General features: G+C 39.2%; 10 protein-coding genes, 3 long non-coding RNA genes and 3 pseudogenes across 21 annotated transcripts; 11 read left to right on the top strand and 5 right to left on the bottom strand.

Annotated features, from left to right (window-relative positions):
* The first annotated feature begins 962 nt into the window (after nucleotides 1–962).
* LOC143854561 (protein P21 pseudogene) lies at nucleotides 963–1,990 on the top strand (annotated as a pseudogene).
* Nucleotides 1,991–10,050: 8,060 nt separating this feature from the next.
* LOC143855221 (protein P21 pseudogene) lies at nucleotides 10,051–10,975 on the top strand (annotated as a pseudogene).
* Nucleotides 10,976–11,586: 611 nt separating this feature from the next.
* On the top strand, nucleotides 11,587–78,043 carry LOC143855220 (PR5-like receptor kinase). Of its 4 annotated transcripts, none has more exons than XM_077365449.1 (9): nucleotides 11,587–11,741; nucleotides 11,976–12,104; nucleotides 12,558–12,734; nucleotides 15,742–15,808; nucleotides 17,574–17,672; nucleotides 32,372–32,446; nucleotides 33,893–33,979; nucleotides 36,031–36,075; nucleotides 76,586–78,043. In XM_077365449.1, the coding sequence occupies exons 5-9, from the start codon at nucleotides 17,621–17,623 to the stop codon at nucleotides 77,878–77,880; spliced, it is 1,554 nt and encodes a 517-aa protein (XP_077221564.1). In that variant the 5' UTR covers nucleotides 11,587–11,741; nucleotides 11,976–12,104; nucleotides 12,558–12,734; nucleotides 15,742–15,808; nucleotides 17,574–17,620; the 3' UTR covers nucleotides 77,881–78,043. The 4 variants fall into 4 exon arrangements, with proteins under 4 accessions (XP_077221564.1, XP_077221563.1, XP_077221566.1 ...); XM_077365448.1 differs by having other exon boundaries at nucleotides 17,552–17,672; XM_077365451.1 differs by having other exon boundaries at nucleotides 11,590–11,741; nucleotides 11,827–12,104; nucleotides 17,552–17,672.
* Nucleotides 11,654–121,189, top strand: LOC143855222 (small ribosomal subunit protein uS15-like). The gene is made up of 6 exons (XM_077365452.1): nucleotides 11,654–11,691; nucleotides 111,613–111,673; nucleotides 111,759–111,831; nucleotides 111,926–112,064; nucleotides 113,220–113,406; nucleotides 120,946–121,189. Exons 2-6 carry the CDS (start codon nucleotides 111,651–111,653, stop codon nucleotides 120,977–120,979), a joined length of 456 nt encoding a protein of 151 aa, XP_077221567.1. The 5' UTR covers nucleotides 11,654–11,691; nucleotides 111,613–111,650; the 3' UTR covers nucleotides 120,980–121,189.
* Nucleotides 22,556–23,447, top strand: LOC143854538 (thaumatin-like protein pseudogene; annotated as a pseudogene).
* LOC143854899 (uncharacterized) lies at nucleotides 104,040–110,219 on the top strand. The gene is made up of 5 exons (XM_077365028.1): nucleotides 104,040–104,477; nucleotides 105,051–105,351; nucleotides 105,517–105,591; nucleotides 105,715–105,921; nucleotides 108,741–110,219. The coding sequence occupies exons 1-5, from the start codon at nucleotides 104,040–104,042 to the stop codon at nucleotides 110,033–110,035; spliced, it is 2,316 nt and encodes a 771-aa protein (XP_077221143.1). The 3' UTR covers nucleotides 110,036–110,219.
* A 7,669-nt stretch (nucleotides 121,190–128,858) lies between the features above and the next one.
* LOC143854042 (phosphatidylinositol 4-phosphate 5-kinase 9-like) lies at nucleotides 128,859–169,502 on the top strand. Of its 3 annotated transcripts, none has more exons than XM_077363757.1 (10): nucleotides 128,860–129,126; nucleotides 130,100–131,045; nucleotides 131,172–131,409; nucleotides 135,810–135,977; nucleotides 136,302–136,467; nucleotides 148,025–148,135; nucleotides 151,586–151,773; nucleotides 162,636–162,790; nucleotides 168,351–168,531; nucleotides 168,994–169,502. In XM_077363757.1, the coding sequence occupies exons 2-10, from the start codon at nucleotides 130,160–130,162 to the stop codon at nucleotides 169,259–169,261; spliced, it is 2,361 nt and encodes a 786-aa protein (XP_077219872.1). In that variant the 5' UTR covers nucleotides 128,860–129,126; nucleotides 130,100–130,159; the 3' UTR covers nucleotides 169,262–169,502. The 3 variants fall into 3 exon arrangements, with proteins under 3 accessions (XP_077219871.1, XP_077219872.1, XP_077219873.1); XM_077363758.1 differs by having other exon boundaries at nucleotides 168,351–168,521; nucleotides 168,994–169,160; XM_077363756.1 differs by having other exon boundaries at nucleotides 128,859–129,126; nucleotides 130,100–131,409.
* A 1,070-nt stretch (nucleotides 169,503–170,572) lies between these two features.
* On the top strand, nucleotides 170,573–176,709 carry LOC143855105 (uncharacterized). The gene is made up of 2 exons (XR_013237691.1): nucleotides 170,573–171,940; nucleotides 176,220–176,709. It is a non-coding gene; the product is annotated as an uncharacterized LOC143855105 (long non-coding RNA).
* A 2,098-nt stretch (nucleotides 176,710–178,807) lies between these two features.
* Nucleotides 178,808–185,859, top strand: LOC143855091 (glycine cleavage system H protein 2, mitochondrial-like). Its single transcript, XM_077365277.1, has 4 exons — nucleotides 178,808–178,957; nucleotides 184,175–184,263; nucleotides 184,570–184,740; nucleotides 185,348–185,859. The coding sequence occupies exons 1-4, from the start codon at nucleotides 178,882–178,884 to the stop codon at nucleotides 185,474–185,476; spliced, it is 465 nt and encodes a 154-aa protein (XP_077221392.1). The 5' UTR covers nucleotides 178,808–178,881; the 3' UTR covers nucleotides 185,477–185,859.
* Nucleotides 185,860–187,076: 1,217 nt separating this feature from the next.
* LOC143854931 (uncharacterized) lies at nucleotides 187,077–192,197 on the bottom strand. The gene is made up of 7 exons (XM_077365069.1): nucleotides 191,743–192,197; nucleotides 190,569–190,628; nucleotides 190,134–190,382; nucleotides 189,710–189,786; nucleotides 189,159–189,235; nucleotides 188,881–189,013; nucleotides 187,077–188,515 (listed from the first exon to the last, which is right to left on the bottom strand). The coding sequence occupies exons 1-7, from the start codon at nucleotides 192,143–192,145 to the stop codon at nucleotides 188,363–188,365; spliced, it is 1,152 nt and encodes a 383-aa protein (XP_077221184.1). The 5' UTR covers nucleotides 192,146–192,197; the 3' UTR covers nucleotides 187,077–188,362.
* Nucleotides 192,198–193,862: 1,665 nt separating this feature from the next.
* On the top strand, nucleotides 193,863–203,730 carry LOC143854243 (ruBisCO large subunit-binding protein subunit alpha-like). Of its 2 annotated transcripts, XM_077364096.1 has the most exons (9): nucleotides 193,863–193,998; nucleotides 194,109–194,283; nucleotides 198,586–198,707; nucleotides 198,898–199,105; nucleotides 199,537–199,682; nucleotides 199,775–200,081; nucleotides 201,090–201,340; nucleotides 201,969–202,169; nucleotides 203,022–203,730. In XM_077364096.1, the coding sequence occupies exons 1-9, from the start codon at nucleotides 193,945–193,947 to the stop codon at nucleotides 203,307–203,309; spliced, it is 1,752 nt and encodes a 583-aa protein (XP_077220211.1). In that variant the 5' UTR covers nucleotides 193,863–193,944; the 3' UTR covers nucleotides 203,310–203,730. The 2 variants fall into 2 exon arrangements, with proteins under 2 accessions (XP_077220211.1, XP_077220213.1); XM_077364098.1 differs by lacking the exon at nucleotides 203,022–203,730 and having other exon boundaries at nucleotides 201,928–202,111.
* Nucleotides 203,731–204,359: 629 nt separating this feature from the next.
* LOC143855100 (protein EXORDIUM-like 7) lies at nucleotides 204,360–205,786 on the bottom strand. The gene has a single exon (XM_077365284.1). The coding sequence runs from the start codon at nucleotides 205,722–205,724 to the stop codon at nucleotides 204,621–204,623; it is 1,104 nt and encodes a 367-aa protein (XP_077221399.1). The 5' UTR covers nucleotides 205,725–205,786; the 3' UTR covers nucleotides 204,360–204,620.
* A 5,549-nt stretch (nucleotides 205,787–211,335) lies between these two features.
* On the bottom strand, nucleotides 211,336–217,972 carry LOC143854655 (uncharacterized). Its single transcript, XR_013237563.1, has 4 exons — nucleotides 217,817–217,972; nucleotides 217,685–217,746; nucleotides 213,205–213,262; nucleotides 211,336–211,733 (listed from the first exon to the last, which is right to left on the bottom strand). It is a non-coding gene; the product is annotated as an uncharacterized LOC143854655 (long non-coding RNA).
* Nucleotides 217,973–220,274: 2,302 nt separating this feature from the next.
* Nucleotides 220,275–234,553, top strand: LOC143854107 (protein NARROW LEAF 1-like). 3 transcript variants are annotated; one of them, XM_077363889.1, is made up of 6 exons: nucleotides 220,275–220,616; nucleotides 222,049–222,558; nucleotides 222,780–222,923; nucleotides 232,004–232,244; nucleotides 232,796–233,296; nucleotides 233,724–234,553. In XM_077363889.1, the coding sequence occupies exons 2-6, from the start codon at nucleotides 222,061–222,063 to the stop codon at nucleotides 234,155–234,157; spliced, it is 1,818 nt and encodes a 605-aa protein (XP_077220004.1). In that variant the 5' UTR covers nucleotides 220,275–220,616; nucleotides 222,049–222,060; the 3' UTR covers nucleotides 234,158–234,553. The 3 variants fall into 3 exon arrangements, with proteins under 3 accessions (XP_077220004.1, XP_077220005.1, XP_077220003.1); XM_077363890.1 differs by having other exon boundaries at nucleotides 220,277–220,616; nucleotides 222,075–222,558; XM_077363888.1 differs by having other exon boundaries at nucleotides 220,277–220,616; nucleotides 222,039–222,558.
* A 5,109-nt stretch (nucleotides 234,554–239,662) lies between these two features.
* Nucleotides 239,663–241,076, bottom strand: LOC143854500 (uncharacterized). Its single transcript, XR_013237538.1, has 2 exons — nucleotides 240,761–241,076; nucleotides 239,663–240,039 (listed from the first exon to the last, which is right to left on the bottom strand). It is a non-coding gene; the product is annotated as an uncharacterized LOC143854500 (long non-coding RNA).
* Nucleotides 241,077–248,907: 7,831 nt separating this feature from the next.
* On the bottom strand, nucleotides 248,908–251,104 carry LOC143855047 (GRAS family transcription factor). Its single transcript, XM_077365216.1, has 2 exons — nucleotides 250,275–251,104; nucleotides 248,908–249,778 (listed from the first exon to the last, which is right to left on the bottom strand). Exons 1-2 carry the CDS (start codon nucleotides 250,907–250,909, stop codon nucleotides 249,079–249,081), a joined length of 1,335 nt encoding a protein of 444 aa, XP_077221331.1. The 5' UTR covers nucleotides 250,910–251,104; the 3' UTR covers nucleotides 248,908–249,078.
* Nucleotides 251,105–251,665: the final 561 nt, after the last annotated feature.

The raw sequence follows: 251,665 nt of genomic DNA, 5'->3' as shown, positions 1-251,665 counted from the left end.
TTATCAGGCAATTAATTCCATCAAGAACAACTTATCGGATGACTCGTTTTGGGTACCAGCTAAACAAGTCAAAGCGATCAGACCATGTGGGTGGCCAACAATCTTGATTGCACATACATGTCCCTGCGTGTGGGACCCAAATTTCAATGGTCGGGATTGATCCACCTAGTGGTTAGGATAAGAGAAATGCAAAACCCAAGCTACAGATTTTATCCCCACCTGATTGCTCCAATTGTTAGGCAGCTGAATAGGAAAACAAGACCACAAGGGATAATATTAATGCAAAGTCTTTTTGGAACTTCTATCCGATTCACCAACTAGCTAGGGCATAGAATTGAAGTCTAGAAATGCAGGTAATCCTCGTTCAAGGTACTAAAAGAAGTTGGACTGGACTTGAAAATCCAATAAATATGTTGTCATCTTCTCCTTAGACGACTGCATTTTGGGTGGGCCCACATTGTATGATCAACGTGTATGATTTGTATTGACCTTTCAACCATGAGGACAAAGGATGCCGTATCACCGTCGTCATCTCAAGGCTAAAAGACCTCAGTCGGTGAATATTAGGCCTGTGGTGGCCCACCAAAGTTGTTCCGGTCAGGGTTTATTTGCCGGGTCTACAACCCTACTCTAGTTCTAGAAAGGGAGGTTTTCAGTCATCTTTGAAAAGCCCATTGGTCTCATTAGGCCCATCAAATATTTTACGTGTTTTAATGGGAAAATCAAAATAAAAAAGACATATTTTCCTTTTCCAAGAGTAGTTTGGCTGTCATTTACCTTTGGGAAATGAGAGATTTTATACGGTGTAAGCCCTTATAGTCCCGTATATTTCAAAAAGTATTGAGTGAACCACACTATAGGATGATCCAAACCGTCCATATCATGGGCCACAACGTAAATAGGTCATCTTTTGATATATGCCCTCACCCTATCCTGTCTTCTAGTATTTAAAGAGCTGTTAAAACGTTATTATGTTCCCAAAAAACTCTGAGAAGCCAATTAAAAAAGACAAGCTACAACCGCGTCCATAAGTGCTGAGATCATTTCCCTTTACCTTTTTGGCTGCAAATTTTCCTTCTCTTGGTTGATAAAAGCCCATCAGCCCATGCTTTCCTTAATTCCCAACATGTCTTTCGCAAAAACTCTCCTCCACCTCTCTATTTTCCTTCTCTTGTTCACCTTCACTCATGCAGCCACCTTTGAGATCCAAAACCAATGCCCCTACACAGTGTGGGCTGCCGCGGTCCCTGGCGGAGGCCAACAACTCAACTCTAGCCAATCATGGAACTTTACTTCAAACCCAGGAACGACCGGGCCCCGCATATGGGGCCGCACCGGGTGCACCTTTGATGGCAATGGCCGTGGCCAATGCCAAACAGGCGATTGCGGTGGGCTCCTTCAATGCCAATCTTATGGCCAACCACCTAACACCATTGCCGAATACGCTCTAAGTCAATTCAACAACATAGATTTCTTTGACATCTCCCTCGTGGACGGCTTCAATATCCCTATGGAATTTAGCCCGAGTTGTAGTAAGGTTATCATAAGGTGCACCGCCGACATTAACGGGCAGTGTCCAAACGACCTTCGGGTGCCAGGAGGGTGCAACAACCCGTGTACCGTTTTCAAGACCGACCAATACTGTTGCAACTCGGGGAGGTGTGCGCCCACAGAATTCTCTAGGTTCTTTAGGGATAGGTGCCCTGATGCTTTCAGTTACCCTAATGATGATCAGGCTAGTACCTACACTTGCCCTACTGGTGCCAACTATAGGGTTGTCTTCTGCCCTTGAAGTTTCTCCCGTTCTTTCTTCTCTTCTTCTTCTTTTATTATGAATGTTACTTAGCCATTAAAAATAAAATAAAATAGTGGTATGTTACTTAAGAAATGAATCCTATTGAGTTGAGTTTACTTAAGAAGCCATAGAAAAGTCTTCTACTATGTATCTACGTAAAATAATATATTTGAATACTCCTTGAGGTTTGCAAGATCTCTCTCTCTCTCTCTCTCTCTCTCTGTTTCCTATTCTTTTTGTTTTTCTTCACTCATAGCACGTTTGGCTACCATGATTTTTTTTCCATGATAAATCAGCGTCTCCAAGTGATAAGAGAGGGATAGGAAGGGTGAAGTGGCTAAAAATCAGGAAACTAGTGTCTCCAAGTGGTTAGAATGGGTAAAAATCAGGAAACAAAAAACTCTACTCAAGGTAGGATCAATTTTTTCCTGATTTTTATCCGCTTCTAAGGCTCTTCTCAATCGTGCCCTCTCATATCTCTCCCCTTCTCCCACTGACCTACTCCTCTCTCACCACTTGGAGACACCGGTTTATCATGAAAAAATATTCCCGGCTGCCAGATATGGCCTTAGTGTTTTTACTTCGGAATGTTGACAGCATTTGCAGCGATCTAAATTTGTTCAAAATCTAATTGCCCCAAATGGAAAAGGCCAACTCTTAGGCCCTCCTCGTTTTAGATTGTGACAATCGATTGTGGGCCCCAAACTGATTAGTGGACTTAAAATTGCGTTTAATTTTGAGTCGAAGGTTTGGAGCTCACAATCGGTTGTCATAATCTAAAACGAATACGAACAGGACCATATTCTTCTTAGATTGTGACAGCTCATTGTGTCCTCCAAACCAATTATTGGATTAAAAATTAAACCGTGACTTTGAGTCCAATAATAAGTTTCGGGGCCACAATCAGTTGTCACAATCTAAACCCAAGAGGGCTTTAGGTATCCTGAAAGAGAAAAGTGATTGTTTGTATCGTGTTTTTGGTGCCACTCTTTATTTATTTTATTTATGAACATATCCCTGACCCACCCATGACGAGTGCCTTTTTTCTCTACAAATTATATCTGCAGAGAAAAATTTTAAGAGCAAGAAATGGGTGGGAGAAAAAACAAAGAAAAAAGACAAAATCTAAGAACATGAAATCCGGGAGAGAAAAAACACAAAAAGAGAAAAATATGTTCTTGGTTTCACTTGATGGGTCTAAAAAGAAGAGAAGTTTGTCTATTGTGATTCTTTGTTTTAAACCAATTTAATGCGGAACTTACCCTCCGGCCATGGCGATTAGAGTTGAAGATCATGAATCCTTCGAACCTCGATACTAGCTACGAACATGATCTCCGCTGCGCACGGACTAGAGAAGAGAAATCTTTTAATCTTAAGAAGACTTTATGGCTCGATCGATGGAATCACAGGCACCATTTTCAGTCTCAAATTCATGACACTTTTTATGATGGAACTTTAGCTATAACGTATGAGTGTTATTCCTATCAAACACAACCGATATTTATAAATTTCGGTGCACACACACTAATTGTGTTCTTCCACACTTGAAACACTCACGTGCTTTAGAGTTTCAAAACACTTGGAATTTATCCCTAAGACTCTCTTTGTGATTAGAATACAAAGTAAAGAAAGGAAAAGCCAAGGCCGTTTTATCTTAAAGTGGGTCCCACCAATGTGGGCACACTAAAAATAACGGGCCAATCCCAATTATCATACCCAAAGCGATGGAAATAACAAGCGTACAAAGATAATAAAAGTGATTTCATTTAAGTAGTTCCACGGCCTAGGGTGAGGAGATGAGAAATATTAATACGAGTAAGGAAGAGAGATTATGTCGACTTTTCTTAATGGAAAAGCCATTTATTAATTCAAAATAACAGATGGTAGTGTGATTTGTCTTTTTTAATCCAATTTGCTCCGGCATTGCCTCCCCAATCATCCACCTTCAGGCCTGAGGTAATCTTTTTCTTTCTCCCTTCATTATAGTTCTATATCCTACTTAGTAGGGCTGCACAAAAACCGGCCAAACCGATAAACCGAACAGAACCGGTGCTTTTGGTTTGGTTTGGTTCGGTTCGATTTTTCTAGGCATTGGTTTGGTCACGGTTAGGACTGTTACCGAACCGAACCCATTGGTTCGGTTGACCGTTTTTGAGTTTTAATCTGAAAATGAACCGAACCGAACCAATGGGAAACTGTAGACACCCCATTTTGGCCACCCCCTATAGACGCCCATTTTTGGCCGCCCCCCTTAACTCAAAATTGCACCTCTTTTCTTTTGTCTTCTTGTTAGAGGGCATTTTTGCCATTTTGGGTATTCGAGGGGTAATTATGTCATTGTAGTCACCCTAAGGATATCAAAGTGGTGTAGGTCTTTGTGTGGGACCGAAAATTTGATGGTTATGAATGATCCACCTAATGGTTATTGTAAGAGAAATTTAATGCAAAGTGGTGTAAGTCTTTGTGGAATTTTCTATCCAATTCATCGACTTGGGGATAGAATGGAAGGCTAGAAATTGAAGAAATCCTAATCCAAAGTACCCAAAGGGGTAGAAAATACAATAAATATGTTTCTCCTCTTACATGACTTATTCTTCTCTGGGAAATGATATATTCACCCCCTTTTTTACTTGGGCAGCCACCTCTAGTACTAGAGGTTTGTTGGACATAGACGTTTAGGTCGGCTCAACTCGTATGATCAATGTGTACATTACGCAACTCTTATCATTTTGGCACGAGGTGGATTTGTATGTACACCCTCTATGACAAAAATCTCTAATCTTTTTGGCACGAGGTGGGTTAGTAACTACACCTTCTAAGACAAAATGTTGGGTTTACTAGTCTAGTCTAGCTCTAGAAAAAGTAGAAAGAGAAGAAGAAGAGAATGACCACTCCATTGGGCTAACAAAGCCCATATCATATTTTTGCATGAAGTTGATTTGTTAAAGGGGGCCTCTCTTTTTTCAACATAGAAGTGCCACCTAATATGAATTAAATGAATATCTTAAATTCAGTTCTGAGCTGGCTCTTCTCTCATGAAAAAGAGCGAATTGTGTTGGTGTTGTTAATATTATTATGTCATTTTCTAGAAGGCTGACTTTTGCATGAGAGAATAGCCACCTCAAATGAATTAAATGAATAAAACAAAATCTGACAAAAAGTGAGCCTCAGTGGCTGTTTTCTCGTGCAAAAATCAGCCACAAAAAGCCTTTCTGCAAAATTCCCTAAAAAATACTATTATAATTAGGGATTCGCGCCAGCCCTTACCATTTGATGACAACCACCTATGCTGCTCATTGATGTGGCCGCCATCAATTGCAAATGATTGGCGCGAAATGGCTTTATGCGAAGGTGGCTAGCAAATCCTTTATTATTATTATTATTATTATTATTATTATTAGGGATTTGCAAGGAAATTTCGAGGAAAAGCATTTCGGAACTCACTTTTGTAGGTGAGAACATCCACCTCTAATGAATAATACCCACCTCATATAAATTACACAAATAAGACAAAATTTTCTCAAAAGTGGGCCGGTGTGGTTTTCCCCTCCTACGAAAGTGAGCTACAAAATGGATTTCTACGAATTTGCCCAGCAAATCCCTTATTATTATTTTATTATTTGCAAAAGCATATTTACAGGGACAGAAGTGCCACCTCATATTGCTAGGCAATTTTGCAAAAAGCCATGTTGTGGCTGACTTTTGCATGAGACGACAGCCACCCAGACTCACTTATCAGCAGACTGTGTCTTAATTATTCATTTAGGGCACGTATGAGTGCCAGAAATTGTGTTTCATGATAAATTAAGGGCAGTGATAAATCGACTCCCAAATGTGACCCCATGTGTCTTTCTCTCTCTAACCCAGAGGAGAGAGAGACATATGGGGAGTCGATTTAAGATATATGGGGGTCGATTTATCACTCCCCTAAATTGGGCAGCAGAATATGTCTTAATTATTCATTTATTGGTTTCTGGATTTTTACCAACTTCTCATCACCAGAAAGAGTAGGTTATGGGATTCTCTTTCTTGATTTTTAGCAATTTCACCTTCATCTCCACTCGAAGACGCCCAATTTATCATGAGACACAATTCCTAGCAGCTACACGGGAATTAATCTTGGGGAGTTTTACTCTATTTTACAGTATCTTCCTTTGATCATAAACATAAGATATATAAGGTGAAGATCGATGAAGGGATGCATGAGTACCTCAAAAAATTCAGGTACGGATGGATGTGCAATGGAGAGGATCGAGAAAGAGTTTGCATATGGTAATCCTAAGGACACTAATATTCTCTGAGGAGGGTGTGGGCTTGTCAATCCTTCCTATACATATTTTTTCTAGATGACTTTTCTGATTCCCAAGGTATTCATATCCCAAAGGGTAATTGTTTCTTTGTTTTCTAACAACATACCTGGAAAGACTTTTCCATCTCTTCAGCTGCCAAAGACTTTTTCATTTCCAACCATGGCCTATGTATTAGGTCCATTTACAATTAATGAAGGGCTAAGATCAATCCCGTGGAGAGGCTTTTCATCCCCACTGTAACCCACCACCACCAATCATACACCCACCTAAGACAACTACCTTCTTATTAGGTGGAATTATTGTCAACCACCTGACAAGCCACCTACACTAAGCTGGCTCACCAACTGACGTGGTAAGCTCTTCATCTCTCAATGTCCCTAATGCACATGCCATGAGATTGAGAAAGGCAACTAATTGAAAATTAGTTTTCAATATAAAAATAATAAATATAACATAATTTACAAATCAACACGTGTGCTTGTGTGATACGTGTTTGGGGATTTTCAAGTGATGATCGTCACCATCACATATCTGCAATCGAAGGTTGATGGCCACACGATCCAACATAAGGGCCATTTCCATGCCCCATTACGCCCCCATCCTGCAACTTTCTATAACATGCACTCTCCAGGTGTTACATGAGGCCTATGGCCTACCATAACAGTCTTATTTTATTTTATTGTTTTTTTTTTTTTTTTTTGCGTAGGTAATCTCGGATTGAATCTTCAACCTCAAGGTTTAGATAGAAAGCCTCAACCATTGAGCTACAGGCTCAAAGATTACATCGAGTTTAAAATTCAAAAGAAATAAAAGTCATCACAAGGTGTTACAGATGATAAGTATTATCACTAATCTAGGAGTTGGAAATAGATTCAATTACATAACAATCTTCTCAAGCCATGTTCCACGTGGAGAAGATAAGTATGGATTAAAAAAATGAGCTGCAAAGAGATTCTGGAAATTGCTAACCTGACCTAACATTAGCCACCTCCTGAAGCCATTATCCACATGTAGAACAAGAAAAAGAATGGTTCTATAGGCTAAGGACTCAGACCATTTGATGGTTAGGAATGATCCACCTAATGTTTTTGGCAAGAGAAATTGACTGCAAAGTGGTGCAAGTCTTTGTGGAATTCCTATCCAAATCACCGACTTGGGGAAAGAATATAAGGCTAGAAATGCTAGATAATCAATGTACCTGAAGAAGTAGAAAAATACAATACATATGTTGTCCTCTTACATGACTTATTCTTCAATTTCTAGGACGTGGACGTTTAAGGGTGAGCCAACCTCGTATGACCAACGTGTATGTTACGCAACACTAATCCTTTGGCACTTGGTGGGTCAGTAATTACACCCTCTAAGTCCAAATTCGCCCTAGAATGTACAGTGGAATTATGGTGAAAAAAAATCTAGGGTTAATTTATCAATAGGGTTTACTAGTCTCTAGAAAGAAAGAAAAAAGAGAATGACTGCCCAGTCGTCTTTTAAAGTCCATTGGGCTTACAATTTCCCACATAGAAATTTGATTATTTATGACGAAATTAAAGTGAAATATTTGCATGAAGTTGAACAGTTAAAGAGGCCTCTCTTTTTCAAGATAGAAGTGCCACCTGATAGAATTAAATGAATAAGACAAATTCAGTTCTGCGGAGTCTCTTCTCTCTTGAAAAAGAGAGGAATTGTTATTAATATTAGGGATTTGCTAGGCAATTTCACGTAAAGTGATTTTCACTGCTGACTTTTTGCAAGAGAGAAACGCCCAGGGGCGGAGCTACATGTGTTATAAGCGGAGCAGCTGCCCCTGTGTTGAGTTGGGCCAGAGGAGGCCCAAGTCAATTGGGCCCAGCCTTATGTATAACCTGCTCCCCTTATGTATAAATCCTGGTGGATTGGAAGCGCTGCCTCAGCTTCTGCTGGGGAGAACCGCCACCTTAGGTGAATTAAATGAATAAGACAAAATCGTCTATAAAGTGAGCCTGGTTGGCTGTTCTCTCATGCAAAGTCGGCCGTAAAATGGCTTTCCGCAAAAATTGCCTAGCAAATCCCTTATTATTATTATTAACAACTTGATTTGTAATTTTCAGGGAACGCCATTTCGAGGTTCACTTTCGCATGAGAGAACACCCACCTCATGTGAATTACCTGAATAAGACAAAATCTGCTAAAACGTGAGCATGTGTAGTTGTTCCCTCCTGCGAAAGTGACCGGCAAAATGGCTGTAAGTGAATTTGCCTGTTAGTACTGCTACTACCAATACTACTACTAGGGATTTGCTAGGATCGATCGCAAAAGTCGTTTCGCAGATGCTCTGTGGCATGTCAAAGCAGCCACCTGATGAATGATAAAGAAAAGTGTATTATTATTACTACTATTAGGGATTTGCTAGCGTCCATCGCAAAAGGTATTTCGCAGATGCCCTGTCGCATGTTAGAGCAGCCACCTTGTGAATGACGACAAAATCTGCTGAAAGTAACCCTCTGTGGCTGCTCGGACATGTGACAAACCATAATAATAATAATAATAATAATAATAAGGGATTTGCGAGTGTCTATCGCAAAAGGCATTTCGCAGATGCTCTATCGCATGTCAGAGCAGCCACCTCGTGAATGATGCCAAAATCTGCTGAAAAGTAAGCCTCCGTGGCTGCTCTGACACGCAAGAAATCGACCATATATATGCAAAATGTCTTTTGCGATAGACACTAGCAAATCCCTTATTATTTTTATTATTATTGGATTTGCTAGGCAATTTTGCCGAAAGCCATTTCGCAGCTAATTTTTGCACAAGAGACCAGCCAAAAAGGCTCTCTTTGTAGCAGATTTTGTCTTGTGAGGAATTCTAGACTGAAGGGAGCCGTTGCAAAAGAGAGGTGAAAGGGCTCTCCCATTGGCTGCAGATCACCATCATGCATTAATAATTGCCGAAAAGTCAAACATGATGATGATTTGCAGCCAATAGGGGAGCCCTTTCACCCTTTTTTGCAAGGGCTCCCTTTAGTTTAGACTTCCTCTTGTCTTATTCATTTAATTCAGCTGAGATGGCTATTCGCTCTTGCAAAAGCCAGCCACGAAATGGCTTTCTGTGAAATTACCTAGCGAATCCCATCAGGTCAATTTCGCAACAGCAGTTTTACCGTCCCTCTTATTCATAAGAGAAGCGCCACCTCAAATTAATTAGAGATCTACTTAACCACCATAAAATAAAATAATATAATGATTCTCAATTATTATTATAATTAGTATTATGATTCTCTATTATTATTATTATTATTAGAGGAAAGTGTTCATGAGCTATAGCTCAGATGCTCAAAAACACACGTGGCTCCACATTTTTTGGGGGATCCACATCATTCATTTGGAAGGCCCTTCCATGGACAGGGTGTGTACCAAAAATCATCCCTCTAAGATCATCATAATCCTGCCATTTGTGGAGGGAAAAAAGGGGAAGAAACATGGACACACATTGTCTGTCCATTTTCCCCTCTACCTATGATTGGGTTAGGATGATCATACAAAGCTAATTTTTGGTACATAACCTATCCGTGGAAGGACATTCCAAATGAATGCTTTGGATCCCCCAAAAAATGTGGGGCCAGATGTGTTTTTGAGCTATAGCTCATATAAGCTTATTTACTCTTATTATTATTATTATTATTATTATTATTATTACTATAGTTTGAACCCCTCAAGCTCTTTAAAATTTCTCAACTCTAGCTTGTTTCTCAAAGCCCATCAAGGGCGTGACTAATGAAGGCCCAGTATAGGCCCAAAGTAATTTATGTAGACACTTCTAACTTTCATCCTCTGCTTCCCTTCTATCGTCGGGTATAAAACATCATGCGGGCCCTACCAAAGTCAAGTCTACAACCCATTTCCATTTTCCACATACAAAAACCACACGCCACAGCCACCCCCCACCTATAAAAACCCCCCCTCCCCATATCATAAAAAACACACACACACACCCCTCTCCATTAGAGCAAAGAGTAAAAACCCATCTTTTCCTTAATTCTCAACATGTCCTCAAGAACCCTCCTCCTCTCCCTTCTCCTCCCCCTTTTGTTCACCTTCATCCATGCAGCCACCTTTGAGATAATAAACCAATGCTCATACACGGTTTGGGCCGGTGCGGTCCCAGGCGGTGGCCAACAACTCAACTCCGGCCAATCATGGACGATCAGTGCGAACCCTGGCACGACCGGGGGTCGAATCTGGCCCCGAACCGGTTGCAACTTTGACGGAAATGGCCGTGGTAGTTGCCAAACCGGCGATTGTGGTGGGCTACTCCAATGCACGGCCTATGGCCAACCCCCCAATACTCTTGCCGAGTACGCTTTGAACCAATTTAGCAATCTCGATTTCTTTGACATCTCCCTCGTGGATGGTTTCAATGTCCCTATGGACTTTAGCCCGATATCCGGTGGTTGCACTAAGGGTATAAGATGCTCGGCCGACATTAACGGGCAATGCCCGGCTGAGCTCAAGGCCACCGGTGGGTGCAACAACCCATGTACCGTTTTCAAGACCGATAATTACTGTTGCAATTCGGGGAGCTGTGGTCCCACAGATTTCTCTAAGTTCTTCAAGGATAGGTGCCCAGATGCTTATAGTTACCCTAAGGATGATCAGACTAGCACCTTCACTTGCCCTACAGGTGCCAACTATAGGGTTGTCTTCTGCCCATGAAGCTTCTCTTGTCTTTAATTTTTCTTTTCTATTGTAGTACTTAATAAAACCATGTATGGAAACATCTCGTATTGTTTCTGTCTAAATTAATGTATTTGAATCCTCCCAAGGTTTCTAAGAGATATTAAATAAAAGTGAAATAAAGGTGTGCACATGTGTTGATGTACACATGTTTTACTCTCTCTCTCACTCTCCCACTTAGTGGGCCCCTATCTAACATTTGACAGCCTTTGCTTTGAATATCGAATGGCCAAAAAACTTGCACCTGGTGGGTCCCATTTGCTTGATCTAACATTTGACAGGCTTTGCTTTGGATATCCAATGACTCAAAATCCAAAACAAACATGGTATTAGACTTATAATCAAGGTTTAAAATTTCGGTTTCGGCACAGGTTTCGGATCCTCAAATTTCAAAATTTCGGTCGAAATTTGGTACAAAACCCAAATTTAATATTCGGCCGAAATTACCGAAATTTAGGTGAAATATTAAATTAATATTAAAAAACAGATTTTTTGGGTCAAATTTCAGCAAAACCGAAATTTCGGCCAAAATTTCAAATTTCGGCTGAAATAAATGAACGTTTTGGTTTTGGTTGATTTCGGTGTCGGTCTCCACGGAAATCCGAAATTTAAAACCATGCTTATAATCATAGGGAAGGGTAATATAATCATAGGAACAACTTACCAACATCTGGGCGATTCATAACGAGGATAGAAATCCTTGGCTCAGTTATTGGGATTGGATATCCTACTTGGATAAGCTTATCTTAAGATTATGCTGTTCACCTACATACTGCCCTTTCAAGTTTCAACCCTATAAAACTGTTTTTCAGAAGCAAGGTTAAGAAGGGTTTCTGTGTTTGAGAAAGAGTCAAAGAGAGCGAAGAGGAGAGAAAGTAGAGAGAAGAAGAACCCAAAAACCACAATGGGGCGAATGCTCAGTAGCGGGTAAAATTTTTCCCCTCCTCTCTCACCTTTCTCCTTTCTATACTGTCGTAAATCTTTTCCTACTCTTAATTTACCTTACATACAGAAAGGGAATTTCATCATCGGCTCTTTCACGACAAGAGGAAGTCCTCCTAGTTGGCTCAGGATCTCCTCTCAAGATCTCCTTACCTACACTCTCTGTTTGTATTCTCTTCAAACCCTAATTTTCACTCAATTTTATGCCATTTTTTTTAGGTCGAGGAGAACATCTGCAAGTTTGCAAAGAAGGGTCTCAGATAAGTGTCATTCTCCTTGATTCTCACGTTATTGCTCAGGTCAAGAGTGTCACTGGGAGCAAGATCTTGCGCATTTTGAAGCCATATGGTAATTATGATCAACATCTCTTCCTCTCATTTGATTTCTCTCTTCTCAAATGCTACCTTTGAATTTTGTGTATGAGGAAAATAATTTTATTTTCTGTTGAAGTTTAAATGATTAAATAGCGCTAATGTACAAAACCCAACAACTCCTGTGAACCCAGAAAAAAAAGAAAAAGAAAAGAGGGGCAAAGGAGGAGTGTTGAAGTATAAATGATTAAATAGCACCAAGGTTCAAAACCCAACAACTCCTTCATATTAAAAATCCACCTCTATGGCCAACCCCCAAAAAAAGAAAAGAGGGTCAGATGTGAGGGGGAGTGTTGAAGTGTAAATGATTAAATTACACGAATGTTCGAAACCCAACAACTCCTTGATATTAAATAGCACCAACTCTAACAGCTTAAGCTTTTGGACTTTGGAGTAATTGGTTGTTTTCACATTTTTTCTTTATTTTTAGCGCTTGCTCCTAAGATTCCTGAGGATTTATACCATCTGATCAAGAAGGCGGTGGCAATTCAGAAACATTTGGAGAGGAACAGGATTTGAAGTTCTGCTTGATTCTTGTTGAGAGCAGGATCCACCACTTGGCTCGCTACTACAAGAGAACTAAGAAGCTTCCACCAGTCTGGAAGTAGTGAGTTCTCTGAACGCTTTTTTAAAGTTCTTCATTGTTCTTAACTGAAATATAGAAAAACCTTTTACCTTTTTCGTTTTCTCCAGTGAAAGTTTCTTGGGTTTCTAATGCAGTGTGATTGTGTCATTAATAGTTGGCGCTCTTTATGATTGCTCTCGCTGTAATTTTTCTTGATTTCTTGCTTCTGAGGGTTAAAATTTAGTGTTTGTTATTTTTTTACGTATTTGTGGATAATGTTTTGACTTTTGACTGCTTGTGTAATCTTTTCATGTTGGATAATGTGTTTTGGACAATGTTACCTGGAATGCGGTTCGTTCCGGCACATCGTACGGGAACGGGAACGGGAACGTGGTACGATGAGGTTATGCTATGTTGGTTCACTATTCGGGGTCGCGGGTCAGTTTGGAGCTCTAATTCGGACTCACACACAGACACACACAAACTATCTCTCTCTCTCTCTCTCTCTCTCTCTCTCTCTACACACACACACACACACACACACACACATATATATATATATATATATATATATATATAATTTCATATATTTTTACAAGAATATCATTCCATAGTACACGCTACATACATTTAATACACAAAATATAAAAATCTCATGTATGTCATACATATTTTTTTCAAAAAGAAAGTTCTCGTTGGAATATATGAATATCCTTCCATAGTCTATACTACATCAATTTAATAAACAAAATAAAAAACCTCATGTATGCCCTACATAATTTTTTCAAAAAGAAAGCTCTAGTTCCAATTGTGTAGGAATAATTTTCTCGTGTGCACGTAACCTGCACACTTGTGCAGGAATAGTTTTCTCATATATATATATATGAGAAAAGGGTTTTTGAGCTCTAGCTCAGCCTGGGCTAGAGCTCTATAAATACACCATCTCCATGTTGTTTGACTCATCCAACCCATTCATTATATAGGACCTCACATAGATAGGGTGTTCCTAGCAAACCATCTCCATACCATAATCCTAACCATTCAATCTATAGAAGACAATTTTCTAGCCATTCATTCTAAACCTTCACAAATCATAACCCTAACCATAACCTATAACCCTAACCCTAATCATAACCTATAAAATGAATGGGTTGGATCAGTCAAACTGTACGGACCACACTATAGGATGATCCACACCGTCCATGTGATGGGCCATAACGTAAGTTGGTTGTGCCCCAAAAATCATTTCAATAGGATGATCCCTCTAATCTATAGAGGAATTGCATATTATGGAAACCTCTATAGATCGGAGGCCTAAGGATCATCCTATTGAAATGATTTTTGAGGAACAACCTACTTACGTTATGTTCCATCACAAGGACGGTTTGGATCATCCTATAGTGTGGTCCATACAATACCTTTTGAAAAATATGGGACTATATGGGATTACACCATATAAAATGGACAGACACTGTTTCTGCCCATTTTTTCCCTCCACAAATGGCAGGGTTAGGATGATCCTATAGGGCTGATTTTTGGTACACACCCTATCCATGGAAGCGCCTTCCAAATGAATGCTTTGGATCACCCAAAAAATGTGGGGCCACGTGTGTTTTATATACCCATGCACAGATAGCTTATCTGTGCAGCTGCACATACTTTACTCTCTCTCTCAACAAAGCCTTTGTCCCAAGCTAGTTGGGATCGGCTAAATGAATCCTTTAGAAAAAAAAATTCATGAAGAAGGTAAAAGGGATCTACCCGCCTCTAATCCTGGTTCTAGTTGGGTTCTTCTACGTGGATCATTTTCTTCCATTCTATCCTATCCAAGGTTATGTTCCTAGCTATCAAGTCTTTCCTCGCTGTTTCTACCCATGTTATTTTCAGTCTACCCCTTCCTCTTTTTACTCCCTCAATTTGGCACGAGTCACCTCTTCTCACCGGAGCATCCAAAGGCCTACGTTGGATATGTCCAAACCATCTTAAGCGGAGCTCTCCCATCTTCTCTTTCTCTCTCTCTCTATATATATATATATATATATATATATATATATATATATATATATATATAGCAGAAGAGAAAATGATAGAATTATTTGAATTTCTCCCAAAATTCTATGAGAATTACACATCACTTTTTTTGACTTTTTTTAACAAATGCACCCATTAAAGCCACATAATTTCAATCCTACCCCCCTCCGTTATGCCTTTGCAAAATTACAGATTGGATACATATGTTACATAATACTACGGATTTTTGTGAACATATTACATAATACTACGGATTCAGGACGCCTTTCAAAATATTGACCAATTCGGGGCACCTTAAGAGGCACAACATATTATGGAAACCTCTATAGATTGGAGGACTGGGATCAGCCTATGGAAATGATTTTACGGGCACAACCTATTTTTGTTGTGTTCCATCACATGGACAGTTTGGATCAACCTATGATGTGGTCCGTACAGTTCTTTGTCGGTCTGTGCATCGCACGGGGTTTTTTACTTGTGTGTGTGTGTGTGTGTGTATATATATATATATATATATATATATATATATATATATATATAATTTCTGTCTCTTTTTCACAAGGTATGGTCGTATAATTGGATGACATCTATTTTTTCTTTGTTTCAGGCTGGACTGCTTAGTGCTTACATTATCAAAAAACTGTATTTTGCGAGATTTGTCATTGACAAAACTTTGTGCCTTCAGCACAGTCTTTTGGATTATAAGGTTGTTTAATAGAAATTTTCTTTCGTTGATGCTTCAACCCATTACCAAGTTCTGCCTGGTACTTTTCATCATGACATTCTTATGCGTTGAAAATGTTGTAGTCATTTTGTTTTGCCATTCGGTTTATCATCATAGGTAAAATGAAGCATCCAAAATTTTCTATGAACTTTTTGGTTTCAGAATTCTTTGTTAAGTCAGGTGCATACTGCCCTTAAATATGCATGATTGGAGCAAAATATTGCGACATTGAATTCTATAACTTTTATTTTATTTTATTTTCCATTAATTTAACTCTTGAAGTTCTCATTTTAGGCATTCCACTGATCGTGAAGTTGGACTTATGATACCCGTGGCTTACCTTTCATATATGCTGGACGAGGTAAGATTCGTCTATGAAAAATAGTAATAGGAAAATGAAAAAGAAGAATTCGTAGGTTTTGGATGCTCAATAATACACATATAGATCCCTCAAAAAATGACGATTTATGTAATCCACGAAAAAAAAAAACCCACTAATCTTTGTGTACCATCCAAAAATATAGGAAAATAGTTTCCCGTAGTTTTTTCTCTTTCTACTTCTTCCCTGTGTTCCATCACCCAAATAATAACCTTTTGTGGTCCAAACAAGACCAACTTTGAGTCAACCACCTTAGTTGAGTCTCCAAAGCTGTCAACCAAGATCAAACAACTAAGGCCCTGTTTGTCTCAGATTGTGACAGATGTTGGAGGGATATTTTGCTGACAACGGCTCAGTTTCGATGTTTTTCCTTTGATATTTTGCTGAAATTCATTCGATTATAGAAGACCGGTTGATTCCTTTCTATACCTTGAATCAGTGTTACTCGCTGTTTCTATCCCATTGCGCTTTTCCCGATCCTCATTTTAACCCAACATTTCAAAATACTCTCAGGAGGATCCCTTAAAAGTTTTAGAAGAAACCTCTCAGGAGGGGCATATAGAGCTATAGAGTAAGTATAGGTTTTTGCTTCAAAATCAGAGTTCTGAATTTCTTGAGGACTTAGTTCCTCAGATTCAGAATTCTTCATAGGTATTTGGGATGTTCATATTTGATCCAAATCATTGCATGGGGGCATGGTCAATGAATATGGAATCATATCACTTTTTTTTTTCTTTTTTCTTTTTAACTGCTCTAATGAATTCTTTTATGTATCATTTGCTCTTTTTTTGGCCCACAGAGTGTCTTACAAGTATTAATCAAGGAATTTACTAAGAAATTTCATGGAGAGCCAAGAGAGACAGCCACACAGCCACACTTCTCAGCAGATTTTGTCTTAATTATTCATTTAATTCATCTGAGGTGGCTGTTATCTCATGCAAAAGTTAGGCGCAAAATTGCTTCCCGGTAAATAGCCAAGCATATCCCCATTAAGTAAAGCTGTACTTAACAATAAAATAAAATTGTACAATTATTGTCAATTATTATTATAGGATTTGCTAGGGACCATTGCATAGGTGGGCTAGCTGTTGGATGAGAGTCACCTCAGATGAATTAAGGCCACATTTGGATATCCACAAGATTTAGATTTGGATTTCTCACATTTGCAGTTGAGATTTGGAACTGGATCGGATCCTTCGATTTCCAAATCAGCTACAACAGTGGAAAAAATAATAATCTGATTTTCAAATCTTTTCTGCTAGACATTATTTGGAAATCCATATTTGTGGCAATTACCTTCACCCTCACTGCTCCTTAACCTTGCTTCAGCAACAGCAAGACGTCGGAGCATCCCCTTGGAAAAATCACATTGGCCTAGAAAACTCATTAGTAATGAATTCTCCATTTTATTTCATTACTTAGTGTTAGTTTAGCCATTTTAAGCCGTTCTTATCTATTTTGATCATTTTCTCAAGGTGAATGTAATTAGGTATTTTCATGTTGTAATGGGCTATATATAAAGTCTAATTTCTTATTTGTAATCAGCTTTTGATGACATTGTTGAAACTTAGGGTTTCTTCCTAAGAGATATTCTTGTTAATTTTCATTTTGAAGAAATGAGATCGAAAGCTTTTGCAGGAAGTTTTCTCTTATTCTCCATCTAGTTCCCTTGTTTAAAGCAAGTTTTTTATTGATTCTAATATTGTTTTGCATCCCCTTGCAAAGCCTTATCATATTTTCTCTCAAGGCTGACGAAGAAAGAGCAGATATTTACTCCTTGATGATCTGTGCCGAATGCCAGAATTAATTAGGGTGTGCGTTTTGGCCAAGATTTGCGCACCCGAAGGTAATTCTCTTATTCCCTACTCCCTTTATCCCATTTACCCCGTTTCATCCCTAAATCACAGTAGGCCCTAGGTACTTCTGCTCATACAGAGTGTTACTAAGATTGTTCTAAGTAGCTTTCCTCTATTGGATTAACTATAGTTCCTGAAAATCAGAAGTTATGGCATGCGTAGATGTGAAGGCTCCATGATTGTGATTGTGCTTAAGCTACTTCTTGAATGGCTGCTAATTTGATCCTCCAATATTATTCATTGTGGAAGCCTCATTTGTTGTTAATGTACACACATTCAAGAAGTTTACATTCAGACCGACTATTGAAGGAGTGTGCTGTTATCACATAGATTGTGAGCCAATTTAGTAGTAAAGTCATTCCCCATCTTCTTGTTATTTGCTGGTATCTTTATGCTTGTTTTAATGTTTGTGAGGCTGGTATTTCACATTCAATCGACTATGGAAACATTAATTCGAAATGATGGTCTAGCAAGTGGTGTAAATTGAAAGGGGTTTAAATTTGAAGTAAATTGAGAACCATCCAAAAGCCTATAAACTGTTAGCTGAGACGTGTGTTGGAATTAATTTTGTCTTCCTTGGAAAATTTCCTGAAGTTGCATCCATCATTGACTTGAAAGTACATTAGGTTGAACTTCCGCCTCTCAACTGTTTGTGGAATTGCGAGTTAAAAGTTGAGGAAAATGAAACAGCAATGGCTTTTGTTTGAGAGTTGAGATGTCAACTCAAGGCTAAGAAAAAACAACTGAATGAAAACAGATGTAGGAGAGAAAGAGAAGAAGAGAACGAGAGAGGAGTTTGCCGGTCATCTTCTCCGGCGAAACCACCGGAGTTCCGACCTCGCCCTTCCGTTACCACCTCCTTCCTCATCATCACCACCTCAACCTTGCCCTAATATCTTTTTAGATATAAATCCTCTATTCGAACCCTAAATCTGGTTATTTTCCCTTCTCATCTAGATCTAAAAACCCTAGATCTGAGTTTTCTTCTCCACCTAGATCTAGAAATCCTTTCCTAGAGCTGACTTACTCCATCCAGATCCGACTGTTTCTACGCTAATTTGAGCCAATCTCAACTGGATCCGATCGTCTTCGCCCAGATCTGGATGGCTCTAATCCAAGTCCGACGATCTTTCATTGATTCCAACAAAGCGCCACTGTCTCCGGTGATCACAAATTGATTCTCAGCCCAGCGCTATTGAAGAAGAAGACACACACGGAATTCAATGCCATGCAGCAACAATGTGGATGAATAAGGCAAACAAGAACTCATGGGGAGACCCAAAAATTCGAGATAGACAAAATAAAAACATGAACTCATGGGGTTCGAAGAAGTGGTTGATGGGGGAAAGGGGGAGGCTCTCAAAAGAGATCGTAAGATAGGGTATGGGGGTTGGGTCTGTTCCCCCAGCCGGTACCTCAACTTTGAATGGCGAGATAACCGTCGTTGGTGCGGCAGGATTAAGCCCTATTCCAAATGGGTTCCACGTCCTCTTGGCTCGCCTCTGGTCGAGAGTGATCCATGGCCTGACACTGGATCCATCTCTCTCCAGGTGGAAGGATCTCCGATGGTATGCATTTCGGGAAGGGAAGTGGACATTCGAATGAAATCCATGGCCTTAGAGGCCTATGCCTCAGATTCAAACATGAAGAGGATTTCGTCTTTAGACAATATACATGGGTAATGGAGGGATGGGATATTCCAGGTTTTCTGCGCCCAAAACCAAATGTCCTCTAGAGGTTGACTAGGGATCTTAACTTTACCCAGCGGCCCTGAAATTTTGGAAATACAATTAAATTCGCTTGTTTCGTGGAATAAGGAATATGTTCAAGATGAGGAAGCTCTTTGGGTTAAATTCCATGGTATTTCCTTACATGTTTGGGCCATATCAACCGTGGAGGCTATAGGGAGTCTTTTTGGAAGGGTTTTAGAAACCAAAATGGAGGGGAAACATCAGCATTGCATGAGTTTTGTATCGGCAAACATTTTAGCCCCTCGAAGGATTCTCTCAGGCTCTTTTGCCAGAATCCAAGTTTTGAATCATGTTTATAGAATTGAGATTGAAGTCGTTGATCCTTCAGATTTTGGGTTATCCGCCCCCTTTGTCCAGCGACCACCTGATATCCGTTCGGGTCCTGTCCCCGTCGATGATCTGTGCTGGGGCCCACTGTCCCCTTGATGCCCCGCTTGTTTTTAAATTTCAAATATGCCTTTCCTGGTGCCTTTCCCAATGCGGGTTTTGAGTCCTGTTTGGGTTTTGGCAGGCTTGGTGACGCTTTCAACGGATTGGTTGAGCCTGAAGCACAGCCCCCCTATGCGCAAATCCTAATTGGCAGCTAATGCGGGTCATCATCATTTATGTTCTCCTGGTAGGCCTTGCTCTTCAGCCACATGTTTAGGGCCTTCCTTGGAAGTGTGTCTCTTTAATCGAAGTTATCTTTGTATGGTTTGAGTTGGTCCCTGTATGGTCGGTCCATCTCAGGTTTTCTCTGGAGTTTTGTGGTGGACCTTATCTATTTTATCATGTCAAGGATCTATTGCCTCAGTTATTGAGGTGAGGGAAGCTGTAAGGTCATATATTTCTAGCCTTGTAACCGTAGCAAAGGGTGAAGCTGAAGTAATCCCTGCACCCTCTTGATCTTTTGGGTGAGATTGTGTTTTGCCCTGGTTAGTTATCATCTCCTTCTGGAATGGAAAATCAAGCTAGTTCAAGTGATCTCCCTGAGGTGCCGGATTTTTAATCCAACATATATTGGATGATTTGGAGAAGTGCGCGGAATAGATAAGTTGTGGTGTTGGGGGGATGCACAATTCAAAAGATATATGGAGGAAGATATGAGATTTGTGGCATTTGGGTAGAAGGATGCTGATAAGTCTGTGTTGATAAAGGGCTGTGGGGAGGAGTTTAAGGATCCTTGTAGATGGTTAGGACTTTTGGGGTTTGGAATGCAAATGTGATGGCCTGGACAAGTATTCAAGTTCATAACCTTTGTTCTTTAAGTTGTTAATGGCCTATGAGTGTATACCTAGCCAGCCTTTATTGATTCTATGTAATGCAAGTCGGGACCTCTGGTCCCTAATGTATCTTTCATAGCATCGACTATCAAAACAAAGATTGTTCTCTTTAACAATCTTCTGTTTAAGAGTACAAGGTAAATGATTGAAGTTTTTCTATTTGGAATCGTCTTGGGTCTAATTCCTATTACTTTGGCCGGATTATTTGTAATTGCATATTTACAATACTTTTGTCGAAATGGAATGGCCTTATTTTTTCTTTTTATTTATCGTGAATGATGGAATCATTCAATATAGTATGCCTGGTCCGAATCAGATCAAGGCTGGTAAGTCCATCGGTCCACACAGTTGTCCATGTACCAATGGACCGTTTGTCCAACAAAACAAGGGAGTAAAACGTAATCAAGATAGTATCAGAATCATAAAAATTGGAGTGCTGATGTGTTCGTCATCTTTCAAAAAAAAAGAAATGTTTGTGGAATTGCCAATGAGTAGCTAGCTGTCATTAGCAACCATTTATGGTGTCGGCTTAGTCAAAATTGGTATCAAAGCAATCCTTCACCTAGCCCTGAGTCACTCCCTCCAGTGGCGGAGCCAGGATTTATACATAAGGCTTGCCCAATTGAGTTGTGCCTATTAAGGAGTCTGACCCTAACTCAGCAGGGGCAGCTGCCCCCCTTATGCTACATGTAACTCTGCCCCTGCTCCCTCCCTCTCTCGTACAACATGAGAATGAGCATGATTGATGTATTTTGTATCCAAAACTCAAATCCAAATCCAAAAAACATGAGGTATCCAAATGTGGCCTAATTGAATAAGACAATCTGTTGCAAAGTGAGCGTATGTGGGCTGCTCTCTCATGCAACACCCCACCCGCTGCAATGGTCCCTAGCATAACCCTACATTATTAATTTTGATAGTTTGGTTTGAACTAGTGCTGTAACTCGGGTCGGGCGGGTCGGGTTTTGGAGAACCCAACCCTACCCGAGAAATATCTCGAGTCGGGTCGGGTCGGGTTTTTTTTCGGAAAACCCACGATTCCCAAACCCAGCCCTACCCATGATAAATCTCGGGTCGGGTCGGGTTTTTTCACGTTGACGCAATTTTTTAAGGAAAATTCTTGTTTGGCAAGGCAACTCAACTCATAGAAGTAGAAATTACACTCACATTACACTTGAATCAAACAATGATGTAATTACACTCACATTACACTTGAATCAAACAATGATGTAATTACACCCACATTACACTTGAATCAAACAATGCCGTAATCAAACAATGTTGTAATTACAATCAAACAATGCTGAATCAAACGCTTGAATCAACTCAACTCATAGAAGCAGAAATTACACTCACATACAATAACAGTGGGTGCGTGGGTTCACTTTTAACTTGTAACTAACAATAGAAAAAAATGTACATACTATAACTTATGTAACTCGGGTCGGGTCGGGCCCCTTCAAACCCGGCTCGACCCGAGATTCATGCGGGCTTTTGAATGCTCAACCCGGCTCGACCCGAAACCCATGAAACTTGAACCCGACCCAAGTTTTTTTCGGGTCGATGCGGGTCGGGTAAAATCCGGCTCGAGTTGCAGCCCTAGTTTGAACCCCTGAATCTCTATAAAATTTCTCAATTCTAGGTTGATTCTATAAGTCAAATCCCATCCTGGACTCAACCAATCAAAAGAGACCCATCATAATTTATTGACACCCCTACCTCTCCACTTTTTCTTCCCGTCTTAAGTCTAATACATCATGTGGCCCCTACCAAAGTCAAGTCTAAAGACCTTTTTTAATTTTCCACATACCGAAACCACACGTCACCACCACCCTCTTACTATTAAGCCCCCCTTCTACCCAAATCATCAAACACGCACCACACCCCACAATTACAGCCAAAAAAAAAAATCCCATCTTCTCCTTAATTCCCAACATGTCCTCAGGAACGCTCACCCTCCTCCTCTCCCTTCTACCCATTCTCTTCTTCACCTTCATCCATGCGGCCACCTTTGAGATAATAAATCAATGCCCCTACACAGTTTGGGCCGCTGCGATCCCAGGCGGCGGCCAACAGCTCACCTCAGGTTATTCATGGGTCATTAATGTGAGCTCCGGCACGGGGTCTCGAATCTGGGGCCGCACCAGGTGCAACTTTGACAAAGATGGCCGTGGTAGGTGCCAAACCGGCGATTGTGGTGGCGTCCTCCATTGCACGGGCTACGGCCAACCCCCCAATACTCTCGCCGAGTTCGCTTTGAATCAATTTTCCAATCTCGACATCTTTGACATTTCCCTGGTTGATGGTTTCAATGTCCCTTTGAACTTTAGTCCGATAACCAGCGGTTGCACTAGGGGTGTAGTATGCTCGGCCGACATCATCGGGCAATGTCCGCCTGAGCTCAGGGCCCCCGGCGGGTGCAACAACCCGTGTACCGTTTACAAGACCGACGGATACTGTTGCAATTCGGGGCGCTGTGAGCCCACAAATTTGTCTAGGTTCTTCAAGGATAGGTGCCCAGATGCTTACAGTTACCCTAAGGATGATCTGACTAGCACCTTCACTTGCCCCATTGGTGGTAACTATAGGGTTGTCTTCTGCCCATGAAGCTTCTCCTCTCCTCCTTTTATTTTCTATGGTACTGCTTAATAAAGCCATGGAATCATCGATCTTCTTGTATTGTTTGATTTCTATCTGAAATAATGTATTTGAATTCTTTGAATCCTCCAAGAGGAAATTAAAGTGAAATAAAGTGTTGGAAAGTTGCCTTATTTCCCACCCACCGTAGGTGGCTTGGGTGGGAAGGCAAGAGGCCAAAATAGAAAGTTGGTTCTTTAGGTTTTTTGCTAAAACCTATGTGTGAAAGAGAGGTCTCTCCTGCCAAGAGGTGTGTCGGCTGCCTCTTGGGGTAGAGAGAGTGAGGAGAGAGAAAAAGAGAAGAGGAGAGAGAGAGAAGAATAGAGGGTTTTCTATTTGAGTTTTCTCTCGGTGTACGGTCTTGGGTTTGAGAAGCAAGGAAAGGGTTGCAGCTTTTGAGTTTTGGGTTTTGGGTTTAATCCATTGTAATCCTTGTATATTGTTTTCCTCATAGTGGAAGATCGTTTTTCTCGCCCGTGGAGTAGGCTTGGCCGAACCACGTAAAATCTTAGTGTTCATCTTGTGGCTTTATTTATGTTATTTTTCTTTTCCGTTTAAATTTGTGCATGATCGGATCGGATTGCCTGGCGGATTTTCTCAACAAATGGTATCAGAGCTTAGGTGGAGCGATCGTTAAGGCCGGGCGGAGTGATCGTGGGTGTTGTGGTTGGATCGTGGTTAGAGTGATTTTTGAAATAGAAAGATTGTCTAAGAAAGATTTTTGTTCGAGGTGGAGCGCTACACCAAGAAGTGCAAAGTAATCTGAGATTGCGGTAAAATCGAGTTCTACCCAGTTCAACATCGACAGATTTGACCGAAATGGGAGTTTCACCCTATGGCAGATGAGGGTGAAGGACATCCTAGTGCAACAGAGCTTGGCTAAGGCGTTGAAGGGAAAGTATGGAAAGCCGGAGAAGATGACGGGTAAAGAGTAGGAAGACATTGAGTCGAAGACGGTCAGCACGATTCGGCTATGTCTGGCAAATAGCGTTATGTTTAACGTTATAGAAGAAGAAGATGCGCCTGAGTTATGGGAGAAGTTGGAAAAGCTTTATATGTCAAAAAGCTTGGCCAACCAGTTGTATCTGAAGCGGCAATTGTATGGGTTGAAGATGCAGGAAGGCGGGGATATTCTGGAACACATTACAGTGTTCAACGGGCTTGTGGATCAACTCCACAAGGTTGATGAAAAGTTGAAGGAAGAAGACAATGCCCTTTTGCTTCTTACTTCGCTTCCTGATTCGCATGACAACCTGGTGACAACATTGTTGTATGGTAAGGATACAATAAAGTTAGAGGAAGTCACATCTTCGCTCTTATCAAATGAGATGCAGAAGAAACCTGTTATTGGTGGAAGTGAAGAGCATGGGTTGGTTGTTCATGGTGGGAATCAAAGATGAAGGTCGTCTGACAGGGGATCAGGAAAAGGCAGGTCAAGATCCAGGGTCGGCGGAAAGGGTATGCAATGTTACCGTTGCAAGGAATATGGCCACATCAAGCGACATTGTCCGAAGGGAGCTGACCAAGCGGATAATAGTGCTATGAATACTGTGTGGCGGTAACCGGTGAGCAGAGCGAAGAGTTTGGAGACGTTCTCACAGTCTTCACAGGTAATCACACTTCTCCTCATGATGAGTGGATTTTAGATTCAGGGTGATATGTTCATGTATGCTCCAGGAGGGAATATTTTGATACGTTCCAGGAGACAAGGGCGTGTGTAGTGTCCTTGGGTGACGAGTCTACTTGTGACGTCACGGGAGTTGGGACGGTGAAGATCAAGATGTTCGATGGAGTGGTTCGTACTTTGGGTGGTGTGATGTATGTCCCAAAGGTACGGAAGAATTTAGTATCTCTTGGCTGGTTGGATTTCAGTGATTGCAGGTTTTCAGCTGCGGTAGAGCCATGAAAATCACACATGGTTGTATGGTTATGATGAAAGGCGAGAAGTGTGACGGATTGTATCGTCTGGTTTGAGACACGGTGTCTAGTGTTCCTAAGATCTCGATGGCTAGATGGAAACAGGGTAATGGTGTGCGCACACGTAGGGTCTCTTTCGCAGTTGGTGCAGAGACATGTTTTCAGGTTGCAGACGATGATGAGAAGGTGACAGTACTTGCGTTGGGGATGATAGATCGAGATCCCTCTCCAAGGTTGACTAGGTGAGTCAACGGGTTGGTAGCTACACATGTGCATTGGCCGTGTTGATCGAATCAGAACGAGTTAGAACCAGGATGATTCGAGGGTGTGTAGCTAGTACTTCGGAAGGCCAAAGATGGTTTGCGTCGAAAGCGGACCGGTGGCGACATCAACGGAAAATCTTCACGTGGCTGGGAAATAAGCCAAGGTGGAGATTGTTGGAAGTTGCCTTTTTTCCCACCCACCGTAGGTGGCTTGGGTGGGAAGGCAAGAGGCCAAAATAGAAAGTTGGTTCTTTAGGTTTTTTGCTAAAATCTATGTGTAAAAGAGATGTCTCTCTTGGCAAGAGGTGTGTCGGCTGCCTCTTGGGTTAGAGAGAGTGAGGAGAGAGAAAAAGAGAAGGGAGGAGAGAGAGAGAGAGACATAGAGAGAGAGAGAGAGAGAGAGAGAGAGAGAGAGAGAGAGAGAAGGAGAAAAAGAATAGAGGGTTTTCTTTTTGGGGTATTCTCTTGGGTTTCTCTTGGGGTTTTCTCTCTGTTTCTCTCGGTGTACAGTCTTGGGTTTGAGAAGCAAGGAAAAGGTGGGTTGCAGGTTTTGGGTTTAATCCATTGTAATCGTTGTATATTGTTTTTCTCATAGTGGAAGATCATGTTTCTCGCCCATGGAGTAGGCTTGGCCAAACCACATAAAATCTTGGTGTTCATCTTGTGGCTTTATTTGTGTTATTTTTCTTTTCTGTTTAAATTTTTGCGCGATCGGATCGGATCGCCAGGCGGATTTTCTCAACATAAAGGTATGCACAAGTGTTGTAATGCACAAGTGTTGTACACATGTTCTCTCTCTCTCTCTTGCACCTAGTGGGCCCCTTTGGTTGATTTAGCATTTGATAGGCCTTTCTTTGGATATCCCAGGGCCTAAAAATCATGCTGATCATCCAAATGTGTTGTCGTCCATTCAAAAACTATAAATTGCTTATTATTGGATGCTAGGATTGGATGATCGGGCGTGAATTTTTGGGTCACGAGAGATCAAAGCAAGGCCTGTTAAATGGGTGGTTAAGATCTATCAAAGTCAGATGGTTAGGATCATCTGATCAACATATATTTTGCTAAATCTAAGATGGGGCTCACCAGATGAATTGTCCTGATCAATTAGCTGGAAGATCCACTGTATAATAGGGGGCCTGACAGAAAGGTCCTAACACTAACACTGGTTGAATGTGTTGCATGGGTTTCACCTTTTTTATTTCATTTGAATAATAACATTTTTGGAATCGGGCAGGCATAAAAATACTCGGAAATGTGTTGAACAAAATAGGAGCTTGTTGCAAATAACACAAAAAATACCTAGAGGTCAGAGCTTCAATCCCAATTTACAGTGTTGCGGAAGAGCGTGGTGGTCTTGAAGGATCGGAGATGCTCGATTGGGTCAATGGTGTCATCATACAAGTCGAGCTGCAGCAATATAAAGTTTTTCAGGTACTGCTCCTCCAAGGTCTCCCAGGTGAAGGGGTGCTCTTCATCACCATCACCATCACCATCATCCGCTAGGCTTTTCCCTTCCATCATTTCACTGATCACTTCCCAAACTTCTCGGCGGAGTTTTGGATGTGCAGGGCTTCGATCTTAAGGGTGAACCTGTTGCGGTAGACTAGATGAGAATGCATAGGTATTCCTCTTGGCAGGGGTGACTGGTGTTTCAGCCACTAGTCGTGTGGATTGCCATGCACCTTGATGTATAGATGGCATCGCTACTGGTGGGATGAGGCGCTCCACTGGAGGGGCAGTTCCATCTTGCTGCCCTACGAGCCCTTGGATCAAGCTGGTGAGGTCCGCTACTTATCTAATGAGAACGTTGAACGCCCCTCTTGTGGGAACAGGAACAGACAGCTGTGGTAGAGGGGTGTACATCGATAGGTTGAGAGCTAGCCTATTAATCAGGCCGGGGTGTTGGGCTCGTCACTGAGAGCGGCGCCTAGGGAATGTTTGGAATGACGGCAATAGTTTGAACATTTCGAGTGCTTCTCCCTGCAGCCATGGTGCTTAACTCCTTGTTTATGTGAGGACTAGATCAGTTGGGCCCCACGGTGGGTGTCAATATGTGTTGTTGCTCAAATGCTAGTTCAGGTCGAAGGTTCCTCCCTGGGCCTACCGGGGGAATTGGAATGGTCGGCTGGGCTATTTGCAGGCAAAAGATGGCTAGGAATGCCTAGAGCCGTAGATTTGGGGAAACTGTTTAACACTCGAGTCAGTAGAGACAACAAATGGAGTTAAGTGCCAAGAAAATGCTAAGAGTTCTGGGTGTCGTACATGCGTTCAATCAATGAACCTGAGTCGAATCGAATGGACCTCTTCTGCTTTAATAGTGTCAGGGTTTTCCCTTTATGTGTGGGAGTTTTGTATCCCATGCGGTTGAGATCGTGCGGCCGCCCTTGCCATTGTTGGCAATGCTGCTTGTATCGGCGATGCAGGTGTTGTTCAACTGTCGCATGCGAAATTCATGATTAGCTGGCAGTGTGCTAGGAAATCCAGGGCGATGGCTGATTTGGGCTGTGAGGTGGCACTTGGCTTCTGGATGCTGTGTAGGTTGGAGGTTCTGGGCACCTACTAAAGATCTATTTCTTTTTATGCTGCGTGCAGAGGCAGAGCCAGGAATTTACACTTGGGGGGCCGGACTAATTTACAGTTGCCTGAATTGGTCATTGGGGGAGCCATGGTCACTAAGCATGCATGTAAAGCCACTAAACTAGCTATGCATGCATGTAAGGCCAATAACGTTATTGAATACGTCTCTTTTGGCTTAGAATACGTTATAAAATATTATCTTTTCTCACTTCTCTTTTGGCTTAGAATGGTAACGTTATTGAATACGTTTCTTTTGGCTTAGAATCTTTTCACTTCTATTTTGGTCCTTACTTTTCTTTTGGCTTAGAACAATAACGTTATTGAATACGTCTCTTTTGGATTCGAATCTTTTCTCACTTCATTTGGCTTAGAACGATAATGTTATTGAATACGTCTCTTTTAGCTTAGAATCTTTTCACTTCTGTTTTGGTCCTCACTTCTCTTTTGACTTATAACGGTAGCGTTATTGAATACATCTCTTATGGAACGGCGACATTAAATATTTTATTATTTCTCACGTTTCTTTTGGCTTAGAATAACGACGTTATTAATATTTTATATTTATCACGTCTCTTTTGGCTAATAACGCTGCTGGATTTTAGAGTACGCCGTCGGAATATTAAGTACGCCGCCGGATTCAAGGAACACCCACCGTTTAAACATATCAAGTACGCTCCCAGATTCTTGAGTACGTCGCCATAATATCAAGTACGCCGCCGGATTATAGAGTACGCTGCCGGAATATCGAGTACGCTACCGGATTTTCTGGGTTCAAACATGTGTTCCAAATGTATCGAGTATGTTGCCGGATTCTAGAGTACGCCATCAGAATATCAAATTCACTGCAGGATTTTCTGGGTTCAAATATGTGTTCCAAACATATCGAGTACACCGTCGGATTCTAAAGTACATTGGCGGAATTCAGGGGTACGCCGACGGAATCTCATACAGAGAGATAGCGGTATTGTTAGAAAACACCACCGTTCCATATTGATGTCCATGTGTCAATCCGACCGTCTATGCATATTAGCGACTACCAAGATTTAAACGAATCCAAGGGACTCTGGGTTCATAGGAAAATTTCAAATCCAAACCAAACCAGCTGTATATAGAGGTGCCAGCGTTCCAATTTTTTTTTTAACACGTGTAAAGCATCCATTCATCTCTGGTTATTTCTGATGGCCAAGATAGAAACAAACCCAAGGTTACGTCGGTTCAAATACACATTCAAACGAACCAAAAGAAGCTTTGTGAAACGTGTAAGTAGTAATGAAAAATGAAGGTGAAGGACGTCAAAAGGGTATTAGGGTATTTTTACCACCCATTTTTGAAGAATCACTTGTGCTTGATGCTAGTTTTAAAAGGTACCTGAAATACGTAATTCCTCGGAACTTGTGCCCATTTCTGTACTTTTCTATTTTCAAAAGTACTCGTATGATGTGGTGTGGACAGCACTTTTTGTAAAATACATGTATTTGACGGGTAAACCACGTCAAGCTCCAAGTCAATCAGTTTATTGACTAGACAATAGCAAATAAACACCCACCAAGTGTAAACATTTCTCCTCCTTCCCTGGAAATTATTTTCTATCTTCCATGGCTGAACATTCCCAACTCCTCCTCCTCCTTCTCCCCTTTTTCCTCCTCTTCCTCCTCACCTCTGCCACAAACGAATACCTTCAGTGTGGTACTCCCTTCATCTGCGGCGGAGGCGTAAGCATAAGCTATCCTTTCTGGCACAACAATGGAACCAACCAATACTACTGTGGCTACCCAAACCTAGGCCTCTCCTGCATTGATCAAGGGCCAGTTCTTCATCTTCCCAACCAAGATTACTCCGTAGAAAACATCAATTACAGTTATCAGACCATGACCCTAGTAGCCATCCAAGTGGCTACAAGCACTTGTCCAAGAGTTGTTCACAATGTCTCCTTCCAAATCACACAGACTTCGTTCTACACTAGTTTTTACAAAAACTTTACATTTTTCTACAATTGCACTTCCTTGGATTTCTCTGCGGCTAAACCTTTGGCTTGTCTAGGGAATAATGGAACTCGACTGATCTCGTATGTCTCTCTACAGACTGATATTCCTTCTGGGTTTGACTGGAGTGGTTATTGCGAGGAGAGTGTAGTGGTTTATGGGATGCAGAGGGTTCTCTCGAGTAGCCTTACAAGGAACTGGACCGAATCTGAGAATTTCATTACTGTGCTCAAGGAAGGATTTCTGGTTGATTGGGATGCAGCACATATGAGTTGTATCTTCTGTGAAGAGACTCGGGGGTATTGCGCTTATAATACCACCTACAAGCATTTTTTTTGCATTTGCAAGAATGGAACATACCCCATAGGTTGTCCCAGCGGTACGTTTCTAGTTTTCTGCCTGCCCGCTTTCAAGAGCTTGAAGATCCGAGCAAAATCAATGAAAAAGAGGATTGAGAAATCCTTAGTCGCTGAATGAATAGAGTGGTACAACTTGGGCGGGCTCACCCCGAACCTGACGGGTTCAAGCAGGGAAAAAGTCGGGTTGGGTTGAGTTCCGGTCGGGTTCGGGTTGGGTTTTCTCAATCCGGGTCGAGCTTGGGTTGAGGGCTTAGGCAACCTGACCCGAGAGAACCCGATTTTATTTTATTTTTTAAGTTAAAAATCTCGTGTTGGGTCAATTTCGGCCTTAAAAAACAAAGCCATTTTTACCGTTATTAAAAAACAGGGTGATGTTTTTACGTGTAAGCCCTTATAGTCCCGTATTTTTCAAAAGTACTCGTATGATGTGATTGCAAAATATATGTATTTGACGGGTAAACCACGTCAAGGTCCAAGTCAATCAGTCTATTGACTAGACAATAGCGAATCAAGTAAACATTTCTCCCCTTCCCTGGAAATTATTTTCTCTCTTCCATGGCTGAACATTCCCAACTCCTCCTCCTCCTTCTCCTCTTCCTCCTCCTCCTCCTCACCTCTGCCACAAATGAATACCTTCAATGCGGTACTCCTTTCATCTGCGGCGGAGGCGTAAACTTAAGCTATCCTTTCTGGCACAACAATGGAACCAACCAATACTACTGTGGCTACCCAAACCTAGGCCGCTCCTGCATTGATCAAAGGCATGTTCTTCATCTCCCCAGCCAAGATTACTCTGTAGAAGACATCAATTACAGTTATCAGACCATGACCCTAGTATCCATCCAAGTGACTACAAACACTTGTCCAAGAGTTCCTTCCAAATCACACAGACTTCGTTCTACACCAGTTTTTACAACAACTTTACATTTTTCTACAGTTGCACTTCCTTGGAATTCTCTGCGGCTAAACCTTTGCCTTGTCTAGGGAATAATGGAACTCGACTCTCGTATGTCTCTCTACAGACTGAAATTCCTTCTGAGTTTGATTGGAGTGGTTATTGCGAGGAGAGTGTAGTGGTTTCTGGGATGCAGAGGGCCTCCTTGAGTAACCTTACAAGGAACTGGACCCAATCTGAGAATTTCATTACTGTGCTCAAGGAAGGATTTCTAGTTGATTGGGATACAGCACATATGAATTGTACCTTCTGTGAAGAGACTCAGGTGTATTGCGCTTATAATACCACCTACAAGGATTTTTATTTTTTTTTGCATTTGCAAGAATGGAACGTACCCCATAGGTTGTCCCACCGTTACGTTTCTAGTTTTCTGCCTGCTTTTCTTTGTGTATATAGATCGGGAGAAATAAGGGCAGTGATAAATTCACCCCCTTCTCTTAATTTTCAACATGGACGGTACAGCCGGCACCATAGGATGATCCAAACCGCCCATTTGAAGGGTCACAACGTAAATAGGTTGTGCCCCAAAAAATCATTTCCATAGGATGATTCTAACCCTCCGATCTAAAGAGGGGACTCACATTATGGAAACTTCTATAGATCGGACGGTTGGGATCATCCTATTGAAATAATTTTTGGGGCACAACCTATTTAAATCGTGGCCCATCAAATGGACGGTTTGGATCATCCAATGGCGCTGGCTGTACAGTCCATTTTGAAAAATAAGGGGTGAATTCATCCTAGAAGGGGGTGAATTTATGAGACGCATCTGAAACATATATCAGCCCCTCAAATGTAGCTTTCCATTTCAGTGTCTTCCTAAGCAGCAGGTTTGATTAATGTAGCTTTCTATTTAAGGCCATGCTGGCAGGAATGGACCCTCATTTAAGTGCTTATATAGGATTATTATTGTCTTCTCTTTCTTTCTTTTTTGGCATAATGTCTGTGTACATTTTTTACTGAACTTTTAATTATCACCGTAGGTGGTACCGTGACAGAAGGAGTTGGACCCTCATCTGCTCCTATGCCTTCTCAACCTCCATCTTCCGGTGGCACAGGTGATGCAAAAATTTTGGTAGCATTCAATTAGGAATACTATTTGTAACAAATCTAACACAATTTGTTACTGACCAAGTATCGTTTGTCATGTTAGAATTTATCTGGGGATTTTAGTATTTGTTTTAAATATTTGAAAGAATGTGAAGATTTCGTGGATTATCAATGCTTACAATTAACAATCATACTCTGTTTTTCTTATTTTGGAAGAAAATATAATTGTAGGAAACATTGTGGTCGGTTTTTAATGATCATTCTCTTCTTTCTTTTATCATGTTGGAAACTGCCATTATAATTGAGTGTTGAATTGTAGGGTATATTGTTTTATGATTTTTTCAATTTTTTGTCTTGGGGTTTTCTACTAGTTGCTATTTGTTTTTTTCCCTTTCAAAATTATATGACCATTTCTTATTTTCCCTTGGCGTTTAGGACTTAGTGTTTAGTAGTAGTTCCCACTTTTAATGTATCTTTTTTTTATCAATAATGTCTTTTTTCTTTGGCATCCCATGCATCGCACGCGGTTTTCTTACTTGTTTGTAATTATTTTTAGGAGAAAGAAGCACATAGTGAGTGGCCTGAGAGTACGAGAACTTCTTAATATGTTAAGATTAGGAAAATATTTGACTTACAAGTTACACTTGAGATGTTGCTTAGCTTTTTTTATTTATCAGGTGTCTTGACTTTAAACTAGAGCTAATCATAAGAATAAATGCTTAATTGGGTTTGGTAGCTAATTTCCCTTAATTTAAGAAAGAACGTTTTAACTTAACTATAGACGTACTTTAATTTCACCTGGACTCTAATATAAGAGTTTAAACACTTCGGCATATCTCCCACAAATGTGTGCAATCACCCGTAAACAACACGCATCGGGTAAGCCCAGGGGGATTCAAACTCTCATCAATGGGGAGCATGCCTATAACTTTAAGCCAAAGAGTAGAAAGCTTCTAGGTTAATGTTTCAGTTATGAGATGCTCAGCTTTTCTTATAAAACATCATTCCAGAATGTCTAACTAGGTTCCTTGATAAATCAGCATGGGCCCAAACTCTTATAGATTAAAAAAGGAAATTCCCTTCTAACTATGGTTGCTGTTGAATCTCTTAGTTTCTCTGTTCTTTATATTTTCTCCCTTACGTGTATCTAATTGCTATTGTGCCAACTTTTAGATTTTCTATAACTTTTAGATTTTCTATCTTTTATAATATAATAACTCCTATTCAATGGTTGATAGCTGTGCAATCTCCCAATTTGTGCCTGAGAGAGAATATGTCTAAATTTATGATGGTGAATAATGTTTTTCCTTAAGTTCTACCGAGAAAGCAGCTTCTCTGTTGATGTAAAAGTGCTTCTACAGGATTATTGTCCTCACAATTGTTTTTTTTTTTAGCATAATGTGATAATCTTAACTGTTTACAATTTTTTACTGAACTTTTAATTGCCACTGTAGGTGATACCCTGCCACCAAAACCTTTGGAAGGAGATGGACCCTCATCTGGTCCTACGCCATTTAATCCTCCATCTTCCGGTGGCACAGGTGATGTTGCAAACAATTTCCGCAATACACCCACCTATGCAAACATTTTGGTAGCATTCAATTGGTATCATTATCAATCAAAATTTTAGAGCCTGAAATCAATTATTCTTGACTTTTGTTATTAGTGTTAGCCGTTCACACTAAGTGAAAGGCTGATTTTGATTAAAAACAATTAAAATTCTCCTATCATTGTATACATGACAAAATTAGGAGTACCGTTTGTGACAAATCTAACACAATGTGTTACTGACCAAGGATCGTTTGTCATGTTAGAATTTCTCTGGGTATTTCAGTTTTTGTTTTAAATGTCTGAAAGATTTTGAAGATTTCGTGGATTATTAATGCTTACAATATACTCAACTCAACTCAACGAAGCCTTTGTCCCAAACTAGTTGGAGTCGGCTAATGAATCCTTTAGAAAATTTTCATGAAGGTGAAAGAATCTACCCGGCTCAAATTGACTAAGTCTAATCCTAACACTAGTTGGGTTCGTCTACATGGATCATTTTCTTCCATTCTCTCCTATCCAAGGTCATGTTCTTTGTTATGTTCCTAGCCATCAAGTCTTTCCTCACTATTTCTACCCAAGTTGTTTTCGTCCCTTCCTCTTTTTACTCCATCAACTTGGCACGGATCACTTCTTTTCCCTGAAGCATCCAAAGGCCTACGTTGGATATGCCCAAACCATCTTAAGCGGTGTTCATGATCTTCTCCTTAATTGGTGCCACCCCCACCTTTTTACGGATGTCTTCATTTTTAATTCTATCTAACCTTGTGTGGACGCGCATCCATCTAAGCATTTGCATCTCCGCTACACTCATCTTATGCACATGTTGTTTCTTGGTGGCCCAACATTCTGAGCCGTATAGCATGGCTGGACTCACAGTTGTCTTAGAAAATATCATATGTATATATATATATATATATATATATATATATATATATATATATATATATGAGGAAAAGGATTGTACACTCGAGCGCACCAAGCTTAGGTACGCTCGAGTGCCCCAAACTCATGTGGGCCCACTTTTTTAGGATGATCCAAAGCATTCATTTGAAAGGCCCTTACATAGATGCGGTATGTACCAAAAATTAGCCCCATAGGATCATCCTACCCCATCCATTTGTGGAGGTCAAAATGGACAGACTCTGTTTGACCACAAATCTGCCCATTTTTGCCCCCCACTTTTGGAGGGGTTAGGATAATTCAATGGACCTGATTTTTTGTACACATCCTATCTATGACGGGGCCTTGCAAATGAATGGTTTGAATCACCACCAAAAATGTGGGACCCATGTGATTTGGTACTCGAGCGTACCTAAGCTTAGGTACGCTCGAGCGTACAATCCTTTTCTATATATATATATAAAATATTGTTTTAGGAGAAAGATGCATATAGCCATATAGGGAGTGGCCTGATAGTATGAGAACTTCTCAACATGTTAAGATTAGGAAAATATTTGACTTAGCACTTGAGATTTTGCTTAGCTTTTTTTTTTTTAATTTATTTATTGTGTGTCTTGACTTTACACTAGAGCTAATCATAAGAAGAAATGATTAATTGGGTTTGGTAACTAATTTCTCTCTTAATTTAAGAAAGAATGTTTTCTCTTCAATTGGTCTTCTCCTTGAATGTTTCATAAGCATGGCGGTTGTCGCAGTATAGATGAGAGGAATCAGAATTTCAGATGCCATATTATGAGCTATAAACCAATTTTCACACTCTTCTCTATTTTGCTGAAAATTATGCTTCTCATGTCTACACGATCACTAGACTTGTTACCAGTAGTAGTGAATCAAAAGGAGAGTGTTTTTTACATTTATAAAGGGTTTTTCTTAGAGTATATACTTATATGTGTGTGTGTGTGTGTGTATTCATTATAACATAGAAGGAGGGTTGGCATGGTGCAATTGCTTTTGTTGATTAGTTCTTGTTATCTTTTCTTTTGTCTTAGTTAAACAAGCTAATGTCATAACTTTACAGCAGGTGCAGATTTCTTTCATGATTTGGTTTTCTACTAATCTTCTTTGCATAATAATTGTGCAGATGCTGATAGGGCAGGGAGGGGCAAGAACACCATTACCATTATAGGTATTCTACTGCTCATATCCTAATTTTTCATTGGCTTCTGTTTTTCCTACCACAGCCCGCTAATCATTCTCTAAACCTTATGGCACCCCAATGAAAGGGTGAAGGACGGACTTCTTCCCATTAAATAATTATTACTTTTGATCAGTGGCTTTATTTTCTTACTTATTGAAAGTCGTGATTTTGATCTTTAAATTTTTACTCTGAAAACATACTTCACACCTGAATCTTCTATAAAAATAAGGGGTGACAAATACATCTGTTTCAAAGATTGATTCGGTGTTCCGCATAACCACCTAATTCTCCACTATATGCGAACCAGTCAATAGATGGGCCCTATTTGAATGGGCCCAATGCAAAAATGTGTGCCAAATGGATGTTTCTAACATTATGATCAAATGGTTTAAACTATGTTGCATCAATACGGGTACAAATGTTGGAATCCGACAGGGGTATCGAGTGTCGGAGTCCCATGTCGGATTCAGCAAACCTCAAAAAGAAAGATTTGTGGATTCGCCAAAATATTATAATTAATGCTGATATTTTATTTATAATCAATAATATATTAATTTTTTTTAGTAGGTTGAGTAAATATAATATCTTATTTTCTTTTTAACCCAACCGGGTGTTCGCTCTTCGGCATAAAGTCACTGGTTTGCTCCCCGGAGACGAGTGTTCGAATCCCACCCGGACATACCTTGATGCACGCGGTTTGTGGGTCATTGCGTGCATCCGTATGGGAATAGTCCTACTCCCGAAGGGGGGGACACCCTGCGTCATCCAAACAAATTTTATTTTCATATAAAAACATAAAAAAACATACTATTAGGATAGATAACTTAAAACATGCAGTAATTGTAAGGTTGTGGTAGCGGTATTTAGAGAAAAAAAATTAGAAGAGACCTAGAAGTGTCTTGGTGAATCCTAAAGTATTGGAATCCGAGACGTGTCCGACACGGATTCTTCGTCCATTCAGAAGAATCCATGTAACATAGGGTTTAAACAAGAATTCCCGATGGTTTAGTTCAAGAAGCAAAAGTTCATTGATTGAATTGAGTGGTTTGGCTGTGAATTTTGGCCCTGGTCAGTCCATGAAAGGAACCTCATCTCGATCAGTTCCAATCAAGTATACATGTGCCATGTATAGGTGGAGAACGGAGAAAGTCAAAAGTTGCAGAGGTCCTGCCTCTGCTTACTCACATTAAACACCACTGCATAAACACTCGTTCTAAGTAATATCCCTCTTTCAGGAGTAACCACAGGAATTTGGATCCACCCAGCGTGCATTTTCGTACCAAAATCTCCAGTGCTGATGGAAAGCATTTGGCTAAGCCCTTTAAACCTGTCCCATACTAGGCTAAGTCCCACCTAGCCCCATACCTAGGTAGGCCCCCACTTAGGACCGTAACATTCCTCTCTCGTAGAAAATCTTCAGACCCCTCTTTCAAATATGACCTTAAGAAGTGTGACAGAAACTTCTTCTATACCCATGTTTTCACTTATAAGGAACTTGAAGAGACCAATGACGATTTTGACAACCCTAAGGAACTCAGAGATGGTAGCTTTCACACCTTTTTTTAATGCCTCTAATGGTATTCGTTAAGGAGATCCCCTATACTGATCCCTCTTCATCCTTGTTGAGGAAGCTCTTAGTAGGAGCTTGAATCACCTTGTTGGGTCGAAGAAAATTGTGCGCCTCTTTTTTACCATGTCATGCTCTCACATCTTTCATTTTCTTTGTTTGGATGATATTCTCCGTTCCTTGTAGAAATGTCAAAGGTATTAAGGCTCTATATTCTCTTTTCCCTTACTATCGGCAAGCAGCCAATCAACATATGTAAAACCAAAATTATCTTTTAAAAAGAAGGATCAATAATATCCAAATCTATCAAGGCATATTCCTCCTCTCAAGCATCTTGGAGGTTCCCTTTATAGTGGTCAACCAAAGAAAGAAGACCTCCCTTGGATTCATCATGTATTGAGACTAACCACACTGACTACATGTGAAATGTCTGGCCGAGTGCAAATAATAGCATGCATGATGCTCCCTGCTACACTCACTCATAGAACATGACACATGTCATATCTCTTTCCATCTACCCTCAATAGAGTCGCTAGAAGTCAGAAGCGGGTCATGGGTAGTGTAGCTTAGAATATTGTATTATAAACCGATCTAGGTAGACGACACAAACGGGAACCTTTCAAGTTCATATTGTAATCGAAGGGGGTCATAGGATTATACATGGGATAGAATTCAAGGCATAAATAAATCTCTGGTACACCTCTATGATATTTGGAGTTTTTATCAAACGTCCCTCCATCATGGATTTGGTCATATTACATGCAACCACCCATGACGATGGAAAAATCAGCAACAACATTGGTTCGGAGCTGTAGACACCCCATTTTGACAAGGCCCTAAACCTGCGTATTCGAATGAAACCCCGAGGTTGAACAAGGTCTCGAAGTGCGAAGCCAACCCGAAAAACCTGGAAAATACTGTTGTTACCAGGCCCTCTGATCGATGTTCATAACCCGAGAAACCCCCCCCCCCCCCTATCGAGGAAAAGAGTAGTTAAAATGCATTAGATGGTGGTTGTCCATGGAGGATGGGGGGGGGGGGGGGGAGAAAATTTCCCATTTTCCCTTATATATCATCGAACTAGGGTTTAGAGAAGGGAGGCCTCATTTTTGCAAAAGAAAAAAAAATCAAGAAAGAAAACAGAGAGAGGGAGAAGAAGGAGCCGCCGGCCACCCATCCTTCTCCGGCCAGCCCAAGCATCTCCGGCCGACCACCTCCACCTTCCTCTTCATTTTCGCATCAGCCGCCCATCCCCCTCTCCTCCACCGAACCACCACTTCGAAAACCCAAAATCCACCACCACCAGCCACCGCACCCATTTTCTCCACCACCACCGCTACCATCCCATCCTATCTCTATCACAGCCTCCATTACATCCCTCTCAAAACCCACTTTCGTTTTCCCCCAAATCTCCCAAACCCCACCTTCTTCTCCGGCGGATTCTGCCGGCCATCCTCTCTGACCCCAACTTCTGCAACTTCCCACCATCCACGGCCACCATCACCATCCATTAGCACCACTTCGACTACTCCACCACCACCACCACCACCAAACCCCTCTCTAACATCCTTTCCACCATTTTCAACGTCGAAACCCATTTCTGCCAAACCAAAACCCACCTCACCGAACCCCCTCTGCCTCCATCTTCTCCGGCAAGCTTGCCGGATTCCGGCCAAGCCTCCCTCACCGCAACCACCTACCTCCACCTTCTTCCACCTCCGGGCACTCCTCCGGCCAAGCCTCCTTCACCGGCCATCCTCTGCCATTTCCGCAAACCCATTTTCAAAAATCCAACTCCGTTCCCACCGGCCTCTACGCCACCAACCCTACTCGATTCCAACCTCCACCTTCATACCCCAACCTCCATCTTCATTTTCCACCAACCCCCTTTTCCAATCCACCACCGCACCTTCTCAGATTTTGGGGTATTCAAAAAAATGAAAAGAAGAAAGAAACAGAGAGAGAGAGAGAGGAGGAGCCCCATTTCTGTGAGCAGATGAGGGGTTTCTCATTTGTTTTTATATAGAAAAAAATCAGAAGGGGAGCCCGAGCTCCACTTTCCGGGCGCTCTCCGATCAACCCCGTTTCATCCACCGAGGCCCCATCTCCCCCCATTTCGTTGGCATCCCATCTCCACCATCTGCTCTTCACCCGGGTAACATCTCTGACCCTTCTTATCTTGCTGAAATTCATATGGTTATTTGCCTAGCTTTCTGATTATAGAATTTATTCGTGGGTTTTGGATTTTAATTCGACCCTCGAGTGCAAGGTGGCGGTCGAATTTGCTGTGACGAATGGATGGTGGAGTTATATATGTTTAACTGATGTAGGAAATCAGATGATTACTCTGCTCCATGTCGTGGGCACGAGTATCATCTGATTTCACAGGAGACCCCATGACGAGGGTTTGATCGTGTGAATTGCTTGATCTCATTTCCTTTGAATATTTCCGAAGTACCTGTAGTTTTCTCAAAATTGGTGTTTCCATGTATCTATTGATTATCTTCTTTGGAGGTTACTCATCAGTCTTCATTGTTTCTCTTGAAAAATATGAGTTTTGTCTCGATGATGGAATGCTTTGGTTTCTTTATCGCAGTTTCTTTCTGTGGATTTCTTTAAATACGATGCGAACTTTGACTGCCCAAGTTGGATGTGTTATATCAAAAGGTTCTTCCCCTTTTGTGGATCGTCGTTTCATCCGGGGCTAGATGACCCTTTCTTTTCAAGGTTATCCTTTCCTATAGGGTTTAGAAGTCCCCCCTTTTTTTTTATCAGGTTTATTCTCTCCACCGTTCCTTAGAACTCTTGTGTTTTAAGATTCCATCGATTTTGGAAGCGCCTTTGCCAGGTTCAGGCTATGACGGAATGTTTCTTGAGCCAACCCCTTCCCTTCCTGCCTTAGAGTTTTCGCAGGTTAAGGGATTTCTTCCTCTTTAAAGTCTGTCCTAGAGAGTTTAGGAGTCAGTCCTTTCGTATGTGAGCCAGTCTTCAGCATAGGAGTCAGTCCTTCAGTCGTTCAGGAGTCTGTCCTATCATCATAGGGGTTAGGATTCTGTCCATCCCCTCATCAAATCATGTGATTTTTATCCGTTCCTGCAAGGTATAGGATGCTGTCCAACCCTTGCAGAGTTGTTATTCTGTTCATTCCCCCCGCAAAGCATAGGATGCTGTCCAACCTTGCGGGATATCAGGAGTCTATCCTACCCTTATGATGATAGGATTCTGTCTTCTTGTGTCAAAAATTCAAAAACATTAAAAACATCTGAAAAACCAAAAAATCTCAAAAATTTCGAGTCATTAGGAGTGTAGTTAGGAAAATCTGGTCCGAACTACGGATGGCTTGATCCCTAGCTGAGGGGTACGTAGGCAGCTCAGGCGTGCAGCTGGCATCCTGAGTCCAGTCATCATCTTTTTACACCCTTTTTTTACACCATTTTACAAATATTTCTCACCTTTTCGTCCGAACTACGTTGGCTTGATCCCTCTCCGCAGGGTACGTAGGTAGCTTGGGTCCACCCAAGTTCAGTCAAACCTTTTAATAAATATTTTCAAACATTTCAAAACAAAAGCAAAAATGGGCAAGGATGGTGATTGCCAGGTCACTCGGAGCCCTCTTTTCATTCCATTTCCGGTTTTCATCGTGATTTTCCGGTTTCCATCGGTTTTCTGACGTTTTATCGGGTTTTGGGACGGGCGATGACATAGCGTGGCCCCTTTACAGGGATTGTCCTCGCTGAGCCCAACGATAGGTCATGACGATCGCGAGACTTGTCCGATCTTCAGCAGATTAGGATCGCTGGGCTTGATTCCTTTTGAATCGCCCTTTGAGCCTATCGTGTGTTCCATCTTCTTTCCCCTGGCATTTTTGGTTCTCACATGCCGTTGATTTTTCGATATCTTTCTTTTGTTACACCTTTTAGCTTGCTGTCTGCTTATCTTAGATTTCTCATGCATTCTAGTTCGTTTGTTCTTCTAGCGTGCGATCGATTGCCATTTTCTTAGTCTTATCTCTTGCATAGGCTCGCATGCTAGTGTATTTACTTTATTGCTTTGATTGCTTAGCTATAGCGATTTTTCATTCCTCTTAGCTTGACTATCTGTCTAAAACTTAGATATTTGCTTTTCTTATCTCATTATATCTATCATTATCTGCTTAGCTGTAGCTATGCATGCGATTGTTTATTGCTTTCTTAGATGTGATGAGTTAGGATTAGATGCGATGAGTTAGGATTTGGATGTTCATTTTCTTTGCCCATCCCCGGGTCATGCATGCTTAGATAGACGTTTTCTCGAATGACGACTCTTTCTTTGTTTAAAGTGTGTCTCGAATCCGGGCTGGTCCCCGAATCGAGAGGTATCTCACTTCACATCGCCGCTCATGCTGTGAGGGGCACTCTTTCGAGAGTTCCTTGGTGGGGCTCTCCTTCACGTGGATGATCCAGAGACTCGTCTGATGGACCCGTCCCCTGCCTCTCTCGGATCGGGGTCCACAGGATGGCGACTCTGCTGGGGAACTCTTGAAACATTGCCTAACTCTGTAAAAATGCCATTTTAATTAATTTTGAAGAAATTTGGGTCAAAACCAAGTTAAATGGGAACTTTAGCGTTAGAAATCCAGGGGCACTGAGTAGGTGCGTAAATAAAACGAGGGATTCACACACTGCTTAGCATGCATCGTCATATTCTTTATTTCTTTCATTATTTTTCATTATTATTGGCTCCAAGGGATAGATTCAATGCGTGCCCGACTGGGATGTCATTACACCCTGATGGTACTGTTGAATCTATTTCCAAGCTATGCGCCGGTGCTGCAGCCGTAGACATTGGGCGTACTTTTGTCTACAACAGCCGATGAGCAATGAACCATACTATGTATAACATGGGGCGTACTTGTGTTATTGTAGACACCCCATTTTGCTCTACCTTAATCGATAAAGAAATTAGGGTTTGTTTTCCGTCGGTTTTCCAATGTCTTTCTTTCCCGCATCCGTTTGTTACATTTCTAAATATTTTTGGTCATTTCCGTCGTGTTTCGTATTTTCCCGCTAAATGTTGAGAAGGATTATTCAGAAAAATCTAAACCAGAGAGAATTGGGACCCGTCTGGTGGGCCCGCATTGGGTGCTTCGATTAAATTTGGATCGAGAAAGTTGGACCCATTTGGTGGGGCCGCATGATGCATTTTGATTAAATTTGGACTCGTTTGGTGGGCCCGCATTGAACATTTGTTTAAAATCGAATCAACCGAGGGCCCACATTGTGGGGCCCGCGTTGTGGGGCCTCAGTGGGGCCTCTTGTGAGGCCTCTTATGAAGAGCAATGATGGTAGCTCTCCACTAAGACAACATGATGGGCCCTCCACTAAGAGCAATAATGATGGACTCTCCACTAAGAAACATGATGGGCCCTCCACTAAGAGCAATAATGATGGACTCTCCACTAAGAAACATGATGGACTCTCCACTAAGAAACATGATGGGCCCTCCACTAAGAGCAATAATGATGGACTCTCCACTAAGAAACATGATGGGCCCTCCACTAAGAGCAATAATGATGGACTCTCCACTAAGAAACATGATGGGCCCTCCACTAAGAGCAATAATGATGGACTCTCCACTAAGAAACATGATGGGCCCTCCACTAAGAACAATAATGATGGATTCTCCACTAAGAGGGACAACATGATGAGCTCTCCACCAACATATCTCTCTCTCTCTCTTTCTCTCCCTATATATATCTCCCTTCCCATCCATAAGAGAAAGGAAAAAAAAAAGAAATTTATCTTCCATTATCTCTTTCTCTTCCATTATCTCTTCTAATCACTCCCTCCAATCCCTTTCCTCAATATATTCTTCCATCCCTCTCCCTAATATTCTTCTTCCATTATCTCTTCACTCCCTCAATCACTCCCTCTAAACACTCCAGAGAAAGCGAAAGACGGCGGAGCGGATCGGCGGCGGCAGGATTTTTTATATTTTTTTGGATTGGGCAGAGATCTTCACCACAGGTAGGTGCATTGTTCTCAAAATATTTCTGTATTTTTCCGAATTTTTCTGATTTTTTCCGCAAATTGTGTTTTAAAAATGGAAAACTCTTCAAAAAACATCTTTTGACGAAGAAAAATTAAATTATATACCAAACAGATTCTAAAATTAATGAAATTTTGTGGGAAAATAATATGTTACTGATTCATTTTACCATGAATTTGTAAAGATTTTTGGAGTTTATTTGGTATATTATTTAATATTTTCTTTGAAACTTATCAGATTTTAGGAGAATTTTTACTAACATCAGATCATCATTAAAATTCATAAAATTTTTACAGTAGTCTTATCTTCCATATTACTTGTTACTGTAAAATTTTCGTGTGATGTGGATCTGTTTTAATATGGGATGTAGTGTTAATTTATAATCTGGTCTGGAAATTGTAAAATCCGAAATTGGTAGTAAATAATTTCTAAAATTCATTAAAATCTCACTGCATGCTATTTTGATTCATATAGTATTTCTGTAGAAATTGCATAGAATTTAGAGTTATATTTCTACTAGTTTATGTGTTAATTGTGCAATCTGGACATTTAATGGTTTAATCAAGATTAAATGTGAATTTAATGTAAAAATATGCAAAACTCATCCTGTAAGCTACATACATTTTCATCTTGCTGCTGTAGAAATTTCAAATCATTTCAAATTTATTTGCAACAATTTCACTTGTAAAACCGCTCATATGCTTAAAATTGATAAAATCCATGGAAAATTCGAAATTAATTGAAAATTATATAAAAATTCCTAAAGAACTTTAAAATTCTGTCACATGTTCACTCCTTAATCCATTGAAACAGAAATTTTAGGATCTTTAGATTTTCCTGGAAAAATGGCCCGTGCATCCATAATCGTATCCCAATTGCAACTTGATCTTTGACAATTTGAATATTTAAGTTATAGCATGTTGTTGGCTCCGAGGTTAGTGTCCACGGAAATCCTGAGATTCTGCCAGGCAATAAGATGCTATAACCTAAGTATTAAATTGCACAAGGAAAGAGCGCACGATTCCCTCCTTTGGATGCCATTCAAGGCCGAAATTGGTGAACCCTAGAACCATTGGTAATCCTTAAATGTCTAGAAACTGAAAATCTTCGAAATCTGAAACTCATTAACCTCGAGAACTTAAATCGATTTATCTTGTGTCTTTCGGAACCATTGGATTATGGTTTCCAATCTAAGAACCATTAGAGCCCAATTTAGGAACACTGGTGTCGTGCCGTGTCCTAGGTTTTAGGGAGTCCTAGAGTTAGGAGTCCAGCCTCATCACGGACGCTTGCTATGAATAGCAACCGTACCATAGGTCTAGTTACACTAGTCACCCAATCCTTCCCTAGGACAAGCCTAGTAAACTAGGATGTAGGCAAACCTGCATTAGTCTAAGGGACAACTTGCATTCAGATAAGAATCATATAGCATCTTAGATGAAATCCTAAGATAATAAAATCCTCAACTTGAATTAAATAATTCCTCTTAAAACTGTTGAAACAGTCAAATCCGTCTAAGTCGGTGTCCTAGTTGAGTTAGGCATATGTAGCTTAGCTTAGGTGCACCGAACTACGTCGACTCTGATCCCAGTGAGGCTTGGGTACGTAGGCAGCTTGGATGTCTGACGGCATACCACCCGCGAGTCGGCACCACAACAAATTGTGGTGTTTTGTATATTAATTTTCTTGTAAATACTTAATCAAATCAGTTAGGGTTTTCCATGAAATTAGAATTCTAGGAGAACTTTCACTTAGAATGAATCCAGACAAATTAATAAATCAAGATACACATCTAGGATTCACATTGAAATTAGATTCTAGGATGCATGTCACTTAGTTCGCACATTAACATAGAGTTGAATGAGCCATTTAAAATAAATTTAAAAGAGTTAGCTTTTGGAATCGAAGACCGATTATCGGACAAGAATGGTGCATGTGGTGGATAACTCCCCATACCTTCCATTCTCGTAACCAGGTAGCGAGTCTAGATTTCTGGTTAATTATGGGTCCTAGATCCCACATCTAGGTGGCGACTCTGTCAGTCTCTTTCGTGTGGAATTCGGATTGCCTTAGTGATCCCAAGTCCACAGGAAAGACGAATTCAAATCAACAAATAAAATGCACACGCCAATCACGTGGGTACGAGAGACCAAGGGAGAGCGCGCGGCGGCTCGCGCCCCACGCCCCTCTCGCGGGATCAGGGTCCCACAGTCTGGCGACTCTGCTGGGGACCACCTAACTTCATTAAAATTTCAAAAGATAATTCATTTGAATTTAATTTAACTGGCTCATAAAAACTCTATACTTGTTAGATTAGTTTGTCTCGTTTTATTTTCTCATCATATTTTACTCGAACTTAATTTAACAAAACCTGAAGGCATCATAGATTGCGCGAACTTATTGCACACACTTACATCACTTGCATCTAAACCCTTGCATTTCACATGCACACACGTCCTATTTTAGGAACCCGGAGTGTTATCTAGCATGGTTGACTGGGATTTCATCACCTGGTGCCTCTGTGCTAGAGAAGCATTCCACCCTTAGCCTAGTACCTTTATGGTGCGTAAACGGATCTCTTGTTCACGTACTGATACGCCGGACACTGGTACAGTATATCGAACATGGATTCGCGCTAAGGGGACTCTTGGCCTTACCCCTAGATTAACCCACACATGCATGCAGTATACGAACACATGTGCACCACATGTGTGAGCCTAGTTTAGGATATCTTACCCATTTGTGTCTAGATTAGGCCGTAGTCCATCTTCCAATGGCTACGATCGGTCCTAGGTACACAAACAAAGTCATGAGTCGAGATCCTCTCTCCACTCCGCTAGATTAGGATTAGGTTTGATGCCTTCAGGTAACACTGTTAAAATGTGCGAAGACTAAAAACTTTTCCTTTGGGGTTAGGATATAAATCCCATCATTTCCAAAGATCTCATAGGATTAGTCATTCATGATCCATCCGTTGAAAGCAATCTTATGCTATCTCATCTAATCTCTTGATCGTGCGTCTTTCATTCTTCTGTCATACGATTTGATCGTATCTTCATGCCATCCCCTAACTGGCAGGAGTGGAATCTCACAATCTTTCAATTATGCAATCTCATGATCTGATCATGCCTAGTCCAGATGATCCAATCTTGCTTGTATCCTTGGTCTCTTCCTCCTCTAAGGGCAGCCTTTTTAAAGAATATTTTGCTAAGTCCTTCAGAGTTCACTATCATAATCCTTGAACTAGGGGCATTCCCCTATGCGAATCAGTCATCATGGTCAGTACAATTGTTGAGTCCGGTCTTACATTTCAAGGTCAATGCCTAGTCCAGGCAAGTCATCTCTCTTTTTTATTTAGAGTTGTGAATCCTGAACATGTTCAGGATAGGTTGTGAGATGTAGTATTTTTTTCTTTAAATAAAATTTCAGTTCCAATAGTTCACTTGTGTCTATTTCTTAAGTGTGCTTCTGATCTTAAAATAAGACTCCCTCCTCAAATGAGGACAAAATTGACGAAACTCCACTTGAGTCACAACGATTACTTGAACAAGAGGAGGAGCGCCAATCTCAGCCTTTCAAAGATGAAATTAAAGTGATAAACACTGGCACTGAAACCTTGATCCAGTAAATGCCGACTGAAAATACATTACCCTCTGAAGAGTGTGAAGAATTGGTAAACCCATTTTGAGGATAAAAAGATGGTCCGGTAAGCGTTACCATTAATGCCAAGAGAAAGACCCAGATAGAAGGTTCAAGAAAGAATGAAGTGAATATCATATGCTATGCAAAGGGCATGGAGTGGAAACAACTTTCATATTTCCAATCAATGACCTTGGTTCTCAAATTCATAACATGAAGCTAACAAATTCAAGATAAGAAGTTCAAGAGCAAGTATTGAAAAGTGGTCATCAGATATCAAGAGTTACAAATCCATAAATGGACGATGTCAAAGAACAAGTTTCGCTCTATGAAAGTCGAAAGCACGTATTAGAATCTTGAAAGAAGAAGATCCATTATCTCTTACCTGGAAATGCCGTCAAACTCCGAAAAAAAAAATGAAAAAAAAATAAAAATAATAATAATCAGTACCAGAGGGACTCTAGTAACCTAGATCGATTCCCAATCTGAACATCGGAAGGCCTCCTTTGGCTGAATAAATCCCAAAATCAGAACCCAACGTCAAAAGAATACTGGTTTGCAAACCCTTCGAGCCTAAATGAAATTTTCTTGAAAACCCATCAAACTAGGGGCATTCGCCCCGAACTACGCGAGACCTGATCCCTACACTGGGGTACGTAGGCAGCTCGGTTAAACTGAGTTCGGTCAATTCAAAAAAGAAAAGCAATTCAATCAATCCAAAAAAAAAAAGAAATTCAATCCTTTCAGAAAAAAAAAAGGGGACCAGTTCCTAAAGAAGAGAAGTCAATTATTCCAGAAAGAAGAAAAAAAAAAGAAAAATCAATAAACTTTCGAACAATTTATCTTCAAACTAGGGGCATTCGCCCTGAACTATACACGACCTGATTCCTACCTTGGGATATGTAGGCAACCTATTCACAGGTTCGGTCGAAATCTTTGTTGAACCTTAAGCCATTCTTTGAAAAGCCCTATCCTACCTATAAAGTCCTTCCGGTGTTCAGAACTAATGATCTAGGTCCCGAAACAAAAAAAAAATGATGATGAATAAAAAAAAATGGAGTTTGAAGATCTGCTAGACTGAAAACCTGAAAGGGCGGTTTAGGCAAAATTTAAGATCATTCCCCTGTTAAGTTGAAAACCCGAAAGGGCGGCTTAGGCAAAAGCTAAGGGGATAGCCTGCTAAATCGAAAACCTAGAAAGACGGTTCAGGCAAAAGTTAAGGCTACCACGGTCCGCCAAGTTAAAAACCCTGAAGAGGTGACTTGGTCACGGTAAGAGAATCATTATAAGAAGGCTACAGCCAGTATCAAGACTGAAGATCAACTGAAGTTCAAGCAAATTTATAAGAAGGTTACAGCCGGTATCAGGACTGAAGATCAATTGAAGTTCAAACAAATTCAAGTGACATCCTCAAAACTGGGGGCATTGGAGCTAAGCAATCCTAGGAGTTGTAATTAAATCATTGAGGCATTACTGTTTTAAGGAAAAAGTCCAGTGTTTACCAATTGAAAAAAATATTCCTTGAAAGGATAGACTTACCAAATAAAACGTTAACTAAGTCAGAAGCATTACTGTGTCTGTCAGTGTAGTTAATCAATCGTTGTTATTCTATGTTCACTCCTTTAGAGCTCCTCAATCCTTTGAGTAGTGCCTTTTATCTAAGTTTTCTATTTAAAAAGAGTCAATCGTCATCCATATGTCCAAATGATGCAACTGTCTCGGTGAAGGAGGCCCGGCCTCGTCAGCTCCCTGCGATTGTACCTGAAAAAGTTCGAGAATCTAGTCAAACAGCTATATTTCAAAGATGATCAACCCAGAAGAATTCAGAAGTAGAAACATCAGAAAGCCCAGCTTCCGTAAAAAGATCATACCCCAGGAAGGCATCTTAAGCTTGGAAGAGCCTCAGATGCAATGATGGTCGAGCCAATTTCTCAGAAAGATGAACCGTTAAAATTCAGAATTTCCTTCCAGTTAGTTAAATACTTTCCTGGTCAAGAAATGTTTATCTAAACACCTATCAAGAGGCAAGTCCCACTTTTCCATGATTATATCCAAGAGAGCCGTTGTTCTAGATTACCAATTTCAAGTGTCTTGTTCAAGGTTTCAGTCATCCAAATCCCCAAAGACAAGACCAGCAGTCTCTTTGAGAAAAATCTTGTTGAAGTTTCATAAAAGTGTTTCTAATCCATTCTTGTTAGTAATGGTTCTTCGGTTTGCCGTTTCATCATTCGTCAAAGTCCTAGTTTCCGATATCTTTGTCAGGCACGATCTATAACATCCTCGATTTCATTAAGTTCAAAAAAATCAAAAATTCATCAAATCCAATCCTATGTCAAATTCAAGTTCATGAAAAATCTCTAAATTCTTCGTTATTGAATTCATCAATCAAAGCTATCTTGTTTCTTTGAGCCTGTTTGTGAACGGTGCCTCTTTTCTCGAGTCCATTTGTAAATGGTCTCGTCTTCTCCTTGAACCCGTTTGTGAACGGTGTCTCATTTTTCTGAGTCCATTTACGGTCTCATGTCCTCCTTGAGCCCGTTTGTGGACGGTGCCTTATTTCTGAAAAATCAAAAATTCATCAAATCCAATCCTATGTCAAATTCAAGTTCATGAAAAAACTCTAAATTCTTCGTTGTTGAATTCATCAATCAAAGCTATCTTGTTTCTTTGAGCCTGTTTGTGAACGGTGCCTCGTTTCTCGAGTCCATTTGTGAATGGTCTCGTCTTCTCCTTAAGCCCGTTGGTGAACGGTACCTCATTTTCTGAGCCCATTTGTGAATGGTCTTTTTATTCTCCTTGAGCCCGTTTGTGAACGGTACCTCATTTTCTGAGTCTATTTGTGAATGGTCTCATGTTTTCCTTGAGCCCGTTTGTGAACGGTGCCTCGTTTCTCGAATCCATTTGTGAATGGTCTCGTCTTCTCCTTGAGCCCGTTGGTGAACGGTACCTCATTTTCTGAGCCCATTTGTGAATGGTCTTTTATTCTCCTTGAGCCCGTTTGTGAATGTACCTCATTTTCTGAGTCCATTTGTGAATGGTCTCATGTTCTCCTAGAGCCCGTTTGTGAACGGTGCCTCGTTTCTCGAGTCCATTTGTGAATGGTCTCGTCTTCTCCTTAAGCCCGTTTGTGAACGGTACCTCATTTTCTGAGTCTATTTGTGAATGGTCTCATGTTTTCCTTGGGCCCGTTTGTGAACGGTGCCTCGTTTCTCGAATCCATTTGTGAATGGTCTCGTCTTCTCCTTAAGCCCGTTGGTGAACGGTACCTCATTTTCTGAGCCCATTTGTGAATGGTCTTTTTATTCTCCTTGAGCCCGTTTGTGAACGGTACCTCATTTTCTGAGTCTATTTGTGAATGGTCTCATGTTTTCCTTGAGCCCGTTTGTGAACGGTGCCTCGTTTCTCGAATCCATTTGTGAATGGTCTCGTCTTCTTCTTGAGCCCGTTGGTGAACGGTACCTCATTTTCTGAGCCCATTTGTGAATGGTCTTTTTATTCTCCTTGAGCCCGTTTGTGAACGGTACCTCATTTTCTGAGTCTATTTGTGAATGGTCTCATGTTTTCCTTGAGCCCGTTTGTGAACGGTGCCTCGTTTCTCGAATCCATTTGTGAATGGTCTCGTCTTCTCCTTGAGCCCGTTGGTGAACGGTACCTCATTTTCTGAGCCCATTTGTGAATGGTCTTTTATTCTCCTTGAGCCCGTTTGTGAATGGTACCTCATTTTCTGAGTCCATTTGTGAATGGTCTCATGTTCTCCTTGAGCCCGTTTGTGAACGGTGCCTCGTTTCTCGAGTCCATTTGTGAATGGTCATGTGTTCTCTTTAAGCCCGTTTGTAAACGGTACCTCATTTTCGAGTCCATTTGTGAATGGTCTCGTCTTCTCCTTGAGCCCGTTTGTGAACGGTACCTCATTTTCTGAATCCATTTGTGAATGGTCTCTTATCCTCCTTGAGCCCGCTTGTGAAAGATGTCTCATTTTCTTTAAAAAAAAAAAAAAAAAAAAAAAAAAAAAAAAAAAAAAAACCGCTTGAGAACGATCTTTGTTCTTTCTGTTCGGAATCCATTCGAAAGAGGTATCTCATTCTCTCGTTGCCCGTTTGTGAACGGCACCGCATCAGGATTTCTTATTATGTTCTAATTCTAGGATTTCATTTAGGGCCTTGCATTAGGTAGTAAATGTTTGCGTCTAAGTTCCGTTTGTGTAGAGTCTTTTGTCGATTAAAGCTACGCAAAATGGCTCTGTCATTTTGACTTTGGTATTCGATGACTACGTCATCTCTACCAAAGAGGGGCATCTGTAGACACCCCATTTTGCTCTACCTTAATCGATAAAGAAATTAGGGTTTGTTTTCCGTCGGTTTTCCAATGTCTTTCTTTCCCGCATCCGTTTGTTACATTTCTAAATATTTTTGGTCATTTCCGTCGTGTTTCGTATTTTCCCGCTAAATGTTGAGAAGGATTATTCAGAAAAATCTAAACCAGAGAGAATTGGGACCCGTCTGGTGGGCCCGCATTGGGTGCTTCGATTAAATTTGGATCGAGAAAGTTGGACCCATTTGGTGGGGCCGCATGATGCATTTTGATTAAATTTGGACTCGTTTGGTGGGCCCGCATTGAACATTTGTTTAAAATCGAATCAACCGAGGGCCCACATTGTGGGGCCCGCGTTGTGGGGCCTCAGTGGGGCCTCTTGTGAGGCCTCTTATGAAGAGCAATGATGGTAGCTCTCCACTAAGACAACATGATGGGCCCTCCACTAAGAGCAATAATGATGGACTCTCCACTAAGAAACATGATGGGCCCTCCACTAAGAGCAATAATGATGGACTCTCCACTAAGAAACATGATGGACTCTCCACTAAGAAACATGATGGGCCCTCCACTAAGAGCAATAATGATGGACTCTCCACTAAGAAACATGATGGGCCCTCCACTAAGAGCAATAATGATGGACTCTCCACTAAGAAACATGATGGGCCCTCCACTAAGAACAATAATGATGGATTCTCCACTAAGAGGGACAACATGATGAGCTCTCCACCAACATATCTCTCTCTCTCTCTTTCTCTCCCTATATATATCTCCCTTCCCATCCATAAGAGAAAGGAAAAAAAAAAGAAATTTATCTTCCATTATCTCTTTCTCTTCCATTATCTCTTCTAATCACTCCCTCCAATCCCTTTCCTCAATATATTCTTCCATCCCTCTCCCTAATATTCTTCTTCCATTATCTCTTCACTCCCTCAATCACTCCCTCTAAACACTCCAGAGAAAGCGAAAGACGGCGGAGCGGATCGGCGGCGGCAGGATTTTTTATATTTTTTTGGATTGGGCAGAGATCTTCACCACAGGTAGGTGCATTGTTCTCAAAATATTTCTGTATTTTTCCGAATTTTTCTGATTTTTTCCGCAAATTGTGTTTTAAAAATGGAAAACTCTTCAAAAAACATCTTTTGACGAAGAAAAATTAAATTATATACCAAACAGATTCTAAAATTAATGAAATTTTGTGGGAAAATAATATGTTACTGATTCATTTTACCATGAATTTGTAAAGATTTTTGGAGTTTATTTGGTATATTATTTAATATTTTCTTTGAAACTTATCAGATTTTAGGAGAATTTTTACTAACATCAGATCATCATTAAAATTCATAAAATTTTTACAGTAGTCTTATCTTCCATATTACTTGTTACTGTAAAATTTTCGTGTGATGTGGATCTGTTTTAATATGGGATGTAGTGTTAATTTATAATCTGGTCTGGAAATTGTAAAATCCGAAATTGGTAGTAAATAATTTCTAAAATTCATTAAAATCTCACTGCATGCTATTTTGATTCATATAGTATTTCTGTAGAAATTGCATAGAATTTAGAGTTATATTTCTACTAGTTTATGTGTTAATTGTGCAATCTGGACATTTAATGGTTTAATCAAGATTAAATGTGAATTTAATGTAAAAATATGCAAAACTCATCCTGTAAGCTACATACATTTTCATCTTGCTGCTGTAGAAATTTCAAATCATTTCAAATTTATTTGCAACAATTTCACTTGTAAAACCGCTCATATGCTTAAAATTGATAAAATCCATGGAAAATTCGAAATTAATTGAAAATTATATAAAAATTCCTAAAGAACTTTAAAATTCTGTCACATGTTCACTCCTTAATCCATTGAAACAGAAATTTTAGGATCTTTAGATTTTCCTGGAAAAATGGCCCGTGCATCCATAATCGTATCCCAATTGCAACTTGATCTTTGACAATTTGAATATTTAAGTTATAGCATGTTGTTGGCTCCGAGGTTAGTGTCCACGGAAATCCTGAGATTCTGCCAGGCAATAAGATGCTATAACCTAAGTATTAAATTGCACAAGGAAAGAGCGCACGATTCCCTCCTTTGGATGCCATTCAAGGCCGAAATTGGTGAACCCTAGAACCATTGGTAATCCTTAAATGTCTAGAAACTGAAAATCTTCGAAATCTGAAACTCATTAACCTCGAGAACTTAAATCGATTTATCTTGTGTCTTTCGGAACCATTGGATTATGGTTTCCAATCTAAGAACCATTAGAGCCCAATTTAGGAACACTGGTGTCGTGCCGTGTCCTAGGTTTTAGGGAGTCCTAGAGTTAGGAGTCCAGCCTCATCACGGACGCTTGCTATGAATAGCAACCGTACCATAGGTCTAGTTACACTAGTCACCCAATCCTTCCCTAGGACAAGCCTAGTAAACTAGGATGTAGGCAAACCTGCATTAGTCTAAGGGACAACTTGCATTCAGATAAGAATCATATAGCATCTTAGATGAAATCCTAAGATAATAAAATCCTCAACTTGAATTAAATAATTCCTCTTAAAACTGTTGAAACAGTCAAATCCGTCTAAGTCGGTGTCCTAGTTGAGTTAGGCATATGTAGCTTAGCTTAGGTGCACCGAACTACGTCGACTCTGATCCCAGTGAGGCTTGGGTACGTAGGCAGCTTGGATGTCTGACGGCATACCACCCGCGAGTCGGCACCACAACAAATTGTGGTGTTTTGTATATTAATTTTCTTGTAAATACTTAATCAAATCAGTTAGGGTTTTCCATGAAATTAGAATTCTAGGAGAACTTTCACTTAGAATGAATCCAGACAAATTAATAAATCAAGATACACATCTAGGATTCACATTGAAATTAGATTCTAGGATGCATGTCACTTAGTTCGCACATTAACATAGAGTTGAATGAGCCATTTAAAATAAATTTAAAAGAGTTAGCTTTTGGAATCGAAGACCGATTATCGGACAAGAATGGTGCATGTGGTGGATAACTCCCCATACCTTCCATTCTCGTAACCAGGTAGCGAGTCTAGATTTCTGGTTAATTATGGGTCCTAGATCCCACATCTAGGTGGCGACTCTGTCAGTCTCTTTCGTGTGGAATTCGGATTGCCTTAGTGATCCCAAGTCCACAGGAAAGACGAATTCAAATCAACAAATAAAATGCACACGCCAATCACGTGGGTACGAGAGACCAAGGGAGAGCGCGCGGCGGCTCGCGCCCCACGCCCCTCTCGCGGGATCAGGGTCCCACAGTCTGGCGACTCTGCTGGGGACCACCTAACTTCATTAAAATTTCAAAAGATAATTCATTTGAATTTAATTTAACTGGCTCATAAAAACTCTATACTTGTTAGATTAGTTTGTCTCGTTTTATTTTCTCATCATATTTTACTCGAACTTAATTTAACAAAACCTGAAGGCATCATAGATTGCGCGAACTTATTGCACACACTTACATCACTTGCATCTAAACCCTTGCATTTCACATGCACACACGTCCTATTTTAGGAACCCGGAGTGTTATCTAGCATGGTTGACTGGGATTTCATCACCTGGTGCCTCTGTGCTAGAGAAGCATTCCACCCTTAGCCTAGTACCTTTATGGTGCGTAAACGGATCTCTTGTTCACGTACTGATACGCCGGACACTGGTACAGTATATCGAACATGGATTCGCGCTAAGGGGACTCTTGGCCTTACCCCTAGATTAACCCACACATGCATGCAGTATACGAACACATGTGCACCACATGTGTGAGCCTAGTTTAGGATATCTTACCCATTTGTGTCTAGATTAGGCCGTAGTCCATCTTCCAATGGCTACGATCGGTCCTAGGTACACAAACAAAGTCATGAGTCGAGATCCTCTCTCCACTCCGCTAGATTAGGATTAGGTTTGATGCCTTCAGGTAACACTGTTAAAATGTGCGAAGACTAAAAACTTTTCCTTTGGGGTTAGGATATAAATCCCATCATTTCCAAAGATCTCATAGGATTAGTCATTCATGATCCATCCGTTGAAAGCAATCTTATGCTATCTCATCTAATCTCTTGATCGTGCGTCTTTCATTCTTCTGTCATACGATTTGATCGTATCTTCATGCCATCCCCTAACTGGCAGGAGTGGAATCTCACAATCTTTCAATTATGCAATCTCATGATCTGATCATGCCTAGTCCAGATGATCCAATCTTGCTTGTATCCTTGGTCTCTTCCTCCTCTAAGGGCAGCCTTTTTAAAGAATATTTTGCTAAGTCCTTCAGAGTTCACTATCATAATCCTTGAACTAGGGGCATTCCCCTATGCGAATCAGTCATCATGGTCAGTACAATTGTTGAGTCCGGTCTTACATTTCAAGGTCAATGCCTAGTCCAGGCAAGTCATCTCTCTTTTTTATTTAGAGTTGTGAATCCTGAACATGTTCAGGATAGGTTGTGAGATGTAGTATTTTTTTCTTTAAATAAAATTTCAGTTCCAATAGTTCACTTGTGTCTATTTCTTAAGTGTGCTTCTGATCTTAAAATAAGACTCCCTCCTCAAATGAGGACAAAATTGACGAAACTCCACTTGAGTCACAACGATTACTTGAACAAGAGGAGGAGCGCCAATCTCAGCCTTTCAAAGATGAAATTAAAGTGATAAACACTGGCACTGAAACCTTGATCCAGTAAATGCCGACTGAAAATACATTACCCTCTGAAGAGTGTGAAGAATTGGTAAACCCATTTTGAGGATAAAAAGATGGTCCGGTAAGCGTTACCATTAATGCCAAGAGAAAGACCCAGATAGAAGGTTCAAGAAAGAATGAAGTGAATATCATATGCTATGCAAAGGGCATGGAGTGGAAACAACTTTCATATTTCCAATCAATGACCTTGGTTCTCAAATTCATAACATGAAGCTAACAAATTCAAGATAAGAAGTTCAAGAGCAAGTATTGAAAAGTGGTCATCAGATATCAAGAGTTACAAATCCATAAATGGACGATGTCAAAGAACAAGTTTCGCTCTATGAAAGTCGAAAGCACGTATTAGAATCTTGAAAGAAGAAGATCCATTATCTCTTACCTGGAAATGCCGTCAAACTCCGAAAAAAAAAATGAAAAAAAAATAAAAATAATAATAATCAGTACCAGAGGGACTCTAGTAACCTAGATCGATTCCCAATCTGAACATCGGAAGGCCTCCTTTGGCTGAATAAATCCCAAAATCAGAACCCAACGTCAAAAGAATACTGGTTTGCAAACCCTTCGAGCCTAAATGAAATTTTCTTGAAAACCCATCAAACTAGGGGCATTCGCCCCGAACTACGCGAGACCTGATCCCTACACTGGGGTACGTAGGCAGCTCGGTTAAACTGAGTTCGGTAAATTCAAAAAAGAAAAGCAATTCAATCAATCCAAAAAAAAAAAAGAAATTCAATCCTTTCAGAAAAAAAAAAGGGGACAAGTTCCTAAAGAAGAGAAGTCAATTATTCCAGAAAGAAGAAAAAAAAAAGAAAAATCAATAAACTTTCGAACAATTTATCTTCAAACTAGGGGCATTCGCCCTGAACTATACACGACCTGATTCCTACCTTGGGATATGTAGGCAACCTATTCACAGGTTCGGTCGAAATCTTTGTTGAACCTTAAGCCATTCTTTGAAAAGCCCTATCCTACCTATAAAGTCCTTCCGGTGTTCAGAACTAATGATCTAGGTCCCGAAACAAAAAAAAAATGATGATGAATAAAAAAAAATGGAGTTTGAAGATCTGCTAGACTGAAAACCTGAAAGGGCGGTTTAGGCAAAATTTAAGATCATTCCCCTGTTAAGTTGAAAACCCGAAAGGGCGGCTTAGGCAAAAGCTAAGGGGATAGCCTGCTGAATCGAAAACCTAGAAAGACGGTTCAGGCAAAAGTTAAGGCTACCACGGTCCGCCAAGTTAAAAACCCTGAAGAGGTGACTTGGTCACGGTAAGAGAATCATTATAAGAAGGCTACAGCCAGTATCAAGACTGAAGATCAACTGAAGTTCAAGCAAATTTATAAGAAGGTTACAGCCGGTATCAGGACTGAAGATCAATTGAAGTTCAAACAAATTCAAGTGACATCCTCAAAACTGGGGGCATTGGAGCTAAGCAATCCTAGGAGTTGTAATTAAATCATTGAGGCATTACTGTTTTAAGGAAAAAGTCCAGTGTTTACCAATTGAAAAAAATATTCCTTGAAAGGATAGACTTACCAAATAAAACGTTAACTAAGTCAGAAGCATTACTGTGTCTGTCAGTGTAGTTAATCAATCGTTGTTATTCTATGTTCACTCCTTTAGAGCTCCTCAATCCTTTGAGTAGTGCCTTTTATCTAAGTTTTCTATTTAAAAAGAGTCAATCGTCATCCATATGTCCAAATGATGCAACTGTCTCGGTGAAGGAGGCCCGGCCTCGTCAGCTCCCTGCGATTGTACCTGAAAAAGTTCGAGAATCTAGTCAAACAGCTATATTTCAAAGATGATCAACCCAGAAGAATTCAGAAGTAGAAACATCAGAAAGCCCAGCTTCCGTAAAAAGATCATACCCCAGGAAGGCATCTTAAGCTTGGAAGAGCCTCAGATGCAATGATGGTCGAGCCAATTTCTCAGAAAGATGAACCGTTAAAATTCAGAATTTCCTTCCAGTTAGTTAAATACTTTCCTGGTCAAGAAATGTTTATCTAAACACCTATCAAGAGGCAAGTCCCACTTTTCCATGATTATATCCAAGAGAGCCGTTGTTCTAGATTACCAATTTCAAGTGTCTTGTTCAAGGTTTCAGTCATCCAAATCCCCAAAGACAAGACCAGCAGTCTCTTTGAGAAAAATCTTGTTGAAGTTTCATAAAAGTGTTTCTAATCCATTCTTGTTAGTAATGGTTCTTCGGTTTGCCGTTTCATCATTCGTCAAAGTCCTAGTTTCCGATATCTTTGTCAGGCACGATCTATAACATCCTCGATTTCATTAAGTTCAAAAAAATCAAAAATTCATCAAATCCAATCCTATGTCAAATTCAAGTTCATGAAAAATCTCTAAATTCTTCGTTATTGAATTCATCAATCAAAGCTATCTTGTTTCTTTGAGCCTGTTTGTGAACGGTGCCTCTTTTCTCGAGTCCATTTGTAAATGGTCTCGTCTTCTCCTTGAACCCGTTTGTGAACGGTGTCTCATTTTTCTGAGTCCATTTACGGTCTCATGTCCTCCTTGAGCCCGTTTGTGGACGGTGCCTTATTTCTGAAAAATCAAAAATTCATCAAATCCAATCCTATGTCAAATTCAAGTTCATGAAAAAACTCTAAATTCTTCGTTGTTGAATTCATCAATCAAAGCTATCTTGTTTCTTTGAGCCTGTTTGTGAACGGTGCCTCGTTTCTCGAGTCCATTTGTGAATGGTCTCGTCTTCTCCTTAAGCCCGTTGGTGAACGGTACCTCATTTTCTGAGCCCATTTGTGAATGGTCTTTTTATTCTCCTTGAGCCCGTTTGTGAACGGTACCTCATTTTCTGAGTCTATTTGTGAATGGTCTCATGTTTTCCTTGAGCCCGTTTGTGAACGGTGCCTCGTTTCTCGAATCCATTTGTGAATGGTCTCGTCTTCTCCTTGAGCCCGTTGGTGAACGGTACCTCATTTTCTGAGCCCATTTGTGAATGGTCTTTTATTCTCCTTGAGCCCGTTTGTGAATGTACCTCATTTTCTGAGTCCATTTGTGAATGGTCTCATGTTCTCCTAGAGCCCGTTTGTGAACGGTGCCTCGTTTCTCGAGTCCATTTGTGAATGGTCTCGTCTTCTCCTTAAGCCCGTTTGTGAACGGTACCTCATTTTCTGAGTCTATTTGTGAATGGTCTCATGTTTTCCTTGAGCCCGTTTGTGAACGGTGCCTCGTTTCTCGAATCCATTTGTGAATGGTCTCGTCTTCTCCTTAAGCCCGTTGGTGAACGGTACCTCATTTTCTGAGCCCATTTGTGAATGGTCTTTTTATTCTCCTTGAGCCCGTTTGTGAACGGTACCTCATTTTCTGAGTCTATTTGTGAATGGTCTCATGTTTTCCTTGAGCCCGTTTGTGAACGGTGCCTCGTTTCTCGAATCCATTTGTGAATGGTCTCGTCTTCTTCTTGAGCCCGTTGGTGAACGGTACCTCATTTTCTGAGCCCATTTGTGAATGGTCTTTTTATTCTCCTTGAGCCCGTTTGTGAACGGTACCTCATTTTCTGAGTCTATTTGTGAATGGTCTCATGTTTTCCTTGAGCCCGTTTGTGAACGGTGCCTCGTTTCTCGAATCCATTTGTGAATGGTCTCGTCTTCTCCTTGAGCCCGTTGGTGAACGGTACCTCATTTTCTGAGCCCATTTGTGAATGGTCTTTTATTCTCCTTGAGCCCGTTTGTGAATGGTACCTCATTTTCTGAGTCCATTTGTGAATGGTCTCATGTTCTCCTTGAGCCCGTTTGTGAACGGTGCCTCGTTTCTCGAGTCCATTTGTGAATGGTCATGTGTTCTCTTTAAGCCCGTTTGTAAACGGTACCTCATTTTCGAGTCCATTTGTGAATGGTCTCGTCTTCTCCTTGAGCCCGTTTGTGAACGGTACCTCATTTTCTGAATCCATTTGTGAATGGTCTCTTATCCTCCTTGAGCCCGCTTGTGAAAGATGTCTCATTTTCTTTAAAAAAAAAAAAAAAAAAAAAAAAAAAAAAAAAAAAAAAACCGCTTGAGAACGATCTTTGTTCTTTCTGTTCGGAATCCATTCGAAAGAGGTATCTCATTCTCTCGTTGCCCGTTTGTGAACGGCACCGCATCAGGATTTCTTATTATGTTCTAATTCTAGGATTTCATTTAGGGCCTTGCATTAGGTAGTAAATGTTTGCGTCTAAGTTCCGTTTGTGTAGAGTCTTTTGTCGATTAAAGCTACGCAAAATGGCTCTGTCATTTTGACTTTGGTATTCGATGACTACGTCATCTCTACCAAAGAGGGGCATCTGTAGACACCCCATTTTGCTCTACCTTAATCGATAAAGAAATTAGGGTTTGTTTTCCGTCGGTTTTCCAATGTCTTTCTTTCCCGCATCCGTTTGTTACATTTCTAAATATTTTTGGTCATTTCCGTCGTGTTTCGTATTTTCCCGCTAAATGTTGAGAAGGATTATTCAGAAAAATCTAAACCAGAGAGAATTGGGACCCGTCTGGTGGGCCCGCATTGGGTGCTTCGATTAAATTTGGATCGAGAAAGTTGGACCCATTTGGTGGGGCCGCATGATGCATTTTGATTAAATTTGGACTCGTTTGGTGGGCCCGCATTGAACATTTGTTTAAAATCGAATCAACCGAGGGCCCACATTGTGGGGCCCGCGTTGTGGGGCCTCAGTGGGGCCTCTTGTGAGGCCTCTTATGAAGAGCAATGATGGTAGCTCTCCACTAAGACAACATGATGGGCCCTCCACTAAGAGCAATAATGATGGACTCTCCACTAAGAAACATGATGGGCCCTCCACTAAGAGCAATAATGATGGACTCTCCACTAAGAAACATGATGGACTCTCCACTAAGAAACATGATGGGCCCTCCACTAAGAGCAATAATGATGGACTCTCCACTAAGAAACATGATGGGCCCTCCACTAAGAGCAATAATGATGGACTCTCCACTAAGAAACATGATGGGCCCTCCACTAAGAGCAATAATGATGGACTCTCCACTAAGAAACATGATGGGCCCTCCACTAAGAACAATAATGATGGATTCTCCACTAAGAGGGACAACATGATGAGCTCTCCACCAACATATCTCTCTCTCTCTCTTTCTCTCCCTATATATATCTCCCTTCCCATCCATAAGAGAAAGGAAAAAAAAAAGAAATTTATCTTCCATTATCTCTTTCTCTTCCATTATCTCTTCTAATCACTCCCTCCAATCCCTTTCCTCAATATATTCTTCCATCCCTCTCCCTAATATTCTTCTTCCATTATCTCTTCACTCCCTCAATCACTCCCTCTAAACACTCCAGAGAAAGCGAAAGACGGCGGAGCGGATCGGCGGCGGCAGGATTTTTTATATTTTTTTGGATTGGGCAGAGATCTTCACCACAGGTAGGTGCATTGTTCTCAAAATATTTCTGTATTTTTCCGAATTTTTCTGATTTTTTCCGCAAATTGTGTTTTAAAAATGGAAAACTCTTCAAAAAACATCTTTTGACGAAGAAAAATTAAATTATATACCAAACAGATTCTAAAATTAATGAAATTTTGTGGGAAAATAATATGTTACTGATTCATTTTACCATGAATTTGTAAAGATTTTTGGAGTTTATTTGGTATATTATTTAATATTTTCTTTGAAACTTATCAGATTTTAGGAGAATTTTTACTAACATCAGATCATCATTAAAATTCATAAAATTTTTACAGTAGTCTTATCTTCCATATTACTTGTTACTGTAAAATTTTCGTGTGATGTGGATCTGTTTTAATATGGGATGTAGTGTTAATTTATAATCTGGTCTGGAAATTGTAAAATCCGAAATTGGTAGTAAATAATTTCTAAAATTCATTAAAATCTCACTGCATGCTATTTTGATTCATATAGTATTTCTGTAGAAATTGCATAGAATTTAGAGTTATATTTCTACTAGTTTATGTGTTAATTGTGCAATCTGGACATTTAATGGTTTAATCAAGATTAAATGTGAATTTAATGTAAAAATATGCAAAACTCATCCTGTAAGCTACATACATTTTCATCTTGCTGCTGTAGAAATTTCAAATCATTTCAAATTTATTTGCAACAATTTCACTTGTAAAACCGCTCATATGCTTAAAATTGATAAAATCCATGGAAAATTCGAAATTAATTGAAAATTATATAAAAATTCCTAAAGAACTTTAAAATTCTGTCACATGTTCACTCCTTAATCCATTGAAACAGAAATTTTAGGATCTTTAGATTTTCCTGGAAAAATGGCCCGTGCATCCATAATCGTATCCCAATTGCAACTTGATCTTTGACAATTTGAATATTTAAGTTATAGCATGTTGTTGGCTCCGAGGTTAGTGTCCACGGAAATCCTGAGATTCTGCCAGGCAATAAGATGCTATAACCTAAGTATTAAATTGCACAAGGAAAGAGCGCACGATTCCCTCCTTTGGATGCCATTCAAGGCCGAAATTGGTGAACCCTAGAACCATTGGTAATCCTTAAATGTCTAGAAACTGAAAATCTTCGAAATCTGAAACTCATTAACCTCGAGAACTTAAATCGATTTATCTTGTGTCTTTCGGAACCATTGGATTATGGTTTCCAATCTAAGAACCATTAGAGCCCAATTTAGGAACACTGGTGTCGTGCCGTGTCCTAGGTTTTAGGGAGTCCTAGAGTTAGGAGTCCAGCCTCATCACGGACGCTTGCTATGAATAGCAACCGTACCATAGGTCTAGTTACACTAGTCACCCAATCCTTCCCTAGGACAAGCCTAGTAAACTAGGATGTAGGCAAACCTGCATTAGTCTAAGGGACAACTTGCATTCAGATAAGAATCATATAGCATCTTAGATGAAATCCTAAGATAATAAAATCCTCAACTTGAATTAAATAATTCCTCTTAAAACTGTTGAAACAGTCAAATCCGTCTAAGTCGGTGTCCTAGTTGAGTTAGGCATATGTAGCTTAGCTTAGGTGCACCGAACTACGTCGACTCTGATCCCAGTGAGGCTTGGGTACGTAGGCAGCTTGGATGTCTGACGGCATACCACCCGCGAGTCGGCACCACAACAAATTGTGGTGTTTTGTATATTAATTTTCTTGTAAATACTTAATCAAATCAGTTAGGGTTTTCCATGAAATTAGAATTCTAGGAGAACTTTCACTTAGAATGAATCCAGACAAATTAATAAATCAAGATACACATCTAGGATTCACATTGAAATTAGATTCTAGGATGCATGTCACTTAGTTCGCACATTAACATAGAGTTGAATGAGCCATTTAAAATAAATTTAAAAGAGTTAGCTTTTGGAATCGAAGACCGATTATCGGACAAGAATGGTGCATGTGGTGGATAACTCCCCATACCTTCCATTCTCGTAACCAGGTAGCGAGTCTAGATTTCTGGTTAATTATGGGTCCTAGATCCCACATCTAGGTGGCGACTCTGTCAGTCTCTTTCGTGTGGAATTCGGATTGCCTTAGTGATCCCAAGTCCACAGGAAAGACGAATTCAAATCAACAAATAAAATGCACACGCCAATCACGTGGGTACGAGAGACCAAGAGAGAGCGCGCGCACGGCTCGCGCCCCACGCCCCTCTCGCGGGATCATGTCCCACAGTTATACATATTAAGTATGGTTCATACGCATAGTACCCAATAGATTGAGTCGGGGGCCTTACTTTGTTTTATATATTATGTATATACTTACTGACTTAGTGAAATTCAACTAGGAAGTACACGTGTTTATATAAGTGTATTACATTCATATAAGGGTCGGACATGTGTTTGCTTACACGTGTAAAGCATAGAGTTAGGAGCTTTGTCCCCTTTGTAGACTAGGGTAGTTCATTTTACATGGCTACAGCACGGTCCTAGTACACTCATCAGTCTGTCCTGAGTCGAGACTTCTTTGACTCCGCTAGTTAGACTAGGGTTGGTGCCCCTGGTTAGGATGTATATATATGTATATATTTATTATTAGATTAGGGCTTGCTTCTTAGTTAGGTTTCCTTCTAATCTAATCAATTTTTCCCCATCTATCCATTTTGTGGATTATCATCAGATTCTTGGCTCTTTTAGTCATGATCTGTCTTCCGTGAGCTTGATCATTTGATTGATCCTGATCAGATGTACTTCGCATGTCGATTATGAGTCTATCTTGCCATTATCATTACCGGAGTGTGTGTTCTTGCTGAGAGCCCTGCTTTATCTTGACCATGACGGCATACTCTTCATGTTTAGTTGCTGAGACCCTCCTAGTATAGCCGTCATGATGCCGATATTTTTTCAGAAACCTTGAGCGTAATCATTATCCTTTCGGATTCGTTGACAAACCATGTGCTTACCTCACCACATCTCCTAGTATAGCTGTTATGCTGCCGAATTTTCTCCAAATACCTTGAGTGTGGTCATCATCCTTTTAGGCTTGTTGACAAACCATGTACTTGCCGTACCACATCTTCATGTACAACCGTTAAGCTGTCGGATTTTATCCAAGAGAAGGATGTGTTGGTGCTACCTTTTGTCTCAACTTGCGCATTACATTGCCATGCGATTTCTTCTCATTGAATCTAGTGTTTGTGATGTCCATGATAGGAATCTTACCCGGTTGGCTAATCATACCTCTCGAAAGATTCACCTTTTCAAAACCATTAGGCCTCGCCCAGCTTCAAGGCTTAACCGCAATTCTGCTTCACCCATTTCACCTCTCACATTGCCCAGATGGCTGAGTATACTAAAAATCTCATCTTGACAAAAATGAGAGAGATGATGATGATATCCATGACCTGATAGACAGGGATCCCCTCATTATTCTTGAACTCAAAGAGAGAAGGAGAGTTTAAATCATCAAAATAAGATCGGAAGCCAGAGGAAAAACCCAAATAAGGATTTTTGGGTTATGAGAGGGAAGAGTGTCCGGGCTTTGGGTTAGAGGGTGGGACAACAATGGGTTTAAGGTTAAGGGGTAGGGCGGCAACGGTTTTTGGGTTGGGGGGGAGGGGGCAATGGGTTTGGGGAGGAGGGTGGGGCGGTAATGAGAAAAGGGCGATGGGGGGTGGCAGTAATGGGGAAAGGGTGGGGCGTCGATTGTTAGGTGGAGAGGGTGGGGGCGGCAATGTTTGGGAGGGAACAAGGGGTGGCGGCAATGGTGGTGGGGCTAGAATAGGGTTGTGGTTAGGGTTAGGGTTAGGAAAAAAAAAGAAAAGGAAAGGTGGGGAGAAGATGTTGTCGCGCTACTTCGGAATCAGAACCCTAGGCTCTGATACCATATTCAATGTGGTACAATCTCCATTGAAGAAGAGAAGAAGTTAGGGAGAAAGTGAGAAAGCTTGTTATCTCTCCCTTACATAATACGCATTATATACTAAAGCTTCTAGGGTTACAAGTGAGAAGATAAGAATACCCCTGATCGGGTGCTTTAATTACACTGCTCATTCAACACTAACATAATTCTTGCTTATTTTGGAGAAAAAAGGAATTCTTAGACATTGTGCATTTCCTTGTATGGTTTAATTGTCCTTCCTTTCTATAGTTACCACATATTGGATCAGATCATTTTTGTCTTAGTTTGGCTCAAGATAACATTGGAACAATACATGAGTGTAAGGCAAGCTTCTTCAAGCATGTGGCAAATTGATATATGGTGTGTAGGGCTGCGTTCTTCTTGCCCTTGTGATTTTCTTCATTGTCATAGTTGGTTGTTTTCTTTTCGTCATTCTTGGTTGTGATTTGATTGCGCGTCGTTAGTGCTCTCATGGTTGTGCCTCCTTCTCTTGCATCCTCTAGTTCCTCTTTGATTGAAGTCCTTGCCCTTGTGATTTTCTTCATTGTCGTAGTTGGGTGTTTTCTGATCGTCATTATTGGTTTATGATTAGAGCTCTCATGACTGTGCCTCCTTCTCTTGCATCCTTTAGTACCTCTTCGATTGAAGTCCCTATGGTCCAAATGACATCCATCATTCTTGATGGATCTAATTAACCCCTGCGGCGTAGAGCCGTCGAGACTTTTCTCCGGGACAAGGTCAAATCCAATTACATTACACAGGATCCTCCTCCTCTTGATGACAAGTCGTATAGTAAGTGGAGCCAGAAGGATGCACTCATTCAAACACTTCTCTGGAATAGTATGGACCCCAAGATTATTAGGCCAATGGTGTATCTCTATACTTCCAAGGCCATTTGGAAGCACACCTGTGGGACCCGATCCCGCGAGAGGGGTGGGGCGCGAGCCGCCACGCTCTCTCTCTTGGTCTCTCGTACCCACGCGATTGGCGTGTGCATTTTAATTATTGATTTTAATTCATCTTTTATGTGAACTTGGGATCACTAAGGCAATCCGAATTCCACACAAAAGAGACTGACAGAGTCGCCACCTAGATGTGAGATCTAGGACTCGTAATTAACCAGAAATCTATACTCGCTACCTGGTTGCAAGAATGGAAGGTATGGGGATTTATCCACCACATGCACCATTCCTGCCCGATAATCGGTCTTCAATTCCAAAAGCTAACTCTTTTAAATTTATTTTAAATGGCTCATTCAACTCTCTATTAATGTGCTAACTACGGGACATGCATCCTATGATCTAATTTCAATGTGAATCCTAGATGTGTATCTTGATTTCTTAATTGGTTTGAATTCAATCTAAGTGAAAGTTCTCCTAAAATTCTAATTTCATGGAAAATCCTAAGTGATTTAATTAAGCATTTACAAGAAAATTAATATACAAAACCCCACAATTTGTTGTGGAGCCGACTCGCGGTTGGTATGCCATCAGACATCCAAGCTGCCTACGTACCCAAGCCTCACTGGGATCAGAGTCGACGTAGTTCGATGCACCTAAGCTAAGCTACTTATGCCTAACTCATCTAAGACACCGATCTAGACTGGATGGACTGTTTCAACAGTTTAAGAGAGATTATTTAGTTCAAGTTGAAGATTTTATTATCCTAGGACTTCATCTAAGATGCTATATGATCCTATTTAAATGCAAGTTGTTCCTTAGACTAATGCAGGTTAGCCTACATCTTAGTTAACTAGGCTTGTCCTAGGGAAAGACTGGGTGACTAGTGTAACTAGACCTATGGTACGGTTGCTATCCATAGCAAACGTACGTGATGAGGTTGGACTCCTAACTCTAGGACTTCCTAAAACCTAAGACTCCCTAAAACCTAGGACACGACCTGACACCAGTGTTCCTAAATTGGGCTCTAATGGTTCTTACGACGGAAACCATAATCCAATGATTCCGAGAGACACGAGATGAATCGATTTCAGTTCTTGATGTTAATGAATTTTAGATTTTAAGGATTTTCAGTTTCTTGACATTTAAGGATTACCAATGGCTCTAGGGTTCACCAATTTCGGCCCAGAATAGCATCCAAGGAAGGGAATCGTGCGCTCTTTCCTTGCGCAATTTAATACTTAGGTTATAGCACCTTATTGCCTGGCATATCTCAGGGTTTCCGTGGACAGTAACCTCGGAGCCAACAACGTGCTATAGCTTAAATATTCAAATTGTCAAAGATCGAGTGCAATAGGGATACGATTATGGATGCGTTGGCCATTTTTTCAGGGAAATCTAAAGATCCTAAGATTTCTGTTTCAATGGATTAAGGAGTTAATATGTGACAGAGATTTAAGGTTCTTTAGAGATTTTCAGATGATTTTCAATTAATTTCGAATTTTCAATGGATTTTATCAATTTTAAACATATGAGTGATTTTACAAGTGAAACTGTTGCAAACGAATTCGAAATGAGTTGAAACTTTTACAGCAGCAAGATATGATAAAATGTAGCTTACTGAAAGATTTTTACAGATTTTTACATTAAGTTCATATTTAATTTTGATTTAACAATTAATTGATCAGATTGCAAAAATAACACAGAAACTACTAGAAATAGAAATCTAAATTCAATGAAATTTCTACAGAAATAAGATATGAGTAAATATAGCATGATGTGAGATTTTCATGAATTTTAGAAACTATTTACTATCAATTTCGGATTTTGCAATTTTCAGACCAGATTATGAATTAACACTGCGTCCCATATGAAACAAAGCTCTAAATCACTTGAAAATTTTACAGCAATAAGAAATATAGAATATAAGACTACTGTAAAAATTTTGAGAATTTTATCTGTGATCTGATGTCAGTAAAAATTCTCCCAAAATCTGATAATTTTCAAAGAAAGCATAAAAAGTATACCAAAAAAATTCCAAACATTCTCAAAAATTCATGGTAGAATGTATCACTATCATATTATTTTTCCACGAAATCTCATTAATTTTGGAATTCGTTTAGTATATATTTTATTTTTCTTCGTCGAAAAGATATTTTTGAAGAGTTTTCTATTTTTAAAACACGATTTTCGAGAAAATTATGATTCCGGAAAACGTCCTCCAACCTTGTTCTGATGTGATGAACACAAGAAAATTTTAAAATTCCAAAAAATAGATCATCCTGAGATGGCTATTTTTTCGAATTTCGTAATTACTCAGCCATTATTTTAAATAAAATACCACTCTTCATTCAAATTTTCGAAAACCTTTGATCCAACGTCCGATCCGATCCGACAGTTATTTTACTCTATTTAGATAGATCGTTGTATTAAATTTCGGGACGAAACGGATTTGAAACGCTCATGCAGATCATGATTTTAAGCACCCACATTTAATATTCAATTAAATTCAATTAAATGTTTAAAAATCATGCAAAAATCTAGAAAAATACCAAATCATCCGAGAAAAATCTGAGAATAGTGTACTAACCTGCGATGGAGATCCTCGCCGAATCCGAGAGCCAAAAAATCCGAAAAATCCCGCTGTCGCTCGATCCGCTCCGCTTCCTTCTTCTTTTTCTTTGTTTTTTTCTTTTTTTCTCTTTTTTTTTTACTGCCGAGAGAAAGAGATAGATGGAGAATGAGGGAGAGGCCGAGAGAGAGTGAGAGTAAGAGAGGGAGGGATAGAGAGAATGAGAGATAGAGAGGGAGGGATAGAGAGAATGAGAGATATAGAGAAATTGAGAGAGAGTATCAGAGAGTGATGGTGAATGAGATCGAGAGAAACACAGTGAGATAGAGAATGATAGAAAATAAGATAGACAAGGAGTGTGAGACATATACAAAGGGAATGAGAGTGAGAGAGACAAAGAGGGAGTGGGAGTGAAAGGAATCTGTGGTGGGCTGTAAGGATATACGGGTAAAATAATAAAAAAACGAAAAAAAACGATGCTGTGTTTTTTAAAATAATGGGAATGAGAGCGAAGAGGTACTCTGTTTTCAAAGTTAAGGTGAGTATGGAACCGAGAGATGGAGAATGCTCTGTTTGGAGAGATGGGAGAGATTTTTAAGAGAAAATGGAGAACCTTTCACCAAAAGAGACAATACTCTGCTTTTCTCTCTTCTTTGAAATAAAAAAAACAAAAAAACAAGCTGCTACTCCCTCCCTTCCTTCCGAAGAGAATGCCGTCTGCTGTGTGTAGAGAGAGCCTTTGGAGAGGGTTGTAGAGTTGAGAGAGATCTGTGGAGAGTGGTACTCGAGAGAGAACCGAGCGAGGGCCTCTTCCCACGGTCTAATCTCCCAACCGAGCTTTCTCTCTTTTCTTTTTTTTTTCTTTTTTTTGAGCTGCTGTTTTTTTCGAAAAAAAACCCCCTCACGCCATTGTATTTCTGGTTTCCTTCTTATAACAGAGATCTTAGAGAGAGAGAGAGCCGGGGTGGGCTGCCCGCTGAGGAGAGAAAAAAACCGATCGTCCTCGGACCTCACCCAGAACCGTCGAGAATCCTCTCTTTTTTCCTCCCCTCTTTTCTGTGGAGAATTGGATTATCTTCACTACTGGGCTGGCCATTCCCGTAATTAGAGAGGGCTGCCACAATTAGAGTGTCATTGCTATTGTCCTTTCTAGAAATTGCCATTAAAAGACCCTTCAACGTGGGCAAGAAAAGATTACACTCCATATATTTCTTTTTTAGAGAGAGAGAAAAAACCGAATCTGAGGGGAAGAACAGGAGCGGGTCCGCACATGCTGGGTGCATGAGCCGGGGAAAATTATGGACCATCCATAGTAGGCCCCACAATGATAATGACCCTACCAGTGTTAAAACTTTTTATCATGGCGGCCCCATTCCAATTTGTCTGAATGTTTTACAGATCTGGTGATAGGTCCACACCACGTTGGGCACATGATGGACCCCATCCCATGGCTTAAAACACATGGGCACCTCCTCATAGAAATTAATGTTTCAGTGTTGATTCCAAATAAAGCCGAAGTGCATTTTCCATGGAAAAATGTATGGTTTCGTTGTTTGACCCAAGTCTAAGCAAAATGCTCAATGCGGGCCCACCGAATGGGTCCAAATTCTCTCTGCTTTAATTCTTGCGAACAACCCCTCTCAACAATTATCAAGACGACGCAAAACATGACAGAAATAACTGAAAAGATCGAGAAAACATAGGGGACGGACACCGAAATGGAGAATACTGACAAACTGACAGCGAAACACTAACTTCTTTGTTGATTAAAGCGAATCAAAATGGGGTGTCTACAACACCGAGACTCTTTACTCGGGTGTCAACAATCTTACGTGCATCTGTGATGTATACTTGGAACTTCTTCATTTACGGCGTGGTGAGATGTCGGTTTCCAAGCATTATCCTTAGTTCGTGATGCTACGTGAGCAGTTGGATATGTATGTGCCGTTTACTATGAACGCTATAGTGTTGGCCAAGCGCCAGGAGGATTTGCTAGTGGTCCAGTACTGGGATTCATTAGGAGCCGAGTTTCTTCCGATTCGACAGTAGATGAGGTGTTCTCCTGAGTACAGCGCTCTATGCGGTTTGTCGGGCCCAGTGACCCTGTTGTTGATCGTTCAGCCCTTGCTGCTCCAATGGGGACTGAACGTGTTGGCCGATTTGGGCATGGCAGAGGCCGTCGTGGCCATGGAGGTGTTCATGATTCAATGGGAGGCCGCGTCACTGGGAGTCGTGGATCCCGCTATTGCACACAATGTGGTTTGGATTGTCATTCTGTTGATTTCTACTATGATCTACACCTCGAGTTGAGGCCGTCCAGATATGCTAATAACATCTCGGTTACTACGTCTAAGAGCTCTTCTCCAGTTGAACAATCTGACCCACTAAGTGTCCCTTTGTGGAGTATGATGAGTTCATGCGATTCAAAGAAAAAGGCAAGCAACCCACTGCAGCATTCGCTCAGCAAGGTAGCCATCCCTCTTGTTTTCTTTCTAGCTCCGGACCTTGGCTCATAGATTCCGGGGCGTCTAATCATATGACTGATAATTCTGATTCACCATGTTCTTTTCAATCATTTTCCTCTCTTCTTCGTAGTGTTACCTTGGCTGTGGGACTAATACACTTGTCTATGGCATGGGTGTAGCCTCCCCTCATTCAAGTCTTTCCTTATCCTCTGTTCTTTGTGTGCCTAAGTTTCCATTTAATTTACTTTTCATTCCTTTCAGTGGTGTTGTCGCCTACGCAATTCTTCCATGAAAATGCTTTAGAAATCTACTTTAGTTTGTAGTTCTGTTAGTTCGTTTCAGTGTGAGTCTTGTGAACTTGGGAAACACCATAAGGTGTCCTTCCCTTCTAGGATTATGAATCGTATTTCTCGTCTGTTTGAATTGGTACATTCTGATGTGTGGGGTCCTTCACGGACTACATTGTTGTTTGGTTTCAAATATTTTATTGTCTTTGTTGATGACCTTTTTAGAAGCATGTGGTTGTTTTTCTTTGGTTTCAGATATTTTATTGTCTTTGTTGATGACTTTTCTAAAATGACATGGTTGTTTTTATTAAAAGTCCATTCTAAAGTAATTTTTGCATTTCATACATTTTATGCTGAAATTTGCAATCAATATTATTACACTCTCAAATGTTTGCGTACTGATAGTGCACGTGAGTATTTCTCTATTTGTAATGGATTTCAGGAATTCTTGAATACTCATGGTATTTTTACATCAGTCCTCTTGCACCTACACCTCTCAACAAAATGATGTAGCCGAGAGGAAACTTAGGTATCTTTTAGACATGACTCGAGCCCTTATGTTTCAAATTAGGGTTCCTAAAGTTTATAGGGGAGATGTTGCTCTCACTTCCTATTTCTTGGCTAATAGTCTTTCATCGTCTGTCTTGGCCAATAAGTCACCCTTCTCTGTCTTCCATCCTTCTGGCGTTTCATTTTCCTTTCTTCCATGTGTGTTTAGCTGTGTCTTTTTTGTTCAAAACTTGTCTCCTGGTTTAGACAAATTGGATCCCCGTGCAGAAAAGTGTCTTTCTAGGTTATTCTCATACTCAGAAAGACTATAAATGGTACGGCCCTCGTTTACGCAAGTTGTTTGTTTCTGCAGATGTCACCTTCTTTGAGTCCGCATCGTTCTTTTCTTCTTCTGCAGATGGTGTTGTTGCTGACACTCGCTTGCCTCTTCCCATTTCACCTATTTCTATGGATACTACTCCATTGCAGGTTTATCATCGTGGAACTAGACAGATCGTCCAACCTTCTTCATCCGAACCATGAACCTCCTAGCCGGATAGATCATTACCTTCTTCTCAGGTACTTGATATTCTATCCACTTCCATCTCTGTTGATTCTCCCATTGCTTCTTGCACACGTTCACATAGCATTACTCATCCGCCGATTTCTCATTTTGTTTCGTATGATCGACTTACCCATGCTTATAGTTTGTGTCTTAGTTATCTTCTGTTAGGTTACCGAGGTCTATTGCAGAGGCTCTTGCTCATCTAGGTTGGCATACTTCCATGGATATGGAGATGGATGCTCTCCATACTAATCGTACTTAGGACTTCCTGGTGCTCAAATAGTTGGTTGTCATTGGGTGTACACTGTGAAATACTTACCATATGGTACTATTGAGAGGTTAAAGGTACGGTTGGTATCCAAGGGTTACACTCAAACATTTGGAGTTGACTATACTGAAATATGCCAAGATTCCTTCTGTGAAGGTTCTGATCTCATTAGCTGTGAATAAGGACTAGCCACTTTATTAGCTTGATGTCAAAAATGCCTTCCTGCATGGTGATCGCGAAGAAGAAGTTTATATGGAGCAACCTCCGGGGTATGTTGCTCAAGGGGAGAATTGGCTATCTACATGTCGACTGCGTAAAGCCATCTATGGGCTAAAACAGTCTCCTAGAGCGTGGTTTGGGAGATTCAATGATGTTGTTATAAGATTTGGCATGAGGCAGTGTGTAGTTGATCATTCAGTATTTAGCTCTTGGTCAGCTAATGGGTGTATCTTCTTGATTGTCTATGTGGATGATATTGCCATCACTGGAAGTGATAGAAAAAGTATTCAAAAGCTACAGACATTCGTTCATAAAGAATTTTGCACTAAAGACCTTGGCCGTCTTAGATAGTTTCTTGGAGTTGAGGTGGCCTTTTCACGAGGAGGATTGTCCTTCTCTCAGAGGAAATACGTGCTGGACATACTATAAGAGATAGATACTTTGGCAGTAAAGCTAGCTGAAGTGCCCATGGATCCTACTGTGAAGCTCTATCCTGAGCAAGAGGATTTGTTAGAGAGTCCAAGTAGATAGAGGAGACTAGTTGGCAAACTTATCAACTTGACAGTGACTCGTCCGGATATTTCCTTTGTTTTTGAAGTTGTGAGTCAGTTTATGAGCTTGCCATCTACACTTCATTGGGCTGCAGTTACCCAAATTGTCAGATACTTGAAGAAGGCTTCTGGTAAAGGCTTATTCTTCAAGCAACATGACCACTTGAACCTTGAAGGGTTCACTGATGATCTGCAGATAAACGGTCGACTACAGGATATTGCACCTTTGTTGAGGGAAACTTGGTGTCATGGAGAAGCAAGAAGCAGGATGTAGCGGCCAGATCGAGTGTAGAAGCTTAGTATCGGGCTATGGCCCATACATGTGGGGACTTTACCTGGTGATGGTCGTTTATGTATGAAATTGGTATTCCCACTTCGTCTCCATCCTTGCTTTATTGTGATAATAAAGTTGTTGTTTATATTGCCTCGAATCCGCTTTTCATGAGATGAATAAGCATGTTGAGGTGGATTGCCATTTCATTCGACAGAAGATACAGTGGAGAAATATGCAGTCTTTACTAGATCAGGAGATCAATTAGCTGATGTGTTCACTAAATCTCTTGGAAAGGTGAAGCTGATTGACATTTGTAACAAGCTGGGGTTTTATGATATATACACTCCAGCTTGAGGGGGAGTGTTGAATGAGCGGTGTAATTAGAGTGCCCGATTAAGGGGTATTTTTATCTTCTCACATGTAACCCTTGAAGCTTTAGTATATAATACATATTATGTGAGGGGGTGATAGCAGGCTCTATTACTTTCTCCCTCTCTTCTTCTCGTCTCTACTCTTCTCTTCTTCCATGGAGATTGTAATACATTGAACAGTTAGAAAAAGGAAAATAATATGGCAACAAGGGAAATCACAAACCAAAGCTGCCAAAAGAGAAAAGACTCATCCAAAAGAAAGGAAATTGTGGAGATCGAGGCCGCGGGGTCTCATCCCGCCGTTCTCCACAGAATACAAAAAGTCAATAAGTTTAATCGATAGGAATCATCTTCAAGAAGTTTTTCGATATGAGTAGATGGGAAAAGATGAAACTCTTTTGTTTTTCAGTCAGTCTTTGGGTCAATCACCTTCCTTGAAGATGTGATATATTTTCAAATTTGTGACTGGAGAAGGGATTAGTTTCAGTTCACAATAGTTGCATAGTTCAGAGGTTTTGTATTTCTTGGAAAGGACCTTGAACGGTAAGAGGGAGCCACTTTCAACCCAATACGAACGAAGTAGAAATTTATCTATGGCGAGTTGGATACTTTCAAGGATAGCTTGAAAGTTTGGATTCGTATTGGACACAAAGTCGAGTTCAAAACAGAACATGGATAGAAAAGCTGCGGAAGAGTAGGGAGTTAAACCTCTGCACTCACCACCGACATTCAATGAGATCCAATGATCGGGGACTAACCGTTGGACTAAGGATGATCCTAGAGTTTTTCAAAAGAGTGTCAAATTCATTTTCTTTGCTACCAATGACCAGAATTTGAAGTCCTTGGACCATAATTCATGACGGTAGTTATCATTCCAAAAAATAATAATCATGATGGTAGTTGGGTAGAGTCATCAACCATTATTTGGTTTTGTTAATAACTTTGTATCGAGATATTTTGATGTCACTGGAACTTAGCTTCAACTCTAGCATTTCAAATTTGCCCAGCAATAAAACAGAGAAATGAAAACACAGAACGTGGGAGAGTTAAAAGAAAGTGGCAATAGCAATCCTCCCAGGAATAATACAGTAGTAGGCCTCACATACCATGCCCATCGAAATAATAAATGCAACACTCGAGAACGATGATCCAAATAGTTCATCCTCCAAATCCGACCAAGAATGAGGCAGAGAGTGAAATTTACACTAGTCTGGTGAGATTCCCTACCCTACCCATTTAGTGACCAAAACTTGTCCAGTTAGAAAAGAGAAATGGGTAATTATCCAAGGTTACTGATATTAGCACTATGATGTTTTGATGATTGCACAAACTCTGCTTGTTTTTTATCATTTAAACAGTTGTCAAAGGTTATTACAGTTTCCAAATAGCCCTCAGAAACCCATTAAAAACGAAAAGACAAGTTGAGTTTGTGCAATTATAAAACATGCAGTGCCAATATCAATAGCCCTATCCAATCAAATGGGAAAAAACATTAGATATTGGATGTTCAAGATCCTGATGGATTCAAATTTTGTGTGGTGGGTCCTTGATAAACAGCGCAGATCATTTTTTGTGCCATGTGGTTGGTTTAAATTGGTTGCAAGATCTTATTCAATGCATTCTGTCAGCAGCCCATGAAATTCTAAATTTAGTCCTTCACTTCAGGACTAAAATTAAGGTGTGTTTTGATCTACACCCACATTACAACCTGTTTGTCATTCACATGTTGATTTGGGAATGGAACCCAATTGCTTTGTTCTGAGCAATTTGTGTGTTAGATAGCAATCTGAAAAAAACCATGGGTTTGTTTGGGTGTGTAACCTAATTGTATTCTAGCTCCAATTTGAGTATAAACCTTGCAAATTTAGAATTCCTCCGCACAAATTGATCCCAGAAGCAATTGTGGGTAACGTAGGAGAGCATCTAACACCATGAACATTGCAGTATATTCAGGTTGAACACAATTTCTGACACCCTTTCCTCCTGTTTCAGGTGTAACCACGGGAGTTGGGAGCATCCTTCTGGTATGCATCCTTTTCAGCCTATTTTGCAGAAGGAAATTGTCAGTATACAACCTAATCTTCTTTTGTAAGAAGAAAACAAATAACACTAAAAAAGTGGATGTATTTCTACGGGACTATGGATCATCGCTCGGTCCACGGAGATATACTTATTCAGATATCAAGAAGATCACCAGTTCCTTCAAAGATAAAGTAGGCCAAGGCGGATATGGTAGTGTTTTCAAAGGCAAGCTTCGTGATGGCCGTCTGGTGGCTGTGAAGGTCTTGAGTGAGTCCAAGGGTAATGGAGAAGAATTCATCAACGAGGTTGCAAGTATCAGTAGGACTTCTCATGTTAACGTTGTGAGTCTTTTAGGGTTCTGCTCCCAGGGTTTGAAGAGAGCACTTATCTATGAGTTCATGCCGAATGGATCTCTCGATAAGTTCATCTATGCCGAGAAACCAAGAAATGCAGACCCCTTGGGATGGGAAAAATTATACCAGATTACAGTTGGAATTGCTCAAGGACTAGAGTACTTGCACCGTGGTTGTAACACACGCATTTTGCATTTGGACATAAAACCTCATAACATTCTTCTAGACCAAGACTTCTGTCCTAAAATCTCAGATTTTGGACTAGCTAAGCTATGCCCAACGAAAGACAGCACCGTATCATTGGTGGGTGCGCGAGGAACTTTTGGATATACTGCCCCTGAGATAGGCTGCAGAAACATTGGAGGAGTATCAACCAAGTCTGATGTTTATAGCTATGGAATGATGGTTCTAGAAATCGTAGGAGGGAGAAAGAACATTGACGCCGGAGTGGATAATACTAGCGAAATATACTTTCCGCATTTGATATACAAGCGCATGGATTTAAATGGAGATCTAGGACTGGATGGAGTTACAGCAGAAGAAGAAAAAATTGCAAGGAAGATGATCTTAGTTAGTTTGTGGTGTATACAGACTAACCCGACAAATCGACCTTCAATGAACATGGTGGTGGAGATGCTAGAAGGAAGCCTTGAAGACCTACAAATGCCACCTAACCCAATTTTATCGTCTCCTAACCCGACAAATCAACATTCAATAAACATGGTGGTGGAGATGCTAGAAGGAAGCCTTGAAGACTTACAGATGCCACCTAACCCAATTTTATCGTCTCCTACAAGATTGTCTCAAGAAGCTGCTACAATGTCAATGATCGTAAGAGATGGTTCTCCTCAGATGAGCCATGGAAGTTCTCAACTCGGAGAAATAGCATTGATTCATTCCAGTTTGCATTGAAACGGTTGTATTTTGAAGTTAATATTTTTTGGGGGATAGTGGGAGTAAACTCTCACTGTTCTTGTTTGTTGACTGTGTTATTTAAAACATAACTTTCATGATCCCTTCGGATTTTGGCATTTGAAACAATGAAAAACTCGAATTTAATGAGATTGGTTAGATATACGTTTCGCCGTGGCCGCCCATGAAGCTTCTCCTCTCTTTTTTCTTTTCTTTGATAGTACTTAATAAGCAAAAAGTATGGTATGGCCCACACCATAGGATGATCCAAACTGTCCATTTGTTGGGCAACAACGTAAATATGCTGTGCCCCTAAAATCATTTCCATAGGATGATCCTAACCCTTCAATATATAGAGGGACTGCATAGATAAGAGGCTTAGGATCATCCTAAGGAAATGATTTTTGGGATGCAACCTATTTATGTCGTGGTCCATCAACTGGATGGTTTGGATCATCATATCCTGTGGGCCATACCACTTTTTGAAAAATCCAAGTTTGTGGGAACTTCTATAGATCGGATAGTTAGGATCATCCTATCAAAATGATTTTGGGAACACAACCTATTTATGTTGTGTCCTTTCAAATGGACGGTCTGGATCCTCCTACTGTGCGGGCAATACCGTATTTTTTTTTTAAAATTCAAGTTTGTAGAAACTTCTATAGATCGGAAGGTTAGGATCATGCTATAGAAATGATTTTTGTGGCACAACCTATTTGCGTTGTGGCCCATCAATTGGACATTTTGGATCATCCTATGGTGTGGACCACATAGTCTATTTTGAAATCCGGGTGCAGGTCCCCACATCATATAATTTCTGGAAAGACCATAGGTCCATGTGAACTGAGGATATCAAGTCTTTCCAAGTATAAAGAAAACCCCAGCTTGTTATCCCCATGGTGAACGGTCTCTTTTTGGATGCCACCTGCAAAGCCGCGTCTGGCAATTTCCAAGAAAAAAAAATCACTTTTCTTCATCTTTATGGTGCTTTGTTGCCGGCATCGAAATCCCTAAAAACTACCGGACAAGAAACAAGTGTAGTAATTGCTTGCCTGACGTGGCATCACTTATCTTTCCATATGAAATAACTCAAAATAGAAGAAATTTCATAGGTAGTACTCCCCTCCTCTCTCTCTCTCCTGGTCAACTTTACATCCAAACAAGGAGTTTACTCGGACTGTACTTGACTTTACTCGGGTTTGTAATTCCTGCACCCATCCAACGGACTTTACTTGCCCAAAGCATGCGCATCCAAATTAGGGCCGTTTGGATTGCAAGAAAAACATTTCTGATGGAAATTTTTTTTTTCTTTCCACGATATAGAGGGAAATGATATGATTATGGTTAATTTTGATGGATTTTATCAAAATTGTAAGTCCCTCCAAGTAAAATTTGAATAGGGTTGGTTCCAAACTTCTAATTATCTTTTTTGTGTAAAAAAAAAAAAGTGGGAGACCTTTCCAAACTTTTCCATGAAATTTTTGCCATCCAAACAAGGATTTTATCCCTAGTCATACATACGGCCCTTTCAGCCCTATAAAACTGTTTTTCAGAAGCAAGTTTAAGAAGGGTTTTTGTGTTTGAGAAAGAGAGCGAAGAGGGGAGAAAGTGGAGAGAAGAAGAACTCAAAAACCAACATGGGGCGAATGCACAGTAGCTGGTAAAAATTTTCCCCTCCTCTCTCACCTTTCTCCTTTCTCCTTCAAGGCGTGATATCACTTTCCTTAAGACAAGATTCGCCCCCACTATTAGTGTGCAAAGGGGATCCGCGAATTGCCTCCAAGAGACAATGAAGCCTAGTAGGGAAGCCCTACTAATGTTTGATGACGTGTAGCACTAGCGGAATCAAACCCGAAATGCCCTTCCGAAATTTCAAGCCTTAGAGAAATTTCTAGATTCTGTTTCTGCAGAAAAACAGTATCTAGAACAGTAAACAAAAGAAAAACAGTATGTAGAAATACTTGGGGATTTTTGTAGGAGTGTAGAAGAGAGTGTAAAGTCTGTCAGAATTGCCAATTCGTTTTCCTATATGAAATGACTGAATTCTGCACATTTTGTAGACCACCTGGTGTCTTTTCAGTGTGAAAAACACCTTTACAGGGCACCTTTCCAGAATGTTTGGAAATCTGACCGTTAGATCGCACCCATTGATATTGAACGGTCCTGATCGATCGTAGAGGTGACTGTTGGTTTGAGTAAAACCTCTCTCCAACCCAGTCATCGTTAGATCAACTATCTATGGTGTGGATCGCACCCCCTTGGCACTTGACCGTTGGGGAAAGGGACACAACCCATTTGATCACACTCTTTGACCGTTGGAGTTATGGGCCCGTTGGGCCGACCATTAGGCCCGAATCGAACCGAAGCCCAACCCAACCGAACCATTCGGCTTGATGGGCCTACGAACTATTTGACCCACCCATCCGACCGGTCCACCTTCATCTTAATCCAACGGTGTAGATCAAATTTGAAAAAATTAAAGGCTCCAATCCTAAAAAAGCGCCACTATGCGCCCTATAGCCCATTGCCCACGCCGCGCGCGCGTGTGCGAACGGTGTGTTGCACCGTCCCGCGGGTCCAACCATGGGTTCAACCCAATGTGCAATCAACAAGTATAAGAAAAGTGTAGTGCTTTATAAGCCCTTATTTTTCTTTTCTCTCATCCGGTACAGGACTATCTTTTCAACTACACTTCTACATCATTTTGTAAAAGCAAATCTTTCCAAGAAAATATTTTCTTTTTCCCAAACGCTTTTGATAAAACATTTTCCAAAACACTAAAACATGCAAAATACATGATTTTAAAAATCCAAAATCACTAACAAAATCTTTTCCTACTCTTAATTTTCCTTATATACAGAAAGGGAATTTCATCATCGGCTCTTCCCTACAAGAGGACGACTCCTAGTTGGATCAAAGCAACGCCTGTTAAATGAACTGTAACAACCGCACCTGTCGAATTGGAATCCAGCACATGCCCAAGATGGGTACTTTGCCCTGCTTAGAAGAACATATGCAACTAACTAACTCTCTCTCTCTCTCTCTCTCTCTCTCTCTCTCTCTATATATATATATATATATATATATATATATATGAGAAAACGGTTCCTACACATATGTGTAGAGAGTTCTCTACACACTAGCTTAAAATATAGTGGGGGCCCACATTGTTTGAATGATCCAAGCCATCCATTTTAAAGGCCCTCACATAGATAGGGTGTCTACAAAAAATCAAATCCATAGGATCATCCCTACCCTACGATTTGTGGAGGTAAAATGGATGTCTTTAAACCTTCACAAATTAGTCCAATTTTTGCCTCCACAGTTCGAATGGTTAGGATGATCCTATGGATCTGATTTTTTGTGGACACCCTATCTATGTGAGGGCCTTAAAAATGAATGGTTTGGATCACCCAAATAATGTGGCCCCCATTGTATTTTAAGCTAGTGTGTAGATAACTTTTCTACACATGTGTGTAGGAACCGTTCTCTCTCTCTCTCTCTCTATATATATATATATATATATATATATATGAGGAAAAGGATTGTACGCTCGAGTGTACCAAACCTTAGGTACGCTCGAGTGCCAAATCACATGGGTCCCACATGTTTTGTGGTCATCTAAACCATTCATTTGCAAGGCCCCATCATAGATAGGGTGCGTACCAAAAATCAACTTCATAGGATCATCCTAACCCATCCATTTGTGGAGGTCAAAATGGACAGACAGTGTTTGTCCACAAATCTGCTCATTTTGCCCTCCAGTTTTGGAGGGGTTAGGATGATTCAATGGAGCTGATTTTTGGTACACACCCTATCTATGATGGGGCCTTGCAAATGAATGGTTTAGATGACCACAAAAAATGTGGGACCCATGTGATTTGGCACTCGAGTGTACCTAAGGTTAGGTACACTCGAGCGTACAATCCTTTTCCTCTCTCTCTCTCTCTCTCTCTCTCTCTCTCTCTCTCTCTATATATATATATATATATATATATATATATATATATATATATATATATATATATATATATATATATATATTATTTTGTCTCATTTTCACAAGGTATGGTTGTATAATTGGATGACATCTATTTTTTCTTTGTTTCAGACTGGACTGCTTAGTGCTTACAGTAACAAAAAACTGTATTTTGGGAGGTTTGTCATTGACAAATCTTTGTACCTTCAGTACAGTCTTTTGGATTATAAGGTTGTTTATAAGAAAATTTCTTTCTTTGATGCTTCAACCGATTACCAAGTTCTTCTGCCCGGTACTTTTCATCATGACATTCTTATGCGTTGAAAATGTTGTAGTCATTTTGTTTTGCCATTCGGTTTATCATCATAGGTAAAATGAAGCACCCAAAATTTTCTGTGAACTTTTTGGTTTCAGAGTTCTTTGTTAAGTCAGGTGCATACTGCCCTTAAATATGCATGATTGGAGCAAAATATTGCGACATTGAATTCTATAACTTTTATTTTAGGGCAAATGATGAAAAAAATGCAAAGCTTTTGTGAAATTGTGAATGAAGGGTGGGGTTTTAAAATTCAGCAGAAAAGGGCTGTTACGTACGGTTGGGAGAGGAAGTTTACTAAAATACCCTTCCATCCATTTAACCTCTCGTTTTACACTTTCACCATCTTTTACCATTTTCCAGTCGTTTTATACATTTTTCACTCGTTTTTTTCAGTCGTTCTCTCCCTTTTACCTCGCCGGAAAATACTATTGTTGCCGGAAAGGTTGCATACGCGTCGGAAAGTTAAGCTTGCCGCCGGAAAGTGTAGCTCCTCTTGCCAAAAACAGTAGTTCAACTCTCCCAAGGTATTTTTTAAACCATTTAATGTAGGGTTTCATTTTTTGGGTTTTCTTCTTGGGGTGTTGGATATGATATAGTTGGAACCATTATTGAAATTTTATAAGGCTATAATTAGTTCCTGTGTTAGGGTTTGAAAATGTTTCACTTGATTTCTAGTTTATCCATGGTTTGCAAAGGGTTTGATTTTGTTGATTTTCGTTTTTTTAGGGTTTCAATGGATTGAAAGAAATACATTTTAGAAACCAAATATTTTCTTAGTTTCCATGTATTTGACTATGGTTTCGAAGGATTTAATGTAGGGTTTCTATGTTTTGAAGGGTTTCATATATGCACTGTATGGTTGCCAGGTTTTTTTTGTTCCCGGGAGTTATGTGGGAGAAAAAAATACCCTGGGAGACAGGTGGGAAAAAAAAGTCCTGGAAGTATCATGGTAAAATAAAAATCCCATGTTTGGTTATGTGGGAGAAAAAAATACCCTGGGAGATATGGTGGGAAAAAAAAACCTTTGTTTGGTTGCTTGAACTGTTGGGTAGAAAAAAATTCTTCTGAAGCTTATTTCTGGTTCCTGAGTTTATTTTTGTTCCTGGGGTTATCTTGGGATGGGATGAAAAGGCAATCATTACAAAAGTGGTATTAAAAAGTTCACCCCACAAGTAATCATTACAAGAGTGGGATTAAAATAAACCTAGTGCTAAAAGGCAACCAAACATGGGATGGGACCAAAATTTAACTTACTCTCCCACAAAACTCCCAGGAACAAAAAAAACCCGGCAATCAAACAGAGCATTAGGGTTCGAAAGGGTTCCATTTGTTTTGAAAGGTGTAACTGTGGTTTGTTAGGATTTCATTCAAGATTTGTAGGTTTTGAAGGGTTTAATTTTGGTGGGCAGGGGTTTTATTTTTGTTTTCCAAGGGTTTCAATTGATTTTGTTGGGAGAAGGACCGTTATCGATTTTCGTTTTGCACTCTTTTGAAAGAAGGGAAATAGGCATAACCATTTATTTTGGGATTTTTGAGACTTTCGAACCCTTGAAAGCAGTAAGTATGGTTCCAAGGATCCTTGTAAGCAGTGATTTTCATTCCAACTGTCTAATAGTGTGTTTCCGTAGTGGTTACGAGGTATAAAATGTGGTTCCGTAGTGGTTGTGGGGTATAAAATGTGGTTCCGTAGTGATTCCCGGGTATAAAATGTGGTTCCGTAGTGGTTGAGGGGTATAAGATGTGGTTCCGTAGTGGTTCCGGTGTATAAAATGTGGTTCCGTAGTGGTTCCAGGGTAGAAAATATGGTTCCCTAGTGGTTCCGAGGTATAAAATGTGTTTCCGTAGTGGTTCCGGGGTAAAAAATGTGGTTCCCTAGTAGTGATGGGGTAAAAAATGTGGTTCCCTACTAGTTCTGGGGTAGAAAATGTGGTTCCCTATTGGTTATGAGGTATAAAATGTGGTTCCGTAGTGGTTCTGGGGTATAAATTTTGGTTCCCTAGTGGTTCCGGTGTATGAAATGTGGTGCCGTAGTAGTTCTGGCGTATAAAATGTGGTTTTCAAGTGGTTCCGGGGTGTAAGATGTGGTTCCCTAGTGGTTCCGGTGTATAAAAAATGTGGTTCCGTAGTGGTTCCGAGGTATAAAATGTGTTTCCCTAGTGGTTACGAGGTATAAAATGTGGTTCCGTAGTAGTTGTGGGGTATAAAATGTGGTTCCGTAGTGGTTGTGGGGTATAAAATGTGGTTCCGTAGTGGTTCCCGGGTATAAAATGTGGTTCCGTAGTGGTTCAGGGGTATAAAATATGGCTCCCTAGTGGTTCCGGGGTATGAAATGTTATTCCGTAGTGCTTCTGGCGCTCAAAATGTGGTTTGGAAGTGGTTTCGGGGTATAAGATGTGGTTCCTTAGTGGTTCCGGTTTATAAAATGTGGTTCTGTAGTGGGTAGAAAATATGGTTCCGTAGTGGTGCCGAGGTATAAAATGTGTTTCCCTAGTGGTTCCGGGGTATAAAATGTGGTTCCCGAGTGGTCATGGGGTAAAAATGTGGTTCCCTACTGCTTGCGGGGTAGAAAATGTGGTTCCCTAGTGGTTCTGAGGTATAAAATGTGGTTCCGTAGTGGTTGCGGGGTATAAAATGTGGTTCCCTAGTGGTTCCGGTGTATAAAATGTGGTTCCGTTGTGGTTCCAGGGTAGAAAATATGGTTCCGTAGTGGTTCCGAGGTATAAAATGTGTTTCCCTAGTAGTTCCCGGGTATAAAATGTGGTTCCCGAGTGGTCATGGGGTAAAATATGTGGTTCCCTACTGCTTGCGGGGTAGAAAATCTGGATCGGTAGTGGTTCTGAAGTATAAAATGTGGTTCCGTAGTCGTTCCGGGGTAAAAAATATGGTTCCCTAGTGGTTCCGGGGTAGAAAATGTGGTTCCGTAGTGGTTCCGTAGTGGTTGCGGGTTATAAAATGTGGTTCCGGTGTATGAAATGTGGTTCCCTAGTGGTTCCGGGGTAGAAAATGTGGTTCCCTAGTGGTTCCGAGGTATAAAATGTGGTTCCGTAGTGGTTCCGGTGTATAAAATGTGGTTCCATTGTGGTTCCAGGGTAGAAAATATGGTTCCGTAGTGGTTCCGAGGTATAAAATGTGTTTCCCTAGTGGTTCCCGGGTATAAAATGTGGTTCCCGAGTGGTCATGGGGTAAAATATGTGGTTCCCTACTGCTTGCGGGGTAGAAAATCTGGTTCGGTAGTGGTTCTGAAGTATAAAATGTGGTTCCGTAGTCGTTCCGGGGTAAAAAATATGGTTCCCTAGTGGTTCCGGGGTAGAAAATGTGGTTACCTAGTGGTTCCGAGGTATAAAATGTGGTTCCGTAGTGGTTGCGGGTTATAAAATGTGGTTCCGTAGTAGTTCCGGTGTATGAAATGTGGTTCCCTAGTAGTTCCGGGGTAGAAAATGTGGTTCCCTAGTGGTCCCGAGATATAAAATGTGGTTCCGTCGTGGTTGCGGGTTATAAAATGTAGTTCCGTAGTGGTTCCGGTGTATAAAATGTGGTTTCGTTGTGGTTCCAGTGTAGAAAATATGGTTCTGTAGTGGTTCCGAGGTATAAAATGTGTTTCCCTAGTGGTTCCCGGGTATAAAATGTGGTTCCCGAGTGGTCATTGGGTAAAATATGTGGTTCCCTACTGCTTGCGGGGTAGAAAATCTGGTTCGGTAGTGGTTCTGAAGTATAAAATGTGGTTCCGCAGTCGTTCCGAGGTAAAAAATATGGTTCCCTAGTGGTTCCGGGGTAGAAAATGTGATTCCCTAGTGATTCCGAGGTATAAAATGTGGTTCCGTAGTGGTTGCGGGTTATAAAATGTGGTTCCGTAGTAGTTCCGGTGAATGAAATGTGGTTCCCTAGTGGTTCCGGGGTAGAAAATGTGGTTCCCTAGTTGTTCCGAGGTATAAAATGTGGTTCCGTAGTGGTTGCGGGTTATAAAATGTGGTTCCGTAGTGGTTCCGGTGTATGAAATGTGGTTCCGTAGTGGTTCCGGGGTACAAAATGTGGTTCCGTAGTCGTTCCGAGGTATGAAATGTGGTGCCCTAGTGGTTCCGGCGTATAAAATGTTGTTTTTAAGTGGTTCCGAGGTATAAAATGTGGTTCCGTAATGGTTGCGGGTTATAAAATGTGGTTCCGTAGTAGTTCCGGTGTATGAAATGTGGTTCCCTAGTGGTTCCGGGGTAGAAAATGTGGTTCCCTAGTTGTTTCGAGGTATAAAATGTGGTTCCGTAGTGGTTGCGGGTTATAAAATGTGGTTCCGTAGTGGTTCCGGTGTATGAAATGTGGTTCCGTAGTGGTTCCGGGGTACAAAATGTGGTTCCGTAGTGGTTCTGAGGTATAAAATGTGGTTCCGTAGTCGTTTCGGGGTATGAAATGTGGTGCCCTAGTGGTTCCGGCGTATAAAATGTTGTTTTCAAGTGGTTCCGAGGTATAAAATGTGGTTCCGTAGTGGTTGCGGGTTATAAAATGTGGTTCCCTAGTGGTTCCGGTGTATGAAATGTGGTTCCCTAGTGGTTCCGGGGTAGAAAATGTGGTTCCGTAGTGGTTCTGAGGTATAAAATGTGGTTCCGTAGTCGTTCCGGGGTATAAAATATGGTTCCCTAGTGGTTCCGGGGTAGAAAATGTGGTTCCCTAGTGGTCCTGGAGTAGAAAATATGGTTCCCTAGTGGTTCCGGAGTACAAAATGTGGTTCATTAGTGGTTCGGAGGTATAAAATGTGGTTCTGTAATGGTTCCGGGGTATAAAATGTGGTTCCGTAGTGGTTCCGAGGTATAAAATGTGGTTCCCTAGTGGTTCCGAGGTATAAAATGTGGATCCGCAGTGGTTCGAAGGAATAAAATGTGGTTCCAAGAGTCTAACTTATTGTTCCAATTGTGGTTCTAACATTCTAAAGTGGTTGTATCATTGTAAATGGTTGTTCATATATTAGTTTGTATTCATATTTTATGAGGGTTTAATAATGGTTCTTATCCTAATAGGGTTTGCGAAAATGGTGGAAAGAAAGGCTTCTTTTATGTTACACGTTGATGGGTACTTGAAGGATAAAGTATCATTTGAGTATATTGGCAGGACGAAGATGTCTTTAATTGTGAATCGGCATATAAAATTTTCTGAATTTGAGTCTCTAGTTCACCAAAAAATTCATACCACAGCAACCGGTATCTCACAATCTATAAAATGTCGATATGTCGTGGATCCATATCAAATCGTGTTGTACGACATTCAAAATGATGATGACCTAGCTATGGTGATGATGCCTTTTGAGAATAGCCTCTTCAATTGTATGAGCCTGTACATAACCAAAGAGTACAGAGTAAGAGGAATTAGTTCTGCACCGATCCCCATCCGGAGGTAAAATATTCAGTCAGGTGGAAATTTTCATTTTTTGAACTCTCATTCCATTACACTATTAGGTGATGTGAAATTTGTCATTGCTCAGGAATATGAGGGATCGAATTCAACATTATGAAGATCCTATTTTATATGGAAATATTTGTGAACCTTCTTCTCGTCCTCTTGAACCGCCATTGAACCTCATAAATAAATCCATCCGTGCAGCGTCAGCAACACCTAATCGAAATGACGTTGGTGCTCCGAAGAACATACAAATATTGGGCAGAAACCGAGAAGATACCAATATTCCTCGGAATCCGAAAAGATATTCAGTGGACTTGAACGAAGACTATGAGGACCCTATTTTTAATGTGACAGAGGAAAATACATGGTAACATATGAGCACTGCCATGTAATCTTGTAATTACTAATTACATTTACTTCGCCAGTTCTATGTTTCTCTCATACAATATTCATTCTAACGTACTCCCTACTGTGCAGGCACGATGCAGAGTTCAGCAGGGATTTCCATAGTGATATGCATGTTAGTGATGGCATTGAATGCGAGGATGGTAACAGTATAAAGGGTGATGATTCATTTGGTGATGATGACTTCGTTGAGGACAGTGTGCGCGAAGGTGACTTTGGTAAGGAAGATGAGTGCGAAGCTATACGCCCCCTCGTTGGTCTACAGAACGTTGTGGGCGACCCGTTGTGTAATACATATAGAAGGGAGCGGTTGGAAGTAGATGAGATGGTTGTAGATGAATTAAATGAGGGACGTATAGGACTTGAGGAGATGAAGGTGGGGGGAATCTTCAGTCGAACAATTAGACCACTGATACTAATTGATGGGACACATTTGCGAGGCAAGTATAAAGGAATTTTATTAGCTGACACTGCAGTAGATGGTGACGGTGGATTATTTCCGTTAGCATATGCAGTGGTTGAGAATGAGATGTATGAGAGCTGGCTATGGTTTCTTCGTTTACTCCGCCAAAGGGTGATACCAGCAGGAAAAAACAACAACGAATTCACTATTTCCTCTGATAGGATGAAGGGTTTGCCTAGAGCTATAGACGAAGCATTGCCGGGATCATACCATAGCTATTGTATTCGTCACCTCAATGCCAATTTCCTGAAGACCTTTAAGAGCCAAATACTTTGCAAATTTTTTTTGAGAGCCGCATATGCTTTAAGGGAGAGAGACTATAAGGAGACGATAGAATGTATTAAAGCGAAGAACGCAAAAGCAGAGAAATGGATATCTGAGATTCCTAAAGAAAAGTGGGCTAATGTATACTTTAAAGGGTCTAGGTGGAATATGTTGACAACTAATGCAGCGGAGTCCTTCAACAACGTATTAAAGGGCGCACGGGAGTTAACGATCGCGGCTCTAGTCGATCACACTAGATGGAAAGTACAAGAGTACTTCCACCTTCGCCGCAAGGCTGCTTTAGAATGGAAAACGCATTTGACCCATAATGCAGAAAAATGGTTAGCCAGATCATGTCTGTATGGCAGTAAGTTTACACCCCGGCCGTGTAGTTGGAATGAATATGAAGTGATATCGTCAACTAATACGGATCGTGTGGACTTAGAGCAGAGAACGTGTACGTGTGGTCTTTTCCAAATTATGGGATTGCCGTGTGGGCATGCCATAGCAGCCATGGGAGTCAACAAGCTGGACAAATATAGGTACTGCCAGGATTGGTTTTTGGCTTCAACTTATCGGACTACATATGACGACGTGATTCACCCTACTTTAGATCGCACACAATGGCCGGAGCCATCCCATGTTTTAGAAGTAGTGTTGCCACCACGAGTAAGAAGACAGCCTGGACGACCCAAAAAAGTACGAATGGAAAGAGGGCTACAATTTGGACAACATCACAACTGCAAATCATGTGGGGAACCTGGACACAACAAAAGAACGTGCAAAAATCCCCCCCTTGTAAATCTTAGGTTAAATATGACGCCCATAGGTCCATCCGCACCTACAGAAAATACGTATGTTCCATTATTACTCACTCGATATGATTTCTCTATCAAACCCATAATTTTATTGATTGTTGCATGTTTTTCTTGTAGGTCCGGTGTCTCATTCGCACCTCCTTTCTTTGCTTAGGGATGGAGTTGTTGGTTTGTTTGTACAAAGTGACATTGATTTTGGGACTCTTCATACTGCACATAAATATTTACTCACACAGAATTTGTATAAATTAAACGTTATTATAGACTTATAGTATTACATTGGTTGTACAGCTGACCGTGATTGTTGTAAAAGTGATCATTAATGTATCATTGGTGTTGGCAATATCATTGGTTTTTACTCACTACTGAAACGTCAGTCGGCCCACATTGTTTGGATCCTCTAAATCGTTCATTTGATGCGCCGTCACATATATAGGGTGTGCTCAAATAATCAGGTCCATCGAATCATCGTAATCCTTCCATCTGTGGACGAACAAAGTGTACGTACGATTAGTTGAAAGTCCGAACCCACAATCGGACTTCCGAATGATGAGAGCGGAAGTGCAATATCACTTGTCTCCCGTCGGAAGTCCGATAACGTGTTCGGACGTCCGACGGGAGACAAATGAAAGCACACATTGTTCTGGACTTTCTTCGGAAGTCTGAACCTTTGTTCGGATGTCCGACTCGGAAATCTGACCAACCGTCCGGAAATCCGAAGGAACTCCAGTATAGTTGCCATGGTACTGGGCTTCCTTCGGAATTCCGAACTAAAATTCGGAATTCCGACTCGGAAATCCGAACCAACGTCCGGACTTCCGACGGAAGTCCAGTAGAGTTGACATTGTTCTGGACTTCTTTCGGAAGACCGAAACTATGTTCGGAATTCCGAGACGGAATTCCGAATTTTAGTTCGGCATTCCGAAGGAAGTCCAGTACCATGGCAACTACACTAGAGTTCCTTCGGATTTCCGGACGGTTGGTCGGATTTCCGAGTCGGACATCCGAACAAAGGTTCGGACTTCCGAAGAAAGTCCACTACAACAGCGAATATGGTGGAATTCGCCCTAATATTTTTGTGGGAGTTGATCATATACAAGGCCGAGTGTGCATGTGGTGTACGACCGGGTTCATGTAGGTTATTTCACGAGGATCTACCAATTCAATGGTTTTCATCACATGTGTACATCATTTGTGGCCCAAGATCATAAGTGTAATACATATTAATGATGATAATTTGGGTGGTAAACTCGTGATGTGAAGAACTTAATCTTAAAAGCACATATCTTTTGTGTCGGACTACCTTATAGAAAATGAAACTTTTAAGAGGAGTTCGCCCTAATATCAAAACATTGTACTGCCAATATCAGCGAAAATAATAAATTGCAGATTACATTTATGGACCCATGAGAGACCAATGGCGGGGGAAAAAATTAGCACCTATCTCTTGCTTTCATTGAACATAGGGACTGAAACAAAAAGTCCCAGCTGTGTCAGTTATGGGTTCAAAATAAAGATACAATCAACATGTAGAAGTTAAAAGAAAAAAAAAATTCAGTGTCAACAATGAGTACTACTACTAAAAAATCATATGAGACAATCTCTTCTGTAACATCCACGACTTCTTCAACTTCCACTTCTTTGGCTTCATATTCTTCCTCTTCATCACTACCTTCGCCATCTCATGCAACTGTCTCCAGTGCTTCTCCCATCTCCCCCATTCTTCCTGCAACTTCTTCCGCTTCTCCCGATCCTGGTCACTTAGAAGCTTGCTATTGAAGGAGCAGATGTTGAAGCCATTCCTCATCCACAACTTCTTCAAGTTGGCACTAACGCTGAAGAGAGCCAGGATTTGGAACAACCCTTACCTGCAAACAAGCACAATTATCATAATGAATAACTAGAACATTTTAATGTTTCCCAATTGTTTGCAAAATATCCACTCACCTTAGCAGGTTGATTTCCCCCACCTACTTCAGGAACGAGGAGACCAAGTATCGGATCAGCCGCCAAGCAATTGAAGTCTAATGCATGTACAACCAATAACAATGACTCCGAGGTAAGAATGTGAACAACTTATAGGGATACTTTCCCATAGACCCCATTCAACATTTCCGAAAGTAGGGAAGCTCGCATAGCCGTAATATCTTTCTGGGTGAAATCGAGCCTAGCGTCACGGGTAATGTATTCCATCTCTTTCAAAACGAACAGCCCACAGTCATGGCTGCAAAACATGAAGCAAAACCGAGAAGATGAATTAATCGTTTACGGAGGTATCGTAAACTGAAGTAATTGCACGTAACATACCTGTTACCTTGTAGGGGCCGATCGACCACTACATCAATGGGGAATGCACTTATATCAATGTCTTTGACCATTCTGAACCATTTAACAAGGTAATCGACCTACAAATCAAGAATTCCGTACGTTAGGGCAGTAGTAACAAAAAATTAATTAATAATTATCATACGAATGAAGTAAAGAGTAGTACTCACAAGGGGTTGCACCTTCCTACAATCCGTGCGACTGTAAAGAGAATCGTAAAGAAGGAAGGTACGATGCCCCATATCCAACACGAGAAGTACCCAATGAACCATATCAATGTTAATTGGAATGAGTACTTTTCGTATCTCTTGAAGAGGGGTGTTCTCTACACGAGTTACGAATCTGGAACATGCATCGGGACGTTCACATCTTTTGTCAAGAATAAGTTGTTGCAACCAGAAAAAGAAATGTTAGAATTGCCCGCAGCTTCAAAAACAAAAACCATTACTTATAAGTGAATTTAATCTCACATGTAGATGGGTAGCAAGGCAAATGCATGATCCCTTTTCTGTTGTTCTCAAACATTCGTCCCGCAAGTTCAAGTAATCCGTATATACATTAACAATCTACAGAACAGAGCATAGGTCAACGAAAAGGAATTTAAGAAGATATGTGTACCAACGTATTATTCACGCTTTACGTTACTAATTGAACCATATAACATCTTACCGGAGATGATATCCACCCTCTACGATCGGTTAGTATAAGCAAGTCTTCTTTACACATGTGGTACCCATCACTGTGAATGACTCTCTCACTGCAAATCGAGTAAAAAGTCACATACCTCTATGAACCTTTGGTCATATAATTGTACTGAATCAACCTATGTATGAAATTAATCGAAGAAATTAGAATTCCAAAACAATGTAGGTAGTACGAAAACAAGACAGTGCTGCATAATAACAATATCAAATGCTTCACAGTCGACTTCACGAAGTCTTCTTCGTCTGAATCCATATCGGCATGAATAACCTTGACCACCTCATCAAAGGTGGCGGTTGGACCCCCAAACCTCCAACCATCCACAGTATCCCTGCTAGACCAATCAAATTGCGGCTTTTTCCCAATCATACTTAAACCTAATATTTTCGCTACACCACTAACTAGAAATGGGAGTACGATGCCGCCCAAACAAAAACCTTTCCGTTTGGGATCCCATTTATTTACCATTGTCGTCAAAATCTTCTTCCGCAACTCGACATCTTCGAGGCCCTCATGCAGAATCAAATCTGTAAATGGGGTATCCTTTATGAAATCCCTATGCACATCCCGTAACCGAATATTTTGTAAGGACTCGTGAAAGCGTGACGGACAGCATCTAGATAAGACATATTTCGCCTGCAAAAAATGGCACTATTAAACAGTTGAGCTAGAAACAGGTTTCATATACAGATGGAAAATGATCTGGGGTTACTCACCATGACGAAGATGGAAAGAATTGATGGGAAAGATCAACAATTTTGTTAACTTCGTCTGTATCTGTCGAAAGCAGCAACAATCACTTGAAACACAATATTAGTCTATTCAAACACAATATTACTCCATTGAAACAACAATCACTTTAAACAACACAGGGCTCCCCAAGTAACTTGAAACAACTAGACGTAAAGATCATCAACACCATATATGACAACCGTAGCTAATCCCTTCAAATTTAAACAATCAAACATCGGTTCAAACAACATATGGCTCCCCAACTAATAGCAACCATAACAAACTGTACGAGACTGAAGCTAAACCATTCAAACTTAAACCACCAAAAATCACTTAAAACAACCATAGCTATATAGATACTTGAATCAAATTCATAAGAACCATCAGAAACATACGATGCAAGAAAGACACAGAAATATAACGATAATAACATTTCATCCATCCATCCATAATAACATATGAAACCCGTATATAACATAACATCCATCAACCATTTATAATTTAAAAAAAAAAACATAACATCCATCTATCCATAAATCAACCACAGCAACGGTCTAATGATCTGGGGGCAACAGACGGCGGACCAAGTTGGTGAGTGAAGAAACCTGCTCCGTGAGTGAGGTGACCGCTGTGCCGAAGTCCTAGCGGAGGGTGGAGACCTCGGTGCGTACCCCAGTCAAAGCTTGCTGAGTCGCCAATTGCTCCTGATGATGGGATTGTAGAAACTGATGAACCGCGGTAAACTGCCCGTCAAGGTACTGACGATGCGCACGAAGCTCCTGCGCAACAAACTCCTGTGATGCAAAACGCTGAGCCGGCTGACGAGGAGGGGGAGCAGGGCCCTGTATATCAAGCCGCATGGCCTTTATAGTTTTAGCATTGAACACAGTAGAGGGACTAAGGCGTTCTTCACCACCTTGTATCAACTTCTCATGGTTGAAGAGATGCGTGAGAAGCATCCCGAATGGTAGACTAGCCAAGGCCTTCGTCCTCGTGTCCTCCATGAACCTAAGGAGGATATAGCCAAGGTGAAGGGGCGTGCCGCGAAGAAGTCGGTGCATTATAAAAGCCTCAAAAGGCCGGACCATGTCAGCATTGCCTCCGCGAGGCGTGATATTGCTCGTCAGAATCTTGTGTAGGACTTTGCACATAGGGCTGAGGGAATTGTAGGATACGTTGGTTGACCCGTCAGTAGGTGGGCCTTCGCAACCAAGGTCCCCATAGGCGGCGACCGGATCATGTATACAGGCACTAATGTCATCCATGGTTCCGGGCCAAAAGTAGATTTCGTCGCCTGTGGTGGGAAGAGAGACAACTTCACAAAACTTTTGAACTGTCATATGGATGGTTTTATTGTTTACTCTGGATTGGAACACCTTCAAATCTCTGTCGAATCTGTAATTGGCATAGAATTGCTTGACGAGAGTCGGGTACGAGTCACAGTGAATTTCGAGAAAATTGACCCATCCAAATGCCAGAAATAAGGGTTTCACATTAAAAACTTCGACATCTTTAAAAATGACTTTCCTACCTCGGAGTATGCCCTTCCTTTCTATACGACCGAGGGACCCAACCTCTACATCTGCATCCTCATTGCCCATATCCTCGTCAGAGGCAGGAGGACTAGGGGAGGGCTCACGGATAGCCTTCCCACGCCGTTTGCGGGTGGAAGACCCTTCATCTACATTCACATTCTTCTTTCTTTGCTTTGCGCGCTGGATGACTATAGGGGTTTTGGGTTAGGTCCCTAGTGGGGTTCAGAAAGTAAAAGGGGAGCCGCTTCCGGTCCTTATCTGCAGAAACTAGGAGAATAAACTTGGAGGGGAAGATACTTCAAGTATAAAGTTGAAATTTGGAGGAGGATAAACCAGGAGAATAAGACAGTTGAAAAGTTGAAATTAAAGATACTTCGAAGAAAACCATGTTTCAGAAAGTTCGTACAAAACACACTATTTAGAGACTTCGAACCACTTGAAACCAATGTTAGGATAGAGGAACTACGGAACCACATATTAGAAAGTTCACAAATACGATTAGTGAAACCACATATTAGAAAGTTCAAACCACAATAACTGGATAGAGGAAGTACGGAACCACAAATTACACAGTTTGAACCAGTAATACTGGATACAGGGTCCATGGAATACTGGTTCCAACTTGGGCAGAATATGTGGTTTCATGGATCCAACTTCAATGGAATAACAGTTCTAACTTTCAAACCCCTAATTGAAACCCTTCAAACAAATTCAAAACAATGCAACCATTGAAAAGCATTGAAAACCATGGAAACCCCAAATGAAACCGTTGCAAGCTTAACAACTTCAAGGGAAACTTAAGAGAGAAGCTTCAAGGGTGAAGGCTTAAGGGAGAACAAGTGTAGAAATCTTTTGTAAGTTGTTTTGATATATATAAAGAGTTCTTCTTTTGGTGTTACATTTCTTGTTTTTCGTGGAGCTCTACGCGTCCCCTTTGCCCGTGTATCTCCAAGCCCCCTTACCTTTCTCTCTTGACCTCAACACAATATAATCGATCCATGTTTATTGGGGCCAACAAGTGGTATCAGAGCATAGGGCGTGTTATCATCAATCGGAATTTCCTACAAAGAGTTATTGTCAAAAGAGCACACATATGTGAAAGTTAACTGTTGTTCAAGATCTGAATGTTCCTTCAAGTGTTTGGGTTGAAAGGATTATGGTCCATTTAAAGGTTTAACGAGGAGGTTTTGTTTAAGGTTTTTTTTTTTTTGTTACAATAGAGAACGACTCTCTTCTCTATATCTATTTGTGGTATTTTCATTTCATTGGGTGGTGCAAAATTTATGGTGTGAGAAAGAGAACGATACTCTTCTCTTACTCTCAAGATTGGAAGGAGAAGTGTCCTCTTTTCTGTTCCGGGAAAGAGAACGATTTTCTCTTATTGGCCCGATGAGTGTTGGGAAAAGAACAATTTTCTTCTTTATACCGTTGGTCTTGCAAAAAGGCAACGGTTATGATGTTTGATGCACCATGATGGAAACAATTATTGTGCAAGTTTTGTTCAAAGCATTTCTAATGGAAGCTTCAGAAAAGTTTAAGTTAAAACCTCCCATTTACAGTGTTTGGAAAGAAGGACCGGACCTCAAACTTTTTTTTTCCAAGCCTCGGTTGAAGTTGAAGAAAGAGATCGTGTGGTGAATTTGAAGAATCGAATCAAGTTGCTTGATGGCGAAATTGTTATGTTGAAAATGAAGATTTCATCAAGCTCAGATGAAGATCATGTTGATGAAGACTAGAATTATTTTGGGATTTTCATTTAAGGAGGGGTGTTGGATATAGTAAATCAAAATTAATATTAGTATGGTTTTGTGGAAAGTCTATGTAGTCTTCTAGGTTATTTATTATGCATGGAAAATGTAAGGAGAATTTGTGTAGCTAATTTATCATAGAGACAAATGTGGAATTCCTATGTAGTTGCTTACACTTCCTAGATGACTCATGGGAACTACAACTATGGTTTAATGTATTTACTATTTTTAGGAGTCTTTTCAGTCTACAAATATGGAGTAGTGTTGTAGAGATTGCAAACTTAAGAACTTCAAGGGAAAGTTAAGAGAGAAGCTTCAAGGGTGAAGGCTTAAGGGAGAACAATTGTAGAAATCTTTTGTAAGTTGTTTTGATATATATAAAGAGTTCTTATTTTGGTGTTACATTTCTTGTTTTTGGTGGAGTTAAGAGAGAAGCCTGTGGTTTGGCCATTTCCCACTTTTAACCTCGTGGTTTGGAAGTTATCAACGACACCCCCTCAACTTTCCATGGGTTTTTTTAACGTGACTGAGTGGATGGAGAGGGGGAAATGGCTATACTGCCCCCATCTTCCCCAACTAAAAATTAGGGTTTTCAACTCATTTATTTATCAACACAAACCCTCGATTTAGGGGTTTTATTTCTCTTCATTCACATCATTATCATGATTTGCACAAAAACCCTAATATTTTAGGGCTTTTTTTTTGTTTTTATCAATGTTTTTTTTCTTAAAATGTGGGTTTAATGTACCCATGGGGTGGGGTTTCATTGTCTGTGGTGGAGGTGACGGCGGTGGCCGGAGATGGCGAAGGTGGCGGTGGAAGGAGGTGGCGGTGGGAAATGGCGTAAGCCTAATCCCTCTGCAAATGGCTTAAAACCAATGATAAGGGTATTTCTGTCCTCAAAATACTAACCATGTTTAGTTTTAGTCATTCCGTCAGGTTAAACTAACGGACCGTCAACAGCGGGGGTCTACTAAAAAATCTCATAAAGTTGAGGGGGTGTCATTGGTAACTTCCAAACCACGGGGATAAAAGTGGAAAATGGCCAAACCACAAGGGGTGTATCTGTATTTTTCCCTTTCTAAAAAAAAATACATTAACTACATCAAAGTTTCATTATAGATGTTGAAGAACAAAAGGGACAAAAAATATTCATCACAATGGCAATTAGAACTTCAAATCATCAAGTTTGTTCGAGGCTAGCATTACCTTAACCAACAAAAAGAGATTCAAGAACAGGAGGGAATCTTAAAAGGGAAAAAATACAGGCAAAGTTGCTCCATGATTAGCAGGTTGTTCTGTAACTCAGTATGGATCAGTTTTTCAAAATGCCGATGGGGTGAAAATGCAGCGAAAGTGAATCCTAGTCGACTTGGTTGATGCGGCTGAGTACTTGGTTGATGCGACTGAGTACTCGGTTGACGGGGTCATAAATCAGGAGAATCAGAGGAGCTTTGATGGACTTTGTAGGACAAAACGCGGACTTGGACAAGAACACAGCCAAGTTAAAAAGAGTTCACTTGGGTGAGTCCATGATGATGTGGGGGAGTTTTGAAACTATGGCATGGATTAAACATTTTATGGAATTGAAGGGGGTAATACAGAACAAGTTTGAGAGGGGGTGATATAGAACAAGCTTGAGATGGTTCTTGTCTACTTCTGTTTCCATTTGCTAGAGTGCTAAATTGTTGCATAGGTTGTCATAAGTTTGAGATGAAAAATATTCCTTTTTTTCTTATATTTACTTGAAGGGTAAGCTAATCTTTTAACTGATATTAAGTGAAGACATCTCTCTCAAGAAAGTTTTGGTAAATGCTTCTAAAAGTAAGTAGGTCTGGGAAAGTTGTATTGACTTATAAATCCCTACAATAAAATATTGGGCTTTCATGATTTAACATTTAAAAAAAAAACATTTCCAATATGAAACTCTAAAAGCAAATTTTTTTTTGCATGTATGTGCTTGTGTAGAGAACCTTAAACCATCCCAAGTTACAGAAGATCAGATAGCAACTGGGTATAAATAATAGAAAAACCAGAACCCATTCATATCAAGAAACAACATTCTCTGTAATATTACTCCTAAATTCCTAATACACATACATATCTGTGTATTTGCATGTAGATGCTTTGTAGATAACTAGTATTGAGTTCATTCAGCAAAAGAGAAGGAACATACAAGGAGACAGATTCAAAATGCAATTGCTTCTCAAAAATACTCCCAAATCGTTAGCGAAGGAAAAATGGCGGAAGATTGGCAATGCCCCTTCGGATTTAGATCTCCTCTGATTTTCCTACTCATTATTCTCATTTAAAGCCCTCAACGAAACCCTTTCAAACACAAAATCAAATCCCAACCATTGAAAACCTATAAACCGTATATCAAAAAAAAAAATTTCTAACAATTAATGGTTCCAGCCCATTAAAACCCAAAATTCTCTAAATCCATACAAATGAAACCCCTTGCAAAGCATTTCAAAACTACATACTCATGCAAATCCCTCTCACAAACTACCAAAGAGATACTTAAAAGAGCTTCACATACCAACAAACTTAGTTCCTGGTATGTGAGATCCAACCCATGACGAAAAAAACCCCAAATTAACAAAACCCTAGATGAAAATATTTAAAAATTACCTTGGAATAGTGCACGAAACAGATTTCCGGCAAGAGGGGAAGCTTTCTATGTGAGATCCAACCCATGACGAAAAAAACCCCAAATTAACAAAACCCTAGATGACAATGTTTAAAAATTACCTTGGAATAGTGCACGAAACAGATTTCCGGCAAGAGGGGAAGCTTTCCGGCGAGTAGCTCGTGGTCACTGAGATTCACGCCGACGTACGATGGTGACAAAGGTCGTCTCTCCACCGGCGGTGACAACTCTCGTCGGAGAAGACAAAGGTAAAAAAAAACAAACAGTGTAAAATGTTAAAAACGAAAGTAAGAAAAAACAAACAGTGTAAATGGTTAAAACCAAATATAAGGGTATATTTGTCTTCATACAAATCTTCTCTCACCTCACACCCTTTTTTTATAATTTACAAATTACTACCCTTTTTTCAGAATTTCGAATAAACATTGCATTTTTTTCATCATTTGCCCTTTATTTTATTTTATTTTCCATTAATTTAACTCTTGAAGTTCTCCTTTTAGGCATTCCACTGATCGTGAAGTTGGACTTATGATACCCATGGCTTACCTTTCATATATGCTGGTCAATGAATATGGAATCATATCACTTTTTTTTTCTTTTCAACTGCTCTAATGAATTCTTTTATGTATCATTTGCTCTTTTTTTTCGCCCACAGGATGTCTTACAAGTATTAATCAAGGAATTTACTAAGAAATTTCATGGAGAGCCAAGAGAGAAAGCCCATCTTGGACTTGATTTTGATAGTTGGGTTTGAACCCCTGAATCTCCATAAAATTTCTCAATTCTAGGTTGGTTCTACAAGTCAAAGCCCATCTTGGACTTAAACCAATCAAAGAGGCCCATCATAATTTATTGACACCCCTACCTCTTCTGCTTTTCTTCCCTTCTTAAGTCTAATACATCATGTGGGCCGTACCAAAGTCAAGTCTAAACAACCTTTCTAATTTTCCACATGCCGAAACCACACGTCACCACCACTCTCCCACTATTAAACCCCCCCCTCCTCTCCCCAAATCATCAAACACGCACCATTCTAACATTTCTCCCTAACTTCTTCTCTTCTTCCATGGAGATTGTACCACATTGAACATGGTATCATAGCCTAGGGTTCTGATTCCGAAGTAGCGCGACAACAACTTCTCCCCACCTTTCCTTTTCTTTTTTTCCTAACCCTAACCCTAACCACAACCCTATTCTAGCCCCACCACCATTGCCGCCACCCCTTCTTCCCTCCCAAACATTGCCGCCCCCACCCTCTCCACCTAACAATCGACACCCCACCCTTTCCCCATTACTGCCACCCCCCATCGCCCTTTTCTCATTGCCGCCCCACCCTCCTCCCCAAACCCATTGCCCCCTCCCCCAAAACCGTTGCCGCCCTACCCTTTAACCCTAAACCCATTGTTGTCCCACCCTCTAACCCAAAGCCCGGACACTCTTCCCTCTCATAACCCAAAAATCCTTATTTGGGTTTTTCCTCTGGCTTCCGATCTTATTTTGATGATTTAAACTCTCATTCTCTCTTTCTACCTTGTGGTTGTCAGCTCCGAACCAATGTTGTTGCTGATTTTTCCATCGTCATGGGTGGTTGCATGTATCATCGGCTTGTTTTTATGTTACGGAGCCGCGTGATGGTGTGTAGGGCCGCGTTCTTCTTGCCCTTGTGATTTTCTTCATTGTCGTAGTTGGGTGTTTTCTTTTCGTCGTTGTTGGTTGTGATTTGATTGCGCGTCGTTAGTGCTCTCATGGTTGTGCCTCCTTGTCTTGCATCCTCTAGTTCCTCTTCGATTGAAGTCCTTGCCCTTGTGATTTTCTTCATTGTTGTAGTTGGGTGTTTTCTTTTCGTCATTGTTGGTTTATGATTTGATTGCGCGTCATTAGAGCTCTCATGACTGTGCCTCCTTCTCTTCCATTCTCTAGTACCTCTTCGATTGAAGTCCCATGGTCCAAATGACATCCATCATGCTTGATGGATCTAATTAACCCCTGTGGCGTAGAGCCGTCGAGACTTTTCTCCGGGACAAGGTCAAATCCGATTACATTACACAGGATCCTCCTCCTCTTGATGACAAGTCGTATAGTAAGTGGAGCCAGGAGGATGCACTCATTCAAACACTTCTCTAGAATAGTATGGAGCCCAAGATTGTTAGGCCAATGGTGTATCTCTATACTTCCAAGGCCATTTGGAAGCACACCGAGACTCTTTACTCGGGTGTCAACAATCTTACGTGCATTTGTGATGTATACTTGGAACTTCTTCATTTACGGCGTGGTGAGATGTCGATTTCCAAGCATTATCCTTAGTTCGTGATGCTACGTGAGCAATTGGATATGTATGTGCCGTTTACTATGAACGCTATAGTGTTGGCCAAGCGCAGGAGGATTTGCTAGTGGTCCAGTACTGGGATTCATTAGGAGCCGAGTTTCTTCCGATTCGACAGTAGATGAGGTGTTCTCCTGAGTACAGCGCTCTATGCGGATTGTCGGGCCCAGTGACCCTGTTGTTGATCGTTCAGCCCTTGCTGCTCAAATGGGGGCTGAACGTGTTGGCCGATTTGGCCATGGCAGAGGCCGTCGTGGCCATGGAGGCGTTCTTGATTCAATGGGAGGCCGCGTCACTGGGAGTCATGGATCCAGCTATTGCACACAATGTGGTTTGGATTGTCATTCTGTTGATTTCTACTATGATCTACACCTCGAGTTGAGGCCGTCCAGATATGCTAATAACACCTCGGTTACTAAGTCTAAGAGCTCTTCACCAGTTGAACAATCTGACCCACTAAGTGTCCCTTTGTGGAGTATGATGAGTTCATGCGATTCAAAGAAAAAGGCAAGCAACCCACTGCAACATTCGCTCAGCAAGGTAGCCATCCCTCTTGTTTTCTTTCTAGCTCCGGACCTTGGCTCATAGATTCCGGGGCGTCTAATCATATGACTGATAATTCCGATTCACCATGTTCTTTTCAATCATTTTCCTCTCTTGTTCGTAGTGTTACCTTGGCTGATGGGACTAATACACCCGTCTATGGCATGGGTGTAGCCTCCCCTCATTCAAGTCTTTCCTTATCCTCTGTTCTTTGTGTGCCTAAGTTTCCATTTAATTTACTTTTCATTCCTTTCAGTGGTGTTGTCGCCTACACAATTCTTCCATGAAAATGCTTCAGAAATCTACTTTAGTTTGTAGTTCTGTTAGTTCCTTTCAGTGTGAGTCTTGTGAACTTGGGAAACACCATAAGGTGTCCTTCCTTTCTAGGGTTATGAATCGTATTTCTCGTCCGTTTGGGTTGGTACATTCCGATGTGTGGGATCCTTCACGGACTACATTGTTGTTTGGTTTCAATATTTTATTGTCTTTGTTGATGACCTTTTTAGAAGCATGTGGTTGTTTTTCTTTGGTTTCAGATATTTTATTGTCTTTGTTGATGACTTTTCTAAAATGACATGGTTGTTTTTATTAAAAGTCTATTTTGAAGTAATTTTTGCATTTCATACATTTTATGCTGAAATTTGCAATCAATATTATTACACTCTCAAATGTTTGCGTACTGATAATGCACGTGAGTATTTCTCTATTTGTAATGGATTTCAGGAATTCTTGAATACTCATGGTATTTTTACATCAGTCCTCTTGTACCTACACCTCCCAACAAAATGATGTAGCCGAGAGGAAACTTAGGTATCTTTTAGACATGACTGGAGCCCTTATTTTTGCATTTCATACATTTTATGCTGAAATTTGCAATCAATATTATTACACTCTCAAATGTTTGCGTACTGATAATGCACGTGAGTATTTCTCTATTTGTAATGGATTTCAGAAATTCTTGAATACTCATGGTATTTTTACATCAGTCCTCTTGTACCTACACCTCCCAACAAAATGATGTAGCCGAGAGGAAACTTAGGTATCTTTTAGACATGACTGGAGCCCTTATTTTTGCATTTCATACATTTTATGCTGAAATTTGCAATCAATATTATTACACTCTCAAATGTTTGCGTACTGATAATGCACGTGAGTATTTCTCTATTTGTAATGGATTTCAGGAATTCTTGAATACTCATGGTATTTTTACATCAGTCCTCTTGTACCTACACCTCCCAACAAAATGATGTAGCCGAGAGGAAACTTAGGTATCTTTTAGACATGACTGGAGCCCTTATTTTTGCATTTCATACATTTTATGCTGAAATTTGCAATCAATATTATTACACTCTCAAATGTTTGCGTACTGATAATGCACGTGAGTATTTCTCTATTTGTAATGGATTTCAGAAATTCTTGAATACTCATGGTATTTTTACATCAGTCCTCTTGTACCTACACCTCCCAACAAAATGATGTAGCCGAGAGGAAACTTAGGTATCTTTTAGACATGACTGGAGCCCTTATTTTTGCATTTCATACATTTTATGCTGAAATTTGCAATCAATATTATTACACTCTCAAATGTTTGCGTACTGATAATGCACGTGAGTATTTCTCTATTTGTAATGGATTTCAGGAATTCTTGAATACTCATGGTATTTTTACATCAGTCCTCTTGTACCTACACCTCCCAACAAAATGATGTAGCCGAGAGGAAACTTAGGTATCTTTTAGACATGACTGGAGCCCTTATTTTTGCATTTCATACATTTTATGCTGAAATTTGCAATCAATATTATTACACTCTCAAATGTTTGCGTACTGATAATGCACGTGAGTATTTCTCTATTTGTAATGGATTTCAGGAATTCTGGAATACTCATGGTATTTTTACATCAGTCCTCTTGTACCTACACCTCCCAACAAAATGATGTAGCCGAGAAGAAACTTAGGTATCTTTTAGACATGACTCGAGCCCTTATGTTTCAAATTAGGGTTCCTAAAGTTTATTGGGGAGATGTTGCTCTCACTTCCTATTTCTTGGCCAATAGTCTTTCGTCGTCTGTCTTGGCCAATAAGTCACCCTTCTCTGTCTTCCATCCTTTTGGCGTTCCGTTTTCCTTTCTTCCATGTGTGTTTAGCTGTGTCTTTTTTGTTCAAAACTTGTCTCCTGGTTTAGACAAATTGGATCCCCGTGCAGAAAAGTGTTTCTTATTAGGCTATTCTCATACTCAGAAAGACTATAAATGGTACGGCCCTCGTTTACGCAAGTTGTTTGTTTCTGCAGATGTCACCTTCTTTGAGTCCACATCGTTCTTTTCTTCTTCTGCAGATGGTGTTGTTGCTGACACTCGCTTGCCTCTTCCCATTCCACCTGTTTCTATGGATACTACTCCATTGCAGGTTTTTCATCGTGGAACTAGACAGATCGTCCAACCTTCTTCATCCGAACCATGAACCCCCTAGCCGGATAGATCATTACCTTCGTCTCAGGTACTTGATATTCTACTTAACATTCTATCCATTTCCATCTCTGTTGATTCTCCCATTGCTTCTTGCACACTTTCACGTAGCATTACTCATCCGCCGATCTCTCATTTTGTTTCGTATGATCCACTTACCCATGCTTATCGTAGTTTGTGTCTTAGTTATCTTCTGTTAGTTTACCGAGGTCTATTGTAGAGGCTCTTGCTCATCTAGGTTAGCATACTTCCATGGATATGGAGATGGATGCTCTAAATACTAATCGTACTTAGGACTTGGTTTCATTACCACCTGGTGCTCAAATAGTTGGTTGTCGTTGGGTGTACACTGTGAAATACTTACCAGATGGTACTATTGAGAGGTTAAATGCATGGTTGGTATCCAAGGGTTACACTCAAACATTTGGAGTTGACTATACTGAAATGTGCCAAGATTCCTTCTGTGCGGGTTCTGATCTCATTAGCTATGAATAAGGACTAGCCACTTTATTAGCTTGATGTAAAAAATGCCTTCTTGCATGGTGATCGCGAAGACGAAGTTTATATAGAGCAACCTCCGGGGTATGTTGCTCAAGGGGAGAATTGGCTATCTACATGTCGACTGCGTAAAGCCATCTATGGGCTAAAGCAGTCTCCTAGAGCGTGGTTTGAGAGATTCAATGAAGTTGTTATAAGATTTGGCATGAGGCAGTGTGTAGTTGATCATTCAGTATTTAGCTCTTGGTCAGCTAATGGGTGTATCTTCTTGATTGTCTATGTGGATGATATTGCCATCACTGGAAGTGATAGAAAAGGTATTCATAAGCTAAAGACATTCGTTCATAAAGAATTTTGCACTAAAGACCTTGGCCGTCTTAGATAGTTTCTTGGAGTTGAGGTGGCCTATTCACGAGGAGGATTGTCCTTCTCTCAGAGGAAATACGTGCTGCACATACTATAAGAGATAGATACTTTGGCAGTAAAGCTAGCTGAAGTGCCCATGGATCCTAATGTGAAGCTCTATCCTGAGCAAGAGGATTTGTTAGAGGGTCCAAGTAGATAGAGGAGACTAGTTGGCAAACTTATCTACTTGACAGTGACTTGTCCGGATATTTCCTTTGTTTTTGAAGTTGTGAGTCAGTTTATGAGCTTGCCATGTACACTTCATTGGGCTGCAGTTACCCAAATTGTCAGATACTTGAAGAAGGCTTCTGGTAAAGGCTTATTCTTCAAGCAACATGGCCACCTGAACCTTGAAGGGTTCACTAATGCAGATTGGGCAGGGTCTCCTGCAGATAAACGGTCGACTACAGGATATTGCACCTTTGTTGAGGGAAACTTGGTGTCATGGAGAAGCAAGAAGCAGGATGTAGTGGCCAGATCCAGTGTAGAAGCTTAGTATCGGGCTATGGCCCATACATGTGGGGACTTTACCTGGTGATGGTTGTTTATGTATGAAATTGGTATTCCCACTTCGTCTCCATCCTTGCTTTATTGTGATAATAAAGTTGTTGTTTATATTGCCTCGAATCCGCTTTTCATGAGATGAATAAGCATGTTGAGGTGGATTGCCATTTCATTCGACAGAAGATATAGTGGAGAAATATGGAGTCTCTACTAGATCAGGAAATCAATTAGCTGATGTGTTCACTAAATCTCTTGGAAAGGTGAACCTGATTGACATTTGTAACAAGCTGGGGTTTTATGATATATACACTCCAGCTTGAGGGGGAGTGTTGAATGAGCGGTGTAATTAGAGTGCCCGATTAGGGGGTATTCTTATCTTCTCACATGTAACCCTTGAAGCTTTAGTATATAATACATATTATGTGAGGGAGAGATAGCAGGCTCTCTTACTTTCTCCCTATCTTCTTCTCGTCTCTACTCTTCTCTTCTCTTCTCTTCTCTTCTTCCATGGAGATTGTATTACATTGAACAGTTAGAAAAAGGAAAATGATTTGGCAACAAGGGAAATCACAAATCAAAGCTACCAAAAGAGAAAAGACTCATCCAAAAGAAAGGAAATTGTGGAGATCGAGGCCGCGGGGTCTCATCCCGCCGTTCTCCACAGAATACAAAAAGTCAATAAGTTTAATCGATAGGAATCATCTTCAAGAAGTTTTTCGATATGAGTAGATGGGAAAAGATGAAACTCTTTTTGTTTTTCAGTCAGTCTTTGGTTCAATCACCTTCCTTGAAGATGTGATATATTTTCAAATTTGTGACTGGTAAGGGTGTCAATTTTGGCTCGGGCTCGGAAGCTCGCTCGAGCTCGGCTCGAATCCTTAACGAGCCGAGTCGAGCCCGATTTAGGCCAGGCTCGGCTCGGCTCGGCTTGTTAAGGCTCGTTAAGAATTTAATATATTTAAGTATATATTATATATTAATATATACACTAAAAGGGTTGTCCAGAGAGTGAACGGGGGAGGCAAAATATGTCACTTCATTTTTGAAACCCCATTTGTTACTTGGACCACCCCCCATAGTGTAAAAAAAGTAGTCAGATTACACTAGATAGGGCTGTCCAGGGAAGATGAGGGGTGTGAACTTAATATAACCCGAGCTCGGTAAGGCTCGCGAGCCTGGCCGAGCCGAGCCGAGCTTTTGAGCATAACGAGCCGAGCCGAGCCGAGCCGAGCCTGGCCAAGCTCGGCTCGGCTCGTTTACACCCCTAGTGACTGGAGAAGGGATTAGTTTCAGTTCACAATAGTTGCATAGTTCAGAGGTTTTGTATTTCTTGGAAAGGACCTTGAACGGTAAGAGGGAGCCACTTTCAATCCAATACGAACGAAGTAGAAATTTATCTATGGCGAGTTGGATACTTTCAAGGATAGCTTGAAAGTTTGGATTCGTATTGGACACAAAGTCGAGTTCAAAACAGAACATGGATAGAAAAGCTGCGGAAGAGTAGGGAGTTAAACCTCTGCACTCACCACCGACATTCAATGAGATCCAATGATCGGGGACTAACCATTGGACTAAGGATGATCCTAGAGTTTTTCAAGAGTGTCAAATTCATTTTCTTTGCTACCAATGACCAGAATTTGAAGTCCTTAGACCATAATTCATGACGGTAGTTATCATTCCAAAAAATAATAATCATGATGGTAGTTGGGTAGAGTCGTCAACCATTATTTGGTTTTGTTAATAACTTTGTATCGAGATATTTTGATGTCACTGGAACTTGGCTTCAACTCTAGCATTTCAAATTTGCCCAGCAATAAAACAGAGAAATGAAAACACAGAATGTGGGAGAGTTAAAAGAAAGTGGCAATAGCAATCCTCCAAGGAATAATACAGTAGTAGGCCTCACATACCATGCCCATCGAAATAATAAATGCAACACTCGAGAGCGATGATCCAAATAGTTCATCCTCCAAATCCGACCAAGAATGAGGCAGAGAGTGAAATTTACAGTAGTCTGGTGAGATTCCCTACCCTACCCATTTAGTGACCAAAACTTGTCCAGTTAGAAAAGAGAAATGGGTAATTATCCAAGGTTACTGATATTAGCACTATGATGTTTTGATAAATGCACAAACTCTGCTTGTCTTTTATCATTTAAACAGTTGTCAAAGGTTATTACAGTTTCCAAATAGCCCTCAGAAACCCATTAAAAACGAAAAGACAAGTTGAGTTTGTGCAATTATAAAACATGCAGTGCCAATATCAATAGCTCTATCCAATCAAATGGGAAAAAACATTAGATATTGGATGTTCAAGATCCTGATGGATTCAAATCTTGTGTGGTGGGTCCTTGATAAACAGCGCAGATCATTTTTTGTGCCATGTGGTCGGTTTAAATTGGTTGCAAGATCTTATTCAATGCATTCTGTCAGCAACCCATGAAATTCTAAATTTAGTCCTTCACTTCAGGACTAAAATTAAGGTGTGTTTTGATCTACACCCACATTACAACCTGTTTGTCATTCACATGTTGATTTGGGAATGGAACCCAATTGCTTTGTTCTGAACAATTTGTGTGTTAGATAGCAATCTGAAAAAAAACCATGGGTTTGTTTGGGTGTGTAACCTAATTGTATTCTAGCTCCAATTTGAGTATAAACCTTGCAAATTTAGAATTCCTCCACACAAATTGATCCCAGAAGCAATTGTGGGTAACGTAGGAGAGCATCTAACACCATGAACATTGCAGTATATTCAGGTTGAACACAATTTCTGACACCCTTTCCTCCTGTTTCAGGTGTAACCACGGGAGTTGGGAGCATCCTTCTGGTATGCATCCTTTTCAGCCTATTTTGCAGAAGGAAATTGTCAGTATACAACCTAATCTTCTTTTGTAAGAAGAAAACAAATAACACTAAAAAAGTGGATGTATTTCTACGGGACTATGGATCATCGCTCGGTCCACGGAGATATATTTATTCAGATATCAAGAAGATCACCAGTTCCTTTAAAGATAAAGTAGGCCAAGGCGGATATGGTAGTGTTTTCAAAGGCAAGCTTCGTGATGGCTGTCTGGTGGCTGTGAAGGTCTTGAGTGAGTCCAAGGGTAATGGAGAAGAATTCATCAACGAGGTTGCAAGTATCAGTAGGACTTCTCATGTTAACGTTGTGAGTCTTTTAGGGTTCTGCTCCCAGGGTTTGAAGAGAGCACTTATCTATGAGTTCATGCCGAATGGATCTCTCGATAAGTTCATCTATGCCGAGAAACCAAGAAAAGCAGACCCCTTGGGATGGGAAAAATTATACCAGATTACAGTTGGAATTGCTCAAGGACTAGAGTACTTACACCGTGGTTGTAACACACGCATTTTGCATTTGGACATAAAACCTCATAACATTCTTCTAGACCAAGACTTCTGTCCTAAAATCTCAGATTTTGGACTAGCTAAGCTATGCCCAACGAAAGACAGCACCATATCATTGGTGGGTGCGCGAGGAACTTTTGGATATACTGCCCCTGAGATAGGCTGCAGAAACATTGGAGGAGTATCAACCAAGTCTGATGTTTATAGCTATGGAATGATGGTTCTAGAAATCGTAGGAGGGAGAAAGAACATTGACGCCGGAGTGGATAATACTAGCGAAATATACTTTCCGCATTTGATATACAAGCGCATGGATTTAAATGGAGATCTAGGACTGGATGGAGTTACAGCAGAAGAAGAAAAAATTGCAAGGAAGATGATCTTAGTTAGTTTGTGGTGTATACAGACTAACCCGACAAATCGACCTTCAATGAACATGGTGGTGGAGATGCTAGAAGGAAGCCTTGAAGACTTACAAATGCCACCTAACCCAATTTTATTGTCTCCTAACCCGACAAATCAACCTTCAATGAACATGGTGGTGGAAATGCTAGAAGGAAGCCTTGAAGACTTACAGATGCCACCTAACCCAATTTTATCGTCTCCTACAAGATTGTCTCAAGAAGCTGCTACAATGTCAATGATCGTAAGAGATGGTTCTCCTTATATGAGCCATGGAAGTTCTCAACTCGGAGAAATAGCATTGATTCATTCCAGTTTGCATTGAAACGGTTGTATTTTGAAGTTAATATTTTTTGGAGGATAGTGGGAGTAAACTCTCACCGTTCTTGTTTGTTGACTGTGTTATTTAAAACATAACTTTAATGATCCCTTCGGATCTTTGGCATTTGAAACAATGAAAAACTCGAATTTAATGAGATGGGTTAGATATACCTTTCGCCGTGGCCGCCCATGAAGCTTCTCCTCTCTTTTTTCTTTTCTTTGATAGTACTTAATAAGCAAAAAGTATGGTATGGCCCACACCATAGGATGATCCAAACTGTCCATTTGTTGGGCAACAACGTAAATATGTTGTGCCCCTAAAATCATTTCCATAAGATGATCCTAACCCTTCAATATATAGAGGGACTGCATAGATAAGAGGCTTAGGATCATCCTATGGAAATGATTTTTGGGATGCAACCTATTTATGTTGTGGTCCATCAACTGGATGGTTTGGATCATCATATCCTGTAGGCCATACCACTTTTTGAAAAATCCAAGTTTGTGGGAACTTCTATAAATCGGATAGTTAGGATCACCCTATCAAAATGATTTTTGGGAACACAACCTATTTATGTTGTGTCCTTTCAAATGGACGGTTTAGATCCTCCTACTGTGCGGGCAATACCGTATTTTTTTTGAAAAATTCAAGTTTGTAGAAACTTCTATAGATCGGAAGGTTAGGATCATGCTATAGAAATGATTTTTGTGGCACAACCTATTTGCGTTGTGGCCCATCAATTGGACATTTTGGATCATCCTATGGTGTGGACCACATAGTCTATTTTGAAATCCGGGTGCAGGTCCCCACATCATATAATTTCTGGAAAGACAATAGGTCCATGTGAACTGAGGATAGCAAGTCTTTCCAAGGATAAAGAAAACCCCAGCTTGTTATCCCCATGGTGAACAGTCTCTTTTTGGATGCCACAGCTGCCTGGCAATTTCCAAGAAAAAAAAAATCACTTTTCTTCATCTTTATGGTGCTTTGTTGCCGGCATCGAAATCCCTAAAAACTACCAGACAAGAAACAAGTGTGGTAATTGCTTGCCTGACATGGCATCACTTATCTTTCCATATGAAATAACTCAAAATAGAAGAAATTTCAAAGGTAGTACTCCCTTCATCTCTCTACCGGTTAACTTTGCATCCAAACAAGGAGTTTACTTGAACTGTACTTGACTTTACTCGGGTTTGTAATTCCTGCACCCATCCAATGGACTTTACTTGCCCAAAGCATGCGCATCCAAATTAGGGCCGTTTGGATCGCAAGAAAAACATTTCTGATGGAAAAAATATAGAGAGAAATGATATGATTATGGTTAATTTTGATGGATTTTATCAAAATTGTAAGTCCCTCCAAGTAAAATTTGAATAGGGTTGGTTCCAAACTTCCAATTATATTTTTTGTGTGTAAAAAAACAAAAAAGTGGGAGACCTTTCCAAACTTTTCCATGAAATTTTTGCCATCCAAACAAGGATTTTATCCCTAGTCATACATACGGCCCTTTCAGCCCTATAAAACTGTTTTTCAGAAGCAAGGTTAAGAAGGGTTTTTGTGTTTGAGAAAGAGAGCGAAGAGGAGAGAAAGTGGAGAGAAGAAGAACCCAAAAACCAACATGGGGCGAATGCACAGTAGCGGGTAAAAATTTTCCCCTCCTCTCTCTCCTTTATCCTTTCTATACTACCGAAAATCTTTTCCTACTCTTAATTTTCCTTTTATACAGAAAGGGAATTTCATCATCGGCTCTTCCCTACAAGAGGACTCCTCCTAGTTGGCTCAAGATCTCTTCTCAGGACGTCAGACAACCTCTCTGATTGTATTCTATTCAAACCCTAATTTTCAAACCCTAATTTTCTCCCAGTTTTATGCGATTTTTTTTTTATATGTTAGGTTGAGGAGAACATCTGCAAGTTTGCAAAGAAGGGTTTGACGCCGTCTCAGATCGGCGTCATTCTCCGCGATTCTCACGGTATTGCTCAGGTGAAGAGTGTCACCGGGAGCAAGATCTTGCGCATTTTGAAGGCCCATGGTATGATCAAGATCACATCCTTTTATTTTGTTTCTATCTTATTCAATGTTACCTTGGAATTTTGTTTCTAGGGAAAATAATTATGTTTTTGTGTTGAGGTATAAATGATTAAATGGCAATAATGTTCAAAACCCAACAACTCCTTGATATTAAAAATCCGCGACTAAGGCCAACCCAAGAAAAGAGGGGCCACACGCGAGGGGGAGTGTTGAAGTATAAATGATTAAATAGCGTTGAAGTTCAAAACCCAACAACTACTTGATATTAAAAATCCATGGCTGAGGCCAGACTAAAAAAAGAGGGGCCACACGTGAGGGGGAGTGTTGAAGTATAAATGATTAAATAGTGTTAAAGTTCAAAACCCAACAACTCCTTGATATTAAAAATCCACGTCTACCGCCAAACCAAGAAAAGAGGGGACACATGAGAGAGGGAGTGTTGAAGTATAAATGATTAAATAGCACTAATGTTCAAGACCCAACAACTTCTTGATATTAAAAATCCGCGCCTACTGCCAAACCAAGAAAAGAGGGGACACACGAGAGGGGGAGTGTTGAAGTATAAATGATTAAATAGCATTAATGTTCAAAACCCAACAACTCCTTGATATTAAAAATCCATGGCTACCGCCAAACCAAGAAAAGAGGGGACACACGAGAGGGGTGAGTGTTGAAGTATAAATGATTAAACATCATTAATGTTCAAAACCCAACAACTCCTTCTCAACTCAACTCAACAAAGCCTTTGTCCCAAACTAGTTGGTGTCGGCTAAATGAATCCTTTAGAAAAAAAAATCATTTTCTATAGGATTCATTTCATAGAAAAGTGGCAAAAATTTTCGGCTGGCTGCCAACCTGACGCCAACCCTCCTCCCAACAACTCCTTGATATTAAAAATCCATGTCTATGGCCAGCCCCAGAAAAGAGGGGACACATGAGAGTGTGAGTGTTGAAGTATAAATGATTAAATAGCACTAATGTTCAAAACCCAACAACTCCTTGATATTAAAAATTCACGTCTACGGTCACCCCAAGAAAAAGTGTGGCCACACTTGAGGGGGGTGTTTTGTAGTATAAATGATTAAATAGCACCAACTCAACAGCGTAAGCTTTTGGAGTAATTGGTTGTTTTTCACATTTTTTTATTTATTTTTAGCCCTTGCTCCTGAGATTCCTGAGGATTTATACCATATGATCAAGACGGCGGTGGCAATTCGAAAACATTTGGAGAGGAACAGGAAGGATAAGGATTCGAAGTTCCGCTTGATCCTTGTAGAGAGCAGGATACACCGCTTGGCTCGCTACTACAAGAGGACAAAGAAGCTTCCACCAGTCTGGAAATAGTGAGTTGACTCGGTGATCTATTTAAATTTGTCATTGCTCTTAACTGCAATGTGGAAAATCTTTTTACCTTTCCGTTTTCTCCACTGAAAGTTTCATGGGTATCTAATGCAGTGTGATCGTTTCATTAATAGCTGGCACTCTTTATGATTGTTTTCGCTGTAATTTTTGTTGATTTCTTGCTTCTGATGCTTAAAATATAGTGGGTTTTATTTTGTTACAAATATTTGTGGGGAATGTTTTCACTGCTTGTGTAATCTCGTTATGTTGGATAATGTGCTTTGAATGTGTCTGTATGACCAGTATCCAGATCAAATCTTGGAATCCATTCCAATGATTCATCAGGATAAGAACTGGTAGCAGATTAATGGTAGAAGAATGGCTTATCTGCTTCTTTTTTTATTGGGTGTGGTGTTAGTGTGCTAGTGAAAGTTTTAATAATTAATATACTTATAAAACATTCAACATAAATATATTTGGATTATGTTGGAGCTTGAACTTCATAACTTCAGAATTCATTATATAATCCTTTCAGACAGCTGTAATGAACTAGTTGTATTCATCATTGACTCTGCTACCCTGATTTGTAGATTATCTTGATGGAGAAGATTCTATTGAGGCCCTGTTTGTTTTGTATTTTGAGAACTGATCGCGGGTCCAAAACTGATTATTGGACTCAAAATATAATCCTTACAGACATATGAAATAAACTAGTTGCAGTCATCATTGACTCTGCTACCCAGATTTGTCTCTTGGTGGACAAGGGTCTATTTAGGCCCTGTTTGTTTTGGATTTTGAGAATCAATTGTGAGTCAAAAACTGATTATTTGACTCAAAACCATTTATTCCATTTAATTTTCAGAAGGCCATTGTGCAAGTTGGGATTTAGAGTGTTTCTTCATGAATATGGGTTGGGATGGTTTAACCATTAAAAAAAAAGGGTTGGGATGGTTTTTTATTATTATTTTTTAAATTAGAGTTCACATATCCCTTTTTTAGACTTTTTCGGAATTTCTTTGAAATGGATTGAGGCAAATTTTGGAAGAGTGAATGACATATATATGTATTCATGTAAAGAACTGCACAAGCATTTGTTCTTGTGGTCTTCATGTGTATTCATGTAATTCCTTATGCTTGAAAGTCAGTGTTTTTAAAACTCAGACTCCGGTTAGAACTTGGCGAAGGTAAAAGGGAGTAGACCTAGGTGAGATAATGATTTAGACTATCAATTTTTCATTAACTCAGGCGAGTCAAAGGAGTTTTTTTATCGACTTGGTAGGCAAAACTAGGACTTAGAAGAGAACTCGTCCAAGGTAAAAGGGAATTGTCTTGATGTGATTTGAGTTGTTGCATTCATAGGAGTAGAAGTGAAAGATACAATATGGTCTTTTATTGGAATTTTATGGCTGATTCACCCTAAGAAAAAATTATTAGTGGCAGACAATTGTGTAACTATCATTGCGATTATGGAGTCTGCTAAGTGATAAGTACTTAAGCAGGTGATGTGTTAAAAATGATATCTAAAATTCGATCAAGTTGCGTGTAACAAGTGATAACAGCCCGGATATTTTCTCTCTAATTTTGAGGGTAACCTTTTGCCTTGTTATGTTATTTTTTGACGCTAAATGGCGTCGACTAATTTATTATATTTAATCTTAGAATGTGATCCTGGGATGCAGAAATGTAGAGTAGACAAAAGAATGTGCCAAAGGCAATTTCAGATCATTGTCTGGTAATGCTGGAGCCAATAATAGGTGTTCGTTTCTGATTTCAGCTACCCTGGCTAAAGGAACCAAAGTTAGCTTTGTTGGTCGGTGACAGGTGCCAAGTGGAGGGAGGGGTGATCCTTAGTGGATTCTAAGTTTGTGCATAAGTTGCGGTTGCTCAAGAATAAGCTTGGGCTCAATTTGGTTGCATGTATTTACCTCAGAGTAGGGGTGTAAGTTGTCAACACGAAGGTGACAAGTATTGGATTTACTTGAAACTTACCTTGTAGAATAGTGGCAAGTAGTGTTTGGTTGTCAACATCATAGAGTAGTAGTAGGGAGTGTCATTACCCATATATATATATATATATATATATATATATATATATATATATAGAGAGAGAGAGAGAGAGAGAGAGAGAGCATCATTCCCAAGAAATCCAAGCAAAAAACCACCTTTTTATGGTTTTTTGGTTGGATTTCTTTCAGGAGGAGACAAGGGTGACACATCAGCAAACAAGCAATGGTTAGCCAGGAGACATCCCTGGTAGTCTCGAGGAATTTCAATGCTATATTGGCAACCAAACATGGGGTTTTGTTGGCGTGGCACCCAACTGCCATGCAAAACCCCTAAGACATCCCCGCTTTTGTGCAACCAAACAGACCTCCTTTAAGATTTGGGTGAAATCCCACTTGGGATTGGTTGGTCAGAGTAAGGCTAATATTTGGCGTCTAATTGCCGACTTGGACCGAAGAGAGGAGGATAATCCTCTCTGTGATGTGGAACTATAGGCTAGGGGCTTTGAAAAAGGAGTTTAACATGCTTATTTAACAAGAAGAAATCAAATGGAGGCAACATTTGACAACTTGGTGCGTCGCCAACAATCGTTGGCGACCAAACATGGGGTTTTGTTGGCGTGGCACCCAAATGCCATGCAAAACTCCTACGACATCCCCGCTTTTGTGCAACCAAACAAACCTCCTTTAAGATTTGGGTGAAATCCCACTTGGGATTGGTTGGTCAGAGAAAGGCTAATATTTGGGGTCTAATTGCCGACTTGGACCGAAGAGAGGAGGATAATCCTCATTGTGATGTGGAACTATATTCCAGGGGCTTTGAAAAAGGAGTTTAACATGCTTATTTAACTAGAAGAAATCAAATGGAGGCAACGATCGAGGACGCGCGATTGAAGGACGAGGTCAAGAATGGTATACTTTCAAAGCATTGCCAATGCAAGACGGAGGTCAAACCACATTTGGTGATTGCAAGTTTTTCGTGTGACGACCCTACTCTCATTCTTGCAAAGATCATTGAATTTATGAGCTTTTATATTCTTTTGAAGGGATACCTCTCGTCAAGCTGGACAGGTTAGCTTCGCTTTGATTGGGATAGGGAGGCAAAGGATTGGAGAGGCCTTTAGCTCTTGAGGAAGTTAAGAGACTTTTCTTTTTCGATGAAAGGAGATCGTGCACTCGGATAAAAAGGCTTCTACATGGCATTTTTCCAAGAGTTTTTGGTGTTGAAGGGTGATTTGATGCACATGTTCACGGAGTTCTTTGATGGCTGCACCATAAGAGTGTCGGGGCTTTGTGCATTACTCTCATACCTCAGAGGCATGGCATCGACCAATTATCTGACTTTCAACCCATTAGCTTGGTGGGATGTTTACAAGATCCTTGTCAACGTTTTGGTCAATCATCTGATGCATGCACTTTTGGCATATTTTCTCCAAGCCTGAAATTGCCTTCATTCATAGTGTCAAATTCGTGATTGGCATTGATTGCTAATGACTGCCTGGACTTTTAGCATAACAGCGTGAGGAGTGGGGTGCTATGCAATATAGGTATGAAGAAATCTTATGACAGGGTGGAGTGGGAGTTCCTCAATTATCTTCTAGGCCATCTGAGATTGGTAGTTAGATGGAGGAGTTGGATTCATTCAACATTGTATGGCCTCAACTTAGTTCTCAGTTTTGGTGAATGGCTCGCCTTGAGGTTTTTTCATGCATCAAAGGGCCTTTTCCGAGGGGGGAATTGCCCCCTTTATGATTGTGACGAAATCATTAAGTCATATGCTGGAGAGCGGAAGAGATGGTGGCCCCATTAAATGGTTTTTCATTAAGCTGCCTGAGCTAGAGATTATTCACTTGCAGTATGCAGATGATACTCTATTGTTCAGTGAAGCGTGTAAGTTAGGTACCTTAAGGCGGTGCGTAGGTGTTACAATCGGTTATTGGGCAAAGTTAACTTTTCCAAGTCTTTTGCGGTGGGAGTCAAGCTGAATTGTGGGAAGGTTGATCGGTTTGCAGGACTGGTCACCTACGATTCCCAGTTCGTATTTGGGGTGGTTGTGCATTGGAAGGCCTCCTAAGCATAGTCACAAATATTTGCCTCTAGAATTTCTCGGGAAGGATCTATATAAAGATGTTTTAATTATTTTTGTTATTTTTGGGTTTATATTCAGAAAAAAATGACAGAAAATAGTTAAAAGTATGTAAAAATATAAATTTAAGAAAAGTGGGACAGCAAATATAATCATGAATTTATTGCAATATTTTTTTGTGATGTTTTGTGGATAAAACTAATGAAGATCTCTCATTATTTGTCAAAATCTTGGGATAATTTTTTTTTGTTTTATCAAAAAATTGCAAAAATATCATGACATTTTTAAAAATGTCAGAGATATTTGCAACTGCTTCTAAGAGCTTCCGGCACCCAATGAGAGAGAGAGAGAGAGAGAGAGAGAGAGAAGCAATCGCCGTGGAAGAAGAATCTACTGTCGATGGGAGGTATAATCATGCTTATCAAGTCAGTTCCTGCTTGTATGGCCCTAAAGTTTCTCATTTCCACTGCTTTATAGGCTTGAACGCCTCCAAAAAGAACTTCCTATGGAATGATAGGAGGAAATATCATCTTGTTATTATTATTATTATTATTTTATTTTTATTTTTTTTGTTGAGATGGAAAAACAGTGGGATGCAACACGAGGACTTCCCAAGAGGTCACCCATCTTAGTACTACTCTCCCAAGCACGCTTAATTGGGTGGAAAAGAGTTCAGTTGTTTTAGGGTGTTCAAAGGAGTGATGAGATTCGGCGGGGCATTTTCTCTACCATGATGTGATATGGGCCTTGGGTGAGAAAGAGCTCAGCTGCTTTACCGTGATCGCTTTTCATGCTGCTTGGAATGTTATTCGCAGTAGCGGCACGTACTGAGAGTTTGTGCATCTCCTCAGTTCTCCCCTCTACCACTTGGGGTGTTGAAGCTTAACTTTAATGGTTTCAAACCTATGTCAACTAGGACTGATGGTATTATTAGAGGATATGATGGCTCGGTCAGGTGGGTGTTTTCAGTGACTCCAATCCAGTGAAGGTTATTGCACTAAAAATGGGTATCCTGCTGTTGGAGCTCGGTGCTCTTGGGTCCTTGATCATGGAGGGTGATTCACTTAATGTTATTCATTGGGCAAATGAGGGGAAAGGATACTGTTGGAGTTCTGCGGACACGATGGAGGCAGTTCTTCTGGATCATATAGTGGGCCGGACTGTTTCTAACATGTACTATATTCGGTTAATGATGAGGTGGACTCTAATCATGGGGATGTAATTAGAGTCCTTGACCATTCATGACTACTTTTCGATAGACGATTTAGATTGAGTCAATGCTTATTATATTTTGTTTTATTTTGGGATCTTTATTCACAAGTTAAGTGGGACCTTTATTCACAAGTCCTTTCTTCACAAGTGCCCTCTTGAAGCTCGTTTCTATGTGCATTTCAACTCCTTTTCATGTCTCAGAAAATTTGGACCAATATTTCCTGTTGGACTTCACTTGGTGTAGTGGTTCTATCGGTCGAGTTATTCTCCACTTGGAGGATGTTGATTAGGAGGAAGTTGCTAAAATATTAATTTTTCTCCTGTACAAGATGTAGTTGTGAACTAGGAACACTTGTACACTCCTTTCTTTTTCTTTTTTTGAATGTTGCGAAATGCTTTATTAAAATAATAAGAAGAGATAACACGACCGAGGAGGTTGGTACAAAAGATAATCAAAAGACAGAAAAAGCAAGAGAAGAAACAAAAACAATGAAGGCCCTCGAGGGGAGAGAGTCAAAGATCTCTAAAGCCTCTCTACCCACACCCGCCCGGGCTAATCTATCCACGTCATCGTTGGCCGATCTCATCACGTGATGAAAATGAATGACGAAAATGAATATGATAGTCTGCTACTCGACCCTAAATCTCATCTACCATAGCATCAAACCTCCATGTTGAGGATGGCTACCTTCCAGCCTTCTGAGTCTTCCTCTACTATCAGTCTGTGTTCATCCCTCACCTCAACTAATTTGATGCCTTGCATGACAGCTCTCACCTCCGATTCATTGGAATATGTGATCCCAATAGGGCTGTAGAAAGCCCATCTAGTCATTCCTCGATCGTCGCTAAGAACTCCTATTACTCTCGCAAGCCATGGATAGCCTAAACTCGAACCATCGAAGTTTAGCTTCATTAACCCTTGATCGGGAGGGGACTATTGCTGCACAGGAGCTTCTTTTGTTCCTCCTGTATTGCACATCTCGTTCCAGCATCTCAAGTCAGAGCTGGAGATAAACCTGAAGCCGATTCGAATCTTAACTCTAAGAGATGTTTAGCGATATGATTTTTGTAAATAAGTAGTGCGGGGTTTTAACCAAACCTCTGAAATCCTGTCAATTGTCGTTTCTTTCCTTCCAAAATAGCCAATATCAAGTCCAATAGCACCTCTCTTGCAAACCTGCAATGTAAAAATATATGATCAACCAGCTCTCCTGCCTCAGTACATAACGCACAATGATCGATGATAAGCATCTGGTGATTACGAAGATGATCCACTGTCTGAGTCTTATTATGCACTGCAGTCCACACAAACACACGTACAATTCTGTAATTAGATGTTAAAGGTGGCTACCGTTTCCCAGAAGCTATCAACAGCCAATTGAAAAAGGGTTTAATAAAGTTGGGAATGACATTATCAAACAAGGGGTTGCGGATAAAAATGAAAGAAAAAGGATCTAAAAAGTGGCTTACCAGATTGCACTTATTTAATCCGACATGTACACGGTTTTATTGCCCATTTGGAATTTGTCGCATTGCAATCTGTGGGTAGAAATGGCTTCTATTAGTCTAAGGACTCCGGAGAGAGTCCCAAAGCCTTAGATTCAGATGTGCTTGACCATCTGGTATGTGGGGCATGTGACATTCTGATGGCATGGAGTAACAGAATTAGTGTCTATGAATGTATGTTGCCATTAAAAAAAAGGTCCCAGAATTAGTGTGCATTTCCAGTTTTCTCTTCAGCAATTCATCAGAATGAATATAATTGTTTGGCAATATCTAGTTATCATGCTGGTTCTTTACCAAGCTTATTGGAATTGATGCATTACACTGTTTGCAAGAAGAAAGATCTTCCTCCAAAATTCCAATACTAGATCTAATATCTAGAACCAAAGTTCAAGAAATGAGAGAGGGTTCCTTATATAGGCAGCCCATACAAAGTAAAAGACAAGAATGCTGCCCCTACTCAAACTAAAATGTCTGGAGGACAAGTAAACCACTATATAGGTAGACTGTCCTCTCAGTTAGTTCATAAGCAGCCAGTAGTTTTTTTTTCCATTACTATGTTGTTCTCTAGCTGCTCTCTGCTATCGAATGTTTAACGATACCCTTTATTATGAATTTTTCCTTGATATGTGTTTGAAATCTAGTTGGTTGTACTATTTTTGTGTTTGAAAGTTAGTTTGATTGAGCTTAAATTTAACTGTGAGACTTACAGCTGTTTTTCTTTTTCACTTGTGCAGTGAGTCCACAACCGCAAGCACACTCGTGGCTTAGGTTAGTATTCCTTAATTTTGGGTCATGTTGGAAGGGCATGGGTATGTGCTTTTGTATGCAGGGTCTTTCCACAGTATAACTTCTGACTGTTTAATTCAAGTTACAACACCAAACCTTTTGATTTTTCTTAATTCAGTGGGAGTAATTAATCACTGAATTTGAAATTTGGTAAAGCTTGAATGAAAAACATAAAATGATATGGTGTTGCCAGTTATTGTGTTCTCCTTTGATGATTAATTGCTCTAAGAAGAAGCTGAATTGAAGGCAATTTTTGTAATATATAATCGGTTCTGGCTTAAAACATAATTTTGAGCGCAATAATCAGTTTTGGCCTCACAATTGGTTCTCAAAATCCAAAAAATAACGAGATTTATGTGGACCAGTGAAGGTGCCTAGGTAAAAGAAAACAAATATGAGGGTTTATAAGCCATCCCACACAATTTCAGTCAACCATACCCCTCACATTCTGTATCCCCCTTAATTTGTTGGGAGATCTAAAGCAGATTAGTCAACGGGAAGATTAAGGGTGGAAGAAAGAAACATTGTTTGGTTTGTCTTGCAAATATTGGGGGGGGTTTGGGATAAGAGCAAAAAGATCTCCCCAAGATCTTCTGCACAAATTTCTTTGATTTGAAGAAATTTGGAAAGAAGATCTTGAGCGTGCCACATCACCCGACCGTCGCCCGACAGTGCTAGCCGTCAAAGACCTTAAAAGGCAACCAAACAATCTCAAGAAGATGTTCTCCCCTCAATCTCCTTAAAAATAGCCAACCAAACAGAGGGCCTATTTATTTGAGATTGTGTCAAAACTCAAAACCCATGCGATATTTACCATCTTGACGAAAAAAGTAACCTTGACTCAGTGCACATGTGGAGCATTCTCTTGGTGATCAAGACCGTTGATCTTTTAGTTCATCATAAGATCATGTGGGCCTGGATCTAATGGCAAAAGGAGATCTCAATTAGACGAAAGTGGGGCTGAGGCAATAGGGTGGATTGTGATGGCCAACAAAAATTCATGGACATAAATGTGAGAAATCCAAATCCAAATCTTCTCTCCATCCAAGCGGGCCCATATTTCTTTCAGATATAAAATGGGCATAAAACAATCATTTTTTAAGTGGAAAAATGGATGTAAAATTAGTTTTAAGTTTACGTAGAAAGGACCATGAATGTTTTTTCATGATAAACTGGTGTGAGAGAGGGGTTGGGCGGGTGAAGTGGCTAAAAATAAGGAAACAAAATACATGAAACTAGTGTACCCAAGTGGTAGAAGCGGCTAAAAATTAGGAGTGGAGTTTTTTGTTTCCTGTTTTTTATTTTTTTTTTCCTGAAGGATTCATTTAGCCGACCCCAACTAGCTTGGGACATAGGCTTTGTTGAGTTGAGTTGAGTTGAGTCTTATCACTGAAGACCACTAGTTTCCTGTTTTTTGTTTCTTGATTTTTAGCGACTTCACCCTCATCTACAGAGAGACAGCGATTTATCATGAAAAAAAAAAAAAAAAAAGGTTAATGGTAGCCAAAAGTGCCCTAAAGTAAATATCAGTGGTTGGGTAACTATATCAACCCAGCCTCTTGATTGCCACAACAACAGACAAGGTCCTACCCTCATTGTATTTTGTGAGTAGGAACATGTCAACAACACGACTTCATTTATGATAAAATAACAAGAGGGAAAAACATATTTCACAACCTATCTTTTTTAGGAGAGAAATACATGTAGAGAGAATTAGATGAGTTAAACAAATATAAGTTAAAGCCAGCTAAAAGATGGCTCCTCTCCTGAAAAACGAGGGTTGCCAAATGGGAAGTGATGATATATTCGTCCCCTGTTCTTTCCTCGACCACCCCCCAATCCAGTGTATTTATAACTACTCTTTTTACCCTACAAGGGGATGACCCGAGGACCCCAACCACCCCTCAGCCTAGTTATGACTACTGTTTTATACTACAAGAGGTGGTCCTAGGAAGAGAATCGGGGGGCAAGATATCACTTTCCCTGCAAAATTTGTTTTGCAAAATAGCCATGATGCTCTCAAATAATAAATATCTCAACTTTTGTAAACTTGGAAACATTGGGATGGCTGTTTAGAACAATCATAAAACAAGTGTTTCTTTATAAATTTTACTTTTTCTTTATAATTAGTGTGTATTGTTCCCTTGAAAACATCATTTATCCCATAAAAAGGATAAAGTTGATAATAAAAGACTTGTCGTCTACACTGCATACAAGTTATTTGTAAAGATCAATTATTTTGGAAAGATGCTCGATCGTGACATTTTAATCAATCAATGAAGTTGCGAATGACAACAACAATGCATGAGAATTTGTACTGTACAAGCAAGCACACAACATCAGACATTTAGTGTTTTTCAGACCTAGCCTGTACTGCATGTGGAAACAACAGTGGTTCAAGAAATGTGAAGTTTATGTACTACACATTCGATGAGAACACTTTGATAGGGTGATCCTGAGACCACGATTTTTAGGGGCCGTTTGGATACGCGGATTTTAAAATCTTGGATTTCCTCAAAATCGTAGTTGGGAGACGAGAGAAGAATGAGATCAAGTGCTTGACTTCTCTTTAGAATCTTGGATTTTAAATAAGAAATCCATGGTTTAGAAATCTTTCCCACATCCTGAGATTTCTAAAACTATGAAAGATGGGATGATCTCCTGATCTCTTGCTGATGGAAAGAAGGGCGGAAAATAGAATAGGACGGCTAGTCTCCTTCTTCTCTCGTCTCCCAACTACGATTTTGAGGAAATCCAAGATTCTAAAATCCGTGTATCCAAACGGCCCCTTAGGGCGTGTTTGGCTACTATGAGTTTTTTTTTTTTAAAAATATGATAAACGAGTGTCTCCATGGGCACGTTGGCTGCCAGGATTTTATTTATTTTTGGTTATTTACTGTTACATGCTGGACATTTGAAAAAATGACCAGAAAATGTTGACTTTTGAAAAAACTCTAAGAAATGCTATTTTATTAAAAAAATGACTTTTTAGGACGAAAATACCTCTAACCTTACTTTATCTTTCTCTTCTTTGTTTTTACACTTTTTTACTTTTACTTTCAAGTTTTACAGTTTCATTGATCTTTTTTGTGTGAAACGGCCCATTTTCCGGCGATAGAAGCCTTCTTCTCCGGCTAAACATCTTCATTTCTCCGACATATGCTCATTTGTCTTGAGATGGTAGAAGGAGTTCTCTAGAGACGCCCCTTTCTCATTTTCTTTTTCCTCCTCCAAATATCCAAAATCTCATTATCTTTGTAAGTATTTTCCCTTTTCTAGTGGCTGTTGGCAAAATAGGTGGTTGTAGCCAAAATCAGTTGCCCAAAGAGCTCTCACTAGGCAAAAGGGTAGTGGAAGCCAAAATGGTACTCGCACGGGTTATTCATAGCAAAAAAATAGGTTACTTGAAGCTAAAAAATGTAACTTGAATCCAAAATCGATAGCTCAAACCCACAAAGTGATAGTCGAAGCCCAAAAAATGCTAGTTGAAGCAAAAAAAAAGTTACTCGAAGCCAAAAATGATAGTCGAATCCAAAAAATGATAGTCGAAGCAAAAAAAAAAAAATGATAGTCGAAGCCAAAAAAAAATTTACTTAAGCCAAAAAAACTAGTCGATGCCAAAAACCAAATTACTCAAAGCCAGAAAAAGTTACTTGAAGCAAAAAAGAAGTTAGTTGAAGCCAAAAAAAGAAGTCGAAGATAAAAAAAATTTAGTCGAAGTCAAAACGTGTTAGTCAAAGCGAAAAAAGAAGTTTGTCGAAGCCCAAAACGTGATAGTCGAAGCCAACAAATATTTCTCAAAGCTAAAATATTAGTTAAAGACGAAAAAAGTTCCAAATGTTACTGGAATTCAAAAGTTTTAGTCGCAGTAAAAAACATGTTAGTCGAAGCAAAAAAACTAGTTATTTGAAGCCTAAAAAATTTTAGTCGAAGCGAAAAACACAACAGCGAATGTTACAGGAAACACATTTTTCACTTCGACCAAGTAAATTTTGGCTTCGAATATTCTGTTTTGGCTTCGAGTACCTGTTTTTGCTTTGAGAAGAAGAGGGGGAGATCTTGAAACCCTTTTTGAGAAAGATTTGACGAGGCAGAAGGCTGATGGGTCCAATTTTGTACATTTCAAGCAAAAAAAACATTTAAATACCTTAAAAATGAGAGAGAGAGAGAGAAGGAGATGATGTTAGATGGAGTTTTGAAAAAAAAAAATAGAAATATAGAGAGAGAGGGAGAATGAGCTTTCAGGCTTACCTTCTTACGTATTGCCAGAGAAAGGAGTAGGTTTCGCCGGAGAAGAAGCACTTCAACTAGGTTAAAAACAGGGGTAAAAGTAAAACTGTAAAAAGAAGAAGGGAAGCAGAATAAATGAACTGAGGGGCATTTTGGTCCTAAAATTTTGATTTTTTATAAATCAACATTTATTCGTTTTTTCTCGACAAGTGACATTTTTATGTCAACAATGCAACTCTTTGACACGTAACAGTGAATAACCCTTTTTTTTTTTTCATATGATAAATCAGCAATTCGAAGTGGAGATGAAGGTGAAGTCACTAAAAGCCAGGAATTATCATGAAAAAATAATTCCTGGCATCAAACGTGCCCTGAGCGATGAAAGAGGTAATCATGAAACAAAAAAGCTCCACTATAAATAGGATCGACTATTTCGTGATTGTCAGCCACTACTCATTACTCCGAGACGCTCATTTAGTATGAAAAAAAATAAAAAATTCCTCTCTGCCAGACATGGCCTTAAAATAGTGCTACATGTGTAAGACGAGAAGTTAGGTTGAAATGTGGCATCTAACAAAATGCCGTTATGCCTAGAATACTTAACAAATGCAATTTGCTAGGAAATTTAGCCTAAAGCCTTTTTTCGCAGCTCATTTTTGCATGAGAGAACAACTACCTTTATTTAAGAATTTAACCTAGACTTGGGTTATTTTGGAAGTTTTTGAAGCTCTTTGATGAAAGTCAAAAAAGTAAGGGACAGAAAACTGACAAGATGGTAGTCTAAGCTCTACCATGTTAAAGCTACCTTAGCATTTATAAAAGTGAATTGTTTCTTGTGTGACTAGTTATTTGTGATAGAGACTGCATAACACTATAACACCATACTTGGCAAACCCCATTCTAAACTGCATTCCTAAGGTTCATGGTTTATAACTTTTTACAACAAAAACCTCCATGGAAAATGCTTAAAACCCTTTTTTTCTTGCCAAATTTTCAAATTTACCCGGCTATATTTCGTAAATGAAAAAAATAAAATAAAATTAAATGTATTAAACATATTTTTTCATGTTTCCATTTATCTGATAGTTTTTTCGTTATGTTGTTTGAACCAGTTGTGTACTAAACCTGAATTTTTCTCATCCCGTTTTTTCGCCGAATCATGTTTTTGCCTTGATTAAATGGTTAAATCGTCGTCATATCACATCACCATTACATAAGCCAGAAAATTTACCCCTGGTTAGTTCTCAAAATCTAAAACCAACAGGGCCTTGATGTTTTACTTATGCACATGTTGTCATGTCACGGCAATGTGAACTCATTTTTCAGGGTTCCCATTTTGCTGGCAGGCATCAAGCTAGTTTATTAGATTGAGGAATGCTAGACTGAAGGGAGCCCGTGCAAAAATAGATGCAAGGGCTCCCCATTGGCTCCACGTCACTAGAGCTTCATTTTTTAAATTATCAATTTACTCACGGGAAATTTCTTTGAAAATAGAGCTTCATTTTTTAAATTAACAATGAATGGTGGTTGAATTTCAATTCATAAACATACCAAGCCGCACAGTCCACTATGCTGATTTGCCCTCAAGTGCAAATAAAGCATAGAAATAAAGTTTATACGTTTTCTCTGGTAAACAAATATCAAACCAACGGAAGCAAAAACCCAAGAACACAAACCAAGAAGGAGAGATAAAAACCTTTTTCTTATTGACTATTGCATTTTCCAAAGCTAAACCGTACACCAACCCTCTCTTTATATTATTCACCTTTGTTTGGCACTTGTTTCCTTTTACAAAGAACAAACAACAACAAAAAAAAGTTCAAAAACATCTATAAAAACTTATGTGTATTTTCTCCACTTCTACTTTCCAAAAACAATAAAATAAAATCCTGTTGAAAGTAAAACTCTAACTTTCCAAAATAACTAAACTCGTAATTTTAATTCTACCTCTTTAAAGTTTGTTTACTAAAACAACCCAACCTCCTAAAGCTACCAAATAACATTCTAACAAAACTCCAACAAAATTACAAACTTCCAAAACTAAGGTTCTAGTTTAACTAGGAATGATCCATGTAGGTCTAAGTCCGCCTAGCCCCTCCGACGCCACATGTAGAGTCGGCGGTGACTCCCAACACTCCTCCTCAGCGCGCTGACTCTCTACAAGTCACTTCAAGCACCTTTGCAATCTTCTCAAAAATTGGTTTGGAGCCTCACCATCCTCACCATCGGTTGCCACAATTTGAAACGAACAATACCTCAGAGTTGACCACTAGTAAAAAATTATCTTTTATAAAAATTTTTAGTAGGAGAGTTAAAGGGTGCCACCTTAACAAATAAGGGATTGACAAGTAGAGCAGTGGAGAAGTAGTCTTATCGTGTTTTGGCTCCTATTGGCAGCCCAGAGCTACATTGTATCACATTTTACTGGCAAACTGCTAGTAAAGTCCTCCAAAATGTACAATCAAACATGCCATGACATACAAGTAGGAATGGTAATCCGGACCATAGATCTTGTGGGGTACATATGGGCCATAGCACTAGCATTATGACAATTAAAAGGAACTTAGACAATCGAGAACATGTCAACCAAAAAAGAGAGGTAATGGTCACATCTGACACAGTTAAAATCCGAATAAACTATCAGAATCCTGACGTTAAATTATGATGGTATTTGAATTCAGTGAAGTATTATTCTTTGTCACATGGCGTGAATTCTCCCTTTATTCTTTGTCAAATTGGAGATATTTGAAGGTGCTATAACACGAACACATATACAGGGACAGGGAATCCTCCACTCCCTGTATATATCATGCAGTCAAAACTAGGGGTGTAAACGAGCTGAGCTGAGCCGAGCTTGGCCAGGCTCGGCTCAGGCTCGAACCAGGCTTGAACCAGGCTCGGTCAGGCTCGCGAGCCTTATCAAGCTCGGGTTATATTAAGTTCACACCCCTCAGCTTTCTGAACAGCCCTATCTAGTGTAATTTGACAAATCTTTTTACACGGGGGTGGTCCAAGTAGCAAATGGGGTTCCAAAAAAGAAGTGACATATTTTGCCTCCCCCTTTCACTCCCTGAACAACCCTTTCAGTATATATAATATATATATTTAAATATATTAAATTCTTAACGAGCCGAGCCTGGCCTAGCTCGGGCTCGGCTCGTTAAGGATTCGGGGGCCGAACTCGAGCATAGCTTTTTCCGAGCCGAGCTCGAGCGAGCTTCCAATCCCGAGCCAAAATTGACACCCTTAGTCAAAACTACTTCCCTATTAGAATGGAAAGGAAAACACTTTTGAAGTTCTAACGGGATCCCGTTTAGAAAATAAAGGACGGTGTGATTTGGTCAATTACAAATTAATTTTGGCGTTTGTGGGGATTCATGCCCCTTTCTTTGTCTTCTGACGCATGTGTGACACGAGAGAGTCTCTAGACTCAACTCTCTCTCTCTCTTTAAAGTTTAAACAAAGTTATAATAACATTAAAAGAGATTTTATATGCTACGCTGCGACTATGAGATCCAATTATTTTTCAAAAAAGTACAGTAGGGTCCACTTCATAGGATGATCAAAACCGTTCATTTTTTGAGCCCCGCTCCCACAGCATAAAAAAAAAATCCCCGCTTGTTTTTAACTTCCCCTCCGCTTAAACAACAAGAAGTAATCTCTCTCTTTCTCTCTCTCTCTCTGGCAACTGACAAAAATTCATCAAATCCGTGTTGCTAAGCATTTGTCGTACCTTCATCATTTTTTGGATTTGATAAGCCACCTTTTTTTTGATCTGATATTTTGATTAGAAAAACAAAAATATGACATTATATAGGGTTCATCGAGAAAGAGAAAGAGAGTTTCTCTCTCGTTTCGTGGGGAGACTGAAACAGGAGAAGATAGGGCGACTCAAACAGGTACCTAGGGTTTTTTTTTTTTTTTTTTCTTCTTCTTCTTCTTCTTTTTTCACAAGTTTGTTTTTTTAGTTGTTTAGTTAAATTGAATTTGATTGTAGATGTGAAGAGAATTTAAATCTCTGTGTTTGTGTGTGTTTTTTTTGTTTAATTTGAAACCCACTATAAACAGACTGAATTTTGCAAGATTCTTTAGAAAGTAAAGTAGTATGAGAGATTTGAAGAAATTTTTTTCTAGAATTTCTTGATTTTTCATTGTTTAATTACACATGAAAAAAGTAATTTAAAGTTTTAAACCACTGCAGTTCAATTTTTATATAGAGAGAGACTTTCAATTTATAGTAATATCACTCTATATAGGATATAATAACTATATCATTTTCCTTTAAATTGTGGGAACAAAAAGAGATTTCCTTGGAAATGTTTTCTTGTAATCCAAACAGGGCCTAAATGTGCAGGCATTTCCTGCTTTAACTAATCTGATTGCGTTTATTTGTCATTTTTTTATTGATCCAACTGATTCAAGTCAAATAGGTATTTGGTTGTCAATTGCTTGGAATTACGAACATCTGTAAAATTATAACTGATGATACAACTTTCTAAATTACAAAGGAAAAGCCTTAATGGCCAATTTATTAACTACTTTAACACCCAGTTTAGATTGCAAGAATTTTGTGGAAAAGGAAAAATATTTCTAAAATTTCCTAATTTTTTTACATGAGAAAAACCGATAACTTGAACAGACCATATTCAATTTTTATTTAGAGGGACAACCAATTTATGATGATATCCTGTAAATTAACCACAGCCATATTATTTCCCTCTAATTTGCAGGAAGAAAATTTTTCTCGAGAAAAAAATTTCCGTTAAAAAATGTTTATGTTGCATTCCAAACAGGGCCTAATGAATGCGCAAGTTCCTTGGAACTATTTCCATTCTGTATGAGATATTTTATGGTATCCCTTTTGTCTTGCAGCTTATGTGAGTGCCTGAAGTTTATTATCCAGTAAGGGCTGATCCCTTTGTGACATTATGCATGTCTGGCCCTGTGGCCCTTGTCGATGATGCCAATGGAGCACTTTCTTCTGTTGGAAGTACTTCACTGTCTCATGACACTAGTTGCGCCAGTGCCAATGGACAAGTTAACCGTTCATCTTCTGAAAGTGTTGGGTTTAGAAGCGGCGAGCTTGTACTTCCCAACGGGGAATCATATTCTGGGACATTGTGTGGTAACATACCAGAGGGGTCAGGGAGGTATGTATGGTCAGATGGTTGCATTTATGAGGGTGAGTGGAGTAGAGGGATGAAAAATGGGAATGGGAAGCTTTCATGGCCTTTTGGAGCTGTTTATATGGGTGAATTTTCAGGCGGTTATATGCATGGTACCGGGACACTCGTTGGTCCTGATAAAATGACCTACAAGGGACGTTGGCGGTTGAATCTGAAACATGGTTTGGGTTTTCAAACTTTTCCTAATGGAGATGAATTTGAAGGATCTTGGATTCAAGGCGTGATTGAAGGGCCTGGTAAGTATGTTTGGGCTGACGGAAATGTTTATATTGGGAACATGAAAGGGGGGGAAATGTCTGGGAAGGGATGTCTTACATGGACAAATGGGGACTCTTTTGAAGGAAGCTGGTTGGATGGTATGATGCATGGATTTGGAGTGTATACCTGGGATGATGGTGGCTATTATGTTGGAATTTGGACCAGGGGTTTGAAGGATGGGAAAGGAGCTTTTTATCCAAAAGGTGGCAGGCTTCCAGCTGTACAGGAGCTTTATCTCAATGCTTTGAGAAAGAGAGGGCTGCTACCAGATTTGAAAAAGCAAAACTATGGCGGCCCACGCACCCTCCGTTCTTCAGTGGACATGGGTAATATCAAGGTTCGTGAAAAAAATCGATCAAATCGCGATTCATCAGGTAAGCTCTCGAAATTCAACCTGCTAAATTTAGAACACTCATACAACATAAGTGTGTCTTTGGAAAGACGCTGGAGTATGGAGGTAGCCATTGAAAAAGTAATTGGACATGATTTAAATTCAACAGAATCTGTTATAGAAGGTGATGAAAGGGAGGCTGACACAAATGCTCCAATCCTAGAACGAGAATATATGCAAGGTGTTCTGATCAGTGAGCTGGTAATAAACGATAGTTTTTCATCATTGTCTAGAAAAGCAAGGAAGCGAAACAAAAGACTCACAAAGGGCGTCAAAAGGCCAGGTGAAATAATCATTAAAGGTCACAGGAGTTATGATCTAATGCTTAGTTTGCAGCTTGGAATTAGGTAACTGCAATTTCTCTATCTTTCTTGGTTTTTAATTGTGTAGCCACTACAAATTTCTCTAATTATGTTCATACTGCTTCTACTTTGACCTTTTCAATGTGTCTTTTCATACAAATCTGATTTGGCATCTGAGAGGAAAATTTGTTGAGTGGTCCCTTGAGTTTTCTTGTCTTATCATGCACTGATAAGTGATTCTTTTTGCCTGTTTCATGAACATTTTATATAGGCTGAATATCCAACTGACTTTCCCTTCCATAAATAGTTTATTTCTGTGGCATATGTAACCGTCATGTGCTTCGAGCAACATCAAACACCAGTGAGATGCATTGTCATGTATGTCTGATAATTCAGTATATACTATATACCACATTTCACATGTAATTCAAATAGATATTTATACATTACACCATTTCAAAAAAATATTTATACACTACACATACATGACATTTCACATGCAATCCATATAAATGTAATTATGTAACACATACTGGTATAATATATTACTAATACACTTGCGGTTTCAGTTTTGGTATGTGTTTTGATGGGGATGGAAACAGAAATATTTTGGATGTTTCATGTCGATAGCGATGAAAATTAAAATCATGCTTGTAGTGCCCATCATTAAGAAGAATCTAATTCCAGTTAGTCAATTTACTTGGAATTTTATAGCTCATTTGATTCACTCTGTGGGACTCAATGGTAACCAGTGAAGGTTTTAAGACAAGGAGAGAGAGAGAGAGAGAGAGAGAGAGAGAGAGAGAGAGACGGGGGGGGAAGAATTGCCCCCCACCTTTGTAATAGTAAATTTCCTTGATTGGGTTGTTAGGCTGTAAAGAAGAGAATCTTAAGAAGAAGCTAGGAGGTGCAAAAATATGGTAAGCGCTAAAATAGCGCACCAATTTGATAGCTGTAAGGAAATAAATACCTTTGACCTTTTACGGGTACTCTCTCTCAACACAAATTTTGGGGCCCAACAATCCAATAGTTAGATCTTTGAACAAGGTAATTTAAAAAAAAAAAAAACTACATGCACCTACATATGAACACGGTTAATCCGAAATTTCGGGTTTCGGTCAACCCCGAAACCGAAATTGGGTAAACTCAAAATGTTACAAAATTTCGACAGAAATTTCAAGCTGAAATTTAAGGAAAATCTTCAAAAAATCTGGATTGTATTCTTTATTTAATATTTTCAAATTTCAGCCGAAATTAACAAAATTTCAGTAATTTCGTTCGAAATTTTGTACGAGATAAAATATTCCTTTATTTGATTTCGTCTGATTTCGTCTGAAATTTCGGTTTCGGTGAGGAACGAAATGCATTCTAAAACCGAAATTTGAAACCTTGCATATGAACACCATATAAAGTATATTTTAAAAAAAAATTCACTTGAACCCACCCTGTTTAAGGATCCAAACCGTTCATTTGTTTGGCCCTACAATAAATAGGCCTTGCCAATAAAATCATCTACACAGGATGATCCTAGCCCTCTGAATGCTAGATGGATGACACCTTATATAAACCTCTATAGATCAAAGGGTTACTATAGATCGGAGGTTGGAATCATTCTATGCAGTTGATTTTGGGGTGCCCAAACAATGAACGGTTTAGATCTTCAAAAAAGGTGGGTTATAGTGTATTTGGATGGACGTATGATTACCATTAGGATCAACGGATTGATCACTTGAATGCAACAAAAGAGGGGCCCAAAGTTTCGTTTACGAAGGAGCTAAAAAGTGACATTTTTAATCAACTTAAATGGAAAAACACATGCAGTTTTTACAATATTTTTGGATGTCTTCATAAACATTTCTCAAGTTGCCTCAGCAAATTATTCGTAAATTCTAATCTTCAATGATGCAGGGGTTCCGAAATATGAAAACTTACCGAGGGTAATTGAGTATGTGAAACAACTGGTTACTCCAAAAGCTTAAGCTGTTGGAGAAGGCATTATTAAATCTTTTATACTTTAACACTCCCCCTGTAACGACCCGGATTTTCGGATAAACCCGAATCGCCACCAAAGACAGAAACTAAATGTAACTCATGAAAAAATGCGGAATAATTTTTTTCTAAATAACAAAGAACTCAAATATTATTAATCTAAATCAAACTAAGAGTGTTTAACAAGAGTAAACTGACATCAGTAATATAAATGAAAAAGGCTAAACAATCCAATGACTCGGCACGTTCTTCCTACGCTTCCCATTTATTCTTGATGTTGTCCATTGTAGCAAAACCTGTGGGGGATTTTTGGTGTTAGTTCAAAGAACTATGTAGATTCATTCGGTACCTAAACAAATATAATTAAACAACTCTTGAATTTAAAGGCATACAACTTAATTCTATAGGTGAACATGTAACATAATTTATTTCTAAAGAAATCATGAACGGTAATAAGGGACATGCTATGGCATAAATCAATATAAAACTACTATTCTAGCAACACAACAACGTTTTACAAGTGAGAAATTTATATTTTTGTTATTATCATTATTAATGCATGAGACGACTCACCCAAGACAATTGAGCTCCCTTAGCTTGTTGTCCCGCCCCCAATACGTTCCACTACCATCGTCTACAGGTAGTGGGCGTGAGGGACTTTTTACAACGTGCTTAATAGCCACTCCGCCTCCTGACATCATGGTCTAAGAGGATGCATTTACCACCAAGGGGGTTCGCTAAAACCCAAGGCCGGCTCGGAATTTCATTATTCCTGGACGACTCATACCTCCGCTCAATCCACCAAATTATTTTCCCAATGTCTTTGTCTCTTATCAGTTTTACTGGCATATCATCCATATCCCTTTTTTTTTCTTCTTTCCAATATCTTAAAGATATTTTTAGCAATTTTATTGCTTCCCACATTTTCCTTTTTCTTTTAACAAGGAATCATAACATTTCATCTTTTCCAAGCTACTGGCATAGCATCAATTTTCAACATTTGCATGCTACTGGTATAATAAAACATGAGAGCACGATGCATATTAATAAGGAACTATCATCTTAACTACACCATTATCACGAACAATTCTATGTCTACTAAGAATTTCACTGCATGCATATAAATCAATCATTGCTCAAGAGTACAAGTTTAGGTTACTGTCACCTACCTTAGTTATTTGTGATGTAAAAGAGTAAGAAATCCTCTATGTCTGAGTAGGGATTGCTACCAAATCTGAAACACAATGATATACCAAATTCTAAGTTTCCTCAATCCATATTTCCAAGTGACACACACACACACATCCTTTTATTATTCTTAATTATCTTTGTTTATAATTACCTTTGGGTGATATCAATAGTTTAGGGGCTGTTTTCTATAAAAAAATCTATCAATAAATACCTATCTACCAGGACCAAAATCATGTCGAACGGACGAGATCTGATGCCCCAAAAATTGGTTATACTAAAAAAAACGAAAATACACTGTGATTTTTTGTCTAGGGATCTACAGTCCAGATTTAATTAAGGTTATTAACTTTCTAGGCCCGTGTGGGGCCGGGTCACTCCCTCACGTGTGGCCCCTCATTTTAGTGCTAGCCTACACGTGGCACATTTGGCCCCTCTTTTTGGGTTTGGCCTTTACATGTTGATTCTAACATTGAATATGTTTGAACTCAGGAGCTTTTGCTTTGATACCATGTGAAACAACCAATAACTCCAAAGAAGGTGTTATTTAATCTTTTGTACTTTAACAGAGTAAACTTTATGAAGGCATAAAAAATAAATGTGGATGATATTTTCAAATAGAAAGCAATTTGAATTGAAATTTTTGTGATCTTTTTATTAATTATTATATAAAAACTATTGTCTACGCCCTCTGGAGAAAATTCTTGGCTCCATGCCTGATTTAATAATTGCGATAGTGATTTTCTGCGGGACTTGTAAAGGTGAAGTGTTTGTTCTTAATCATCACAGATCTATAGGGAGGGCCTTGACTCCATTGCCTCATCTTTCACGGTGTCTGTCTCTATTTGGCATTAGGTACTCCATACTTGAGCATTTGGTTGTAAAAATGACTCATCATTTAAATCTAAGAAAACATTTCTATTTAGTAGCATTAGTGATTTCTCTTCATCTTCTACTTCTAGCAACTATCATGTGGGAAAAAAACTGAATTGCTTTTTATTCCATTCAATATTTGTTCTAAATTTTTTTCACCTGCCTCTAAATTGGGTTTTGGATTTTTGTTAATTGATGATTTTGGCTATATTCCAGTTGATTATCATTAGTTTCTTTTTATTGTATTTTTTGTTGTTATTCTAGATGAGGCCAACAGAAGTTGAACTTATTTTCGTTTTTTATTCAAAACACATATCTTATGAGGATTGTGATGTTTGTTTTAATTTATAAATTTCTTATAAAATTTATTAAACATGCATTAGTATATGATGTAGGTATACGGTGGGGAAAATTACACCAATACAAAGGCGTGAAGTTCGAGCATCAGATTTTGGCCGCCAAGCAAGCTTTTGGAAGAATTTTCCTAAAGATGGTTCCCTATTGACACCTCCCCATCAATCTGAAGATTTTAAATGGAAAGACTATTGTCCAGTGGTTTTCAGGTGAGTGATTTGCTTTATAGTAATTGATGAGGAAATTGCATGTTAAACCTATGATACCCAGGTATTAGTGTAGGCCCAACGTATCGAATCTGACATAATGATACAATATCGGTACTTGAACTGCATACTTCATGGATGCTTCTTAACACAGCTTTCCTTTTCGTTTTCTGATGGTCAATAGTTTTTCTTTCTATCTGGGTGCTGTCTATTGTATAAATTTGTGTCTGACGTCCATGTTAGGGGCCTAAGGTTTACTTGACATTAGTTATTATATTTGAGCTACAATTCCTTTTCAAGCAAGTTGCTTCGACCTCTGTGTTGCAGAAACTTGCGAGAGATGTTCAAGATTGATGCTGGAGATTACATGATGTCCATTTGTGGAAATGATGCACTTAGAGAGCTTTCTTCTCCTGGGAAGAGCGGTAGTGTTTTTTTCTTGTCTCAAGATGATCGGTTCATGATTAAGACCCTTCGAAAATCTGAAGTACAGGTGCTTGTCCTCTCTGTGTTTATTTCTCTTTGTACCGAAAGTAGATAAAATTTTAGATGCTTCTGAGTTGCATCTGCCCCAGGATGGCTCCGATCCCCTAACTCGAACCTTCTTATAGTTTACCCTACATGAATTTTGTGTGGATTTTAAAGGTTTCAACCATCTGTTACAATAAATCCACTTGCTTTTTAGTTCCTCATCTATCCTTTTGGCCATTCATGCCAACGTTTGATTGTGGCAAATGACCCTGCTTTGTCAAAGGTCACACCCTTAACTGGTAGCATTTTTTTATTTTTTTTTGAATGGTTAACTGGTAGCAGTTTCTGATTCATTACATTGGTTTATTGAAGTATGTTCTAGAGTCTCCTGTGATGAGTATTTTGAAATATGAAATTGAAAAACTTGAGGGTGGGGGTGCTTAAGAAGATTTAACATGTTTCCTGTATTTTGGCAATCTCTGGTTAAACAGTATCAATCCTTAAGTAAGACAATTAAAGGACTGATTCAAAATATATGCTTATATCCATTGGCATTGTTTACCTCCTTTTGTTCTTATTTGATTCTTGTGAAGTATTATGCATCCACCTTGGAAGGAGCATCGTGAAACCAAGTTATTTATGGTGGATCACTGGATCCCTGATGCGAATAAACTGCTAGGGATCCACCAAACGTAGATAATTTGCTAGAGAATCGAACAATCACACAAACATTCCAATAGACCTTCCCAAACAATGCTAGAGAGAGATTAAGAACAATAAATCTGATCAAACCATGATCAAAGTAGAGTAAATCTCTAAATCCAGTAGGGAAAACTTGTAACTAGTCATTTTGTTCTTATTTGATTCTTGTGCAGTGTCCCGCATCCACCTTGGAAGGAGCGTCGTGAAACTAAGTTATTTATGGTGGATGCCTGTTGCAAGTAAACTGCTAGGAATCCACCAAAAGTAGAAAATTTGCTAGAGAATCGAACAATCACACAAACAATCCAATAGATCTTACCAAACAATGCTAGAGAGAGATTAAGAACAATAAATTTGATCAAAACATGATCAAAGTAGAGTAAATCTCAAAATCCAATAGGGAAAACTTGTAACTAATCATTTTAGTAGTCCCACAAATACATCAAAATTTCTCACATAAGTATACACAGGCAGTCTATCTGCGCTCTAGCGAGTCTATCTGTGTTACTATTCATCGATCTCTTCACATGCTGAAAACGAATATGGAAATCAGTCCTTTACTCCTGAATCTCATCAATCATATCGGCAGATCTCCGTTGGTGGGGATGGCTACCATTCATCTACCTAATCACGTTAAGCAAGTCTCTTTCAACAATCAGCCTGCTAAGATCCCTTTCCTATGCGATTCTAATACCTTGCAAAACTAATACAAATTGTTTGCTAACAAATTTGTCGCACACTAATCATCTTTTCTCCCATCTAAACTCATGCATATTGGATAATAATATTAAAAAGAATAAAAGACGCAATATCATATCTAAAATACCCCAAAACGATTCAACGTTTCTGGATGGTTATTTTAGTCATTTTAATTAATGAAATTAATTAAATTAAATGCTAATTTTCGTCCAAAAATTTGAGGAAAAATAGGATGACCTAGTTTGAATCAATTAGGGCTTCTAAAGGCTACTAAATAAGGGACTCTTAGAGGGGAAACTATATAGACACTCTTTTAAGCCACAAAGTTGCAAAAATCTAACCCTAGGAAGAGAGGAAACGTAAAGAGAGAGATTGGAGTCTTGGAGGAAGAAGAGCGTAAGGAATTCTTGAGGAATCACCAACAAAAGGTATGTAGAATTTAATTTTATAATTAATTCTATTCTCCATCGAGATCCGAGATCTCTTGAGGAAAAGATTAAAAGTTTAATCTAGGGGTTTGTTGGATTAAAAACAACAACCATAGATTCGAGGTGGAAATCTTGTATTCCTCGAATAAAGAATCATAGATTACGGTTGAGGAAAATTGGTTTTCCCAGAAGATCTTCGTGACTTTCTGCGTTTGATGCCCTAATCGATTTAGGAAATCAAGAGGGGATTTATTAAGATATTTTAATATGTTAAAGAAAGGAGAAAATAGGGTTTTCGGGTAGAAAATCAAAGGACACTAGTGTTCTTGCGCGAATGGGGAAAACCCAAATTGCGAGTCTCGGACGCCCGAACACACTATTAATGCTGAATTTTTAGAATATTTTTCCGGGCAGTTTGAGGGCACAGATTTGTTCCGTAAGACCTAGATATTAATCCAAAGTGTTAATTAAGGGTTCATTTGGATTGTAGGTGATACTACACAGTGATTTGAGGATCTTGTTCGTGGGAAACAAACACAGAAAAATACCATAGGTGAGTAGACTTGTTCTACCACAGTTATTTACCTATTGCATATGATTTATTATGCAAAGTTATGCATGTCTTGATTAATATTGATTTTGTTAGTGAACACAAGGGTCAATATTCACAGTATTGTATGACTCCTGGTTCGGATCTACTATTGCATGTATATGCCAGTTAGACTTTTATAGTCACAGTTTTGCATCAGGACATAGTGTTTTCAGAGTAAGGATGCAACAATTAATGTCTTTTGAGACGAAGTGTTATGCTTGATTGCTAGTGTATGAGACTTTTTCTAGGCCGTCGAAGGAAGGTCACGGATCAAGCCGCAGTTATAACCCTATGCAGTATTTTCGAGGGTGTAATCCCGTACGAGATCGTTCGGATTCGGCTTCCTACGAGTTAGTAGGCAGGTTTCGTTGGCTACATAGTTTAGCAGTACTGGTCTCACTACACTGGCCATCAAGCACAATTACAGTCACAGTTACAGATACAGTTATGCATGTTTATGCCAGTTATACAGTTTTGCTAGCCAGATTGCTATGCCAGTTACAATTATTGCATAGATTGCCAATGATGTTTTTATTGATTGATATCATATTATTAAGTAGACATATCTATTTCGCTGGGCGTTAGCTCATTCCACGCATTCTATGTTATAGGTGGAGAACAGTAAGATGCTTGTTGCGCGTGGGCTTTGGGTGTGAGCAAGGGCGCTAGTTTAGGAGTTATTATTTCCAGTTATTCAGTTTAATTGAGATAGTAGCTTTAGTAGGAATAAACCTTCAAGTATTTCATTTGGTTTAATTGATGTAGTTCGTTGGACAAAGAGATTTAGTTTCCACATTGATTACTCTGATAGTTAATTAATTAATTGGTTATTGTTACGAGAGAGTTTAGAGAGAAAAAATGAAATGAGTTAGGGTTCTCTCCCCCTTACTCATGTCTTTATATTAAAGCAAAGGATGTTCAAAGTCCTAAATGCCCTTAACCAAGTTACATATTCCAACACTCCCCCTCAAGCTGGAATGTAGATATCATACATTCCCAGCTTGTTACATATATCACTCAATTTCGATTTATTCAAGGACTTTGTAAACATATCAGCTAATTGGTCCCCTGACCGAGTAAACACAGTACAAATTTCTCTTTTATGGATTCTTTGGCTGATAAAATGGCAATCCACTTCAATGTGTTTGGTGCGCTCATGGAAAACTGGATTGTTAGCAATGTATATGGCAGCTTTGTTATCACGGTAAAGCTGCGAAGGTGAAGATGAAATGAACCCATTCTCAGAAAGAAGTGAGCGTAGCCAAATAAGTTTGGTGCTCGTCTGTGCCATTGCCCTGTATTCAGCCTCTGCACTGGACTTAACTATAACATCCTGCTTCTTACTTTTCCACGAAACGAGATTACCCCCTACATATGTGCAATACCCAGTGGTAGATCGTCTATCTGCTGGGGATCCAGCCCAATCTGCATTAGAGAATCCTTCAACTTTCAAATGACCATGCCTCTTGAACATCAATCCCTTAGCTGGAGCCCCTTTCAAAGACTTGAGAATCTGGACTATTGTAGCCCAATGAGAAGTACGAGGAGAGCTCGTATACTGACTGACGACTCCAACGGCATATGAAATATCTGGTCGGGTAACTGTGAGATAGATAAGCTTACCAACCAGCCTTCGATTTCTACGAGGATCCTCTAACAATTCTCCTTCTTCTGGGACAAGTTTCACATTAGGATCCATAGGAGCAGAAGCTGGTTTAACTCCAAGATTACCTTTCTCTTTAAGCAAGTCCAAGACATACTTCCTCTGTGATAGGAAAAGACCTCTAGAAGAACGAGCAACCTCTATCCCCAAGAAATACCTGTGCCGCCCCAAATCCTTAGTAGAAAACTCCTTTTGTAAGAATGTTTTTAAACGTTGTATACCTTGTGAATTGCTCCCTGTGATGATTATATCATCAACATACACTATCAACATAATACACCCAGTTGAAGAGTGATGACTGAAAACTGAGTGATCCACTACACATTGTTTCATGCCAAAGCGCATAACTGCCTCACTAAATCTCCCAAACCACGCACGTGGAGATTGTTTGAGGCCATAAAGTGACTTGCGTAGGCGACGGACGTAGGAGGATGTCTCCCCCTGAGCAACAAACCTAGGTGGTTGCTCCATATATATCTCCTCAGTCAGATCGCCATGGAGGAAGGCATTCTTAACATCCAACTGATGAAGAGGCCAGCTATGATTAACAGCGAGAGAGAGGATGACACGGACAGATGAAATCTTGGCCACGTGGCTAAAGGTCTCAGTATAGTCAATACCAAAAGTCTGTGTATACCCTTTCGCGACTAAACGTGCCTTTAAGCGCTCGACAGTACCATCAGGGAGATACTTGATAGAGAAAACCCAGCGACAACCAACAGGACGAGCACCAGGAGGTAGAGGAACTAGATCCCATGTGTCATTACTATGTAGAGCTCCCATTTCAAGGTTCATCGCATCACGGCAGCCAGGATGTTCAAGTGCCTCAGCCACAGACTACGGTAAAGACATAGAAGACAAAGAGGAAACAAAGCTGTGGAAGGAAGGGGTTAGCTTATCATACGTAATAAAATTCGAAATAGGGTGTGCAGTAGAGCGGGAGCGTATACGATACGCAATAGGAGAATTAGAAACAATTGGAGAACCAGAAACAACAGTTAATGGAGGAAGAGACGATACCTGAGTTTCTGGGAGAGGGATCACCGGCTCAGAGGATGATTGTGTGAGTGGAGGTAAGACAGACTTATCGTTTGCCTGACGTCTCTGATACTGCTTTGTAGTTTTTGGTGGGACTGGCTTCTCCAACGGTGCAGAAGAAGGTGAAGCAGTAGGGACTGGCTGCACAAAAACAAGTGTCACGGTAGGGAGTGGCTGTACAGAAACAGATGTCGACGGAACAGAAGGAGGTAGATCTGGTAAGGAAAGAGATACCTCGGAATCAAGAGAGGATGAGGAAGGTTCCGCACCCTTATGAAAGAAAACCTTAGACTCGAAGAACGTAACATTGACTGAGATAGACCAGCGACGTAAACGAGGGCTATAGCAACGATAGCCTTTCTGCATACGGGAGTATCCCAGAAAGACACAACTCTTAGACTGGGGGTTAAGTTTGTCGTGCTCAAGTCCAAGGTGATGGACAAAGCAAACACAGCCAAAGACACGAGGCGTGAGAGGAAATGGTTCACCATTAGGCGTTAAAACCTCAAAGGACGACGCACCCTTCAATATAGATGAAGGGAGGCGATTAGCTAAGAAACACGCCGTAAGGAGGGCATCACTCCAATAGACCTTAGGAACACTCATCTGAAAGAGAAGAGTACGACCTACTTCAAGTAAATAGCGAAGCTTCCTCTCATGACGCCATTTTGTTGAGAGGTGTACGCACAGGAAGACTGATGAAGAATCCCATGATGGGAGAGATATGATTGAAAGCCATTTGTTTCAGAAAAATATTCTCTAGCATTATTTGTACGAAGACATTTAATATTTGAATTATATTTGATTTCTAATCTCAGAATGAAATGTGCGAAAAACATCAAACACCTCAGAACGATTTTTCAATAAATATAACCAGGTCATGCGAGAGAAGTCATCAATAAACACAATAAAATAACGAAATCCAGAAGTAGACACGACCCTAGAGGGTCCCCATTCATCAGAATGGACTAACTCAAACGGACTAGACACCCTACTGACGACCCGGGAAGGAAATGACACTCGATGGTGTTTCCCGAACTCATATGACTCGCACTAAAAAGTAAAAAAAGGGCCTGGAACAAGATGAGTCTGCTGCAGCCGCTGAATGGAAGGATGCCGCAGACGACAATGCCACTGAAATGTATAAACAGAACTGTGTAAGATAGGAGGCGGCCGGCAGTCAAGACGATAGAGTCCATCTACCTCACAACCCGTTCCAATCGTCCTCCTAGTCGAGAGATCCTGAAACAAGCAATAAGATGGGAAAAATGAGATAGAGCAATTAAGAGATTGAGTAATCTGACTAACGGAAAGTAAACTAAAAGGTGATTTCTGAACACATAAAACAGAAGATAAGGTGAGTGTAGGATGAGGTGAGGTATGACCAACACCAGTGATGGGAGTAGTGGACCCATAAGCAAGGGTGATAGATTGTGAGGAAGCCGAAAAAGAACGAAATGACTGAAGCTGAGAGGAGTTACCGGTCATATGATTTGATGCGCCATAGTCAATGATCCATGACCCTGAGCTAGAAAGAAGGGTAGTGGGTGAACTACCTGGCTGGGCGAAACCTGCAGAGGGAGGACGAGAACTGAGGTGAAGTCGCTGGAACTCCTCATAATCAACACGGGATAAGGTATATGTAGGATCCGCTGGGGCTGGAATAGACGTTGAGGGAGCGGAATCCAAAACAGAACCAATAGTAGCTCCCATGTGTGCCGACCATGGCAGACGAAGCTCGGGATGCAGTGTATAGCAATGGTCGATATAATGTCCCTCTCACTGACAGTGAGTGCAAAAGGAACGGCCACGACCACCACCAGAACCATCACCACCACGGCCAGCACGGCCACGCCCAGAGGAGGCCCCACCACGAGGCGGACGAGTACTACCATCATAGGTCACGAGAGCTGAGCCATCAACATGAACATATATCACTGGATCACCGGGAGAGCACTGCTGAACTCGGGAGTATACCTCAGTAAGGGAAGGAATATCACCAGATTCGATAATCTGCTGACGAAGGTGCGTGTACTCTGGACCCAAACTCTCAAGGTACTGCACAACACATATCTGATCCCTCTGACGAGCAGCCTCCTTGAGATGTAAACATCAAGCTGCTGGCATAGACCAACAAACTGGCTATAATGGGTGGCAAGAGGTAGATCACCACGGCGGAAGCGCACCCACTCAGAATAGGTAGAGCAGATACGACTAATGTTTGTCATGCCAGAGTAAAGAAGAGTAACCTGATCTCAGATCCGTTTCGCAGTAGGAAGAAGCATCATTGGCCCAGAGACGTGAGGGGCCATACTCTGCCACAGAAGAGTACAAACAAGAACATCCTCCCGTTCCCATCGATCAAAGGTGGGATCAGTCGTAGGGGAAGGATCACGACGAATAACATGGGCTTTGCCACGGGCAATAAGATACTTCTCGACGGCCGCTTTCCAAGTAATGTAGTTTGCCCCGTCCAACTTAACAGTAGTAATCTGGGGGAATGATCCATCCACAGACAGAGGTGACGACGAAGAAGATGCCAAAGGGGGTGTCTGACGAACAACAGGAGTCACTCCTGAGGAGGGATTCTCAATCACTTCCTCCATAACAACAAACCAGAAAGAAACAGACAACCCAAACACAGGCGAAGAAGAGTAGATAACTGAATAGGAGGGCAAACTAGGGCAAGCCAAGAAAGCTAGACGCGGCTCCAAGGATGATGGTCATCGACGAAACGACTGAAGCCATGAGGCACAAAGAGGAGCCGCGAAGACAACAAGAAATCAAGAAAATAGAAGATAAAGATCTAGCACATAGAAAGAGGGTGAAAGTGGTTTAGGGTTCATAGATAAATGAAATAAAGAGGGGGAATATATATATATATATATATATATATATATATATGAGGGGGGGGGGGTCGCGGAGGACTGGAAATGGAAGGGGGGGGGGGTCGTGGTGGCGAGAGGAGGGTGGGTGGGGAGGTGCGGTGGGCGCGAGTGTGTAGAGGGAGGGGGGGTTGGCCATGGGCAGGGGGCGCACAGGGGAGGCATCCAGGGGGCGCGCAGGGGGGCAACCAAAGAAGAAGAAGATGAGGAAAAAGAAAAAGAAAAAAAAGGCAAAGGTTTTGGGTTTTGGGTGTTGGGTTAAAGTTAGGGTTTTGGGTTTCAAAAGAGGAGAAAAGGAGAAGGAGATGGAGAATAATGGAAGAAGGGTTTAGAGTTAGGGTTAGGTGAGGGAGATGGAGAAGATGAAGGTTAGTGGAGAACCCTAGGGATAAAAAAATCCTAAGGCTCTGATACCATGTTACGAGAGAGTTTAGAGAGAAAAAATGAAATGAATTAGGGTTCTCTCCCCCTTACTCATATCTTTATATTAAAGCAAAGGATGTACAAAGTCCTAAATGCCCTTAGGCAAGTTACATATTCCAAAAGTTATTATTTTTAGTGTCTCTGTTTATTGCATAGTTCCAGTATGAATGCCTTACATATTCGTGGTTGATGAATATGTGGCGCTGTTATGTGCCTAGACCAGAATTCGGTTTGGGGGCGTGACAATAGCAATTCTCAAACTCTCAGACATCAAATGACTAATGTTAATTATAAAAAATTGACGAGTCATCGTATGTTTTCTTCATTATAGTTGTCTTTCTACTCAATGAAAGTAATGCCCTCAATCACATGCACTGTGCATGACTGGTTCAAATTGGTTCGATTCGTTTTAACTCCTCCTCCTCCTCTTCTGTCTTCTTCCTTCTCACATGTGGATTTAAGAAGGCTTCTTCTAATGCAGAAGGGAAAGGAAAGTCTTTCAAAAGAAAGTCCTATTCTTTATGCAAACTTAATTAGGATAAATCACATGAATTATACGATTTATGATAGAATCATAAGATTCAATAAAAAAGTAGCAACTACGGTACACATCATATAAGTCGGGAACAATAATTGTCAATAAGATTGCAACGAATTCAGTTTTTAATGAATGCATGAAGCGTATTGAGATGGATTGTCCTTATATGTGTCAATGCTATAACAGAGGGTTGATTACATTGCCATATCTTCGTCAGTAAATCAATTCGCAAACATCTTCATGAAATCAATGGCTCGCTCCAGGAACAACTTTCTTATTCTCAAATTGATGCTTCATGACCCAATGCATCCATTTTAGTGGGCTTGTGGAACACAGGGCAACTTTATACATCATTAGGTATATCTAAGTTGCATGGAAGGATCTATGCACTTAAACATATATACCACAACTTATATATATATATATATATATATATATATATATGAGGAAAGTGTTCCTAAGCTATAGCTTAGATAAGCTTATCTAAGCTATAGCTCAAAAACACATGTGGCTCCACATTTTTTGGGGATCCAAAGCATTCATTTGGAAGGCCCTTCCATGGATAGGGTGTGTACCAAAAATCAGCCCTATAGGATCATCCTAACCCTGCCATCTGTTGAGGGAAAAAATGGGCAGAAACATGGACTCACAGTGTCTGTCCATTTTCCACTCCACCTTTGATTGGGTTAGGATGATCTTGTAGGGCTGATTTTTGGTACACACCCTATCCATGGAAGGGCCTTCCAAATGAATGCTTTGGATCCCCCAAAAAATGTGGGGCCACATGTGTTTTTGAGCTATAGCTTAGGAACACTTTCCTCTCTCTCTCTCTCTCTCTCTCTATATATATATATATATATATATATATATATATATATATATACACACACACACACACACACACACACACACACACACACACACACACCCTATCCATGGAAGGGCCTTCCAAATAAATGCTTTGGATCCCCCAAAAAATGTGGGGCCACGTGTTTTTGAGGTATAGCTTAGGAACACTTTCCTCTCTCTCTCTGTGTGTGTGTGTGTATATTGATTGGTAGCTGATATCATTAAAAGAAGACCGAGGTGGTCAAATATAGATACAAAGGGATACAAGACTCGAGTTACAACTAAGAAAATGAGAAGCAATAATCAAGGATGCATAAAGTCAAAAGGCTCAAGATCATCCTTCTCAACTACTTTTTTAGCAAGCCTATCGGCCAATTCATTTGCGGATCGACACACACGGTGGAAGACAATCAATGAGATCCCAATCCAATCTTGAGTCTCATAAAAAAATCTAATAAATCTCCAAGGATAATGGCCTATATTAAGTCGCATGGAAGGATCCATACACTTAAAACTTATGTATCACCACTCAAATGTGTACAATGTGAAAGAGTATGTCTTCAAGAATGGTTGATTAAGCAACTGTTGTTGTTGCAAAGAGTCAATAAAGTGGGATTCTTTTCAACAAGTACGAGAGTCCATTTTATTGCATGCGATACATTCTTTGATTTTTCACTTGTAATTCGTTTTTTTTTCCTTATATCTGTTAATGAAAGTCTGCTTACATTAATAAAACTTGAACAATGCAGAGATTCTACAATCTTTGACCAAATTCAAAATAAGTGATAACAAGTGTTCTCTTCTGAACTTTAGTTTTCCTTTTAATATGTATCTTCAATCTAAAAATTTGGTGATTCATTTCTGGATGAATTTCTTTGATCAAATTCAAAATAAGTAAATAACAAGAGTTCTCTGTGGAAGTTTAGTTTTCCTTTTGATGTGTATCTTCAATCTAAAAGTTTGGTGATTCATTTCTGGATGAAGTTTTTAGAAGAAAAATGATATCATATTTTGTTATAATGGTTTCTAGGGATCACATCTAAATCAAGATTATTCTCACATCCACAATCAGTTAGTGAAGCCCAAATTAAGAATTTTCCTAGCTTGTGTGTGTGTTGTGCGGGCATCAGAGATTCTGTTCTTACATTATATTTTCATTTCAAGAAATAATGATGATAGTTTTAACTCCTATATATGTACTGGTATTTTGGAAAAGAAGAGGCAAATAACTTATGCTAAACACTGATTTCTATTCAGTTTTCAATCACTTGTCAGATGATTTATCTGAGCTCAAGTTCGTTTAATGATAACGCTGAGTAACTGATCTTTCACTTGTGCGTGAACAAATTGATGATAGCTAGTATAATTTTCATACATTTTCATGACCCCATCTGTTGTTTTTTTACTGACTATAAGCCCATTGTTAGCTATTGTATATAATTGCGTCAGAACATGAAAAGAAGAAATAATTAACTGTTATGCTAAACACCGATTTCTATTCAGTTTTCAATTACTTGTTAGATGATTTATCTGAGCCTAAGTTCGTTTAATGATGATGCTGAGTAACTGATCTTGCACTTGCTTACCTCTTCTTGCGCAAATCGATGATAATAATGTGATTTTCATACATTATCATGATCCCATTTGTTGTTTTTTTACCGGCTATTAGCCCATTGTTAGCTATTTTATATAATTGCATCAAAACATGAATGATTTTGGGATACAATTGAAATTGTACTGACCAAGAGTCTTAAATGTGTAGGTCCTTTTGCGGATGCTTCCAAAGTATCACCATCATGTCAGAACATATGAAAATACACTAATAACAAAATTTTTTGGTCTTCACAGGGTCAAACCATCAAGTGGTCAGAAGGTAATAAAGAGAGGCCCAATTTGCGTGTTATACCCATGTACTGTTTCTTTTTTATTGAACACAAGCACAGTATTTAGATTGCAATCTACGTATCAATAAGAGCTCATATTTCCACCCCTTGTTTTGATACATTACACTCCCTGTCCTTTATTTCTCTCTACAGCCAACTGGTGTGGTATTGGTTTCCCCAGCCAGTTGCCCATTTTCTTTCTTTAGATGCAGGGACACCACCATAAATGGTGGTTCCTGGTCACATGCATAGTCATAGTGCCCACCATAGTTTATCTAAACCATTGATTAGCAGGATTCACCTTGGGTGGTTCATTTCCTAAAAGTTGATATGAAAAAATCTTTTCTGATCATAACATAGGAGAAAAATGGCAAGACTTGTTACATGCAATAGTCAGGATTTAATGGCTGAGAAACCATTGAACATTTTAGGATTTTCAATTTTTTAGCTTATGTTACATGCAATGGTCAGGATTTAATGGCCGAGAAATCCATTGAACATTTTCGGATTGTAAATTTTTGAGCCATGGGCAATCCAATGTGGAGCCCACTATATGGGTGGTTCATATCAGTCAAGGTGATCTTAATTTGTGCCATAGATCTAGGCTCCACCATATACGGAAAATGATCTTGCAGTCCCTTGTTTTGACAATGGCACTCCTTGCTTTGATTTTTTCTGATTGCTTTTGGAAATTGTAACCAATTAGAAAAATGTTAAAAAATAAGAGCAGTGCCATTATTAAAATAAGGGACTGCAGATATCATCTCTCTCTCTCTCTCTCTCTCTCAAAAACCCTTGGCTTTGCGATCTTCATATTCATGGGTCTCTTACATATACTTATATATGGGATTTTCTCGGCAATTTTGTAGAAAGCAATTTTGCAGCTCACTTTTGCAGGAGAGAACAGCCACACAGGCTCACTTTTTAGCAGATTTTATCTTGTTCATTTAATTCATCTACGGTGGATGTTCTCTCCTGCAAAAGCGATCCACGAAATGTCTTTCCGCAAAATTGCCTAGCAAATCCCATATATATATATATATATATATATATATATATATATATATATATATATATGTATATATATGTATGTATGTATAGGACTGCTAGTTTCAGATGCATCCTAAACATGCTGATACATTTTCAAAATTTATATTTTTTTGTTGGGATTTTCTCTAAATAGATTAAATGATTTGCACTTGAAACGTGTATGCATGTTTGGGGTGCATCTGTCGCTAGTGAGATGCAAGCCTCAGGAATTTTCTAAATTTTTAAATAAAAATTTTAAAAACATATGCTTCACTTACAACCAAAGAATAAAAGGAAGAATCTTGTGGAATGTCTCTTTCCTCGCGGTTATATGGGTGTTATGGAAGGAGAGAAATGCTCGCATTTTTAAGGGTGTGGTAAAAAGTTCTTCTCATCTTCTATTGAAGGCAATCGCTCTCACAATTTCTTAGGTAAAGGTGATTCCTTGCTTTAAGTTTGTCTCGTCCTATGACCCGTGGAATGGTTGGAGGGAAGTGTGCGTTAGTTCAGAAGCTCTGCCTTTGACATTTCAGCCTTGGGAACTGCCGGCTTTAGGCTTCTTAAAGCTTAACTTTGACGGATCTAGTTTGGGTAACCTTGGGCCATCATGAATTGGAGGAGTCCTTATAGATGATTAAGGGTCCAGTTCGATGGGCGTTTGCGAGTCCTATTGGGTTTGCTGATTCTAATGAGGCGGAGGTCCGTGCGGCTTTGCAAGGATTAAAACTAGTGGCGGGAAAAAAATTGGATAGCTCGATAGAGTGATAGTGGAAGGGGATTCCCTCAATGTGATCCGATGGTTGAGGGGGTTCGGAGTCTGCCCTTGGCGCTTTGCCTCTTTCTTTGACAAAATTCAAGACATTACTCGTCTATGGCTTTTAATCATGTTCGAAGTTCTGCCAATGAATCTGTGGATAATTTAGCTAGACGTGGTGTCAAATTGCAAGCATTGGAGCTTTATGATTTCCTTCCGCCGTGATTTTCGCTCAACTCTTTATTTCATCGTTGTATTATTGATCTTGGCTCTTATTTATGTTTCTCTTGTTTTGTTGTATTGGACCATCTCGGTCTTTATATTAATGAAACTCCCGACTATTCAAAAAAGAAAAAAAAACTTGCAACCAAATATTATCAACCAACCATCAATACACTATGAAAATAAAGTATCTATCCCATCCTCCAAATATCGTTATATTCCCAATTTCTGACATAAAAAACACAAATACACAAAGTCACAACTCAAAACTTATAAACCATAAATAGAAGGTACTTGAAAAGGACCCATCTAGTTCTTTGCGTATCTCCACGCAACATCTTCTTTGTCACCCATCTTACATCTCAAGCGATTATCACTCCAATAAAATGAAACGTTTGTGCAAAAACCTTTTGAATGGGATGAAGGAAAGCCCCCACAAAATTAGGGATTTCTACTCACCGTTCGAGGTAGTTCTCAATCACAAACAAATTCATCAGCAAGTGCTTCGTTTTGACGATAGAAATCTAGCGGAAGAGATGACTTGATTTTGTTGAATGCTTGGGGAGAAATCAGGAAAATAATAACTTGGAGAAAAAAGTCCTTGAACCCCTAAACTTTCTAAAATCACCCAATAGATGATTTTAGAATCGAAAATAGGTCTTATGAGATCCCCTCCACTTAAACCTTAAGATGGGTTTAATGTTTTAACAAAACTTGAAAAAGACACTAGTTTTATTTTTACCACCCGGATGCGCCTGCTTGAGAGGCGTATGCCTTTTTCCACCTTTTATGCCTTGCCCAGAAACACCTACGTCTTTGAAGTAAAACACTTTTTTTCTTATGTGTTGAGGGTGACTCGAGGCGCGCCTCAAGTCCTACACCTCTCACGGATTTGAAAACATTGATACATGCGAGCGCATGTGTGTGTGTGTGTGTGTGTGTGTGTGTGAGAGAGAGAGAGAGAGAGAGAGAGAGAGAGAGAGAGAGAGAGAGGAATGACCCAATGTACCTCGATGCATCACATTACCATGCTTCCTAGCTCTATCATGCCTGTGGAGCCTCCTTTCTTCGTATAAACCATCCACATGGTGGTTGCACATTGGATTGGCCACAACCCAAAAGTCAACCATTTCATCCAGGTTATCTTTGGATTTATTGGAAATTAAATCCAGATGATTGCATGTTTATATTTTGTTGTGTTTTTATAGATCTTGATTGGATAGTTAGGATCACTTGGTCATAACAGTATTTTGAAATTTAACTTTCTGAGGTGAACTCTACTGCTCTACCACATAACTTGTTTACATCAATCATGTCCGTCCCCATATGTACAATAGAAGCCAGGAAGCATGCTTATATATAGTGCTTTCTTGAATTTGAGTTAGAATTCCTTTGTGCAAATCAAGTAACATTTCTTCTTTTTCTGGTTTTGCAGTTTCGATTTGTGGTAATGGGCAACATGTTTTGCACTGAATTGCGGATTCATCGTAGGTTTGATTTGAAAGGTTCTTCCCTGGGGCGCTCCACAAACAAGGTTGAAATTGATGAGAATACAACACTTAAAGATTTGGATTTAAACTACTGCTTTTATTTGGAACCTTCGTGGAGAGATTCTCTATTGAAGTAAGGCGTTGATCACCCTGACTTATTTTTGCTACATTGTACCTTGTTCATGTTATTATTAGTCTATTGGTGAGCTATATTACTAAAATTTGTGAAGATTAGGTTACATGAACTTGGAGGCTTCTATCAAAGGATGTTCTGTCTACCAAGAGCATGTGGATCATATTTTATGGATTCATGTATTTGCTTGAATCATGTTTGCTGTAGTGGTTAGAGAGTTAGAGGAAGATATGAAAATAGAAAAACTAAATGATGTGCCAAAAAAACTTATTTTCAATTTTTCCTCGATGTTTCTTTCTTCGTGAAAATGCCGCCAAACCCACAAACTTCTTTATTTATATTAACTTCAAAGAAGTGCCATAGAGTTGGACTTACAAGAAACGACATTAGTGAATGGGCCCTATCCATATGCATAATAAGTCACTTAAAGAGACTTAAAACATGACTTAAACTTTTCATAATGTCCTGTCAATATGACTTAATATTCTTCTACCCCCCGCCCCCCTCTCTCTCTCCGACATTAGCTACCTGAGAATTGGAACAAACAAATGGTGTGGCAATATTCTTGGAAGCCACCTAGTCCCTCACAAAATGACAATTGACCTATATGTTCTTAGTCTTATCTTTTATTCAAGCATTTTGAATGGTTCAAGCAAATATATATTATATATAAAAAAGAAAAGAAAAGGCAAAACCCAATACAAAAATGGGAGCAGAGACACAATTCCACAACCAAAAATCACCTACAAAGAAGTCATGTCATGCCAAACCTTTGATTCAGATAAAACCCCCACCACCCAAAAAAAAAATTGCTAACTTATCAGCTACATTATGCCCTTTCCGGTATATGCGAGAACATAAGCACTCAACAATTCTGAAAATAATATCTTTCATTTCAAAAAATAGTAGCGACTCTTCACGGTTTTTGGAAGGAGAGGAATTCATGGATTTTCGATGATAGAGGCTGCTCTCTCTTGTGAATGGTTTGGAATATCAAATTCACTGTGGTTTCTTTGGCTTCACAACACCACTCCTTTTCAGAATACTCGGCGGACATCACTATAAGAATTGGGACACAATTTTGTTGAATAAATACACGTGTAAGGGCATATTAGTCATATATAACATAATATATATTAGTCGTGCGTGAGGGAGAGAACTAATTTTTCTCTCCCACACACACGCCATCTCTCTCGACTGGTTCTCTCTCCCACCCTCTATCTCTTTTATATGTCTCTCCCTTCCCCCCAAAGTTAATATACCATGTAACTTTAAATGGTATCAGAGCCGGGTGAAGAAAGGTAGGTTTTCCTTCTTCTTTCCCTAAACTCTAACCCTTCTTCTGAGTCGTGTTCGTTTCTTTTCTCCACCCACACCCTTCTGAGTTGTGTTCGTTCCTTTTCTCCACTCCCCACCCAACCTTCTTCTAAGTCGTGTTCATTTCTTTTCTCCACCCACACCCTTCTGAGTTGTGTTCGTTCCTTTTCTCCTCCCCAAAACCCTAGCCGCAACCCCTATTCAAAACCCAAACCTTAGCAGCACCTCCTCTTCACACCCAAAACCCTAAGCACACCCTCTATTCCAACCTATACACTTTCCGGAGCCCTTCACCCAAACCCTAACCCTATCCTCTCGTAATGTGAGTTGTTTCCTTCTCGTAGTTTATGTTATTGTTGATTCTGTCGCATATGGATTTTGTTGGTTGGTGTGTTGTTGGTTTCTTCTATGGGGTTATCGTCGTTCGTTACTGGTGGTTGTTGTTGAAGGGGGTCGTTTGGTGATTCCTAGATGTTTTCTTTAGTGACTTTATACAGTTGATTGTTCGTTGTGGTAATTGTAGTGGCTGTGGAATTTGATTTATTCCCTAAGGTGTTGGTTGTTGTCCTTTTTGGTGATTGGTAGTGCTTTTGTTATGGCTTCTGAGGATCAAACCTCCCACCAAGTTGCTGCCCCCCTGACTTGATGAGGCCCGTTCTTCGGTCTCTACGGGCCAATCAAGTTATTCGCATGTGGAACCCCCCCTTCAGATGACATCCATCAGGTTAGATGGGACGCATTATCCACCGTGGAAGATGGTCGTATATACTTATCTCATTGGAAGTAGAAAAATCCCTTTTTTAGAACGTGTACCGCCAACTACTACTGATCTGCAGTATGATCAGTGGCGCGAAGATGATGTCGTTGTTAGATCATTTCTCTGGGGTTGTATGGAACCCCCTATAGCCGCCTCCTTGATGTATCTTCAGTCGTCGAAGGAGGTTTGGGAGCAAACAGCCACAATGTATTCTGGGGCAGATAATCTTATGTGTATTTGTGATCGTTTATCAGAATGGTGTAGCCTTCAGAGGGGAGACAAGTCGGTGAGTGGCCATTACATGGACTATCTCGCACTCTATCAGGAACTTGATCTATTGCAGCCGTTTACAACTGATCTAGTCATTCTCAAGAAACGACAGGAGGAGTTGTGTGTTGTCTGTTTGCTTGACTCGTTGGGGCCTGACTATCTTTAACTCCGACAGCAGATTGTGAGTTCTCCACCCATTCTGTAACGACCACTTTTTGACACTTTCTCTCAATTCCTTAAATTTTGAATTTTAGACCGTTAGGTCGTATATCGAGGATCGAGATCATCGATCCACTTTAGACCAACCCTTGATCCCGAAATAGGATCTCTTAATCATCCTTGATCTACTTAGATCAATCGGTCTAGAGAACAATGGCTCTTGTTAATCTATTCTATATTTGTTTCGGTAGCTTGGGAGTTAAGTTTTCCGCGGAATAAGAAATCATTTGAAACATATTAAATAAGAAAGTAAGTCAAATTAGGGGAAACCTACCTTCATTAAATGAAAATCCAGTAAAATATAAAGAAAGGAGGAGATAAATAAGATAGGTTGGGGAATTGATCTCCACTTTTGAGGGAGATCTTGCACACCTCTTTTGGTTTTGGTGGGATAGATTGATTCACTTAAAATTCAAATCCCCTAATTAGTAGCAAATTGCTTTATGGAAAAGATCTTGTAGTTATAAGATTAAGCAACTTACCTTTATTGCTAAACTCTTTTGGTGGGATAGATTGATTCACTTAATTCAAATCCCCTAATTAGTAGCAAATTACTTTATGGAAAAGATCTTGTAGTTATAAGATTAGGCAACTTACCTTTATTGCTAAACTCTCTTGGTGGGATAGATTGATTCACTTAATTCAAATCCCCTAATTAGTAGCAAATTACTTTATGGAAAAGATCTTGTAGTTATAAGATCAGGCAACTTACCTTTATTGCTAAACTCTTTTGGTGGGATAGATTGATTCACTTAAAATTTAAAATTCCCTAATTAGTAGCAAATTACTTTATGGAAAAGATCTTGTAGTTATAAGATTTGGCAACTTACCTTTATTGCTAAACAAAAAGGAAGGAATATAGGTGATTCCCCATATCATGCAAAAAAAAGAAGAAGAAACCCACACCCCACTCTTGCTTCCTTTATATATTGCCTATATTTGTCCTTGCCTTAGTCTCCTTGCACACAATAACAGTAGGAAGAAAAGAAGAGAAGAAAGAAAAAGGGAGAAGAAAGAGAAGTCCTGTAGATCTTTAAGAGAAGAATTCACTTCCTTCTACTTTTCGTGACTAAACAAGTAAGTACCCTTATTACCTTCCTTGTCTTATTGTGTTTTCTCTTGGTCCCAAAATGGACCAGATTTAACGATGTAATGAGTAGTTTTCCTTGGTCCCGAAACGGACCAGATTTAACACTGCTTTTGTGTGTTATTGTTGGTCCCAAAATGGACCAAATTAAGCGTTGTTTTGTATGTTGTTCTCGGTCCCAAAACGGGACAGCAACTTAATGTCTTCGCGTATTTATTTTCCATCCCAAAACGGGACAACAACTTAATATTTTTCGCGTATGTATTTTCCGTCCCAAAACGGGACAACAACTTAATGTTTTCGCGTATGTATTCTCCGTCCCAAAACAGGACAGCAACTTAATGTTTTCGCATATGTATTTTCCGTCCCAAAACGGGACAGCAACTTAATGTTTTTTCGTATGTATTTTCCGTCCCAAGACGGGACAGCAACTTAATGTTTTCTCGTATGTGTTTTTCGTCCCAAAACGGGACAGCAACTTAATGTTTTCGCGTATGTATTCTCCGTCCCAAAACGGGACAGCAACTTAATGTTTTCGCATATGTATTTTCCGTCCCAAAACGGGACAGCAACTTAATGTTTTCGCGTATGTATTTTCCGTCCCAAAACGGGACAGCAACTTAATGTTTTCTCGTGTGTGTTTTCAGTCCCAAAACGGGACAGCAACTTAATGTCTTCGCGTATGTATTTTCCGTCCCAAAACGGGACAGCAATTTAATATTTTCGCGTATGTATTTTCCGTCCCAAAACGGGCCAGCAACTTAATGTTTTCACATATGTACTTTCCGTCCCAAAACGGGACAACAGTATAGTGTTTCAGTATGGGTGTTTTTACGCCCAAAACTGGGCAGCAATATGATGTTTTGATGTACGAGTTTTATGCCCTTAAACAAGGCAGCTATTAGTGTTTTTGAGTGTGACGGTTTGCTCGAACAAGGCAGCAATATGGTGTAATTAAGAGTATGCGTGAGTCCCACTACGGGACAGGATCAAGATTAATTAGTGTACAAATTTTTAGCAACTTGAACCTAGTCTAAACTGTCATTCTCTACACTCAACTATGTGACTTCAGGATCGTTGCACTCTACTCTCTAACAGGAGCCATCTCATCCTACTGTGCTTGTAAGATTAAGGCAGGTGATAGCTAACTTTGCTCGTATGGCTTTCAATTCATGCAATAAGAATGGTGAAGTATCTAAATTTTTATGGCTTTCTAAACTATTCTATGAGGAATGAAATTTTGTCTCTTGTATTACATGTTGGAAATGAATCTGATTTCTAATAAAGAACTATCAGTTTAAATTGCTTTTATCACATGAAATAACTTGGAAGTCGTATGGAAACATAAGAAATACCCAAAGAGGAAATGGGAAAGGGTGATGGAAAACCATTGAGTTATCCCTGTAAACAAAGGTATACAACTTGGGGGAAACGCGCACCTCCCAGTTGATGTCGGAATCCTACGGAGACCAAGAGTCCCTAGGCGGTATGATCTACCGTAATAAGTCCACGCGGAGTCGACCGTGTCGGCAAGGGCAACAAGCTAGTGGGAGCTGGAGTGTCCTGGGTTTAAATGAAATTAATATGATAAGAATGTGGTAGATTTATAATTGCTCCTATTTTTATTAAATGATTCTCTTTCAGTTATTATTACATTTGTTCACCCTAAATGATTTGTCTATTCAATTGCAGAAGATTTTGGTAAACCATTATTTGAAAATTTTCAATTGTCTTATTTATAATATGGATCTTGATATGTTGTTTTAAATTGAATTCTTATACTGGTTCAGTTTCTATCATTTTGCTGACCTTATTTTTCTCCTCAGAATTAGAGAATTCTAATGAGGGTGTGTTTGCGCACGAGGACGTCTAGGAGCGTAGGATGATGGGAGCAAATAATTAAGGAAGACGATACCCTTCGTCGACCCCTTTGAATTTATTTTAAATTGGCTAGCTCAAGACTATACTTAATTGAGTAAATTGGTTTTAAGTTAAAGTTATTGTAAGAAGACATTTTGGAAATGGAATAAGAGCGATGGCTATTTAATTTTCATGGTTGGTTAAACAAAAAAAAAATAAAAAAAATTTATGAGTATTTTGGCAGGTTTTGCTTGTAGCGATCCGGTCATGGAAAGCGGGTCATTACACATTCCCACCCTCGCGGATGTTTTTTCGAGGGTTCAACGTATGTGGGTGACTCGGCATCCTGACCCGATAGTTGATGGTTCTCCTCATGTCACATATGTTGGAGGTGACCGTAGCAGTGGGGGTGGCCGTGTTGGGCGAGGTCGTGAGGGTGGTGGTCGTGGCTGTGGACGTGAGTCAGGGGGAGGCCGAGATGGTGGAGGAAGGGGACGTGGTTCCCGCTATTGCACTCACTGCCGTATGAACGGCCACAACATTGACTACTGTTATGATTTGCATCCCGAGCTTCATCCGTACAGCCCCGCAAATGCCTCCGCTGCTGTTTATGAGAGTTCTTTATCCACTCATCCTCCATCTGTGACCTCTGACACTCTAGTGGTCTCTCGTGCAGAATATGATGATCTTGTCCGTCTACGTGACAAAGGAAAATAACCGTCTACCACGTTTGCCCAACAAGGTAGTCCATCCAGTTTTTTGTCTAGTTCTTCTTCTGGATCATGGCTCATTGATTCTGGAGCATCTCATCATATGATTGGTAATCCTACCCTACTTTCTTCTTTCCAGTCCTTTTCATCGAGGGCTCTAGTTCTGTTACTTTAGCTGATGGGACTACATCCCCTGTCTCTAGGGTTGGTGTAGTTACCACATCGACGGGCCTTCATTTATCCTCTGTTCTTTTGTCCCATCTTTTCCTGTTAGTTTGTTATCTGTCAGTCGATTAATTAAGTCTCTTAATTGTTCTGTCTCATTTTTCCCAACTTATTGTCTTTCAAGATTTGAAGACTAGGACGAGGATTGGCTTGGGCCGTGAGATTGATGGCCTCGTACCTCTGTGGATGCCTATCAATGGCACTGTCGTTTGGGTCACCCACCTATTGATAAGCTTAGGAAATCTTCTTTTCTGTCTAGTCCTATTCCCTCTTTTCATTGTGAGTCTTGTGAGTTGGGGAAACACCATCGTGTGTCTTTCCCACCTCGTGTTAGTAATAATGTCTCAAGGCCTTTTGAACTTGTTCACTCTGATGTATGGGGCCCCTCTAAAACTCCATCATTACATGGTTTTAGATATTTTGTCATTTTTGTGGATGATTATTCACGTACTACTTGGTTGTATTTGCTTAAAGATAGATCTGAAGTGTTTAATGCCTTTCGGAAATTTTATTTTGAGGTGGTTAATCAGTTTCAGTGTTATATTGGTTGTTTGCGTACTGATAATGCTAAGGAGTATTTTTCTGTGGCTAATGGTTTTAATTCTTCCCTTGAATCTCATGGTATAATTCATCAATCGTCTTGTTCATATACATCGCATCAAAATGGAGTTACTGAGAGGAAGCTTCGATACTTGCTTGATATGACTCGCACGCTAATGTTTGAAATGAAAGTACCTAAAATATATTGGGGAGATGCCGCACTCACTGCGTGTTTCCTTGGAAATCGTCTCCCATCGTTGGTTCTGTCAGGGGAAACACCTTTTTCTATTCTCTACCCTGTTGGTAATCCATTTCCATTGTTACCTCGTGTTTTTTGGTGTATCTATTTCGTTCAGAAATTAACTAGTTCCTAGATCAGAGAAGTGTATCTTTTTGGGATACTCACGTACCGAAAAAGGTTACAAGTGTTAGAGTCCGCGTCTGCGGAAACTGTTTATCTCTGCAGATGTCATATTTGTTTGAGGACAGACCGTTTCATTCCGATCCTCCACCCTTGTCGGTAGATATACCCACTCTGTCGTTGCCTGTTCTGGTTAGCCCTCCTCTACTAGCACCTGTCCCAACTCTAGATGTTCCCATAAGACCTACATGAGTTAATAGTGAATCTGCGCCATTGACATATCTTCGGGGACCTAGGCAGGTTGTTTACCCTACCACCGAGGCATCATCTCAACCAGCTGATGTTTCTCCACAGTTGGACGACCCTCATTCAGGTAATTCTGATTCTCTTATTTCTGATTCTCTTGTTTCTGATTCTCCCATTGCGACACGTACTAGATCTCGTACTTCTGCTCACCCCATTTCATCGTTTGTTTCTTATGAGCATCTTTCACCAAAGTTTCGCCCGTTTGTTTCAAGCTTATCGTCGGTTACTCTACCTAAGTCGGTTGCAGATGCTCTTAGTCATCCTGGATGGCGCGCAACCATGGACACTGAAATGGCTGTGCTTCACTCCAATCAAACGTGACAGTTGGTTCCTCTTCCATCTAGAGCTAGGACGGTTGGATGTCATTGGATATTAGCTATAAAGTATTTTCCAGATGGAACAATTGAACGCCTAAAAGCCCACCTTGTTGCAAAGGGATATACACAGACTTTTGGTGTCGATTATCAGGAGACATTTTCCCCGTGGCAAAGATCCCTTCTGTTCGTATCCTGATCTCTCTCGCAGTTTATCGCGGTTGGCCTCTATATCAGCTCAATGTTAAAAATGCCTTCTTACGCGGTGATTTATCTAAGGAGGTTTATGTGGAGCAACCTCCTGGATATGTTGCTCAGGGGAGATGTGCTCCCAGTATGCTGTCTTCGTAAAGCTCTTTATGGTATGAAGCAATCACCTCGGTCGTGGTTTGGAAGGTTTAGCGCTGCTGTCTTACGTTTTGGGATGAAACAATGCGTTGTTGATCATTCCGTCTTCAGTCACAAGTCCACTGTTGGGCATATCCTTCTGCTGTTGTTCAGATTATCAGGTATTTGAAGGGTACACCAGGGAAAGGTTTGTGTTTCAAAAAACATGGTCATGAGAAAGTAGAAGGATTCAGTGATGCAGACTGGGCAAGATCACCTGCAGACAGGAGGTCAACCACTGGATATTGCACATTTGTAAGAGGAAATTTAGTGTCATGGAGAAGCAAAAAGCAAGACGTTGTCTCCAAGTCAAGTGCAGAGGCGGAATATCGCGCTGTCTTACACGAGTGGTGAACTGATCTGGATTCGCTCTTTCTTATCAGAGATTGGGTTCTCATCAATGTCTCCAGCACAGTTATACTGTGATAATAAGTCCGCAATCCATATTACGACAAATCATGTGTTCCATGAACGCACCAAACATATTGAAGTAGATTGTCACTTCATTCGTAATCGGATTCAGAAAGGTGAAATTCGCACTGTTTTTACTCGATCTGCAGACCAGCTCGCAGATATGTTTACCAAACCGTTGGGATCAGCAAAACTGAAAGATTCTTATAACAAGCTTGGAATGTATGATATATACATTCCAGCTTGAGAGGGAGTGTTGAATAAATACACATGTGTGTAAGGGCATACTAGTCATATATAACATAATATATATATATATATATATATATATATATATATATATATTAATATATATATTGGTTGTGCGTGAGGAAGAGAGACTAATTTTTTCTCTCCCACACGCACGCCTATTCTCTCTCTCGACTGGTTCTCTCTCTCTCTCACCTTCTATCTCTTTTGTATCTCTCTCCCTTCCCACCAAAGTTAATATACCATGTAACTTTACTGAAATTTAGCATTTTAAAAGCTAAAATAGTAGTGAAATGGAAACCTCCTCTTAGGAACTCTATGGCTAACTTCCTCTACTCTTTTGATGGGCCTATTGGAATCGCTAATTCTATTAAAGCCGAGGTTTGTGCTCTCCACAAAGGACTGTCTATCTTTATTAATATGATAGGTCGGGGGGGGGGGGGGGGGTGTGGGGGGTGGAGGGTGGAGGGTGGAGTTTGGAAGTGGAAAGCGACTCTTCAAATACAGTATTGTGGGCTAAAGGGATTTACAACAGTCTGTGGAGACTTGCCAATCTATTGGATTAGATAAGAGATCTTTGTGTATATGGATCTATTTCATTTTCCCTTGTACCTAGAAGTGCCAATGATTCCGCTGACCGTCTTGCCAAATCAGGGGATTGTAGCAGATCTTTTTATATGGGGCAATCTTTACCCCGAAGTGTACTTGTAAGACATTCTTATTTTTTTTAATGAATTGTTACCTTAATAAAAAATATATATATCTTTCATTTCCAAAAAAGTCTTCAGAATTTCTATGGCCAAGGGATCAGCTTATTAAGCCACTGAATAACAATAAAAGTGTCTCCTTTAATTTGTAGTTTTTGAACATTGCCTTGCTTCATTAGCTTCAATCCAATACAAACAACCATGACCTCTGGTGCTATAGCATAAACCCTACTGTAGGGACCTACAAAGGCCAAAATGATATTACCATTAACATTTGTGAGCGCACCCCTATAAACGGTCTTCCTAACTACAACATTGATAATAGTCACTTTATTATTCCCATCAAAGCTAAGTTTGAGCCATCTCAAGGGAGGGGTGGTCTAACAATCAGGAGGTCAAGAAAGGAAGGAGAAACCGTCATAATCAGCCTTCGATCTGGGTCTAACGCCTAAGCCAACAGAGTTGCATATTTGAAGGTCCCTTAAGCTGAAGATCATAGAGGGAGAGTTGCCTATTTGGAGAAGCCCTCTTGAGCTATAGTTCATAGAGAGAGCTTCCTATTTGATGGCTTCTTAGCTAAAGATCTTGAAAAGAGTTGCCTATTTGGGTAAAGATCTTAGGAATCTTCCATTCTAAGAAGGATTCTTTGGAATTAGGAACCAACCACCCATGCATGGTCTTACATAGTGTTTAGGCAGTAGGATCCTGAAAAGCAAATTATCCCCAGTCCTCTCACTTAGTCGTACAACTGTTATGGTCTCTCCTTAAGCTCCCCAGTTAGCGATACAATCCAAGAATGCTTGTGTCCTCATTATTAAGATTTATAGAGGCACTGCATGCTGGGTCAGGCACATGACATTTTTCTAAAACTGTCTTAAAATATCTGAGGCAGTTTTTCCTGTTGGCATTGACGTGATACATACCAATTTCTTTATGGGTTGTATATGCATGATTACATCATAGTTTATCTTTTTTCTCTCTTGTATGGAGCATAACTAAATATTGATGCTAAAATCTGTATATTGTGGTCTTTTCTTTTGTTTGATCAGTCATTATTTTTAATCTTCAGAGCTTATTTTTCATGTATTGTTCTCTTGCATTTATTATTTTGTTCCAATTTCTTCATGCGTCTGTATTTGCAGGCAGATTGAGATCGATAGTAAATTCTTAGAATCACAGTGCATAATGGATTACAGCCTTCTGATGGGTGTGCATTATCGAGCCCCCCAACATTTATTATCTTTCATTTCATTCCGTCAAAATGTAACGTCAGATGGATTGCCAATCGTTGCTGAAGGTAAGCATTAATTCTGTTTGATAAGTGACTATTAATTTTGTTTTGTCTGATAGTTAATTCAGTCACAAAGCATTCAAGATATATGCAATGTTGAAAAGAGTGAAGATAGGAGTTGGAGTTTAGGCATTCAAATTTCTTTGATGACTAGAATAATTGTGTAGGATGGGAAATAATTTAGAGAAAAGAGAACAATATGAAAAATGAACATAGTGAAGACTGTTGTTAGGAAAAGTAAGTAGAAAATCAGGGATTTGTTTTACATTTGTTTCTAAGCAGAAAATGAAGGAATTTGTTTCTAATAAAGTATATTACAAGCTGATAATGAGGGGTGCATAATTTATAATCTGTTAGAAGTAGTAGATATGCATTACCATGCTATGCAGGTGCCAATGGTCCTTGGCCCTCATTAAAGGTAGTTTTAGGAATACTTCTATTATTCTGTCTTTACACTCACTATAAATATCTAAACAAATATTCAGGAACTATATGGTTATTCTATCAGATTGTAGAAACTTTTCACAGTATCACAACCTGAAACCTAGGTTTTTTGTCATTTGAGGACTAAAGATGTGTTTCAAGTCAAGATTAGGGTCAATTATCTGCAAATGATTTAATCAAAGACTTCAGAATTCATATTCGACTTGGTCTGCACATATATCTCTGGTCATCTTTCTACATGTGGTGTCAGTAATTTTATGATTGACATCAGCAAACTGATTAACTCCAGAAATTTCAGCTTCATGCTGTTTGATTTTACGGGAATTTGGGTTATCTTTCCCAGAATATTTAGATCCATCTTTGGAGATTTTCAAAGACCTCAAGGTAGGAAATTCAAAATTCTTGATTTTCAGTTATGTTCTTTTTTCATCTAATAGATCTAAGTTAAGATTGAGGGTTGGGCAAATCAGAATCTTTTTTCATATAGTATTTCGTCCAACACTAACCTTGTTTCATATGGTTTTGATTGGTGAAGATTTATTGATGTTTTACATATCATCTATGGTATCCACCTCTATTTGTTTATGAATCTGTAAAAGCATGAGGTTGATGCTTGGGACTCTATTTCTTTGTTGATTTTACCCTATTCTTCAAGGGTTTTGTGGCAACACATTCTCCTTTTCAAGATCAAGTTGCAATTGAGTGTATTCGATCATTGCTGCTTGGTTCTTCAAGATAATTCTAAATATTGGTTGATACGTAATGGCATTCAACTTCTTTTGTGCTTTGGTGGCAGCATGGTGGATTCTTAATCAAAATGCAATTTTGCAGAGATCACATCAAAATTTCTTTGATTTGGAAGTCATGGCATTTTGGATTAATTCGGGGTTCCATTTTGCATTGAACATGTTGGGGTCTTTCTAAGCTTGTTAGTGAGTTTCTAGACTAATTAGAAATTAGGAGTTTTAGGGAATTGCTATCTTCGTTAAGGAGTTAATGTAAATCTAAAAATCTGGACAAAGGCTTATGGAAGTGTTCCAAAGAGGTTTCCTCGGTCACTTCATATATTTCAAGCTGGTTAAGCATTCTGAGAATGCCCAACCGAGCTTATGGTCTTACGCAAGGGCCCCAAGGGACATCGCATTCTGTTAGACATCAGGTTTAGAAAAGATTCTGACAATAGATCACCAAATTCATCGTTGGTGAAGTATAACCATTGTGTTATGTGTGGAGCAGTAGAGGAATCAGTTGATCACCGCTTTATCCATTGATATATCACTTTTAAGCTTTGGAACTATGTTTTTTTTAAACAATTTATATGTCGTTGTGATTTGCAGAAGTCAGTGGGTGATCTATTGAGCTCTTGGTCTTTCTCTCAATGGCTTATTTGAAGTGATCCCTAGTCTTCGATTAAATTGTGCCAATAGATATTTAGTTGGAGTCAATGTGGAGTCTAGAAAGATTACGCGGCTAGCTAACCTCTTTGTTTGTGGACCTGAGGTCCTTCCAATATCTTATCTTTACCTATCCTTGAGGGTGGGTATAGATTCGAAAGTTTTTGGGGATTTTTTGATCAAGAGAATTGAGAAAAACCAGCAATATCTAAGAACAATACATTTATTTCGGTTGGTGTATAACCCTTTGCGAAAACCTAAAAAAAAAGAGCTTCTCTTGTGAATCCTAGGTCTATTTCATGTCCTTATTTAAAATTCCTAGAATTATTGCTAGGTGATTGGGGAAACTCAAAAGAGATTTCCTTTGGGAAGGTTAAGTGGAAATTTAAAAATATAAACATTTAATAAATTGGAATGAGGTATGCAAAGAGCAAAAAAAAGTGGTGGTTAGGGATAGTCAACATTAAATGGAGGAATTGGGTGTTGGTAGGTAAGTAATTATGGATGTGTATGGAGAGGCCAAGAGCCTACTGGAAAAAAAATGATAGGAGAAATTATGGGTCAGATGAGAATGAATGGAAGGATAAATGCTTGTGCAGTGGTGTTTGTTTGAATGCTTGGAGATATGCATGGTTGATCAGTTTTACTTGGGGATCAAGTTCAATGTTGGGGCCATGGTTTTAAATTTTTCTGAAATTTCTTCCCAGAATGACCAAAATGTTTCCTTTTCCATCCCCGCCGAAACAAAATCTCAATGAATTACGTCCTGGTCATTATTTCCGACCGAAAATTTTGAAATTCCCGAAATTCGAGTGAAATTCCCATAATTTGACTGAAATGATCGGTACGGCAAAAAAAATGGAAAGATGTTATGATTTGCATTTCATTTCACTAATGTAGAGAATGATTTTTGGTAGACAATATCATTGAACTACACAGAAAATTTAACTATATCTTATGCATGGGATGTCATATCGACATGGGACCAATAATACCTCGTAACTCTATGTGGTATTGACATAGAGTTGGGGTCTTTGGAGGGGAGACTGGTCATTGTGCTTTCTTTATTGACTTATTATTCCAGACATGTGCCACAACGCATGTCACTTGGTGTTCAATGTGATTAAGCCATCAAGGATGACTTTCTTGTTTATGTCATAGTTTCTAAGTATGGATTTGTGCTTATTCTAGCATTTCCCAAAGTTTCATCTTAAAATTTCATCATTTGCATACGTTTCTGTGATTTTACAAGATTTCCATCGAAATTTCCATCGAAATCGAAATGTTTCCATTTCCTTGCTGGCCGAAACCGAAACCGAAATTTAAAACCTTGCTTGGGACTGGGGAGGAGGTTAAATTATCGAAAGATAACAGGTTGGTTGATACTCTGTTGTAGGAGCTTCACCATAGTCTCTATAGGCTCGTCGCAAAAATAGGGGGACTATTGTCTCAAGGTGTTATCATTGGGTAGGGAATAAGGTGGATTAAGGCCGGACTTTTAGAAGTCGATTTTTTTTTTTGCCTTTTTGAGAAGGGTTGAGATTGTGTATGTCACTCCCCATTAGAAGGATAGGATGCGTTGGATTTGGAACTCTGATGGGGAATTCTTGATTCTTTCTTTCTTTTCGTTTATTTAGATGGAGGATTCCTCTTCCCTCAATAGGAACATGTATTCTGCATCTTAAAATTGAAGCCCAAGTATCCAAATAATTTACCCTCATAGCATTGCACTCTGTTTAAGTCTCGTGAACGATTTTGACCCTTGTCATCTCAAGCAGGAAACACCGTGTCTTGTGCAGGAGGGGAGAACCATCTATAGTGGCCTGCCTATGGATTCGAGTTTCTACTTAAAGAAGTTCTGACGAAATATATTATAAAAATCCCTGATAGAAATTTGGTGGAAATTTAAAACCATGTTTGAAGATGAGTAAAAGTCCATTTTTTTTTTTACCTTTTTTCTTTCTACCTCCATGTCATGGATTCTTTTTCCTTTAATTTGTGTTTAGTGGAGTTTTTTGGAAATGTAGAGCTGTGAGGTTGTTGAGAAGAGATTTTGCATGGAAGCATGCATGTGAGGATATTGGGATCAACCTAAGAGATCTAGTTTTTGTAAGACTTGTGATCAAAGGTGCACGGCAGGAATTGACCGCCTCAATCATCACTTGGCGGGAGTACATTATGGAATAAAACGATGCACCTAATGTCCCTTTGTTAATGTCAAGAAAGTACAAACGTCCATATGCATGCCCCATCTCAATAACCTTTCCCGTGCTCAAGTCTTGTATTACAACCAACAGACAAAAATAAGACCGAGAAATTGTTTCAAGTAAACTACTAGCGAGTTTGTGGAAATGTTAGGAGCAACAAAAACATCATTTAGGGGAAGGGAATTGGTACAAGGCGTAGGAAAAAAACAGTTTCATGTCTAGAAATGTGCAGGAGATCTCCTTTGGCCATGACAATTGGTTAGTTACTAGTGTATCCTTTCTACCTTGGAAAGACTATCTCACACTCCAATCATGTGATTTGTGGCACTTGAATCTAAACACCATCTGGAAGTAGTCGATCCCAATGTTACAGTACAAACTACAATGCATGGTGTACAACTTTACACAAATAATAATAAACAGATTCCTGTAGTCAAATTGACCTGCATTACATGATTGTCCTTAAATTCAAGCATGACCATGCCACATGAGTGCCAAAAGCATTAAGTTGTAAGTTACTTATTGAGATGATTGTGTTGAATGTGAATTTTTAAATATGAAGACCTCAATGATATGCAATTACCTAAATATGACCATTCGGTAGATGATAATCATACGTAGGTCTCTAAAACCTTGGAATGGAAGATGATATTTTGGGTGAACAACTGATGGATTGAATAATTTCTAGCACTCACAGGATGGAGGCAATGTTTTTTGGTTTTCGATTAATGGTTTATTGACCCTTTTAATGTAATACATTTATTATGTTTCTCATTAGAATGCAGACAGACTACCCAAGCATTTTAAAGATTACGGCAGTCTATCTTTGGGAGCAAGGTTTAAAATCTCGGTTTCGGTCATCAGCGAAACCGAAACATTTCGATTTGGGTACGAAATTTCGGACGAAATCTTGTAAAAATTTCACCAAAATTTCACCGAAATTTCTGAAACGTTTCACCTAAATTTCCGAAATTTTGGGTGAAATTTTGTACTTCACCGAAACGTTTCACCGAAATTTCACCGAAACGGCCGAAATTTTGTACTTTTCCAAAACTATGTGCATTTCGTTTCGTTTTCTGCCGAAACAAAAATATTTCTGCCGAAACGGAATATTTCGTTTCGGCCGAAATTTAAAACCATATTTTGGGAGTCATACAAATTGGATAGCAAAGGATAAATTCTCCGTGATACTGAATTCAATTATAGTCTATTCTGAAGGACATAATGAAAAAAAATTATTTCTTTTCCCTGTCAAAATGTCCCCCTGAAATCAAATGGGCAGAAAACATAAGAAAGACATTTAAACTGAATTTAGTGTAGCCATGTCTTGCAGGTCTCATGCTCTCTCATCATGGATGGTTCTTGAATTGGATTATGTTGAGAGCCTTATAATGGCATAATTGCAGTATATGCTTGAAGTATGTGTCACTAGAAAGAGTTACTGATTGACTAAATTAAGTCTTTGTTACTTAGATGTAATTTCGAAGCTATAAACTTATTTGTAATTCTGTTGATGATCAGATGAGGAAATGCCAGATGCTCAAGAGGACGAAATTTCGAACTATCCTCAGGGCGTTCTTTTGGTTCCACGTCGAACTAGTGAAAACAGTGTTGTTGTGGGACCTCATATTAGAGGTAGCCGGTTGCGGGCATCTGCTGCCGGTGACGAGGAAGTGGACCTCCTACTTCCAGGTACTGCAAGGTAAGATTTTGTTCCTTCTTCTATTATAGCTTGATGCTTTGAAATGAGCATCATATCTAGGATCTGATGAGTATGTAAGGCATGCTCATGCTAGATACAGCCATACCAAAAATCTTTCTTGATATCGTAGCTTTTCTTTCTTACAAAGTTTTAAATGTCGGTTTCGGCCACCACCAAAACCGAAAAATCCAAAATCATGTAAAATTTGGTTAAAAAATCGGTATTTTACAAAATTTGGGCTGAAATTTCGCTAATTTAAGCAATTTCTGTCGAAAATTTTAAAATTTTGGTGGAAATCTTGTAAATTTCGGCGAAAGTTTGGATTTCAGCGAAATCCTGTACAAAACCGATTTAAATGTACTTTCAGTTTCTGTCCCGAAACCAAAAAATTTCGGCCGAAATTTAAAACTATTCTTTCTTAGCCTTTGGAATGTTGCCATTGCTGAAATGTTGTTTGACCAGGCTCCAGATCCAGCTAGGAGTGAACATGCCTGCTCGGGCAGAGCATATTCCAAACAAAGAGAAAGCTCAGTTATTGTATGAGGTATACGACGTTGTTCTCTACCTGGGTATCATTGATATATTGCAGGACTACGACATGGGCAAGAAGATCGAACATGCGTACAAATCCTTTCAATTTGATTCCTTCTCCATCTCTGCTGTCAATCCCACGCACTACTCCGAGCGCTTCTTGCAATTTATTCAGAAGGTATTCCCAGAAAATTCTTAGAAAGCTGCAACCTCAAGTTGTCTTTCATGTAAAAAGACTGCTTATGGTGAGGAAACATATTGGAAGTTTGTATGGCATCTTTAGGTTTTGCAAGGTATGTAAGTCAGATCAGCTTTTATTATTGTTGTTGTTGTTGTTATTATTATTATTTTATTATTTTTTTGAATGATAATAAGTCTGATCAGCTTTTTATCTGTATCAAACATTCGCGAGTTAAGAAAATATGTTATCATTAGGGTCATCCTAACCATTCGAACTGTGGAAGCAAAAAATGGACTAATTTGTGAAGGTTTAAAGACATCCATTTTACCTCCACAAATCGTAGGGTTGGGATGATCCTACGGATCTGATTTTTTGTAGACACCCTATCTATGTGAGGGCCTTTAAAATGGATGGCTTGGATCACCCAAACAATGTGGGCCCCCACTGTATTTTAAGCTAGTGTGTAGAGAACTCTCTACACATGTGTAGGAACCGTTTTCTCTATACATATGAGAAAACGGTTTCTACACATATGTGTAGATAAGTTATCTACACACTAGCTTAAAATACAGTGGGGGCCACATTATTTGGGTGATCCAAACCATTCATTTTTAAGGCCCTCACATAGATAGGGTGTCCATAAAAAATCAAATCCATAGGATCATCCTAACCATTCGAACTGTGGAAGCAAAAAATGGGCTAATTTGTGAAGGTTTAAAGCAGTGTTTAAAAACTCCTTGACTAGGCAAGGAACTCGCCCGAGTCGACTCCTTTTTACCTCGGCCGCATTCCGCGTTTCACCACATCCGCGTTCTACGTTTTGCCTTACAGAGTCAATAAACTCCTTTGACTCTCCCGAGTTATGACCTTGTCAACCGTGTTAACCGCGTTCTTGGCCGCGTCCGCGCCGAGTCAACAAGGATTTTTCTTGGCCGCGTTCCGCGTCAAATCCGCGTTTTTAAACACTGGTTTAAAGACATCCATTTTACCTCCACAAATCGTAGGGTTGGGATGATCCTATGGATCTGATTTTTTGTAGACACCCTATCTATGTGAGGGCCTTTAAAATGGATGGCTTGGATCACCCAAACAATGTGGGCCCCCACTGTATTTTAAGCTAGTGTGTAGAGAACTCTCTACACATATGTGTAGGAACCATTCTCTCTCTCTCTCTCTCTCTCTCTCTCTCTCTATATATATATATATATATATATATATATATATATATATATATATATATATATATATATATATTTATTTATTTATTTATTTATTTTTATTTTATTTTATTTTATTTTTTGAATGCCATTCTGCATGCAGTTGTAATAAATGAACCTTGGTAATAAACAAGGCGTCGAATCAAATGCTTTACAGATGGGTCATGGCTGGCTGATTGTTAACAATACTAATCTTTACCAATTTAGACTCTAGTGCTTCTTATCAAGTATGTTCTTTCCTGTTGCCATTGAAGACAAGTTCCTCACTAAATATATCAAGAAACAAATGCTGTATGTTTATGAGATGCAATTTGGCCCCTGTTAGGAAATGGGTGTCTCACTGCTGTCCTCAGACTTTCTCCAACTCCTTCAGTAGTTCCTGTGGGCTATGTTACTTGTGGATTAACCCATTACAATTAGGGAAGGGATCAGACCAGAACACTTCAATCCAATGGGACCCATTGCCTCAATGAATTTTACTGCCCTTTTTTTCATAGATTTTTTCTGATTTTATTTACAGAATCTTCCTAGGAGTTGCAGAAAGGAGGCATTTTCTTTTTAAGTTTTTCTTGGGTGTTTTAAGTCCTTTGCCATTTTTTCTGATGAAGTCCTCTTCTTATATTGTGGGTGGGCCCACTTATCTATACTAGACATGAATGAATGCTTAAGTTATCTTAAACTGATCTGAACCGTCCATTTGAAAACCTTTGTTTGGATCCTCTACCGTAGGTCAGAATCCAGTATACAAAACACACATTATTGGAAGCTACTTTTGCACGATTGGAATGATTTTTTGGGGGTTAGAGGATCCAATCCAAGTCCTTTTAAATGGACGGTCCAGATCAACCTAAGGACCCCATTTCTCAAGAGTCTTCCAAGGGCAAGAAACCATCTCCTGCCTAAATCTATTCCCTACCAAAACTCTTCTCTATATGAACTCCTACCAGATTAGAGCACAAGGGTGGTTTGCCTCTAGTAGTTTAATATGCGAGATTTGTATGGAACCCATATCACAAAATCAGAGATTCAAGAGTAAGAGATGCTCTCATCCTCTCCGCATGGATTGCATCTCTAAGTACATAGACGCAAAGGTCCAAAAGACCATATAGCAAAGGTAAAGTGCCCTCACTTGGAGTGTAAGAAATTTTTGGATCCTCTAAACTGTCAATCCGTCCTCTCGAGGAAGACATTCGATAAATGGTGTGAATTGCTTTGTGAGTCTTCAATTCTTGGGTTTCAAAGAGCCTACTGTCCTAATAAGAATTGCTCGGCATTGGTAGTGAACGAGTGTGGTGGAATGGCAAAGAAAGCTAAATGCCCATCCTTGGCATCCTGGTTATCACTGCAGAGAAACTGGAATACAAAGAGATGAAAATGAGGTTCTCTTTGTCCAACTTTTGGAGAATGAAGGATGGCAGAGGTGCCCATCTTGTTATCACATTGTGGATAGGGTTTCTGGCTGCCAAACTATGCTTTGCAGGTTAGTTTCTTCTTCATATTTAAATTTAGGCCCGTTTCACCTCCCTAGCAAATTTTGTGGGTTTTTTTTGCTCTTAAGGATTTTTCAATACCCAAGAAGTACTTCTCCAAGCTCCTTCATATCAAAATACAAAAATAATTTAATCAGCATATACTCGGAGGGGTCTTGACTCCTGCCAGAGCATCTTGTGTGAAAAATGATGGGTTGCAATGCCGTGACTTCCCTATCATAGCCTGCAGATCTTCTGGCAGAGTGGACAAGCGCCTGTTCTGGAACTTCCAGTTCCAATCGGAGCATATAGATCCATAAATGGATTTGTATGTATAGCCACTTCAGTCGTGCTCGTCGTTTCTCATAAGACTGAATTACCTGAGATGCCTGTGCCCATAAAAAATTCAGAGCCACCCATTAATAGTAATGGAACTCTGTGCAAAGTTTCCTCCCGTGATATGAGTTACCACCCCCGCAGGGTGTGCCTTGCTAAATTTTGTAGATAAGCAAGCGCTATAGAAATAATAGCTTTGAAGCCATGTTTAGAATGGTCGAACAGCCATGTTTAGAATGGTCGAACAGCGCCCTCTAGAGATAACATGCACCATAGGCCATCCTCGGCCTTCTTTGTTTTCAATGAAAAACAAATACAATCTTGATCTCCGAAAGCATTTTCCTTCCCCTGGTTTTGCATCTTTTGTGATTTCGATAGGCATCACACCCTCACCTCACTATCGGAGGGCTTGTTTGAGCGCTAAGCTTTGTTCGCTCCGCAAGTGGCGGTTGTGTTCAGTCGGAAGACCTCTTTCTTAATTAAGGGATTCCGACTGAACTTGCCTGTGAAATAATGCTGAATCACTCATCCCTCTTTCACCCTAAGGCACTAGGTGCTTAATAATGGACTGGGTGTGGCGCCCAACGGCACGGTTCATAAGTGGTCTACATGTTCGTCCAATATGTTGCTATAGACCACTATGTCATCAAGATTGACCACCACAAAGCGGTCAAAGTATGGGTGGAACAATTTAGTCATGAGAGTGAAAATTTTGGCTGGAGCATTCGTCAACCCAAATGGCATGACAAGGAACTTGAATGACCCATACTTGGTGACACATGTAGTCTTTGGCTCTTCACCCTCCGGCCTCCGCTATAAGCACCTGGTAGTACCCCGACCTAAGGTCCAACTTGGTGAAGTAGCATGCTTCATGGAATGCACGGGGGATGGGTGCTCCCAATAAAGCCTCCCTCTTGAAGAAACTTATTAATAAGTATAAGCCCTTACTTACAGCTATTCTTGAGCCTAAACAGCCTGACTCCAAGCTTTCTAGCATTGCCCATAGATTAAACATGTACCTTTGCATATCTTATTAGCCCTTACTAATAGGGCTCAAGTCCGTTAGCCGTTTAAATCTGTCTTTTTCTGTTGTTAGAGGCCTTAATTGTATGTGAACAGATCTAAAGTGATTTGAGTCAAGACCGAAGGAGGGAATGAATGTCGTCAAGATGATCTGACTAAAGCTCTTAGCTCAACCAACAAGTGCGCCAAAAGTGGGACGTGGTATCGTATAATAAGAGCATGCCTGCTTTTTGCTCGTAATTTCACTCTTGTTGATCCACAATAGGTTACAAATCTTGCTTCTGGCGGGATTCGAAGTGTATCTCAATTGCGTATCTCCATTTAGTATATAAGCAAACATATTGCTTACTTCCAGAGTTAATATGAGTGAATGAAGCTAGCTCATATTCATATTAGGGATTTGACGAAGCCTGGCATGAGCTCGAGATAGGACGAAGAGTGAGATTGAGTCAGTCTTTCGTGAGTGGGTGAATTAGCAAGCCAGCCCACCAAAGAATTCCAACTCAACTCCCCTCTACGAAAGAATCCTGAAATTCTGGGCACTTATTGTAGCAGCAGAGATGGGAAAGACAAATAACCAGCCATTGAACTGCTCTCCTCCCCAATCAGTCTCCTAAGAATTAATGAGATCTAGAGTCTTCAATGAATCCCATGGGGTAGATCAACCCTAGAAGACTCGATGACAGCCAAAAATGCCTCCAAGAGAATCGCTTACCTCTCGGTAGGGGCGCTCGGGTTGCTAAGCATTACATCCATTGGAAAACCTCCAAGAGAGTCTGTTTAGCAGCTCAGAAGGTGATAGGCTTGTTATGAACCAAACTTTGAAGATTGAGGAACCTCAGGTTGGGCTACTTGTTTACTTACTTGCTCGTTAGAGGGGGGGGAGGGGGGGGGGGGGATGCTAAAGCAGTCTCTGCACTGGCATTAGCTCTATTGTGGGAGTTTACTTGCTTGAAAAGGTGCGAAAACGAAGAGAGCTAATCAGGAGTAGAACAAAAGAACAATTTCCATCTTTCAAACCATATTTGTCTGATTGCCTCGAATTTCTTCCAAATAAACCTATCAATCAGTGTAAATAGTTGCTTAGGACAGTCACACTCATTCAATTGAGGAGTTGGTGATGTCCTCGATACTGTCAAAGGGATTCCAGTAGCAGGGGGAGCCATCTTATCTATCAATGGAAAGAAATCAGTGTATGGCGTGATAAGGAATCCTAGAAAAGATCGATTGAGACTGCCTCCCCATTCCCACGAATATCTCTACGTACTTGTCCAGTTCAATACAACTGAGTTCTTTCGGTCTATGTACGTGGAGCAGCTCAAGCAAAGAAGAGTCTGGTCCGGTTTGAATTCGGACGCGACATGGCCCACCTGTCTGCTCTGAGGTCCGGGAATGGCGCCGCTATGCCCCGCTGCGGCTAGCCACGAGACTATGCAAAAAGAATTGAGGCATGGAGGTCTGGTGGATCTACAGTCCTTTAGCAACAACCTTTGGATCCCAAGATTTCCGGTCCCTGACTTTCGTATTTCTGAATCTCACAATTGAATCTGACTACTCAAGTTGATCCAATTGGCAACGGAGCAACATTGGCGGACACAAACTATTATCCCCTTCTCACTCCCGGGCATTCAAAACGACTCTGGAATTCTCAAGTGAGACTAGCCGCATGGCTCTCTGGTTGAGCCGCTTTCGTCCTTCCGAACAACCACAACAACACAATTCATCTGGAAACATTAGTCATGGCCTGGTTCTTGGTGCAGGGAGAGAGAGTAGCCATTAGCTCTGGCCATCCTTGCTAGCCTTTATTACAGTTTGGGTGATGTTGCCCAAGGTAAACTGGGTCCAGGCCAGTGCATGTGTGTCTCTGCTTCGTCTCCTTCATCCCCTAATGGACCTGATAGCCTTCGTCTCCTTGTGGCAGAAGTGCTTCTTTCCTGTCCAAAGCTGATTGATTTCTCTCCTCTGCGTTCGGCCGCTAAAGTTGCTTCCGTCGCTTCTCTGTTCGAGCCCGCCTTTCTACACTCGAACCCGCCTTTCTACACTAAACTTGATATGTGTCTAAAGCTTATTTTCAAACATTTTCTGACTTTCTTTGTTTGACATAATCCCGGTCGTGTATTGCACGGATGATTCACTCGATCTCAATTTGAGTGAGGCTGCCCCCCACCGAGTTGTCCAGCCAGGCCAGGGCAGGGCTTCTTTTTTTTATAGGCCTTAGCCTTGACTTCCCTATGGGTAGTCAGGCTAATAGATAGGAAGAACTGATTTATGGAGGAAATGGTTGAACGAAGTGTGGTGTGTCCTTCGGTCCGTTCAAGTGGAGTGAGAAAAGTGCTTCCTCGCGAAAGAAGCCTTTTAGAGATAGGGGTTGGGAAAAGGCAAGCCGATTTGGGTTAGGGTTGAGGCCTTGGGCAATCCTACCTGACTGGCCCAAACCTGGTCACATTCCCTAATTTTATTGTGATTTTATTTTTATCAGTAAACTGCATATTATATTATTATCTTTTTTTTTGGTAGGTAAGCTGGGATCGATCCTCCGACCTCTAGGTTGGAAATCAAAGCCTTTACCATCGAACTAGAGGTTCAATCCCTTAATTGTGATTTTATTGCGACCCAAACCTGGCCCTGAATTCAAGCTGCTTCTTTTTTCTGTCTTTTGGACCAGGCAAAATTGAACCCAACCCGACCTGATTTGAAAAATTGTAGTAGATGGGTTGGGTTAGGGTTGAGTAATTTAAAGATGGATTGAATTAGGGTTAACCCTTCTCAACCTGACGTTGGGGCTTAGGGTTATGCCAATGGCAAAGGAACAAAGTTTCATTTCAAGGCTGAAATATAGCCCTCCCTGCATTTTGCCCTCTTCTTGTCCTTCGTTTTTCTCTTCTTTGTGGTTCTCATATCTGATGTTTGATTATTTTTAATTTGTTCTAGGTGCGGGCGATTCTTTTGCTATCATTGTACAGTAGAGATGAACACTTTAAAACTCACTCTGACTCATTATCCTTGCAATAGAAGGAAGGATTGGTTATAATTTTATGTTTTTTAACTCTTCTTCCTCCAAGTTGGGCCTTTCAAAGACTCCTATAGAAGATTATTATGTTAGGACTAGAAGTTAAGACATCTTGAACAAAACAATTCGAATTAGGGCTGGAATGTGTATTCTCCATATAGGAGATCTTCAGTAAGTTGGGCCTTTCAAAGACTCCTATCGAAGATGATTATGTTAGGACTAGAAATTGAGACATCTTGAACAAAACAATTCGAATTAGGGCTCGGTCAACTGGAATGTGTATTCTCCATATAGGAGATCTTCAGTATCAATTTTCTTTTGTTACATTTTTATTTTTTTTGTTCTTTAGTGGATTCCTCTGAAATTTATATTTCTAAAGGGTAAATGATGTATTCACCCTTTTTTTACTTGTGACAGACCCCCTCTAGTGTAAAGATTAGAGGGCTGTTCATATCACTACTCTTTAGGATATTCTTTTGGTTACTTAGGTTGTGTTCAACAATCATTCTCTTGATTTTTATTTTTGAATCATTTAGTATTTATTTATTATATTTTGTTCCTGTAAGTTGGGGCCTTGAGAAGACTCCTTACCAAGTTATTGATGGCTTACAACTTATTGTGGATTTGCTAACGAGCCAAGGGTCTTCACAATTAAAAGTGTAACATGTTTTTCAATTCAACTAGGCACTACAAATGGCAAGAAGATCCATTCAAATTATCTTGATGAAGTCTTTAACTATTAATCCTCTTGTAAGTTTTAAGTAAATTTTCTTGGGATTTGCTAGGCAATTTTGCATAGAGCCATTTCACGGCTGATGTTAGCATGAGAGAACAGCCACATGGCCCACAGATGAATTAAATGAATAAGACGAGATTAAAAAAACTTTGGAAAAAAAAAAAAAAAAAAAAAGAGCCTCTAGGCAAGAAGACAGAGAAGGGGACATGAATCCCCACAACAGCCCAAAATCAATTTGAAATTGACCAAGACAATCGTTCTATTTTACCTTTATTTTATCCCGTTTTAGAAGAATTTCCCTTTAACAAATACATTCAACAAGGGATTTGCTAGCCACTTTTGCGGAAAGCCATTTCGCGCTCGGCTTTTGTATGTGTTGAGAGCCATGTCGGATGAATTAAATTAGTGAGACAAAATATGCCAAAAAGTCAACATGCGTGGCTGTCATCACATGCAAAAGTCAGGCACGAAATGGCTTTCCGCGAAACTGGCTAGCAACTACCATTAAACAATGACTCGTTGAGGTTATTAACTGTTAAGGATTAAGAGCACTGCTAGGAAAACGGGATCCCGTTTTTGTGAAAAAAAAAATGGGAATCAACCATTAGAGCCACGTCTACTAAGAGACAAAGTAAGGAGCTCAAATCCCCGTAAAAGCAATAAATACATATTGAAAAGGGCCAAATCAATGGTCATGTCACTCCCATTTTTATTTTCATCACGGAATCCTGTTTTCAAAGTGTTTTCCAAGGGTTAAATAACACCAATTCTAATAGATGGCTCTGTTTGGATACCAATTGCAAGGGATCCTGAAGCAATCCTTAAGCAAAAAAATGCATTTTTTTATTACTTGATGTGTTTATTTGCCAAAGTAATACCCAAATCTTTAGATATTACCAGCAACAAAACAGTGTAATAATTGCATATCTGGTGACGTAACGTCATTTCTTTTTCCATATGAAATACCCAAAAAATACACGATTTCATAGGTAATCCTCTCCTCTCTCTCTAACTTTTTCTCTCTCTATCTCACCCTCTCCCGGTTAAGTTGCATCAAAACAGAATAAACTCATGGCTTTCCCAAGGTTTTCATGACATCCAAAATCCTGCCCCCTTCCATATAGAGTAAGCTTTTGGAGTCATTGGTTGTGAACAGAAGTCATGTCTACGCCAAACAGTTCACATCCAACAACCAAAAAAACATTCAACTGGACGATTGGATTGTCTATTTGGCATAATTTTTGAGTCATTGAAAATACAGCATGGTGGGTCCTATGAGATGGACGGCCAGGATTATCCAATAGGTATTCCCGTGGGGTCCGGTATTGCTGCATTCCTTCTGAGTAGGATACACTGCTTTTATGCATAAAATACAGAAAACCCCGCCAAAAACTTTTGGTTGGTAGAGGGGGTTCGTTTGCTTGTTTTGTAGTCAAATATTTTGATTTTGATGTTGATGGCAACCCCACTCTCGAATAAATGAGTATAAGTCAAAACTTCCTTGTTTTTCTATAAAGATATAGGCTACTGATATTTGCACTACCATGTTTTAATAATTGCAATCTTTTTAATTTTACTTGGCTTCTTAGAGCTTTTTGGGAACGGCAATAACCTTTAGATAGCAGTTCAAATAATAAAAGACAATCTATTTTCGTGCAGTTATAAAAAATAATAACAAACAAGATGAATTCGTGTATTTATCAAAATAATAAAAGACAAGCTGAGTCCGTGCATTTATCAAAACATGGCAGGGCCAACATTAGTAGAGCATTAATAAATCACTTCCTCTCAAAGCTCCCAAAAATACACCTTTCTTAGCAGTAATAGAGGGAGATCTTTTCATTTTCATGGCGTCGAGGTTGTGGGCTTCAAGAGCTGCTTCTTTTCTCAAGATCTCTACTTTTCACAGGAGATTTTCTTCTGGTAAATCTTACCCGTTTTAACCTACTTCATCTTTTGTATATTTTCTTTTGTCGTTTTTGGTTGGAACCCTGTATTTTTTTAACTACTAGTAAACCTATATTCCTTTGGATCTTACCTTTTTTTTTCTTTGTGGGGTGGGGGGGGGTGTTCTTGAAACGTTAGATATTTGCTCTTTGGCGAAGTATTTGTTTTATCTTAATGGGTTTTCTTTTCTAAAATGTATGAAAAGATTTATAATGATTCACGCACAGATTAGTGGTGTTTTCTTTTACTTTTGAGAATTTCTGGTTATTGGGTTTGTCGATTTTTGTTCAGTGGTTTATGATATGGGTTTTGTCATATCCATCGATTGTTTTTGCCCTTTCTTTGAAGAGAAAATCTTTTCTTTTTTGTTTTAATGTTTTATTCTCTTATTTAATCTAAATGTTGTCTTCGATTAACTCTAGATTAGTTTTTTTTTGGGGAGATTTTTTGGGTTTTCTTTGAGATTGGCTTTATCTCTACTTTAATGATCATAGTCAAACAGCAACTTCGATATCCAATCCTTTAATAAACTTAGCCAAACAAATGATCAACTCACCCAAACATTTCTAGACGCGGCGAGTGTTTCATTCAGCTACCCAACCATAAATCAGAAACAACTCAACTCAACTCAACAAAGCCTCTGTCCCAAATTAGTTGGGGTTGGCTAAATGAATCCTCTAGAAAAAATTCATGAAGAAGGTAAAAGGAATCTACTCGGCTCTAATCCTGGTTCTAGTTGGTTTCTTCTACGTGGATCATTTTCTTCCATTCTATCCTATCCAAGGTCAAGTTCTCTGTTATGTTCCTAGCTATCAAGTCTTTCCTCAATGTTTCTACCCAAGTTGTTTTCGGTCTGCCCCTACCATAATTCAGAAACAATGGACTAATTTCTAAGCCTTTTTCGAACATTGATTCAAATAACTAAGATTACTCCATCAGCTTTTCGATACAAAGTGAAGTGCATCTTACAAAGGTTATCATACAGTCTACATGCACTTCACTTGCACTAACAAAAGGAAAGAAATATAGATTTCAAATATCTTGATAATTAAATAGTTAGACAAAAAGATTCAACCTCACATTTCTAAACAAATAGAGTCTTAATTCAACCACATAATTTCATTTTAAGCACATCTATGGATCTATAAAAAAACATGTAATTCAGTAAGCTTTCCTAAAATATTTGTGCAAAACATCGAGAATTGAAGAGCTTTTATTTCATATCCAACAAACCCTAATTCTAACACAACACAAATTGCCAATTCAAGACCCTAGCACCTAAACCCCTTTATAAAATTTCCATATGAGATATTTAAATCCAAAAAGTGAAAAGGGACACCAAATATTGAAGTTTTCACAACTCAAAACTTTTCTTTTTTGGAAATGGTAGCCAATTTTATTAAAAAGAATAGAGGCAACTCAAAATTTATAAACCTTTTTTAAAATAACTCTACTTAAAATGCTCTTATGGAATTCCCAACTTAAAACCTCATTGTCAGTAGCATCAAACAAACATTTAACTCTTGCCCCCCAACCCCCCACCCAAAAAAAAAAAAACTACCTATTATATATCTCGAGAAAATCCTATCATTATTTTGACGAAGCCCCCAAAAGCAAACTCAAAACTCATAGAGTTCAACTCCCCTTCTCAAACCATGTCTAAAATGAGTACATAACTTCCTTCGTAACTTAACAATAATTGTATGCCTCTCATCGAACTTAAGAAGAGTCTTCGGCAAATCTATAAAAAATAAACAAAAATCGAAAAATGAATGACTTGAGAACACAAAACTAGGTGCATAGATAGAGATATAGTGAAAATATCCAAAAATATTACAGTAGATAAAGATAGATCAAATGTATAAAATGCAAATGATTGTGGCAAAAAAGATTACAGCGAACATGAGATAGATAGGAATATGAGAAAATGGAATATCATATATGAAATATCGTACCATTATTAAGGGAAATAAAGAAGAGCTCCTATAGGGAGCTAATTGGAGAAAAACTATTCAAGTCCATATGGGGGTGAAAGACTAGAGCGAATGAAGATGAATTAACAAACAAAGAGACGAATACGGAAGAAAATGATCCACGTAGACGAACCCAACTAGAGCTAGGATTAGAGTCGGGTAGATTCCTTTCACGTTCTTCATGAAATTTTTCTTCATTTAGCCGACCCCAACTAGTTTGGGAAAAAGGCTTTGTTGAGTTGAGTTGAGTTGAGTTGAGAGACGAATACGGGTTTAAGTACTAAAATAGAATCATCTTATGTACAAGAAGAGAATATTCTTGGGTTTGCTACATGCATAGAAGTAGATTCCGTTGGATACAAGAGGAGAATAATCTTGTATGAAAACAAAGAAGCAGATTGTGTATGTACAATCGGAGAATCTTCTTGTTTGTTGTTTCCTCAGAGGTACATTGTTTACTAAGTTTAGCACTGTACGGTACCTCTGCTCGGGCTTCTATATTGGTAAACCCTTCACTCCTGAGCCTCTAAACTCGGTCAAGTGGCTTCCTGTTTGCCTATCCAGTAGAAGCTGGACTGGATTCAAGGCATGCTTTGATATACAACACGGTACACTGCACTATAAAGAAGGAAGCTAAGCACAGGGAACTGCACTATCAATAAGCCAAGCATGATACGGACTAAAAGTTGCCTGTGTGGAATGGAGTCAGGGTCTGTTAGAATTAGGAGTCTATCAGAATTAGGATGTCCTAAGTTATGATGCCAAATTTTCCATATGGAATTTGACTCATTGATATCATCTACTGAGGGAGCAAGAAGGAAAGTACCAGTTACTGAATCTTCACCGAATTTCAAATAAAAGAGTCTTTCCACCTTAAGGCTAGTCCCAATCAACTTCCCGGTTAGAAGATCCTACACAAAAACAACAATTATTTTCGACAAGCTGACTTATAGAAAGAAAGTTCATAGCAAGACGAGAAACATAGAATACATTGGAAAGAGTCGATGTCCTTCCCCCTTTTGGGCTAATGGACATTGTATTCCAGTCTTCTGCAAATTGCGCCCCCATAGGAGCTTTTCTTCGCTTCCTTTAAAAAAGGTATGATATTTCCTATTTGATATTCTATTTGCTCACGTTCCCATCGATCTCATGTTCGCTCTAATATTTTGCTATAATCATTTGCATTTTATACATTTAATCTTTCTTTCTTTACTGATATTTAATTTTTTTGGATATTTTCAGTTTATTTTTATCTATGCAACTAGTTTTGTGTTCTTAAGTTAATCCTCTTTCGATTTTTGTTTATTTCTATAAATTTGTCGAAGACTCTTCTTCGGTTTAGTGAGAGGTATGTAGTTATGGTTAGGTTGCGAAGAAAGCTTTGGACTCATTTTGGTCATGGGTTGAGAATGGGAGTTGAACTCTATGAGTTTTGAGTTTGCTTCTAGGGACTTCATCAAAATAATGCTCTTCAGACTAGGGTTTTCTCGAGAAATATAATATGTAGTTTTGGGGGGCAAGAGTTGAATGCTCAGTTGATGCTACTAACATGGAGGTTTTAATTTGGGAATTCAAGATGAGTAATTTAAGTAGAGGTATCTTAAAAAGGTTTATAAGTTTCGAGTTTTATCAACTTCAATATTTGGTATCCTCTTTCACTTTTTGGATTTAAATATCTCATATGGAAATTTTGTAATAAGATGTACAAAAAAAGGTTTTGGTGCTAGGGTCTTGAATTGGCAATTTGTGTTGGGTTAGAATTAGGGTTCGCTGGATATGAAACAAAAGCACTTCAATTCTCAATGATTTGTACGGACATTTTATCCACTACTTTGGACAAGTGTATTGAATTACAGGTTATTTATAGATCCATGGATGTGCTTAAAATGAAAATATGTTGTTGAGTTAGGACTCTATTTGTTTAGAGAGATGTGGTTCAATCTTTTTGTTTATCTATTTTAATTATCAAGATATTCGAAATCTATGTTTGTCTCCTTTTGTTAGTGTGAGCGAAATGCATGGCTATATGACAACCTTTGGAAGTTAAACTTCACTTTGTACCCAAACGCTGGTGTAGTAATCTTAGTCATTTGAATCAATGTTAAAAAAAGGATTAGAAATTACTCCACAGTTTCTAATTTATGGTTGGATAGCTGAATGAAAAACTTGTTGCGTCTAGAAATGTTTGGCAAGTTGATCAAGCATAATTGCCCATGATAGGAAACTTTTTCTTTAATAAACTTATTTATCAAGAACAAAAACATGGAGCATGCTAGGACAAACTTTGCTGAGGTGCACCCTCTCTAACCGAAACATCTGCAATTCTCATTTGTTTCGTGCAAAATGTGGTGTAAAGAATATCCACGAGCTTGCAACGAATGAAGCAATTCCCTGATAAATGAAAACAATAGACTTAGAATAAACCTTCCAGGTATGCAACTCAGGTTGACTTTTCGGAATTCGGGTTGGGTGCGGGTTGATTCCTATTCATTTTTAGCAAAATCTCAACCCGACCCGACCCAAGTTGCACCCCTACCTCCAGGTTGGAATTAATAAAAAGAAGAGACTCAAATCCAACTGAAAGACCACTAGACCTTTCCCAAGCTTCTACTTTTCCTTTTTTAAACACGAATCCTAAAGAGTAAAAGACAACTTTTGAAGAGAATTTAAACAGTGTTATTCACCTTTTCCTAAGCTTCTACTTTTCCTTTTTTGAAGACAAATTTAGAAATCAAAAGCAAACCACATCACAATGTTATTCACCTTTTTCCTGATAACCCCACCAAAACCTACTTAATAGTGAACCCTAAAATCAAATGAAACTCACTAAGAATCATAATGGATCAAAACAACATCACCCTCTATTTTTAATTCAAAACCGTTCTAGGGCCTATTTTGCATATTTTTCTTCCTTTTAACTTATAGGGGCCCTTTGCTACTCTTTCTTTCTCTTCTCTTCTTGTTTGATCATGAAGTGGTGGTTTGTGGACCTTAGATACATCAACATTTGGCTAATACCATTAAAAAAACATTTGGCTAAAAGAAACTACAATAACATAATACTTGTAAGTTAAATATACAATTTGAACCAATTTTCAATCCAATTGTTCCAACAGACCAAACTTTTGAGTACTCAAGTTACTAAAAATTGGTCCAAAAATTCTATTTCTGTAGATAAATCTTTTTATCTTGATTGTGACTTGTTTTTCTGTGTTTGCAGTTTTGAAGGATTTGAAATATGCTGACACTCACGAATGGGTTAAAGCTGATGGCACTTCTGCTACCGTAGGAATAACGGATCATGCTCAGGTCACTATTGTTTGCTCGTTACCTGCTTACAGTTCTAGAACAATGAAGATCTTATTTCTTGTAGTGTCCCAAAGTTAAAACAGTCCATGGTGGGAGTACTTGTCTTAAGTAAATACTAGATCGTGGGCAGTTATGTTTGGTATGGTTAACATTCTTGTTTTCAAACTGCATTGTGTTATATCTTTAAATTAGTCCATGTTGTATACTTGTATCTTATTTCCTGCTATCTATTCTGTCAAATTTCTATCATTCTAGTTCACTGTGGTTTATTTAGATCATTAATCCAACCATATTCTTCGTATTCAGGACCATTTAGGTGATGTTGTATATGTTGAATTGCCTGATGTCGGTGCCTCTGTGACCCAAGGAAGCAGTTTTGGTGCAGTGGAGAGTGTCAAGGCAACCAGTGACATCAACTCTCCCATTTCAGGAAAAGTAATTGAAGTCAATGAGGAGCTAAGCAGCTCTCCAGGTTTGGTGAGTAACCTAACTACAGGTTTACATTTAAAATCAAGCTGACCAACTCTTCATAATATCTTGAAATAGAATGCATCATCTCTCGAGTACCAAATTGAAGCATAAATAGGATAACATATATATCCTGTTGTGCCATTTTAAAAAAAAAAACATATATATCCTGTTGTTTCTGTATTCAGGACCATCTGTTATTTCTGTTACCATTAAAAAAGACTTAATTCTATTATTTCTGTTGTTATTCATCGGAACTGTCAATTGCAGTCAATTTATTTCTCTACATCAAAAATCTGAAACATCAACTTGCTGTCCAAGTATACTCCAGGAACCTGTAAATTCCAATTTCTGTGAACTTTTTCTGTTATCCTTTTTTATCGGAAACTCTTATATGTCCTTTTGTTCATATGTGATCTGAAATTTGCATTTTCCATTTATCAGAAATTTGAGCTTTATGCTTTTTTGTAAAGATGTTTTCTTGTACAGCTGAATTGTGTTATGAACTTGATGAACCGAGAGCATCCATTCCTGATGCTGACTATGTTTTAATAACTTCACTGTCGACTTGTTTAGAATATTGACTTTGATATATCATTTTATATTCTGTACGCAGGTGAATGCTAGACCATACGATAGTGGATGGATCATAAAGGTGGAAATGAGCAACTCAGGCGAAGTAAGTTCCTTGATGGACTCAGAGCAGTACTCAAAATTCTGTGAAGAGGAAGATGCTAAACACTGAGTACAGTCAGTTGATGCATCATTGCTGATCGATAGCTAGGTTTAATAATGGGTCTTGATTGCCTGCAGCTGATTCTTTGCGGCACATTCTAAATTTTGAAATAATTATCCGAGTTTTTTTAGTTCCATAAAATGGCATTGAACTCTAGCCAAGAGGGTCTTGGTACAAGAATTATAGATTGTGAATTGCAAATGTTTTGTTATTCATGACAATTTTTTCAAGCGATCTGTGTAGAAACTACATGCTAGAGTAAGAGTTTAGCATGAGCAATCAAATTTCCATTGTGTGTGTGTGTGACCGAAAAACAAGAAGGGCAGTGATTTGTATGAACATGATTCATGTTAGAATATGTGCTTTTATGACTAAGTTTCTATCAGGTAAAACGGAGAGCTTTGCAAACTACCTGTATGATCAATGCGGAAAATGATTATTGGTTTAGCTTATGGTTGCCCACCAGTTCAATGGTTTCGATTATGTCCATGTTACATGCGTGTTCGCAACCATTCTCATTCTCCGCAGAAGAAATGGGGCGGGACGGGAGAATGAGAATCTCCCAATTGGATCACGTGAAACTATGGAAATTCTCGTTCTTCACTGTTTTTATGCCAGCTTTTGAGAACTGTGCATTGCGGGTCAGGTTTGGGGAAAGCAACTCCTCTGACACTCCAGGCGTGTTCGGCAAGGTGTGTTTTAAGAGGGCATTTTCCACTTTTTAGGTGCGAAGTTCGGCAACCCCGGCCGGTAACTCAGTTTCCTTATTTTCTCTTGTTTTCTTGCGAGTAAGGCCCTGTTCGTTTAAGATCATGAAAACCAATTGTGAGGGCTAAACCGATTATTGGACTCAAATTAACCGTAATTTTGAGTCCAATAATCGGTTTGGCACTCACAACAGGTTGACATAATCTTAAACAAACAGGACCGAAATAATGAGATTATTCGAGGGTCCAGCTTTCCAATCCGAGCACTCCCTTTTCTTTCTTTTCATTCTCCATCCTGGATGATCTGCGAAATCCAGGTTTGGCCCCATGCTAAACAGACTCCCCAAGTAAAATAAAGGACTAAAAAAATATAAAAATATATAGCTTTTATTGATGGATCATCCAGTTATGTTGGGCTCAGCTGATATATTTTTTAGGCCTGTGGTTGCCCACTAATTCAAGGGATTCGATTATGTAAATATGACTTGCACAGGCCTAGAGTGACATTTTTTTATGTTAGAGAAAACAAATGCGAGTTACAAACTATTAGTAGACTACTTGGTTTGTTTTCTCCTCGTCCACTCACGTGGCATACTAGCATACTATTAACAAAAATATACGAAAAAGATAGATTATTTGCTAGTAGAGTTTTGGGATTTAGGCTCTCTCTCTCTCTCTCTCTTGGTAATGGCACCCCTACCACCCTCTTATTTTGGTAATGATACTTCCACCAGAAAAGTACTTCAGTTGACAACAAAACACTACTAACCACTACTTTATGAAGTAAATACGATGAGACTACTTGGCTTGTCTCATCCCTAAAGTTTTGATTCACCACTACTTTTCAAGTAAACTACATGCAACCAAATTGACTCATGTATAGCAAGTTCAAACCCACTGCAGCTACCAACTTGCTCGTCCGTAAATAATGGAGATAAAGTATCAAAGACAAGGAAGCCTCATAGAATTTTAAGAAAAAAATCCATCAGAAATTTTGTATTAACTTTTCAGTTCTATTTGGATGTTTCTCACAAAATGATGGGCAAATTCAGAAGATCCCCTTGGAATAAGCCTTGCCTTTGTTCCCGGCAGCTATGGAATAAGCCTTCAAATCTCTGATACCGAGCTCGTTCTTTTGAAGGCGCGTCAGAAGCGTCCACCAAGAAGTGCTCTGATACCAGGCATCTACACTGCTGCAAATATATCTCATTTCTTTCTAAATATTGAAATCCCGACTGTCGAAATCCCTATGTCCTTCTCCTTCCCAAAAGCCTTCCTCTTCCCTAAAAGCTGTCCTCCATCTGAACACGCCCAATAAGAAAGCATTCAAGGTCAGGAAATTTGCCGAAGACTAAAGCGGATCACTGAGATATTGGTTTTATTGGTATGTATCCTATCATATCCCCCAGCATTAACCAATAAAAAGTTTCAGTTGTTTTTTCATGTAACAAACCAACAAACTCAATCTTGTGCTTTTGAATTCTCAGTGCCTGGAACGAAATCTGGAGTTGGGCCTATGTTATATGTTTCTACAGTTCACCAATAATTTTGCCATCATAATATCAGAGATCAGGCACCCACCAATATGATATCTTTATAGTTTCAAGGAAAATACTGAAAGCTCATCACCTCAGAAAGTCTTTGAATGAGTTGAAAGCCTGAATTCCAGTTGCTAATAAAAATCGTGATGCAAGTTTGCAAGCTCTGGTTGACAATCATTTCTGATGACGAAAACCAAACTTCCCTCTAAATCGTGATGCAAGTTAGCAAGCTCAGACATGGTTATGACTTACGGCACTGATCAATCTGACTAGATTTTTTTCCTCTAAAATATTTGAATTCTTTGGACCCAAATATATAATCCAGCGTTTTAGTGCCCAGATCTTTGTACTCATCTCTCTCTCAATACTATTCCATTCCATGTACATCATTTTCTTGCCTTCCAAGTTATGCAAAACTGCAATCCCGTGTTCTCCAGAGACTTGTAGTGCAAATGACAGTTTGTTTCAAGCCCAGCAAAAGAGTTAATCAAACAAAAGTCTGCATCGATGTAATCTTATCCTACCAAAACTGAGTCACCAGACAGCCATAATCTTAAGAAGACGCACCAAAGCCTCTTGTAAATCCGTAGTTTACTCATGTTGAAGATGATAAAACCTCACTGTACCAAGCTCTATCTCTCAATTCATCAATTAGAAGACATTGCTTCCTCAATCCTCCTGATGACAACACTAAGACTGTTGCCGCCTTCTAGAGCTTTGACAGCAGCTCTGTGGGCATGTTTGTGCCACTTTAGAAGATTGTACGACTGTAGAACAGACCAGCGTGCCCGATTGGACATCTGATACACAAGAAAATGATATGGAAGTTCAGTTACTCCTGGTTAATGTTAATCAAAACCATGTCACAAATATCGTTCTCAGGAATTTCTTGGCAAGGGAAAATCTCGGGATAGATTAAATTTTTTCTTGGAAAAAAAAAACAATAAAAATAAAATTATTTTAATAAAATTATTAAAATTATTATCCTGTGATATATCACAATATTTGATGATAAGAATGAAAATATTGCTATATTTTTAAAATCTCAAGATTATGTCGGGATTTTGTCATTTTATCAAAATGTTGCGATAAAAACACAATATTTTGAAAATATTGGAGATATTTGTGACATCGATCAAAACATGACGAAAAATTGAATACAGACCTCTGCTATAGACAATGGAGGTTGTAGAAGGAGAGAGATGCCTCTAAATAAATTCTCGTCATTTTCTCCACCCTCTGCCTCTCCATACACAAGGGCTTCAGCAGCGATTCCCGCAAAAAGTACCATGCAGTACCTGGGTATTTGGTTGAGCTCAGGCATCAATCAGCAATGGTTTGGTGACAAAGTTATTTGTTCACATTGATGTAACAACAAACTCATGCCAAATGAATTATGAGAGCTATTATTTGTTTCCTCTAACAAGTAGTTGCTAAGCTAACCTGTCAAAGGTAGAACCAGAAAGGCGTCCCTCAGCAAGCTCATTTTCCAACTTTTCATCCCAAAACTGAGTTCCTGCCTGCTAAGCCAAACAGTTGGATCACAGTAAATACAAAATTGCAGTGGCATTTCCATTAGATGTAAATGGACATAATAAAACAAAAGGGGAAATCAAGGTGGAAAGATGGAATTCAAGTCCGGAAACAAGAAGCAGTAGAGTGGACTTGTACGGTTGGATTTCAAGGTCTACCTAGACTGACCTACTTCTATCCCCAAAAAGTATAACATGCTCCCCAAATTCTTTATATAAAAACCCATCTCTTAGTTGCTTACAAAGATCAATTTGACTAACTACTGGATCATCATCTCCCATTATCAAGATATCATCAATCTAAAATAAATAAAGGAGCAAATAAAATTAAACCTTATAAATAAAGTAGTGAAATGATATGATCAAATATATTTGAAATGCTGAGTGTGCTATACAATTACTACAAGGAAAAGTTCCGTGGAGGCATGCATAAGAAGCCCGTGCTAGAAATAATTCAAGTACCTGCCCTTGGATGCTCATTTGCATTGCTACAATTGGGTCTAAAATCACCCCACGTATTGGACAACCCATAAGGTATGCTGCAAATTCATGCAAGACAGAGAGAAAAAATTATTTTGTGTGTGAAAGCAGGATAAATTATTTCACCATAACTATATCACACCACCTAATGATCAAAATCGCATATTTCTGCATAGCATGTGAGAACAGAAAGTATATATCAACTAGAATTCAAATAAATAGATTTAGTTACTGAGTCAACTCCAGATGTAATGCTCCTAAGTAATGTAGCAGAGAAGTTTGTAGAAATATTTGAAACAAGAAACTTGTATTGCATTTCAAGCATCACATTTTCTTCTATAAAAAGAGAAAAGATTGAAAAGACATCTGTGAAAAATAAACCATTTTAATCCCAAACAGAAATTACCAGTAAGAAGATGGCCAGCTTCATGAACCAGAACACGCCGCCTGTAAGGAGGCCAAAAACATAAGATTTGGGCAAGACAGCAACCACCAAGGAAAATTGAGTCTAACCATGCAAGCCCCAATATGGCTGCTAGGTTAGGTCTGATGTCAATTCCTTGAGAGAGTAGAAAGGATACTCCACCAAGAAAACCAACTAGAACGGCACTAGAGCTTCCAGAAAGACCCCACTTCTTCGGTGAAAGCTTAGAAGCTGCAAAAAAAAAATCAAATTATAAATAGGAAATTCTGCTCCAGCTGTGCATAATGGACAAGTAGTTTCGACTTCAAGTATTAGTGTTCGTAAGGAAAAAACAAAGGAGTGATAGAGGCATTTCATGTGTTGACATTCAAGTCCTTGGACTTTTTATAATTTGGGAGAAAGCTTGAGAAACTTCACCTTCCAAACCAGTTGAGGACTTCAAAACAGTTGGTGTCACATCTCTTGGCCCCTCTAAAACTGAGAAAAAAAGGGGAAAAAAGAGCATTAGAGACATAATCCTCAAAAGAGTGAGTGTTGATGGGTTTACCAAGCTATTCCTTCTTGATGGGTTTCCCTATGGCTTTAGAGACCAATAATTTAATATTTCATTGTTTCGCAGCAAGGTTGTTCTCATAAAGTTAGGGCCAAACCAATTGATTCTAGCATTGTTCTAGGTTTGAAAATGGACAGATGGTGTCTAAATCATGGTTTTAAATTTCCCTGAAACAGCCGAAATGTTTTATTTCCATCCCCACCAAAACGAAATCTACATGATTTCCTTCTACGTCATTATTTCCCTGAAATTTCGACCGAAATTCCCAAAATTCGACCGAAATGGTTGGAATGACAAAAAAAATGGAAAAATGATATGATTTGCATTTCATTTCATTCATTAATGTAGAGAACGATATTTGGTAGGCAACATCATTGAAACGCACAACAAAGTAATTGTATCTCATGCAACGGACGTCTGATCGGCATTGGACCAATAATGCCTCATAACTCTATGTGGTATGGACATAGAATTGGTATCCTTAGAGGGGAAATTGGTCATATCACTTTCCCATACTTCATTACATTGTACTTATTTATTGACTATACTGTTCCGGACATGTGTGACAACCGATGTCACTAGGTATTCGAAGTGATTAAGACATTACGGGTGGTTTTCTCCCTTATGTGATGGTTTCTAAGTATGTATTTGTGCTTATTCTAGCCTTTCCCAAAGTTTCATCTTAAAATTTCATCATTTGCACATGTTTCCATACGTTTTCATGATTTTACAACATTTCCACCAAAACCAAAATGTTTCTGTTTCCGTGCTGACTGAAACCAAAATTTAAAACCTTTTTCTAATTTCTTTTTTACCCAACTTACAAAGCAACCAATAAACCCCTCGAACACTCATTGAAATTATCAGTCAAGGATTATTAGAAATCAAGGATTGTGCAACTGCTAATAAATTCAACAAGGATAAATAATCCCAGAAAAGAACAGGGCCTGGGAAGATCAATCACGTTGCAAACTAATTAGGGTTTGCAACAATAAATAAGAAAAAAAACAGAATTGGGAAGAAAACTAATTCATTCACCTATATTCTTGAATTTTCCAAAATTGGGAAGAAAACCCTTATCCTGAAGAAACCAATAAGTGCTTCCAACGAGCTTCATGTCATCCGCATTCAAGCAAGCGTCCAGCACTTCCCAATCCCTCTCTGGTCTCAAGAAGAGAAAATCATCAATAGAAGAGAGTGAGGAAGAAGAAGAAGAAGAAGAGGGTTGAAGGGGAAGGGTTTCTATTGATTTTAAGAAGCGTAGAGCTCGAGCTAGGTCTTTCTCTTTTACTGCTTCTTCGTATTCTTGCCATCCTCTCAAAGCTCTGATTTTGGGTTTTTTTGGGTTTGAAGAGTTTGAGGGAGAAAATGGAAACGGTAAGGGTTTAAGGAGAGATAATTTGTGAGGGAGAAAGAATTGGGGAGATATGGAGAGAGCCATGGAGATTTTTTTTTCTTCTTGGTGGGAAGAAATTGCTATCTAACAAATGGAGGACACAAGGGAGAGCTTTGTTTATTTTGGAAAGTAATAATATTTGCCCCCTTTTGTTCCCAATGACACACCTCCCTCTAGTTTATTTATGATTGTTTTATTTACAACTAGCCAACTAGGGGTGGCTCAGAGAAGAAAAGGGGATAATATATCATCCCCCCTCCTAATTGATGTTTTAGAATCCAGGGATTTTTTCTCATTAGTCCTTACATGGCAAAATTCATGAATTTTTTATAAAGGATTCATTTAGCGGACCCCAACTAGTTTTGGACAAAGGCTCCGTTGAGTTGAGTAGAGTCCCTGCATGGCAAAATAATTGCTTAATAGTCCTTAAGAAAAGCATATTATCCAAGTAGTCCTACTTTTAGAAAATATTTGCTAAAAGGTCCCTAAAACTCACCTACCTCAATTTTCTCGTTACAAAATTTAAAATGGCAGATTTACCCCCAAACCCTATTATTTTTCCATCAGAAATATTTTCTTGCAATCCAACCAAGATAGGAATTACCTGGAAAAGTTTGAAATGAAAAATATTCCTAAATTTTTTACTTTATTTATTCATGAACAAAAGATAACTCAAACCAGCCCTATTTAATTTTTTAAGAGGTATTTTAAATTTATTTAATTCCTAAAATGATTTTTTTGTTGAAGTATTTTTTAGGAGGATATTGGAAGAGATACTATTTTTGCTTATTTCCTAATTTGGTTCGGAAAATATTGGAAGGGAAATCAAAATACCCTAAAAAGGATTAAAGGGGTTTGGGGGAAATTTGCCATTTTAAAATTTTTAACGAGAAAATTGAGGTAGGTGAGTTTTAGGGACATTTTAGCAAATATTTTTTAAAAGTATGACTGCTTAGATAATATGCGTTTCTTTTTTTGATGGGTATAATATGCTTTTTTAAGGACTTTTAAGTAATTATTTTGCTATGTAGGGACTAATCAGCAAAAATCCCTAGAATCTAATGGACAATGTGGAACTCTCACAGTGTCTTATCTCATTAAATCGTTTCCATTGCAATAAAAGGATAAGAATTAGTAAAGGCTATTGATATTAGCACTACCATGTTTAATAATTGCACTAACTAACCTTGTCTTTTACCAATTGCTTTACTGATAATTGGGGCGCAACTTGGTTCGGGTTGGATCGAGTTGAGGCCAAACCTAGCTCAACCCAAGACAACACTCCCTCAACCCGACCCAACCCAACATGAGTCTTGGGTTGAGGATGATCAACCCTAACCCAAACTGTCTTAACTTGTTTTTGTCCAAATTGGGCCGGGTTGGGTTCAGTTAACCTAGGGCGGAAAAAAAGGTAACCATAAGAAATCACAATAAAATCAGAGGACGGCGAAGGTCGGGATCGGGTCAAATTGGGTTCCCCATGGCATCAACCCTAACCCCGCTCGAAATTAATTCTAATACGAAGAGATGCCACACCCAACCTGAGCCAAAATCAGGTTTAACTCGTCGGTTTCGGGTTGAGCCTGACCCAAGTTGCACCCCTGGCTGTCAAATCTTATCACAATTCTAAAAAAAGCTCTTCGAAAACTGAAGATAGTTAAAAATGACAAGACAAGGTGAGCTAGTGCAATTATCAAAACATGGTAGTGCCAATATCCTCACCCATTAGTAAAATGCTAACCAAAGATGCTGTAAACTAGAGAAACCCTTCTTTCTTCCAAAACCCAAAACCCAAAACCCTCACCCTTTGAAAATCGACTAAGACTGCCTTTCAACCCAAAAAAATGCTCATCACCTTCTCATCTCCCTTCTCCTGCCCCCAAAACATTTCCTTTACTGTAAGTAATCCTCATCCTCTCTCTGTCTCTCTATGAAGGAGCTTTTCTGCACTCAGTTTTGGAAATTATTCCCACTGTTCTTATACTTAAATAAACGGTTTTGATTGCAGAACTTCAAAGGAACAAAAAGGGTCCTCAAATCCTCAAGACATGTACAACTTGGTAGCATTTTTACTATTAGAGCAGGTCCCAAGAAAATAAGTTTTGATAAAGATTGCAGAAAGGGTTTGCAAGCTGGGATAGATAAGCTAGCCGATGCTGTTTCTGTTACTTTAGGACCCAAAGGTATTTATTTCTTCCTTTGATTTTACGTCTTTTTTATTGCTCTTTTCTTTTTTATAGGGTTTACATTTTCCCCTGTCTGGCATGGTATTTTATTTATTTTTTGGATTCGTGGGTAATTTTATTTATTTTTTGATTGAAGATTGTTAGTATCTCTACCTTTGTTCTTGTATTTAAATAGTTGTATTATAGTGGAATTGAGAGAAGTTAGTAACCAAAGAAACTTATGTTTCTGGAGAGTCATGGTTCCTCTCGAATTGAACCTCTAGGAGGTCTGGTTGCCTCGAATTAACCTCTCTCTCTCTCTCTCTCTCTCTCCTTTTTTTTCTATCTTTTATTTTGTTTATTTGTGTTACGGCCAATTAGGCATGTAACATTTTCTTCGAGAGGTTTTTTTTTTTTTTTTTTTTTTGAATGGAAATTTTCTTTTCTTTGAGAGTTTGTTAGTTTGAAAGTTTTGGGTATGCATGATTTTCATTGAAAACTTGTTAGATTGAAAATTTCTGGGTATGGATGAATTTCTCTGATAATTTCTTAGAATCAAAATTGTGGCTATGCATGAAATTTTCTGATAACTTGTTTGAATGAAAATTGTGGCCATGCATGAAATTTCCTGATATCTTGTTCGAATTGTGGGTATCCATGAACTCCTCTGATAATCTGATCCGAACTCATCATGATACTATTCTTCTTCTTCTTCAAACACATACCCCTTATCATCATAACCCTCTTGATTTTCCTATGTTTGTAGTGGCCAAATTTTTTATTTTCTTCATTTTGAATGTTGGCCTCGTCATTACTAATGTCAATTTTACTCTCAAAAGGCATTCTATTATTAATTTCAAAACATCCATGAAGAACATTTGAAAACATAATCACAAATAAGAAGACAAAAGTATAAATGACATTGTTGAATGCTCAACTCAATTCTCAAGACTCGGCTGAATAAGAATTAAGTACTTAGAGTTACCCACTTATATTATAGGTATCTACAATCCACAATGATATCTTTATGCATATAGTATACACTATTGACTTTACACTGAACTGAGAGTCCTGCATGTTGATATATATTATAGGTATCTCTGTTTATATAATGATTACTTGAGATATGTTGCCTAGTAACAGCAGGTCTGTAAGTATGTAACTTTGTAATTCTGTCTACATCACATTGATGAATGCTCAACTCAACTCAATGAGAATTAAGACCTCCAAGCTTAATTCTATGTACATCACATAATGATATCTTTATGCATATATAGACCTCTAAGCACACAGATACATTAAGAAAATCCGTCAGGAAAATCCAATCTGATCGTGCACAAATAAACAGTAGAAATAAACACAAGCTACATGATGATCACTGAGATTTTACGTTGTTTGGCCAAGATGCCTATGTCGACAGGCGAGAACATGATCTTCCCCTATGAGAAAACAATATACAAGGATTACAACAGGATTTAACCTGAAAACCCGCAAACTGTAACCCTTTCCTTTCTCTCTCAACCAAGACCGTACACAAGAAAAACCTGAGAAAACCCGAGAAAAGCCCAAGAGAAAAACCCCAAGAAGAAGCACTCTCTCCCTTTATCTCACTCTCTCTCTCTCTCTTGTCTCCTCTTTGCAGCCTCTACAGGAAGAGCCTCCTGCCATTAGTAAAACGACTTTCTCTTGCCTCTTTATATCTTTGGTTTTACAAAACCTAAAAAAACACACTTTCACGTTTTTCCTTCCCACCACAATTAGAAAACATAATTATATTAGTTAACTAGTGGTGGTGGGAAACATAACTTTCCCAACAGTATCTGCATTCTGCAATTCTACTGCAGATGCATTATGAGAACCTGAGATATGTTGCATGTTAACAGTAGGCCTGTAACTTTGTATGCATCACATTGATGAATGCTAAAGCTAAACTAAACTCAATTAGAGTTAAGAAGTTCTTATTGAGTTAGCCACGAATATTATAGGCATCTAAATATACATAAATCTTAATGGTATCTTTATGCATATAGCCATATACAAAGCTGAAATTCTGCATATGCTTGTAAACAGCAGGTCTGGTAACAACTAGTCAATTGATTTTCATTGACTATGAGGACAGGACTATCATTCCTTGCACACAAATGTTGCCAACTATTATTCAAAAAGGATTTGAGGATGCAGAAATAGCTATTTGTTTTAGCAAAAACATGAAGTTGTCAAACAGTCAGAAACATGCAGCTATCATCAATTCTAGCTTCCATAGTAGTCTAAAAAGAGATTAAGAGAATAAAACAGACATGGCAATGAATTGTTTAGCAGATAAACAAGAAATTACATACATGAATGAGATTAACAATTCACCCCTTTTTTATACTTGGGTTGGGACAGCCCCCTCTAGTACATAAGAGTAGTCATAAATACACTAGAGGCTGTCCCAAGTAAAAAAAGGGGCGAATATATCACTTTCCTTATGTTAGTTACAATAAAAGGGGACCCACCTACTCCACTCCCACAACATTATTCGTGCCCTCTACTAGTCACATTATCGTTCATGCAACTATTCACGTCATTATTATTAGTGTTAGAAGGATCTGTTTGAAGTCAGTAGTTAGAAGGTTTAAGTGTTATGATTGTGAGTGTTTTAAAAGAGCCCTTAGTTTAGTAAGTCTATTATGTCCTTTGTATCTTTTTAATATATCAGAAGTGCAGTCTAATCAAAACTCTAGTTGGACAACCATGAAGGGGGAAGTATATTATGTAATTGGGAATGCAGTTTTAAGCAGCTTTTTGAAATATTGGAATAAGAGAAAGAAGTTAGTGATTTTTCTGCGCAGAATTTTCTACCAATTCTGTTTGTGGTGTCTTCTTGGAGGAAGAAACTCCAACTTTCGAAGATTTTGCTGCAAAGTTCTGCATGGTTTTTGAAGGGATGGACCTATGGTTTTAATGTACATAGATTTAATCAGTTTTGACTACAAATTTCATCATTTTGGTTTATTATCAAATAAAGGTGAGTTGCTGTAATTTTTCAGTAGTATTTTACTTATTAGTTGATTCCAGATGTTAATTATGCAGTGGATATTTGAATTCAAAAGCTACCCATCGACTCTTTGATCTTATTTCTGTTATAAGCTACATTATTTGGTAAAAGAGCATCAATCATAGATTTGTTCAAATCTATTTGAATCTTAGACCTCATTAGTATGCCTTATTAAACGAAGCTTACACCTCTGGAATCAAAGCTTATTCACCAACATAAGCCTCAATATATGCTGAGGCACTAGATTCTAAGCTTTCCTTGATTATAGGAGTCAAGCCTTCTCTTATACATGGGGACTTAGGAAAGTTCCAAAGCATATTGTTGGGAAATGTACTCAGTATTGGGAAGCCTATCTTCGTGTCAGTCCTTGTTGGGGAGGGTGGTAGCTAGATAAACCAGTGTTTAAAAACTCGTTGACTAGGCTCGGAACTCGCCCGAGTCGACTCCCTTTTACCTTGGCCGCGTTCCGCATTGCACTGCATCCACATTCCACCTTTTGCCCTACAGAGTCAATAAAAACTCCTTTGACTCTCCCGAGGTATGACCGCATCAACCGCGTTCTTGGCCGTTCCACATCGAGTTGATAAGGATTTTTCTTTGCCGCGTTCTGCGTCACATCCGCGTTTTTAAACACTGAGATAAACCAACCCCGTTTTGACCCTCAAGGGCCAATCCAGAGCCAACAGGCATTGGGGAGCATTTAGGAATGTTATGGGGAAATATTTGTGAAATAATTGAAGTGTATGCTAGTGTCATCAAGGATTCGAATGAAATGGAAGTCACCACAAGCCTTAAAACTTTTAAGTAGGAACTTGCAAGGGTTATGTGTGGAGGTTGATTCAGCTAATATGATCAGGTGGGATTGTGAGATTGAGCTTGAGTCCGTGGAGAATGGTGCAAACCAACTTGGAAGTGGTGATAATTGTCAAAAAATACCAATTCCCCTTAAACATGTACCTAGGAGCTTTAATCAATGAAATGACGAATCAATTTGCAGTTGAAGGAGTTGATAGGGAGACCTTAATTTTAGGCCAAGTATGACCACTAATAGAAAATCAAATGTCTCTCTTGATATTGATACACTTATATATTAATATGTTATAAAAAGAGACAGATTCCCCGTTAGGACTCCAACAAATACTTTAATCCATCGAGGGTCACCTTTTAGTTTTGTGTTTGAGAATTTATTGCATATTTTATGTATGTGCTACTGTGAAAGGCTATCTTTCATGGATGCTTGTTCCATAAGGTAAAGAAATTGGTTTATGTTGGCCATGCAGGACGTAATGTTGTTCTTGATGAACCTGCAATACCAAAAGTAATTAATGATGGAGTGACAATTGCTCAGGCCATTGAGCTTCCAGATGCCACCGAGAATGCAGGAGCAATGCTCATTCAAGAGGTCATACTTGATGCATCAATACTCTCTCTCTCTCTCTCTCTCTCTCTCTCTCTCTCTCTCTCTCTCTCTCTCTCTCTCTCTCTCTCTCTCTCCCTTTATTTTCTTTAAACGATAATGCATCAGTACTCTTTCAGTTAGTACACAAACAGCGTTTAGACTTGTTCTTATCTGCTGAAAATTCCAAATTCAGGTTGCGCGCAAGACAAATGATTCAGCAGGTGATGGGACTACCACTGCAATTATTTTGGGTCGGGAAATGATCAAGTTAGGGTTGTTGGCTGTTGCTTCTGGTGCCAGCCCCGTTTCTTTGAAGAAAGGAATTGACAAGACTGTGCAAGAATTGGTCAAAGTCTTGAGGAGTAAATGTAGATCTGTAAAAGGAAGAGAGGATATTAAAGGTACCATTTGTTCTTCTTTTTTTTTTTTGAACGGTAAGGTACCATTTGTTCTTGTGAAACAACCAATTACTCTAAAAGCTTAAGCTGATGGAGAAGGCGTTATTCGCCATTAAAAAAAATGGAGAAGGCATTATTAAATCTTTTATATTTTTAACACTCCCCCTCACGTGTGGCCCCTCTTTTTAGGGCTGGCCTACACGTGGCACATGTGGCCCCTCTTTTGGGTTGGCCATTAGATGTGGATTTTTAATAACAAGGAGTTTTGAACCCTGGAACTTTGTTCTAATACCATGTGAAAACAACCAATTACTCCAAAAGCTTAAGCTGATGGAGATGGCGTTATTTAATCTTTTATAACAGTTCTTGATTTGAATTTTATTCCCCATGGCATGTTGTAACTGGAAGAAAATTATGAAAACTCTCCTTTTCAGCTGTGGCCTCAATCTCTGCTGGAAATGACGAGTTTATTGGTAATTTGATTGCTGAGGCTGTAGAGAAGATTGGCCCTGATGGAATTATTTCCATCGAATCATCTTCAACCTTTGAAACTACTGTTGAAGTGCAAGAAGGAATGAAGGTAGTGTATATCTCTGTTAAATGAAAATTTGACATCCATGAATGACCTTAAAATCATTTTGTTTAGGGCTTGCATTGTTTTGTTTTCTGCAGATCGACAAGGGCTATATCTCTCCCCAGTTCATCACCAATCAGGATAAATTAACTGTTGAGTTTCAAAATGCTAAAGTTCTAGTAACTGATCAAAAAATTTCGAACATTAAAGACATCATTCCTCTATTAGAAAAGACAAATCAGTTGAATGTTCCCCTGTTGATAATTGCGGAGGATATCTCACCAGAGGTGCTAGCGACATTGGTCATGAACAAACTGAGAGGTGTAACTAGTGTTGCAGCCATCAAATGTCCAGGATTTGGTGATGGAAAGAAGGCTCTTCTGCAAGATATCGCCCTTATGACAGGTGACTGTGCATGCTATGATTGTTATCGCATTCATTGGTACCCTAGCTATACTTTTTAGGGAACTTTAAGTTTGTGGGTTTATCATATTCTTTAGGGTCTGTTTTGTTGCACAGTATCCTAGGTGTTGTAGGTGTTTTATGTTGTTTTTGGTGCCACGTCATTAAAATACTCTGTTTGGTTGCATGTAGAGTTTCAAACTACTAATGCCCTGTTCGTTTGGGATTATGACAACCGATTGCCACCCCCAATCCGGTTATTGGACTCAAAACTACGTTAATTTTGAGTCCAATAATCGGATTGGGGGTGGCAATCAGTTGCCACAATCTCAAACGAGCAGGGCCTAAGAGATTACTTGGCTTATCTCCTTGTCTCCTTGTCTTCCAATGTTGTATACCAGCAAACTACTAGCTAAATCCAAGCAAAAAACAACAAAAAAGGCGGATTTTTGCTAGTAGAGTCTTGGGATTGACTCTCTCTCTCTCTCTCTCTCTCTCTCTCTCTCTCTCTATATATATATATATATATATATATATATATATATATATATATATATATAATGACACCTCCTACCACTATGAGGTGACTACTTGGCTTGTCTCCTCACTGTTGAGTACTTAAGTTTTAATTCACTACTTCTCTAGGAGGTAACTACCTGCAACCAAACTGACCCTTAGGTACAAGCTTCATTTCTATGATGATATTTCCGCTATTTACATGCATTTCCGGTTTAAAGTCACGGGAACATCCTCTCTGCAAAGCAGGGGTAAGGCTGCGTACATCTAGCTCTCCCCAGACCCTGCAATGGCGAGAGCCTCGTGCACTGGGCCGCCCTTCCAGCTTAAAGTCATTGATGAAATGTCTCTCTTGATTTGTCACTAGGTTTAGCCTGGTTTCATGTGTAATTAGTGTGATCATGCTAATATACTGCTATTCAAATGCTGTTATTTGGCAACTTATCAACATTCCCATTCCTTTTTGTTGCTGACATCATCTGTAACAACAAGCAGGTGCAGATTTTCTTGCCGGCGATTTGGGTTTGACCCTTGAAAATGCAACCTCAGACCAGCTCGGTATTGCCCAAAAGATAACTATAACGAATAATTCAACAACCATTGTTGCCGACCCAACCACCGGAGCCGAGATTCGGGCAAGAATCTCACAGATAAAGAAAGATCTGGCTGAAACAGACAGTGCATACCTATCAAGGAAGCTCTCTGAAAGGATTGCAAAGCTCTCTGGTGGCGTTGCTATAATCAAGGTTTTCAAATTTTCACGTTCCTTGTACTTCTATTCTATTTTCCTTTTGTTTACTATATTAAAATTATACCATGGCTGCATGTAGTGAGAAGTTGGTTCATTTATTTTCTCAAAATTCCATACAAGATAGACTACAGGATGGTGATAATGAGCTTTATTAAAGCCTCAGGAATGTAAACCAAAGAAACATTTCCAGCAAGACTGGTTTAAATGATAGCTTATGTTCATGGTTTGAAATTTCAGCGAAAATCCGAAATTTTGGGCCGAAATTTCGGATTTCGGCCAGGGCCGACATTGAATGTACGTGAACCTGAAATTTCAGCCAAATTTCCACTGAAATCCAAGATTTCCACCATAATTTTAAGATTTCCACGGAAATAGCTGAAATTGCCGAAATTTCTGACGGAATTTCCACCAAAATCTTGTAAACCACCGAAATTGTTTTCTGAAATTTACATGATTTCTGCTGAAATTTCTGCCGGTTTCCGAAACTGACGTTTAAAACCTTACTTATGTTTGTCTTCATTGAATCATGGAATATTGGCCTGCTGATAGCTTCTATATTCCAATCCTTTTGGTACTTTTTAGGGTGTTGCTGTGGGTTCTGAAGAAATGCACATGAAATTTAGGTAGGAGCACTCACTGAGGCTGAACTTGAAGATAGGAAGCTCAGAGTTGAGGATGCGAAGAATGCCACTTTTGCTGCCATAGACGAAGGTATTGCACCCGGCGGTGGGGCAGCCTTTGTCCATCTGTCGAAGGAGATTCCTATCATAAAGGGTTGGATTGAAGATCCAGAAGAACAACTTGGTGCTGACATAGTGAGAAAGGTGACAATATCTTTCTCTTTATCCCTGTAGATCCTTTTAGTTTACGTATTTGTGAAAATTTGGTTCTGTATTTAAGTTTGGCAGGTTTAATTCCGCCATCATGGTTTCACATCTCCATAGGAATTATATGACCCATGAGTTGGTAATTGGAATGGATTTGAAGATTTTCAATAATCTAGCAAACAGGTGGCAACCACTCTTTCAGTGCCTGTCCATCTAGTAGGCCCTGCTGTGGATTGGTGATGCCACAAAAATTTGTCCCATGAAATCCTATTTGTTGCCTACGAATGGATGGTTGAATTTTGTTTTAAAGGAAACACTCTACATTCATTGGGAAAATCTCCATTAGTTAGGGGTATTGGTGTGGGAGATTAGGGGGCATGGCCCATCCATGGTGGGCCCAGAAGATTACCAGTTTGGATGATTGAAAGGATATTCCCCACATATTGCTGGCCTATATAATAATGTGTTTTGTATCACTGGAAGCCATATTATATATGATATTCTATTGGGTAGATTTGATTGTTTAAGCATTACACAATTGAAATCATCACAAACTAGATGAAGAATCCCATAGTTTTTTTTTTTTTTTTTTTTTGAGAATTGACAATTTATTAATTTTGAATCCCATAGTCAGTCTGTTCTGTGAAAGATCAATGATTTCCTTATTGTTGGGACTGAAAATTTTCGTGGTGGATTTTAAGCTGTCAATTATTTCCATATTGTTGGGACTGAAAATGTAGTGATTTGGGTTCTCAATGATTTCCATATTGTTGGGACTGAAAATGTAGTGATTTGGGTTCTCAATGATTTCCATATTGTTGGGACTGAAAATGTTTGTGGTGAATTCAGGCACTTCTTGTACCAGCTTCGTTGATTGCCACCAATGCAGGCGTTGAAGGATCAGTTGTTGTGGAGAAGATTCTGGTGTCGGACTGGCAGATTGGATACAATGCAATGACGGGTGAGTATGAAGATCTCCTGAATTCTGGAATCATAGATCCTTGTAGAGTTTCAAGGTGTGCACTCCAAAATGCAGCCTCTATTGCTGGTGTGGTTCTGATGACCCAAGCTGTCCTGGTTGAGAAAGTAAAGAAGCCCAAGCCAGCAGTTCCTCATGTCCCCGGAATAACTCCATAGTAGTTAGTAAAAAAAATTAGATGGAAGCTGAGGAAAAGAGATGAAATTAGCTACCTTGATGAGATTAGATACTAAATCAGCGATAAGCTCATGGATCGTCAATTAAACTCCGTAAAAGAAATAGAAAACATAACTGTTTTGATTAGTCGGCGGACTGGAACTTGGGTCGGTCGCTCAATGATGTGGTGAAGGCTCCCTATTCCTACTTGGGGTCTGTGAGAGGAGTTTGTGGATCATAATTGTCATTTTTTGTTTCCTATTATGCTGCAAATTTTGGCATGTCTGATGTTCTGTATAGTTTCATTGGATTCTATTTCAGCTGTTTGGAAAACTTATTGTAATGATATAATCAATCTTTCACTGGCTGGGATTTGAACTTGTAATATTGATTGTTTTACTGCCATTGTTTAATCTCTTACCATTTCCCTTACTGCTTCAGCTTGTTCAAGATTCCTTCTGTGGAAAGTACATGACTAAACTGCTCTTTTAAGCAGTGTTTATAGACTCGAACTCGGATGACTAATCCCAAAAAAAAAATTGAGATTTTGAAAATTCATTGAGATGTCTTCATTTTTTATTGAGAAAATATCATGAAAATATTGCGTTAAATTCATGATAGTATTTGTTGTCCTAATTTTGTTCATAAGTTTTATATTTTTATAAATTTTATTTTTCCAATTTATTCTCGATATAAACCCAAAATTAATATTAAATTTTTTTTAAATTCCTCTCGTACTCCCACAGTGGAACCGATGGAAATGAAAGGGTTGGATTAATGGTTGGTGGCATCATCACCAAATCAACTGTCACTTGGCTTTGGCCATGACTGTCCATCTGATCAAAATGCTTATACCATTTAATTCCTGAAATTTCCCTCCTTTAGATTATCAACTGGCATCCATTTCTTTTCACACCTTTTTCCTCCCATTTATTGATGCTATATTTGCATGATGATCCATGGTAGGGCCAGCCGGATCGACGATCCAGATTGACTATCAGACCATCAATGTGTCCAATATATAGAAATAGAGACACCCACAAAATTAAATGTACAACAGAGAACAACCCTCCAAGATATTCTCAGAACAACCAAAGACCAATATGAAGAAAAAACATATAACATGGATATCCTCTCTCCCACAAAAGCCCAAAGTGTATGCACATACAAAAAAGCCCAGCTCAAAAAACAGCCTAACCTTATTCTTCTACACCCAATCATTCCCTGACCCTAAATGATTCTTACTTTATTCAAGAGCAAGGGAGATTAGAGCAAAAGATACAGTGTTCTACTCAGAACAGGCCCAAAATTCCTTAATCAAGAGCATTGGGCCCAAAGCACCTATTCCTAACTGGGCTCCAAACCCATTGCACAAGAAACCTCCTCCCATTCACTCCATTCAGATTGTACCCTCTCCCTACTGAATCCTTATACACCATCCCCACATATCCACCTCCTCCCCCAGACCCATACACACCAACACACAAGTCGGCGATCTCGGTCGGGGCCGTCGGATCATCACCGGCATACCATGCATTTATAAGTGGATTGCTCGCCATCTCCGCCAGCTCATGCGCAATCACACTCACCATACCATCTGCCCCCACGTCCCCATTCGGCGGGTCCATCAACTCCTTCCCATTCGGTGGCCCCATCACCTCCACATTTCTACTATCACTAACACTAGCGGGCTCACGGTCTCCATTTGGCGGGCCCATCACCTCCTCACTTCTACTATCACCAACACTAGTGGGGCCACCTACGTACTCGGGCCATGCAAATGGGAAGGCACACATCCCTGGGCATTGGGTCCCGCTATACCCAACCCATGCATATGGAACAGTCACCCCGACGACTGCCGGAAAAGTGAAGTAGTGGAAGCCACACACCGCCCGACAAAAGTCCTGGACTTGAACCTCGGGAGAAGTGAGTACTAGGTAGAGCCCATTATATGGGTCAAGTGGTAAGGCGTTCGGATGGGCCACGGTGGCGGCCTTGATTACCGATTGGATAGCCAACCGAGTGAGTGACAAGCCCTGAGAGTATGTGTAGTCGTAATGTTCACCGGAAAGGAGGATCTCGCCAGTGATATTGGCACCCGTCTGATCGGTATAGAGGCGGACCGTGCGCCACCAATCGGCGACAGAAGGGAAAGAGGAGGAGGAAGAAGAAGAAAGAGAGTTGAGGAAGTCCCTTATGATGGCTTGGTGGGTGGGGTCCCAATGGCCATACCATATGGTGTAGAGATTGAGGGGGGTGGCTAAGACAGGACCCATGTGGTATACAAGGTTCACAAGGTCTGAGGAGCCTTCATAGTTATTAGATTGGTAGAATTGTTGAGGTTTCCATGAAAGAACAATGGAAGAAAAGAAAGAGAGTGAAAAGAAGAGAAGGAGATGGGTACATGGCTTGCCCATCTTTGTAATGTTCTTAGTGTGGATGAATTTGATCACTTTTTATAAGAGTTGTTGAAGATAGGAGCAAAGGATCCCTTATTTTTTTAATTTATTGGGAAGACTATGACTTTTGCATGAAATGACATATTTATCATTGCCTAATTTTTAATTGTAACCATGTTCACTTTCTTACCATATTTCTTTAAATCATAAACAAACAGTGGCCAAAGTACTTTTTGAATTTTTCAATAATTTATGGATTTTTACATTTTTAACAAAATGATACCTGCACTCCTTTGTCTTAATAATATCATTCCTCATTTTACACATTTTTAATTGGCTGTTGATATGTTTTTGAGAACTTCATCATCCTTAAGTCATAGTTACAAAATTATCCAAATAGCTGAAAATTTTCTAAAAAACTCTTGAATTTTTAGCCGCTCTCAAACTTTAAAAATTCCGAATAATTGGTAAAATCCCACATTCTTTAAATTAAATAAAAATTTCCAAATCAAACTTGCATTTGACAAATAATTCGTCGATTTCTTTGTCAAATTCTCATATATTATTTGTATATCTGGTGAGATATACAAAATTATTGAAAATATTATTGTATTGAAAGCTGAACTCACATCCTAATCTATCAAAACTCCCAAACGTTTAATCGTTGGGAAATGATATATTCAGACACTTTTCTTCCTCGGGCCACCCCCTTCTAGTGTAAAAAGAGTAGTCATAGACTCATAGATATATTAAAGGGGGTGGCCCGAGGAAGAAAATTGTGCGAGAATATAACTTTACTTTAATGTTTCTTATTTCGAAAATTAAGCATACTTGTAGACGGTATAGTAGCTATATATGTTGTAAATAGGAAAACAAGTGCTTATTTTCCTAGCTTTTCTAGAATTCTTTCTAAACATTTGCCTCCGATTCACTCTCAGCCGCAGAACTTTGCAACTACACCTTTAACATAACATAAGAGAAGGGTGAAATTAGGGGTGTTCATTATTCGGTTTTAACCGAATAACCGAACCGAACCGGATTGATTCGGTCGGTTCGGTTTGGTTTTTTGCTAATTCGGTTCGGTTTCGGTTTTTATTTTTGGTTAATTCGGTTATTTGGTTTCAGTTATCTCGGGAAAAAAATTCGGTTAACCGAATAACCGAAATTAACCAAAAATAAACATTATTTTTAAAAAAAATGGTGTATGGGCACTCTGTAGGATGATCCAAACCGTCAATTTGATTGATCACAACTTCAATAGGTTGTGCCTAAAAAATCGTTTTGATAGATTGATCATAGCCCTCCGATCAAACCATCCAAATAGATATTTTTTTGTCTTTTTTCTATCATAATTCGGTTATTCGGTTAACCGAATAACCGAATTTTTAATTGGTTCGGTTTTCGTAAAATTCGGTTTCGGTTTCGGTTTCCGAAATTTGATAACCGAAATTATTTCGATTATCAAATTTTGGTTATTTCGATTCGGTTATAACCGATTGAACACCCCTAGGTGAAATTAAGAGAATGGCGCCACTATCCGTATAGGGGAGTGCAGATATCGTTTCCCTAGTTTTATTATATTTTAATATCTCAAAAATAATTCTAAAATAATACTCAAAATTTCCCCAAATCACGGATGATTGCCTTAATTTTGTATAGACTGGCATTCTAACTATAGGTATCTATGCCATTAATTATCTAAATCAAGTTTAAGGGTATCTTTAATTTGGATGCCACCAAACTTAAGTCATGTGGAAATAATACTATTTTAATTAATTTTATTTGAAAAGGGAAATTAAGTCTTCTCAGAAAGTTATTGACTATATCATTTCTATAACTATTATAACCATTATTTGCAAATAATCTTATTCAACTTTAAAACCATTTGCATATTAGACAGTATTCAAATAATTTTTAGAAGTGCACAAATATTTTTCTTTGAAAAAATGGCCCCATACACCCTTGCATAAGGCTGCAAATTTGCAACCATTATATCATTAGGCTGCAAATTTATATAGTTCCTCTGATCAGAGCTCATCTCTCTGATTTATTTGCCATCATCAAAGAAGAAATTGTGATAGATCATTCATCATAACATGGATGTTTAGAGAGATTTTAGTAAGATTTCCAATGAATAAATACATATATTACCTATTTAGGACAATCCATATTAGATCAGCACCAACTTGTCCTCTTAAATAAAGAAGGTGCTTCTATACTTGACTAACTTCTATATGGGCAAGCTAGGAACTACATCATTACAAGTTGTAAATGTAGAATATACACTATATACTTGGTGTATGTAATTTCCACCCCCTCTTGTTTGTCTTTTCCCAAAAATGGCTGCATTTTTCTGCTTTTGTGTGTCTTCTACCTAAAAATAAAGTCATTTTTCATGAAAAGACAACCAAAAGTGGGTTGAAATGCTGAGAAATGGAGTGGAAATATCATTCTCATTCCCAACTCTGCTAAATAAAATACAAATTCTTCATGTTTAAAAAGCATACCCATGTATGCATTTATGAGGGAGCATCTCATAAGTTGGAAATTTTGAGTATGGGAAGGGAAACCCCACATGGGTTGTGCAATTATAAGTTTTCTTTGTGATTCCACTTCCACACTTTCAAGCTTTTCCTGTCATTGACCATATGTGTAGAGAGCAATGAGGGGTCAAATTGCATGAAAATGATGGGTGTATCCTCTAGAAAGGCAAGCATGTGAGGCCTTTTGATTCTCCTTTTTCTTTCTCTCTTTTTGTCTACCCCTCCTTTTAAATTCTTGACTTTCAGGCTGTTTCTGGTCCAAAAGTGAGAGAATAGAATACAGGCCAAAAGATCTTTCATTGATATGAACCCACATGGTGGGTGTAAGCTAATTTTTCATGGTTGCCAAACATGCCCTAAGGGAAAATTTTCCACAAGAAATGCACTTCTTGGCTCTTGCTATCTAAATAGGGCCTTAATAAAAATATTGACAGATGAAAAGAGATGAATAAATGGGTCCAAAAGAATAGAATGTTCTGTTTTTACTGGAGGATGATATAGACTATAGTACCCTTCTTTACTGTTTAGAAAAGGTACATGTCATGTCATGAAGATGAAGAATTTATGGATTGAGGGAGATTCCTACAATATTTGCATGGAATAGGGAAGGGCTGCAAGATACTTTTAGGCCATATTTGGCAACCGTGAAATTTTTTTCATGGAATATTAGCTTACCAAGGTAAGGAGGGTAGGAGAGGAAGAGAATTGAGAGAGAATGAGTGAGGAAATGATGATTGACAGGAAAATAATGAAAAATAAAACTACTTTGAATAGAAGTTTTCTTTTCCCTATTTATTTTTCAGCTACTTCGCACCATCTCCTCACAGAAGCGCTCAATTCTCTCTGTCTCCCACCCTCTTTGCTCCTCTCCCACCAGTCGATAAACCAATATTCCATGGTAAAAACTTTCATGGCTGCCATGTTTGGCAACCATGAACAATTATCCCGTGGAGAGGGGATAAAAAAACCTCCCATGGTGAAAAAAATAGGCTACTTCAAATTGTGTTTTTTATCCCTATTTTTCATGGGCTTTTGATGCTCCTCTCACCCTCACCCTTTCAAGTCTCTCCCTCTGCCCATCTCTCACAGCCTAAACCCACAAATATCCCATGGAATATTTTTTTCATGGTTACCAAACATGCCATTACCGAAGTTTGATAATTAAACATGTACATCATACTTCTTGTTAGAGATTTCAAAATAAAGTATTTTAGAAAATAGTTTAAAAATAAAAATATTTTATTTTGAAAAGGGAGTAGAGTGTTGGAAACCAAAAGTTTAGGAGTGCTGCTATGGAGATTGAGAGTAGAAGCCAGAGTATAACCTAACAAATCCCCCCCCCCCCCCCCCCCCCCCCCACCCCCCCATGCCACATGGCATGAGATGGTAGTTTTGCCATTTTCATGGAGAAAAGAGCCAAAAATCAAGGAAAAGATTTCTAATGTGTTAAGAGGCTATTTGTTCCGTACCACCCTCGGTGTGCAAATCGGTTACCATATCAATATTCAAAGTTGAGGAATGATAGATACAAGCGAGCCCTTGCATAAAGAGCCAGGCTCTTGATTGGATCCACATCATCAAATGTAACTGATTTTACTTTTTCAACCGATTTTAAAATGTAACTAAAAATGACGTGGATCCAATGAATAGCCCTTTTACGGCTCTTTATGTAAGGGCTCCCTTGTATCGATCATTGCTCTTCAAAGTTTAGTCCAACATTGGAAAATTTTAAAGGTGAAGGGAGAGTTAATTAACACCCACTTCTCTCATGCTTTTAAAGCAGATGTGGACTTTGCAAAACCACAACATAAATAAATCGTGCCCCAAAAATCATTGCCATAGGACGATCTCAACCGTTCGATCTATAGGAGTTTCCATATTGTCAGTCCCTCTGTAGATCGGAGGGTTAGAATCATCCTATGCTAATGATTTTTTGGGCACAACCTATTTACTTTATGGCCCATCAAATGCACGGTTTGGATCATCCTATTGTGTGGGCTGTACCTTCCAATCATCCATTTTGAAAAATAGGGAGTGTATTCATTCATAGTAAATTAGTAATGCCCATGAGCTGCTGGAAGTTGGGAGTCCTCAAAAAGTGAGATGTTGTTAGAAGGGCTGATTTCCAAACACAAGTGCACTATTCCAGGTCAAAAAGTGAGATGCTCTTAGCCCTTGATCTCATTTTCTATTTTAAAATAAAAAATGTTAAAAAAAATCCAAAAAATCGCGGCTGCCTGCAGGGGTTGACCCGACCCGTGTTTTTGTGGGTTGGGTCACCCGCGGATCGGTTTTGGCAGGTCACTAAAACCCCGACCCGTGCCCGCAAATTTGCGGGTGGGTTGGGTCGACCCGCGGGCACGGGTCGCGTTTGCCAGGTCTACTTTTTGGTGCAGTTTGCAAGTACGCATCGTCGCGAGGAGCGCTTCTCCAGATTAGATCTGAGCCGTTGATCGTAGATTTAGATTATCGGAGTGATCGATCTAGAGCAAGTATGATCTTGACCACATGATCGCGCTCCAATATACTCCAATAGCTAGTGCTTGATAAAGTGTGATCTGAAGCATAAGATAAACAGCCAGTACTCGATTGGGTGCAATCTAGACCGCTGGATAGCGACCAATTGCGTATCAACAATCAAATGCCGATCAAATGTGATATGAGATGCAGATTAGGAATCGATGGTGATCCAATTACCAGATAACCCTTACGGGGGCAAAGGTTTTACTAAAGCCGATATTCACTCTAGATGATCTGTACCGTAAGATCGCGATCTGATGGAGTGCCAGAAAATGGTATTTTTTAAAATAGAAAAGACACCAAGTGATCTATAAAATGTCCAGAAACCCAACCCAACATGTGTGGAGATTTATGAAATTCCACTATAGTGACCCTACTCTAAGGATTCCAAAGCCTTCTGCTTTCATTTCAAAACCTCCCAAAGTTACTTTGTTCTTTTATTTTGTCAATTTTCTCTCGGGTTACTGTTACTTAGCAAAAACAGTAATCAATTTCTCTGACTTGTAATATTTCAAAGGCAATTCAAGTTTGATTTCGCTTGTACATAACATCAAAAAACATTAATAGACCTTTTCTACTATGCTTCATTTTATCTTAGAGGCGTGTTCGCGGACCCCCTTGCACATCAAATTTTCAACTGGGTAAGACAAACATTGTCTTAAGGAAAGTGGCAACAAATAACACACCTTGAAACAATTTCTATTTCAGAAAATTTTCACCAACAGTTCTCACTACACTTCTCACTTCTCACCATAGATGGAAAACAAGAGAAATTATACAGTGAATTCGAGTGTAGATCGGTGTAGGCGATACCACAAAAGTACCACCCACCTTAAAAGTGCATTGCTGTTGGATCAAATATCAAGGGCAGTAGACCGTGCACTTGCATCACCACCTGAGCTTCGCTACCGCTTCGCCCAGCTCCTATGCCTACCACGAACTTGAATCATCACGTGGCTGCTATCTACATGCAGTCACCATATAAAATCTCTGGAAAAATATAGATGATGATGGTTAACTAACAATGATCGTTAGGGGCTTTTCCAAATGAGGTTGGATAGTTTGTCTGATGGACGACCACAAGTCTCACCTGTTGATGTTGGCCCCATACTCTAAGAAAGTACACTTTAGCCGGCGGTCATGAACACATCTAAATCGGCTGGTGGTATTCATGACTGCCAGCTAAATAATTTTCAAAATATGAGCCGGCGGTCACAACCTCTGGGAGAATATATTTTATATGAAAAAAAAAAACATGTAAATTTTAAGTAAACCCACAATTGGGATACAAACCTGTAACCTGTGAACATGCAACTGATTTCATATTAAGATATCTATACACGAGTCGATGGAAGAAACAACTGATTTCATTAACATTTACTCTTACCCTTTTTTGCACCTGTAAAAAAGAATAGATGAACGGAGAACAATAGTGTGACTAATGATGCCCTTCGTCCGCAATTATCTTCATCTTAAGTGAATAAGAACCCTTTTCAGAGGAGTGTCATGTGGAGGAGAAATGATATTAACATCATCCATCTATCCTAATCGGTCCATTCCAATATCATATCTATTTACACATATAGGGGACTTAGTTAACAACATTAATAACTAAAAGCTAATAAAATTTTGACATGGATAACCTATGATTTAGCCGACACTTCGAATTTATTCGTAACACATGTGTCCTGCTGTGTCCGACACGACACGCGTGTTCACCCGTGTCGACACTCCTTTGGACACTTTTAAATGTACTGCTATAAGTGTAGACTTAATGTGTGTGTGTGGACACATTTTTGTGCCGTGTCAAGTGTGACTTTCTGTTTTATTATTGCATATTGTGTTTATCTCTTTTATTATTAACTCTTCTTTTATTATAAACTCTTTTTAAGCTCTTCTTTAACTAGTATTTGCCGTTGTATCATATATATATATATATATATATATATATACTTTCTATTTTGGCCGTGTCCCCGTTTCTAAATTTCGAGGGTTTGCCGTGTCCGACACCCCATGTCTGTGTCAACACGCGACACCCTTGTCCGTGTCCACAAATCATAGCGGATAACATTACTAATAACCAAAAGCTCATAACATTTTGTCTCTGGGCTGCCATCATTTCATCAATTGCATTTCTATCTTTCCAATGTGTATTCCTTTGGAGAAGTCACATATCACATAATTACATCCCCCAAGCGCTAAAAGCAACATACAAAACTTACAATTCAGGACTTTAATTGTCATCTTCAATAACAATGGTCATACAACTCATACCACAGTTGCCAAAATTGTAGCTTAAAAATATGACCTTTTAGGAATTTCTCTAATTGTCATCTTCAATAACCTAAATATGACCTTTTATTGAGTTGTTTTGTGTTGTGTGTGAGTTATTTGTATATGAACATTAATCATTAAAAAGATAACTCTGAACTTACTTTCTTATGGACTTACAGAGCTCTTCAACAAATTGATCTTCCTAGCTTTCAGAATTACCTGTCATAAAAGTATCGAATTACCCATCAAACTTTGCACTCAAGCACTTAACCATCTCTACCTGCAATCAGGCTAGGATTCATCCAAGAGGCAATCAGTCAATTGGGCGGTTAGGATACAACAATTTGATATAAGCTTGAATCATCCCTCTAAGCAAAAATGTCACTTAGAAACCTTGTTATCTGAAAGAAATTGAATAGAACAAAGATTGCTGGAAGCCTACAAGAACATGAACCTAATAATGACTTGAGAATGTCTGACAATGAATGGAAAATGATTTATATAACATAGATTAAAGTGAAGGCTAAACTTCAGAAATCTCTAAGAACAAAGCAAGAATTTTGCCTTGTTGAACTTTTGCGAACCAAACCTGGGTTAGACGCCAAGACATAATAAAAAGCAAAATACGGAAAATGACTTGGAACAGAGAAATGGAAAAAAAGAACACCAGAACCTCAATATTGTTTAGGAATGGAAATGCATATGTGAATTTTTTTTTAGTTCAAATGGTGCATATGTGAATTTTATTATAATCAGTTTTCCTAGCAAGCATAGGTTCAGCCCATAATTGAATCAGACAAGTGCTTTCCGCAGACTCGATTCTAGATTAAGTACTGAAAGGGAAAAAAATGGGTACAATCTACACACAGAACTACATAGAATTCATCGAATTTCTATTAGAGAATCATCAGGCATGACTTTGACTTCAAAATTCTAATACAACTCTAGGAAGCGCCATGAACTACATTGAGTGCTTCAGCTTCACAGCCTAGACGAGCGAAAATTCTCGCAGGCTAGTCGAAAGCGCCATGGATTTCTCCTGCCTCACGGCCTAGACGAGAGCGGCTAGCCTCGCGAGCTCCACTAAGTGCTTCAGCTTTGCGACCTAGACGAGCGAAACATCTCACGGACTAGTCGAAAGCGCCATTGATTTCTCTTGCCTCACAGCCTAGACGGGAGCACCTAGCCTCATGAATTAGCTAGGCGAGGCGCCTCGCCAACCATCCAATCATCTCGGCAACTTCATAACAAAACGTGATGCAGGATCTCACAAAGAAAAGCTTTGATACCAAATTGATGCAGCATCGTGAAGAGAAATTGAAGAAAGGGGAGAGAAATAGACGAAAGGGGATAGAATTAGAAGAATAGGGGAAGAAGAGACGAAAATAACCTGAAGAAGAGACAAATTTAGGGAGAAGTAGAAGAAGAAGAGGAGAATAGACTAATTTAAGGAGAAAAGAGACGAAATCAGAAGAGGAAAGAAGAAAACTAGAATTAGAGGGAGAAGAATCTATATTCAATATCAATCAAAGTTCCAAAATAAGTTGTAAAGAGGCCTATATATAGGCAAATAAACAACTTAAAAGATAGGAACCTACTAAAATAAGAATTCCTAAAAATAACATGAAAAATAAAATCATAGAAACTATGGAAATAAAAATACTAGAAACTAAATAACGCGGAAATAAATCATAATATTTGCATCATTACATGGAAAATAAAATCCTAGAAACTAATAACATCGAAATAAAAATACTAGAAACTAAATAATGCAGAAATAAATCATAATATCTGCATCAAAACGTCTCCAGTGTTATAACCTTAACCCCCTCCTGATCCAAAGATTTACAGAAAGGGCCAACACCTCCATCTCCTTAAGGGACATACACCCCCCCCCCCCGATAAGACCCTAAGCCACACTGGTCCTACTCTCCAAGGGCACCTTAACACTCGGCGCCCCTTGTCTTAGCTAAACAAAACAGGTAAGACTACAACAACAAGAAATAGCACAAGCAACAAACAAAAGCAAGAAAAAGGAAATTTATCATTTCACTTCAAAAGTTTACAAGGAAGGCTCTACGTCGTTACATACGGAAACAACTAAATGCTACATCACGATCGAGACCCGATGCCAGATTTGCACTGAAACAGAGAAACAGACAGTGAAACATGTGCTAGAGAACCCCAATGCTCTATTTGGTTGCCGGTTTTTTTTGTTCCTAGGAGTTTTGTGGGAGAGTAAGTTAAATTTTGGTCCCATCCCATGTTTGGTTGCCTTTTAGCACTAGGTTTATTTTAATCCCACTCTTGTAATGATTACTTGTGGGGTGAATCTTTTAATCCCACTTTTGTAATGATTGCCTTTTCATCCCATCCCAAGATAACCCCAGGAACAAAAATAAACTCAGGAACCAAAAATAAGCTTGAGAAGAATTTTTTTCTACCCAACAGTTCAAGCAACCAAACAAAGGTTTTTTTTTTTCCCACCATATCTCCCAGTGTATTTTTTTTCCCACATAACCAAACATGGGATTTTTTATTTTACCAGGATACTTCTAGGACTTTTTTTTTCCCACCTATCTCCCAGGGTATTTTTTTCTCCCACATAACTCCCAGGAACAAAAAAAACCCGGCAACCATAAAGAGCACAAGGAGCCGGCTGGCCCTTCCAATTCTCTGCATCGATCCTCCTCAGCCTCTGAACAGCCGAGTGTACCCCCTTTAGGTTCTCCCCCTTATATGGAGGCCCCAGAGGAGATGAGAGGACAATCGCAGCCTTGGCTTGCCCTTCTAGTTGACCTTTCACTTTGGGCCCACTCCACTTCACCAGGGTGCTCGAGAAAAGTCTCCCTTAGCTAAGATAGGCGGCAACGCTGGAAGAGAAGGAAATACGGGGGGACATGAAACCCGCACCGTCGGGATCCACCAGAAGGTTCGGCACCTCCCGCATAGGGTCCCCGAGCTGCCAGAGGTAGCAATGTAGCATCAAATATACTACCCTCAGAGGCAGATCCCGCGGGAGGAGGCCACGAAGACTAATTGTGTCCGGATCCCATGGTTAAGACACAAAACAGCTCTCTCCAGCATAGTCGAAACACGAGACGGACTCTGATCGCCACCCCGACCCCCTCCCGGAGCCAAGATGCGTTCTCCATTTGTCCTCTCATCCATAACCACCGTCAATGACCATAAGCTCCAACCTTCACGAGGAAGGAAGAGAGGTAAGGAAAGGCAAACATTGAATCGACACCTGAAGACGCGGGCTAAAGCACTCCTTTTATAGGCTACTCCACAACATTTAAGATGCGACTGACCGCATTCACAGTGAGGATCGTGACCATTCATGTTCACGGTTCTGATAACACCATGTGGTCCCCCTCACCATCTACCCAGTTATTGCCTCTAATACAGCGTTCCACCCTCTCCAAGTTCAGCATGCAGACTTCCACGCGCCATAATTCCCCAACCGTTTCAAGGGCTTGAGCAGTAATCGCGCCCCCTCGTTTCAAGAGATGACCTTAAGGTCCTTAACTCCGAAGGCTGAAATGCCTTTCCTTGTGCACCCCCTCCGATAAGTGCACCTCCGCCAGGAGAGGCCTTGAACAGACTTCAAAAGAATTAGAACTACTTCCTCCAGTCACACCGACTCAAGGAAGTGGGGCTTATATGTTGGGAGTAAAAAAAGAAGACTGCCATGATGATTACGCAGCAGACGGACCCGGCGAGGGGCATCCCCGTCCGTCTCCAAGGATGGAGTTTTCGAATCGCCTTACGTCTCCTCCCTCAAGGAAGCTCCCTGGCGTCCCATCGCCATCACGCGTTGTCACCTCCAGTACCTGCATCAAATCCCGCCTCCGTTGTACCAGATTCTACACCTGCTAGCCACCAACCTGTCACCGCCAGAAGAGTCAGATCCCCTATTTCGTCGCATCGCCTTCCAGGGTGGTACGCTCATGCCATGCCACGCCGACATCTCCAACGATTCACGACCATCGCCTTTGTTCCATTCAGTTCTCCATTCTCCTGGTGCTTCGATCTGACTTGAGTGTCGAAGAGTTTCCCTAAAGTTCCGACTCCATATGGTCCTTAACCTTTTGTCTGTGGATGCAGGTCGCAGTTGAGTCAACCCACCGTGCACAACCCAACGATAGGCATGACCACTACATCCGGACCGTTCGCATCCAATTGCAGATTTGAGCAGCATCAATAATCAAATTCGATATTTTCCGGAAACACAATAATAATCTAAAAATCCTCTTCAAAAACATAATCATCCAAAAATCCTGAGGAAAAAAAAAAACAATATCCCAAAACATTAAAAAAATAAATAAATAAATAAATAAATATATATATATATATATATATATATATATATATATATATATATATGATACAATAAATTAAGATAAGAAAATATGGGAAATGACCATTAAAAAACAAAAAAATTTAGGGAAATGATATGAGTGCAACCATGTTTTGATATTTTCACTAACTCATCTAAAAGATAACAAATTCGATGTTTTCCAGAAACACAATAATCATCTTAAAATCCTGAGGAAAAAAAAACAATTATAACAGAATTTCCAACTCAATGAAGAACAAAATCCCAAAAAATAAAATATAATAAAGATAATAAATTACCTATAACCGTCATCCGGAATGTCCAACCCCTACAATGCATGTTCTTGAAACTCGAAATTTCCCTACAGAAATAGGAAGAAGTCAGGGCAAAAACTGACCAAAAACAAATACTAATTTACAGAAACGACTTACAGAGATTAGACTTAAGAGTGTGGTATTAGAGAGGTGGAGAGGGTGGGTTAGGGTTTTATTGTTGGATGTTTGTGTAACAGAGAGAGACTTTAGGGGCGATGGAGTATAAAGAGGGGGGCGAATTTAGCGAATTTCCCATTTCAATGTATATATGCTGGGTGCGGGTGAAGTCCAGTATGTTTCGAATTGTACAGTAGGGCCCACTTCATAGGATGATCTAAACCTCTCATTTATTGGCCCACAACGTAAATATGTTGTACGCGGTAAATCAATCCATAGGATGATCTTGACCCTCCGATATGTGGAGTGACTGCACATTAAAAAAAAATCCTTTATAGATTGGGGGGGTTAAGATCATCCTATGGAGATAATTTATTTTATGGGGTCTAGGCTATTTACTCTGTAGCCCAACAAATGTACAGTTTGGATCATCCTTTGAAATGGGCCCGACTCTACTTTTAGTAAAATACTTCAGTAGGTGATAAATTCGCACCCCTGTAGGATGATTCGCACCCTGTATAAGTATGGTTTAAAATTTCGGTTTCGGTACCGGTTTCGGTACTGATTTCGGACCCCTGGAAATTCAAAATTTCGGTCAAACTCTGGTACTCAAACGAAATGATTATTTTATTCAATATTAAATTTTGATATTCAATATTTTATTCAATACTCAAACGAAATTTAATATTGAATTTAGGCTAAAATTTCAGTAATTTCGGTTGAAATTTTGGTGAAATATTAAATTAATTAAAAAAACAGGATTTTTTGGGTGAAATTTCGGAAAAAACAAAATTTCAGCCGAAATAAAATACCATTTCGGTTTTTCCCCATTTCGACTGAAATCCAAAATTTCGGATTTCAGTCGAAATTTAAAACCATGCTTATAAGGGGAATTGGGGTACACTTTTAACGCTTTTTGACATCAAATCACGTTATAAGGTGTGCGTATCATCCTACAGCGGGTGCGAGTACATCATCACCCAATGCTTCACGGGCACACAGGGTATAAAATCTCCGTTCATCTTCACATTTTAGATTACTTCATTTATGTTGAACCCGGGGACTTGAAGTTGGCCCCACATATCTGGGTGATCTAAATCTTTCATTTGTTGAGCCCGGGCATACATGTTTCATGGTTAAAAAATCTTCCCTATAAGATGATCCCAGCCTTCTGTAGAGGTGTAAAATGGGCAACACGATATAGTCTATTATTAGCTCCAAGTGATACGTATACTCATTGATATCATCTATGTTGACGATAGTAACAACATAGTAAGACTTCGATGATGATAAATTGTGGTTAGACACATGACACACAGTCATCTCTTTGAAGTTTTATAAGAAATTTAGCACAGTCATATATGATAGCTCCACTAGATAACAATCTTTTCAATATAAACTAGTCTTTGGAGGAATCTATCAATAGAAGTGGGTGATAAAACACACGCAGTTCTCCTCTAACCCGGGCTCGTGGGGCTCTTCAGCTTAAAGTCATGGGTATGCTCCCGGTGATGCGGGTTTCAAACTCCCCCTACTAAACACAATGGTATTGCCTAATCGATCCCACTATTTTTTGCTCAAACCGAGTTTTTGCTAACTCGACCTTGTTTTTCCCAAATTGACTCATTTTGTCGATTTGACCTCATATTTTTGCCGATGCTTCTTTTCTACTCCTTTTCCTTCTCTCTATTTTCCATTTTTTTTGTTGTGCCAATTCTTTTGTTTTCTTCTTTTTCTCATTTGTGTTTTCTGTCACTCGATTCTTCCTTTTCCTTCTTCCTTTCTCCTCCTCCTCTTCCGAGTTGTATCTGGCGGTGCAACCATGGAAAAAACTAGAGAAAGAACTTAGAAGGGTAAAATAGTCTTTTGGATTGTACGACACCCGTATGCGCTGAGAAGAGCTGAAACTCCGGACAAGCTGTAAATGTGACTCAAAATGGTAATTATTTCGTCATGACATGACAACTTGTCAACTTGGTACTTTTGGTCTTTACATTTTAACACTCTCATTAACAATGCTTTGGCATTAATATATACATTGATTATAATAAATGTTATGAGAGAAGAACTTTAACTTTTAGTCCTTTACATCTATCTGCTACCTGTCTCATTAACAGAGCTTCCCGTTTAATGTTTATTGTAATGTAGGTAATAAATATAGGGAAGAGTGAGTCACAACTCACAAAGATACGTAGTGCAACCAAAATTAAGAAAAATCAGAAGCAAAGCAAAAACAAAGCCATCCCTCCTTTGAGATTGAATTATCTTCTGTAACTTTGGGAAACGTAAATCAAAGGGCCTTACATTTTCCAAAGAAATTTATTTTATTTTCTTCCCTGTTTCATGAGGCACCAAATCTTTCCAAGAAGACATTAGACATTTGGGTTTTTTAATTCAGTAGGCCCAGCTCAGAAATTTTTTTTTTTTTTTCTCATTTTCCCATTAAAATCTTCTTTGGGTCCCTGTGGCAGAGCCCAAATTATAAAAAAAAAAAAAAAAAAAAAACACGAAAAAAGATAAAATGGAGAAAAACAAAACAAAACAAAAATCCACCCAGGTCCCAAATAATACAAAAGCCAGATATTTGTTACAAATATTAATCTCTAGCTATGGTGCATAATTACCCTTGTTGATTTTATGCAGGTTCTTTCAAGGGTTTTTTCTAACAACCCTTTTCAAGGGATTCGCACTCAGATCTGCCAAATGGGCTGGGTAGGAAAAAATCTATGAGGGGCTGAGACTCTTTAATAAAAGAGTCTCAAGTTCAAGACCCACCTCAGAGAAACTTCTTTACTGATAGGTGAGTCTTTTCAAATACCCTTCAAAGATTGAATTTTTGAGTATTTTTTGTAGTATATTTTTAATTTTTTTCTTATCTATGTATGAGTAGATGCAACTCTCCTATATGGATTTGCTTCTTTCTTCATCATATATTGATGTTGGGAATGTTTTGATCATGTTTTTTGTTTGCATTTTTTTTGGTTTTGGGAAGAATCATTTTGATGGGTAGGTTGTGAGTTTTCCCTTTAACCTTTTCTCTTTCAAATTCCATTTCAGGGTTCTCATTTTGGGTTTTTCTGTTTCACTTGGGAGAGAGTGTCAGTGCTTGTTCTACCTTTTTATTTTCTCTAATTTAAAGGAAATTTGATTGGTATTCTATGTTTCATCTTTCTTGGATTTCATTCCTGTGTACTCATTTAGATTCTTGTTTTGGCTATTCAAAAAAAAAAAAAAAAAAGATTCTTGTTTTGGGTTTTTATTTTGGCCCTTTGGCGTGGGTATACTGGTTAAGGGCTGGTTCTTTCAAAAAGGGGTGGAGAAGTGAAAGCCTACCTTTTATTTCTCTTGCTACCTCTAGCAAAAAACAGAAATGAGATGACCTTTTTTTCTCTCTTATTGTTGTTTGCATTTCATGCGTTTTCTGACTTGTGTTTCTTTGTGCCCCTTTGAGTGAGTATAGTGATTGTTTTACCTTCACATGTTTTCTTGATTCTCGACATTGAAAGCGGAATCTAGATGCCATTTTGATTGATGTTCTTTGTTTGCCTTCTTCTCTTATAAAATCCCATTTTTCAATTCTGATTTGTGTTCCTACAGATTCTGACATGCTTATTCTCTTCTGAAGAGAATAAAGGGATTGTAATAGTTTGTTTTGGTTCTTGTATTTTCTCAAACAGTATCCTTACACCGTGCTGGGTTTCATTTGTTTATGTGGTGGGACACATAAGTCAATGCTAGCTAGTTTTTCTTTCAATTTGCTTCTGATTGATATACGGTAAACAAATTTTTTTTACTTAGGTTTCTTTTCTCATCCAAATATATGCATACTTTTCAAAAGCTTAAGGGGCCATGTAGATATTAATATTTTAAAATCTTGGATTTCCTCAAAATCCTAGATGGCAGACGAGAGCAGCAGGAGACCATCCGTCGTTTTCTGATTTCTCGCCCCTCTTTTTGTCGAGCAAGAGAGTAGGGAATCGTCCCATGTTTCACTGTCTTAGAAATCTCAGGATGGGGGAGAGATTCCTAAAACCTGGACTTCTTACATAAAATCCAGGATAATGGATTGTAAATCCAGAATTTTACACCGCTTTCAAACTAAAACTGGTATTCTAAACTTCACGTGTCCAAACAGCCCCTAAATGTTATGTTGGTTACTGGTTTTTTTACCGGGAATCATTTCATCTTTAGTCTTAAATAGTGTAATAGGTTCTTTGTTTAGTTCCATGTAGATTTAGTGAACAATGGACATGAGCAGACTTTTGGAGCTAAGGGCACACCACTCTGGATCGACACAGTCAGCTGAATCAGCTTTGGATATGGAGAGGACTTTCTACAATCACAGAAACCTCCATTCCTCAAGTCCACCAACTCTGCAACCATTTGCCTCAGGTGGCCAGCACTCCGAGAGCAACGCTGCCTATTTCTCATGGCCAACGTCTACTCGATTGAATGGTGCTGCCGAAGATCGTGCGAATTACTTTGGTACCCTTCAGAAAGATGTACTTCCCGAATCTCTTGACCAGTTGCCAACGGGGCACCAAGCGACCTCTTTACTTGATCTTATGACTATAAGAGCGTTTCACAGCAAGATCTTGCGTCGTTACAGTCTTGGTACAGCAATTGGCTTTCGGATTCGACGAGGTGTGTTGACTAAAATACCGGCTATTCTCGTCTTTGTTGCCCGGAAAGTTCACAGGCAATGGCTCAACCACATCCAATGCCTACCCTCTGCCCTTGAGGTGAGGAAAGACACGTGTTTGGGGTTATCTTTTAGATTTTATATCCTTGTCTCTTTCGATGTTTGAGAGATTCTTTTTTTCTCTTTGTACAGTGGCTTTGTAATGATGCACCATACAATGTTCACTCATGGCTTTTGGGGATTTCTATTTATGTTCTGTACACTGTGTTTCAACTGATGTTTGACCATGGAATTTGAGTGACATTTTAATGCTTTAAATAGGGACCAGGGGGTGTATGGTGTGATGTGGATGTTGTGGAGTTCTCCTATTATGGTGCACCAGCACCGACTCCCAAAGAACAACTATACACTGAGCTTGTTGATGGCTTACGTGGGAGCGACCCATGCATTGGGTCAGGTTCTCAGGTATTGCACTGTTGCTCATTTAGCTAACACCTTTTCTTTTTTATATGCTCTTTTAATGGTTAAAAGAATGCAGGCTTATTTTTTGATGCCAGATTTTTTCTGTCAATGAAGCTTGCTATTATAGGTAGATACATTTCTGCAACTCTTGCATGTATGCTGTTGAGTTGGTTGAGTTTTTTATTATTTTTCTAACGAATGCCACTAATTCGAGGCAGCTAGATGATTTTGCAAGTTGACTCAGATGCCATCATTGGGGGGTCACAAGCTGATTTCAGTCTTTTTGAACTTTGATCTCTTCATTTGAGTTGAGATTCTGACTTTTCACATGCATAAAAAATTAGTTCCAACCTCTATTTTCTTAAACATATGTAAAGTACAAACATTCTGTCAACCATTGCATATGGTTCCCTTGACCGTGAAAGTTAAATTATCTTGCCTATATAGCAAGGTTTGTAGTATAAATTAATGGTATGCATGAGAAACCTTCAAAATCCTCTCTCTCTCTCTCTCTCTCTCTCTCTCTCTCTATATATATATATATATATATATATATATATATATATATATATATAGAGGAAATGGTTTGTGTGCAGCTGCATAGATAAGCTATCTGTGCATGGCTGCACAAACCATGGGGGGCCACATTTTTGGGGGGATCCAAAGCATTCATTTGGAAAGCCCTTCCATGGATAGGGTGTGCAACAAAAATCAGCCATTTAGGATCATCCTAACCTGCCATTTGTGGAGGCAAAAAATGGGCAGAAACAGTGTCTGTCCATTTCCCCCTCCAACTTTGATTGGGTTAGGATGATCCTATAGGGCTGATTTTTGGTACACACCCTATCCATGGAAGGGCCTTCCAAATGAATGCTTTAGATCCCCCCAAAAATGTGGCCCCCACTACGGTTTGTGTAGCTATGCACAGATAGCTATCTGTGCAGCTGCACAGAAACCATTTCATATATATATATCGTACCTTGCTGTCACCTGATACAAACTTTTTAATGAATGATATGGTCTTCTTGTTTGGATAAATAATTTTTGCACCATATGATACATATTCATATTGATTTGTATCGTCCTACTAAAAATCTGATACTTCAATCTATGCTATATAAATACCAGGTGCAATTTATGGCTTGTGAACCCTCTACCATGACCCATTGAAATTGAAAATTTTGAAGATGTATTTCTTTTTGAATCGCAATGCTAGGGAGCTCAAACGGAACATGCAATGAAAATTTGGTATGAATGCAATTTTGCAAAGTATGATGCAAATATGCTAATGAATATGGACTTGAATTATTATTTTTTTGCAAGAGGATCATGATCAGTTGGAATTGGAACTGGACTCGATAGCTGGGAATGACATTTGAAGATAGAGATTTGGGGTACAGGAGATTCTGCACCCACTTTGGTTGGGTAGAACCTCATCCGTGTCGTAACTGAGATATTGGATTTGGCAATAATCTCCTTTTGTTGGATTTGCTGGGGATTGATTGATGAACTTTGCATGACAACTTGGTGCAACTTGGACTGCCTCCCTCCCCTTGTTCTAGAACTTCTTGATGCTGGAACTGTTGGATTATTGATTCTGCAGAGAAGAGGAGAACCCATACCCTTATCAAAAAAGAAAAAGAAAAAGACAGAGGAGAGCCCATATCACATTTTAAGACTCGACTTTACTGGGGATTTAAGGTTTAGGAGATTGATAATGAACTGTAAAAAGCTAGTATGCCTCATGGACTAATCCGCAAGGTTTGCACCTCGCGAGGGTGGCCGAAAACAGCCCAGAACGAACTTATGGAAAAGACTCAACGCGCCGCAACGACTACTTTGACTCCTTTTATGCAATTATGAACTCTATGGAACTTAAGTAATGAAACCCATTTGATGTTTCGATTAGCGTTATCATTGATGGTTTCTACGTGATTGCAATTTGTGCACTTAGCCATTTCCTTTTGGAAATCAGGAAGGTTGACTTTTCCTCTTTAATTTGATGAAATGCAAGAAAGTTTTTCCTTTCTTGAAAGTTGCTAGTGAAGGCGATGGATGCCAATTTCCTATCCATCCCGTGCACCATTGGGGCCCAAAGAAACTTTTTTGTCGTGGGGTAGGCGGAGGCGAACACATACTCCCAGAGGTAATCCCAAGTAGGTACTGGAAAGGTGACTAGTCCTGCACCCAAAAGCATCTCTGCCAACATCTGAAGGCGATCAACAGGTATATTAAGACGAAACATAAAAAACTTCCCAACATCCACCTTCAAAATGGATATATGCTCAAAACATCTAAGGATGCGTCTCATATGACTTATGAATGGTTAGAAAGAATGCATATGCTTGAATACCCGACCCTATTTCTTTTAAAAAAGGAATGTCTTTTCTTTTTGACATTGGATGGATGCGACCACACCTCAATGATGCTTTCCTTTCGGTTGGAGGGTTCAGAGTTGGGATTAACAAACTCTTTCTTTTGAAAAGTCGCCACCTAGGGGCCTAGGACCCAGATTATGAATTTGATCTCAATGGAGCGATCTTTGACATTGGAGGGGGTTTGAAACCAGGTTATTGGGTTGGAAGGTGTTTGACACCTACCCTGCCCCACAAAAGTCAGTCTCTACTAATCTCCATAAGGTTTTATTTGTAATTTTAACGCGCTTGCTTAATTGATAAACTTAACATTTTGTTAATGAACAAAATCATACTTCATATGGCATGATAAACATGTATAGATGCATTCATATGAACTAAGATGTGGAAAACAAATAAAGAAAACATAAAAAAATAAAGACTGGAATGGAGTGCTACCTAGGCTCTTAGTAGATCAACAACCACTAGTGTTTGACTAAAGACTGTAATTGGGTGTATAATTATCCCCTTTGATGGGATCCGGATTTTGGAAAAAGAAAAGTGTTTGACTAAAAACTCTCTCTTGATGGGTTCAAATCATTATATTCTCCTCAGAGAATAAATAGTTGAATGAGAATGAAATTGAACTTTGAAAGATCTACTTGATCTATCCATGAGTAGACTATCCAAGGGTATCCTCTCAAAGTTGTCGTAACTCAATCCCGTCTATCCATGAGTAGTCTATCCAAGGGTGTCCTTACCAACAAACTAGCTACCTCCTATGAGATCTTCTGCAGGCCTTCAATGTCCTAACATCCACGATCTGCAGGCCTGCAATGTCCTAGCACCCACGATCTCCTCTATCTGATCCTCTACGGATGAAATTGATAGCAGATTCACAGTTTCTTGAACACCTTTTGTCACACGGTTGCACCTCCTTCATGTGGTGGATGATGTCGTCTGCCCTAACACTACTTTATGCAAGGTGGGATAATGAGATGGGATAATGAGATGGTTGTAGATGATCTCAAAGGGTGGGATAAGATCTACGATCTAAAAGGTGGGATAATGAGATGGTTGTAGATGATCTCAAAAGGTAATTTTCTAGTCGAATGGTTAATGGAACTATTTTATGCAAAAACTCAACTTAGGGTAAGATTAAGTCCCATTGATTGGTCTCTCGCTAGCTAAACATATCAGCAAATTCCTTAAGCTCTGATTGACCACTTTTGTATGTCTATTTGTTTGGGAACAGTATGCACTGCTAAATTGAAGTGTAGTACTCAAGAATAACCATAGTTTTAAATTTCGGCTGAAATATTTCGGTTTCGGATCGGAACCGAAAGTACATTGAATTGGTTTTTTAAGGGATTTCGGTGAAATTCCGCCAAAATCTGAAATTTTGCCAAATTTTATAAAATTTCCACCGAAATTGCGAAAATTACTGAAATTCTGGCCGATATTTCCACCAAAATTTTGTAAATTTCAACTGAAAATACCAATTTTTTTACCAAATTTTACATGATTTCGGCCGTGGCCGAAACCGACATTTAAAACCTTGAGAATAACCCAGCTACATGCGGCAGAATGAAATGAGACATCTCAGAGAGCCTATCAGCAGTCACAAAGACCGATTCGAAGCTCCTAGCAGTCTAGGCTAAATGCGTATAAAGACCAGTGTTTTGAGTTTGATTCTTAAAAGTACTGGCTCACCCTGAACTGACACACCACGGATCACATTAGTTTTTAATCCTTTCCAAGAGTACCTCTGCTCCACTTAGGCAATGGTCTTAGCTTGCCCAAAATAGCCTATTAACCCTTTCAATCCAAATTCTACCAGCTATTTTTGGCAACCTTCGTATTGCGCTCATGGACGAGGCTCTCACGGTGAGAGGTACACACACAAGTGAGTACAATAAAACAGGAAATCGTCCTGACTCCTGAGCGACATATGATGTAGGCTGCTCAAAACCCATTGAATTTCATGCCTTTCAATTAAGACCAAAGCATGGGTCTGTAGAATACTCATCCTTAAGAGCATCAAAATTAGGCTTTTTGCAAGCGTCCTCAAATTTATACCGACTCATAAATAATGCTAACTCCTTTCCTTTGAGCTTAGTAATCTCACTCATAGTTTCCAGAAACTGCTTGGGCGGGTGGGAAACCCGTTGCCCATAAAACGCGTTTCTCGCGGTTGGGAAACTCGTTTCCCCTAAAATGAGGGAAACACGTTTCGGAAACGTCTCCAAAATATGATACAAAATTGGAGAAATGTTTCTGAAACACGTGGGAAACATATGGAAAACTTATGTAAATAATGTGTAAACGCGTGATAAACGTATGCAACACTCGTAGAAAGTGCATATGAAACGTGTAGGAAACATGTGTGGAACTTACGAAAATCATTTTGAAAAAAACACATCATTTCCTAAGACGTTTCTCGTACGATTTTCTATTGTTTCTCGTTTCTCGTTACCCCTGTATTTTTTCGTGCGTTTCCCATTTCCGTTTCATGTTTCGTTTCCCGAATTCGTTTCTCACCCTGGTAATTATGATCTCACTCATCACCGGAGCTGTCAACAGTTGACACAACCTTCGACGGCCTAGGAGAATCCCTCACGGGATTTAGTTTGAACTTCTTGCCGTCTTTGGTATAGGAGTGCATGTTTTTCTCTCCATCATGTGTAGCCTTACCATCATATTTCCAAGGGCGACCTAATAAAATATGGAACACCTCTAGAGGAGACACCAAATTGTGTCTTTGTAAACATTCATAATGTATATTCACAGCATGGCTTTAAATTTTGGCCGAAATGTGTCGGTTTCGGTTGAAGCTGACTTGAAATTCACATAGAATAGGAATTTTACAAGAATTTCTTGAAATTTTGTTTTCACGCTTATTTACAAGATTTCCACTAAAATCATAAAGATTTCTATCAAAATTTCCACTGAAATTTTAGATATTTTTGCCGAAAATTTAAAAATACTGAAAATTTTAACCAAATTTTACGTTATTTTGGTTGAAATTTCCACTGAAACCGAAATATTTGGATTTCGGTGGTGGCCGAAACCGACACCAAAACTGAAATTTAAAACCTTGGTTCACAAGACATCAGGTTTTAACCGAGACTTTGATCCTACCTTTGATTCACACGATGTTGTTTGGCCAAGCGCCTCAGTTTTCAGTTTCAACGGTTCAACCTATCAATTATTCTCTGTGAGATCGAACTCTTAGTACTTCCACTATCACCGATAATAGTGTAAAGCTTCCCACTTGTTCTGCAAATGATGCAAAAAATACTGCTCCTTAATAACTCATCGGTCTCCGGGGCCTTCGGGGACATAATGTCGAGTTGGATCACTCAACTGTTCATCCCGTAATGATTCCCATCTATAGGGCTTCATCGTGCTTGCCCTCTCCAGCTTTCTCATCAGTCTCCTCATGTGGAGATAATGACTAATAAGAAATGAAATCAACAATGAGATGTTGAGTACAAGTACGATTACCCTTACGAACAACAATAAGGAGATCATTGTCGTTTGAAGCATCAATCGAAGGAAGATAATTAGAAAAAAAAAATGAGAGTATGAGATAATGTGGTACCGGTATCTAAGGTAGGGTTATCTTGGGATAGGTGGTTGTGGGGGCAACAATTGTCGTCTGTAAACTTGTAGTGGTATCAAAGAGAAAAGGTAGTACAGAAATTGGAGGCAAAAGAATAGAAGAGAGTCTGCTACTGTTGTCACTTCAAAAGCTGCAGTAAGGGAATCATCAGACCAAAAAGTTTAGGAACATTCATACCAAAGAAGTGAGCTCGAGTGACTTCAAGAAGATGACATTTCTTTCCTCCAACGACCCCATTTTTCGAGCATGGACATAGCCTTGATGCAAAGTAGGAAGTTCTTTTTCTTCTCAAATAAGATTTTGAATCCAAATCAGCTCAAACTCTGGGTTTAGCCCAACAAGAAACTCAATAATGTGGCTTCGTTCCACTTTTATTTTATAGGACACATCAATTGTCGTGCACACATGTTCATACGGATCATAGAAATCCAATTCCTCCCACATACATCAAAGAGAAGCAACATAGGTAGCTAGAGGATTCTCCTACAGACGGTTATAAGCAATGTCTTGTTGTAATTCATATATGCGGGCAAAGTTCTTCAGTTGCGAGTATGGGATATTGCATCCCATATGGCCGCGACTGTCTTCAAGAACATGAAGCCACCAATCACCTTGGCATCCATCGAACTAATCGGGGTAGACATGGCTGTGAGGTTCTCAAACGAACCACATGTCATGAAGTGGATTCCCGGGGCTGCTTCTTTCATCTTCACAGCTTATGATCACTGCGGGTAGTTCTGTCTGGTTGGGATCACAGCTATCATGGGAAACCCCATATTTCCAAGTGAAGACCCAATAGAGTCCTCTACATTTGACGAACTACGCCCTGTTTTTGCTGAATTAACTTCGGAATTTCTGGAGAATGGAATAATCACAAAGTAGCACTATCAGATATTAAAAACTCATTTTCCAAGGGAAAATAATCACACCTCGTTAATACCACTGGGGACTGGTACACACCATTAATGACCCCCAAAAAATTGCTAATGAGGTAGACATGGACTGTTACACATAAGTCAATCCCATAATATCTTTCAAGAAAAAAAGTCAATCCCATAACACCAAGAAATTGCTAATGAGGTAGCCATCTTTCTGCACATTCAGCACTGTAATCATTTATGTAATCGGATATATAAAAAATGGCTTTGTGCTAGAAGAAAGATGGCTATATTATCTTCACATAGCATTTAACAACATTCACTGATGCTAAAAAAACAGGCCCATACATGTAAACAACAATATGAAATGGAAAAAACCCAAATGATCCTCTTCCAAACAGAATATGCCATTCCATAAACAACAGATCTATATTTTCTTATATTTTTTATCGATTGGCCTTAAAACATCTCTTACATCTTTTAAAAAGTATGCCAATTGATAAACAAAAGATATATATATATATATATATATATATATATATATATATATATATATATATATATATATATATATAAGAACAGATCTATATTTTTATGATATTTTTTATTGGTTGACCTTAAAGCATCTCATGCATGATTAAAAACAATCTAAATATATCACATGATTCAGAAAAAAAAATCAGATCCTACCAACCAGTACTCTGTGATACCAAGTTGAAATAGGTTGGAGGGATCTGACTATGAGAAGGGATGGAGGAGGGGGAAGAGAGAGGTGAGAAAGGAATACAGAGAATGAGAAAGAGAGAACATGAAAGTGTCATGAGGTTGTGAGGAGCACAAACCATGACCTTCTTTTTATTGATCTTGTCTGATTTCAAATGAAGATACGTGTTTGCTTCCCTCCCTCTCTCTCACACACTCTCTAACCAAACCACCCTACATTCCAAAGAGAGTTAGCCCACCACAATACATATAGCATATGTGTTGGGATGAAGTTTCAAATTCCCTAAGGTTTACACACCCTGCATGTTGATTGATGTACCCACTCTTTTTTTGTGGTGCATGCAAGGGTCTATATATCAATCAATGTATGTTCATTTGTGTGTTAGTGTGTGTGTCTGTGTGTATGCAAGATTTCAAATTGCTTAAGGTTTCCACCCTGCATGTTTGTATGTGAGTTTACTGTTTTTTGGACTCATTTGGTTTGGAGAGAGAGAGAGAGAGAGAGAGAGAGAGAGAGAGAGAGAGAGAGAGAGAGAGACAGAGGGAGAGAGAGAGAGAGCTATTTTCGGAGAGGAAATTTATGCAGTTGCGAGAAAGGGATTTATTATGTTTAGTATTACTTCTATTATTAGATAAGGGTATAATAGGCAAACAAATCTTAAAAGTTTCTAATCGGTGATTTTAGTAATAAAGAAAAATTTATAGGCATTTTGGTTGAGATTAAACATGAATCTGTGATGAAAACCATGTATCATTGCATTTCTGGGACATAAGGCGAAAAACAAGAACATTGGCCGATATGGATATAACAACTGATATGCCCAGTATGTATTGGTTTTGACACGACTTATATGCTTGCCGATGCTAATATTTTAAACCTGGAAAATTATTGGGAAATGCACAATCAAGACAGCGTTCCCAGGACACTCCCTATGTATTGGTTTGGGCACTGGCTGATATGCCTACCTATGCTAATATCTTAAGCCTATGTTGCAGGAGTACTGTCTCCTGTTACATATATCTTCAAAGATGCCCTTAACAATTTCTTAAAACAAACCTGTGTTCAATTTTTTTAAATCTGAGTAGGAATATCTAAGCGAACTTGGAAATTTTTTGTAGAATGATGGAAGTATTCATTCTTCTTTCACCAAATTGAATTTTATTATTCAGAAATAATGACAATTCCCTGACTCAAGTGCCAATATAATTATTAATTCTTTTCACAACTCATCAACCATGACTACTTTCCTTTTTTCATTTCTTTCTGGGGGTGCATGTCTTTGCACACGTCAGGGGTACAAAATAAACCTTATACGCAGAAAGTTAACTGTTAGTATGATGTCATTATTAAGTTATTTCTATTGATATGCACTGGTGTTTGCTTGTTTTTATCTGTAATCCTTCAACTGAATCCTTCAATATTTCCCTTTGTTTTGAATTCAAATCTCTCGTCTTATATTCTTCTGCTATCAAATGGCTCAGTACTATTGTGTGCGTGTTTAGGTTGCAAGCCAAGAGACATATGGAACTCTTGGTGCTATAGTGAAGAGTCGAACAGGCGGTCGGCAAGTTGGTTTTCTCACAAATCGGCATGTTGCAGTCGATTTGGACTATCCAAATCAAAAGATGTTTCATCCTTTACCACCCAACCTCGGACCCGGTGTGTATCTTGGTGCAGTGGAGAGGGCAACGTCTTTTATCACAGATGATCTTTGGTATGAGATATTTGCTGGAACAAATCCAGGTAATGTCGGTCTGTATTATTAGCATCATTGTTATAATTATGCACAGATACTCACAGAGTAGCAATTATATTCTATAAGGAGGTATAGGACGCAGAGGACTGCTTGGATCTGTATCTTGTGCTATCTAGAGCCCCATGAAATGAATCGCATTTATCTCTAATTTTTCATTTGGTTGATGGTATCTACTGACAAGGTTTTAAATGTCGCTTTTGGTGGTGGCCGAAACCGGTTTCAGGGGAAATTTCAGCTGAAATCATGTTAAAAAGAAATCGGCTGAAATCGTATATTTCAGGGTTTTTTTTTTTTCATTTTCAATTTTTTTAAAAATCTCCACCGAAATGTATAAAATTTCGGTGGAAATTACGCCAATTTCAGTGGAAATTTTGTAAATAAGGGTGAAAAACGAAATTTCAAAATTTTCGAAATCTTTTATTTTTCCGATTCAATGTACTTTCAGTTTCGGTCCAAAATTTAAAACTATGCTACTGACTGATGGTTTCATTGAATTCTGATCTTCATACGTGCCCATTCCTATTTGGTGCACCTTCAGAAACATTTGTGCGAGCTGATGGGGCCTTCATTCCCTTCGCTGATGATTTCGAGATCTCCCATGTTACCACTTCAGTGAAAGGCGTGGGTGAAATTGGCAATGTCATGGCTGTGGACTTGCAGGCTCCAATCGACAGCCTCATTGGTAAGCAAGTGGTGAAGGTTGGGAGAAGCTCTGGTTTGACGACTGGAACCATAATGGCATATGCTCTCGAGTACAACGATGAGAAAGGAATATGCTTCTTTACCGATTTTCTTGTAGTGGGTGAGAATCAACAAACATTTGACCTAGAAGGTGACAGTGGAAGCCTCATTCTCTTAACAGGACAGAGTGGTGAAAAACCACGGCCAATTGGTATCATATGGGGGGGAACAGCTAATCGAGGGCGGTTGAAGCTGAAAAGTGGTCAAGGTCCAGAGAATTGGACCAGTGGAGTCGATCTCGGGCGACTTCTCAATCTCCTAGAACTCGATCTTATCACAACCGATAAAGGTCTTCAAGGTTTGTGTTTGTTGCCTTCTAAAATTTTCTTGTCTTGGACAGATACTGTCAAACAACCAATTACTCTAAAAGCTTAAGCTGTTGGAGATGGCATTATTTAATCTTTTATACTTTAACACTCCCCCACTTTTTAGGGTTGGCCTACACATGACACATGTGGCCCCTCTTTTGGGTTGGCCATTACATGTGGATTTTTAATATCAAGGAGTTTTGAACCAAGGGCAATTGCTCTGATACCATGTGAAACAACCAATTACTCCAAAAGCTTAAGCTGTTGGAGATGGCATTATTTAATCTTTTATACTTTAACAGATGCAGATTTTCTTCTTCTTTTTTATAACGTCTAAATTTTAGAGTAACTACTTTTTTGAAGATTGTATCTTTTCTCTAGTGAAAGTCTGATGGTTTCTATATATGACTTTATTAGAAGCTATGCAAGAGCAACGAAGTGCCTCGGCACCAGCTGTTGACTCTGCTGTTGGGGAGTCATCTCCTGCGGAGGGCATGTTAGCGAAGGACAAAACAGAAGAAAATTTTGAGCCTTTGGGTTTGAACATCCAAAAATTCCCCATGGAAGGCGCCTCCGGCTCTGGAACGAACCTACCTTTCACTCATACTGTGTTCCTTTTAGAAGATGGGGTTGAGACAAATCCCAATGTTGAGGAGCATCAGTTTATTCCGAACTTCCTTGGCAGGTCTCCAATACACCAAGATCAAGAAGGCAACCCAGAATCAAATAACCTTTCTGCATTGAGGAATGTCCCCGGCGAAGACCTTTGCGTGTCTTTGCAGTTGGGAGAACTTCGTTCTCCCAAGAGACAGCGGTCTGATTCCACATTTAGCGTAGAAGAACCGAAATAAAGTCAGTGTGTCACATGGAAACCACGCCATTGCTTATTGAGTCATCATCAAAAGGACTTGCAGAATATATAGACTGAGTGGATGGTTACTGTTTGCTGATGGATCATGGGGGCTAGCAAGTTCGAGAATCCGAGGCTAAGAGAGTTTTTGTAGGCCCCAAATAACACAAGATCACACAGGAGCATTGGGAGGTTCTGAATTGGTTATGTGATAAGAGGAGAACATATTTTGAACATTATGTTTTGCAATTTTGCATATTTTAAGTGGCAAATGTATGTTTAGCCCAATACAAGTATTTATGAGAAAGTCTTCGGGTCAACTTGGTTGTTCATCCTTGGTGGGTCAAGTTCCATTTTGATTTATTTAAATGATAATATTAGAAGAATATTTTTCTCATATGTTTTGGTAAACTGCTAGTCTTTTTTTTCTAGAACATGATGAAAGTAATAAGAAGCTAGTTTTACTATCAGTTTGATGAAGGAAAAGGGATGACATTTTCTTAAGAAGATTGATTGCAAATCAGAGGCCAGAATTTGCAACTCACTCACCATGTTCCAATTGCTGACTTGTAAAATGGATACCTTAACAGGTTATTTGGATGCAGGGAGAATTTATCTTGGTTTATTTTTTTCATGAAAAATGAGTTTTCCAGCATTTGCTCATGGTGTGTTTGGTAACCATTATCCTGATTCCGCTTTTAGATTGTGGAATTGGGAAATCATTCCATCGGAGCAGAATTGTGGAGGTGACTCTTATTGCTCTGATATCTCTACCTAAAATGCACTTTTGGAGCCATACCGTGGGCCGCATTCTTTTACAAAATGACATTCTTCTGAAATGTCCATGCTCTGGTGCGAGAAAAGTGGAAAATCGCTCCAGAGAATGGTTATCAAATTCCCTCTTCTTTTCAAGGATTTTTTTTTCAATATAAAAAATTTCCTCCTGTTTTTTAGGAAAAATGTCAGCATCATTACACCTTGTTTTTTTTTTCCACGTTTTTTTTTTTTTTTTGAAAAATTGCTGCCTCAAGCCTTCAATAAACCTTGTGTTTTTCAATGGAAAATTTCTATAATTTTTTCCAATATTTTCAATGGTTATGGCTATGCATTGTAAGTGTGTGTCTTTGTTAGTTTTTCTTCTACGAACTAGATAGGGGTCACATATTGAAGTCTGGAACCATTTATTTGCAATATAATTGGTATTGACACATAAATTTAGACATTTTGCCCTGATGTCTGTTTATCTGACTTGCATTTTCTTCCTGTTAGTGACACTGGCAATCAGATTACTACTGATAGAAAGAAATCACAGTTCTTGATATTTCTTCTAAAGTGCAAAGATTTTGTAAACACCCATCAAAAACATTTCAAACACTGGATTTCTTATAGAACTTTCCAAGGGCCCAATGGAAGAAAAATATAGCAGAAAGATGAGGTTGGCCTTGGTTGCTATGTGGATCCATGGCATAACTTGGAGGACCATCAAATCAGTAGAACCTTAAACTTGTATTTTGTCAAAACTCTAGGCTCAGTTTGGTTACAGGTATTTACCTCGTAAAGTAGTGGTGTAACTAATCAACAAGGAGGAGGCAAGCGTTGGATTTACCAACAACTTGCCTCGCAGAGTAGTGGTAGTGAGTCCTCATTACCAATATAAAGAGAGAGCATTATTCCCAAAAAATCGAAGGGAAAGCCACATTTTTGTGGCTTTTAGATTGGATTTATTTGGGAGGAGAAAAGGGTGACACTTCATCAGACAAGTGATGATTAACCAGGAGACATCCCTGTAGTTGGGATTTCAATGCTATAGTTGTAGCCAAAAAAAGGAGTTTTGTTGAATGCCAAGCAAAACCTCTAAGCCATCACTAAAATCTGTAAACTCTTTGCCGTGTTTGGCCACTGTGAAAAAATATTCCATGGAATATTAGTGGCACCAGTTGTGAGAGATGGGTGGGAGATGGAGAGACTTGAGAAGGTAGAGTAGTAGTGAGGGAGCATGAAAAGCTCCTAAAAACCTGGAAAATAAAAAATCAATTATAAATATGAAGTTTTTCACTAGTTTTTTGGAGTTTTTTGGCCTCTCTCTCTCTCTCTCTCGCGCGCGCGTACAATTGGGGATGCGAATATTGCATGGAATAAATTTTCATGGTTGCAAAACATGGCCTTTATCTAACCTCTCTGTAACAAAATTAAGAATAAGAAGAATAGAAATCTCTAATTCTCATGCCTTTGTTTGGTTACTCCCCCTTGTGGTTTCATTATTTGCATTAATAATGCAGCAAAATTTCATGTAAAAGAAATTCCATGAAACTAAGGGGCTGTTTGGATATGCGGATTTTAGTAGAATCCGGGATTTCTTCAAAATTGTAGCCAAGAGACAAGAGAAGAAGCGGACTAGCCGTCGTTTTTTACTTCTCGCCCTTCTTTTCGACAGCAAGAGAGTAGCAGATCCTCCCATATTTCCAGGTTTTAGAAATCTCATGATGCAGGAGAGATTTTTAAAACCTGAATTTCTCACTTAAAATCCAAGAAACCCTGTCAATACAGCATAGAGCATACAGTTGCTTGATCATGAACCCTCTTTTACACTGTTTTCAAACTAAAAACCTGGATTCTAAAATCCACGTATCCAAACAGCCCCTATAAGTGCGGAGCGTAGATAATAACCACGCTCCTTTTATTTTGTTGTTTGCACTCCTCTCTATTCTTTTGCACCATTATTGGAGCAAATGACTGTCGAAGTCATGCAAAAGTTTCATTCGAGACTTTCTCACATGAGATAAACAAGAATGTGTAACTTCACACTATTATTGGAGGATTTGGAGCAAATGACTCTCAAAGTCATGCAAGGTCTCATTCTAGATTTTTACACATGACATAAACATGAATATGTAACTCTTTTTTTTCTATGGGTAATGAGGGGTTAGGCAGACCCCAACCAGAATATTGAATATGTAACTTCACACCATTATTGGTCCCAATGACTGTTGGTCCCAATGACTGTCAAAGTCTGACAATCATGCAAGGTCTCATTCGAGACTTCTGCGTTCATTACATAAACATGAATATGTAATTTTGTATCCCATGGATATTTGTGGATTTAATGATGGATGTGTTAAGGTGTCAAAGTTTTAAACTTAGAAAAGGTGGCAAGTTTAAGGTGGAAAGTAAAGTGAGATGGGAACAATATTTACTTAATTGGTGGTAATTACAGGTTCATAGTCATCTCAGTACGTGATAAAAGGTTCGATGACCAGATTTGTTGCTCAATAGGATCCAAGCAATCTTGGTCGTTGAGCCCGTGTGTCGTCTGCTCTCACACGCAACAGCCCAAACGCGAAATGCCTTCTGCAAGAATTACTAATTTTAAAAGTTAAAAAGGTGTATAATGAATGTAAGATTCTTTAATAATTTTCAATTATTTGAAGAATTTTGTAACCATGGGTGTGAGGGTAATGCATGTGAAACAACCAATTACTCCAAAAGCTTAAGCGGTTAGAGTTGGTGTTATTTAATCAATTATACTTCACCACTCCTCCTCACGTGTGACCCCTCTTTTTGGGTTGGTCGTACACATTGCACATGTGGCCCCTCTTTTGGACTGGCCTTACACATGGATTTTTAATATCAAGGAGTTGTTGGGTTTTGAACAGGACTTGCCTCAAATACCGTTGATGTGGCAAAGGATGACAGCCAAGAAGCTGTTAATTTGCTTATGTGGTAATGCACTTTGCAACTATTACATGCACTAGGCGCCTAAACCCTTACATATGTTCTCCTTCTCTCACCCATTATTCTTACAACACACATTCACACACACACACACACACTCAATGCAAGTACCATGTGAAACAACCAGTTACTCCAAATGGCTATATCTAATAGAGTTGGTGTTATTTAATGATTTATACCTCAATAATGCATGTATGAGTCCATGTCACACTGAGCACAAGATTACCTAACAAAGAAAACAAACATCTTGGTATCAATCCATGTGGGTGTTGAAAACCATGCTTGATTTGTCTATGGGACAAAGGCTATTGATATGACATGCCAATTACTAGCTTAGTTGTTGACGTTACCTCTATGATATGATTATTATCTTTAATAATTTGTAATGGTTGGTTAGTATAGATAATCCATCACTGATCTTAGGTACTCACTAATTTGTAAAACATACAGTGCATGTTTGGCAACCATGAAAAAAATATTATTGAATATTAGTGGGGCCGTTTGTGAGAGATGTGATTGGGCAAGAGAGAAGATTGAGAGGGTGAGAGTGAGGGGAACACAACAAGGCCAATGAAAAACAGGAAAAAAAAAACCCAATTTGAAGTAGCGTATTATTTCACTGATTTTTTAGGAATTTCTCATCCTCTCTCCATGCCCTCTCAGCCAAGCCTCTTCCCTTCCCTCCTCAACTCCTCTTTGACAATTTTAGGAATATTCGTGGGCATGCCCTCTCCATGCCCATGAATATTCCATGAAATAATTTTTCAAGGTTGCCAAACATGCCCATATGGATCAGTAATCAATAATCATGATTTTGTCGAAAAAAAATTATCATATTTAAAAACTATCCTTTGATCTCATCGTGATTAGATTGAAATAAATCTTCTCATGGATAATCTATCCTGCAATCAAACAACCTCTCTCAAAGATGGATTTCTTTTCATCGTGTATGGAAAGAATCTAGCACATCCTCATCTCGAGATCCGAACTGATCTGGACTGTTCATCTAGTGGATCCCACCATTGATGTGCCACATCCCAAAAGCAATAGACACATAAAAAACAAAAGATGGGCAACGTGGTGTCATTTCCTTTCCATATTCTTTTTGTCTCAGATCTTATATTTTCTCGCTTTGGACAAGGCAATGGAATTCTGATATTATGAAAGGATGTGTACTGGGACTACTTTTTTGGAACTTCTGCATTGGCTTGTGCAACTCACATTGAGAAAAAACCACAAAGGGGATAGAAAACCCAAATTACTTACAATCACAACATGAACATTTCTCTGTATATTGATGAAAACAAAATGTTCATGTATGTTCCACCCAAAAAGGGAAATGAAATTCACACTCCCTTGTTTTGATAATGACATTCCATTCTTTCTTTAACATTTTTCTATTAGACATTATAGGCTCTTATAATTTGCAAACAAAGCTAATCAATAGTGAATCAGGAAGTTTTTAATGAAGGAGTGCCATTGTCAAAAAATGGAGTGCAGACAGCATTTCTCACCCAAAAAAATGTGCAATATACAACCTCTTTTTAATTGTTATACCACTTGTTCTCCAAATGCTCCTGCCTTTCTATTGCTCTTTCCTATCTTAGTAATGGAATTTATTCCCCAAATGCCCCTACCCATTAAATCACAGTATTGCAACCCAAGTACTTAAACAATTGTTTCTGAAATATCCTCACTCCTTAGATTGCAAAATTTGCAAGCTGAATTATACCATAGTTTTCAAAAATGCACCCCTCACCCAACATTTGATTCAAAGGCAATCTAATTTATACCATTTATTCTCAAAATGCACCCCCACATATTAGATTGCAGATTTCCCATACATACTTCAATTTCTCTACTGTGGGCAGATAAAAATAAACAGGTAATTAAAAAGATAAAATGAAATCATGATATAAGTAAGCTTCTGAAAATTATAGCTAGTAAAAGAATACCTTTCCATGTGTGAGAAGAAGGCAGGGTGAAAGAGTAACAGGATGTGGCAAGTGGGTAGTCTCCAACAACAAGATTTAGGATTTTTTGTTGGTGAGTGAGTGATTGAAGCTGCAAGATGATCTGATGGAACTACACTTCAAAGCTCCATTTCTTTTGCTAATTTGAGATTTTCTCGAATTGCTTCTGAACCCTTATCTAAGAAACATAAAAATCTATCACTTAAGTGAGCTCAAAACAATTAAAAAAATCCATCTATTCATTGGATTCATTTTTTATCCATCTGTATATCTTCTTTTTTTTGAAAAGGAATCCATCTGTATATCTATTTATCACCAAATATGCAAATAGGAGATCTTAGAGGAAAAAACCCAAATCCATGTTCTCTGTTCTTGGGTCTAAGAGCAAAACATCTATCCATCTATCTATCAAAGAGGAAAAACCCAAATGCATGTTCTATCTATTCTTGGGTCTAAAGAGAAAAACGTCTATCATCTATCCATCAAAGAGGAAAAACCCAAATACATGTTCTATCTGTTCTTGTGCCTAAGATCAAACATCTATCCATCTAAGAGGGAAAACCCAATTGCATGTTCTATCTGTTGTTGGGTCTAAGATCAAAACATCTAGACATCTATCCATCTAAGAGGAAAAACCCAAATGCATGTTTTCTGTTCTTGTGCCTATGAGCAAAACATCTATCTATCTAAAGGTAAAAACCACAAATGGATGTTCTATCTGTAATTGGGTCTAAAAGCAAAACATCTATCTATCTTTCTGTCTATCTATCTATCTGTTTGGTGCAAAATGAGAAAAGAAGAGGGTGTAGAGGGAGAGGGTTGTGTGTTTATCAGATCATGCTGGCAGCTTCAATCTCTCAAACCAACAAAGAGAAGAATCAGTAGTGACAGAATTTCACCTCTTTCTGAATCCCAATAAGTAGAGAGAAGGCTAGTACTAGAACCTTCACTTCTTACATTAACAGCAGAGGTTGAAACACGAGCCATGCATGTTGCTAAGGGAGATGAGAGAGATTCCTCGTGACACTCTCTTACCCCTATATAAATACAACACCCATTTTTTCACCATGTCATACGTACTGTTTTTAATGGTGGGTTTTGGACCCAACTCACAGCTATTGATAATGACACCTCTACCCCCTCTCTAAAGATTTCGATTCAGTGTTTTTAATGGTGGGTTTTGGTCCCATCTCACAGCTATTGATAATGACACCCCTCTTTCTCTTTATTTCTCAAAGATTTTGATTTTTTTTTCAATCACAGTCTTCTTTATGAAATGTATGAAGGGGCCAGGTTGGTGGAATCAGTTGAGTGCATGCTTTGTCTTTAGCTTTGGGTGGTTCCCATGTCTTCGGTATCATGGTTGACAAACAATGACATATCGCAAGCCATAAGGGAAGGACCACACCTTTTTATAGTTGGTTATGAGATAGAGTCACATTCTTTCCTTTGTAATTTAGCTCAACTAGTTGAATAAAGCTCTCCAAATTAGGTTTTGGTTCCACAAAATTTTGGCTTTGTTATTGTAATGGCATGGTCTCTCTCTCTCTCTCTCTCTCTCTCTCTCTCACACACGCGCGCACACGTTTTGCTAACTTTGCTTCTCTGTGTTTTGAGTGTATTTGTTTTATTTATTTATTTTTGGGTAGGTAAGTTGGGATTGAACCTCAGACCTCCAGCTTGAACAATAAAGCCTAGGCCATTGAGCCTCTGGCTCAATCCCTACTTGAGTGAATTTTTTGTAGTGTCCGTCGTCAATGAATGTATTTCTTGAGTGTCTCTTTCTCTTTAAAATATTTTTGTGACGTTTGAAGGTGCTCGAACCCATCTGCTATGCTATTTTACTAGTTAGAAGGACCTAATGCCCTTGTTTATATATTTGTGACCTTCTCTTTAGTTTCCATCTTTCTCATTTGGCTGCTATAATTTCCATGAATATTGCCGAAGGTTTTTTCTATTACCATCGTCAACATGGTTCTCCTCTTAGTATAGGGGCATGAAAATTCCATGGATACTCTGTTCTATGAATAGGAATCAATTGATACACATATTGAGGAAGAGCTCAACACAAGTTAGACACATTTGAGACGAGGTGTTACGATCGTGAGTGGGGTGCCTACCTAGGTATGAGACTAGGAGGGGCCCATCCCAGTAGAGGACAAGGTTTAAAGAGCCTATCCTAACATGTTCCATCGATCAACTTTGGAGCTTTTGATGTATTGGTTAAGTGCCCAACATTTGTGCAGCCACCATATCCCGTGTTCGAGTCACGAAAAGGGCGACCTGTGGAGAGGATTATTTGGAAACAACTACTTAGTAAAAAACCAGAGTGAAAGCCGTCGGAGTGAAATTGCCATAGAGTGGCCGCCACGGAAGGAACGACTTGTCGGAAGGGCTACACAACAAAAAATGCCAGTTAGCTCTAGAGCTTTTGGCGTACCTAACACAAGGGCCGCCAGCGGGACCCATCTTTTCATAGTTATTGAGTAGTGGGGATCTTCACGATCCATAGATGGGTCTTCAACTGAGGGACCACATTAATGAAAGGCCCAAGATGGGTAAGAATCTCCTCAACAAACTAAATGGTCAGAATGCTTTGTTCTGCTTCGGGGTCGTAAGACAAATAAGGTTTCTGCAAAGGAAAATGATATATTTGCTCTTTCGTTACTTGGGATAGTCCTCTCTAGTGAGTGGTCATAAATACACTAGAGGAAGTTGTCTCAAGAAAAAAAAAGGGGGAGGATATATCACTTCCGTTTTGCAGAATATTTTTTGTGTGTTTTCTTTTTCGAAAAGGTACCATTAATTAACTAAGAGAACATTACAAATGCACTTCAGGGGGAGAGGGGAAGAGAATGGCCCATATACAGTGAGCTCTAGAAGCTTCAGATTCGGCAAGGCGGTCAGCCAAATAGTTGGCACTTTGAAAAAGAACAATCAGCAAGTAGACATGGATCTTTTATCTCATCTAATAGATTGGCGAGTCTCCATGGGCTGGGGTTATTCCATTTGACCCACAACACAGTATTGGAAGTCACTTTCCATTTCCAAGCACCCCTCCATTTGGTTGAAGAAGATAGACAATCCCTTGTAAATGGCACGGACCTTGGCTTCTATAGAATCAACGGTTCGATAGGTCCGGCAAATGTCACCAAAAAGGTTCCTAAAAACACCATTGATACTTCCAATCCCTGGGTTGTCAAGGGAGCAAGAGCAACCATTGGCATTGAGTTTAATGATGTTTCTAGGAGGAGGCTACAACTTTAGCTTTTGAAACACTACCTTTCAAATTGTGTCCCAATTTCATATTAAGATTTCCACCGAGTAGCCTGAAAAGGAATGATGTTTTGGATTATGGAGTATTCTAGAAAAATACGGAGAGGAAATTTTTTTCCGAAATTTCCCGCTTTTTAAATATTTGGTTACACATGAAAAAAGATATAACCTGAATGAGTGAAATTCAAGTTTCAATTTGAGGGACTTTCAATTTACAATGATATCTCTCTAAATAAACCGTCCTGGTCCGGCCATGACCGTATTATTTCCTTCTAAATCATAGAAGGTAGAAAACATCTCCGGGAAACAATTTTTTACCTTTAATATTTTTTCCCATAATCCAAATAGGTGAAAAGGGTAAAGGGTGTTGGTGGGAATTTTGATAAGATGAATTCTGTTGAGTTGCTTCAAGGCGTGTAATCGCTTTCCTTAAGACAAATTAATTTTGCCCCCACCAATTGTGTGCAAATGGGATCCGCGAATTGCCTCTAAGATACAATGAAGCCTTGTAGGAAGATCCTATAAATGTTTGACGACAACTCGCACAAGCGGAATCGAAACCCAAAACGCCTTTTTGTGAACTTCAAGCCTTAGAGAAAACAGTCTTTTAGTGCACTGTTTTATGAAAATATTATCTTGGAAAAACAAGAGTAGGAGATTGCTTGAGTGAAAGAAAAAGTAGAGCAATAACTAACTATTTTCTATATAGGAAAAGACAGATTTATGCCCTTTTTATGGAGCATTTGATGTCCTTTCATTGAGAGAAACATCCATTCAAGACATCTCTTAGATTGATTTGAATAATGACCATTCGATCGCAACTCTTTGTGATTTCAGTGTTTTAGATCATCCACAAAGTGTCTCTTGTATTTGAAAATCATCCATGACTGTTGGGAAGTAAAAGACATGAAATAAGTTCGAAAAATGGAAATGAAAAACGATGTCTTTTCAGCCCAATGGATAGATTTTCAAACAGCTGCAGTCGACTGGGTCTACCGCGGTCGCCCACCGATAGGCTTGGACTTTTTATTTTTCTGATCCAAAGAATCGCGGTCGACCAGCCACACCTTTCTGGAAATAGTTTACATTTTTAGTAACCAATCCGCGGTCGACCGAGCACCCGAGGTAGACCGACCACCCGCGGTCGACCGGTCCTCTTTGAAAATTGTTTTTCTATATTAAAATTAACTTAAGAAAATTCATGTAATTTTCCAATATTAATTTGAAAATCTCTAACAAAAGGTTGTTAGGTAGTTGATTGTTCATCATTTCATACACACTTTCATCCTTCTTTTTGTAGATTGCTTTTAAAGAGTTACTTTGATATTGGATCATTCCTTGATACATGAGTCTTTGATCCTATACGAAACACAACTTATCATGGACACAAACACTGAGGAAAGTGCTGAGTTAGCTTCATAGTTTGTCTTGATTCTTAGTGCATGTTTGGCTAACTACATAGGAAAAGGTTTCTTGAAAAGTTTTATCTGCAAAATTTAAGATCTTAGGGCAAATTTGGCTACCATTAATTTTATTTATTTTTAATGACAAACTAGTGTCTACAGGTGCTGAGAGAGGGGTAGGGCAGGTGAAGTGGCTAAAAATCTTAGTTTTTATGATAATCTAGTGTCTCCCAGTGGGCCGTATGAACAGATGAAGTGCCGTATAAACACGTAAAGGTGATCTGATGGATGTATCACCCTTGATATTTGATCCAACAGCAGCTCCCCAAAAAGTGAGCTGTTTTTTTTACCCATCAAAAAGAATTTTCAAGGATGAGATGATGAGTACGTGTTCATCATATAATTTCTCAAGTCAATCATGCCCTCCATATTCTCTCTCCCATCCCACCCTCGTTGCCCTTCTCCCACAACATGATGAACTTATATTCCATGGTAAAAGTTTTCATGGCATCCATGGAAAAATACTCAATGGAATATTAGTGGGCTCAGTTGCGTGAGATGGGCTGAAAGGGCGAGCCTAGAGAGGGTGGGAGTGGGGAGCGTAAATAGCCCATAAAAAATAGGGGAAAACCCAATTTGAAGTAGCGTATTTTTTTCACTGTTTTGGGGATGGGAAATGATTTCAGCACAACTATGTTTTGATACAAGGCACTCATGTTTCTTGTCTTTTAGTATTTAATTGTCATGTAACTGCTTTTTGGGAACCGTGAAACCCTTCTCCAGGTCTTTAAATACTAAAAGACAAGAAACATGAGCGTTTTATATCAAAATGTTTGTGTTGAAATAATTTCCCTTTAGGCTATGTTTGGATACCCACAAGATTTAGATTTGGATTTCTCACATTTGGCAGTTGAGATTTAGATCTGGGTCAAATCCTTAAATTTCCAAATCAGCTACAACAGTGAAAAAGATCTGATTTTCAAATCTGTTCTGCAAGACATTATTTGAAAATCCATATTTGTGGCAAGTACCTTCACCCTCGCTCCTCGGACGTCTTGCTTGCTGCTGCAGCAAGGCGTCCCTCTCTCTAGAACACGAGCATGAAGATTATTGATGTATTTTACATCCAAAACTCAAATCCAAATCCAAATCCAAATCCAAATACAAAAACATGAGGTATCCAAACGTGGCCTTTAGGGATTTCTCGTGGCCTTTAGGGATTTCTCGTGCTCCTTCCATGGTATCTCTACTCGTGCCTCACAAGTCACTCCGCTCCCTCTTTTCAACTCCAATTCCACAATGAACACTGCTAGGAAAATGGATTCACTCAATGGAGCCACGTCCACTGAAAGACAAAAGAAGCGAGCTCAAATCCCCATAAAAGCAATAAATACACCTTTAAAATGTTCAAATCAATGGTCATGTCTATCCCCTTTTTATTTTGAACACTGAATCCGGTTTTTAAAGTGTTTTCCTTTCACAATTTTGCCGCTGAATATTCCATGGAATAACTTTTCATGGTTGCCACACGTGAATTTCCAAATTTGATTTCAAGTGGGAGAGATGCTTCCAAATTTGAGGGAAAGAATTTGGTCATATGAGTTGCATGTGAATTTCCAAATTTGATTTCAAGTGGGAGATGCTTGATATTTGCATGTGTTTGACTTTGTGATCAGGGTGCAAGCAAACTTAATACAGAAGGTTAATACTAGATGGTTTCCATACCAATTTATCCCTTGTTGGGTTGAAAGCTAAAGAATTTCTTTAGGAGATCATTAGCTAGATTTGGTCTCAACTTTTCCATAAGGTAAGTAGATTTTGTCCCAAGTAACCAGGTGGAATCTAGTGCCTCGAGTCTATTTTGCCTAAAGAATTATTTTTTGGGTGGACAAACATAAGGCCATGTTTGGCTTGAAGGTGGAATGGAATTTTTTTATTTTATTTTTACTTTTCAATTCTTACCTAGCTGGACTTCAATTTATGATAATATCCGTCTAATTTAACCATAATCATATCATTTCTCTCTAATTGTTAAAAAAATGTTTTTCTTGCAATCCAAACAGCGTGTTAGACTAATAAATTTCCTTAATTTACTTCAGTTTAAGAGTTCGGAAAGGGAAATGATATCTGTACTCCAATGTTCTAATTATGGTACACCTCAAATTGTTAATCTTACTCTTTTCCCAAATCATCTTGTTGGGCAAGCATGCAACCCATTGTAGTTTCAATCACTATTAGATATAGTGGGGTCGGTCTGGAGAGAGAGGAATCAAACTAGAGATAAGAAAGGTATTGCTTCACCTATTTGAATCCTGTTGGCTTTTATCTTCCCACTGCTTAGATGCATTTTTGTTTATAATCTTGAAAAGAGTTTGATAGTGGGTTTTAATTGAGCTATAAACATATTGAATTCTTCCTAAAAGAAACCCTCTGATCTCTTTTTCTCTGTGGTTTTTATAGCTTTTATTCCTTTATTATGACTCCCTACAAATCCAAATAATTTCCCAGAAGTGATTCCTAAAACACATGTATTGAGGTTTAGATGAAATTGAATCTTCAGATCCTTTTGAAGAGTTTTCTCCATTAGTTTTCCTACGATTTAATAATCATCTTATAAACGCATAATTTGACCTTCTTATGTATCATGTCGTGCAACGTAGTAGTAGCTGTTCTTTGACATGTAAGTCTGCAGTTTTAATCTGAATAGCATCACTAGCATGGGAGATTAATAAATCTGCATAAATAGGGTTTCTAAAGGTCTCAGAACAAGAGACATCAGATTTTCTAAAGTTGGATGATGGATCACTTATGATAGGTAAAAGATGAGAAATTCGCTATTCTAGTTTTGATTTATGTGACCACTCCATGGCTCTTCCTCTAAACCACTCCATTGTACATGCCAGTATCAAGGGCAGCCACCCTTGATGTTTGATCCAAGGATCATGGGGATAAAACTCAAGGATCCTCTTGATCCTTAGAGTTGGATCAGATATCTAGGCTCATGCTAGCTTGTACGAGCAGATATCATATAAAAGCTCCCTATAAAGTATCTATTTTCACATGTGGTATCATTTATGGAGTCTTCTACAGATCGGAGGGTTAAGATCATCCTATGGAAATCATTTTTGGGGTACAACCTATTTACGTTGTGCCCAAACAGATGAACAGTTTGCCGTACCTGCTTTTTTAGACTTCACGTGTTTTCGCGGCCACCCATCATATAAATTCTCATCTTAAAAAGAAGTACCCTTTTACTAAGAGGTCTAGACTAGCTTTTTCAGCCCCTACCCCACTTGGATGAGTTTCACACATTCACAATTATTTATGAATACTCTCATACACTAGATGGGGCTGTCCCAAGTAAAAAGGGGCCAATATATGATTTCCCTTTTCTTATGGACCCTTACTTTGCTATACATGTCCCTTACTTTGCAATACATGTCATAGTTAGGATGGTTATTGGGATAATTCTAAGACAAAAGGTGTCTTAGTATCATCTCCCTTTTCGAACATGACTCAGCTTTAAATATGAATACACCGGTTGGTTGTTCCTAGCATGTCTATTAAAATATTTCTACAACTATTGTTCAACCACCGGCTTAACTACCACCAAACTAATTAATACCGTATGTTGAAGATTACATCCTCACCTCTTTATCTTGATAGCGGCACCCTCTCTTTATTTTAAGCTTTTCTCGTTAGTTCAGAAAGAGCTTCCCCAAAAGGCCAAACAAATTTAAAAAGCTCACTTCTCTCTCTCTCTCTCATTGCCTGCATCATTGTTGCCTTTACAGTAATAAGATTCAACTGATCAACACTGAAAAGACCAAAACTTCAATTAAACCGACAAAAAGTCTGCCACCACAAGCTAACAAGTGGTCGGTCGCTGAGAAATAATTAATCACAATGTTGACTCCATATTACACCCACGGAATGTAAGCTTCCAATCTACTCATTCTCCTTCCAACTCATGAAAAACAGTACAGATGAAATCTTCATCCAAGACCCAACACAACATATTTGAATTTAAAGCCTCCTCCTACAATCTCAACTCTAATCCAAAACACCCTTTTAGTTACAAAACAAATAAAAACACATTTCTGAATTGTTGAGTCTCTTAGTACATACTTGGAAGTACAATAGACTCCCTAGTTCTTCATTTCTTCTATTTCCAAGATAAGATGTTTGGACATTGGGACTCATTCACTTTATCCCCATTAACAGTGCCTACATCTCCACTTGAACGTCTTCCCCATTCCAAAAATTTTTAAAACGTTATCAATGTATGCCCTTTGAGATAAACCCAAAACACCTCTAGTTCTGTCTCTTTGAATTTGAATGCTTATCACAAAAGATGCATAGCCATGGGTCCAACCGGCCTTCTTAACTTCAATAACACATATACTGATACAAATAAGATAAATACATAGCCATGGATCCAACCCTCAATCACTGTTGGGTTGTTATGGTCTGAAAAGAATACATAAATAGAAAGAAAACCCAAAAATCAAAAATCAAAATGAAAGAGATTAACAGAGCTAAGAGAAAGAGGAAGGCTGCCAAGCAGATGCAGTGAGCAATGAGAGATCTTTCCACCCCAATTTCAAACACCCACCTTCCTCCACCAAAGTGTAACCTTTCCAAGGAAACATACCCAACAACAAAGTAGCCTGTGCAGCTGGGTTTCCTCCCAAAGACACCAATCTAAACCCAAACCTTTGCAGCTCTTCCCCCCATCTCTCCACCTTCACCTCCCCAGTCCTTTTAGGTCCCCCAACAGCCAAAATATTCCTAATCTCACACCCAAAAAGCTGTTGCTCAACCAAATGCCTATCCCAATTTTCCCCACTCAACCCATCTCCCAAAGAATCAAACAAAGCAGAATAATAATGCAAAGCCTCCACAAACCTCCCCAAAAAACTCCCTCCATGGCTCAAATCCTGCTCAACTATGGTTATCAATTTTGGATTCAGCACCTTCAATAGGCTCAGAGTCCCCAAATCCGAGCCAGTAATGTCATATAAACAATGTTGCATCCAATGAACAACCAAAACCTCGCCCGGATTGCTCTGAAACAAACCCACATCAGAAATGTTCCCTGCTTTGCCTTCCAAAGGCTGGAATTCAAATGGTAGTCCGAGAGAGCACGCGAAATCAGACAACCGTTTACCAGTCGCTTCGAGAATGTCCATGGAAGAACCCACTCCAGTGATCCTCAAAGACTGGATTTTCTTTGACCTGTGATAAATTAAAGATTTTCCATTAATCTTAATTGAATTACAAAGAAGCTAATAAGTGAGAAAGCTCCAGAAAGATATTATGATAAGAATGGAAATAAGTAAATAGCTAAATAAAGATGAGTTTAAGATGCATTGGAAACATAGTTTCACGCATGTTCCTAGTAAAAAAGTCTTAAAACATTTGTGAAAATCTAAAAACATTCTTAAAACGTGTCTAAAATTATGTTTCCAATGCACCTCAACGAGTGCACAATGTTACCAAGATCCAATAAAAATTAGAGTTTTGCTAACAGAGTGCCCCATAAGCATCATTTGATTGCTATTGGGAACATGAATTTACACGGGTATTGAGAATTTTACACATATGTTAAGATTTTTTTCTCAAACTATGTGTAAATTCATGTTCACAAGAGCAATTAAATGGTGCTTAACGAGTGTCCTTAACCCATAAAGATTAACCTAATTCTTGACTAGTATCCTAATCAACACCTTACCTCGAAGCAAGGATGTGGAATAAACCAGGCCATTGGAGACCTTGCATGATATCAAGATCGATGACGTGGACGCGATCCTCACCGTCCAATGCCTGGAAAATCGCTTGATTGGCCGTAAAATGAGAGAATTTGATAAGAGGACTAATCGAATTATACGCCTGGAAGGCGTGGCTAATCTTCTGATTCTGAGCTAGGGTTAGGGTTTTATTAGTCAAAGGCGAATAAGTACCTAAAAAAGAACTTACAATCCTCGCCTGAAGAGCATCGGCAAAATAAGCCGCGACTCTCTCCGGCGAAGATCCGAACGGCGACGAGAGTTCTCCGATCTCCGGCAAGAGATCTCCGGCCTCTTCTAAATTATCCATAGATACCGCCTCGGCGCACTGTAGCAGTAACCCTAATAAACGAAGGCCTATAGACTCGATCTCACTCTCTTCTTCTTCTTCAGCTTTCTCGCCGGAAATCATGGCGGATCCACCAGAGAAATTCGGCCGGCGTTTTCTTGCTTGATCTAAATCTCCTTCATCCCCTCCGTCCGATTCTCGATCTGTTCTCTTAGATTTCATGGCGGAATCAGGGTTAGGGTTAGGGTTTGCATTAATGGGAGATTGAGGGAGGAGAAGGCGATGGAGCATGATCAAAGAGAGTATTATTGGCCGATACTTCTTTTTAAAGGAGAAAAATCGGATCCGATATTTATTTTTTTTCGCTACGAGCCAAAAAGAGTCAGAGTGAGAATTCAGAAGGAGCAGAGAATTGCAGAGGTGTGTGTTGTTTGTTGAGGTGGAGATTGCTGTGTTATGTTCTTCGTCGTCTTCATCTTTAACGTCCGTCTGCCTGCCGTTAGTTTTGTTTTCTTGTATTTTGATTAATGGAACGTATTTAAATCACTAATCACGAGGTTTAGTTTGGTAAAAATATTTGTTTATGGGATGAAAATATCTGATTGATAATTTATGAAAGGGTGCTGATATTTAGGGCTGCAACTCGAGCCGGGTTTTACCCGGCCCGCATCGACCCGACCCGAAAATGGCCTGGGTTGGGTTCAGGTTTCATGGGTTTCAAGTCGAGCCGGGTTGAGCATTCAAAAGCCCGCATGAATCTCGGATCGAGCCGGGTTTGAAGGGGCCCGACCCGACCCGACCCGAGTTACATAAGTTATAGTATGTACATTTTTTTCTATTGTTAGTTAAAAGTTAAAAGTGAAAACCCACGCACCCACTGTTATTGGGTGTGAGTGTAATTTCTGCTTCTATGAGTTGATTTGATTCAAGTATTTGATTCAGCATTGTTTGATTGTAATTACAACATTGTTTGATTACAGCATTGTCTGATTCAAGTTTAATGTGAGTGTAATTACATCATTGTTTGATTCAAGTGTAATGTGAGTG

Source organism: Tasmannia lanceolata, unplaced genomic scaffold (genome assembly GCF_043159265.1).
Source record: "Tasmannia lanceolata isolate RefF3 unplaced genomic scaffold, GAP_Taslan_0.1 ptg000020l, whole genome shotgun sequence".
Taxonomy (NCBI): domain Eukaryota; kingdom Viridiplantae; phylum Streptophyta; class Magnoliopsida; order Canellales; family Winteraceae; genus Tasmannia; species Tasmannia lanceolata.
The sequence above is the reverse complement of the archived record's forward strand: the minus strand, read 5'-3'. Positions and strand labels throughout refer to the sequence as shown.

Excerpts from the sequence above, each read along its gene's own strand:
- LOC143855220 (XM_077365447.1), top strand. The coding sequence starts at position 29,688 with ATGGCTGAACATTCCCAACTCCTCCTCCTCCTTCTCCCCTTTTTCCTC. Across the intron at positions 32,447-33,892 it reads TCCATCTTCCGGTGGCACAG|GTGATACCCTGCCACCAAAA; the intron begins GTGATGCAAAAA and ends TTGCCACTGTAG. Across the intron at positions 36,076-76,585 it reads GAACACCATTACCATTATAG|GTGTAACCACGGGAGTTGGG; the intron begins GTATTCTACTGC and ends CTCCTGTTTCAG.
- LOC143854899 (XM_077365028.1), top strand. The coding sequence starts at position 104,040 with ATGACTCGAGCCCTTATGTTTCAAATTAGGGTTCCTAAAGTTTATTGG. Across the intron at positions 105,352-105,516 it reads CACTGGAAGTGATAGAAAAG|TAAAGCTAGCTGAAGTGCCC; the intron begins GTATTCATAAGC and ends ATACTTTGGCAG. Across the intron at positions 105,592-105,714 it reads GGATTTGTTAGAGGGTCCAA|TTACCCAAATTGTCAGATAC; the intron begins GTAGATAGAGGA and ends ATTGGGCTGCAG.
- LOC143855222 (XM_077365452.1), top strand. The coding sequence starts at position 111,651 with ATGGGGCGAATGCACAGTAGCGG. Across the intron at positions 111,674-111,758 it reads GGGCGAATGCACAGTAGCGG|AAAGGGAATTTCATCATCGG; the intron begins GTAAAAATTTTC and ends CCTTTTATACAG. Across the intron at positions 112,065-113,219 it reads GCGCATTTTGAAGGCCCATG|CCCTTGCTCCTGAGATTCCT; the intron begins GTATGATCAAGA and ends ATTTATTTTTAG.
- LOC143854042 (XM_077363756.1), top strand. The coding sequence starts at position 130,160 with ATGTCTGGCCCTGTGGCCCTTGTCGATGATGCCAATGGAGCACTTTCT. Across the intron at positions 151,774-162,635 it reads TGGAGAGATTCTCTATTGAA|GCAGATTGAGATCGATAGTA; the intron begins GTAAGGCGTTGA and ends CTGTATTTGCAG. Across the intron at positions 168,532-168,993 it reads CTACTTCCAGGTACTGCAAG|GCTCCAGATCCAGCTAGGAG; the intron begins GTAAGATTTTGT and ends TTGTTTGACCAG.
- LOC143855091 (XM_077365277.1), top strand. The coding sequence starts at position 178,882 with ATGGCGTCGAGGTTGTGGGCTTCAAGAGCTGCTTCTTTTCTCAAGATC. Across the intron at positions 184,264-184,569 it reads GAATAACGGATCATGCTCAG|GACCATTTAGGTGATGTTGT; the intron begins GTCACTATTGTT and ends CTTCGTATTCAG. Across the intron at positions 184,741-185,347 it reads TAAGCAGCTCTCCAGGTTTG|GTGAATGCTAGACCATACGA; the intron begins GTGAGTAACCTA and ends TTCTGTACGCAG.
- LOC143854931 (XM_077365069.1), bottom strand. The coding sequence starts at position 192,145 with ATGGCTCTCTCCATATCTCCCCAATTCTTTCTCCCTCACAAATTATCT. Across the intron at positions 189,787-190,133 it reads AGCTGGCCATCTTCTTACTG|CATACCTTATGGGTTGTCCA; the intron begins GTAATTTCTGTT and ends ATGAATTTGCAG. Across the intron at positions 189,236-189,709 it reads AAATGAGCATCCAAGGGCAG|GCAGGAACTCAGTTTTGGGA; the intron begins GTACTTGAATTA and ends TTGGCTTAGCAG.
- LOC143854243 (XM_077364096.1), top strand. The coding sequence starts at position 193,945 with ATGCTCATCACCTTCTCATCTCCCTTCTCCTGCCCCCAAAACATTTCC. Across the intron at positions 194,284-198,585 it reads TGTTACTTTAGGACCCAAAG|GACGTAATGTTGTTCTTGAT; the intron begins GTATTTATTTCT and ends TTGGCCATGCAG. Across the intron at positions 200,082-201,089 it reads AGATATCGCCCTTATGACAG|GTGCAGATTTTCTTGCCGGC; the intron begins GTGACTGTGCAT and ends AACAACAAGCAG.
- LOC143855100 (XM_077365284.1), bottom strand. The coding sequence starts at position 205,724 with ATGGGCAAGCCATGTACCCATCTCCTTCTCTTCTTTTCACTCTCTTTC.
- LOC143854107 (XM_077363889.1), top strand. The coding sequence starts at position 222,061 with ATGGACATGAGCAGACTTTTGGAGCTAAGGGCACACCACTCTGGATCG. Across the intron at positions 232,245-232,795 it reads ATTTGCTGGAACAAATCCAG|AAACATTTGTGCGAGCTGAT; the intron begins GTAATGTCGGTC and ends GTGCACCTTCAG. Across the intron at positions 233,297-233,723 it reads AACCGATAAAGGTCTTCAAG|AAGCTATGCAAGAGCAACGA; the intron begins GTTTGTGTTTGT and ends TGACTTTATTAG.
- LOC143855047 (XM_077365216.1), bottom strand. The coding sequence starts at position 250,909 with ATGCTCCATCGCCTTCTCCTCCCTCAATCTCCCATTAATGCAAACCCT. Across the intron at positions 249,779-250,274 it reads TTCCACATCCTTGCTTCGAG|GTCAAAGAAAATCCAGTCTT; the intron begins GTAAGGTGTTGA and ends AATTTATCACAG.